The sequence below is a fragment of the Thermobia domestica genome, chromosome 12, assembly GCF_964235325.1.
Source record: "Thermobia domestica chromosome 12, izTheDome1.hap1.1, whole genome shotgun sequence".
Lineage (NCBI taxonomy): Eukaryota > Metazoa > Arthropoda > Insecta > Zygentoma > Lepismatidae > Thermobia > Thermobia domestica.
The window spans coordinates 176784709-177017756 of NC_137465.1; the positions used below are offsets into that span (position 1 = coordinate 176784709).

The following is a 233048-nucleotide window of genomic DNA, read 5'->3' on the forward strand; positions in this document are numbered from 1 at the left end:
ACGGCTGAGATACTTGAGGACTAGGTTAGCCGAACTGTTCCTCAAGGGAATGGCTACGAGATACCTCGTGCATCCATCCATCACGGTGAGGATATACTTTTCTCCCGTGGGTGTTCGTGTCATTGGTCCTACAAGATCGACATAGTAAATATCTCTGGGTCGCTCTGCGTGGTAAGAGGTTACTGTTCGCTGAGGGGGATGTCTGTCCACTTTGGATCGAGCACACACTTCACAATCGGCTATCCATTTCTTCAAGTCTCGCCTCATTCCTTTCCAGAAGTAAGATTGGCTCAGGGCCTTCCACGACTTGTAAAAGCCAAAGTGTCCGCCGTTGTCATGGATGTCTTGGAGTGCCTTGTCTTGAAGTGTCTTCGGAAGACAGATTGTCAGCATCTCTGGAGCATGAAAGTTCTTGAGGCATAGAACTTGGTCAGCTAAGCAATAGCTTTGACTCCAATTCCGATTCCTGGTGCTCCCATCCGTAGTATCGCCTTTTATTAGGAAGTCAATTATATCCTGCCACTGAGGATCCTCTCTCTGCTGTCTCGCAAGCTCTTCTTTGGTGACTGCAAGTACCAAGGTCTGCTGCTTCACAGTATTCACGCTGAAAGTGTTTGCAGGGCCTTCCTCGTAATAGCGTGACAAGGAGTCTGCAACTGTGTTATCCTTGCCTTTGCAGTACTCTACATCAAAAGCGTAATCCTGCAGCTGTACACTCCAGCGGGTCAACCTACTGTTCCAGTTCTTGCTGCGGTGCAGCCATTGCAGGTTTTTGTGATCAGTGATCACAGTGAAGCGCCGACCAAGGAGGTAGATGCGAAATTTCTGTATGCACCAAAGAATGGCAAGACATTCCAGCTCATTGATGGCGTAATTCTTCTCTGCTCCTCTTAAACTTCGGCTGGCGTATTGGATCACTCGCCTTTCATCCCCTTGTTTCTGGTACAAACAGCCTCCCAGGCCTGACAAACATGCATCACACTGCACGTAAAAGGGTTCCTGGAAGTTGGGATGGTACAGCATCACATCCTCCGCGATAGCCCTCTTTAAGTCTTCGAAACTTTTCTGGTGTGCTTGAGTCCACTTCCATCTTCGACTCTTTTGCAGCAACTCAAAGAGAGGTTGCGCCACTTGCGAGAAGTTTGGTATGTATGAGCGGTGATATCCTAAGATGCCAAGAAATCTTCTCACTTGTTTTATTGTGCGAGGCGGCTCCAGGTTCAATATGACTTCTACTTTCGATTTATCTTTTACAATACCGGTTGGTGAAATCACGTGTCCCAAAAATTTAACTTCTTTTAATCCGAACTCCGAATTTTTCAATTTCACCGTCATTCCTGCTTTGCTGATAAGTGCCAAAACGGTGTCGATGTGCTGCAGGTGTTCCTCCATCGATCTAGAAAAGATTAGGAGGTCGTCCACATAACAAATGGTGAAGTCCTGAACCTCATCCCCTAATACCAAGTTCATCGCATTCGTAAAGGATTGAGTCCCATTGCAAAGTCCAAATGGCATGACTTGAAATTCATACAATTTGTTTTCAAATGGGAAGGCGGTATAGGGTTTCGAGCGTTCAGTCAGTTCTAGCTGCCAGAAAGAACAGTTCATATCTATTCTTGCAAAATGCTTCACACCGTGGAATCTCTGCAGTATCTCCTGAATTTCCAGAGGTCGTGTCTGTAACACCTTGGTATGCCTATTTAGGGATCTAAAGTCAACACATAGACGTAGAGTTTTATCACTTTTAGGTACAACCAGCAGTGGATTCAAATGACAGGATTTTGAAGGCCTAATAATGTCCCATTCAAGCATTTGCTTAAGTTGCGTACGCACTTCATCTCTGTGTGCTAATGCAACCGGATATATCTTGGAAACTATGGCCTCCTCTGTTTCAACAACAATATCATGTTGATACACCCTACAGCGTCCTGGACGATCAGAAAATACTGAGCAGTGATTACGAAGGATATCTTGAAGTTGTTGTGCCTCAATGTGCGAGGGTAAGTTGGCTGCACGCACTTTTTCTTCAATCTCTTGCATTAATTCGTCTTTGGTTACATTTGAAATTTGAAGATCTTTCTCTACGCAAAGTTCCTCTTCCATTCTTGACATAGGTAGGAATTTGCGGATTATGTTGGCGGGTTCTGCATCCGCTCGCAGCTCACAGCGATTGAAATCTAGCTCGGCGCGTACACGGTACAGAAAGTCCACGCCCAGGAGAATGGGTGCGTTGAGTCGTTTAACTACCAATACTTCCAACGCAATCTCCATCTCCGAGAGCTCAATCGGTATTACTGCACGACCGATTGCTCTGGATTGACACCTCCCCGTGAAATCCACTAATCTGATCTCCTGTGCTTGTCGCAATGTCGGGTTGCGAACATCTGCCGATATCTTTTTCCAAGTAGACTCCGTAATCAACGTAGCTTCACTGCCCGTATCCAGAATTGCCTCGAAGGTATGTTGGTTTATAACGACTTCTATCCTGGGTGTTTGATATCGTTGTGTTTCATCTTCCTCTTGTTCATTCTCATTATCATCAGAGGTAAGCCAAGTGGCAGAGACATGCACATTCATCTTCTGAGGCTCAGTATTCTTTTGTGTTTGCTCTACAACGTTTCTTTGATTAGTCTCTGTGCAACATCTGCCTTCTGCATTAATTCTTATCTTCACTGCTGTTTCATTTCCTTCCACATCGGTGTCAACTACTTTATTGGGTTCCTTTCTAGCAGACTGAGACTGACCGTCAACCCGAACCCTGGACCGTTGGCGGTCAAGTTCTAGTTTTCCTGCTGCTGCTCTGCCTGCAGGACCAGTGGGTTGGTAGCATTGATGCTATCTGGTGTACTGCTACCTCTCCCTCGTGACCCACGATTGTTTCCTCTCGTGTGACCTCTTCGCTCCGAGCTGTTCCCTCGATGCGTGGTCACTTGTCGGACTTGTCTCTCTTCAGTTCTTGGCCTGTCTCCTCTGTTTCTTTGATTGCGGCGGAAACGGCGCTGCGCGTGACCTCTTGTCGGTGCTCCTGTACTTCTCTCGCTGCCGGAACTGTCTTCATCTGTCCGCTGTGATGGCTGGTGAGTGTTGCGCAATCGATTGTCCTCTCTTCGATAAGGATGGTTCCGTTGTCTTCTATTTCCGGAGTCCCTATATACGGTTTCCTCCGTTGACTGCCTACGCACATGCTGTACTCTCCGTTGGCCTGTCGTACCCCTGTTATTCCTTTGGGCATTTCGGTCTCTCTGGAAACTCTCTATCCTGTCCAGCTCTTCGCTGTCCCAGAGGATCATTGACAGTTGCTCCGTGTCCTCCAGCTGAACTCCGATGAGCTGCCTTTGGATACGTAACGGTAACATGTTCTTCACGTTTGAGAGAACTTCCGCTTCTGACATAGAAGGACTTAGTTCCCGGAACGCCTTGACTTGCTCCCAAAAGAATTCACGCAGGGACTTACGTGAATCAGCCCTATAGCGTGTGTTTCTGAGGCGAGTGAGCTTTCGCTGAATAATGGCTTCGCTTTGGAAATTCCTCAGAAAGGCACGACGGAAGTCTTCAAAAGTTATGAACTGTTGGATGTGATTGTCTATCCACATCTTTGCTGCTCCACGTAGGATACGTGGAATTATGTGGAGAAGTTCTTCCTGCGCTATTCCGTATAGCCTGCAGTCATCCAACAACCGCTCAAGGAAGGTTGATGGCAGTCCCACATCCGTATCCGGGTCAAACGATGGCAATTCATCTATTTTAGGAGCTCGAAGAAAACTTCTGCAGCTAACGTGAGAGTCCACAGATCTTCCACTCTCCTGATTCCCTTGACTGAGGTCTTCTAAAATTGGATTTGAAACCGGAGGCGTTGGAGTCCTTCGAGGGGGTTCTGAGAAGGCGGGTTGAGGTATGTTTCTTACTGCTTCCCCAACTCTCCTTTCTACCAACTCGGACATCTTCTCCGTTAGGGATGCTGTCAGTTGGTCCACCGTCTGCTGAATAGCTCCTGCTTTCTCCCGTTCGACCTCTTGGATTTGCCGGAGTTCCTCAATCCTGGTGCTCTGATTAGTGAGGCTCTCTATTAGCTCCTCTTGTCGTACAGTCATGGAATGTTCAATATTCTCCATCCTTGTCTGCAGCTCTATCCTTTGTGCTTGGGTCTGCGTCTCCAAGTCCATCCGCATGCGCTGCATATCTTCTAGGACCTGTTCCTGCCTTTCCTCCATTTGCCTGACCATCCTCTCTTCCATTTGGCCAGCTTGTGCCGTGAGACGTTCTTCTGTCTCCTGCAACTGCCTGTGCTGCCGCTCTCTCTGTTCCTCCAGACTTTGGGAGATGGTGCGCTTGAAGTCCTCCAGCGCTTCCTTGTTCGACTTCTCGTGTTCGTCCAGCCTCCTGGCTTGCTCCTGTAGTTTCCTCGAGAGGTCTTCTGCCAAATGGTCTTGTTTTTCCATGAGCTTGTCAAGTTTTTTATCTTGTTCTTCTCTGAATTCTTCGTTTTTCTTGTTCTGTTCTATATTCTTCCTCTGTTCTTCTATATTCTTCCTCTGTTCTTCTCTAAATTCTTCGTTTTTCTTCCTCTGTTCTTCTCTAAATTCTTCGTTTTTCTTGTTTTCTTCTTTTTGTTGTCTCATGAACTCATGTAACGCTGATAGAAGAGATTCCTGAAAATCGCCATTAGTGCTGTTCGGCCTGTGATGCTGTTGAATGTTGTCTCTACTTCCTTGAGTGACATCATTTTCCATAACTGGACTTGTATTCCTCTGGTCACCACATTCAGGACAATTTCGAGCCTCATCCGTGGGATCCAAATCCTGTTCCCATAGGTCACGTCCACACGTGCGACAACGTTGTGCTTCTTCCATGGCAGACATTCTGTTTCTTGGTCGTTGCCTCAAGGTAGATGGCCTCAACTGTGGCATCTGCAAGTAGACTTAAATAACTGGATTGTCAGAATGATTCTTATTAAAATTTGTCTAAAATTAATTCTAATTATCTGACCTATGCTGTCAATCACTCTAAATTTCGTACTCTAAGTTCACCTTAATACGCAAAAATATTACTATTTCATCAATGTAGCATGCCAAGCTACTTTATCACCACACGTTTTCCACAACAACTTAGTTCATTCTTTTTTTTTTTTTTTTTTTTTTGTTCACATGTATATTCATGTGCATATACAAATAGTGTATTAATTAACAGATAAAATATCTAAAACACAATAATATTTAAGTAATAAAATGCACGTGTAAATAAAAGTATTAAATCTAACCTATTCTAAATATATATATATATATATATATGACTATATAATTATATTAATACTAATGTTATTCACTAGAAACAAACTTAGCTAAATTTATGCATCAATATGCCAAAAATTTGCATGTTCACTTATATTAATCGCTTACCTGGTGCATTACCTTTTTGTTTTCTTCTTTCCTTCTTTTCTTCTTTTTTTTTAACAAAGAAAATGGTGTATCTCTTTTCTCTTCCAATCACACAAACCAACAAACAAACATGAGGTAAGAACAATTATTATTATTATTATTATTATTATTATTATTTACGCATGTGCTGAAATGAAATAAAATTGGTTGCGAGGGGGAGTAGAACGCTTAATCGTTCCCTACGGGTAATCTCGAAATAATGATTCTTTGAATACAAAGTTACCTAATTTCCTATCACGCTTCCCATTCTTAATTTTAGTATTACGTAATAGACTTGATTACTGTTTTCGTTCGCTGTTCGAAATTTACTATGTATGCTTCTCCAAACTAAATTTCCTACTTTTTTTTTTTTTAACGCTTACTACGCTTTTCGGTCCTGAAATAAAATTAACTACGCATGTTGGTCCTTCAAATAAGATTAACTACGCATTCGGGTTCCTGTTCGGGAAGCCATTTCTTGTAACACTGGGGTTCCTGTATTGGAAGCCAAGTTTTGTAGTGATAATGTTATTGTCTCGGGCGTTAAGTTTTGCAACGATTGAAAATAACTAATAATTAAAGGAAAATTTCTGCTCGGGCTGCCAAATAGAATTACTGCGTGATATTACGAATAAGCAGATCTTACGTATTCGGGCGACGAGGAATATGAAACGTATTGTTTTCGGAATTCGATTCCTTATCTCTAATTTGCATATTTAATCTGCACTAGAATGAATAATTAAGGCACTCACGGATGAGCCTAATATGCATCAGAAAAATGAATACCTGACCTTGTACTTGAAAAGTGAATGGTATTGATGAGTGGCAACTCATCTGCCTATTACACAAATAACATTTAAAAAAAAATGAATGAGAGTTTGGAGAATTGAAGTTGACTCCACGGGGCTCGAACTTCAGTTCTCCAAGGTAAAAATACAGTTTTGCTAAGATGGTTTGGAATTAAAAAAAAAATGATATATATACAACGAAAGATGACCTAATGTCTAATCGATCCTGTTTTCCCCATAACGGTGTCTCCAAGGCGCTAGGAAAACAGGTGCGTAGTTAATAGTTAAGTGATTTAAACATGCGGAGCAAAAATCTCACAAGCTGCAAAGCTGAAAGAAAGATTTTTCGCTAATGGCTTGTTCAGTTGGCTACACTGACTATCACTCTGTCACCGAAGTGTGTGGAGATAGCAAAAATAGTTAAAAAGCAACAAACAAGGAAAGTTTAATTTAAAGTTTTTTTTTTTTTTTTTAAATGAGTTAATTTAGATAAAAATTTCTGATGGTCAATGTAACCGTGCTTCAACTTTTTCTGTTCTTCTAGGTATGCTAATAACGGTTAAAGAAATAGGCATATCTTTGAAATGATAACCACATAACTGCTTTGGTTCTAACGTCAAATAGACTTTTAATAAATTTAACGAGAAATAAGGTGATATCTACAAAAATCAACAAGAAAGTTAATTTGGATTTACAAAAAAAATGAATTAATTGACTTTACGGAAAATGAATCAGACTTTTGACTGTTTTGACCAAATAATATGATTTCTCTTAACACATTCTTCACTGTACAACGTAATATTCAAATTATTCAATCTTGACTGTAAAATTTAGCAACAATCTATTTCTACTCAACTAAACTGACAATATTCGATTCTTTATAATTACCATGACGTAGTTATACAAACAAAAATTTCTATTAAACTGAATATTAATTAGCAAAATGATTTATTGTTTTCCTCCCAGACATAACCGACTATTAAGTAATTCGCCCACAGTTACTACCTCTTTTTATTAATAAAAGAAATGGAAATAAGTTTAAGAATCGGATTGCGGAATGAAAGAATTAATGGTTTAGGTTGCTTGCAAGACTTACTGGAGAAATAGTTTAGAAGCGATAGTATGCTTTTGAGAAAATTTAGTGCACTGTTTCTAATGAACTCTAATGAATTTTCAATATTAAAAGATTTGCATAAACAAAACATAGCTTTGTACACATACTATATCAGTTGGTAAATAATACAATTCACAATAAAAATCGTTACACAACACTAACTACACAAATATTTCATATTCAAGTACACTACACAGAAATATATATATATATAGTACTACCATTATTATAGTTTGGCCAATTGATCAAAATAATTATATTGTCGACACTCTCTGATTTTCTCACTGATTCCTTATTTTGCGAATACACGTTTCTCCATAGCTATGGACCCTATCTGCGTTCGTTGCTCAGATAGGTACCTCCGAAGGGATTTACTCGAGTATCTTAAGTTGTTTTCCTTATTTATGAGACTCTAACGATATTACGAGATAAGAGTATTTACACTTATTTGTCTGAAACTTACTCAACATAGCACGTCTTTGGAAGCTTTATATTGATTGTTTCTTTTAAGAATGAGTATAATAAAAATTGACAAGTTACAATAAAATCATATTAAGCCTGTTTACCGCTCTGACACATATTTCCCTAACACAACCTATACAAATGTTAAAATTTGAAAAACTAGACTTTGACGCTAAATCATAGTTTACTCAAAACAGAAATTACATTACATTCACACATCTTAAACGCGATTTATGTTTAAAAGAGAAATAATTCATACTTGATATAAATAAATACTGGATTGCATATAAATGATTATAATGACGGCTTCAAGGATCTAAATATTGACACATTACGATTACAAATAAATGCATGATTGAAGATCAAATCAATGTATACAAATTTCACTAGTAAAATAATCAAAAATTTTATGGCACTTATTCAAGAATGAAATTAACAGTTCCTATATCAGTGAATTAATTTTGGAAATGCAACCAAGGCATTAGGCTATTTGTTTACTTCTTTTAAAAAGAAAGAAAAAAAATGCTCTAAATGTTTACGGACAGTTCCGTATGAATAAACAATGTCCCGAAGTTTCTAGGAAAAGGTGAGTATGGAGATCACGAATCACGGAAATATTGGCCATAGTCCTTCTTCAATAAAGAAAATAACAGAATACTTTGTCCTACCTTAATAAGTCTTTCCGCTTATATTTCCACACTTCAGAAGAAAACTGCACTGTACTTAACTGACCGTCACAATGCTTCCTAATGTCCCTTCTCAGACCCCGCTGTCCTCTGGATTCAACTCCCGGAGAAGAGGTCCTCGTTTGTCTGAAGCGTCTGGGTCTTCCTGTGGCAAGGCATCTGTCTCGAGTATCGGGGATCGAACCCGTGTCTCCGTCCTTCATCTCCATGTTGTTGAAATGCAACGATGCGTCACTTATCAAATCCATCTGCACTTAAATTTCACTCGCACAGTTTATATATATATCCGCCATACATCGCACTACTTTTCCTGTCTTTGCACTTTATGCGGGAAATCAACGTATATAGAATCACAGACTCACTTCAACATCACCATTTATGTAGCGTTACCGTACGATGATAAGAATTATGTCTATCTGTCGATGTTTTAAATATTTGTATAAATAATCTTGTAACGACGAAGTTGCTGTGGATAACGCGTGGTTTAAGTAACTGGCTGCTAACGGGTGTCTAGCTAGCCATTTTTCTGAAATTTAAACACTTAAATATATATATATATATGTACATATGAGTTGACGTACGCTTATGAATCGCGTGTTGGTGATGTTTTCACGATGAAGTGTCGACTTAGAGTAACCTCTCTTCCGTGTGGGCGTTCTCCCAGCTTTCTTTATTTTTTTAAAAAAATAGACGCTTCATTCTTCTCTTTGTGAATTTTGAATTTCGGATTCTGATTCGCCGCTTTAAGTTCGTGACACCATTTCCCAAAAATCGGTTGATAATTTGGCTTGGGTCTCTAGCGTCTCTTCTGGGCTAGTACGTGATGTTAAAGAGTTTCAGAAGCACTTGCGAAGATTGTAGATAAAAAATTTTGGTTCCTGTGTGTCTGTGACGTGATATTTGCGATATGGAGGTACTTTGGTAGTGCGACAGTATGGCTGGAGTAACAATAGCAAATTCCATTACCGTTTACTGGCGAGGTAGAAAAATGGGTGGTCTATTAGTGCGGTTACCGTCTTATGTTTTTTTTCTGAAAAGCAGAGAAACTTCTTTACCTGGGACAAATGAAAGAGGTTCGCTTGGCTGCTAAATGAAACAAAATAAAATTTTCCTTGACTTTTTTTAAAATAAATTGAATTTACATATAAAGATGTTTTAATTTGAATATATGAACAATTAATTAAGTGTGTGAGCGTAATTGTCACAAAGTGTCAGCTTTGGATCAACTTGGAAGTAATAAATTCTAAAATACATGTTGCATAATCTTCTAAAGTAAATTTACAAGCATACAAAAATGACAAATAAAATACGAATCCAAGTGTCAAATGAAATGAAATTAAAATGTTTGATGGTGAATGTATTTTGTACACGTAAACAAGTACTATAATATGAGGTATTCGTATAAAGATACCTATAGTAGTCTCATATTTATCAATTGATATGGGAATTTCAGCTCACACGGTAGAACAGTTAAAGTTTCCTCAAGATGTAGCGAAGGTAGTTCAACTAATCAAGATGATAGGTTAACAAACTGAGATTTGGTACGTAAGAAATAAACAACGCATTACTACTAATCAATCTTAATAAATCTAATAATAATAAAAAATAATTTATGTCTATGGGTCCTCTGGCACGATAAGCAATGCAGAAAGAACAGAAACTTGGTTGCTTAATCAAGACACTTCACGCTATTCACCTGATCATATTTCTTTGTATTAAAGGAGTATGAATGCAAAGTTTCCAACAACAAGACAGAAGATGATGTCACTAAGAGATTACAGTTGGAAGTAATTTGTAGGCTACTGAAGTGGCGTAGATGTACAGCGCTCATCCCCGATACGAAAAGTCTCTGATTCGAAGCGAGGCCACATGAAATTATAGTTGATAACATCGTATCTGGATGTATTCTTGGAACTCTTTCATTTCCTCCCATTATTTTATTTGTACTAATTCTTTCACCACTATTCATCAGTTTTTACCATGCATCCCTCTTAACCCACAAGGCATAATTGCAAGAGAGTATATTAAAGATGCGTCCTAATTTCACTGAAGTGCGACAGGGTACAGATTAAACATATGTCTTAACTAGCAGCGTTCACCCCGCTTCGCTGCGGTCACCCCGGAACGCAATAAACTTTGTTACTTAGATAATTTTTACTTTTTCGCTTTCAAGTGATATGATAAAAACCATAGAAGATTGCAGTAAATCTTAACATTATATCGCCTGTCATTTATCTTAACCCGCCCCGCTCCGCTGCGGTCATCCCGGTGCTGGCATATTGTAAAAGTGTCTGTAAAAATAAGCAAATCAATTAAAAAATTTTAAACAGAAGATTCAAGCTATTTTCCGCTGTATATCGCCTGTCATTTATGTTAACCCGCCGAGTGACACGGTCATGCGGGTTGCATATAAATACGTTTATTTTTACCTATGATGAACTAATAACAAAGGATTTGTACGTTATGGACACTTGAATGGTCAATTATCTCAAGACACTGGTAATTAAAAATTAAAGTGATATGATAAAAACCATCTAGGGTCCAAATCCTAATAACCCCCCAAAAATGAAAGAAATTGGTTCAGCCGTATTAGCGTGATGAGCGGACAAAGAATTGTACGTTCTCTTTTATATATATAGATAGATTTTACTGACATCAACGATTAATAATGTCCGTTGTATTTCAAGAAAAAGGAATTAAAATTAACTAAATTTAAATGTCAAAATAACGATAAAACGCCCAAAGATAAGATAGATGTAGTATAAGTGCTAATGCAAATAATCTACAAAGTGCAGCATATCACAAAACATGTCAGGCTTGAGATTTCTTTTGATGTCAAGTTTCTAAGTGTAATCAAATTATTTTTGTCTTCACTTAACGACGCAAACATACTTTGACGTAATCAAGAACATTATGCTCTAATAATTCAAACAAATCTCTTTTTACAGAAGTATTTTGAATGACAAAGTCTAAAATTAATAATGCCTTGTCATGTTTAACATATAGATATGATATTAAAAGCAATATACTGTATACTTTAAACGAATCTATTTTTAATTAACGATATATGTAAACAATGTTCACTTAGAAGAAAAATACTTTAAATATAATAAATGTTCCAACAAAGATCGAAATTATGAACTCGTATCATTTGTATTATTTGTAAATGTATAGGAAATGTAGTAATTGCATAGCTGTCAATTGAATTACTGTACCTCCAAACTTCAAATGAATAGGCTATGACATCTTTCTGTAGATCAAATAGACAAATATCTCAGGCACGACGAAAACCGAAGTTAAACAAATAACTGATGAATTTATAAATTATACTACAGCTTTAGCAACGTGGCAACTAGTGACCAACAGAAATACTTAAATTTTGAAGATTAGAGTATCGTAAAGACCAATTTCATAACCGTGGGATGTTAAATCACAGATTCCTCAATTTTCAAGTACAAACTACAAACTTCCACATAATTACGACTCTGAACTAAAAGTCAGGTCGACGGTGTTTATCTCTTTATATTTACAGGACTAATTAACGGATCAGTCAACAAATGACCAAATAAATATGGTGAGTTTTTCAAAGTACCATTGCAAGAAAGGTCTGCTAGACAAACTAGAAATAGGGTCTATGAAAAGGTGAATATCACAAAACGTTATATTACTTTGATTCTGTATTGTGTGATGTTATTTTACATTACTTATGGGGATCCGCACGAGTCGAGTCGAGTTGAGATATAAGCCTGTCTCGAGAAAATGTTGTCTCGACTCGAAAATATGTTTGTTTCGATTCGAAACGAATTCGAGACGAGACGTCTCGAAATTTGAATCGAGACAAAATATACCAGTTAAAATACGCACACATCAGCCAGAACATTATGACTACCTACCCAATTGTCAGTATGTCTACCTTTGGCATGGATAACAACGGCGACTTGTCTTGGCATGGATGCAATGATCCTTGGTAGGTCACTAGAGAGAGTTGGCAGCACACTGGTAACCTAATTCCCGTAAATTCCGGGGAGGGGGGCGATGCGCTCTGACGTCATGTTCAATCACATCCCAGATGTGTTCGATTGGATTCAGATCCGGCGTGTTGGGGGGCCAACACATCACTTGGAACTCGTCCCTGTGTTCCTTGAACCACTCCATCACACTCCTGGTCTTGTGACATGGTGCATTATCTTGTCGAAATATGCCACTACCACGTTCGGAAACATGGTCGTCATGAAGGGGTGTACGTAGTCTGCAAGCAGTGTGCGATACACCTCGGCCGCCATAGTGCCTTGCTCGATCTCTACTGTACACATGGATACTCACGTGAATGTTCCTCAGAGCATAATTAAGCCGCCGCCAGCTTATTTTCATCCCGCAATACAGGTGTCAAGGAGCTGTTCCCTTGGAACACGGCGGATTCGCACCCTCCCATCGTCATGATGAAGAAGGTATCGGGATTCATCAGACAATGCAACTCTCTGCCACTGCGTCAAGGTCCAATGCCGATGGTCACGTGTTCATTTCAGTCGTAGTTGCCGATGTCGTGGTGTTGACATTTGCACATGGATGGGTCGTCAGCTGGGAGGCCCATCGTTAGGAGTGTTCGGTGCACTGTGTTTTCAGACACAGTTGTACTTTGCCCAGCATTAAAGTCTGATGTTAGTTCCGACACAGGTCGCTGCCTGTTCTGTTTTACCAGTCTGCCCAACCCTCCTACGTTTGGACGTCATTTCCCCTTGGTTTCGCCACATGTTGAAGACACCATAACACTCCTCGAATATTCGACAAGTCCTTCAGTTTCCGAAATTCTCGTGCCGAGTCTCCGGGCCATTACAACCTGCCCTCGGTCAAACTCATATAGATCGCGCGCCTTCCCCATTCTACACACAGTCAGCACTTCACTAATTAACTGAATTGAGCTGAAAATTAAATCTTGATCTCGAAAGATTAACTATTAAGTTTATGTGTTCTCTACCTTTCTAAAGTAATAAATGCGAGAATTGGTTTCAAGGCTGTTTCTGAGTGAACACTTTCTTCAAAATAATATTAAAGATATAGAAAGATTTTCGAGACATTCGAGTCGAGTCGAGATTTTTACGAGAAATCTCGACTCGACTCGTGTCTCGACTCGAAAATTCGACTCGAGAAATAAGTTTGTCTCCACTCATCTCGAATTTTACAAAGTGTGTCTTGACTCGAATCTCGACTCGAATTCGAATCAAGTCGAGTCGAGATTCGAGATATGTCCCGACTCGTGCACATCCCTAATTACTTAGTATTTAGGCTTAAACCAGTTATATTTCCCAGTTGTTTTGGAAATAGAAGCATTACTCCTTTAACTAAGAGATATTGAAGACATTTATTTAATTTCAGGCAATATATTCATACTTTCCACGCAATAAATGAACTATCAGCGTTAATTTCACTGTTGTGGTAAATTAAAATTGAACAGGTGATTTTCGCCTATATTAGACTTCACTTGTTAAATAAAATGATATTCAATACAGAATATAAGTATGCTGTGTTATGTAACGATTCATACATACATTCTTGTGATTATAGTGAAACCCTATTATTTTCATAATTGCAGATTATACTGCACAAAAGCCCTCATAAGAAAAAGTGATGGAGACAATTTGAGTAGCTAACCCAGTCCGACTATTTTAAAGAAAATGAAATAGAATACGCATGTTCTTTTTATCAACAATTTGAAATGAAATCTTGAAGTTTAATGTTCCACGTTTATGCTCTGTTAGGCTAAGCGATATGATGATTAAGGCAAGTGAATGTTGATGAAAGAATTGGTGGAATGAAAAAGTGGGAGGAAACGGGAGTACCCCAAGAAAACCCACAAACACGATGTTGTCCAACAAAAACTTACTTGGTCGGGTGTCGAATCAGGGATCCCACGCACCAGAAATAAGCGCTCTACCATTGAGCCACCATACTCCTCTCTTTTGCTTTCTCCATCGGAAAATGATGCCATACGAAAGTAAAATCTTTTATTCCCAGAAGCAGTGGCCCCTGGGATATGTTTGTAAGTGGATCCATAATTCGTATGAACAGCTCCACTATGTATTACTGTGCAGTCGTTCTCTTTAGGCGGTCTGTTGATTTGATTGACATGTAATACTTGTGTCCCTCTGTATTCTACTAAAATATTGAGTAAGTATCTTTAAAGTGCTTTCCTCGCTCATGCTTCACAAGGGGGAAAAAAAGAGAGAGAGACTGCCAATAACAAAATTGATTTTAAAACACCACCCAAGAAAGAGAGAGAGAGAGAAATAAAAAGTAGAAGAAATTAAGAGCGTTTATATACACACATCCGGTAATAAATCCCACAGCCATGGCCTTGAGGAAGAGCAAATTGAGGGTGCGGATCTAGTATTAAGGAAATACTCCATCGCCCATTTCCTCTACCACTCATTACAGGTAATGATTTAATTTTTGACGTCAGATCCGCCAATAGTTCATTCACGTAAAGCAACATTTTTTTTTCTAAAATGATTTATGTTTATTCAATATTCAATGAAAATAAAAAAAAAGACAAAAATTAAGCGGACAAGTTTCTCCAACCAATAAATAATTTTCATTTATTTATTTTTTTTAAAAGGAAAAAAGATGGAAAGTTTCAGGCGATAAAAGCGGGTGAATAGAGAGTTAATGACTCATTATCACCATTACGATCACCGTTAAGTCCGCTTTCTTTTCAACTTTCGCTGTCAGTCTTCATTTTATTAATCCAATTCTGTCGGGAATAGAGTTTAAATAATATCCAGACAGACGAATTTTTTGTATTTATATTCAAAATATCCAGTTTTACCCTCAATTTAAAATGTTAGTCTACATAGAATTTGAACACTGAAACATCATTCAATAAGACACAACAAAGTATTAAAATCTCCTTTCACAGCTTAGACAATATTATTTTATAAAGTAGTTCATTTGATCGATTACTACAAGAATTCTCACACATTCAACAGAACTTTCTAGAAATTCTATTCATTATTTCTTGGTTTTAATCACATTAACGTCACAGGAGTTTTAAAAAACAAGTTTTTTTATTGTGGTGTGTAAGATGCAATAAAAAAAATATGGACGCAGTTTGTTTTCTGTGCATAAAGTTCGTAGTGAACTTGAGTTTTGGTAGAGCTGTTAAGATATTTTTCAAATAAATAATTAGTTTAGATATTTAGGATTTATGAATTAGATTTCTGGGCTTATGACATCTATGGCAATTTTAGCATGTTACGTATGAGGGACAACATCTCTCGGCGATCACATTATCCGTGGGAAAGGAAGGAAGGAAGCGTCCTGAGACCTATTTCTTAGGTACCATCCCGGCATTAGCGTCGTGCGAATGAGGAAAACACTGGAAAACCTCATTCAGGATGGCTGGCCTGATAAAATAAACTTTTATACTTTTTCAACCGAGTGTCCCCACCAGAAATCGAACCCGGGACGCTCGTACCAAAAACGACAGCGTTGGCGACTACGCTAATCATGCCATAAATAAAAGTTTTATAAATAAAAATTTTATTTGCATATGCAAACATAGTGTTGTTGAGATTGTATAGTAGTATTGTTCTTTGGTGATAATTATTTATGACATCATTTTCAAAGATGTAAGAAGCGAAGTGATTTTTGATCGGAAAGTCTGTCAAAATGTTAGCATGTTTTCGAAAAAGTGGATACATTTGAGCAATAACCTTGAAAACTTCTGGAGTAGAATATAAATTAATTAACGATGGAATTACGGAAGAAAAGTTTGTTTTGAATCTCGTGAATTTGACGGGGGCAATATCCTATATCTAAATTATAAAATAAATAGACAGTGAAATCAATCGAAAGGTAAGCGCTCTACCACTGCGTCACTGTGCTCTCTATCTGCTTCTGAAGCAACTTTTGCTGGATTTCTGAGCGGAAATGATTGCCTTCCCTTCAGGATGGTAGTTCAACATCGACAATTCTGTCCTTACTGGGAACTGAACCCAGCATTACACTTACCAAAATGGCATGCTTGCATGTTCCATGAATTTACATCAACACTTCGGATTATATTTAAAAAAAAAAAAAAAGTATTATGTTTACAACACAATAACAAATTTAAAAGTACAATTTTATTTATTAAGATAGGAAACTTCACAGTTTCCTAGTAGGAAGTCCTCGCCGGAAAAAATTTAAATATTAACCCTACTAAAAATGTAATCTTAAGGTATTTTTCAATGAAAATGGAGTGTTATTTTCAACATAGAAAAATTCATTGAATGAGAGAATTATGGTCTAACCAGGAAGGTTCCAGGGTTCACATCCTCCGTTCTTAGTTCTCTCACCCCATTCTGAACGCTAAACTTTGGATTTACAGACTTTGGAAGGAAAGAAAGCAAATTAAGTTAGTAAAATAGGATAAAATTTATGCGCATATTTTTCTATAATGATAATGTATTCAATGTACGAGAACATTTCTTTAATTTCTAATTTAAAACAGAATCGTCGCTTCAAGGAAAAAAAAAAAGTTACAGTGAAAATGATTTTGTCACTTTTGATTCTCAGCGCCACAATTTTAAATGTTTTCATCCTTCGTAAAGTCTCAACCCAAATTTTGCATCCCCCTTCCCCCAACTCCGCTCTATGAAAAAAATAGGTGTTTTCTATCATTTAAGAAATATAGTGAAGCATTATAATTTTCTACCTTTTCTCTTTTTCTTCTCTCATTTTTGTGTGGAAGCATCAGAGCACCCTGGGAGTCGGCGTCCATGCTGGGAATCGAACCCATTACAACACGAAGCAAAGCCGAAGTGCTATATCTTTACCTCTATATTTATTTATTAGGAGACTATCTAACATTCCTTTTCAGAGCAAAGGATATATCTGAGATTGACCCACAATTTAACGTAGATTCTCCATTTTCCGTCTCGCTTGAACCCGGTTTTCCCACACGAAAGATGAGAACGTCAATAACTTGTTGCGATGAAGCTCTACTAGCAATATTTTCTTTCTCAGTACTGTATCTACTATATCTAGGTATAGTGAAACGGAACTAAATAAATAATACTGCAATAAATTTTAACGAAAAAAAAATCTTTAAATTAAAATAAACTTGTACTCTTTTTACACTAAACGACAAATTGATAAGAAGTTACTTTGAATGTACACTAAATAAAGCAAAATTAAGATTTGCTTTTTTTTTTTGATTAAGTATAATGTAAACACACTTACCTCCTGTATATGAAAATGCCATGATTCTCGCTCTTCTGTCGATTAACAGCTGACTTGCTTGTTGAACTTGCTTGAGCACATAAACTTACGGAATGAAATGTGTATACAAACAGGTCACGATAAAATCGTCTGCTGGAACATGTAATAGAGATTTCTGCGCATGCGTTAACTAGTGAACCAATTACCTCACTTGTTCGAGTTCGACGAAATTATGACGTCAGAATCAGTTCTTTTCACGGAGCCAGTGTGTCTAACTTACCCAAGATTTCACCTACAGTTACATTCCTATTGCGTATGCGTACGCTTCTAAACTTACGTATAGTTTTGAAATTACTAATATCCTGATTGTTTTCCTAAGAACATAGTGTTCTTCAGTGTGATTCTGTTTCGAAGTAAGCAATGGGGAAGCGAATGGTCCAATTTTTTACCTTGAATGACTAAGGGAAAACCACAAGAAAAATATATTGATGGTCACTGGTTCTTGTCAAATTAATTAGCAGAAGAGCTGTCACAAATACACTTTCTTACTCACTTAAAAAACATGTAAATAACGCAATATAACAATTTACAAAACTAGGCCACTTCCTAATTTTAAAATGCTGTTAAGAAATTTCTCTGAGTGTCATCATGACATTACAATCTATACTTGCACATTACATGGAGTTTCCTTGAGATCTTTGTCAGATATTTTAGAAACAAAACAAGTGACATATCGTCGTTGAAGATGTGATCCTCGTATGTCCAATTTGTTAGTTTTCAGGAGACGAAAAAGACGTCACTATGTCTATTCACAATATTAACATTTCAGATCTTCTAAAACGTGCTTTATCCTTTAAAAACACTCTGATACAGCTCTTCTCATCACAGCACATCACGGGCCTGAAGTGAAATATGCTTTGTAGGCTCGAGCCTGGCCCGCGGGCTCGGACTTAGGCAGTGCAGACCTCTAGATCAAGGGAGCAGAGTTGTATTCAACATTGAGAGGAGGGCAGATTTGGGGCTTATTGTGGGCAGATTTGAGGCTTATTTTGAGCAAATTTGAGGCTTATTATCACATTTCCCCCAAAAAACACATTTCAAATCGGATTATTGGGGGGACAGTCTCCTAGTTCCAAGATTGGGGGGACATGTCCCCTTCATCCCCTGGGATTTGCGCCAGTGCCAGGAACCATTATGTTAGGTGCCATCCCGACATTTGCTTGGTGTGAATGAGGAAAACATTTTTACTCAGGATGGCTAACCTGAAAAAGCTTTTACACTTTTTTGATCAAGTGTTCCCACCAGGAATCGAACCCGGAATCGCTCGTAACAAAGGGAAAGATGTTGCAATTACTTTACTCTATGCCACAAAACTATACATTTCGTTGACAACACAATCATGAAACATAACCTGTTTATTTTATGAAAAAATGCATAGTGAGTAGTTCACTCATGGATGTGAGTTTTATTTAAATGATTTCCTCAAAATAACTGTTCATCGAATGTGGTTCATATTTGAGAGACAAATATTAACAACTCCATAATATTGTCCTGGAACTATGTTTTCTTTTCTTTTTCTTCTTTGGGGGCCGCGGTGGCTCAGTGGTAGAGCGTTCACCTCTGGTGCTTGGGGTCTCGGGTTCGATCCCAGCCCCGCCAAGTGAACTTTGTGGTGGACAAACACCGTGTGCGTGAGTTTTCTTGGTGTTCTCCCGTTTCCTACCACTTTCTTCATTCCACCATTGCATTCATTACTCATCATCACCGTCTCCTTTAGCCTAACCGGCATAACCGTGGGACGTAAAACTCAAAAATTTCATTTCATTTTCATTTTCTCTTTTTTTTTCTAAACGTAATTTAGTCTTGAGTAGTATACTTTAGTTTTCCGTAAACTACTTATAATTTTGTTCATATTTCGTAAACAAATGTTTTAGTAATAACAGCAACATGACTTAATTTAATTTAATTAATAGAAGCTATAAAGCTTAATGTGGAAATTAAAAAAATATGAATTTTAATAGATTTCTCGGTTTGTGTTTTCCTAATGTAATCTAATCTTTTTTTTTTTTTTTCATTTTACAGTTGCTAAATTAAAAAGAGTAGTATCAAGAGCCCCTATACCTTTCCCAGGTCAAGGAAAAATAGTTTAATGATGCAGTAGACTCTCCACTAGAGACGCACCTAAAGGGGTCCACTGGGTGCGAAACCACCCCCAAAAACTTCCTAATTTAACATAAATTTGTACACTTTCTTAAATTATAATTGTTTGACAGGGAAATGATTGACATAGAATGAACATTTGATTTTATACTTCATCTGTACTCTTACACTATGTGATCAAAAGTATCCGGACACCTGGCTGAAAATGACTTGACAGTACGTGGCGCCCTCCATCGATACTGCTGGAATTCAATATGGTGTTGGCCCATCCTTAGCCTTGATGACAGCTTGCACTCTCGCAGGCATACTTTCAATCGGGTACTGGAAGGTTTCTTGGGGAATGGCAACCCATTCTTCACGGAGTGCTGAACTGGGGAGAGGTAGCGATGTAGGTCGATGAGGCCTGATACGAAGTCGGCGTTCCAAAACATCCTAAAGGTGTTCTATAGGATTCAAGTCAGGACTCTGTGCAGGTCAGTCCATTACAGGGATGTTATGGTCGTGTAACCACTCCGCCACAGGCCGTGCAGTATGAACAGGTGCTCGATCGTGTTGAAAGATGCAATCGCCATCCCCGAATTGCTCTTCAACACTGGGAAGCAAGAAGGTGCTTAAAACATCAATGTAGGCCTGCGCTGCGAGAGTGTCACGCAAAACAACAAAGAGTGCAAGCCCCCTCCAAGAAAAACACGACCACACCATAACACCACCAACTCCGAATTTTACTGTTGGCACTACACACGCTGACAGATGACGTTCACCGAGCATTCGCCATACCCACACCCTGCCATCGGATCGCCACATTGTGTACCGTGATTCGTCACTACACACAACGTTTTTCCACTGTTCAATCGTTCAATGTTTACGCTCCTTACACCAAGCGAGGCGTCGTTTGGCATTTACCTGCGTGATGTGTGGCTTATGAGCAGCCGCTGTACCATGAAATCCAAGTTTTCTTACCTCACGCCTAACTGTCATAGTACTGGAGTGGATCCTGGTGCAATTTGGAATTCCTGTGTGATGATCTGGATAGATGTCTTCCTATTACACTTTACGACCCTCTTCAACTGTCGGCGGTCTCTGTCAGTGAAAAGACGAGGTCGGCCTGTACGCTTTTGTGCTGTACGTGTCCCTTCACGTTTCCACTTCACTATCATATCAGACACAGTGGACCTAGGGATGTTTAGCAGTATGGAAATCTCGCGTACAGACTTCTGAAACAAGTGACACCCAATCACCTGACCACGTTCGAAGTCCGTAAGTTTCGCGTAGCGCCCCATTCTGCTTTCTCACGATGTCTAATGACTACTGAGGTCGCTGAGTACCTTGCACTAGGTGGCAGCACAATGCACCTAATATGAAAAACGTATGTTTGGAGGGGGGGGGGTGTCCGGATACTTTTGATCACATAGTACATATATATATAAACAATCTAATTCTACAAAATAATAATCGTTCAATACTATATAGACGTAGTGGCTTGTAGTATTGGACCACCCCTCAAAGCTTGGACCCCTCAACAAAAAATTCTGGGTGCGCGCCTGCTCCTCACAATTAGGTCTAATGTGGCAAAAGGGCAGACCGGGTAACAAAAGAGCTGGATAAGTCGGGGTTCTATATTTACTCACTTCCTGACACACTAATACCATTAAAAACACATTTTTTAAATCAAAACTCGTTCTTATAATATTTTCTGACCTCTTAGGTTCGTATTTTAGAAATACATTCTACTGTATGTTTTTTTAAATTTATTAAAGAAAATGGAAGTCTAAAATAGAAGTACTGTACACATTGTGAGATACAATTTTTTTTATCACATTTAATTGAACTGGAGGAAGCATAAAATGATGAACCTACGCACAGTTTTAATATAGAGAAAACATAAACCTAAAACGTAGGCCTAATTTTTCAAGCACTCGGTCTCATATCCTTTCAGCACACGCCTGATTTTGCATGCTATTTTTAATATATATATCAGAGATGCAAATAAGCAACAAAATTTTACTAGTACAAGAAAAAAGCTACTTGCCCACATCCCACAATAGAAATTATTTACTTGCTTTTGAAATAAATAATACTGATGTTAAAAACTCGCACCGCACCGATGAACCACTCTGAACCACTCGCCCGGAGGCTGGGGCGAGTGATTATTTGCATCCCATGTATATATATATATAATTTTCCATAATAGCTTACTCAACAAGAGGAAGTATTAAAACCTTGAAATCCCCATGCGTACGCCACTGTGCCTAAATTTAATTTCTCAACTAGCCAGTATTTCAATGTTACACTTTTAAGATCTTAATCATATTAAAAGCCTTTATTCTATAACTCTCTGACCTTTACTTCCCAGCAGGTCCGAATTAGATTACTGTATAGTACTTCATTATGTAAATAAAACATATGCAATTTTCACTTACCGAAGGCAGTTCAAGTGCACACTAACTTCCATGTTTAACTAACTCATGAATTATTTCTTGGACAATGAATCATCACATACATTACGCAAGGAATATTGCATTACGGTACGGTCGGACATGTAACACTACTACATAAAGCTGAATGGATAAAAATGTTAGGAAACGGATTGCAACACTGTTACGTGTACTCCATAGCCGCCAGGGCTTTTTGCAGACGAAAAATTGTTGGGGAATTCGTTTCCCTTATAAGGAAATACGGGACACATGGTTAGCATTAAACTTCAATCAGAAAGGGGAGGAATTCCAGATCTGTTTCCTACTTTATAAAGCATGCATTGCGACCTTCACATTCCCAATACTAATGACTGCATAGTTTCTTCACTTCGGCTGGAATTGCGATGCGGATACAATACACCAGGAACGGGAATTAATCTATATATTACATAAAACATTTTAGAAGTATTTTGTATGCTGCTCTTCGTGTGATTAATTTCGACCACACGTTCCACCGTAAGACTCTGCTGAGAAACCTACAGGTGCTTTGGGTCCTCAGCAAACGTGATTATGACCGCCACAAGTATTCTGCCATGATTAAGTGATTGACATATCAATGCACTTCGTTTTGACGTAGAAATTACCCACTGTGCTGATGTTCCTCTTATTAATTTCCCTTTTATACCTTCTACCGTGTCTTCTATCACCACTGGGTCCCTAGTTCGATTCTACGATATGTGAGTTAGTAGTAGACTGTGGACAACATAATGTCAGTGGGTTTTCTCGGGTTCTCCCGTTTCCTCCCACATTCCATAAATTCTTTCATAAACAGGCACTTTCATGAATCATCTGTCTCCTTCAGCCGAAAAAACAATATCTTTAACTAAAAATTTTGAGAACTTTTTTTTTTTTTTTGTCAAATATTATTTTCCTTTCCTTTTATTACAGTAACCCCACGACTTGCAACAATTTGCAGTTACACAATAAATCTTAAAAAAATCGCTAAGGCTGTTTGTCAAATATTGCGTTAACACAGCTATGCCTATATTTGATTTTTCACACTTTTATAGTTTACTAGCTTAACCTGCTCTGTCTACTCAGCGCATCGTTCTGTTATATCCATGAATCTCCTTCCCACTGTGCATGTCTCCTTACTCACACAAGCAAAGGATAGGAGACACAAAGGAAGTGAATTGCTATGTACAGATGTTGGAGTGAGTTTGTACCAAATTTGTACAAGTAACACGATATCAAGTGGAAATATTTTTTCTAATAAATTCATATCCGTCCGAGTATACCTCATTGCGTCTCTTGAGCCCTTTGAAGTTGCTAGCATACATAAGGTTTGCCATACAGATTTAAGCAAAGCACCTGCAATGTCCGTCAACCTGCCATACGTAACTTCTCTTTTGGTTGCCTAACGCCTTAGTTTCAAAAATGAAAATGAAATGAAATCTCTGAGTTGAGTTGAGTTGAGTTGATTTTAGTTTAGCGTCCCGTTCAGCAGCGAGGCTATATGAGACGTGGACCTACTGATTAACGTGGAATCCGAACCACATGAGCTCCCGCCGGGAATCGAACCCGGGTCTCCCACGCCAATGAAATCTCTGAGTTTTACGTCCCACGCTTATGCCGGTTAGGCTAAAGGAGACGGTGATGATGAGTAATGAATGAAATCGTGGAATGAAGAAAGTGGGAGGAAACGGGAGAACCCCGAGGAAACCCACGCACACGGTGTTTGTTCACCACAAAGTCCACTTGGCGGGGTCTGGAATCGAACCCGGAACCCCAAGCACCAGAGGTGAATGCTCTACCACTAAACCATCGCGGCCCCACCACCGTAGTTTCGGCCTGAAACAATTGAATCGGTGAGTAGAAAAAGGAGAACATTCCACAACATCTTACTTTCGGGAAACTACAAAAAACTATTTATTGAGAAATCTGTTGCTCTGATATGATTGTGTTGCATTATAAACTTGTAGTATATGCTAAGGGTTATTATTTGCCACAAAGAGAAAACATTTAAATATTTTATATTTCCGGCTACACAGGAAATTTGTTTGCGGAATATTCTCCTTTTTCCACGCAAGAGATAAATGTTCCCAAAAAAGGATACAAAATATACAGAAAAGCCAATGTTATTTCTAAACACATGGTTGAAAACCGTCAACTCATTAACACATGGTACATTTAGTGCAAAACTTATTTAAATTGAAAGTTTCAAGTCAATATTAGTGACATTTTCTAAAAAAAAAAAAAAAATGAAAAGGTATTTATAACATCAGTTTAGATGCAATACAAAAAGTAGAAAATGTATAGTAAATGCATTTAGAATAAAGTTTGTTTAAACAAAACACCTTTGTATCTGTTCATTATCAATGTCACTACTAGCATCTTCAGAAACTGGCAACTGTATGATATTGTTGTAGAAATCTTGATACTTCTCCGGCACGTAATGCTTAACTTTTTCAATGTCTATGAGCTTCTTTGGAGAATTTTTTAAATACAGCTTTTAGTTTCACTATTGTACACAAGATGTCTATATTGACTAATAGAAAACTTTTCACCTTTTTTTCTTAATATCTGTTGTAGTCTTCTTAAAATAGTAAGCCCACCAATCCTCATTAATGATAAGCTAATGATATCATCATTTTTGACACTCCTTACCTTAAACTGTGGAAAAGTCTTTTTGGCTGCTTTAATGATGTCTTCACATTGTTTTCGTGTATAAACGCGATCACACCTTTTTATTGCCCTGTCAATAACTGAGAAGTTTCGATCACAGCAAGGGCGCCCATCAGGGGGGCAAGGTGGAGCGTTCACCCCCCACAAGAGAAATTTATACTTGCGAACATCGAAAACCCAATAGAATTTTTACATTAGTTACAGCAAAATTTGAAAATATATTTGAAACGTACTTGCCCCCCCTTGGGAACCACAACATGGGCGCCCTTGGATCACAGGGCAGAAAGCTGTGGCCTCGGATTTGAAAATAGTGACTAACCACTTTAAATCTATCATTCATGGTTAGGCCCAAAAGTAATCTGCTGAGGATGTGGTTCCGGTTCTGACCCCCATAAGCATCGCTAAATATATACAGTTCTGTAACTTCATCTGGGATGTTATTAATGAAATTGTAAATGAATGAAGATACTTCATTAGGGCCCTTCTTCGGCTTTCCTTCAGTATATGTAAAGAATACTGATTTCTGTCTTCTCATATCGTGGATATTAAAAACGTAAAACCAAAGTTCTCGTAAATGAAATATTTCCTGAACAGAAATGAACGATAGGGGAAGATTCTGCATATAGTCAAATGTTATGGCCATGACGTCATTTCTATTTTTACAGATGTCACTGACTTCCTTGAATTTACAGTAAAATTTGTTTGCCCGCCTTTTATGGACAAGTAATTCTGCTACTGCAACTCTTTTTGCTATATCATTAAGAGTTATATATTTTATTTTCGTGCTTAAATCTTCACATGTGGGACACACATTCACTTGTGGACGTCTAAACCGGTAACCATAATTTTTACCAAAATAACGTAAATAATACTCATATTTAACAACTGTTTTTAACTCTGTGTATTTTTCTAGTGTGTTTACCTCTCTTATCCTCTGGTTTCTGATTTGTTTCTACTAGCTTAGTTAAACGTTCAACAGTTTTGTTAGATTTAATGGCATGAAATGCCATGTACGCTTTGCGACACATCTCTATTCTAGTATTATATTTCATTGAAAAATATTTAAAAGATCAAGTATTACGGCTAGATTTAGTTGTCAAAGGACGATCACGTACAACATCATGCCGTTCAATTAAGCCTACAAGATACGTATTACGTTCGTTCTTAGGATGTCCACAGAAAAGAACATTTATAATACATCGTTTTTCTTCAGTAAACTTTTCCGTACATTTTTTGCGACAATTACAATCATTATCTGTTAATCTTGCTTCCACTAAATGTCCCTTACTTGCCACAAACTCTTCTCCGCGTTGTCTAGCTTGTTTTCCAATTTCTTTGATATGCTGGTCTTTATTTATTGCGTTTACTCCTTTTCCTTTTAGGTTCATACCAAGGGCGCCCATGTTGTGATTTCCAAGGGGGGAGCAAATATAAGCGATGTTTCAAAAATAGTTTCAAATTTTGCTGTAACTAATGTAAAAATTCTATTGGATTTTCGATATTCTGAAGTACAATTTCCTCTAGGGGGCAAGCGCCCGCTTGTTCCCCCTGATGGGCGCCCTTGGTTCATACATATTATCCTCTGTCGAAGACATTGTTGAGACACAAGTTTACAGAATACTTCAAGGCACTAGAATATTATTTTGCAATGTTCACAACACATCCCGCGACTGATGTGAAAGCCTACCTGTGACTGGCGCAGCATCTAGTGGCCGATCAGGGAATTACTGGTGTTGCGTGGAAAAAGGAGAATCTTCCAGGAATGTTCTCTTTCTTCCACTCAGCGAAAATTTCAAAGCAATATCTAACAATGGATAATGACAGTAGCATTTTCTTTTTACGTTCATTCTATGTATTTACGGATAGAGAACAAAATGGCTATTTCAGTTTGTTTTCGTTATTTTTTGGAATATTCTCCTTTTTCTCCTCACCGATTCAATTAATCTTATAGGCTCAAAACGGCCCCTAAAATGTTGAATATAACAATAACGACACGTTTTTTGAAAATTTGAGTGAGAACTGGACAATCTACACAAAATTTGGAATCGACCAGTGAAAACGGGACGTTTCTTCACTTGTGGTTTTCGAGATCACATTGTCGAAAGGATTGCGGACAAACAAATAAACTTAACATTTTAATATATAGACTAACTGAACCTGCGCTGTTTACTCAGCGCATCGTTCTGTTATGACCACGAATCTCCTTCCCACTGTGTTTGTCTCCTTACTCACACAAGTAAAAGATAGGAGACTCAAAAAGGAAATGAATTCCTATGTATAGATGTTGGAGTGAGTTTGTAGCAAATTTGTACAAGTAACACGAAGTGGAAATATTTTTTCTAATAGATCCAAATCCGTCCGAGTACGCCTCATTGCGTCTCTTGAGGCCCCTGAAGTTGCCAGCATGCAATAGGTTTTCCATTCAGATTTAAGCAAAGCGCCTGCACGTCCATTAACCTGCCATACGTAACTTCTCTACTGGTTGCCTAATACCGTAATTTCGGCCTGCAACAATGTTAATCTTATGGACTCAAAACGGCCCCTAAAATGTTGAATAGAACAATAACGACACGGTTTTTCAAAATTTGAATGAGAAGTGGACAATCTATAAAAAAATTGGAATCGAGTGAAAACGAGACTTTTCTAGCACTTGTGGTTTTTCGAGATCTCATTGTCGAAAGGATTGCGGACAAACATACGTATAAACCTAACATTTTAATATATAGATAGATACCGACTAAATGTTGCTGCATGATGTTTTATTTATAACAATAATACATACGTAAAAGTCATGGGATGGCGGTAGAGAACTTACTGACGGCCAAAAGCAGTTTCATTGCTGTCAGTTGGACTTTCGTAAGTGCAGTGAAACGTCATATACTGTAGTGATCGCAATCCGAAAGGAATGATCGGAATTTGAGTGCGGGATAATGGTTGGTTGTAGAGGAATGGGATACTCCATGCAGGAAGTTGTCCAGATATTAAAGTTTTCTTTTTTCTTTTGGTGGCTCCACAGTGTCAAGGATGGACCATGAGTAAAATATTGAAGATATTACGGCTCATCAAAGAAAAAAAAAACGTAGTGGTGGTGCGTAGCAGCACAACTTTTCATAGACAATTTCGTATACTTTGAAAATCGGTCGAATATAACCTGATCAGCCTTTTCTTCTGAAACACTAAAATTAAGTTTGATTGATACCAAAATGGACAGAAAAGATGAAAGAATTGCCCCTGCGTATTTAGTATATGAATGAGAATTTGCTATTTATCCCGATTAACCATTGTCCAAGCAATTTTGTAAAATTTCTCTCTTTCTTTTATCAAGATTTATTTATTTAATTTTTTAAAGTTTAACGTCACACGATTATGCACCGAAACTAAAGGAGACAGTGATGGATGTTAATGAAATGAGAGAGTGTTTCGTCTAATTTCGCTACCGGCCCTAGTAGTAGAGTTGTTGCAATGCATATAATGAAAAAAAAAAAAAAAACTATTTCCAAACAAATTTTTGAAAACAATCACTTTTTAATCGCAACTTATCCCCAAAATTTCCTTTTTGAGGGACTAGAAACTTCGATCGGGTTGCAAAATCTGTTCGATTTTGGTGCAGTATGGTGTGTAATTTTTTTCCAGGTTTCCAATTCCACTTCTTGAGGTTGAAATCTTTCAACAACAAGGGAATGAATTAACTGCAATTATAAAACGTTACATAATAGAATCCTCAAGAATTCTACGGCTTTTATGAAGACCCATTGTTGAGACGGGAGTTTTTCGAGAATAAAGTTTTGGAAAATCCAACTTAGATAAAATCTTTCGCTAGCTTCTACAGAACATGGTACCACTAGTCTGGATAATTCTTCGATATATCCGTTGAAATTTGGTGTCTTCTACATCATTTGCGTTGAGTATTTATACCACCATCACTGTTATTTGAAATTCAAAAATCATGGATCTGCATGAAAGCAAATAAAATATAACACTTCGTAAATTATGTACGGTTTACGAGAAGAGCTCAGAAAACTTTTTACCCACTCTATAGTGCACCTGTGCTAGGGCTCTTAAATTTTTATATAATTGAAAGTTCGTGTCTCCACAATATGTAATAATACTAAGGGTGACCCAGTTTCGGTTTCCTAGTTTTGATTTAGCAGCACTGGCGAGAAACAGAAACGGGTGAGTTAGAATCCAATCAACCGCTAGCAGGTGACCTTGGATTCAGTACACAATGGGGTATATACAACAGCCGTACATAAATACGTGTTTTATATAGTATTAAAATAAAGCGTGAGTCAATCCCATTCGTGCAGCGAGCATTCAAACGTGCATTTGGTGACCAGCAAGGAAGAGGAAAAGTGCCATCAGGAAAAACAATACGTAGGTGAGTTACACAGTGGCACAAAAGTGGTAAGGAAAGTGACAAAACACTCACATAAGAAAGCAGTCCGTACACCCGCAAAAGTCGCACACATATTCAGCGAAAGGAGGTTGTTCTTGCAAGTCCCACATATTCAGCGCGACATCTCCTCACATTCCTTGGAGTAGTGTTGGACGAATGTTGTAATGTGATCTCAAGTTTCACCCATACAAAATGAGAGCGATGCAGGAATTATAGGAGGCAAATAAAGGAGTGCGAGTGCAATGTTGTCAAGCTATACTGGAATTAATTAACCAGAACATTCTTGATTCAATTCTCTTGACAGATGAAGCGAACTTTTTTCTGAAATTGTATGTGAATAAATAGAACTTTAGACATTGGGCACCTGAAAATGCATGTCAGTAACATGAAAAGCTTCTCCACAGTGAAAAACTTGTTGTGTGAAGGCTGTGGTTGTTGTATGGCCATACTTTTTCGAGGATAAACGCGAATTTCCTGCTCCAACAGTTACAACAGAAAAATGTTAATATGGAATCTGTGTGGTTTCAACAAGATGGTGCAACGGCCCACACTACAAGGAAATCGACGATAACACTCAGGACCATGCTCCCTTGAAAAATGATTTCCAGATTTGGGGACGTTCCATAGTCCCCAACATCCTCGGACTTGACCAACCCTGACTTTTTGTTCTAGAGACATTTAAAACACAAAGTGTGTAGAGTTCCGCTGCAGACACTGGAGGAACTGAAGCACAAGATTCGGTAGGAAATTTCCGCCATTTCTCTGGATCTCAAACTAATTCGTGGGCAATTTCTATAAACGACTGGCCGCCTACAAAGATTTAGAGTGGTGAATGATACTAAGATTATGTTATATTCAAAAAATAACTGCTCAATTAAAAATCCAAATGAGCATTGTAATTATCAAATGTATCCATGTATCTATGAAAGTCTGTGATTTATTTCAACATGAAACAGGGAAACAGAACCTGGACCATCCTTTATTTACATCATTACATGTTCTGCTGAACCAGAATTAGAGCCACAAAACTATGTGGAGCATTCATTTAATTCGTAGTCACCCCCTGAAATGAATGGAAGCCGTCCGAAACGTGTAACCACGATTATACCGGCTTGTAGCTGTTTCTTTAAAGGATCGATAGCTGGCAGCACGGTATCTATCGCGTGAACGGGAAAGGGAAGGTGGAGCTGATAAGGACAATTGTTAGTCAGCGTCGTCCAAATGCGCAGTAGTGTGGTCTCAGTCAAAAAACAAACAAGCTGGTTCGAGGAAAATGGAGGCCGATAAAGCGGAGCAGTGTGCCGTTATACGGTTTCTTACCGCCGAAGGTGTCGGTGGACGGGCAATGCACAGACGAATGGTGGGTGTTTACGGACAGCACGCATTGCCAATGCTAGCAGTGATCAAATGGCGCAAGCGGTTTGCAGAGGGTCGAAAGACGCTTGAAGATGACGTTCGTACGGAGCAGCCCGTAGTGGCGACGCCAGATTACTGTGCTAATGGACGAAATCATCCAGGAGAACCGGAGAACTGCGGTGAAGGAAGTGAGCATCAGCATCGGATTGGCCCACCCCATAATCACCCGCAAGGTTTGTTCCCGATGGGCGCCCCACAGCCTTACCCACGCTCAAAAAAAGGACAGAATGGGAGCGTGCCACTTGCACTTGGACAAATTCAAAGCTGAGGGGGAGGCATCCCTGGAGAAAATCATCACAGAGGTCGAGACGTGGTGCCATCACTACGACGCGGAAAGCAAACGCCAAAGTTCGCACTGGCGTCACCTTACCTCTCCCCCTCCAAAGAAGTCCAAATAGATTTTAACCTCAGTGAGAAAGGCCATGGCCTCCGTGTTCTTCGACATTCGAAGACTTACACACGGGACTTTTGGAGCACGGACAGACACTGAACACCACCCGGTACGGCGAGACGTTGCACTATCTTCGCAACTCCATCAAGTCCAAACGCCCAGGGATACTGTCAGCGGGTGTGATTTTGCTTCACGACAATGCGCGGCCGCATACGACCAACGTGACGCAGGGGATTTTGACGAAATTTAAGTGAGAGGTTCTCTGTCACCCGCCCTACAGCTCAGACCTCATCCCTTCCGACTTTCATCTGTTTGGGGAACTGAAAAAAGCTCTACATGGACACAGTTTCCATTCTGACGATGAGGTCATACAGCAGGTGACGTCGTGGCTTCGCCGGCAACCCAAGGCCTTCTACCAGAAAGGCCTCCAGCGAGTCGTATCACAGTGGATAAAGTGCGTCGCCGTCAGAGGTGATTACTTTTAAGGTAGGTGAATAATTTACCATACTTGTACAGTAAGGGACACTTCTGGATGGTACACTTTTGCCGTAAATTTCCATATGGGTGTACCATCAGAAGTGTCCCTTACTGTACAGGGTGACTACGAATTAAATGAATGCTCCTCATAGAAGAAGACGACATACGTTGGACAAAATTTATTTTCGGATAGAAGCGTGTTGTGAGGAATGCCCATCACATGTCAAGGAACTCTATCGAATCGACAATAGGCAAAGGTCTATCGAATGATTCAAGAGATAAACATCCATCCATAGCCAGTGAATCAAGTTCTGTGCCAGTAATCAAGTAGCTGCTGGTTATAGATAAATAAGTAACGGATATGAAGGTGAATATTAGTATGGTTCATTATACAATATTTTGTAGATAGGCAACGTGAATTCCACGAATAATTGCGTATTTAAGGCATTTTGGATCTGATAAGAACTTTTTAAACAGGTTAATGACCATGGGTAAAATCTGGGACATCTTCTGTATTTGTCAATAAGAAAATTACTACTACATTTATGTAGCAGTACATAAATACGAAAAAACAAAAAAAAAAAAAAATGCCCATGTTTATACGTTTACTATAAATTGTTCTTGTTCTTACTAGCTATGCGTACTTTTATTTCTTATTCTGTCTGAAACTTTCTCTAATCAACAACTTGTACATTTCATTCAGTTAAGTTCTGCTTAACAACACATATAACAATAATAACAAACCAAAGGCAGCCGACGTTGATGACTAGTTTTATGTTGAGTGACCTAACATGTGGCAATAATATTACATCATGGGAGGCCATTGCACTTCTGATTCAAGTTTCGAGGTCGTGAATTTGCCCCATTATTCAAAATACAACCTTCTTTTATTTTGCTATTCACAAGTAAAATAAATGATGAAAAGCTCACTTTCGATTTTGACCGTCTAGATCAAAGGCTTATTATTATTATTTGACGTGTTAAAAAAAATGACCTTTTTCACTAATTCCTTCCGAACTATTGCTTGTGCACTAATTAATGTTTCTTCCCTCCTCCTCTTAGGGCAAGTTTTACGATTTTCTCATACACTCTCAGTTTGTGTCAACTGACATAAAACTATACAGCATTCAAATTTATTGCTATCAGACAAAATGGTATATAATACAATACCCTGTGTTAAACTTAAGAACTTGAAAGATAACAGATATAAAACAGTTTGTGTTTATTATTAAAAGGAGTATGTCCGACGAATATGAACTATAGGCTCAATTATAGGATGTCTAAAAAGTCAATATCCAGTACTGATTCCATCTTGAGTAATAGGCACATAAATTACACACGTATTTGGCCAAGGAAACGAAAGGACATTTATTATTATGGCAAATCATCCTCCGTAGCTTTCAATACAAACACCAGGGTTGTCAAAGCACTTGCAATCGTTTTGAAACATTACACACAACTAGAATACGCAGAATTTCAATAAGATATTTAAGCTCAAGATTGTTTTATGTTTTTTATATACACACACACCTTAATATGAAAAATATTTACTTTTCATAATATCTTATTCAAGGAGGCGTTTAAACTCGGAACCCTTTGCATACATCACTATTATTCACTGCTTTTCTTAAGAGATCACGTGAAACTGCGTTCAACACATTACAAATTCGTTCCTCAAATTCATCAAACGTCTTTGGACGAGCCTTGCAAACTTGTTCTTTGACCCAGCCCTGCAAAATTTGCGCAGTTTGTGAAACAAGAGGCCTATTCCACCATTGAACTTGGCAACTTTTCACTATGCAAAATAGTTTTTGAGCTCCACCATTATCTTTCAAGAACTTTGCAATTTGATGTTCTGCAACTACAGTCTTTGCAAAGTGACAGTTGAATGTTGAAGTGCGACTTTAGGTGCTGCATTCTAATTAATAATTTGCAAGGATCCGTAATAGGAATTTTAGTGAATTATTTCAGAAATGGGAAAAAAGTTGATGAGAAGAAGATAGCAGTTCTTCAAATGGTCAAAGAAAAACGTAATATAATGTTTGGTTCTTTCAAAGACAATAAGTTGACCAAAACTATACTAAATCTGGGAACATAAGGCCTTATGCAGAGTCGTTTTAACGTGTGATTAGCGTTATACTAAAGGTCTGACTACTGCAGGAAACATATATTAGTCGATCTTTTTAGTATGGCACTAATCCCGCGTCAGAACCACCTGCATAAGGCCCATAATGTTTATAATACAGTTAACAACACTATGTACTGTTCTACAAACTATTGCTTCTGACACACCGTGCACTTGTCCTAATCCATGCATCTGAACACCATTTCCTAGCAAATGAAGGCAAAGAAGTACTCGTTGTCTTGGCATAAGGTTTTACTACGTTTTGTTGTTGTTTCTAAATCCGGTCCAATGTGCTCTAATACAAATTCTACTTGCTCATTTGTCAAACGAAAGCATTCTTTAAACTGAAATAAATTCATGTCCTGGAAGTTGATTTTGTTTTTATACACTTTCTTTGGAATCGCATCCTCACTTGATTAACATTCTCAAACGACAATGGCTCTCATACTGCTTGTAGACGATCCAAGAAAGCTTGAACAAGAGTCTTGTTCAAGACTATTCAAGACTATTTGATGAGAAAGACGTCAGCACTGACGTAATTTTTGTCTTGAATTCAATAGTTTCGTTCAAGAAATTTCGTTTCGGTCCTGTTCTAAACAATCCAATTCAAGAGCATTCAATAGCCAATCAGTAGGGATGCGCACGAGTCGAGTCGAGTCGAGATTTAAACCTGTCTCGACTCATCTCGAGAAAATGTCGTCTCGACTCGAAAATATGTTTCTGTCTCGACTCGACAGTCTCTGTCTCGACTCGACTCGAATTCGAGTCGAGACGTCTCGAAATTCGAGTCGAGACAAAATGTACGAGTTAAAATATACGCACACATCAGCCAGACCATTATGACTACCTACCTAATTATCAGTATGTCGACCTTTGGAACGGATAACAACGGCGACGTACCCCTTCGGGATCCTATGGTACAATTTGTACCATATGCACTTTTCATGGTACATTGCGTTATTTCTCTTCTATTTGAGCTTTTTTGTCCGTTTTTTTGTTTTCCAAGTCCAGAGGCCTTGCAGAAGACATTACGTATGGTTTCAGACCGTCCTGCGTCCAGACATAGGAGGTGATGACGTCATAAGTCAAAAATTTCTTTTCTCATTTTCTAAGCGTATGTTCAATATTTTTTGACGGGCTTATTTTTCTACGTAGAAGATTGAAATTTTGCACAAACGTTTAGCCCACGGAGTAGTATGTACCAGATTTTTTGTTCAAATGTCAGTGCTAAAACAGGGGGGGAATCAGAGGGGCAAAGGGGTAAAAATAGGGATTTTTAACCCCAAAAATCCCGTTTTTCGTCATTTTCCCGCCTTAAATACATGATAGGACCACGTGAGTCATACCGTCTGAAAGGCAATTCCATTCTGAAGAGAACGACGGTCGAATTATTATTCTAGGGTAATTAGGGCCGTCTCAGTGAATTTTTATCCAAATATACTTCTGTATAGGATAAAAGTGGGGCATGGTAGGGAAATTTTTTCTGGTGGGCCTATTTTTTCACGTAGAAGATTGAAATTTTGCACAAACATTCAGTCCACCGAGTAGTATTTACCAGAAGTTTTTTTTCCGATTTCTGCGTAAACACAGGAGGGTCCAGAGGGGCAACAGTTTAAAAAAGGGAAAATTTGCCCCCAAAAATCCCTTTTATCAGGAATTTCCCGCCTTAGATACATGATGGAGACATGTGAATGGTACCGCCTGAAAGACAGTTCTATTCTGAAGAGAATGATTGGCGGATTATAGTCCTAGGGTAATTAGGGATGTCTCAGGATTTTTTCCCCTGAGATCATAGTGTTTTATGGTACTTTGGGGCATTGTGGGAATTTTTGATAAAAATTCTCCCGCCCTTACTATTCAAGATAGAAACTTGAAATTTGGCACACACATTCAGTATACCAAGTACTATTTATCAGATTTTTTTGATGGCTACGATCACACAGGGGGGTCCAGGGGGGCCAAAATTCGACAAAAAAAGTTTTTCCCTCCGAAATTTTCACTTTGACATTTTTTCCCGCTTCTGGTATATGGTATGAGCATGCATTGGTATATGGTATGAGTGGTACCATTCGAAAGCCAGCTCTATTCTGAAGAGAATGAGGTATGAACCATGATCCTAGGATAAATAGTGACGATACAGTAGCTGCTTGACTGAAAGTCTAAAAAATAGCCCAAAAAGCCAGGATCCGGAAAGGGTTATGACTACCTACCTAATTATCAGTATGTCGACCTTTGGAACAGATAACAACGGCGACGTGTCTTGGCATGCACGCAATGATCCTTGGTAGGTCGCCGGAGAGAGTTGACACCACATATGCACACACAGGTCACCTAATTCCCGTAAATTCCGGGGAAGGGGCAATGCGCCGTGACGTCACGTTCAATCACATTCCAGACATGTTCGATTGTGTTCAGATTCGGCGAGTCGAGGGGCCAGCAAATCACTTAGAACTCGTTCCTGTGTTCCTAGAACCACTCCATCATATTCCTGGCATTGTGACATGGTGCATTATCTTGTCGAAAAATCCTACTACCGTTGGGAAACATGATCGTCATGAAGGGGTGTCCGTAGTCTGCAAGCAGTGTGCAATACGCCTCGGCCGTCATGATGCCTTGCTCGAGCTCCACTAGACACATGGATGCTCACTTGAATGTTCCCCAGATATAATAATTAAGCCGCAGCCCGCTTGTCTCCGTCTTGCAGTAAAAGTGTCAAGGAGCTGTTCCGGACAGACGGATACGACGGATTCGGACCCTCCCATCGTCATGATGAAGAAGTATCGGGATTCATCAGATAATGCAACGCTCTGCCACTGTGCCAAGGTCCAGTGGCGATGATCACGTGTTCATTTCAGTCGTAGTTGTCGATGTCGTGCTGTTAACATTCGCACATGAATGGGTCATCGACTGCGGAGATCCATCGTTAGGAGTGTTAGGTGCAATGTGTATTCAGACTAGTGTTGTGAAAGCCTGGGAAAAAACGGAAATTTTGGGTTTAAAAGAACAATTTTTTTATGGTTCTCCCGAGCTTGAAAAAAAAAAACGGAAAATTTGGGTAAAATTGAAATTTTCGAATATATTATTATATTATGCTTTCAAAATTAAAAGTATTTTATATTTACTAGTTTAGAGTTAAGAAAATTGAGTACTTATGTTTCTTGTATTAGAATAGGGAAATTTTGTGCACAACTCATCCAAACACTTCAAAGTTCGCACCGTGATATAATGGAATTATGGCTACAAAAGAAACTAAAATATAATCCTATTTAGCTTAATTAGTATAGACGCATTAAAATTATCTTGAGCAATCTTATGAAGTTCCCTCTTGATGGCAGGGAAGCGTAAAAATAACGGGGCCAGAATCATTTTAGTTAATATGTTAAATCAAACATATATTTTATAGAGATATCTTCCTTGTTCTTTGTAAAATTTCCTGAAATTTTGAATCCATTAGAAAAAAATAATTTGTTCGGAAATATTGGCAAAAACAGGAAAATATATCTTTTAGCCTGACGCTAGTAATCTTACTTGCTGTAATATGTCTGCAGCATATACAGTAGGAAGTCGAAAATCCGAACTAATTGGGACCACAGGTAGTTCGGATTTTCTACAATGACAAAAAAAAAAAAAAAATCCATTTAGGCTTACATATACTGTACGGTATGTTCTTGAATCGATACAGTGGTTATTCAGTACATACATTAAATACAATACCGAACGTAGGGCTACTTACATTTAATGTTTCTGAAGAACCTGCTCGTACACTAAATTACACTGATCTTGTAAGTCACACTTAAATCTTATAGGCCTAAGAGAAAATAAAAATAAAAATATGTATGACAAACAATTACATATGAATGACCGGGTTCGGATTATCGACGTCCTACTATATATATAATGTATTTCGCTAACGGAAAAATATTTAAAGCAACAGGTTTTAATTCTACTTTTTAGTTTTCTGATTTCTGGTAAAACCCCTCTTTATTCTTTCTATATTTTTGGAAAAACTCAAAAAGAGAGAGGATTTTATTTACACATACACATATATACCGCACAAGTGAGTGAATTTGAGCAGCGAGAAATATAATTAAGGTTTGAGTATTTGACGCTTCCGTTCGTTATTATTACAGACTAGCAGAATACCCGTTCTTCGCACGGGGAAAATACGATTCATTTTGGACACAAAGGGCACAAAACTGTCACCAATGAACTTATGGAGCCCCAAAACTATGAATTCAACATTAATACCGGTAATTTTTAATTATCTTTACATGTCACCATCCCCCCTTAGAGTACTAATGGAACTGAATTTCAATTTAAACGGCCGGAAGTGTCACTGTGCATCTCAGCGACCCCGAAAACTTTGGATTCGACAGTAATATCGGTCATTTTCAATACTTTTTATATATCTTCTCCCTCCTCCAAGTTGTGGGGACGAATTTTGATTTAAAAGGCATCGGAAGTGTCATTGTTCATTTCAGCGACCCCGAAAATTATAGATTCGACACTAATGTCTGTCATTTTCCCTTCTCCTCTTTCCTCAAGTTTCACCTTCAAAGTAAAATAATAAAAACCATCCCGAACCTCATTTATGTTGAAAATTTTATCAAGGTCGGTAAAATATCCAAAAATTTTGAACCCATTAATAAAAAATAATTTGTTTGGAAATATTAGCAAAAATTGGAAAATATAATTTAAAAACTATTTCTTCGTCGATGCTAGTAATCTTACTTGCTCTAACATGTTTGCAGCATATATACAATGTATTGTGCTAACAGGAAAAATACTTAAAGCAACAGGTTTTAATTTTACTTTTTAGTTTCCTAATTTCTCGTAAAATCTTCCCTCTTTATTATTTGTGTTTTTTTAATAACTTAAAAAGAGAAATGATCTTATTTACACATATACCGCACAAGTGAGTAAATTTGAGCAGCGACAAATATATTAAAGGGTTGAATATGTGAAAGTTCCGTTCGTTATTTCAGACTAGCCGAATACCTTGCACAGGGAGAATACGTTTCATTTTGGACATAAAGGGCACCAAAACTGTCACTAACGAAATTATAGAGCCCCAAAATTATGAATTCGACACTACTGTCGGTAATTTTCAGTTACCTTTACATGTTCCCGTCCCCCCTTAGGAATACTAATGGGGCTGAATTTGTGGATTTAAACGGCATCTTCTGTTCATCTCAGGGACCCCGAAAAGTATGGATTCGACGGCCATTTTCGATCATCTCTCTCTCTCTCTCTCTCTCTCTCTCTCTCTCTCTCTCTCTCTCTCTCTATATATATATATATATATATATATATATATATATATATATATATATATATATATATATATATATATATATATATATATATATATATATAGGCCTATATATGAATTTGGATTTAAACGGCCGGAAGAGTCACTGTTCGTCTCAGCGACCCCGAAAACTATGGATTCGACAGTAATATCGGTCATTTTCAATACTTTTTATATATCTTCTCCCTCCTCCAAGTTGTGGGACCAAATTTTGATTTAAACGGCATCGGAAGTGTCATTGTTCATTTCAGCGACCCCGAAAATTATGGATTCGACACTAATATGTCATTTTCCTCTCTCCCCTTCCCTAAAGTTGCACCTTCAAAAGTGAAATGATAAAAATCATTCCGAACCTCATCTACGTTCAAAATTTTATCAAGGTCGGTCTGATGATTCAGGAGTTATTAAGTTAGAAACATAGTCACTTTCATTTTGATTGTAATAGAAAATCTGTCTCACTAGAAAACATGTTTGTTTACATACAGGATTTTGTACATAAAGTTTATATAAGTGTCTATATTAAATATTAAATAATAGTAATTATATGTTTTAGTGCATGAGTATTAGTGAATTTTGCCTACTCCTCTTTCTCTTAAGAAGTAATTTGGTTAGAATTAACAAAAAACTTCACTAGATTAAAGAGCAAATTAAAAACTTAGTTTAGACCAAAGAGCAAATTAAAAACTTAGTTTCATTCAATCATTCAAGAGACCTATTTGTTGCAACAGAAACACTTCATGTTAGTAGGCTTGTATGTAACTGTAAAAGTTCTGTAATTAATGTACATAGACGAATAAATGACATTATAGAAATAAGTGCAGACTATTAATTTTCAGCTAGCTGAACCTGCGCTCTCTACAAAGCGCATCATTCACATATGAGCATGAATCTTCTTGTTATTCCTCATATCTAGAGGTCTGCGCGGATACAAAATATGGCATCCGCATCCGCAGCATCTCTATCCGCACCCACAGATAATGAGATAGCAAATATATACAACTTACATATTCTATAATACATGTAGTTTTCTGAATCAAACGAAACAATATATATTATATAAGTTTCCTCGTGATCAAATACCAACTACGATAAATAAAATGCAATATAAACCGTGCAGATAGAAATTAGAAATTAATGAACGATTTATGTACTTACCCAAGATATTCAAATGCAGATACCGGACCAAAATAGTGCCACGTAGGTAATATCCCCTCAATCGACTAATTTTAGAGCACGTCATTAAGTTTTTAAACTTCATTATTACTCATTAAAAAAAAGGGCATTTGTTCTAAACACAAAGGCGAAATAGAAATAATCGTTATTAAGAAACAAAAATTAATCACAGGAACGCAAACACATCCACATATCCCGAACTGACACTAGCACCAGTAATTGCACTAAATTTAAAAAATAATTGACGAAACTAACAACGCAATACAATGCATGCTTTCTCGACCAAGCTCCTTCGTGGCTAAGCGGTTAGCGTACGCACCTTTGGCGTGGGAGACCCGGGTTCAATTCCCGGTGGGAGCTCATGTGGTTCGGATTCCACATCGATCAGTAGGTCCACGCCTAATATAGCCTCGCTGCTGAACGGGACGTTAAACTCAAAATCAACTCAAGCTTTCACGACCACGCTTTTACTAAAACTAGAAGTGAAAATAACTTCGAATACAAATAGGAAGTCTATACCGTTAATTTCGGGAAGACGCATTGGAGGAAGTTTAGAATTTACTGCCTTTCTTTGCAGCCTCCACTCATTGTTGGACACATTTAGGGTAGGAGAAACAACGCATTGGTTGTTCTTTCTTTCTTTCTTTCTTTGCCAGAGGCCCAGAACATACATATATATACACATACACACACGAAGAAAGAGAGAGAGAGAGAGAGAAACAATTGCTGTTATAAAACTCCAATCCGTCGGAATGTTCATTGAGGTCCGTGGCACCTCTCCGAAGAGAGAAATCTGTGGGGTCGCAAATATGCATTCAGTATCTGCTGTACTTCAAAGCAGAGATGTTCACCCTCGCGAGGGTGGCCCTCTCGAGGGCATCCTCACCCTCAAGTTCCCTCGCCCACAGTGACGCGAGGGCGAGGACAAGTTTTGGCCGCGAGGGCGAGGGTGCGCGAGGACAAGTACAAGCTTCGATGGCGAGGGTGAGGGTGCGCGAGGGCGAGGACAAGTTTTGGAAGCGAGGGCGAGGACAAGCTTCGATGGCGAGGGTGAGGGTGCGCGAGGGCAAGGACAAGCTTCGACGAAGAGGGTGAGGGTGCGCGAGGGCGAGGACAAGTTTCGGCAGCGAGGGCGAGGGTGCGCGAGGGTGAGGACAAGCTTCGATGGCGAGGGTGAGGGTGCGCGAGGGCGAGGAAAAGCTTCGACGAAGAGGGCGAGGGTGCGCGAGGACAAGGACAAGTTTCGGCAGCGAGGGTGAGGATGCGCGAGGGCGAGGACAAGCTTCGATGGCGGGGGTTAGGGTGCGCGAGGGCGAGGAAAAGCTTTCCCCAGTCAGAATTTTTAAACTATCCTATCTCTTCAAGTCAATAATTGTCTGTTTCGCATTATTACTTTTCAACCACAGAGCAAAATAATTCAGTCACTCTACTCCTGTTTTAATGATGTATGGCAGCGTGTAACAATTTGTTGCGAGGTCCTGGGCAAGCAAAGTTTGTGATCGCCCTTTCAGTTTTTAATTGCTAATTATAATAAAATTTCTGGAAATCAATTAATCTACACATTTAATTATTTGTGCTAAAGAAAGTAAAGGTTTGTTCTCTTACTTTCCCGTTCCACCATCACTTGCAATTTCATCCATCTCCTTTAGCAGTTACATAACTCTGGGGCGCTAAACTAGAGATTTCATCTTTTCTTTCATTACTACAATCTTAAAGTTTGCACGACATTATTAATTGTTGAATTGGTGGATTTATAAAAGTCAGTGCTAAATCATTTTAGGCTCGATAATTTTTCCAAGGCCTCTGGAGGCGCTAAGCTCTGAGCGTGCCATTTAGGGAGGAACGGTAGCTCAGCGATAAATTAACTTTGTTCGAAGGGTCGCATGTTCGATTCCCGTCCAAGTAAGTTCGTGGTGGAGGACATCGTGTTCGTGGGTTTTCTGGGGATTCTCCAGTTTCCTACCACATTCTCATTCAACTATTTCTTTCATCATTCACTTCTGTCTCCTTTAGCATTTAGCTTGCATAATCGTGGGATCTTAAACTAAAGATTTCATTTTTCATTTACCTTTACGTATTTGTAGTGTAAGGAATCCTTGAGACAACGTTTGAAAGATATCGTTTCATAATTGTGGGAATTACTGAAAATAAACTTTCCAAAATTGATAGCTGCCAAAAATGAACCAAGACCAAAATGATAAAGTGCACAAATTGGCCCCTAGGGTAGTTTCTTAAGACAAAGTTTCATATTTATGGCAATTATTGAAAAAAAATTAAAATTTTAACATTTTTAAGGTAGGACAAATGTATCTCTATTAGGGGTGAATATTAATAATATTTGAGCATCGAAATTAACCTTACAAGCACATTGACATATTTCAGTTTATATTTTAAAATTCCAATTAACTTAGATTCACATTCAAATCAATGAAGTCATTCATGTTATAGGTTAGAGTGGGTATATATTTCCAAGTGATAATTCAACAATAATATTCTGAAGTATTTTATTTGTTTGCTGACGGAGTTTCAAAAGTAAGCTCTTTAGATCTTTCCCTTTGAATTTGTTCAAATTCCTCAGTTACGCTACGTGTTGACTGTCAAATTCTGACAGATAGTCCGTGGCAGTCACTCTACCGCCACTCATCAAACCTTGATTTCACCCTCATGAGAGCCGCCCTTGTATGGCTGAATACTTATGCTTGTATCGTAGTTCAAGGAACATTTTGAAGTAAAGGCATTGGATACTGTTGATAAATGATGTAAACGTCACTATCGACCGAGATCTCCATTGTAACAGTTGTTCCATTTTAGGTGTCCCACACTAAGTTATACGATGATATGTTTAGTTTCCTTTCTTTATGACGTATGTTAAGCAAGGGCGGATCCAGGACGGACTTCTGGTGGGGGTGGGGGGTTGTAATACTGCTACTTAGAGCTACTTTTAAGAGCTCCAAACTCTCGGATGCGTTTTATTTGTATATATAAAATAAAGAAGTTTCCTCTTCTGGGGGAGCGATCGCCCCGATCGCCCCCCTGGATCCGCCACTGACGATAAGGAAATAATTCAACAAATAGGTTGAATAATTGATGCTCTGATCCTTACGAAGGAGGTCCTCTCGAGGCCTCCTCACCCTCAATTACCCTCACCCTCAATGATATGAGGGCGAGGGTGCGCGAGGGCGAGGAAAAGTTTTGAGCACGAAGGCGAGGGCGAGCGAGGATAATGGACAACTCCTATCGCGAGGGCGAGGACAAGCTTCGACAGCGAGGGTGAGGGTGCGCGAGGGGGAGGACAAGTTTCGGCAGCGAGGGCGAAGGTGCGCAAGGACGAGGACAAGCTTCGATGGCGAGGGTGAGGGTGCGCGAGGGCGAGGAAAAGCTTCGACGAAAAGGGCGAGGGTGTGCGAGGGCGAGGACAAGCTTCGACAGCGAGGGTGAGAGTGCGCGAGGAGGAGGACAAGCTTCGATGGCTAGGGTGAGGGTGCGAGAGGGCGAGGAAAAGCTTCGACGGCGAGGGCGAGGGTGCGCGAGGGCGAGGACGGGCGAAGGTGCGCGAGTACGAGGACAAGCTTCGATGGCGAGGGTGAGGGTGCGCGAGGGTGATGACAAGTTTTGGCCGCGAGAGCGAGGGTGCGCGAGGGCGAAAACAAGCTTCAACGGCGAGGGTGAGGGTGCGCGAGGGCGAGGGCAAGTTTCGACAGTGAGGGTGAGGGCGCGCGAAGGCGATGGACAATTCCATTCGCGAGGGCGAGGGCCAACTGCTACTGCGAGGGCGAGGGTGAGTGAGGTCGAAGTAAAATGAACATGTATGCTTCAAAGGAAACAGTGAAGAAGATTTTTCTTTTTTTTTTCTTTTCTTTTTTTTTTTTTTTAATGAGCGTATGATGTTATTTGTTTACTATTTCAGTGACCTACACGCTTCTCCAGTTTGTCACAAAAGGCAAAGATAATTCTGCTGACCAGTTTTCAGTTTATGGAAGGGGATGCGGTGTTTTAAATTAGGGTTTTGGATCCTGACATCTCAGGTTAGAAAGATTTTTATTTGAAGACATTGCTTCCTCTTCAAGGCGAATGGTCTGAAAATTTTCAGCTTTATCAGAGAAGCTTTGGCGGCAATTATTTTTCTTTTTTACAGCAAATAGCGGTACTTGAGGTTGAGGAGTAGCGATGGGGTCTGTAGTTTCTTTCTGTTTAGGTCAGAGATGTCATTCACCTACAAAACGGTTGCTAAAAATATTGAAAACAGCAATAAAAGAACAACTCTTTCGTGTCATTTTTTTGTCCTTTTGCTGTCACAAGCTTCAAACACACTTGTATTTTGATTTTAGTATTTTTCAACTGGTGTTAAAACTTTTAATTCAAAACGAACGTTTCTAGTGTTCTTTCCACTATTATCAGAAAATTCACAGCATTTTTTTTAGGTAGAAAAAATGTAGGAAACATTATCCGAAACTTTATCCGCTATCCGCACAGAAAAGAGATATATATCCGCAAATACCCATTTTGATGCGGATATCCGCATCCACGCAGACCTCTACTCATATCTGTACATGTTCCTTTACAGATACAAGTGAGGGACGCCTTCATAAAAATCGGCAAGGGGTATCATAAACGGGAATTTTTTTCGATTTTTTTAAAATATTTCGCACCGTTTGCAAGATTTGAGCCCACTTATTGTTGGAATTTCTAATTCATATATGACCAGTGTTTCCTTTCTTTTTGCATGCATTTTGTAATAAGTAAATAAATTACACACACAATTAATTATGTCAGAGATATACTGAGTTCATTGTGAAAAAAAAAAAAAAAAAAAAACTCCCCATACAATGAAGGTTCATCTTAGACTGGAGAAATGGTTATCCCTCATTTTCTTATAATTTGGCCATGAAATAAACGTCTGAGGGATATACAACCCCTATATACAACTATGCGATGTTAGAATATATAGCTCATAGGGTATGAAGCTTTACTTTTTCAAAAATTTCAGTACTTCCACTGTACCCCTAAAAATGTAATAAAGAACTATTGGCCATGTTTTTTTTAACATTCAATTAGAACTGGACAATTTACACAAAATTTGGAATCGACCAATGAAAACGGCACATTTCTAGCACTTGTGGGTTCAAGATCTTATTGTCGAAAGGACTGGAGACAAACATATAAACTTTTCTGTGGGGGACAAACATATACGCGTAAATCTAGTATTTTAATATATAGATAATGACTGGAATAGTTTTATTTTCGAGTGCTATTTTTTAATATTCGCAATATTGAAATTTTTGAACTTATATTTTTCACGCGTTTGAAGAAAAAAGGTATGATTACTAGTAAAATTAACCCAATACAAATATTTTTATTTTTTCAATTTTTCAAGAAAGAAATCGAAAAAAAACGGTTTTTTACCCATATATGTTCAAAATTTCCGAAATTTTACAACACTAGTTCTTTGTTGACACACTTGTACTTTGCCCAGCATTAAACTTTGGTGTTGGTTCCGACACAGTTCGTTGCCAGTCCTGTTTTACCAGTCTGCCCAGCCTACGACGTCGGACAAATGTAATGAGGTTGGGGGCGCCCAACCCCTCGACGTTTGGATGTCCTTTCCCCTTAGTTTCGCCACTTGTTGAAGATACTCACCACAACACTCCTCGAACACCTGTCAAGTCCTGCAGTTTCCGAAATTCTCGTGCCGAGTGTTTCTGAATGAGTATTTTCTTCAAAAGAATATTAAAAGTTATAGAAAGATTTTCGAGACATTCCGGTCGAGTCGAGATTTTTAGGAGCTGTCTAGACTCGACTCGTGTCTCGACTCGAAAATTCGAGTCGAGAAATACGTTTGTCTCGACTCGTCTCGAATTTTACAAAGTGTGTCTCGATTTGAATCTCTACTCGAATTCGAGTCGAGACGAGTCGAGATTCGAGACATGTCTCGACTCGTGCGCATCCCTACCAATCAGCGCTCGAGTTGAGTGCAGGAAAATACAAAATAAGTATCATGGCGTCGTGAGACAGAGCGGCAGTTGTTGAATAAATATCTTTTCATGACTCTTTTCCATAATTATCTCATGTTCCAAGTGTGCATTATAATAATAAACAAAAGGTAATATCTGCGCCGGAAGACATGTTAGCATTTTTTTGTTGATAATATACACGATTTATATAGTTATAGTGCTTGTATCCCCATAACTATTGTTAAATTTTAAGGCAATGAGAAGTATTAATTTCATAATTTAATATACAAGAATACCGTGTGTAGATTAAGAAAGAAGAGTCCATTGAATAATATATATATATATATATATATATATATATATATATATATATATATATATATATATATATATATATATATATATATATATATAAGTGAATTTTCTTGATTTAATAAGACGTTTTGTACTATTGTTAATTTCTGATATCAAATAATTGCGTACAGATTGAGAATATGCCTGCAAACTGTAGTACTCTGGAAATGATTACATGTTATCCTATTGTAATCTAATTATTTTATCACGAAATCCACACGTAGTATTTCAGAAGTTATTTCTTAAGGCAGAGGTTGCTTTCATGCGTGCAGATTAATTTTAGGAGTGCTTTCCCGTAAGGTATAAATGTGCATCCTGACATACGCCATATATATATATATATATATATATATATATATATATATATATATATATATATATATATATATATATATATATAAAGTGAAAAGAAAACACTAAAATCGAGAATGCTATTTAACAGTGTCAAGGCAGGAGCATAGAAGAGGTCCACACGAGAGTACGTCCGTAGGGAGCAGGCGCGTCATCGACAGAGGTTATAATGCAATAAACTTAAGAATAAGAATCATACATAAATAAGAATAGTGTAACAAGCCCTTGACATCGTATCCACTCATTTGAACTCAACTATAGCCCCTGTAATGATTTGATACTTGTAACATTAAACTTCTAAACATAAAATATTGGTTTCCTACATTATAAGGCATGTTCCGACAGTGGAAATTATTACGGTATCTCAGACAATCCTCCTTCATACGCAATCACACATTTTAACAGTGAAATAACTATTCGTTTGACGGGTTATTCTTAACCAGTACCAAATATGGGATAGGTTTGTGAAGAAAGTCTGATGCAGATATGGGCGGGAAGTCCAGTACCTGAAAAAGTAATATAATTTCTTCATTTGGTTTTCTGTTTTTTCAGCCTTTTCTATAAACAGTCTTCGATGCCATAGCGTAAATAACATCAAAAGGCAGTCATTGCCTCGTGATACACACAATTTTAGGAAGCAGTTCAATTTGTTCTTTTTGAGTGAGACTCTGTCATCAGCATGCCATTCGAAGAATCAGATTTTTAAAAAAAGCTTAGTGTAGGGAAAGATTTTATACGTAAGCAGCTCTTTACTCTTTTAACATCAGCTAACCTAACCCGCATTTAATGTAAAAGGGACAAAATACTTAGTGAAAATTCAATGCGCTTGCTGCAAAATCAGTTGACCTATTTTCTAAACTATTTAATATAATCTATTAAATTTAAAAACGCCTGCAGAAGTTAGGAAAGATATGCTAATATTATAGCTATTCATGCACAGGTCTGAACTAAATCAATACGCAGTTTCTCTTTCATTTGTTTTCATAGTTACAGTCACTTGTTATGGACTGCCATCTATCAACAAATTTATAAAACATGATTGAATACCTCTATGATCGTGTAAAAGTTGTTTCAAGTCCATTCGAAACACTTGTTCAAGTGTCTTGAACCAGTGGTGCCCACCCCCCTCATGACCATGACGCACCTCCCCCTCAATTGCCTATCCGTAGGTGTTCTTCCATGAAAAAAAATCTTTTCGATTAATTTTTACACCCTCTCAAACATATTTATATAGATTTTTAACCCCCCCCAAATATTTCAATGACGCAGTTTGCGTCATAGACCCCCTTGTGGGCACCCCTGCTTGAACAATAGTCCTTTGAACGTGTAAATTTGAGGTATTGAATGGTCATTTTCAAGCTTTCTTGGATCGTCTAAAAGCAGAGTCAATAATTCAGGCAAAGCTAAACTTCTCTTTGCAAATACGATACAACTTTGCAAACTTGCCTTGCGCTTTTCAGTTTTAAGATGATGGTGGAAGAAATATTAGATATTTCTGCAAAGTCCTTGCAAATTTCCGCTTTGCACTTTTCACTTTGCAGAAATATTTTTTCGTGGAACATAAACATTGCTGCAAATTGAAAACTGAAAAGCTGCAAAGTTCAATGGTGGAATAGGCCCCAGGGCTTCGAGCAGACCACTCTGTTGTCCACAACATACTTCTGTCTTCTGGAAATATTGTTCAGCTACTGCCGAACATCAAGAGTAAAGTGTGTAGGAAAACCACCTTGCATAAATATCAGCCCTGCAGGTTATTCCATAATGATAGGAAAGCATATTTAAGTAGCGTAGACTATCGATTTTGTCCTGCAAAGGATCCACCACATTGGTCGACGTCATTCCACACCACACTGTCACCTTTTGACGTGACTATATTTTTCCAACAGTAGAACCTGGATTAGATTACTCCAATAATTACGCCTATTGATAAAACCAACGACGTAAAAATTCCCTCATCAAACCAAAGATGCTCTCCAACTGGATTGATCTCATTTTCATCCTTATGTGATTTCTGCAAATTCCAAACGATGGTCGGAATCCTCAAGATGTAATGAAGGTCCCAGTGACGGAAATTTTATTTTTTATTTTAAGAGTCTCAATGATAATTATAACATGATATCTGGATGTCTGATGGATGGACATTTTACGGTTTCTTGCAAACATTTGTTTCAGAGGATGAAGTTGATGGTCGACTGAAACGTAGTAAATCCAATACAAACCGTTGGATATTAATTTCCAGTGGCAGCTTCTAATGATTTTTGGATTAAGTGTTGCATTTCTACCCTTCTCAGTTTTCCACTGGTATACTTCGTACATTGTGGCCCGATCGTCTTTGTTAACCCTTTTAACACCAGAGTTTTTAAAGGAAATTGTAGACTTTCAGAAAGATAGCTACTGCTTCAGTACTATTCATCAGAAATTATTAGTTCGCACGTCACTTTTTTCACAATAAAACCAGCTTTCAGATGGTATAATGCCCATGACCCCGTAACGTACGTAAAAAGGGAAATTAGGGGGAAAATAAAAAATCCATTTTTGCGAATTTTGGGCCCCAAGAACGGCCACGGGTGAATGTACGTTCTTATAATATACCATAAAAATGCGAGGGGGTATTCTAAATACTTTTGCTAAGCACTAGTCCGATATTGTTTCTAGTTACGAGGGAAAAAATATTTCTCAATCCTGTTGTAATGTAAAAAAAATGTAGAAAACAAGGATCTGAATTAAAAAGTTATTGTGTCGGAGTTAATACTATAAGATAAGATTTATTAATTTATAACCAAAAATCTGTTATCCAAAATCAAATTCTAACTAACTACCAAAGACAAATAAGTAAATGAAATAGTTTTCACTTCAAAGTGACTCAAGTCTCTTTCTTTTTCGTTTATTCCGGGACTATTTGTTCGTGCGCAGATCGGTACACAAAAATCTTTATAAAAAGAAAAAAAAAAAAAAAGAGCACAAAACGCCAGTTCAAACTACAGGATGATTTGTTGATGCTTTTATTATTATACATATATATATACGATATATTAGCATGAGAAAAATTTTACGATTATTTGTTTTATGGGTTATTAGCTACACGGGGATAATAGATTTTGGAACCCTTTCAAGGATATGCATTTCAACATAGGCGGCGCCAGGATTTTGGTAATGTGAGTGCAGGCTAGGATGGAACAACACATCCCAACACTGCTGGCAGAACGCTCTGCACTATTGATCTTTAAGATCTCAAAAATAATCCCTAAGTTTTACTTTAAAAAAAAAAAAAATAGAAAAACACGATATGATAGCAAGTAACTTATGAGAGATTTAAAAAGTCACTCAAATATGTCCAAACATAGGAAACAATGAGCCTTATGCAGAGTCTTTCTGACGCGTGATTAGTACCATACTAAAGAGTTCGACTAACATTTGTTTCCTGCAGTAGTCAGACCTTTAGTATGATTCTATTCATACGTCAAAACGACTCTGCATAAGGCGGAATAAATATACAAAATAAAAAGGATTATTATAGGAAATGTGAAAATGAAGTTAATGTGGGAACAGCTGCACCTACTGCATTTCAATGAAAGTGCAATGATACAAACTAGTAAGTCACTTTTTTTGGCATAAATTACTGAACCTCCTTACACACTTAGGATACGCCCTTTAGTAAAGCGACATGATAAAAATCCAGTTTGAGATAAGTACTATATTCCAAAATTTATATCAAACGAGTGCACTTTTTTCTTGTGATGTAATCACAAACAACAGACCTCAATGTTATGGGAGAAAATAATAGAAAATGCTCCTCTGTCCCCTTAAAAATGGGAAGTTTCAAAAACGATGGAAGTCTGCTTATTTTTAATGATGTTATATAACGAATTTCATGTTCCCAGCTTCAGGGGCTCGTGAAATATCTTATTTTCCTTATAAATTTTGACTCCTGCATATTCCCCTTACGATACACCCTCGAATCAAAGTGACGACAAAAAAAAAAAAAAAAAACTCGCTCACGGAAGGTACTACGTTTCAAACCTGATTTTAAACTATTTAGCCCTTTCCACGCGAGATCACAAACATCAAATTCTCTTTCAATTAAATATATCATTCCCCTTAAAATGTTTAGAAAAACTTCAAAAACTCTGCACCATGTTTCTGTTTATATGTAATGAGGAATTTGGGATCATGAGATACTTGATAGGTAACATCAAGCTGCACGAAGTGAGACGTTTGAGTGTATGTAGTTTACAAGAAAATCGAACTTCTATACCGCTAGAAATGTACGGAGTATGCCCTTCATTGCCAATAATAGTTGGTAGTTCTTATTCTGCTGGAACAGATTACTTATTCGTACCTTTACTGTACAGTTCACGCGGAAAGTATTGACGCCTAAAGCTTAGCGTCAATATTTTTCGCGTTTTCACACACCATCCACGTATTTCCTTAATGACACCGCGGAAAGTATTGGCGCTCGCTGGCAGGAGAGACCCACCTGTAGTGTTTGTTCTGTGTAATAACAACTTTCAACTTGCTCTGGTGGGTCGACTGGATTACTTGTGTGCACGTGCTCTTAATATTTCGTGTAATTTTGTTACTGCAGTATGCACTATGTGTGTTGTGATCTCATTTCTTTGTGACAAGATGTCTTACTACCTGTTGAAACTGATGCGGTGATTGCTATGTTTAAAAGATCCGAAGATATCTGTAGGTAAACGGATCTGAAGCTGAGAAAAGTACAACGTTTGGTGAAACGCTTTAAGGACGAAGAAGAAGTCAAAATGTCCCACCCAGGACCAAAGTTCGATAGGCCTAGGCAAGTGTATCAAAGAACGATAAAGATCATGAAAAGGTAGCTGAAGAAGCAACTTTCTTTAACAGCTAGAAAATTAAATGAAAACAATCCTGCATTGTTTGGGAACGTGTCCCTTCGGACGGTGCAGTAGAACATTCTTGACGACTTGAGGGCGACGAAGTTACAGAGCTCGCCAAAAACACCCTTTCTGCAGAGAACCATCGTAAGAGAAGACTGGCTGGACTGTTAATGACTAAAAAAAAAAAAGTGTTGTAGATTGATGAAGCCACGTTTTTTATTAGTGGCACTGGTTGCCAGCGAATGTACCGTCATCATAGTGCTTATCACACCTTTCCTCAGTGCATTTGTACATCTGTAAAAATCCTGCCAGTATCATGGTCTGTGGTTCCTTTAGTTATGGTGGTGTAGGAGAGTTAATTATTCACTCTAGGAACCAGACTATGAATCAGTTTGTCTATTTTGAGCTATTAAACGATGCATTCGGATCGTCCTTTGCAAAAAGTGAAGCGTCCTTTTTATGCAAGATGGAGCTTCTTGTCATCTAGGCTTAAATATGCTTGTGACTCATTTTTTTGAAGATTGCCCAGGGCAAAGTCCAGACTTAAACCCAATAGAAAACCTATGGTATATTATGAAGAGACGTTTACAGGGTACAGACATCTCTACATTGCCTCTGCTGGAAGCTGCCATCAGAGGTTTGGGACAATTTACCACTTGTTACCCGCCAAAATCTTGCCTTGAGTCTTCCAGAATGACTGAAAGCATGCAAGAGGAAGAGGAAAGGAATCCAACAAAATACTAACTAACTTTCATTTTGTGTTGTGTTCGGCGTCTTTTTATTTGTGGTTCTAGCTTTCACTTGTGTCGCGTTAATACTTTTCTTGCGAACTGTATATGTAAAAACAATAAGTAGGAGACAGTATCTACTATTATTTGTCTTCTAACGTTGATACAACCTTAAGAGTGACGCACACATTACTTGTAATAAAAGCGTAATTGCACACTGACTGATATTTTCAGCAGTTTCCCGATACAATACCGAAATCATTAGTGCCTTTACACTCTATGAAAGATTATGAGAACCAGACTTCTTTTAATTGGGAGATACGGATCAGGACATTGACTCATTGGCAGCTATGTCTACCTTTCTAAACAAAGTTTTATGCTTCTTAACATTTCCCGGAGAAGGCATTTGAAGGAAAACGAAAACTTCTGACCGGATATATCGACATAGATCCGGAGAGAAGGCTGATGGCACATATGTACGGAGTATGACAGTGTGTGGATGAGACACACAGACTCGAAAAGAAAAACTGAGAATGGAAGTCTTCTAAATATGGTACTACAGAAGAATGATGAAAACTTGGTAGGTGCATAAAGTACGGTATCAAATAAAGAAGCTATGGAAATCATAGGAGAAAAATGAGTATGTTGAACAATTCCGGAAAGAGGAGACAAAACGATTGGTCACATTAAAAGACATGGAGAAATCGCGGCATTAGCTACGGAGGGAATGTCACAACAGAAAATACTAAAAGACCGTAATTGAAATATGCAGACCAAATAATGAAAGTTGTAGGAAAAAATGGAAAAGTGAGTCAAACCAATCGAAATATTGCTGACTCAAGAACAACTCAGTTCAACATTAACACTAAAAATTCTTCCTCCTCACATGAAATTCAACACGCGCCTATTACGATACGTAGAACCCTCTTGGTGGTAATATATTAAACAAACCTGCAGAAAAGGTTCTTCTTTTCGTAATATAGAAACGGAAGAGTACAATATGGCAAGCGTAATGGTCAATCATAATGTTCAATGATAAGTCTTTCGTACATCACACAAAACGTGTCCATGTCAGTGCGAAAAGAAAGGAAAAAATGAAAAAAGAACGACTGTATATCCCTATAGGATAGGGGCGGATCCAAGGGGGGGGGGGGGCGATGGCCCCCCCAGAAGAGGAAACTTTCTTATTATATATATATAAATAAAACCCATCCCAAAGTTTGGAGCTCTTAAAATTGGCAGTATGACAACCCACCGCCCTCCCCAGAAGTCGGTCCTGGATCCGCCCCTACTATAGTAATTTAAAGAATGGACGTAAAAAAATAAAGTGACGGAAAAGTATTAACACACTCTACATAGGGGAAAGTAGTACACAGTAGATCAGAAGGCGTTATTCATTTATTTATAGCACAAATTCAACTAGTGCATGTCAGTTATTCTGTTTTCACATTACACACTTATTAACGAAATGTCCACAACAATGGATGCTTTTCACTTGTGGTGAAGTGAAAAATCTGTTTTCCTCGTGCTAAAGTAAAAAATTAAGTAATGGAAGTGAATGCTCTGACTTCGTGATTTATCTTGTAATTTCGAATATCATGGACGTGGGAAGTAGGTAAGAATGTATTTGTAATATAGCATTGTTTATTTTGTTCTTCTACTTTAATAGTTCCTTGTCGTGGGAAATTGTTTGGGTTGACAGCAACAAGTACACAGTGGATCACATCGGTGTGGTACACAGTGGACTGATCCACTCTGTACCTCATTGTGTTTATAGAAGTATTTGGCATACTCATTTAGAAAAACATTATAATATTGGGATCTTACGGAACTTTTACTACCATGTTACAGGGGTGGATCCAGGACCGACTTCTGGGGGGAAGTGTCATACTGCTACTTAGAGCTACTTTTATTTGCGATTGTCCCCCCTGGATCCGCCACTGTCATGTTACACGTTACAGATGAATGGTTTGACCACTAGGAAATACACGCAAGGCAACATGAAAGACATTTCGATGAGAGAAGCAGTGCAATTAGTGGTAGAGCAATGATATTCTATTAGACGTGTTGGTAAATTGAAGAACATAGATTACAGAACTTTGAACAGGCATGTCAATAAAAGTACCAGGTCACAATGCTAAAATGAAGCCAAATTATTCTGTACGACAAATTTTCTCTTCAGAGTTGGAGCATTTATTTCCGAAATATATAAAAATGTGCAACAAAATGTGTTACCGTGGCCGTGAGACATTTAGCGTATGAAATTGCCAAGAACAATATATCGATACCTGCTTCGTGGGGAAAAAAAGCAAAATTTCAGGTCTAGAGTGAATCATTATAAAAATCTTAATATTAGAAATTCCGAAGATGTGTTGGAAAGCGTCAATCTTGTACTCTCAAGATTGTCATCATTCAACAAACACAATGTTTAGGCATTCTTTAGTAATTTACGTAACTTATCTACGAAATATCCCAAATTCTGTAGCCTTTCATGTATTTTCAACTTAGACATGAACTAGAACAGTTCGGACATCCAAGAAGGTAATAGTAGAGGAAGAAGCCAAGCAATTAAATCTATGCACGAGTGGCGAAAGTGGGGTCCTCGTTGTGACGTGTGTGACTGTGACCATTGGGTATATTTTTGCCTCCAGCTATGGTTTATCCTAGGAAATATTTTGATCAGCATATGATCAATGAGGCATCGCCTAACTCACTTAGTTTGAAAACTCCATCAGGATGGATGAATGAAAAATTGTTACTACATTCTAGCAATAAAATACAACCGGTTGGATGTGCAAGTTTTCGTACCATTGAAAGCACATTAAAATGCAGCTGTGGATACTTGATTGTTACAAAACCCAAGAGTACCCATGCCAATATACGAAGCAGCTCGATCTTGGGAGTAGTATTTGCACGAGCAGTGATTTCAATCAACATCAAAGCAGGTTTTAGAAAGACAGGAATGTTTCCTTACGATCAAAATGTATTTACAGACAATGGTTCTTTTCTACGCTGTATGTACGCAAAAACAGATAGAAGACCAAATCAATGTACCTTCCTCAAACAACAATCCTTTAATTCAAGAAGTAGAGAATGTAGATGCAGATTCGAAAGAAAATACTTTCCAGAAAGGAGAACTTAAACAGTGTTTCTGTGTCACCTCAAGAAACATCGTGGAAAGAAAGGCAGAAGCCATTTCTTCACAGGCACTCCGGAAAGAGCCAAACGTTTTGAAGGCAAAGCCAGTAAATAAAGGGAGTCCAAATTCAGCAGCGATCTGAAACAAAAAGGATAAAAGAAAGACGTTCCGTCTCGAAGAGAGTGAAAGTAAATGGTAGTTCAACGGAGAATGACGATTTTCAGCCAATTGTATTATAAGATTCTTCAAATGATGATCACTTTAGAAAACGAAATATTTTAGTTTGTCACATTATTATGCCCCTCATGCTAAGGAAGACGGTCGATGTTACATTAGGCGGGCTATACACAACGAGATCAATCCTAGGAAATATCTTAGGATTTATCTTCGGAAAAATGTTATGACATATCTTGTAGGAAATCCTACCCTTTTGTGCCATACACGTGAAGAGTTTTCCTGTCTGATCGAATGACGTTTATCAACAGTAGTTCTATTTAATAAAAGTACAAAGTTGAAGAATTATTATGCTAACCAGACTGCACATCCTACTGACATTAATTTCAGTCACTATTGTTAAATTGGATACCTCTATAAAAAAAAAAAAAAAAAGGAGAAAGCATAAAAGTCAGAAGCGTGCTGGTAAACTTTTGACGCACCACATTTTAGAAGATTTAGAAGTAAAATTTAATACTTTGCATGAAAAGACATATTTATAAGGAACAAATTTTTTGCAAGCAACATAACTAAATACAAAATAATACACCTGTATTTTATGTTTACTTAGGGTTACTAGTGTAAAATCATTATAAATGTTTTAACGACGGATAAAATAGGTGAGAGACAATGTTTAGCAGAAAGAGTCCAGCTAATTTTTCTAAGAAATGTTACAATTTCGGTAGTTTGTATTCACATTAGTTTAGTGTAGGTTGGTTCAGGTTAGTTACACTTATGTTACGTTAGATTATATTGGTATATGGGTCCAGCACAATTTTCAAAAAGCTATAAAATTTGGCTTACTTCTATTAATATTAGGTTAGTTTAAGTAAGTTAATTTCATTAGGTTAGATTTGGTTAGGTTGTGTTAGGTCTAAGTACTTGCATCTTCCACTTCTCCTGTAAATTTTTGTATGTTTTGCCTACTTCTGGACCCCTTCTGCGAAACATTTACCTAAGTGAGTGCATATGAAAGATAACCGGTGATACTAATTTCCATCACCGGTGTATTTTTGCATAGTTTACAGAAGCTATAATTTATGTTTACAAGTGGAGCGCTACTACTACGATACCATGACAAGTGCTATTCAAACTCGTATCATTGCCAAAACCCACTCGTTTTCACTGAAGCGCCTGCTTCCTTCGCTCGCACCCCCTCGCTGACGCTCCGGCCCCCGCTACGCCCTGCTATGACTCTGTTAGATAGCATTCGTACTTTCCAGAAACCACCTAACAACTTGGTTTGCGTCTCTTGCATTATAGTTTTTATACTATATATCCGTCCCCCGTATTTGTACGCAAATCGTAAAAGAATTGCAGTTTATCAACAATTGCTTTTCATGGTCCCCTTGAGGGATTTTATCTATGCTATGTAAGATATTTTCATGTCGGTCAACGCAAATCATTTAGGAAACAGTGACAAATTATAATTTTTCAACAATTATTTCGAGTAGTACACCTAAAGTAAACCTGCACGATCAGAAGATACCTCATCAGTTGTGTTTTCACTTGTTTTGTTTTCACTTTCTCTCACCTGATGTCGCTTAAATCGAGATCTTACGAATTTTCTTTCCGAAATAGAGCGTGCTCTAAACAAGAGAAATCTCATAGGATCGTTCAGAACACAGGAAATGCCATGCGATATGTTGCCATACACGTTGAGATTTTGACTCTAGGACAAATCGTAAGAGATTTCCTAGGATCTATCCTATAATGTATAGCGGGCCTTAGAGACAGAAACTACTACTTATGATAATTTGAAACAGAGTCAAAGAAAAGTTCAACCTGGTGATTACGTTCTTGTAAGATTTCTCTCACGGATACATTACATTGGTCAAATCACGACTAGGAAAAACAATGAAAATGACTTTAGATTTTGTTTCTAAGAAGCGAGAAGATACCTGAAAGTTTCATCTAACCAAATAACCCAGATATTTCACCCATACACAATATTTGAATAGTAAGAGGGCTTCCAAAACCTCTTGACTAATAATCTGCATAATCAGACAAATTGAATCCAGTACAGAAAGTTGAATTCTCCATTCTTATAACAAATTGCTTATACTATTGTGCATAATTACTTAATCTTCTAAATTTACTAATCCGGAACCAATGATTCCCTGTACAAGATATCAATTTAATTGTCTAAAACGTTTGTTTTATAGCAGTCGTTTGTATTATTTATTTTGGTAATCAATTCCTGAAATTAATAGTATGCTATTATCTTGTAATACTTAAATTCTAACTTTTATTTAGAATTTTAAAATTTATTTTGTATTATGAGTAATAGTACAGATTTTGACAATAATGCTTACAATTTTATGTAGATTTGGAGATTTTCAAATGATGGGCCCCTTTATCACACGTTTCTATTCATTACTTTCAATACATTGTTCTTTTGGTCCACTGTGTACGCATATATAATTCACTGTGTACGATGGTGGTACACAGTGAATCACTTTACAAGCATTAGCGTTAACTGTAATTGTAAGATACAGAGCAGCGCTACAAATTAATAAATTACTTACGAATGTAGTGGAGACATGCGTCCAAGTTCTACACTAAACAAATTCCAGTAATACTTACATTAAACGGATTTATGCTGTAAGTTTTAAAAATTGATCCACTGTGTACTATCTTCCCCTATATAAAATTATTCTTATCTTCATTGCCGTTGGCAGACTTCAACTATAATGCTATATATATATATATATATATATATATATATATATATATATATATATAACAATTAATTTCTCTAAATTATTATTATTATTATTATTATTATTATAAACATTCACTGTCCTTTATTAAAATGCAAATGAAATACACACAATTAACACTGATACAACTCCGGTAGGAATAAATGTGGTTTGGATCTAATGTTAACGGTATTAAGTACCTACACTATCTTTTATTTTTAGCCCATTGGTATGTATGGGGAATTATTATTATTATTATTTTAATGTAGTAGGTACTGGAATTTTAATGATCTGATTTTACGATTTCTTCTTTAAGTCTCCTTAAACGTCCATAGCTTTCTCATATATGATTTTGCATTTTTATGTAACTGAATTTAATTTTCACGAAGTCAGAGATATTTAAATAGATTTTTTTAAAAAAAAATCAGTAAATTCAAACAATTAAAATTCCAGTTCACTTTGGAGAAAACAGAAAATTAATTCACCCTATAAATCTCAAGACAGGAAGTAGAAACAAAGGCAAACATAATATTAGAAAAGCTACAAAAATGATATTCAACAAATAATTTAACTCTTTTTGGAAGAAAAACGAAGTATACAATTTTTGGATAGAAAATTCAAAGAGGTCCTATTCTAAAGATACCCAACAAAAAAATAGATAAAGTACCTGGGAGTATGAATAGATGAAAAATTAAACTACGGAAAACATATAGAGGAGATTACGAATAAAAGCAAAAAAATTGCACACAAATTACTAACAATAGCAAGAAGGACCGAGATACAAATAAGGAAAAAGATGCCAAGCCTAAATAAGGAGACCATGGAGACACTTTCTGGCCATGGTCCTTTTAAGTCACATTTATATAGGATCACAATAGAAGAAGATCAGACATATATCTGCGCAATGGCCCAGACACCCGAACATGTAACATGGACTTGTGTGCACTTCAAAAATGGGGAGGATATAATAAATATCAGAGATGAACTCAAATATAATGCATGGGAAAACATCAGACAGGATAAAATAAAGCTACAGAAGTTCCAAAAATTGACAAAGCATATAGTGGGAAACATGTGGAATAAAAGAACTGAAAATAGGAGAGAACAGAACACAAACTAGAGTAAATAATAATAATAACACACTACTAGTAATATTAATATAATAACACAAAAAATTGTACAAAACCAATATTTGTTTCGTACTGTCTCTCTTATCACTATTTTATTGTTAATATATATTCTTTTTAGTTTACTTTCAGGTGGCGGTAGAGGAAGCAGCCCAAAATAGTGCAACCGATGAAAATTTTAATAAATGGCAAATGAAAAAAGAAATTTTATCTTATGTATTATTTGTATTATTCTTTTACAAGGTTTTTTCGTTATTGCAAAAAATAATTAAAATATAATAAAGGAAAAAGGTATATAAAAGGGCATGGTTTAAAGTACTAGATACCATACCTGTTTAAAGTATTAGATACCATGCTAGAAAAACCATGCCCTCCTCTAAGATAACTAGCGTTTCTTGTCAAAATAAAATTATTAAAAATCCGACTGAAATTGCAAATGCTTTTAACGATTACTTCACGAATGAAGTGGAAAAGCTTATCACTAATAACGTGAACAATAAACTACCTAGCAAACAATACGTTAGTAGACATAACGATATTTTCGAAAAATCATTGTTCTTGCACCCAGTAACTAGTCAGGAAATCTTAAATACTACACTGAAAATGAAAAATAAGAGTTCTTCAGGATATGATGAAGTTCCTGATAAAATTCTAAAGCAATGCTCCTATGAAATTGCTGATATCTTATGCTTTATAGTAAATAACTCTTTTAGTAGTGGCGTTTTTCCTGAGGCATTGAAGCTAGCAGTTGTTAAGCCCTTATATAAAAGTGGCAAGAAAGATCTTACATCGAACTATAGACCAATATCATGTCTGTCTACCTTCTCTAAACTTTTTGAAAAACTTATGTATATAAGACTAGTTAGCTTTCTAAATAATTTTAACTTAATATCTCCTGCTCAAAATGGCTTTAGATCAAATAAGTCTACTGAAACTGCTCTTTACTCCTTTCTCTATTCTGCTTTAAATTCAATAAACGCTAAGAAATATACAACCGGCATATTTCTTGATCTTAGCAAAGCTTTCGATACAATTGATTATCAAATTTTACTTAAAAAATTGCAAGATTATGGTATTAGGGGAAATGCTTATGATTGGTTTAAATCGTATATTTCCAACAGAAGGCAAACTGTTGAAATTAACTGTCAAACTCAGGGAGTAAGTAAATGTTATTCAGATACAAAAGAGTTAAAATTTGGAGTTCCTCAAGGTTCCATCTTAGGCCCTATTCTATTTTTAATATATATAAATGATTTGCCACAATGCTTAGACTCTGCTAAAATTGTTCTGTATGCTGACGATACAAATATTTTAGTAACTGGAGAAACTTACGTTGAGTTATGTAATGCAGTAGATTCCACCATGTCTGCCGTCAGTGACTGGATGGATAGAAATAAACTAATACTAAACACAACAAAGTCTTCGTGCATGTGCTTTCACGTAGTAAAAAACGAGATAAGAAAACGCCCTTGTGTAACAATTAACGGCAAAACGTTGAATTACGTCTCGGATATAAAATTTCTTGGTCTTTGGGTGTCAGATACATTAGATTGGAAAATTCACATTCAAAAATTATCTAGTAAATTGGCTCAAACCTGTTACATGTTAAAGCTTTTACGAAATAGTGTCAGTCAGCATGTTCTGCTCACAACTTATTTTGGACTTTTTCATTCTAAATTGAAATATGGTATTATATTCTGGGGATCTACTGCACTGCTAAATTCCATATTCGTTTTACAAAAGAGAGCTTTAAGGTTTATGACCGGAAGTAAACCTCGAACTTCTTGTAAACCTCTATTTAAATTTCTTGAAATCTTACCTCTTCCATGTTTATATATATATGAACTTCTAAAATTTGTAAGAAAAGATATACAGACAGATACAAGCAGCTTCCGGTTGAACTCAGATATTCATATGCATAATACAAGACAAGCCTCTGATCTTCATGTAGAGTCCTCACGTTTAAAAGTACATAAGAATAGTACATTTCCTATGGCAGTGAATATTTATAACAAGCTTCCTTCCACTTTAAAAAACAAAACATCTGGTTTCAATAAAGCAGTCAAGTCCTACCTACTCGAGTACTGTTTCTATTCTGTAGAAGAATATCTCGCCTGTAGTAAATAAGGTTTAATGTATATATATTTTGTATATCTATAATGTAAGGTTTTATTAACTGTTTTGTTGTTTTATATCGATGTATGTAAATTAGAATAATGAAAAATTGTACCTTTTTTTGTACATAAATTCACACTATTTTAATATTGCATGTAGATCTAAATGTATACATATGTACACATTCAGTGTTCTTATGACGTGTCCAACTCATACGTTCACGTTGTGAACAATTTGTATGAAAAAGGATGAAAATAAATACAATACAATACAATACAAAATATGCCTTACCTCAACCTGCTGAGGAATAAAAGCCGAACAGAAGAGAGAAAATAAAGGCAGAGGCAAAGTTACGACTGCCCTATAATGTCCAAAAGTAATTGGCAATGGCAGGGGAATATGGAGGCCTTAAAACAAAAAAACAGAAAAAAAACATAAATCTGTGTTTAAAAAAAAAAAAAACTAAGATGCAGTATTCAACATCCTTAAGCCGTGGGCGCTAAATACGTGGGGTAACACCCATTTAATAAAGCAGAAAAATGTCAGATTCATACAATTCAAATAAAGGCAATCCAATGTGTTATTAGTAACCTTCGTGCGTTACTTATTTACCAAGCAAAGGAATTGGAAACCATCGACGAGAAGTAAAATTTATCTACCGGAGGGTATAACATAAGAAACCAGAAAGGAGATGATAAACAGTTGTAATACAGGGTTCACGTAAACTATCAAGGAGTATACACATGAAACTGCATTTATTCCGCGAAATCATTGTACTGGATCATCATTGCCGATCTTTCTTCCAAAAGCTGTATTGTAGACAGTGGCATTATTCTAATTTTTTAACAACCGGTTCTGTATCTGTATATTATATAAAAGTAACCAAGAAAGTTCTGTCGTTTTTTGTGGAGGCCTGTGTTCCATTGGCTCTCACACCGAGAGTTGAATGCGAATGGAGATTAGGCGAAGGTCAGTTGTTGGTGTGCGTATATCCAACATACTACCTGGTTGTGGCAGTTCAGTTACACTGTGAACTTGCGTAAGGACAGAATGAACATGGGACCTCCACAGAGCATCATAAGGACGTGTATGCTGTACGAGTTCAAACTGGGGCAAACGCCGCTGCAGCGGGGCGGAAGATATGCCGGGCCAACACATGTGAAAAATGAAGATCTTCAGGCATCAATTGAGGCGAACAGTGGCTAGACATGTGAGGAACTGGTACTACAATTCAGTGTGAGTGGAGAAACCGTTTGACAGCACCTCCATCAACTTGGGAAGCACTACAAATTGGGTCCCACATGACTTGACTCCGGGCCAGAAGGCAACGCGAGCAGACACCTGTGTTTCTTTGCTGTCTCGTCTGAGGAAGGAGCCATTTCTGGACAGGGTATTGACATGTGATGAGAAGTGGGTCCTGTACGAAGCTCCACGGCGCCATCATCCTTGGTTAGCATCCTATGAACTGGTTCCAAAACAGTCGAAACCAGCATTGCACCAGAAGTTCTCCTGCGTGTTTAGTGGGCTGTTCGCGGTATCTTGAACTGCTACCAGCTGGTCAGAGCATCAATGAACTGTCCTGTCAGCAGCTGAGCCACGTACAAGAAAAACTCAAAACTGGAGCCACCACTTCTGAATCGCAAGTTACAGGGCAACGCTAAACCCCACGTGGTTAAGATAACCCGGGACACCATTCTACGCCTTGGATGGGAAACTATTACATCCGCCATATTCTCCGGACATTGCACCGTCCGATTATCACCTGTTCCACTCCTTGGACAATTACGTTAGAGGACGCCAGTTCAAATCCCTAGTAGAGGTTCAAAATGCGCTTGATATTTTCTTCGCTTCACGGCCCACCAAGTTCTACAGCGATGGAATCCATGGTCTTCTAAAACGTTGGCAGAAGGTCGTCTATGCTGATGGGAACTATTTTTGATCTTCCAGGTGTCTTACTATGTTCGAAGGTGGTGGGTGAAAAAGCGACAGAACTTGCTTGGTTACCTTTATATATATGGGAGAGAGAGAGAGCGAAAGTACTTTCTTAGGAAACAAGCCTTACGAAGTAGACAAATGCAAAATATTTATTCGATACCACAAGTGACAAGTAGAGACCTACACACCATCCTAACAAAATGTGGTGTCATGAAATTAGGTAGCACTGCGAAAATCTTGGAAACGAATTATCCACGATAGACGTTCGTCGAAAAGTACTGGAAAGACCTGAATCCAGCAATGGATCAGCAATTGTTGATAATGGTATGCATATATGCGTTTCAAACCCTTACCATTACACTTATGTGATCCCAGTTCTCACTCTTGATATCTGAGCATTTGAGATTAAGAAATATATGCTTATACCTTGATCTGAGAGATCATGTGAGGCGCCTAGAATCAAACCCCGCCATTTTTCATACAAATTGACTTATACATCCTATCCTACAAATTTAAACATGCTGAATTCCGAGAAAACTTTATTTCGTAGCTAAACGAACCACATCCTGCTGTAAAATAATGTTGAAAACGTGGCTTGGTTTCAAAAATCCGCCAGATCCGAACAGAGTTAGGCCATGCTTGGTTTCAAACTCCGCCACATTCAAGGCAGCCAATGTGAGTCCTGGCTGTCATGTGACTTCCCAAAATGCAAAGCGATGTGTGTCCTCCATTGTCACTTGTCACTCAGATTCTTGCTCTGCTTGGGTGGATCGTAAACGTGACTAATAACTTTGCTTGTGTGTTAAGTTTATAACAATTTACAATTAAAAAGATTGTCAATTTGTGATGTTACACAAGTTCCTTTAATTACTATGCTTGTGACAAGGAAGACGCTATAGGGACTAATCTGGCTCCTTTTTTCGGAATCCAATTTAACTTTGTAAAAAGTTAAAGTTTGGAAAAATAGAAGCAGAAAAGGTACAAAAGAAGCCAGGCAAATGGCACTTCAAATTCAACCCACCCAAACGAATCATTTTGAAGCAAAATCAAAAGAATTCGTGTGTTTTGGTCTAGGGTGAAGTAGTTTACAGAACAGATACCAGTAAATTCAGACAAGTAATAAAGCCAAATCTTTCTCATTAAATTATGCGGCCAAAAGAGATGAACAACGGAGTTAGTAGAAAGCCTATGGAAATAAAGGACGTTGCGAAACTTAGCTAAGCACTTTGGAGAAGAATGGAGGAACAATGAATCTCTCTAGTTTTATTTTCAATTGGAGAAAAATTAAGTTGGAGAGAAGTCTCGACCAGCTGACGAAACTGAGTCTGACTACGTAGTCGAGGAAGATGATAATCCTGATGTTTAGAAAAATAATGTAAAAAGCCACTCTTCCTAAGATTTAGCGAGATTATGTTCTCAAAGCTGAGATAGTTTTAATGTTGCAAATAACCATGTAATCTAATTTTGACAACACAATAAAGTATTTTTCAAATTTAAATTTTATTACTGATACCCTATAGTGTCATAAATTATTGGTTTTTCCTCTTTTTATTGTTAAATCGTACTTAGTTTTCAAACCCCTTTGAAGCAAAAGCATCACTTTAATTCTTTCAATACGAGCCAAATCCTGTCAATATCAAACCCCGCCAATTCCTTCATTCAGTATCAAAACCCGTCACATCCGCATTTGCAACAACTATTTTTCCTTATATTTTAAATTGTTATTATTGGATTGTGTTCATACACTATTCAAAAAATTAGGGGATCAGCTGAAATATCACACAAGACCTTAAGATAGTGTATGGATAAGCTTGTTTGACTCATATATGTCATACAAGAAGGAATACTTTAAGATACACTAGAAAAATGGGGCACATACTGGTGTTGAGGCACGGAAAACCTTGTTCACATGGCTCATAACAACACGGTTATGTGTCCACCTCTCGAACTGCTCACAAACAGGCAAGGCAATAACACTGATTGTTCCTTAATATGGCGTATGATCACCTCTAACAGCCAACACAGCCTCGCACCTGCACAGCATCTCATCCACTAACCGAGCTGTGAGGACGAGCATTATCATCCACGAAAAGGAACGAATCACCAATGGCACCAGCATAAGGAAGAACAAGAGGTTGCAGGACCTCATCCCTATACCTAAGCGCCATCAAAGAGCCATTTCGGATGGTGTGGAGCTCAGTACGCCCACCAATGCTGATTCTTGTCCACACCATCAGTCCACCACCATGATACTTGGATCTTTCTTGCACAAACATGGGATTGTGTCGTCTTCCACACTCTTTCCAGATGAAAACACATCGATTATCAGGCTCCACACTGAATCGAGACTGGCCAGAGAACAAAACATTGTCCCATTCATTGCGTCCCCACCCACGATTTTCCTCCGCCCACACTCTTCGATCAACACGGTGTCGTGCAGTTAATGGGACACACACCATAGCCCTAAGTGCGTAGAGGCCACCTTCTCGAAGGCGATTGCGGACCGTTTGAGTGGATATTGTGAGTTCTGTTGCTGTTCGGAAGGCTCGCTGGAGCAGTTTCATTCTGACGCCGGTTTCGACGGGCTGTTGTGTCAAATAATGAAATACTACATAATTCATTGGGACAATCAATACCTGGGCCATATTTGTGTTGTATAGATATATAATGTCTGTATGGAACAGTATAAAATAGGGTTTGAATATTCTGAAAATAGATATCTTTCCAAAGGTGAAACATTATTCTAAAGTTGTAGCTACCATTGGATGTAGCCAAATGATGTTATGGCATAATTAAGATTTAACAAATATTAATCCAGGCAACGATAAAAATTTTAACATAAATCCAAATAGCTTCAAATATATTTACGCAGCATATAAGAAATTTTTACTAACTCTTAAACATGCTATAGCGCCTATTCGAAAGCATTGTAATCAATGCTGTAAGTAATGCAGTGCTACCAACTCGGTATGTGTTTTAATTTCATATACCATTGCGTCGTGTTATTAGTATATGTATATTATAAGTGAATAACGAACAAAAATATTTTATCAAATAAACAGCCATGTGGCAAACTTAGATATTTCAAGTATACAACAAAAAAGTACATCACTGTGAATTAAAACGTGACTGGTTAGACTGATGTTAACTCCAAACAGACCCTAAAATACGACGCCATTTGAACCAATTTCGTAGAGTTAGACAAAAATTTAAACATTTCTACTTCTAATTGGCGAAACACATGAAACAACAATTGTATATAGTTTGAATCTCCATTAAGTATGTATACGCTATTGTCAGTGCTTTATCGTTATTATTATTATTGTAAATACTACTGTAAATATTCTTTTAGAGGAAAAAATGGAATTTTTTAACTCTCGACCTTCTTCAAATATACTAAAAGCAGCAATAAGTGTTAACTTGTTGAGTTCATTTGATGTTACAATCCACGTAAAACTTCCTTTCTAATACATTTTTTATCCTAATATAGATTAAAACAATAAATTGTGTCTAGTACTGAGAAACTACATGAGTAGGAAAGACTTTCTTATAAGCAAAGTAATGTGACCGGGAAGATAAAAATAAAACAGGAAACATCTACTTTCCTCGCCTTGTCTTGTCGAACAAGGTCCACATCTGACCGATCCAAGAGTATTCTTAGTTTTCGTCCCTAAACCCTCCCCACATACATCTATATTTTATACACATAAGCATTTGCCCCTTCCTCCATATTATGATTAACGCAAACCCTCTAATTGTAAGCAAGAGCTTCTCAAAATGATAACACAAACATAAGTTACATAAAATCTGCAAAACTTCATCAGGAAATGCACTTACGTGTGTCATGAAGAAGAAATGAAAAGGAAAAAAATGAGGAAGAAAACTACAAATATAGAACAAAAATTGATGTTTCTGGTGCTCTGAGAGCCATTAGATGTGATATACATGGTTGTTGACATAAGGATAACAAAATCTGCATCTGCCCTGCAGAAAGATAGGATAGCTAGTGCCACAAAAGTTACTGAGTCGATCATACGAAAACGTATGATCTCGCCTTTTCGAGAAAAAAAAAAAAAAAAAAAAAAGGATCTCGACTTTTATACGTTAGGGTTCGGATCTTGCCCATTCATGCTATCTTTTTATTTTATGCTTGGTTCTGCCATTCGAGGGAAACAATTTTGGAGAACTGTAGAAAACTTTATTCCCATGTGTCGTCAAATGCTAACATCAAAGAAGTTAATGTTAAAGTAATGGCTTTTATTAGCGTTAACTTTAAGAGGAAAAGGTTTTTGTTGTTCTTTAGTCAGTAATAACTCGATTAGTTTGACAGCTTTCGTAGCCTGAGCCAGATTTCACATTTCTTTGTAGTTTTCTTCCCTACATCTTTTATTTGGTCCGTATGTTATTTCAATTGCGGCTTTCCTCTGGGTATTTTTTACTTGTGTAACCGTATGTTGGTTGGTAGGCAAACTAAACAATAAGTAAATAAATGTAAAGAAGTAGAGCTAATTAAGCACGATTTTGACCTATAACGGGCTGAACGCTCGGGCACAACAACTAGTATTAACTAACATAAAGATCATTCCTTTTATCCTGAGATTTGAAAATTCTATCAATAACTTCTATTCGTTGCTACACTGGTAAGATATGAGCTTCACAGAAAGGCAGGAAGCTACCTAGATGTTGCGAGTTTAGCAACGGAGATGTCGAAGATGTCAGCGAACATTGCAACAGTATCAAGGAATTTTACACCCCGGGATACAAGATAAGCTCTATTACATTAAGTTACTACTTAGATTAATTTAAGTGATACTCGGATATACTTATCCATCGAAACAGCGTAAACACCTTCCAAACCTTTGGCACAACATTCACCAGTAAAAGCAAAACTTGCAGAACAGGTGAAACTCCGGAACGCTACCAACAATAGCTTCTTTCCAAATCTACGTAAGTTTCATCTTAACATAGAGATTCGTCCCTTCGTATTCGTATGCATTGTTTTCTTCTGCTAACCGGTTTACGCAACATATATATATATATATATATATATATATATATATATATATATATATATATATTTTTTTTTTTTTTTTTTTTTTTTTTCTGGAGCAATACGCTTTAAAATTGGTTGATTATGAGTTCTAACATGTTGACCTCTGTAATGTCTATTACAATATTAGCTCATACGGACATCGTCTTGGTACAGTAAGCGGGCCATGGTTGATGCTGGTGATGATGATTGCTTGTTTTTCAAATCTACAAAAATTGGGCTAGTGAATGAGTACTTACCTACTGGTAGCTATCACAATAGCTTCCTCTACCATTGTGTCAATCAATAGAAGCCATCTCCTTCAGCCAGTTCCAGAAATCTTAAAAAGGGATTTTTCAAGTCGTAAAATATTATGAAACAAAAACTAGAAGCACATTGAAAAATTTATAAATAGTAGTGTTGTTACCTTCAATTTGTCATAATACAGAATATAACATCATTCCGCTATACTAATAAATGTGCGTCATACGAGTGAAAGCCATTCAAAAGTAGGTCATAATTCTAACATTCTTCGTTACAATTTAGAAAGGCGAATTTTATGAAATTATATATCAATCTAAAGTGTGTTGATTAGGATGCCTATGGGAATACAATAATATTAATGATCTAGTAAGCTATATATATATATATATGATACGATCTATGAAGTATTCGATACGTGTGCCCCTGGTAGAAAAAACTCTGCCTCAAAATTACCGTGCTGGTTCACTAAGGACATAATAAATTGAAGACCAAGGCAAGTTATCATAGAAAATCTTAACTAAAAACTAGTAATAGTACCTCCTATTACATGAAATTTGCTCGTTTGAGAAGAGAGGTTAAAAATGACATGAAATTAGCCCATGAAACATTCTTACGTAATTCTGAAAATATTACCACTAAGAATTCAAATGAATTGTGGATTTCTATTACAAAAAGGAAGAGATATTTACCGTCGAAAGCATTAAGTTTCAGGGTCATAATCTCTGTAGTAATGAAGAAATAGCTAATGCTTTCGCGAAGTATTTTAGAACAGTGTTCGTTTCCTCTTCAGAAACGATAGTTAAGCGTAACATAAATCTGGGAAAGAATAAGTATGGTAACATAGGATCACTAAATATTTGCCAAATAGACTTGAAAGAAATAGAAACGGCTATTAAGAACCTTAGGTCCAAAACGGCATTTGGTTCTAATGGACTTTCCTCCTACATTGTGAAGGGTTGTGCTGATATATTTAAATATCCCCTATTAATTGCATTCAATTTAGCACTAAGAACAAACACTTTCCCAGACAAATGGAAACAGCTTTAATTTGCCCAATTCCAAAATCCAACCATAGTCAAGATCTTACCAACTTTCGACCCATAGAATTATTACCTGCTTTTGCCAAAGTACTTGAGCATATCTTGTATCGGCGAATCTTTATAATCATGGCAAACCGGTTACCTGTTAAATGGCATGGCTTTATTCCACAAACATCCACAGTAATGAATCTTGCAATTATTACAGATTTTATAACGAATTCATTAGATGTAGGTAGCCAACTCGATGTGATTGACTTTGAAAAGGCTTTTGAAAAAATTAATCACAACATATTACCAGAAAAATTAAAGTTCTTTCACTTTTCTCCGCCATTGAGTAAATTATTCTCGTCATACCTATCTAATCGTAGACAATCCGTTCTTTTTAATGCATATATTGCTACCTCAGGAGTTCCTCACGGTTCAAGCTTAGGACCATGGTTATTTCTCTTGTTTATTAATGACTTACCTGACTGCATTCCTGACCATAAAAAGTTACTATATGCAGATGATCTAAAAATGAATGCTTAAATCAATTCTCTGAACGACAATATAAAAGTGCAGCAAAGTCTAGATCATATAGTAACTGGTGTTGTTCTAATCAACTTGGGAGTCAATGCAAGCAAGTGCAAAGTGTTATCGTTCACTAGAGCAAATCACTTCTTCACTTTGATTATGCAATTAATAAATATGTATTAAATAGACATTATTTAGTTCAGGTTCTTCGTGTTCGTTTGATGCTAAGTTAACGTTTGACAGTCATACTGCAAATATAACAAGTGAAGCATAGAACAGGAAAAGAATTTAAGAACTCTTCAACATTACGGAAGTTGTACAATGCATATGTTCGTTCAAAGTTAGAGTATGCGTCTACTATTTGGAATCAGTCTCAAAAAATCGTAAGCAATTAGGAAGAGTACTGGCAAAATTTTTGAAATTTCTAACCTACAAAGAAACTCACATTTATCCCACTTACGACAGCTATAAAGCCATCCTTGAGAACTTTCGTCTTCCTATACTAGAATAAAGACGTAATATGGTTGATTTATTATTCATTCAGAAAGTAACTTAAAATATTTTGAACTGTCCTGACTTAGTTTCTTCATTGAATTTTCATGTTCTTTCATTACAAACACGTAAAAACACTGGCCTCTATTACTGTTAAAAAAAAAAAAAAAAATTATATTGATGAAATCACCAATCTGGAGAACAGCCGCTTTATATATAGAATGTAAGTAAATAACAATGAGCTGGATATATGTGACATATCGCCTAAGAAATCATTTACTATTTTACTATCTCTCCTCTTTACAACGAGAAGTTGCATTTGACTTAATTTAGTCAGCTTCGTGTCAAAGTGCTAAGTAAGGTGTAATAAAGAATTTCTGAAACTCTCTTGTACGTAAATAGGAAATCGAAATTAATTTGTTTACTATAAACGTATAAATATAAGAATATTAAATAAATAAAATAAGTTGAAAAAGTCAAACAGAACAAAATGAAAGTAAATATGAGAATATAATGCATACTTTCTCTCTTAGAGGTAATTCAATAATTCATTCTCTTTATATATTTATCTCCTCCACTGTTGTGACCACGATCTATTTTTTTTTTTTTTTAATACACAAGTACATACATTCAATGACAACTGAAAATGAAACCAATGAGATAGCAGGAACTTCCTTAACGCTTAATAATAATATTACTACAAAACTTTTAAAGTTTATCACCATTTAATTCACAGTCAGATGAAACAAAACAAAACAAAACGAAAAAAAAAAGCTATCACATTTACAAAAGAATGTTCAACAATTTGACGTTTATAATATGCATTTTCAGTTCAATACATATTTTTTAACTTTCCAAATAAAAAAATAAGTCTCTTCTTCCTTATACTTTCGATGTCTTCTCCATTATTCTTTCATTATGCACAAATACCCTTTGTTTTCCTTTTTTTTTTTAAAAAAAAAAAGAAGCCATACAAAACAATAAAAATATACGAATAAAAAAAATAAGCGTACATAAAATGCGATCATAGGTTCGGCATATTGCTAATTACAATATGAGACTCAAATTTATATAAAAAAAAATACATTGCTTGGGACAATTGACATAAAGAATACCTAATAATAAAATGTTTATGTCGACATTTTGTCATGGCGACGAACTAACTGTAAATATTCTATATCAAACTTCAATTATTTAAAAGAAAGTACAGAAAAAATACTTCTTCCACTCGTAAGGAAGCCTTCTGTAGTTCACACAGTTGTTAAGCACGCGAAATAAATTAATTTTCATTCCGTTTAAGTAGAAACACCAATTATTTAATTTGCATAGCCGGGATAATGCAGTTCCTTCAAAGAAAAAAAAAAAGTGCATATTACATTGTTATCGTGGAACAAACCACTAACGAACAGTACCAGTACATTAATTTACGTAACTTCATTTCATATACTAAACGTTAAGACAATTCTCAAAGGGAGGGGGAGGGACACGCCAAATACTGCAAATGATAAGGAAAAAAAAAAAACTTGTGTCCTTTCACATTGATATCAAGCTCTGAAGCGAAAAAATCGCTCACACACACGCACCACACGCATCTACATACCACACAGTACATTCAGAAGAAAAAAATAGCACATACTCATATATCTATATGTATTTATAGATATATCAATGGAATTTAGTCCACAACCACATAACTCGTGATGATGTTAATGATTCTTCTCCAACTTTGTTTCTGCCACATTAAGTGTCACGAGGCAGTACAAAAGCTTCAACTTGCCGTATCTTGTTGGTTCCGTCACGATGGGTAAAGTGATCAAACTTTTATTTCACTTAAGTCAGAAACACAGCATTTCTACAATGAGGTACTTTTTTTTAAGTATTAATAGTTATTATTTATATTTATTAACACTCTATCATGTTTCACCTTCCTACGTCTTCGACTGCTGGTAGATCATTGTTTGGGTGTTCCAATACTGCACTGTCTACTGCAGCTGCGCCATTTTCTTCCACTCTCTGCTCATCTGAGGACCCTTCGTTTTCTTTCTGATCCAACTCCACTTTATACAAAATCTCGTGACATAACGGACACCGATCTTGAACATATAACCATTTCCTTAAACATACACCATGGAAAAAATGATTACAACGAGTGATTTTCGCATTTTGCATATCCTGATAACAAATCGCGCACACGTCATCCAACTCTTGCAACTGCTGGGGACTAGCTTCTGGGAGCGAATTAATTTTATTAACTGCTGTGCGTCGCTTCATGAATACACTCCATCCAGCTTTGGCTTCACACCATATGTTGAAATACGCATGGATACACATCATCACAGCTCGAATGGCACCACCAGACTCAAATATCAAAATCCATGCACCATTGAAGAAGAGAAAGATACCGAAGCAAAACTCCACAGTGTTACCGAATGCGCGAATATAATACACATAATCATCCAATTTTTCCCAGAAGGTGCTACGATAAGCATCAATGAGGAACAATGAATATATCATTAATGACACTAAAACTTTTACAATAACTTCAATACTAAATGCTGATACAGCTAGGAGCCACGTACTCATGGTATGATGAGACCACAAATAAAGTAATAACGAGACTGGGAACAATATGAGAAATGCACACACAGACAAAGCCCTCACGTGTCGTGGAAGTGATGGATTATGTGATGCACTAAGGGACATCAATAAAGGATTGACAATATTATGGATAAAATGTAATAAGGCTGTGAACAGCAGACAAAAGTTACGACACAAACGAACAAACCTTTTTTCAGGATCTAGTCCCGTTAAACCTGTCTGCAAAGCCAAAATGTAAAACAATATGGCTGATACCGTACCAATACTTTTATCATCATCATCATCTGTTAGCAGAATCCATTGAAAGAAACATCCAACATAATGACAAATATAAGATACGATACTTGTCATCCCTAAAACGGCTGTTAGTGTTTCGCATCCGCTTATGAGAAGGTTCTTGATTATTTCACCTAGCATGGCTAATTTAACACTCCACATATTTTCTCCACTGATTTCAGTTCCAAATCGATCAACTAGAAGTATTCCAGCATGCTCTGCAACTCTTAGTAGCCAAAACGTCCTTAACACACACGGAACATTTAGGCGAATCCATTCAGTCTCCACTAAAGCACTCAGTCCAAAATTACTAACAAAATTTCGTGCATATTGGTAGCCATTGTAAATAGTATGAACAACTTTCAGTGCACTTGTCCACAAAACAAATTTTACTAAAGCCAGAGGTAACAATGCTGAGAAGACAGGGGCATGATGCAACATGGAGGCCGGCAGCGGTAACAAAGCCAACAATGACGGTGCCATGAAACTTATGGGTAGTAGTTTTTGTATTACAGAACTCCTTGGACCAAGATGAACGTACATGAAAACGAAAGCTAAGGTGCACTGAATAACATAGTTTTGGATAACTGCAAATCCGCACCCGTTAGTGTCCAATAATCGAGTCATATTTAAAGACAATATGTCTTCCAGTATACTATTTTGCGTGATCACAGATCCCGTTTCTGAGGAATTCGCAAATATTGAAATGATTGTTCTCATTGTGCTTACATTAGTCCAGTACGACACAAACACTATTCCTACTGATATAAGATACATATAGACAATAACAAGATGTTTTGTACATAACATGAAGACACACATTGCTGTTAGGCAACCTGCAAAGAAAAGAAATACATAATATTAGAATACATTTAATACGACAAATTCAATACATTTAAAAAAAAAAAAAAGTTACATCACAAGACATACAAGGCCAGTCAAAACTCTCCCGGAATGTTGTTGTAGGTTTGGCATTTATGATGTAATTACAATTAATCTTGTATAGTACAGTCCTTAGTTGTCTACCTACGTAATTATGAATTTGAACAGGTGTGAACAGGTCATAACAGTCAGTGTACGAGAAGTGTGTAATGATTAGTTGGCGCAATGTCGCAGTTCGAGCAAAGCTCAAACATCAAGTACATGTGCAAATTGGAGAAATTGTTTCAGAGACTTTGATAGCCTTAAAACAGTTTAAGGAAAACAATGCTAAGTAAACAGTTTAAGGAAATATTGGCCTCAAAGGTACCCGTTTCGCCACCGTAGAAGACATCAAAATCAAACGTAACGGCTGAACTTCGGAAGATACGAAAAGAGGACTTTCGTCGTTGTTTCCAGCAATAGCAGGGGCAGTGAAGCAAGTATGTGTGTTTCGAAAATACCTATTTTAAAGGCCATTAAGAAAACGTGTACTTATATTGTAGCAGTAAAGAGCTGAAACAACATTCCGGGAATGTTTTGACTGTCCTGATATGCTTTTATTTTCACTAAGTTATTTTTGTTAGTTTATTTGGACAGTCAATCTTGCAATCTAATTGCACGCACTTAACTAGGGCTCTGAAATTTTCTACAGGTCAGTAAATTCGATGACTATTTACATTCATCCTTGGGTTTTATAGAATCCGATTTAACGGATTTCAGAACCAACAAAATCTGGAGCAGGTAATTTAGTTTCAAAGTCCTGATCTTAAACTAAAAATGCTGAATTTACTTTATTATAATTATAATTGCAGCATACCATGTCTTTTACACTGTCAGACTAGGTAATGTGCTTGATTAAAAGTGCAATATTATATTGTTCCTATTTCTTCGTCGTGTAATTTAGATATTAGCTACTTCAGACTTAATGTCGGATGTAAGATATCAGCAAAATCGGACCGCTTTTCAGTCCTTTTAGAATATTAAAACTGGGGATGAGTGTACAATTATTTTCATATAATTTTCGCTGAAGCTCACCGTTTTATTGTAAAATTATATATATGCTTTTATTAAATGCACTTACAAAGTTATCTTTTTTCTTAATTTTGGGTGTGGTAAAATGAGACTAAGACGAAAAGCAAATGAGTGCGATATTTAATGTTAAGAAAAGTAGCGTTTCTTAGTCCTCAATCTTAAGATCAGCGCCGAATGCTTGTAGTTTTAGTCCCACTTCTTTATCTCATTGGTTCTGCAATAATATATACTAGCGTATTTTTAAAAATTATTTTTAAGTGGGGGCCACTTTTATTAATCAGAATGTTTTACAGATCATCCCTCTTGTCCTTTCGAAAGTAAATTTTATTCGCACCAAAATTCTCCTCTCTAGTGCTTTTTATAAAAGGTATTCTGGATCACTGAAGGAGAATTTGCTCTGGCACTAACTCGTGGTGTTACAATAAAAATCTCTTTATGAAGAGTTTGAAGTGCAACATTTCACTACCTACCTAGTCCTATATATATTCAAATTCTGCAATTTGATATTGTGTATTCTTGGGTTCTTATAGCAATAACGGAAGGATTATTAGAAGTGTTGATATTCTAGTTTCAAGTCTTTTTTTTTTTTTTTTTTTTTTTTTAATGTAAATTCCAACAATATTTCCTAACATTTATTTATTTATGAAATGATATCTGGAACATTCTGTGATTATGTACCCTACGACAGTGGTTCCCAATCGGTGTGTCGCTAAATTTTAGAATTTAAAAATCATGTAACATTTAATAGTTAGTTAAAATTATTTTTTGAGACAGATTGTCTCCAGCGGTAGCAACAAAGCTCAGTACTACTCGGAGTTTATTACTTCATAGAAACTTATAGTCTTGCACTATTAAATTTTCATATTATTATTAATAAGAAATCAAATAAGTGTGATGCGATGTAATGGGTGTTTAGTAAAATGTGTCATCAGTCGAAAAGGTTAGGAACCACTGCCGCCCTAGGCTAAAAGAAGGTGGATCAAACATACTAGTGAATGATAATGAAGTAACTGAAGGAGTGTGGAGGAAAACGAAAAAAAGAGCTCACAGACAAAATGTTATGAACTCATATGAACAAGTATCAAGTCTGAAAACAGGAGACAAGGCGGAAGTTTTCCAGAAACATCGGAAGTGTGTTACAAACCACTTCTTGATTCGTAATAGTTGCAAGTGTTAGTACATCGTTGCAAGCTTTAACGTTAACAGGCCAACATTGTAAACCTAGGTAAACTACTGTTATCTTTATTTTCTTTTTATACATAATAACCAATAATATAACTCTCTGAATAATAAAACTAGTATCCAAATTACACGGAATAATTCTTGTTAAAGTGTAAAACAATTTACAAAAGTCTATTTTTCCATATCCTTCTAAAGTATTGATTTTGTGTTTCTGTCCAAATATGTATTCTGTGAGTCCAGAAATCGTGTTTTCATATTTACAGTACAATATCTAATATATTGTAAGGATCCCCACATCACGATAAAAGCACATGTTAAAACAACACGTGTTATTGATTATAAACAAAGTAGCAGACGAGAAGTCAACACGGAAGACACCGAGGGAAGCCGAAAGAAGACGGACCTCACGAAGAGCTCCGAATAGGACAAATAAAAGTAAAACCACAGAAGGACTTGGTATCAGTCGACCAACTGATCAACTAACCATCACCTGATCTAAGGTCGCATTGGACTAGGAGTACACCCTTCCTAAACCCTATGTCGCACTGGACTCAACTTCAACTGGAACTTTGCGAGGCTGCCGTGAGCGGAAGGAGCACTCGGCAAAACATCGGTATCCCCCTTCATCTGGTCATTAAGGAAAAGACATTACTTATTCTTTGTAAATCAAATACATTGTACTTAGCAGTTTTTGTAGTAAATTAGTGAAGGGGAAAAAAGACTAGCCCGGACCGTTATTTTGTCTCTACCTATAAAATCACTGCGATATAAAAGCTCACTTGAACTTACCAAAGCATCCACCAAATGGCAATCTTAAGACGCAGACGTTTCAGCAATAAATGTTTTGCTTTCAAACGTCTACGCCTTAGGATTGCACCCTGGATGCTTTGGGTGGAGTTTAAGTAAGCTTTATTATTTGATATGCATCCTTTTAGTTCAATAAGTAATATCTAATTAATTATTTGGGTTTAAGTTTTACATTCTTTATACTATAATATATGAATGTACTATATTTCAATAAAGAAAATCACAATATATGGTGGAATTGAGTATGTGATTTCTAATTATGAAAAATTATACCATCTTCTAACCTCAATGCATGTTATGGATTCAATGCGTTTTAAATAACTTATCATAATAAGGCTTATACGAAAATTGTTGTTATACACTAATTCACTCGTATCTAAATACAAACAGTACGCAGTGCTGAGCAAAGAATAAATGTTCTATATAAAGTGTATTACTTATAATAGCGTAAGAAATTATCCAGCTGTTTAAGCGACTAATTTATGGATTAGTAGTTCATGTGTTCAAAGTTATTTTTTGGCTAAAGTGCTCCCAAAATAATCGTAAAACTAGATGGAAGCTCGAGTGTGGAGACCACAAACATATTTTAAATTGTAATGAAACTATGAAATGAGTGAAAAAAAAAAAAGTTAGCTCATTCTTCAAGAAGAAATATATTAAAAAGGAATTTTTAACATTGGTTTCTAATGATAAAATGTATGTGTACTTAAGTTAGATAACAAAAGAATTTTGGGATAAACAGTCACACTTATTGTGGACTAATGAGGTTCTCCGGCAGTCACGTAGCGTAAGAAGTAATTAAGTGAACAAACAAGGCTGTTACGGAGAACCTCAGGCTTTGGCTGACGAAACTAATACAATATAAAAAGGTAAGGGAGAGGTCCAAAGGAGCATCTCGGAACAACCAACGGATCTCTCAGCAACCAACCAAGATCTGCAATAACATGGGTGGTATACCAGCATACTTAATGTAAGTTGTATTTTTCATTTTCATAACTTGCTGTCATTCATATAAGGCTCTAAGCTGGACGAATGGTCTCCTGCGAGAGAACATAATCTAAATTTGTAATTGCAACCTCTAAATTCATGTAAAATAAAGTCTTGCTTGTTGAAAAAGGAAATTATTAATCTGTTAATTGTCATCTGACAGGCAAGAGATCACTAACTACCGTATTATTTTAACAATATGGTTCCTTAAACTTTCAAATATGAATTTTCAACTTTTCTTTTTTCTTCGTTAGGCGCTTCTTGTGCATGTATTTCTAGTTTCCATCCCCTGTTAACTTGAAGTTAAACTGCAAGCGTTGTCTCATATAGCCTCGTGCCGGAAAATAATTTGAACGGGAAACACAGAGAAAATTCTCCTTTCTTATTATTCGGCTAGATTTCCGTGTCATACATAAAGTTACATTTTCCATTATCCCACTGTCATCAGAATATTTACGCTCCATAAGACATTGAGGAATTTAAGGTTTGTAGGAAAGATAAAAAATGGACAATATAAAATGGACGGAGACAATAACAAACGAAGATGTTTTCAAACGGATAGGATACAAAAGGACGCTTTTAACCACCATCCTTCGTATGAAGCCCAACTACATTGGACACATCTTGTGAGGAAATTGCCTTCTTTATAACACAGAGTTGAGCTGATTTTCAGTTTAGTATTTGTTTCAGTAGCGAGGCTATATGAGACGTGGACCTATAGCTAGGCGCACGAGTTTTTAGCACTAAGTATTTGGAAATTCCGCGTTTCGTTTTTCATATTTCGCGTTTTGTCGCATTTTCCAAATTTTGTAGCTCTTGTGGAAAAAAATCCCTGCCATTTTTACAATTGTTAATTTTATTCATAGATCACTATAAAAATAAACCACTAATTACCTAAAAACAAAATATACTAAATATTTCACTCGACAATGTCAGTTTCATTTATAGAAAATTATACTTTTTCAAAACAAACTGAGGAAGAATCAGTAACTAAACTTACTAGGAGTAGGAAAGTTTCGTTGTCTTCTGAAAACACATAAGCACAAGTTGCATTTAAGCATTAAATATAAGCATATTACATATTTCCACATTTTCCTCCATTATTGTACGAAAAAATTGGCATTGCTTGTTAGAAATCACACATATGTAAGTGCATTTATAACAAACTTCAAACAATCATCACTTCGGAATTCCCCATCCAGCTGCGATGGTGATAGCCAACGGGCATCATGTTCCCTATAGTCGTGTCTTAATCACCCAAAATGCACAGTTCATGCCACGTTCTACCGTTCCATCAGCGGAAAACTAGCGTTTTTAAAGTAATGAAAACGTATTTTTAAAATTTCGCGTTATATTGCGCAACGGAAACCAATGAAAATACACACAGAACATCATAAAACGTCAAGAAACTGAAAATTACTTAATTCTGACGCATTTCGTTTTATCGCACATTGCGAAAAACTCGTGCCTCTACCTATAGCTTAACACTGGATATGAAACACATGAACTCCGGCCGAGAATCGAACATGGATCTTCCAAAGGCTCCACTAGCGTCATAGATGGAAAGAAGGAAGGAAAGCTTAGAGTTGGAAAAAGAATAACACATCTGATCGATGATTTGAAAAATAGAAGAAAATATTGGGAGTCAAAGGACGAAGTTGAAGACCGAGAAATGTGGAAGAAACATTTCCCGATTCTAACGTACGGAGAAAAATATCCTACTAGTCCCAAGACGTGCCGATAGGAAAAAAAAAGAAAAAACAAACTTATGTGCATTATTAAAATGAGTGATCCTCCCTCTCACTATAAAAGTATATCTCTAATCTTCGAAATGAATCGAATCTTTGAATTTTACGTCCCACGATTATGCCGACTAGGCTAAAGGAGACGATGATGATGAGAAATGAAGGCAATGGTGGAATGAAGAAAGTGGGAGGTTAGTGCAGAGATAGAACAAAAAACCTTCAAAGTTGATCCTTAGGGGTCGAAATGTGCAAGATCTCAACTTTCCACAACAGCTCTGACTCCCAAAACCGCAAGTAGGTTCATATGTTGCAACCGGTTCAAGACGTTGCAAAAATAATCGAAAAATATCTTCTTTCTGATACCCCTGTCGAATTTTATGGAGTTATACATGTACATGTACCAAGTTTTAGCCCCGGATGCCAATTTTTACTTATGATTTTGCTTAATTTCGACGAGGCAACCGTGGTGTGAGTTGCCGAAGAAGGCAACGAATTCACACAAGTTTGGAGGGGTTGAACCGTAAACAAACATGAGTTCAGCAACCATTCTCTTTCAACACAAATAAACAGCTGTTGTGACGCCCTCTTTGACCCAGACTCATTTGATGCAAAATATTTTAACGCGCAGGACTGTCTGGAGTAGGGCTCTTTTGACCCAGGCCGAGCTAACGCGGGATTGTTTCAAACCTGGCCCTTTTGACGGGAGGACTTTCGATTAGGGTCCTTATGACTCGAGCTCATCATCTCTCGCCTTCTAACATGGAATCCATCAAATGTTATGACTCTTATTGGAGAAATATGTCACAAACTATGCATATTAAGATAGAAATGTGGACATCAGAATAAGTTTCGAAAGGCTTTAAACAGAGAGAGGAAAATATTTTTTATCAAAAATCAGTACTTAATAAAAGCTTCCTCTAAAATTTCGACATCCATTTTTCGTCTATAATATCTAGACAATTTATTACTTATTATCAGGGTCGTTAATGGTAACAGTACAGAAAGGCGTAAATGGGTTTCACTGGATTCCCTGAAAAATGGCTGCTGGCGCGGAACCGAAACTTTTTTTTATGATAAAAATTATTCTGGCTCTCGAACCAAAAACCAATACCTCTGAGACTATAGGAACCGATTATCTTACAAAAATGGATTTCTGTTCCAGAACCGAAACTCATTTTTCTGAGAATACTGATTTCAGTTCTGGAATCAGAACCCCCTTCCTCAGAAAAATGTATTTCGGTTCTGGACCCGAAACCAATTTTTGTGAGAAAATCAGTTACGGTTCTAGAACCGAAGCACAGTAGAACTTATTTACACCTACAGTTTTTTTTTTTTTTTTTTTTTTTTTTTTCGTTAACAACCTTAACATTTATTGAAATACACCGAATGCAACTCCAATAATAAAACACCATTTTCAAAAGTAGTAAGATTCAAATTTTTGAAGAAAAAAAAGGATAGGCCTATGTGCAGTAGGTAGGTCCAGTATCTTCAGGCCGAATAACGCGAAACCGAATAACGTGAAATTTCTGTCATTTGTGAGGAATTTCATTGGCATTATCTCAGAAAGTGTTTGTTAAGAATTCCTCGGTGGATATTCACTTCATGGGCACTTTACCCGTTTGCGTGTAAACACTACATCGGGAAATATACTACAAAAATTAGTACAAAAGTATAAACCAACATGGGCTAGGTGGCCACTAAAAAGCACGAATGCTATCTAACAGAGTCAGAGTAGGAGCGCAGCAGTGAAGCCCGAGCGATAGTGAACGAGATCGCCCGTAGGCAGTAAACGCGTCAGCGATGGTGCGTATGCGCGTACACGAGGATGTTACTAAAATCACTAGCTTAGGTACCTTCTCTATCGACAACTTTGTATATTCGAAAAAAGTATCTTTCACTGCCGACATTTGCCAATGACATTTCACATCATCAAAACGGTGTTGAAAACATAACTGTTCCTCCATTTCTTATATGCAATGTCCTCCTATATTTGCCACACTTTTTGTTTAATTTCAATGGTCCGTGCCGCTCCATGTAATGTAAAAACTCTTTTTCTTCACAATACAGGTTGTTATAACACACAATCAAAATATCACATCAGTCACTTGCAACTACCATCTTTGAATGCTGGGAATTAATTCCCCCATTACACCATAACGTCTGACGTCAGCATGCCTCCACACCACATAATACTAACCAGTGTAAACTCATTACAAGTTACTTACGAGGAATAGAATAAGTGAGTGTATATGAAACTATTTAGATGGTATTTTCCACGGCCAGTGCATTTCTGCACAGTGTACAGAATCTGTTTTTATGGTTACAAGTGGAGCGTTACTAGTATGAAACCACGACAAGTCCTACTGAAACTCGTTTCATCGCCAAAATCCATTTTCTTCAACTACCCTCGCTTGCGCGCATTCCACTATCGCTGACGCGCCTGCTCCTTTCGGACGCACCCTCACGCGGGCCCACCAGCTTCTCCCTACCCTGACCCGGATAGATAGTATTTGTGCTATTTAGAGGCAATCTAGTACGGATTCGTTTGTGTTTTTTGCACTGTAGTATTTATGCTACACTTTCGAAAACTGCATATATACACAAATCGTAAAACAATTGTTATTTTTCAACAATTACTTTTGGTGGATCCTTTGATTTTATCCATGCCAAATGAAATATTTGGGTTTACTCGAGCAGACGGTTCTATCGAAAACAATACTTATAGGTAAAATAGAATGTAAAAGAAGTAGAGTGTGAATAGACTGAAATAGTGATGTCCTTTCCGTTACCATAGTGATCGCCATGTTTTTTTCTATACAAACGCGTGAAGCGAATGGTGTAGGTATTTTAAAGTCTAGTAGAAACAAGGACAACGGATGTAAATTTATTTAAAATTATAAAATGTTTTAACGACTAAATAATGTTGGTGGGAAAGGGTTCAGATTTAGAATATGGAAATGCGTTTAGGAAACTACGAATAAAGTCAAGAAAATTCATAAAGAATGACTAATACCTAAGAAACTTATTTCTAAAGCGCCACACTAAGCGATAAGGTAGAAATCAAATAATTAATGTAAACCTCATTATCATGTAATCCACCTTAAGAAGCAATTATACAGAATAGAAACTCCTTAACGTGCAGAGTGACAAATTGTCGGCAGTAGGAAAACTGTAAACATATACAATTTTTAGAAAGAAAGAAAAAAAAAAAACTTTTAGAACAATGTTAATTCTATTGGGATATTTGCTTTTCTTATGTACGCTCTTGATAATGGAAGTGCACAACATTAATATCTACAATATTACAAAAGAAAGGAGAATAAAGCAAGCCTCTGGAATTTTTCTGTACAGACCATCAGTGGATAAAGGTCAATCTTTTCTTATATTCCCTATCAACTTCTTTCTTAAACATTTAGAAACAGTAAAATAAGAAAACACCCAACTATGAATCATTCAGCATATATTCTAAACAACTGTTAATCATTAATCCTGTTCACGTATGCAATGTTATGAAACTTATATTAATGAATCATAAATTTTCCAGAATTATTTAAGGTTAATATTTGATTATAAACAAGATAAGTACATTTCTTTTCTCTCTGCCTTTTTTGTATCTCTGTTTTTTAGTTTCATTGATTGGAAATATTATTAAAACAAAACAAAAAAAAAAAAAAAAAAAAAATCATACAGTCTAATGTTTGCCATTCCGAAATATTTCATTACTGTTTTCGCTTGGCACTTAGGGCCTTGGTATTTAGGCTACTTGTTGTTTAGAAAATAAAATGGTGATCACCATAGCAACGAAAAGGATGTAACGTCACACTATTTCAGTCTATATAAATAATTTTTGTCATAATATCATATTGAAGTTCATTTTGAATGGTAGTGAATGTATCCTAACTGTAAGTATTTACTGAAGCGGAAGAATACGAGAATAACGAAGAAAGTGAAAATAAAATGCGGGAATGTTCTGTTTGTGTTAGTAATGGACGTTTGTGATGGATATAATGCAAACCAGGGTGGAAAAAAATCAAGATCTTTTAAAAAATCATTTTTGTTGAATTTTTTGATTTAAATCTTTTTTTTTTTTTTTTTTTATTTATTTATACAAATCTTTCTCCTCGTATAATACAAGTCGCGAACAGAAGAAAAAACATTAGGAATTAGTGTTGAATGTTAATTATGCCATTTAAGTGAAAGTATTGGGGCTTAATTTTGAATTAATCACCAATCGTTAACCTATTTCAATCCCAAACAATGTTTCGTAAGAGTTAAGGAAAAAAACGTATAGCAACGTTTATCAACATGACACTTTTCTATTCACGAAAGTTACTGATATTTGGCAGGGGCATATTAATAAAAAAATAAATAAATAAAAATAAAAAAAACTAGCTAGCGGCACGAAATACATATAAACTACATAAATTTCGCCTAAATTTAACTAACTCTATTTCCTATGGAACCCGGAGGTTCAATGCCGTGTTCACGAAAACTCTCCACTGACTTCTTAGCTAACTGGATCCAGTTTCTACTTTGTATTCCTATTTCTGCGAGATACATCTTAATATTGTCCTCCCATCTGCACCTAGGTCTTTCTAATGGTCGTTTTCCGATTGGTCTTCCAGTTAAGACTTTGAAAGTGTTCCTACTTTCTTCCATTCTGGCTACATGACCTGCTCACCTGAGTCGTGTCCTAGACTCGATGACCCTAAGAATGTGTGGTAAACCGTATAAATTATGTAGTTCCTCGTTATGAAGTTTTCGCCATTCCCGTTTCCTTGGGTCCGAATATTCGTCTCAGGATCTTGTTCTCAAATACTTTCAGTCTATACTCTTCCCTCATAGTAAGCGACATGTTTCACAACCATACAGAACAACAGGCATGATTATCGTTTTATGTATTTTAAGCTTCAAATACCTCGACAGAATTCGCGACAACAAGAGATTTTGAACTGAATAATAACACGAATTTCCTGTTTTTAGTCGACATCTAATTTCTTCGTTAATATCGTTTTCGTCTGTTAATACTGATCCTAGATATTTGAAAACATCCACTTTATTATTCGCAAAAGTATTATTCGACATTTTAACGCATCCAAAATTTGCCGTACTACGATCCCCAATGAACTTCTACGTATTTAGTACATAAATTTCGCCTAGAGTTTTAAAATCTGATTTTTTTTTTTTTTTTTTTGGTTGGTTTCGGAGAAGGGATCGGGGCCCCTCTAAACACACCCCTATCATCTGGAAACAACCAAATAGACATGATCACAAAAGAAGTTTTGTTTTAAATGTCGACGATGATTTCCCCGGTGGAATAGTTAACGATTTAAGAACTCTCTGTTACGAAGAGAAGAAAGGAGGATTCACAAGTTACCCGTTCAAAGCGGGATTTTCCCTAATCATTCCTCTGCATGATACTCGTTTTCACACTGTGCTTACATACATTTGAGTCTCATTGTATTATGACTATTATCTTTCATAATCGAAATAACAGAACAGAAACGGAATTTTACTTATTTTCATTTTAAATTAATTTATTTCGGAATTTGATTTAAATCAACGTTTTTTATTTAAAAAAAAATCAAGTGATTTAAATTTTGATTAAAATCGTGACTTAAATCAAACTGATTTAAATCAATCCAGCCTGATGCAAACATACGATTTTATTACAAAGAACTGTGTGATAAAGAGCGTCATATTATAAAGTTTTGCAGCGTCAAGGTATGTTGAAACCTAAAATAAACTGTGCGAAGTGTGGGAAAGAAGTAAAAATTCAAGAGACGAATCTCTCCTCGCACCGATCCATTTGTACCCGGGAAAACAGTGAAATCATTTTGAAGGTACGAATTATTACGATTATTTAAGTGGTTTTGAAGGTGAAAATTATTGCGGATATTTTATGTATTTTTCCAGTATCCTCGTTTATGCGTACGCCCCTGTCGCCGATACGCCTGCTACCTACGGAAGCACCCCCTCCTCGAGCGCCCCTGCCCTAACTCGGTTAGATAGCATTCGTGTTTTTCAATAGCCACTTAGCACAAGTTGGTTCGTGGTTTATGCACTAGTTCCTCATTTAGTGCATGTTCTGCAAAAAGAAACCTTAAAATGAAATAAATGTGTGAAAATTCGGAAGAACCGTCTGCTCGAATCATGACAGATATTTTTGTCTACCAGTGGAAACCTTTACGGGAATAATAAGAAGGAAATTAGTGAAAGAATTATAATTTTTCAGCAATTCTTGCTAATGGTATGCCAAAAGTAAACATGTATGGAAATGAACGTTATGAATAACATAAATAATGTAAGTGACAATATAATTTACTATTGTGTAACCTTCCAAAAGAGAGGCACTGAACTTAGCATACACACTCCACCAATTTACATAAATTTTTCTAATACTGTACAACTTCGAATAACGTCCGGTAATAGTTAAGAACAGCTACTTCTCATCTCCCGTGCACGAGAATACATCTTACTGTTGCACTACCTAAACACCCTAAGTACAAGGGCAAGAACTCAGTCTATTACCTGCTTTTTAACATCCTAGATAGTCAATGAATAATTCCTGAAAGTATGGCGTTTCTCGTCCTTCCCTAAATGGGAAGTACGGCTCCTTAACTATAACCACAAGTTTTTCAACACACTAGGAATATTTATGCAAAACATATACTTATATTCGAAATATGATGGCCACCATAATGCTAAACTACCACAAGTTTTATTACAAGTTACCTACCATATGTGCATGTACTAATATTAACATAGGAATAATGTTAATTGCACAACTACTATAAGAAAACATTAGTTGTTATATTATATCTTCGATATTCTTAGGAATAACACACAAACATCAATAACCCGTCTACGTTTGCAAATATTTACATGTGGTTGGACTTGAAAACACACCATCAAAACAAACTTGTCTTACCGAAACAAGAGAGAAGAAATTTGACCACAGTTAAAACAAATGCCTTGAAGAACTGTGGGTCATATAACGCTGCAACATCTGGGATTTCTTCTTCACCACTTAATTCTTCTCCTAAATTAGTCCCATTTTTACCACCTTCATAACGTAAAATTTCCAAATTATCTTCTTGGGGAAGCCCTAAACCCATTCTTAGCAACTCATCCATGATGAACAGAGGGGGAACACGTAAAATTATGTCTATTAAATTCAAAACTTTTGTTCGAAGCGACATTAGGACTGATAATTTAGTAACAACGCAAAATAAATTTCATATACAAATCAAACCCCAAAACACTTTCTTATATACCCTTTTTTCGTCAAACTTCCGACCCAGAAATCACATAATTCGCGAATGCAACGGAACCGGAAGTACTATGCTGTCAAAGTCAATACTTTTCTTCACAGTATTAGGTTAACATCACCTTAATTATAAAATTAACAAAGTAGAATTTGTGATTTTAGAAATTAACAATTCGTCACCGATTAAATACAAAACACTATCTAGTATATTATTACGCAATAATATTTATATAACATAATTTGTAGAGTCATTTTTCACAGAAAACAAACTATGGAATCGGGTGATATGATTCAGAGAATTTATGATTCAGGTATGTATGACTCGGGCAGAAGAGAAATGAGTAGCTTGAACAGCATCGTTGACTTATCACGCTAGGAGTACATTGCGTAACAGTTTGCGTGAACGCAACGAAAAATTTGGTGGGGATAATATACAGCCTATTGTACAGTCTTCAATGATTACAGAAGTTTGCGGGGTTTGGTCTTCACAACCTGGGCTTTCAGTTTTGTAAATATGAATAAACGTGGGATTCAGAAAGATGTTCCAAACACAGAGATTTAGCACATATGCATAATATTCCGAAGTATAACAACAATTACTAATATATATATTTTATATTGTACAGATGTCTTTTCGCGATATGCATATTCTGTTCCATTATGCATATCTGGATCCATCATTCTGTTGCATATTCTGAACAAAACTATTCAATACCTCAAATTTAAACGTTCAAAGGAGTATTATTCGAAACCAACACAAACAAGAGTCTCGAACAGTCTTGAAACAATTTTTACACGATCATAGAGGTATTGAATCAAGTTTTAAACACTAGTTGATAGGTGGCAACCAAAAACAAGTGACTGAAATTATGAAAACAAATGTAAGCGAAACTGCGAACTGAATTAGTTCAGACCTGCATATGGATAGCTATAATATTAGCATATCTTTCCTAACTTTCTGCATCCCGGGTTCGATCCTGGCTCTCTCCAAGTGAACTTCGTGGTGGACAAACACCGTGTGCGTGGGTTTCCTCGGGATTCTCCCGTTTCCTCCCACTTTCTTCATTCCACCATTTAATTCATTTTTCATCATCACCGTCTTTTTCGTGGGACGTAAAACTCAAAGAGTTCATTTCATTTCCTAATTTTCTGCAGACAGTGGAATTTAATAGATTACCGGTATATTAAATCATTTAGAAAACAGGTCAGTTGATTTTGTAACAACCCTCTTCGAATTTTCACTAAGTATTTTGCTCCTTTTACATTAAATGCAGTTAGGTTAGCGTAAATTAAAAGAGAAGTGCTGCTTAGATATAAAATCGTTCCCTCTATTGAGCTTTTTAAAAATCTGATTCTTCAAATAGCGTACTGATGGCAGAATCACATTCAAAACGAAAAACGAACTGTTTCCCAAAACTGTATCACGAAATAATGACTGCCTTTTTATCTTATTTATGCTATGGCATCGAAGACTGTTTAAAGAAAAAGTTGAAAACACAGGAAACCAAACGAAGCAATTAGAATATATTTTTCAGTCACTGGACTTACCGCTCATATCTGCATCAGACTTTCTTCACAATCCTATCCCATATTTAGTACCGGTTAAGATTAGTCCGTCAAACAAATGGTAATTTTACTGTTAAAATGTGTGAGTGCGTATGAAAGAGAATTGTTTGGAATAATAATTTCCACTGTCGGAACATGTCTGTATAATATAGGAAACAAGTATTTTATGTTTAGAAGTTTAGTGTTACCAGTATTAAATCATTACGAGCAGGGCCGTCGCGTAGGTTGTAAGCGCCCGGTGCGAGAATTCCCAGCCCCCCAGTGTATTATGAGAAACAACCTGAGAGTATTCTGTACTGCTAGATTTAAATATGGAATGTAAGATCATAATGTACGACAAGAGAAGTTGGTACTATGCCAATTTTTTTTTAAAGTGAATGAGTTTTGTAGTTAAACATAAAAGTTAGTGAAAACAGGTTCTGAATTCTTTACATCGTTTTCTACTTGCTCGTATGCTACAGCTATTCTTGTTTATTTTGAACCTGATACACATCAACATAGTAATAGCATAGAATATACAAACAACGATACAAATATTAAATTCCAAGATTAAAAAAAAAAACTTTCCAGTTGAATAATCCTAGGCCTGGTTTGGGTACAAAACCTCGCGGCCAGAACCTCGCGGCGACAACCTCGCGGACCAAAACCTCGCCTGGCCAAAACCTCGCCTCCCGAAACCTCGCCTGGCCAAAACCTCGCCGCCCAAAACCTCGCGGGACAAAATCTCGCCGGGCCAAAACCCCGCCTGGCCAAAACCTCGCCGCCCAATCGTCGCGGGCCAAAATCTCGCGGGGCCAAAACCTCGCCTGGCCAAAACCTCGCCACCCAAAACCTCGCGGGCCAAAATCTCGCCGGGCCAAAACCTCGTGCCTCAAAATATCCCCATACCCAAAATCTCGCCTGACCAAAATGTAAATGTTCCAACAGATGATAAGGATGACGGTATAAAAGACGCTGTTTCAGAAGAAGTATCACGGGTATTTGACCAAGTCCCGCGATACCATATGAAAATTCTATTTCTGTATTAGAGGATTTCAATGTGAAGGTAGGGCAACAGGATGTTTTTAAACTGGTTATAGGGAAAGAAAGTCTGCATAAGGAAAGTAATGACAACTAACGAGGTTAGTTTCGTGAACTTTGGAACATCCAAAAACTTAAAATTTTAACAAAAATCTAATAATATTTATGAAAATATGAAACAATATATGAGTTTTTACGACGTCCCTTGATTATGTCCTATAGGTTAAAAGAGACGTAGATGACCAGGATGAAGGAAATGATCGAATAAAGAAAGTGGGAGGAAACGGGAATAACCCGAGAAAGCCCGCGCACACGATGTTTTGTATCTTATTATTATTATTATTATTATTATTATTATTATTATTATTATTATTATTATTATTATTATTATTATTATTATTATTATTATTATTATTATTATTATTTGTAATGTGGAATTGCATATTAGGAAACACATTGGGTAAATTTTAAAGAAAAGTTTCATTCGCGGCGAGGTTTTGGCACGGCGAGATTTTGTCCCGCGAGGTTTTGGGCGGCGAGGTTTTGGCAACGCGAGGTTTTGGCCCGGCGAGATTTTGTCCCGCGAGGTTTTGGGCGGCGAGGTTTTGGCCACGCGAGGTTTTGGCCCGGCGAGATTTTGTCCCGCGAGGTTTTGGGCGGCGAGGTTTTGGCCACGCGAGGTTTTGTCCCGGCGAGATTTTGTCTCGCGAGGTTTTGGCCGGCGAGATTTTGGGCGGCGATGTTTCGGCCGCGAGATTTTGTCCGTATACCCCTAGGCCTAGACGATGTTTTACATTACCGTAATTGTCAAGTTCAATACTCTATCGGGAGTCCCTCAAGGATCTAATCTAGGTCCTGTTTTTTTTTTTTTTTTTTTTTTTTTGTTAATGATATTTCTCTGTGCATTAAAACTTCTCAAGTTTTTCATTTTGCACACAATCTCAAACTATACTCCAAAGCAAGTTCAACTGATGACTGCGTGAAACTTCAATAGGATTTACAAAGCGTTCAAATATGGCGTGATAGTAATAATTTAGTCCTGAATATGTCGAAATGTAAATCTGTATCTATCACAAGGAAAAAAATCCAATTAACTTTATCTATACAATGAGTGACACTTCCTTGTCTACCCCAAATACTATCAAAGATCTAGGAGTTAATATTTGATAGCAAATTAATCTTTGCTCAACACGTTGACGCAGTAACGAGAAGTGCATAAAGAAACCTAGTGTTCCGAACCTGCCTTGGAGGCCCTGGATTATATTCTCGGCAGTACATCGGATAAAGATTTTCATTTATTTTTTAAATGGTAACAAATTTTAATCTGTACAAAATATCACAGGGTACATCCATATTTTTTAGTTTTTCAATGTTTCACTGTGAATATATAGGCTATTACTGGAAACAAATAAAAATATTAACATTTCGCGTGGAATTCGAAAATAAACAAATTAAGGTGCCTCAGATGAATAATTTGATTGATTAAAACAAAAGAAAGAAACAAAGAAGATATCTGGTTTCTTTTGACCAAGAAAATAACAAGTAGAAACTTCGAGATTAAGTGTTAAAGAAATGCTATAGATTATACTGTCAACATGATAAGAAACAAACCATGTAAATTAGTATATATAAGTACACTTATGTTGAAGAAAACTTTGACTACTGACCTTCGTTCTAAACACACGCTACTTGCACCAGTAAGCAGGCTTTCTTCCAGAAAATTTTGTCCAAGGGCAGGTGCATTTCGCCAGCCCCCCCACCTTGGACTTTCGAAAAAAAACCTATGCCAATCGTTTGTGCTACGTTTGTGCCGGAATGTACCGCAAAAATTTTCGTTTGTACCACTTCCGGTACGAAGTTATAAGGGTTTTAAAGTGGGGGGGCTGGGGAAACGGCAGCCCCCCACCTTGTAATTTCGAAACGAAACCTATGGCAATCGTTTGTGCTACGTTTGTGCCGGAATGTACCGCAAAAATTTTCGTTTGTACCACTTCCGGTACGAAGTTACAAGGGTTTTAAAGTGGGGGGGCTGGGGAAACGGCAGCCCCCCCACCTTGGAATTTCGAAACGAAACCTATGGCAATCGTTTGTGCTACGTTTGTGCCGGAATGTACTGCAAAAATTTTCGTTTGTACCACTTCTGGTACGAAGTTATAAGGGTTTTAAAGTGGGGGGCTGGAGAAACGGCAGCCTCCAAACTTCGAATTTCGAAACAAAACCGATGGCAATCGTTTGTTCTACGTTTGTGCCGGAATGTACCGCAAAAATTTTCGTTTGTACCACTTCCGGTACGAAGTTATAAGGGTTTTAAAGTCGGGGGGCTGGAGAAACGGCAACCTCCAAACTTCGAATTTCGAAACAAAAACCGATGGCAATCGTTTGTGCTACGTTTGTGCCGGAATGTACCGCAAAAATTTTCGTTTGTACCACTTCCGGTACGAAGTTATAAGGGTTTTAAAGTGTGGGGGCTGGAGAAACGGCAGCCTCCAAACTTGGAATTTCGAAACAAAGCCTATGCCAATCGTTTGTGCTATGTTTGTGCCGGAATGTACCGCAAAAATTTTCGTTTGTGCCACTTCCGGTACGAAGTTATAAGGGTTTTAAAGTGTGGGGGCTGGAGAAACGGCAGCCTCCAAACTTGGAATTTCGAAACAAAGCCTATGACAATCGTTTGTGCTATGTTTGTGCCGGAATGTACCGGAAAAATTTTCGTTTGTACCACTTCCGGTACGAAGTTATAAGGGTTTTAAAGTGGGGGGGGGGCTGGAGAAACGGAAGCCTCCAACCTTGGAATTACGAAACAAAAACTATGCCAATCGTTTGTGCTACGTTTGTGCCGGAATGTACCGCAAAAATTTTCGTTTGTACCACTTCCGGTACGAAGTTATAAGGGTTTTAAAGTGGGGGGGGCTGGAGAAACGGAAGCCTCCAACCTTGGAATTACGAAACAAAAACTATGCCAATCGTTTGTGCTACGTTTGTGCCGGAATGTACCGCAAAAATTTTCGTTTGTACTACTTCCGGTACGAAGCTATAAAAGTTTTAAAGTGGGGAGCTGGGGAAACGGCAGCCCGCCACCTAGAAATTTCAAAACTAAACCTATGCCAATCGTTTGTGCTACGTTTGTGCCGGAATGTTCCGCAAAAATTTTCGTTTGTACCATATCCGGTACGAAATTATAAGAGGTTTGAAGTGGGGGGCTGGGACACGGCAGCCTCTCACCTAGGAATTTCAAAACAAAACTTATGTCAATCGTTTGTGCTAGGTTTGTGCCGGAATGTACCGGAAAAATTTTCGTTTGTACCACTTCCGGTACGAAGTTATAAGAGTTTTTAAGTGGGGGCTGGGGAAACGGTAGCCCCCCCACCTTGGAATTTCGAAACAAAACCTATGCCAATCGTGTGTGCTACGTTTGTGCCGGAATGTACCGCAAAAATTTTCGTTTGTACCACTTCCGGTACGAAGTTGTAAGGGTTTTAAAGTGGGGGGCTGGAAAAACGGCAGCCTCCAAACTTAGAATTTCGAAAAAAAACCTATGGCAATCGATGGTGCTACGTTTGTGCCGGAATGTACCGCAAAAATTTTCGTTTGTACCACTTCCGGTACGAAGTTATAAGGGTTTTAAAGTGGAGGGGCTGGAGAAACGGCAGCCTACAAACTTGGAATTTCGAAACAAAACCTATGGCAATCGTTTGTGCTACGTTTGTGCCGGAATGTACCGGAAAAATTTTCGTTTGTACCACTTCCGGTACGAAGTTATAAGGGTTTTAAAGTGGGAGGATGGAGTAACGGAAGCCTCCAACCTTGGAATTTCGAAACAAAAACTATGCCAATCGTTTGTGCTACGTTTGTGCCGGAATGTACCAGAAAAATTATCGTTTGTACCACTTCCGGTACGAAGTTACAAGGGTTTTAAAGTGTGTGGGGGGGGCTGGAGAAACGGCAGCCTCCAAACTTGGAATTTCGAAAAAAAACCTAAGGCAATCGTTTGTGCTACGTTTGTGCTGGAATGTTCCGCAATAATTTTCGTTTGTACCACTTCCGGTACGAAGTTATAAGGGTTTCAAAGTGGGGGAGGGCTGGAGAAACGGAAGCCTCCAACCTTGGAATTTCAAAACTAAGCCTATGCTAATCGATTGTGCTACATTTGTGCCGGAATGTTCCGGAAAAATTTTCGTTTGTACTACTTCCGGTACGAAATTATAAGGGTTTTAAAATGGGGAGCTGGGGAAACGGCAGCCCGCCACCTAGGAATTTCAAAACAAAACCTATTGCAATCTTTTGTGCTACGGTTGTGTCGGAATGTATCGCAAACATTTTTGTTTGTATCACTTCCAGTACAAAAAGTATGACAGTTTTAACTAGGGGGCTGCCGTTTCCAAAACCCTCCGCCTTGGAATTTCGAGATAAGACTGTGTCAATCGTTTGTGGTGCGTGTTTGCCGGAATGTACCGCAAAAAAATTACGTGCCTGAAGTTGGCCCCCCACCTCTCGCAAATTACATCAAACGTTGCACATCGTTAATGCATCGTTAGTGCACGTTAGTGCATTTAGAACTAACGTTAGTGCTATCAGCGTTTACGAGATATTGAAGATTTTGGTGGGGGACCAACTTCATATGAAGTTAGCCCCCCACCCATCTTTATGCAGACAGATTTTCACTAAACTTAGCGCATCGTTAGTGCATCGTTAGTGCACTTAAACACACTAAGCACTACCGTAAGTGCTACCATATTTTGGGATTATTCAAGATTTTCGGTGGGGGGCCAACTTCAGAAATATCAAATTCTATACAAAGAGAGGTAGAAACATGGGTTGACGGTAATCGTTAGTGCATCGTTAGTGCACTTAAACACACTAAGCACTACCGTAAGTGCTACCGTATTTTGGGATTATTCAAGATTTTCGGTGGGGGGCCAACTTCAGAAATATCAAATTCTATACAAATAGAGGTAGAAACATGGGGTTGACGGTAATCGTTAGTGCATCGTTAGTGCACTTAAAAGCACTAAGCACTAACGTTAGTGTTACCACATTTTGAGATTTATTCAAAATTTTTGGTGGGGCCAACTTCGGAAATATCAAATTCCATACAAAGTGTCAGTATTTTCAGGAATCAGTAACGAATGCACTAATTACTTTGTTAGTGTTTGAAGAGGGCGCAAATTCACGCTGACCACCAAAGATATTTTACTTGTAGCACCTACACTAATTAAGCACTAACGTTAGGGGTTGGTGCACGAAGAAGCACTAACGATGCACTAAGGATTGTACTGGAAATGATCATTAGTGCTTTTTAATTTGGCAGAAATTGGACACAGTGAAAAACTCCCCTTAAATTTCTTATGTGAGTTTCCTGAGATGTAACTGGCCATAACTACACTAATAGTGAAGCACTAATGAAAACGGCTGTAATTTTTTCGTTATTGGTTGAAGTGGGGCGCCAAGTTTATGAAAGCTTCCAAAGGTTTTTTTACTTGTAGGACCTACATTAATGAAGAACTAACGTTAGGTGTTAATGCACTAAGAAGCACTAACGATTTCAGTAGAAGAGGTCATTAGTGTTTTTGATTTTGGCGGAAATTTGACGCAATGAAAAATTCCACATAAATCTCTTATGGGATTTTTGTGGCATATAATTGGCCATATCTACATCAATAGTTAAGCATTAACGGAACTATGAGTGTTTTGCAGAAGCGCTAACGATACATTAACGAATGGACTTATTTTTCGTTACTGCTTGAAGTGGGAATCAAGTTCACGCTGGCCCGCAAAGGTTTCTTACTTGTAGCACCTACACTAATGAAGCACGAAACTTAGGTGTTGGTGCACTAGGAAGCACTAATGTTACAAGGAAAGAAAACTTTCGAAATTATCGTGAACTTAGCCCCCACTACAAGCACTAACGAAAAATTAGTTTTATACGTTAGTGCATTGTTAGTACTTCTAGAAGATACAAGTAGTTTCGTTAGTGTTTCACCATTAGTGTAGAAATGGCCAATTATAAGTCTCAAAACTCCCATAAGAAACACATGGGGAATTATTCATTGTATCAAATTCCCATCGCATTCAAAAGCACTAATTACCTCTGTTAGTGCAATTGTTAGTGCATCGTAATTGCTTCTTAGAGCACAAACACCTAACGTTAGTGCTTCATTAGTGTAGATGTTACAAGTAAAAAAAACCTATGGGGAAGTCAGCGTGAATTTCGCACCGACACTTTAAGCACTAACGGAAAAAAGTCCAATTCGTTAGTGCTTCTATAAAGCACTAACAATTTCTTTAGTGCTTCACTATTAGTGTAGTTATGGCCAATTACATATCACGAGACTCACAAGATATTTAGGCAAATTTTTCATTGAATAAATTTCCGCCAAATTCAAAATCACTAATGATCTCTTCTAGAGCGATCGTTAGTGCATTGTTAGTGCTTCTTAGCGCATCTACACCTAAGGTTAGCGCTTCATTAGTAAATGTGTTATAATTAAAATACCTTTTGAGGCCAGAGTGAACTTAGCGCCCCCACTTCAAGCACTAACTAAAAACTTAGTGCTATTTGTTAGTGCATTGGTAGTGCTTCTGGAAAACGCTAACAATTTAGTTAGAACTTCAATATTAGTTTAGTTATGCCCAATTACATGTAACGAAACACATAATAAATTTATGGGAAATTTTTCATTGCATCAAATTTCCGTCAAATTCAAGAGTACTAATGATCTATTCTAGTGCAATCGTTAGTGCATCCTTAGTGCTTCTAGAAAACACTAACTGTTTCGTTTGTCCTTCAATATTAGTGTAGTTATGGACAATTACATGTCACTAAACTCCTATAAGACATTTATTGGGAATTTTTAATTGCATCAAATTTCCGCCATATTCAAAAGCACTAATGATATCTTCTAGTGTAATTGTTAGTGGTTCTTAGTGCACCAACCCCTAACGTTAGTACTTCATTAGTGTAGGTGCTACAGGTACAATATCTTTGGAGGTCACGGTGAACTTGCGTCAACTTCAAGCACTAACAAAAAATTAATGCCATTCATTAGTGTATCGTTAGTGCTTCTAGAAAGCACTAAACGTTTGTATGGAATTTGATATTTCTGAAGTTGGCCCCACCAAAAATCTTGAATAAATCCCAAAATATGGTAATGCTAACCTTAATGCTTAGTGCATGTAAGTGCACTAACGATGCAATAACGATTGTCTTTAACTGCAGGTTTCTACCTCTATTTGTATAGAATTTGATATTTGTGAAGTTGGCCCCCATCTAAAATCTTGAATAAATCCCAAAATATTGTAGCACTAACGTCAGTGTTTAGTATTTTAAGTGCACTAACGATGCACTAACGATTGCCGTTACCTCTATGTTCCTATCTCTATTTGTATAGAATTTGAAATTACTGAAGTTGCCCATCCCACCGAAAATCTTGAATGAATTCCAAAATATGGTAGCACCAACGATAGTGCTTAGTACGTTTAAGTGCACTAAAGATGCACTAACGTTTGCCATTAACCCCATGTTTCATCCCTATTTGTATAGAATTTGATATTACTGAAGTTGACCACTCCACAAAATTTCTTGAATAAATCTCAAAATATAGTAGCACTAACGTTAGTGCTTAGTGCGTTTAAGTGCACTAATGATGCAGTAATGATTGCCGTTTCTACCTTTATTTGTATAGAATTTGATATTTCTGAAGTTGGCCCCCCCACCAAAAATCTTGAATAAATCCCAAAATATGATAGCACTAACGTTAGTGCTTAATGCTTTTAAGTGCACTAACGATTGCCGTTAACTCAATGTTCCTATCTCTATTTGTATAGAATTTGATGTTTCTGAAGTTTGCCCCCCACTTTAAAACTATTATAACTTCGTACCGGAAGTGGTACAAACGAAAATTTTTGCGGTACATTCCGGCACAAACGTAGCACGAACGATTGGCGTAGCTTTTGTTTTGAAATTTTTAGGAGGGGGCTGCCGTTTCCCCAGCCCCCCAATTCAAAACCCTTATAACTTCGTACCGGAAGTGGTACAAACGAAAATTTTTGCGGTACATTCCGGCACAAACGTAGCACAAACGATTGGCATAGGTTTTTTTAAATTCCTAGGTGGGGGCTGCCGTCTCCCCAGCCCCCCACATCAAAACCCTTATAACTTCGTACCGGAAGTGGTACAAACGAAAATTGTTTCGGTACATTCAGGCACAAACCTAGCACAAACGATTGACATAAGTTTTGTTTTGAAATTCCTAGGTGAGAGGCTGCCGTGTCCCGGCCCCCCACTTCAAACCTCTTATAATTTCGTACCGGATATGGTACAAACGAAAATTTTTGCGGAACATTCCGGCACAAACGTAGCACAAACGATTGGCATAGGTTTAGTTTTGAAATTTCTAGGTGGCGGGCTGCCGTTTCCCCAGCTCCCCACTTTAAAACCCTTATAGCTTCGTACCGGAAGTAGTACAAACGAAAATTTTTGCGGTACATTCCGGCACAAACATAGCACAAACGATTGCCATAGGCTTTGTTTCGAAATTCCAAGTTTGGAGGCTGCCGTTTCTCCTGCCCCCACACTTTAAAACCCTTATAACTTCGTACCGGAAGTGGTACAAACGAAAATTTTTGCGGTACATTCCGGCACAAACGTAGCACAAACGATTGCCATCGGTTTTGTTTCGAAATTCGAAGTTTGGAGGCTGCCGTTTCTCCAGCCCCCCACATTAAAAACCCTTATAACTTCGTACCGGAAGTGGTACAAACGAAAATTTTTGCGGTACATTCCGGCACAAACGTAGCACAAACGATTGCCATCGGTTTTGTTTCGAAATTCGAAGTTTGGAGGCTGCCGTTTCTCCAGCCCCCACACTTTAAAACCCTTATAACTTCGTACCGGAAGTGGTACAAACGAAAATTTTTCCGGTACATTCCGGCACAAACGTAGCACAAACGATTGCCATCGGTTTTGTTTCGAAATTCGAAGTTTGGAGGCTGCCGTTTCTCCAGCCCCCCCACATTAAAAACCCTTATAACTTCGTACCGGAAGTGGTACAAACGAAAATTTTTGCGGTACATTCCGGCACAAACGTAGCACAAACGATTGCCATCGGTTTTGTTTCGAAATTCGAAGTTTGGAGGCTGCCGTTTCTCCAGCCCCCCCACTTTAAAACCCTTATAGCTTCGTACCGGAAGTGGTACAAACGAAAATTTTTGCGGTACATTCCGGCACAAACGTAGCACAAACGATTGGCATAGGTTTTGTTTCGAAATTCCAAGGTGGGGGGGCTACCGTTTCCCTAGCCCCCCCACTTTAAAACTCTTATAACTTCGTACCGGAAGTGGTACAAACGAAAATTTTTGCGGTACATTCCGGCACAAACGTAGCACAAACGATTGGCATAGGTTTCGTTTCGAAATTCCAAGGTGGGGGGGCTGCCGTTTCCCCAGCCCCCCCACTTTAAAACCCTTATAACTTCGTACCGGAAGTGGTACAAACGAAAATATTTGCGGTACATTCCGGCACAAACGTAGCACAAACGATTGGCATAGGTTTTTTTTCGAAACTCCAAGGTGGGGGGGCTGGCGAAATGCACCTTCCAAGGGCCTTAATTTATAGGATAGGGCAGGATTTCTAAAAAGAATCAATATGGATAATACGAAAATATGGCCTTGTGTCCATCTTGAATAAAGAAAAACACAACTTTTTTAAATTAAAGAATCAATATTTATAAGGTTATATTTTTCGTATGTGAGGTCAAAATTAGAATGCTGTAGTACTGTTTGATACCAAATATCACTAAATACTCTGATGCAGTAGAAAATATAAAGTTCAATTTTTTTAAAAAAAAAAATGTTTGCATACAAGAAAACAGGTTTCTACCCGAAGTATGTTCCCTATGAATGCTTAGTAAAGAATTTTAGTTTTCAAACATTAGAATAAAGGAGATGGGTATTAGATCTGTAGTAGTAATTGCATGACTTGAGGCAAATTTGGACTTTGACCCCGACCTTTATGACGTCATAGGTCAAAGGTCAATGACCTTGGCCCCGGTTCAATGACCTAGGGGTACCTAGGACCACCCCCTCTAAATTTTGGCAGGGGTACCTTGGCCCACCCCCTAAATTTTGGCAGGGGTACATAGGACCACCCCCTTAAATTTTGGAAATTGCCAAATCTAAAAATTTGGTGTGGTAGCCTAGGACCATAGTATGTACCTCTATCAGTATTGGGTGTCTATGTCGTTCCCTTTCATGGGTAAAAAATTGCCAAAAATTCAAATTTCGGAGGTTTTTGACCTAATTTATCCCCTTTGATGAGGTGTTAATACCTTATATAGTTATATGGGCGTATACAGGGGTCCATTACCTTTTCATAAGACATGGGTATATTAATGCACCCCTTGAAAAATTTGGGAAGGGTACCTTGGCCCACCCCTTAAATTTTGGAAATTGACCAATTTAAACATTGGGTATTATAGTACAGGACCCTAATATGTATTATGATAAATTTGGGTGGTCCACCTCGTTCCCTTTTAGGGGTACAAAATTGCCAAAAATATAAACGTAAGCAATACGTTATACCACGTGTTTGGTTTTTGGTCCATTTTATCCCCCTTTGATGAGGTCCTATTACCTTATATAGTTATATGGTCATGTATAGGGGTCCATTACCTATCATAAGACATGGGTATATTGGTGCACCCCTTTAAAATTTTGGGAGGAGTACCTTGGCCCACCCCTTAAATTTTGGAAATTGCCCAATTTAAACATTTGGTATTATAGTATAGGACACTAATATAGATCACTATAAATTTGGGTGGTCCACCTCGTTCCCTTTTAGGGGTACAAAATTGCCAAAATATTAGTACAACCACATGTTTGGTATTTGGTACATTTTATCCCCCTTTGATGAGGTCCTATTACCTTATATGGTTATATGGTCATGTATAGGGGTCCATTATCTATCATAAGACATAGGTACATTGGTGCACCCCGGGAGGGGTACCTTGGCCCACCCCTTAAATTCTGGAAAATGCTCAATTTAAACATTTGGTATTATAGTACAGGACCTCAATATGTTTCGGTGTTCCTATTGTCAAAATTTTAAGTACAACCACGTGTTCGGTTATTGACTCAATTTATCCTATTTGATAAGGTTATAAGGTATGGACGGGACTCAATGTATCCTATTTGATAAGGTATTATACCCCTTTCAATTTGGTATAACCCTTCGGGTGTAGTACGGTCACGTGATCGATGATTTGGTTTTGATGCGCGACGAGGTCTCTGGTCAATGTTCTCTAGGAATTAGGTGGAAACTTTGTCCAGGGTTCTCGTCTTATATCGCACAGTTCTTTAGGAGAATCTGATAACGTTGTATATGGAATGGACAATAAAAACACATAAATAAGCCTAAATTGTATTTTATTCATTTTTCTGGTTTCTTCTTTTTCTTTCTTATTGACAATGTTTGTATATTGAGCTGGGTTTCTTCATTAGACCGCCTCCTCTTCTTGATTGTAATGATTTGTTTCCATGTTTTGCAACATAGCACCCGTTTGCAAAGCTTCGTATTGTGAATTCTGTAAAAAGAACGAGGAAAAAGATGATTAGTATAGAAATAGATGATGATTAAACAAATACACTTACAATGATAAATATGATAAAATTACCTGGAAGGTATATTGCAGCAGTCTACGATCATTAACCGTGGGTACTGTTGTGAATAAATATTGAATTTCACGCAGAGATTTTCCTTGGGCTTTACAGCACAAATAAAAATAAGCATAATAGCCACATACGGATGAACCAAGACTTTGCATTTGGCTATTATTATATTTATAGTACATCCGGTGTATATTGTCCCTTTTGCATATCTTTTAAATCACTTTTTGGTTCAAATCCAAGCATTAAACTAACACTTGGTGAGATTTGTACAGAAGTATGGATTTCCTTATTGGGATGTCTTATGAGGCATATATTATTAGTTGCATCATGGGATATAAATAAATTGGTTTCTTTATGATGTATATTAATTGCATGAATAAGATCCCGTATATTGTTATAATAGCGAACAGGGATCGTTACAACCTTCCACGGTTCCTGATCATTACTACTTGATGATTTGTAATATATTTTATTGTTTTCACTGTTAATGTTCAGCAAAGAATGTGGATAATGAATCTCTACAATTGCCACATCCCATTTCTGGCGAAACTCTACACGTCGTTGTAATTTCGTAATATATGAAGTCAATGTATTTTCTGGAAAATAATCCATGGAACTATTACTGGGAAGTGTAACGTAAAAATCTTGATCAGGTTCCATTCTTCTTCAATGAAGTTGCAGGGATCCACGAATTGAATGAGGAAGGATATCCTTTCCACTGGACGAGATACTCCTTTCTGCGACCTTTTGTTCTTGTACGTAATATTTTATCGATGAGGAACGTCGAAGGGAGCGGCACTGGTTGTAATTCTTCTCTGTAGAAAACACCATCGATGAGTTGATGATTTAAATCCTCTAGTCGATACACTGGTGGGTTTCTTGGTACAATGGCTTTTACTCTGAATATTTCCCAAGTCCAGTTCTCGAGGTAACCCTTGTCAAAGATACGTTTTGTTTTACTTATACGAACAGTATCACCAACAGATAAATCCGTATCTTGTTTTGAACGTTGTAGCTTTTTGTCGTATAAGTTATGCCACACCTCCAGTAAATTGTCCTGAGAAACGTTTGCAGGTGCCATTTTAATACTGGAATGCCGACTTTCATTGTATGCTTTTACAAGTAAAGGCAATACTTTGATGTAATTGTATGTTTGATATTTGGTAAAGTATTTCCACATACGATGTTTCAATGTCTGATTAAATCTTTCTGCGATGCTGGCTTTAATATCTGGATCCTTTGTTGTAACATGTTGCACGTTGTGTTTCCTGAAAAACTTTTGTACTGTCTTGTTGGTAAATTCAGTTCCTTGATCACTACGTAGCACAATTGATTTCCTTTCCTGGAAAATCATTTCAAATGCATTCACTATATCCTCGGCACTTTTTGATTTTAGTGGTACAGCCCACCCGTACCGACTAAACACATCAATCACTGTAAGAATATAGCGGTAATTGTCATTATAGTTTTGAAGTGATTGTAAATCATTTAAATCACATTCCCATTGATCATCAATATTGTTGACAAGATAAAAATCTCTACGGAAACGACGACGTACAGGACGATGTAACGTGTAGGTAGGTTGTTTGTTTAACCAAAGTTTTATTTTGGCTAGAGGTATAGATTTTCCTGTGGCTTGCCATAATTTCTTTGCAGTAGAAAATGATGCAAGGTGTGCTGGATTGTAATAAATGGATTTCAACTTTTTGTTCATGGTTTGTACGTTGACCATTGTGGAATGATACGTTTTCTTTTTGGTCGGACTTCTAAAACATCATCATCATCATCATCTTCTTCTTCTTCTCCGGAAGAAAATAATTCAGGTGCCGGTTTTGGTGGTGCAGATCCTTCAGATGCTGTTGTACTATTATGCTTGACAATATAGTTTAATCTTCGTGGATTACCAATCAATTCTTGAGGTGTGTTTGACGATGCAAGGTAGTTGCAAAACAATTCCCAGCCTTGAGGATTAGAATGTTTCCTCGGTCGAGTCACATCACACATTAAATCTACAATATTGGATCCATGTAGTTTATTGTCGTTGATGTACACTGTTCCTTTATGATCCCATGTAATTGCGTCATCTTGTTTTAAACGACGGAATAGTAGTTCGGCTTTCTTACGATACATTTGTGGTATTGCGGCTAAAATTTCTTGTTTCGTGCTATCGTCAACATTCGGAACGTCACCATCAGGTTTCATTGATGTAATTGTAAGTGGTATTGGTTCTTCTTGTTTACGTATCACATAAAGATATTTCTGTAATATTCTATTGTACTGATTCCATTTTTCTTCATCACTTGGATACGATGTATTCAATATAGATTGCATTTCACGATCGAGATTAGATTCTCGATTTTCACTCACACGGGATGATGATGCATGCATTCGTTGAAGCATTTCTGGTGGCACTAAAACCATCTTCTTGCTATGTTCCATGATGTTTATTGTTTAAACAAAATACTGGATAACACACTTCCTACAATAGGTGCAAGTAATGCAGGTGAGAATCCTCCTTGTTGTACGGCTAAATGTTTCTCCTTTTTATCCAATGATTTTGTATTGTCTACGAGATAGCGGAGCGTGTTCTTGTAACGCTTTAATCTTGACTTCTGCGCACTTGTCAGTGGAACATTGCCTTTTAAGACATTATAACAACATTCACAAATACTATGAATTAATGAAGCGTCTGCATTGGCAATAATAGCTTTACGCAATCTTGGTTTAGCTTTGTGCAGAGCACGTAGCAGATCAGCGTGTATCACTGTAGGAGACATCGTGACAGACTAAGTCATTCTTTTCACATGCACAATAATTTAAACATGTTTTGTTGGTACGTAAACATAATGATGCAAATCGTCGGGAAAAATATTTGTACGAAATCGCATTTCATCGGGTGTATCTTGTTTAAGATCCATCAGTAAATAGCCATGTGGATTTCTTGTTGCGTCTGCATAACTTTCTTGTAGAAACAGTGGATGCTCAGGCATGATTTGATAACTCATATGCTTGATTTGTGACTTGTCACGTGGATTTTTAAACAACACCAAATACGAACAATTTAAACTCATATTTCTATTTGCTTTACTTTGATGAAATACATTTTGTGTTATAAAAATCACACTAATATTTCGATGATGTGATCCTTTTGTGAACATATCAACAGTATCACTATTCACTTCTCGCATATGGTCATCAATAATAATCAAATGTGGTCCATCTTGAGGCTGAAAATCTTTCATTCGTGGAAGTCCTTCGTGAAATTCTACTGGAACCGGCATTGTTGCATACACATCTTGCCATTCTGCATAATACCAGTATATCTTACGAAATTTTGCATTGATCATGGTTGGGAGATGTGACAGTAATCGCTTCACAAAATACGTTTTTCCACACCCACTAGGCCCTGCGAGAATACAGGTAAATGGATGTTTCCACTGTGTATCCATGATGAACACTAACACCTTGTTTCAAAAATGATGCGTATTTAAAGCGAGTACAATTTTTTTTTGTTTTAGTTTGTAAATTCTTGCACTCACTGGTGTGAAAAGGAAAGAAACAGTTCATCTGTTTATTGAATAGTTGAAAACCGTTTATTTGTTAATCGAATAGTTGAAAACCGTTTATTTGTTAATCGAATAGTTAAAAACCGGATAAAGTTTAACGGTTAACCGTGAAAGTTGATCATTGTTTGATTTAAATTCTAATTGAAAATTTTTCGTTTGAAATTTGTTTTGAAATTTTCGTTTCAAAAATTTTGTTTGAAAATTTTTTGTTTCAAATTTTTATCAAATTTTTTTCGTTTGAAATTTTTTTGTTTGTAAATTTATTGTTTCAAAATTTTTTGTTTGAAAATTTTTCGTTTCAAATTTTTTTGTTGAAAATTTTTCGTTTCAAAATTTTTGTCTCAAATGTTTTCGTTTCAAAATTTTTCGTTTCAAAATTTTTGTTTTGAAAAATTTTTTAGTTTCAAGATTTTTGTTTAAAAGTTTTCGTTTCAATTTTTGTTTTGATTTTTTTTTAGTTTGAAAAGTTGAAAAAAAAAGTTTTAAATGCCAAGAATCTTGTTCAAAGTTTCCACCTAATTCCTAGAGAACATTGACCAGAGACCTCGTCGCGCATCAAAACCAAATCATCGATCACGTGACCGTACTACACCCGAAGGGTTATACCAAATTGAAAGGGGTATAATACCTTATCAAATAGGATACATTGAGTCCCGTCCATACCTTATAACCTTATCAAATAGGATAAATTGAGTCAATAACCGAACACGTGGTTGTACTTAAAATTTTGACAATAGGAACACCGAAACATATTGAGGTCCTGTACTATAATACCAAATGTTTAAATTGAGCATTTTCCAGAATTTAAGGGGTGGGCCAAGGTACCCCTCCCGGGGTGCACCAATGTACCTATGTCTTATGATAGATAATGGACCCCTATACATGACCATATAACCATATAAGGTAATAGGACCTCATCAAAGGGGGATAAAATGTACCAAATACCAAACACGTGGTTGTACTAATATTTTGGCAATTTTGTACCCCTAAAAGGGAACGAGGTGGACCACCCAAATTTATAGTGATCTATATTAGTGTCCTATACTATAATACCAAATGTTTAAATTGGGCAATTTCCAAAATTTAAGGGGTGGGCCAAGGTACTCCTCCCAAAATTTTAAAGGGGTGCACCAATATACCCATGTCTTATGATAGGTAATGGACCCCTATACATGACCATATAACTATATAAGGTAATAGGACCTCATCAAAGGGGGATAAAATGGACCAAAAACCAAACACGTGGTATAACGTATTGCTTACGTTTATATTTTTGGCAATTTTGTACCCCTAAAAGGGAACGAGGTGGACCACCCAAATTTATCATAATACATATTAGGGTCCTGTACTATAATACCCAATGTTTAAATTGGTCAATTTCCAAAATTTAAGGGGTGGGCCAAGGTACCCTTCCCAAATTTTTCAAGGGGTGCATTAATATACCCATGTCTTATGAAAAGGTAATGGACCCCTGTATACGCCCATATAACTATATAAGGTATTAACACCTCATCAAAGGGGATAAATTAGGTCAAAAACCTCCGAAATTTGAATTTTTGGCAATTTTTTACCCATGAAAGGGAACGACATAGACACCCAATACTGATAGAGGTACATACTATGGTCCTAGGCTACCACACCAAATTTTTAGATTTGGCAATTTCCAAAATTTAAGGGGTGGTCCTATGTACCCCTGCCAAAATTTAGGGGGTGGGCCAAGGTACCCCTGCCAAAATTTAGAGGGGGTGGTCCTAGGTACCCCTAGGTCATTGAACCGGGGCCAAGGTCATTGACCTTTGACCTATGACGTCATAAAGGTCGGGGTCAAAGTCCAAATTTGCCTCAAGTCATGCAAGTACTACTTCTGTTATTGTTACATAAATTATTAAACGGTAAAATTGACTGTCCAAAATTAGTTTCAGAAGTATGATTACTTGTCCCAATAGGTAGGACTAGAACGCAAACACTAACACATTCTATTGTAGGAAAAAGCAAGAACTAACATATTACATAAGTCTCCCCTATGGAGAATGTGTGCTTCATATAATGAAATGATTATGTTTCATGTAATAGATGTATTTAGTATGTCCGAAAACAAGTTAAACAAGCTCAAAACAATTGCAGCCAATAACTTCTGGCTAATTAAAGGATGTACATATATATATATATATATATATATATATATATATATATATATATATATATATATATATATATATATATATGAGTGGCGGCCGGAGGACTGTGGTTTTGGGTGTTGCAGTACGAATGATAAGAGATAGAAGATTAGAAGATATAAAGTTGACTCATTGACTAATCAACATAACTTTAGATGCAAATGCTATGTGGCATGTTAAATTAAATAAAATTCTGTTTTAAAAAAATAAAAAATGCAGAACTTATTCTCCTCTCTTTGATTGGAGCAAATCTGTCTAATACATGCTGGTTGAACTCTGGTATTCTTATTGTCAGGTCTTTTTCGATCTTATCAGCATAACCAATGGTGATAACCTTTCTTGGGACATTCAATTCCTTGAAAGTGTCAATTCTTTCTCATGTGGAAAAAAAACTTTTCGTCTTTTGCTGACGCCATAGGTACAGTTAATATTAATTTCAGAAGCTTTGTAGATTCAATAAATATCTTTTCTAGATTATTGCGAACGATTCATTCTAGCAAACTAAGTCCCTGACAGTGATCCAAATTCCTCTTCAGCGTTGACTGAAGAGAGTTCGTAGCAGAGATTAGTGTTATAAAAAATGTACATTGAACACACTTTATTCACAGTTTATCCAGGAAAATTTAAAATAAATTGAGGAAATGTATCTGGTGCAAATAACATTACTACCATAAGATATTCTGTAAATTTAAACTGGATTTTTTTCGAACACTCTCCTGGATTGCCCTTTGCTTGTTTTGTCTAAGCTTTAATTGCAAATTTTTCGTCAGTTGAAAGCTGGTAAATGTTTTTTGTAAGTTATTTACAGAAGTCATTCAGAATTTGTAGGTTATTTACAGAATTAAAGCACACAATAAAATTAAACCAATAATTAAAAACCAAATCAGCTGATACAAAATAGGTACTGGTATATGAATTCCGAATGTTACATATTCATACATCAACACACACACATGTGCGTAAAAGAAAAACTACATTCCAAATCATCCGTCTTTGCTGTTACGCAATGCTAAAACACAATGTACTTCCACATGAGGCGAAACAATGCTTACCAATGTGATATGTTCTGGAAAGAAAACCTCGAAACCCGCCAGATGTAGGATCAGCATGTATACCTAACAGAAGGTAAAAGTCGAAGAACAACAAACAGCACTGCCAGTTCTACACCCAGAAATGTGTGTTGGGAGGGGTTCGATACGTCTATGCAATATATACCTGCTTGGCGTGGGAGATCCGGGTTCGATTCCCGGTGGGAGCTCATGTGGTTCGGATTCCACGTTAATCAGTAGGCCCACGTCTCATATAGCCTCGCTGCTGAACGGGACGCTAAACTAAAATCAACTCAACTCAACAGCAATATATACCTTTCTTATTCTGCATCCGAAAAGACGATAAGTAATAACTGTCACCTATATTCTTAGCAAAAAAAAAAAAAAAAAAAAAAATGACAGAACAATTGTTTTTAAGAAAAGAGAGAGTACATGAGGAGGCGTAAAAAAAAATATTTAGCCTACATCAATCGTTTCTCTGTTGAACAAGTATAGTTCGTTAAGAAAATTACAAATGTTAGTCAAGTTTCGAAATTTTGGGGAGGTCCGGACCCGGTGGACCCCCCTCGTAGCTACCCCCTGAGCATTGCTAGTCCCAAATTCAATGTGGCGTTCCCCATCATACAGTTTTATGTGGAAATTATCAAGAGTATAAAATATATATACTAATACTATACTATACTAATATATATACTAAAATACTGGCTATCCACAAAGGGAGGGGGCGATTCTACATACTGACTTATTAATATTTGAATCACAAATTACTGTGGAAGAAACCTTCATTATCAATATAAGCTAAGAATTAACTTGTAAGTGCGGGTCTACTTTAATTTATTTTCTGCTCTACTAGATATTTTCTTTCTTATTTTGTAATTCTGCAATCACTTTTTTAAATTGTCATTATATTGATTTGCTTCAGTATGGTCCTGTAATTTAAAAATATGAATGCATAAAAACAAATTCAATTTGTTAATTGCTAGGGAAATAAAATTTAGAAATCTTATTTAGCGCGAAAAACCTTCTCGTTCACTGGAAACCGTGCTGTGTTGCAGAAGCACTGCAACGACCAGACCCTTTAACTTCTGAGATAGGGGAAAGGAGACTTAACATTTGCTCCAATTGCTGCGCTGAAGGAACCTGGTCGTTGTATACTCGCTGCAACACAAGATAAATTAGAGACTCTGTGACGGATTATTTTTCGCTTTTTAAAACGGATTAACGGAACGGAGTTACAGAAGTAAAAAATATGTTGTTTAAAGTGTATATATGCAAGTATTAAAAAGTATTTTTTCTGTTCTTTACTACTATTAATAATATTTTTTACTTGAAATACTTTGGTCGTTGAGCAACGCTGCAACATTAACATTAGCCGCCACTGATATATATATATATATATATATATATATATATATATATATATATATATATATATATATATATATATATATATATATACAGAGCGTTCAAAAAGTCTATACATCTGAATTGTCACATATTCAAAGCAACAAGAAAATTATTTTACTCGGAATTTATTATATTTTATGGCATAAAACACTATGTACAGGGCGTAGCATATACACACACATTTTCACAGCAAATGTTGTAAATGTCCTCCATGAGCCTCCAAACATGCTTGCACACGATTCAGGTGTATAGAGACTTTTTGAACGCTCCGTGTATATATAATTTTGAATGTTAGATAATTATGTACATGACACTATAGCTGGGCATTAAGCCTGTTGTGTTGCCCTTATGAAATAAATAAGAAAATGATTACTTAGCCGTGGCCTGATCATTATTAAAATATCTAAATTAACATTATTTTTTTTTAAAAAATCATTTATTAACATAATCTGAATTCCTTGAATTTTGTTGATTTGTCGTCCCGGCCAGGCCCGCAACTAGGGTTTCTGTCACCCGGGGCAAAAACACAATTCGGCGCCCCCCTCCCTCGTCCCCAAGGTTTAGTCGAAAAGTATCACTTATGGATTGCAACTGTAAATGACTTTCTTAATGAAACCAGTTATATCGATTTTTAAGTACTTTAACCCTCCAATACGCGCGCGGGCTACCATTCTAGTCCAGCGTTTTTATTTTCCTTGCCGCAAAGTAATTCGAGATGATAACTCAAAGGGTGTCTGTGTACCTTTCTATCAACTATCATTCTGCGTGTTTAGGGTGTGGTCAAACGTAAAATCGAAAGGATCTCATTGTTATTCTGCTTGAAAGTTTAATGGGCTACATCTGTAGCCCGCGCGACTATTGATGTCACGGGTGTTCCAAAGCGTCAAAGTTTTTTCATTATAGTTTGAGTGTTGATCAGATGGTCAATGAGTTTGCAAAATGCCAATTCTGATGAGAAATGTTTTTAAAACCAATATTTACGATCCAAAATCATTGAGAACATAACAATGCAACAATGAAAAGCTTATTTTTATTTCTGTAAATTTTTCGGTGTAATCCTTTGATGTGGAGAAAAGAAGAAAACTTTCCATCAACAATGAAGCACACAAGAACTCCACACTATATTGTTATGTGTACCTCTCGAACTTGAGCACTTTCTGTACCTTTTGGGCACTTTTCTGTATACTTTCTCTTTCTGTATATATGCACCTCTAAGGTGCACACAAGTGATAGAAAAAACTGATTCGAGCAAAGCATCTCTCTTTACAGTGCATTAACTAGAAAGTTCATTAAATATGAAAGAAATTGCTTCATAAAATATTAATAAATATATCAAGATATTTAGATTATTTAATGTATAGTAAATATTATACATTATACACAATTTATGTAAAAAAAATGATTGAAATTAACAATAAAGCATAATAAAGCATAAGTTGGACTGATAGATAACAATTCAAAATGCCTCGAAAAGCTTTCAAGCAAAACTAATAGATAAAGCTTCATACAGCCTTCACTCGCAAAATCTCTTGGTAGGCGTACAAGAAACAATTAAATACACCGAGAAGTGTAAATTATCTTTTCCGCCACAAAACTGCCCTCTAGTTTAAAAACATTACAGCAATTGCGTAACTTTACAGGGGGTGCGTCTGAGCTAAACTCTTCAACCACCAGCAAGCAACAAAAATCGGGAACTTTTCGCCCCCGCCCCTATTGATAACAGCGTTTTAAACTTCAGAGCTGTTCTCAATGGAATTATACAAACAAACAGCTCCTTGTGGTAGGAAAAGGAAAGGGGGGCGGATTCTCTGTGGTCGCCCAAGGAAACAAATGCATGCAATATTAGGTTTTTAATGTATGACATTACACCTATTTAGATGAGACTCTCTCTCTCTCTCTCTCTCTCTCTTATATATATATATATATATATATATATATATATATATATATATATATATATATAATCAACGAAAAGAGGTCCCATGGAAAAGGCCAAGTAAACTTTTGATTTCTTTTAACCTCTAGAATAAGTTCGTCAGGGGAAAGGGTGCGATTTTTAAAACAATTGATATATCTTCTTTCCGGTGCCCATCAAACAACGCGCCCGGGGCACGTGCCCCCTCTGCCCCCCCCCCTAGTTGCGGCCCTGGTCCCGGCGCCCGGGGCGATTGCCCCGGTCGGCCTGTCCACGCGACGACCCTGATTACAAGGGCTATAGTTGAGTTTAAATTAGTGAATACGATGTCAAGGGTTCATTGCACTATTATTATTTTTACGTTTCTTGCACTATAACCTCCATCGAGGATGCGGCTACTCCCGACGGACGTACTCTCGCCTGGGCCCCTTTGTATATTCCTGCCCTGACGCTGTTAAATACCATTCTCGATTTTAGTTTTTTTTTTAAACTTTTGTATATGTGGCATATGTCTGGATGCTCATTTGTACCTTACGGGAAAGTTGTTCTAAAATTAACATGCACACATGAAAGCATCTTCTACCTTAAGAAATATCTCCTGAAATACTATGTGTGAATTCCGTAATAAAATAATTGCATATTTTATAATAGGATAACGTAATCATTTCCAGGGTACTTCAGTTTGCTATCATAATATCAATCTGTACGTAATTTTGTTTGCTATCCCAGATTAATAACAGTACAAAACGTCTTATTAAAGCAAGAAAAGTCAGATATATGTATATATATTATTTGATGAACTCTTCGTTCTTAATCTACACCCGATATTCGTATATATTAAATTCTCAAATTAATACTTATACCTATCATCGCCTCAAAATTTAACAATAGTTATGGGTCTGCAAGCACTGTAACTGCATAAATCCTGTATATTATCAACAAAAATACTACCAATATCTTCCAACCCAGATATTAGCTTCTGTTTCTTATTATAAGCACACTTTGAACATTAGATAATTATGGAAAAGAGTAATAAAAAGATAATTATTCAATAACTGCAGCTCTGTCTCACGACGCCATGATAGTTGTTTTGTATTTTCCTGCACTCAATTCGAGTGTTGATTGGCTATTGAATGCTCTTGAATTTGATTGTTTAGAACAGGACCGGAACGAAATCTCTTGAACGAAACTATTGAATTCAAGACAAATATGACGTCAGTGCTGTCAGTCTTGAATGGTCTTGAACAAGACTCTTCTTCAAGATTTTTGGGATCGTCTCCAAGCAGTATGAGAAACGAAGAAAGATCCGAAATGGCAAAAGCAAACATAATTTTGCAAAAAATAAGTTACTCATGTTACTTGCACAGACTGATTAAATACGTACATTGAAAAATACATTGTTATTTCACTGCAAAAATACCTATCGGTAAATTTATGTTCTTGATAAAATTGTAATATATATAATAAAGAGTTTGTTTGTGTGTTTGTGTGTCCTTCTGTATGTGTGCGGCCTTGGGATCAGACGAGTGGACCGAGAGTTACCAACTTTTGGTCAGGGGTACCTTGGCCCAGGCTCCAGATCAAGACGAAGTCTTTTTTTTTCAAAATTCGAACCAGGGGGGTCAGGGGGCGTTTACCGGGACATGTAAAAGTAGTAGAAAATGACCGATATTAGTGTCGAAATCATAGTTTTCGCGGTCGCTGAGGTCAATGGTGAAACTCTGATAGCATTAACTTCCAAATTCACGCTATTTGTCTCCGGGTCGGGGGTCACGGGGGGGGGGTGAGATACCGAGACATAAAAGTAATCCAAAATGACCGATATTAGTGTCAAATTCATAGTTTTCGCGGTCGCTGAAATCAATGGCGACACTTCCATTAGCGATTACTTGCAAATTTAGTTACAAGTCATCGGGGGGAGGGGAGATACCGAGACATGTAAGAAATAGCCCAAAATGACCGATATTAGTATCAAATCCATAGTTTTCGCGGTCGCTGAGATCAGTGGTGATTTGGCGTTAACTTCCAAATACAGCCCCGTCCGAATCATGGGTATAGTCAACTAGTATATATACAGACTGTTCCATAATTCGTGTAATTTTCTACAACACTGGGAGAAGATAAAGCTTTCACTCTATTAATGTAAAATTTGGTACTCTTATTGCGAAATATCTCAATTTTTCGAATTTCTAAAGGAAATAGGAGAAAATTGATGTTTAGCATCCCTTTTGGGGGTGTAAACACAAAAGTTTATTTTCATTAAGGGAGATTCAATGTTAAATTTTGATAGCAGTTTTCTCCAATAATTATTCGTAAAGATTTTGGGGCAAATGAGTTGTATTTGTTACAAAATGCAAAAACACCCATTCACAAAGCTAATAAAGCCGTCTCAAACATTATTTTGGAAAGGCCTCCCTTTTGGGGGGCAAGAGGCGTAAAAAGGTGGTGGGTGATGTGTTACCAAAATTCCAAAATTTATTTTCAGTGTGCCAGTAAGCGTCAGATTAATCACGAATGTCACAGAATTAATGTTCCAATGCTTCTTATATGTAAGAGTGACTGATAATGGGGCTACAGCCCCCTTTCAGAAATAAGAAAATCACCATAAATATCCTTAGTAGGGACATACGAGAAGAATATATTTTTTGTTAATTAATGTGAAATTTAGCATTATTGTAGCAAAAGAGTATGCGTTTTTGAAATCTGGAATGCTATTTTGGTAACGCACCGCCTTAGGGGGGCACATGGGGCGATGCATTTGATGATGGATCTTTATAAAAATTCAATTTTTTTTCGGAAATGCCAGTGAGCGTCAGATTATTCACAAATGTCACAGAATTAATATTCCAATGCCAGTGACTTATGTGGGGCTATAGCCCCTTTCAAAAATAATTATCCTTAAATATCCTTAGTAGGGACGTACGAGAAGGAGGTATTTTTTGTTAATTATTTTCAAATTTGGAGTCAATGAAGCAAAAGAGTATGTGTTTTTCAAATCTGGAATGCTTTTTGGTAACCACCGCCTTAGGGGGCATAGGAGGCGAAACATCTGATGATGGATTTTTATAAACTTCAAAATTTTGTTCCGGAAATGCCAGTGAGTGTCAGATTATTCACAAATGTGACAGAATTAATATTCCAATGCTCCTTGCATGGTCAGTGACTTATATCGGGCTATAGCCCCCTTTCAAAAAGTAAAAAAAAAAAAATCACCATAAATATCTTTAGTATTGACATACGGGAAGAATGATTTTTTCTCAATTAATGTGAAATTTGGCGTCGGGTTAGAAAAAAGTTATGCATGGGATGAAGCATAAGTTATTGGATCTTTATAAAAATTTCAAATTTTATTTTGGAAAATCCAGTGTGTGTCAGATTGATCACAAATAATGCAAAATTAATATTCCGATGCTCCTTGCATGTGCCAGTGACTGATATTGGGCTACAGCCACCCTTCCAAAAATCACATAATTTACGGTAAATATCCTTAGCAGGGACGTACGGGACGGAGGTAAATATGCTTTACAATTAATGTGCAATTTGTCATTATTGTAAAAGAATGTTTTGATGTTTTTTTTTTTAATTTCGAATCTAATGTAAATTAATATCGTCTGTCAGTGTAACAGATTGAGGATATAGCTTCGTTTTTTTGGCATCACTGGAATATAATCAAAGAATTTTGCGTTTTTAAAAACCAAATTAGACTCTTCTTATAGCATAAAATCACACATAAAGTCACCAGCATATTTTCTGCACATACAAAATGACAATGGAAAATGCCGCAGGTACCACTAATAAAATGACCTTAATGAGAAGTAATATTTTAAAAATTAAAATATTGTTTTCTTTATCCATAGAAAAAGCGTATCTTTTCCCTACGCTTACTCAATAACTGTATGATCCCACTTTCCACGTAGTAGCCTACTCGTATACTGCACATGTAAGCACGTCAGGAAATCGTATACTATGGATACATGGTTATAGCAAAAACAAATATCTCGCGAGGAATAAAGATCAGGTTGAGTGAAGCTATACCATAAACCCAAGAAAACATATTATCCCCTTCTAAAAACAACACTTTTCTTTTGGCTCAGTTGTCATTAACTAAATTGCTTAAAGATTCCATTGATCTAAGTGTAAGACAGATAAAATGAACTTACTTTTATTCAGCATGCCCTCGTGAAAGAGCAAGACATGAATGAATTAATGTGATTTACTAGAGCCACTGCGAACACCTTCTCCAACATATCTGGATGACTACGCTCTGGACAATTCTTTGTTTTATGTTGTCCAATAAGGAGGAATGGTCGTAATCAAATTCCAGACTCATGCACCATCATAGGTACAAGCGAAAGAGTGTTATTTTATTTTCTAACTAAAAATGCAAATTTACCCCTAAAAGAAGATCACGCTCCTGAAAGAAATCCACATATGGGTATTATCTTATTGTCACAAACATTTTTTTCTAAAATAATGCCAAATTTCACATTGTAAAAAAATGCTTCTGCCAGTAGGTCTTTGCGTAAGAATAATCATATTGAATTTATGAAGCTTTTCAAAGATAGCTGTAGTAACATATTAGTCACTGGTACATAAAAACAGTATGGAGTGTTAATTCTGTGCATCTTGCAACAACTTTGACACTCATGAGCACTCCCAAAATAAAATTTGGAATTTCTATCAGTCCTCCTCCTATGTCCCCCAAAGGTACCAAATTACCCTCCGTGCAATGTGCCTCCTATTGCCAAAATAATATTCCAGATATTTACTATCACAACACCTAATTTCACATTAATTGACAAAATATAGCTTCTTCCGTATGTCCCTGTTAAGAGTCTTCATCCCGGCGAAATTAAAATACCGCTAATTTTACATTAATTATGCGATATCTTCAAATAGATAAAAGATAATCGAAATGTGGAACAAGAGCGCCCTAGACAATATTATTTTACATGAGAAACCGTTATCACGACTCACTTATCTGCTTTCGATTTCGAGCCATTTTGAAAATCGGCATTTATTTTCGCGTTTCTAAACAGCTGAAAAGGGAAAGCCACTAGATGACTTGTGATAACGGTACCTCACGCAAAACAATATTGTCTAGGGCGCTCTTGTTCCATATTTCAATTATCTTTTATCTATTTGAAGATATCACATAATTACTGTAAAATTGGCGGTATTTTAATTTCGCCGGGATGAAGACTCTTAAGGATATTTATTATAAATTTTTATGTAATTGTTGAAAGGAGGGCTGTAGCTCAATATCAGTCACTGGCACATGCAAGGAACATCGGAATATTAATTTTGCATTATTTGTGATCAATCTGACACACACTGGATTTTCAAAAATAAAATTTGGAAATTTTATAAAGATCCAATAACTTATGCTTCACCCCCTGTGCCTCCCTAAGGCGGTATATTAGCAAAATAATATTCCAGATTTGATAAACGCATAACTTTTTGCTAACCCGACGCCGAGTTTGGTAACACATCACCCACCACCTTTTACGCCCCTTGCACCCCAAAAGGGGGGGCTTCCCAAAATAATGTTTGAGACGGCTTTATTAGCTTTGTCAATGAGTGTTTTTGCATTTTGTAACAAATACATTCATTTGTCCCAAAATCTTTACGAATAATTATTGGAGAAAACTGCTTCCAAAATTTAACATTGAACCTCCCATAAGGAAAATGAACTTTTGTGTTTATACCCCCAACAGGGAGGCTAAACATCAATTTTCTCGTATTTCCTTTAGAAATTCGAAAAATTCAGATATTTCTCAATAAGAGTACCAAATTTTACATTAATAGAGTGAAAGCTTTATCTTCTCCCAGTGCTGTAGAAAATTACACGAATTATGAAACAGTCTATATATATATATATATATATATATATATATATATATATATATATATATATATATATATATATATATATATATATATATTATAGTTATCATAGAAGAATTGAAATGGCACCTGCCGAAGTGAATGATTATAATGTGAATCAAATCATGAATACATTGTATGGAAAATGTAAAAAGAAAGTAGTAAGCAAATATAGTTCTAGTTTTTTTTATGTACACGCTTAATGTAAACATCGATTTGAAAAAGGATATACGTATATAACAAAATGGCTGCAAGAAACATTTATAGTTGATAAATAGGGTATCCATTCAATCAAATCTTGTTACATATAAATTGAAAGGTTGGAATGGTGATGCAATTAAAGGAATATTTTATGTACAGGAATTACAAGAGGAAATTATAAATTCCAAGAAGAATAGTTTAATTGGAAAAGTACTAAAACGTAGAAAAGGTATGATGTAACTAAAGAATTAGGTTACCCGTGAAGAATGAATTCATGGATTAGAACAAACTTGGTTCAGTCTTCAAAATGAATTCACTGTTTAAACATAACTATTATGTTACTCTGCTGATTTTTTTAAATCATAGTACAACTGCATCATTTGGAGTAAAACTTGTACAGCCTATTCATTTAAATGAAGGAATGTGATACGTTGCGTTAACACAGCTTAATATACCAGGTTTAGTTTTTATAATGTAGGTGAGAAGGAAAAAATATTATTACATACAATTATTAATAATGAAGTTGAAACCAATGATAAATCAAATGAAATGAAATCTTTAGCTTTTACATCCCTAGGTTATGCCGGTTAGGCTATGAAGTATAAATAATACCTGGATATTATTCAACAATTCAATCTATTTTAGAATCAATTCTTGAATATGTCGTGTTAAGATATTATAAAAATTAAAATCAAATTGTAGCTAAACATTCTTTAAAATTAAAAGATCGATGCATGATCCATGTGAGGCGTTGGATGACAAAATGGCGTAAGTTAGTTTTGAGACATTACGATTTGCGAGATACTAATACTTTTATTAGAATAGATATAGAAAAAGAGGACAAAAGCGGTTCTTTGTGCTGCTATCATTTGGTCTATGGCCTGGTCTTTTAACTCTGAGATACGCTACAATGTCATCCAACAGGTAATGGTTTCAAGTTCATGGAAATGACTTAATCTCATTTTTTAAAGAAAAAACACAATTACACCACTTTGCTATCCAACGCCTCATATGACATCTCGTTTACAAAATATCTTAGGCCATAAACGAAGGTACAACAGATTTTAATGAGCAGGTCTATTCCACCTGTGCCCTAGGAATATATGAGAACTATAATTCGGCCCCACCCTCGCCAATATCTGGGGGATGAACCCCCCTTTGCTTAGGGAAAAGAACTGAATGTCCTGTCAATTTGTCATTAATTCGTTTGGTCTTGACGAGTGAAGATCGTAGCCTACTTAGAGTGGCTAAGAAGACAAAACACAGCGAAGTCCGTGAAATAATTGATCGTGGCAACGCTTCCGCATTCAACAATTGAAAGATTTCGGCTGCAGCAACTTGTCCCTCCTCTTTCGAGGGAGGTACGGGAAATCACATAGCGACAGCAAGGGGACAATTGAAATAGAAGAGCTCAAATATATGGAAAAGAATAAAATGGAGAGCGTTTAGTATTAACACGTGCAAAATTTCAGAGTAATTTAGAATACAATATTGCAAATCCACGGATTGGTGCGTACTAAGGTTTCAGATCAAGGAGAAAGCCTCAAGTTTTAGAGGTGGTCCTACAGCTTGGGGGTTTGGACTTCATCCTGTAAAAAAAAACTTGGCACGGATGACGGACATAAGCTAACCGGCAGTAAACTCACCGTTCATAAGCTCACCGGCAGTCTTATATTACAGGGGCGGACAAAAGCTCACCGATAGCAAACCTAAGTTCCCTTAAGGGACTAGTAATAAAATTTACCGAATATTGAAAGTTAGGCTTTGGAAACTTCCTAAGCAGAAAATGGAGCTAGTATCTTATATCACTTATCAGGTATAAAAGATAATAAGGACGTTGCGGAGTTGTGTTATATTAAACGTGGGCAGACCTTCAGGAACTTCTAATAAAATGCCCTGGATATTAAAATCTAGCCTTTGACTACAATTACAGATAGGCCTAATAACTCAGTAGAAAGTAGAGCTACTAATATAGTATAGCAGTTATCAGATATCAAAATAAAATAGGAATGTTGCAAGTTTAATGTGTTAAGCATAGGCGGCAGTATGCCTAATTTTGGTCCTGGAAACTTTGGAACCAAATTTTTCTTATAGGTCGGACAATTTATCACTGCATTAAAATAATTCCATGATTAGACATGAATACTTACATATTAGAATTTTCTTGCTAACAGGATTGGAGATTCTGGTTTGTAACTTTTTTTCTGAATTCATCATACTCAGATGTATTTAGGCCTTGCTTCTTAGTGCTGCCGTCGTGCTTGCAGACCAACACTGAAACAAATATCTTTCTTATTTACTAACACAAAGCTTCTTTTTCCTATTGGTTCATAAGTTGTTGTTTTGTTCTTAGTAAATAAGAAAGAGATTCATTTGATGAGTATTGGTCTGCAAGTATGACGACAGCCTTACGACTTGAACTCTGGAACATCTTAATAGTTTATTCTGATGTCTGATAACTCCTATATGACATTAGTCATGTAGCCTATAATCTGTTGAGGAACTAGGCCTACTAGTAGACAAAGCCCCGATTTAAATATCCGGAGCAATTTATTACAAGTTTCTCAAAGCCCGCCCACATTTAACACATTAAACACTGCAACATCCTTATTATTTTATTCTGTCCTCTGCTCATTTATTTTATTCAGATTTATTTTCCTTTGCAATTAAATTAGTTAACCTATAAATGTAATTTGTTCCATTATTGTCTTCTTTATTGCGTTAATTATCTTATAATATGGGTGTACAATTATTAGTGGTGAGCTTATGTTCGAGGAGATATGTTCACTTTTGCATTAACATATGTGAGCTTATGTCCGGCGAGCTTAATGCCAGTGAGCTCCAATGCTTGACCTTATTTGTGTATTAGACAAGCAACCCTAAAGTTTTCGAATTAAAGGATGTAAAAATTGGTAAACTTTTGGGTTTACGAAATATTGACGAACTAAAATTATGATGTCCCTCAAAGCGTATCAAAAGTAAATGGATGCAACTAGTTGAAAAGTTAGTTCCTGCAGAAGTTTTTTCTAAGATCAATATAGATAATATCGAAGTTTCAGATTAATTCTTAGTGTAATTATTTCTTTATTGTGTGATTATTATTATGTGATATCAATTATTTTTGTTTTTTTGTTTCACTTTGAATATTGTTATGATTTCGTTGTAATTCGTACTTCGTCTGAAATCTATGCAATCACAATACAAATATTGTCTCTCTCAAAATTATGTTAATTATGCCCGAATAAATTAAATATGTTATGTTGTATTTTAACTTACACCAACTTTATTGTTAACAAATATAAATGGTATTAAGTTAAAGAATCTATTTGGCACGTAAATAATTAACAAACTTATCATATTTTGAATATGTCTTCGTCATTAATAATTTTACAAAATTAAAATTGATTATTGGAAAATATAAGAATGGTATTGAGATAAGTTAAATATATATTTTTATGAATTGTAATTTTTATATGTGAAAGGCTATTCTAAAAGTATGGTAACCATATACAGTGAAACCTGTCTTTAGCGGAATCGAACGGGACTTGCAAAAATTTCCGTTAAAGTCAGGTTTCCGCTTAGTGGAGGTAGACCTTTCCTTTTTTTTAAAAAAAAAAAAAATACATGCTTATAAAGGGGCATACTGAGAAAATATATTGCTGTACGTACATTGTTCGATTACAGTGCTTCTTTCTTCTACGAATAAATACACAAAAAATTAAAATGAATACAAAATATACTATGCACACGTTTTCTTTATTTTTCTAATAGCCAAGCAGGGTTTTCTGTGTACATTGCTGCTTGGCTGCTTGACTTTCCGCATAAATTTTAGCCTGAGAAATTATACTAATCAGAATCATTTTTCCGTATGGCAAATTTTTGCAGTTCCTTTAAACTTCTGAGAGCATCTTGATATGTATTTATTCTACACTCTTCTTCGAACTCGGTATCGTATTCCTCTTCTTCCTCTATCTCGTTTTCTTCTTTCCGACATTCCGTATGATTCTTGATTAAGTTGCGGGGATTAAGGACAATTTGTGGGGGTGAATATGAGTAGTGGTTGGGGAAAGTCTACACTGTCCAGAAATATTTAACAAAAGAACGAACATTTTATCGCAGACAGTATAATGTATATGTCTCACAAAATGTCTAAACATCTTCTAAACGCTGTAGTCCGGAACTCAGAATTTTCCGTTAAATATTTATTTTTCTTTCCGTTGTCCGCGTAACACAGTTTCCGCTTAATGAAGGGACTTTTTACACGTTTTGCTCTCCAAAATTCATGGGACCGTGAAATCTTTCCGTTTAAGACAGTTTTCCGTTTAATAAAGGGTCCGTTGAAGACAGGTTTTACTGTATATGAAATGTTTAACGGTCCAGGATTCTTTCCTCAATCGTAAACAATTGAAGAAATCCTATATTTCGGGTGTCATACATTCAACGATAATGTATATTTTGTATGTTTTTCACAATATTATTTCTATTTAGGGACAAAAGTGCTATTTAAAAAAGCACAAGCTGTTAAGAAGAAAATATAAATGGAAATAATTTAAATATTTGTATTGATCGACATATTTCTTGTTTTGGTTGCTATGACAACCTGTTTATCTTTTGATAGGGTAACTAAGAAATATAGAATAAAGAACCATCTAGTAAGAATTGAATATTCATTATCTTAATGTGTCAAATTCAATATATATTACGAAAAATCCATATTCTAAAGTGCATAATCGTGGTGTGATTTATCATAATCTTGTGTAGTTTATTAACTCTAAAATATATTGGGAACTAGGGAATGTAACGAAAAGAATCATGTTACATGATACCGGAGTGAAATTTGATAAAGTAACAGTGAATGATGCAATTATTTGTTATTCGTGGCCCAAATACACTTTAATGTTTTTATGGTTTGCTATGCAGAATGTTCCATTTTGAATTTGTAAAGAAAAATAAGTTTGGTTACTTCAGAGTTTATCGTCCCTTTCAGCAACAGAAAGTTGTGGTTCGCGTATTAATTAAATCTTCATATTTTAAAGACAAAACAAAGAAATATATGCATACCTTCCACTCCAAGTTCCCTGCTTACATCTGCCCATAATTTGTTCACGACGTATCGTTTGTGGTAATCAGGATACGCTTGGTTCCACAATGAAACTTTATCAAAAACAGAATTTATTAAAGCATCAACATCTATTTTCTTCTTTATTTTTATTTTATTTTATTTTCTTATCTCCGCACCTCTGCTTTCATGGAAAATAAAATTTCTTCTCTCACGTAGCGCTCAATTCCTCTGCAGACGACTCTTCATTCGCACGAATTCCGACGAACAACCCCAGCAGGTTGGGTTCGTTCGCATTTGCATCTTTTCGTCGGTTTTTGCAATTCGCAGGTCGGAACTAGTCGAGGCACTCCAATTTATTTACGTGCCGGGAAATTCGCAATCGCATTCGAAAGCAATGGAGGCGTGGCCTAAGGCCCAACCAGCACTTAGGATATTTATGTGCGAAATTGGAATTTCTGTCTTTCGAGATGGGATTTTGAAAGTGTGAAGTTGGCATCACTGCCCATATAGTAATCGTTAGTGTTTTTTTGGAAAGTATGGCGGTTTATCGGACTTTTGATTTCGCTTCGACTGGATGTACACCTGTGACAGGACTACAGCAGATTTCGAGTGATATCAAGTGACGATTTATTGTGTACTTGCCTTGTGTAGTGTTCTTCACCTTTTATTTTATACGTGTGTTGTGTATTAGTGCAAGGTTCTTCTTTTATTTTTTTTCTCATACTTGGCAGCCTCCTCAAACGGACACGTGCTTCGATTCACTACCGTCAAATGGGGCGAATAGAAACATGGGGGTGAATAGAAACAAAACTCCCAGATTAATTTTGGACTGATCTGGACGATAAATTAATCAACAAAACTGAAATTTCTCAACATAGTCTTATATGGCTAAAGTGTTCACAGCAGAGACAAAATGTTTTAGTGAGTTGGGAACACTGAGGTAGACGGCAGCAGCGTTAATATGTTACTGAAATCCTACACGGTATTTTGGCGCTCCTCAAACTTTCTTGGTAAGTATGACATTTTCATATTTGTTGCATTTGAACATATGCCTATTTTGTAGTTTATTGTTTCATTTAATGAGGTTCATAGTAAAAGTTTTCCTTTTCTAAATTATTTGTAATCAAAATTTAACTTTACTGGGTTATTGTTATGATTTTTAATTAATGGTGTGAATAGAAACACTTCTTGAGGAGTGGAAAATTCTTGAGGAGCGGAAAAACGGACCTGATAGGAATGAATAAACCATCCCTAAGAACAACTTTCCAAGTCTTCTTTTTTTTTTTAAAAAAAAAAAAAAAAGTGTGACAAACTGAAGGAGGTAAATAACAGGGCTGGATTTGAAAAGTGTGAAATTTTTCCCCTTTGTCGAGACCAAGTGACAAAAAGAGACACTGAACGAGAAGGAACAGAACAGCAAGAGACATCTCAGACTGTAGACCGTTCCCTTATGGGTCTTCTCATGAGCATGCGAGAATATGAAAAAATTAAACGACGGAAGAAGAGAGTACGAATAGATGTTGTTTCTGGTAAGAATTTTGGTTTGTTTTCTGAAAATGATACACTTTCATCAAATCACAACGAAACTCAACCTGCGCTCTCTTACTCCGACAGCAACGGAACGGATCTCTCACGAACAAGAAAGTTGATGCATGTGGAACACTCGTCATCAGAGAGCTCAGACTATTATTCTCTTCACGACAGTGACAAAGATTTAAGTTTAACCCGTGTATTGTCGGAAGAGGAGAAAGACAACACTTCAGAAGGCAATATTCCAGACGATCACGAACTAGATGATGGTTTTCTAAAGCTGGTGATTTTGCTGTGGGTAAAGGTTTATTGGAAGCTAAAATACTTAGTGAGGCTATTCACTACCCAAATGTAAAAATGTGAACATGGTGGTTATGTGGGAGTGTTTTATAAGAGCACCAAAAACTGAAATTTTCAGAAACTTCTGAAGAATCGTTCTTACTACATGAGAATATTGTGACGAAACTGTCGGGTCCTATTAGGAGTTCGGCAGCACGCTTTAAGTATATAATAAGTTTCCCTAGTAATTTCAGAGGTTAAGTATTTTTTGAAATATCATCAAAATTGTATGGTCGTTTGTACCTACTTTGTACATTGTATTGTTTTATAAGTTTGTAACTTAGGTAATACTGAACTGAACTGAACTGAATACTGGATTGAACTTATATCTTGCAGATATCAAATAAATAGTTCGTTTCAACAAATACGCTGTTTCTTTTTACCTTTCCAATAGTATAAAAGAAACAACAATGAAAATAAAGTCATTGTTTCTATTCACCCCTACCCATGGGATGAATAGAAACATTAAGAAAAATCAAGGTGAAGAAAAGTGGGGTTGATAAATTAACATGACGTTTACTGAACTTCATTAGCATATTAAGACCGGTTTTTTGGAATAATCTGCTGCGCGAAATCTTTAACATCACCAAACTTATACACTCATATAGCCAAAAATGTGTTTCTATTCACCCCATTTGACAGTATTATGGATACTTCTTCGTCTACTAATTCTTCCAATTCTCATGTATCAAATGTGCCCTATGCACATACTAACAATAACAGCTATAAAACTCATCATCTAGGACCTTATGTCATCCACGTGTCCTCCACGTCTGCTTTGAGCAAACAACATCTTATGAAACTAGGTAGACTCTTATACAATAATAATCTAACAGATGTAACTGATATTCGCACTCTTGGTTCTCAGGGTTTAAAGGTCTTTTTTCGTACTGGCAAAGCTGCCAACGATTTTCTTCAACATCTTTATTGGCGGCACATAATTGGCGTGCTTACATTCCGAATTATGCTGTTTCTTGTGAGGGTATAATACGAGGAGTCGATCCGTCCTTAACGGACGATGAACTCATCACTACGTTGCGCTGTAGCGCTCCAATTTTACATGTTCACCGCATGTTTCGTAAACGTTCTTCGTCTGATGATTCCTCAGTCGCCCCACATCTGACTCTTCTTTACCTCCAACAACCCATTCTCACCCTTCTGTTATGGATTCTACATCCTCTTCCATCCCACCGGAACAATCTTTGTTACTTTTGATGCAACACTCTCCGCTCCCATTGCACCCTTTTCTATTTTCACCTTCCCGTTCAAACACATATCCCGAGATTAAAGCAATGTACAAACTGCCTATTTTACGGCCATTTTAAGCAGGCTTGCCGTGGCATCAATCTTGTGTTACGTGCGGCCTACCCGGCCACCCCTCTTCCTCCTGCTCTGCACCTTCCAAGTGCAAGCACTGTGCTGGTGACCACGTGGCTACCTTCCCTCAGTGTCCTGAACGCCTTATACAAATTCAAATTAATACCCTGATGGTTACAGAACATCTCTCCTATACTGATGCTAAACGACGTTATCTAACCACGACCCCTGCACAACGCTCCTTAAAGGGAGATCCACCTCCCCATTCTACTTCGTCCTCTCTTGCCACTTCTAGCTTTACTCCGTCCTCTATCCCTACCTCTGCTTCCTTTTCATATTCAGTTGTTGTCTCTCGGCCTTCCACTTCCCATTCTCCTTCCTCTCCTTCCGGTGTTAAAAAAAAGCGCTATCTTAGTTCTCACTCTTCGCCTTCTCTTCCTGCCCGTCCCCCATCTCTTCCAACTGGACGATCCTATTTAGCATTTTCTTCCTTTCCCAGCACCGTCACAGCTTTTCAGAAACCGTCACATGCGGCAGATCCTATACCTTCTTTTTCCTCTGCTGTTTCTTCTATCCTTTCTATTTTAGAAAAATCGCAACATAAATTTTCTCCTCCCGACTATAAATCTTGCATCATCATACTCAAGCTATTACAATCACATTCACTATAACATCATCTGGTTCACGCTTTTCTAGTCTCTTACAATGGAACATGAGGAGTTCTCGCAGTAAAATGTATGCCTTACATCACCACATATATCTATTCCATCCGTCTTTTCTCTTACTATAAGAAACCTGGCTTACAGATTCCTACCGTTTTAACACCCCTTCCTACCATTGGTTTCATGATGTTCGCCCAGACGGTCGAGGGGGACTCTCTCTCGGCATTCATAATTCTTTATCTTACGTTCTGCACCCTTCTCCCATCCTATACCCAGAAGTTCAGTGTTAAATGGTCACCGTTCACTCTTTCACCCTGGTTAATCTTTATATTCCCCCTCACGTTCATCTTCCTGATCATCTCTGGCTCTATCTTTTTAATTTCCTTTCCCCTCCCTGGATTCTAGGCGGTTACGTAAATTGTAACCACCCGTTCTGGGGGGCTCCGTTTTCCAACCCCGCTGGCTCTGCCCTGTATCGCCTACTTCCCACCTTACCTTGTACTCTTCTGAATACCGGCACTCCTACACTTCTTCCCCGTCCCCGCGAACTTCCTACCGCTCCTGATCTCACCTTTAGTTCTCCTGCTTACTCTAGCCACCTTACATGGACTGTTTCTTCCGACCCCTACGGCAGTGATCACTTCCCATCATTTTACATAACTCTACTTCTCCTCCCTTTCCTTCCTTGTCCCCTATAGGTCGCCCATATTCTACTAACCTCGATTGGTCCCTTTATTCTTCTTGCTTTGATCATTTCTCTCCCCCTCCCTCGTTCAGTGATCCTCTCCGTCTTCACACTGCTTTCTGTTCTCGCCTTTCCCAGGCAGTATCACACTGCCACCCTGATCCCTCTCCCTCAATTCGTTCCTCTATTGTCCATTCTCCTTATCCTAAATGGTGGACTAGGGAATGTCAGCAATGGATTTTCCGATGGCGTCAAGCCCTTAAATCATACCTCGCCACTCGCTTCTATTCTAATTTCCTGGTATACCAACAAACCCAAGCCACTACGACCCGCATCCTTCAACAAACCCGTCGTAATGCCTGGCGACAATTTTGTTCAAACCTAAGTTATGGTTCCTCTTTATCCTCCATTTGGAAATTTTACCGGTCCCTTCGTAACAAGACTTGTCGTCCTCCCTCTGGTAAATTTATTTCTTCTCCCTGACTCCATCAATTCCATTCCCAGTTAGCACCATCCACGTGTCTCTTCCCTCCTCTCTGGCTCTCTCCTCTTTATTCTCCAGAACCATCCACCCCTATCCAACTTCCTTTCACTATGTCTGAACTTTCTCCCATCTTATTCCATCTACCCAACTCTTCATCTGGCAAAGACGGCATACATTACCGACACCTATAACATCTTCCTCCACTGTACCAGAACTTCCTACTCACCTTATTTAACACTGTATGGTCTTCTGAACGGTCTATTATGGTCTATTATGGAAAGATTATGTTATTATTCCCATTCTCAAACCCACAAAACAATCTGGCATCGCTGAACATTATCGCCCTATTGCCCTTTCCTCATGATTTTTAAAGGTCTTCGAACATCTCCTGAAACAACGTGTCCAATGGTTCTCTGAACACCACCTTTTATTTTACAAACAACAATACGGTTGTCGACTTGGTTAAAGTGTTTCTGACTGTCTGTCTGTTCTTATCTCTGATATTTGGCTCGCTTTTCCCGTACCCAACTTGTTTTTGCCGTATTCATTGACCTTTCTTAGGCTTATGACTCTGTTCCCCTTTATGATCTCATAGATATACTTTACCAACAGGGCATCCCTTCGAAATATCTCCATATTATTTACAACCTTCTGGTCCAACGTACCTTGTATCTTCGCCTCGATTCCCAACTCTCTGAAGGTAGCACCACTTCCCAAGGTCTTCCTCAAGGTTCTGTATTATCTCTTCTTTTGTTCAATCTCTTTCTGACCCCTATTCTTCGCCAAACCAGTAACAGTGTAGAGTTCTTTCCTATTGTGATGATTTAGCCTTCTATATTAGTTCTCCCTCCCCTAAACTTGCTATACCCCAACTCATTTCAGCTCTCACCACATTCTCCACCTGGTGTTCCAAACATGGCTTAAGAATAAACTGGAACAAAACTTCCTTCTAGTCTTTACTCGCAAACGCACTCTCGCCCTACCCTCCCTTACTTTTACCGGTATTACTCTTCATCGCCGTCCTTCTGTTAAATATCTCGGAATCGTCTTAGACTCTTCTTTACGTTGGACCCCCCATTATCACCTTCTACATCAAGAAACATCATCCTTCTTACGTTTAATTCGTTCTATTTCCACTTCTACTTGGTCTACAGATTTCCATGTTCTCCTCCTGTTATATAAACTGGTTTACTTACCTATTTTAACGTATGGTGGTTTTTCTATCTCCTTCTCCTTCTATAGTCTTTCAAAAATTTCAATCCCTTCAATACACTACTCTCTGCCGTACTTTTAGCCTCCCTTCCACCACTGCTGCTACTGCGCTTTATTCTGAGACCCTAGTTCCACCTTCAGCAATTCAGTTGAAACACCTGACAGACAAATTCAGTCTTCAATGTTTCCAATTTACCCGATGCTCTCTCCTTCCTAAACTCACTCTGCTCCGACACCTTCATACAGGCTGCAAAAGTTCTCCATATCTCGCATCTCTCCCTTTCATATACAACTGCTACCTAGATCTTGCACCACATCTGTTCCACATCCAGCGCACGTATACACTCCCTTGCTACTTGCATGGCTATCCAGTTTCTTCCCAATATTTTTCTATAATTTTTCCCTAGTACCCTCCCGCCCACCTTTTCCATCCCATATCTTACCAACATTGTTTTTCCTTATCCATTCCTCCTCTCCTTCAGCACACTGTTCATTTGTACTGCGATGCTTCTGGCCAGGGCTTGCATTTGGGATCAGCCTTCTACGACTCCTCTCGTCAGCGATGTTTCAGCTTTAAACTACCCCATTATGTCTCTACCTTTCTCACTGAAGCTTATGCCTTGTTTGCGACTCTTCGTCATTCTCTTCAGCATCAGTATACATCTATCTGTATCGCCACTGATTCTAAGTCTCTCATCCAATCTCTACAATCTTCCCCCTGGACTTCAAAATCCTCCTGGATTCTTTATGAAATCCGTTTTCTTCTATACTGTCGGACTTCCCTCAACTATACTACTTGCTTAATTTGATCGAAATGTCATGCCAACATCCTCGGGAATTCTCTAACTGATGCCGCACCCCGTTTCGGAGCCCTGCACGGCACTCCCATAGATCTTTGAGTCTCGCCCATTGACCTTGTTCCACGACTTATTACACTTCATTATCAACGCTGGACTGCTTATAATGCCTCATGTACAAAGGCACGTTGGTACTGGCACCATCCTTGTTCTCTCCGCTCTCCATCTTAGTTCATTCAACATACTTTCTCTCCCTCCTTCCTCCATTTTCTGTTCCGTAACAGACTTCAAATTCTATATACTCCCCAACGCCAGGGCCGGCGCGAGGGGGGTCGAGCCATGCCATCGCCCAGGGCGGCAAGTCTAATGGGCGGCGAAATTTGAAAAAGAATACTATCAAAATGTAATGCTTCGTAATAGGCCCACATGGAAAAATAAAATTGCGTTTACCTGAGAGTGTAAATGAACTTACTTCACTCACATTCAGGAAAATGCTCCCACAGGAAATTCAGACCATTCCCCTTCATTTTCAATTATCAAACTACTAGCCACAGGTGTCTCGTTCAATATTTCCCTTGCAGCGGTGTAGATAAGATTTTCAGCTAGGGTGGATAAGATTATCAAAGTGTCATATTTTTTTTTCTATTCAGCAATATTCTAACGCTCCACTCTAAGTATGCAAAACGTACACTCCCACTTGAGACAGGCCATTCTAGCCGCACTTTTTTTTTGTATGGTTAAAAACATTTCTGACTTTTTTCTGCGTCAGTTCAACATTGGGCCATACTATAGGAACATATTAACAGTCTCACTTTAAAGCCATTAAGCACCACAAGGTGGGAGAGCCGAATTGATGCTCTGACTCCACTTAGATTAATCTTAAAGATATGGCACCTGAACTTTTGTCTGAAAACTACCAAACTTGCCAGCTTTTTAACACACTAAGAACCGAAAGATATAACTCCAGTGAATCGAAAGACGAACTGAAGTTGTTATCCGCTATAATTAAGCCTAAAAGTTCAGCAAAAGAGACCTTAAAATTAATTAAGGAACATGACTCAGCTCCCAATGTCAGTGTTGCATTTAGGATTTTGTTAATCTTACCGGTAACATGGCAGGTGGAGAAAGATTTTTTTCGAAACTTAAGCTTACTAAAAACTATCTACGTTCTTCCTTACCTGAAACACGGTTGAGTGGTCTAGCGATGATATTGATATTGAACACGAATTTGACTGAAACATTGGACTACGCGAATGTGATAAAGGAATTTGCTCATATCAAAGCAAGAAAAGTTAGTTTCAATTAATATATGTTAAATTTATGTATCTCTATTGTCTTTTAGTACATTATAAGGCTTAGACTAATCACTTAATTTTGCACTAATATCTGATTCACTATATTATCTTCATGCTCCATACTCTGTTGGAAACACCTTTTGATATAAAATAAGCCTAAGAATTAAAATTTTTAGTCGTGACTTAAGCATATTCTTTGTTTTATTTTCTGTATGCGCTGCTGTATGTCACAGATATACTGCGAAATCGAACATACTGAATATTGTGTCATGTATGGAGTCATTTAAATTCCAGCATTGAAGCATTCGAGAGAGGTAGTTCAATTTTTTGTTTACTATTTCCATTTCATACATGATTTTAAATGGGGCATCTTACTTATTTTTCGTGACACTTGAACGCCTTCTGTCAAATTAAGGTTTGCGGATTAAAGGGGCGGCATATCAAAGTACTGTCCAGGGCGGCAAAAATGCTAGCGCCGGCCCTGCCCAACGCTTGTATCTTCTCCGAAAACGTGCTACTCCACTTTGTAACTGTGGTCTCGATACAGACTCCATCGATCATCTCATTTTCTCTTGCCCTATCAACAATATCACCCACGATTTCTCTCTATTCTTCATAAATTTCACGGTTCTGGTCCTTTTAATGTAGATTCGTTCATTTTCACCTTATTCCCACCTGTTCTGACTGCCTATTATCTTTATTTACAAAGATCTACGTTATTTAGCATTTTATGACCATCTCTAAAGAATCATCTCAATTCCTCATATGTTTCATTTGATAACACCTTCTATAATTGCCAGGAGGCATTTTTGCCGATCGCAAACGTTTCAGCATTCTTGCCAATTTGATGTCGAGAACAGAACCCAAACAACCCCTGCGGGGCTTCTAACCCGTTCCTAATACTACTACTACATTTGCTGTGGATCTATATACTCGTAGTACAAGGGCAAACTTATTTTAATGAAAGAAGTTTAATGAACATTTTTAAAAAATGATCGTTAAATCACTTTTTGAATATTATTTTTAATCTTATTTTAACGAAAGAAGTGTTATAAAATTTTTTTAAAGTAGTAAAAAAACTATCCGTAGGCAGGATTTGAACCCACGCCAAAAACATTTCCTTCATTAGCATGTCACGCTAGCCCACTTTTTTTTAAAACTTACTATTGTGCTGCCAACATGTCTTGAGCCGTGGCAAAAATGCGAACTAACGCTCACACCCTCCCACACCCACGCGTTGAGCCAATAAGAGTTCAGCTGTTGCTAAACGAGAGAACGTGAGTGGAATTCCTTCAGCCGATAGCAGCGCTTGCAACGAAAGACTAGGGATCAAGTCAATGTAGCATATTTATAATACCGTCATTTCCCATAACTATGGTCCAGATTTTCCATATATTTGGCCATATCATTTCTAATATTTGTCGCAGAAGTGCATAATTTTGGCTTTGGGTAGTCTATACCTTCCGCTAATAAAATAATTTACTGTCGTCAGACTAAGCACTCTACGTTCACATTTATGAAAGAAAATATGGTGGTACATAGTTATGTTCTGAGTTGCCCAACAATGGTCCATGAATAGATTGTGACGTGGAAGGCAATGTTGGGAGTCAATTTACACGAAAATGAAAATCTACAGAATAGAAAATTTATTAAAAAGAAAATAAAAGTATTAAAGTACAAAGTTTTTAATAAAACGGCACTGTAAATTATCAAATAGTACCATTTATAATATCAGTGATATTTTAACATTAACACTACGGTACTACACTAAAGAAAGCACCAGTACCATTACAGGTTAAAACTAATTCAATTCAAAGCACTGTGCCATACCTCTGTCAAGTTCTTTCACTTTGAAAAGTCCTCGGGAAGAGGAAATTTGCTGAGGTAGAATAATGTTAATGATTATATCACTTAGTGGATAATATAACCTATCTTCTTGTGCCATATCCAGTACGAGCCAGCTTTTTCCATACAAGAAACAATAGCCCCTGTCACCCTTGTTTCCTTTACAATGCCTGGCCATAGCCTACTGTCATAAGACACAATAACATACACACCCTCTTGCAAGTCAAAGCCATTGCAGCTGGAGTTTTCATGGCTAAAGATGTTGGTAGAGAAATCGTCTTCGTCTTCATGTAACATAGAGACATTTGTATCTGTATCTGAATCTGAAAGAGTCAAACATGAGAGTTCCGGCTCGTCATCTTCACTGTCTGAAGATTCAAATTCTTTTGAAACTCGTCTGCGCTTTACTTTCATCTTATTTTTAGAAAGCTTCCGTTTTGGTGCTTGAGATCCACTTGTGGAAGGCTGTTCTGCTGCAACATTTCCCAAACCTTGAAACTCATCTATTGAAATGCTTCTACCAGGTTCAACATGTAGTTGTCTCTTCCGAGTAGTACCGGTACATTTTTTGAACGCTAACGCATTGGTATCATCATTATTAGCACTGGTACTAGTGTCGTTTCCATAACGCATTTTCTCTAAATGTTGTAAGAAAACGGTTGATACAAGAGAGGAAATTTTGTTCCTTTCAGGATCAGATGATGGCAATCTATCTAACACTTCGTTCCTGTTCAGTGGATATATTCCAGTTTTGCGAAACCCAGACTGTAGGTTAACTGATCCTCGATCATGAAGCGTTTCCATCAGCTTACGCAAGAGGTTCGGAAAAATAGCTTTCGGAAGGGTTCCTTGTTTCCGTCCTTCACCAGTAAAATAAGCAATCAATTGCTTCTTGGCATTTAATAATTTAGTAATTTTCAATAAAACTGATAGACCGGAACCCAGGGCCCCAACCTGGATCCGCCACTGCCTATAGTCAATGAAATAGACCTAGGGTTGAACTAAGAAATAAAGGTGCAAACCAAATGGGATACATCTATGGTCCACATTGTAATAACACGCTACATTTACACACACTAGAATTCCCAACTATGGTCCACGAAAATTGAGGTACATTGTTGGGATTCAAGTTGAAGACTTTTGTTTACTAGCCTACTACACAGAAACAATATAATTTCCTTCAGTAGTTTATATCTAGTTTTACTGTAGACATAAGACTGTTCTTAAAATAACAACTTTCATGCGTATCATACTTATCAATTTTATCCACCGAAGCTTACTTTCCACACTTTTGTGCACGAGGCAGTTATTGTCATTTTCATCATATCACGTCTCCCGCGCAAATAAAACCCCCGCGTTCAAACCAACTATGTTGCCCTATTGCACCATCTATTGGATGTTCTTTCCGATGCCTAGCTTAACTCCCAGCAGGAAACCGTACTAGCTATTGCTAATGACGTCATGAGAGTTGTCTTGGACCATAGTTGGATGCCTGGACTATATTTATGGGAAATGACGATACTCATTTCTGACAAAGTTTAGGTTTCGGAGAAATCGGCTATCAGAGCCAACAACACCTGCCGTTTACTTTGTGCTATATGTCGATCATGTCTTGTGATATCGTATCTGTATGGACCAATCAGATTAGAGGATATCTGAAACGTTTGGGATCCGCAAATATGCTGCCGGGAGCAGGTGACGACAAATCGACTGGTTAGTTCCGTCGTTGTTGGTGCGGAGGCGCTACTGTACCCGAAGTTTCCAGTTTGCCGCGGAGTTTGCGGTCTGTATATCCTTTGTCTGTGGTCGGGAGTGCGATCTTCGCTAAGGCAAACGGCAACCGCAGAAGAAGAAGAAGAAGAATGGCGGTTTATCTGAATTGTTCGTGTTTTAAATTGATTATACATTTGTTTTTAATTCTGATTTTTAATTCTTACAATTATTCAGCTTCGCTTCCTGTAGGAAATCAAGCAGTATGAATAAACGATACAATTAACATGTGTTTTAATATTCCAACAATCTGTAACAAAGAAACAGTGCAAGGAAGAATGTGAGTAAGAAACAACTATTCCACAGTTATGGTAGCTCAAGTCTATGTCTATATCGTACGGGTTGCTGATCTTCGACAGAGTTTCTTGTAAACAGAGAATTCGAGCTTGAATTCTACCACAAACAGTGATACACATTGTAAAGGTTCGTATATTTGTATAATTTTCGGTCAGGTATGGACTTTGGTTTCAGGTAGAGGATCGATGAATTTTAAAAAAACTAGGCTTACTTATTAATTCTTAACAACAACTCAGAATGTATTACTAGTCAAAAATGAATGAGCACCGTACACCTCAGGTGTCAATATTTATTTTTCCTAAATTCTAACATCTAAAATCGGGTAATTTTCCGCAGATGGTGGCCCCGGATTAGACCACATGAACCTGTTTTCAAAGATGTATTTTAGGTAATAGTATACATGAGAACCTCCTGATCTGCGTTTCTTCTGTGTTCTATTACCATTTCTACATGAAATACCATAAATTTTCTACGTAGTGAAATAGTAAGAAGTATCCATGTGCACAGGACATGCGATGTGCGTTAAATTCCCCCCGCCCCCATACACACAGTCATAGATAAAATACAAGGGCACTACACATGCAGATATAAAGTACAGGTACGTTCTTTTTTATTTTCGTATCAGTCGATAAGTAAATAAAAGTCGCTTTGTTACCCCCTCTGTAAGTTCGTACATACTCAATGAATAATCCCTAAAAGTATGAGCGTCCTGCTCCTTCAGGAACTGATGCAGCTTCATGTATACTATAACCCGTAGTGAATTTCTTACCAAGATAGCCCACTCATACCAATGTCCACTTAACTAGAATTACTTCTCTTTCATTTCCGTCGTTCATTCTTAACTGTTAATCACAAATGTTTGTTGTATTTGTGCTTTCTTTGCTCTTGATTCGTATTCGTCTGGATTGTATTTGCAAAATTAGTATCTTTCAATTAAGTATTGTAAACTACGCATTACTCAAAAATAACGAAAACAATGAATCATTATTTTCTCGTTTCCAACACCCTCCTACAGTATTATGTAAGTAGAGTTTTAGGGGGGGGGGATTGAGAACGTAACCTACTATCCTCGTATTTATTAAATATATTGAATATGAACTTATCTTAAAAGGCAATGCTTTCCTACTGCCTTAGAAAGTGTTTCATAAGGGAGAAATTGCATTAATGGATGGAGATTGACTTCAGGAAGACTAAGTATAACTACAGAATGTGCACATATGTTATAAAAGCTGCACTGGATAAGCCACGAATTTAACTTCAAGATACAAACCAACTTGTGCTAAGTAATCTGTAAAAAGTACGAATGATATGTAACCGAGTCAGGGCAGGAGGACAGCACGGGAGCCCAAGAATTTAGCGAGGGGTGCACCCGTAGTGAGGAGGCGCGTCAGCGACGATAGTATACGCATAAGCGAGGATAAGGAAGAACACTTTATATGACACAAAACACACCTTGTGTATGGCAGGTTTGCACACTTCTCTGGATGCTTCGTACACTGCCTTCCCATAGCATTTCACTTTACTACATCCTGTCTCATGTAGTACTACGTGCTAAAGGTCCTACTTTCTATTTCATATTTCTATTTTATTATACATATAAAAGGTAAGATCCAGATATATGCCCTATTATGCCCTATTGTCTGTTTATCTAACTCGTATTGTATTTCGGAGCCGCCATCAAAGTCACTCCTAAATAGCCAAACCGTGCAAGTTAAGTTTAGGCACACCGCTCGAAATAATTGTTTGAAAAAAGCTCTAATTTTTTCACTGATTTTCTTATTGCTCTCCAAAAGAATTGTACAGGACGACGTGATAATACCCCACTTAGCACAGATGAATACAATTATTTCACGATTTGCGTATAAATACAGCGTCCGGACATATACTTACCATAAAATCCAGTGCAGAAACAAACCAATCTGCTTAGTAATCACTACAAAGCACAAATGCTGTCTAACCGAGTGAGGGCAGGACGAAGCTGGTAGGCCTAAGGAGATGCTTCTTAAGTGAGCAGTCGTGTCGGCGTCTGTGAGTATGTGCGTTAGCTAGGGAAATGGGTTTTCGTAATGATAAAGAGTTCCTATAATGTTTGTAATGGTTTCACAGTAGTTACACTATAGTTATAATATAAAATGCAGCTTTTGTACGCTGTGCAGAAATAAATACATAGTCAGAAAATAACTTATACGGTTCTTTTTGATATATGCTTAGTTATTTTAATCGCCGTTTAGGTTTTTTAATAATTTTAAACTAGCAACACTTACAATGGAGAATAGTAAATTTTGTAAAATGCGGTGTACCTGAACTTGGACTGTACCATAAAAGTTTTCAAAAATGTTTTCACATGTAAAATGTTTCAATTTATGGTATATTTAGAGATAGTTTTAAAGAGCGGTACAGATATGTGTTTATTGAAAATCCTAAGTTGGTACGCCAAATGGTTACAGATATACCATAAAATAAAAGCGAAATCATAGAGCTGTGTGTTATTTGATCTCTGTAACTGTTAGACATTCGAACTGCGAACTTGGAGGTTTTTTTTAATTAATTAATTAATGCATAACTGTAACGCTCTTTAAAACTGTGTGAGGACATACTGTAATATTACTTTTGCATGATATTGCTTTTGGAGTCATTATTAACCTCCAGTGACCAAATTCGGAAATTTTACCATCTAATACGAAAACCACGTTGATAATATCTGGATAACTCTTAGACTTACCACATCCTTGTTTATGGTGAACAGATATTTGCAACATTTTCCAAAACTATGTTAAAACATATTTTGAAAATATGTAAAAATGGTAGTTTTAAGAACCCTATGGTACCCTAGCCTATATATATATATATATATATATATATATATATATATATATATATATATTTGCTTCGAGTTGAAACTGTTTTTAGAGTTATTGTTAAGCATCAATAATATATATATATATATATATATATATATTTCGAAATTGTACCGTCTAGCATGCAAACACCATACCTCAATGGCGCTGCACTTTATTTCCCCATATTTGAGTAACCATTAGGTGTACTGGCTAACAGTTTTCGGTAAGCAGATATCTGTAACGTTCTTTAAATTATTTAGAGATATATTTATAAAATATATAAAAATGCAGAAATTAGATATCCCTGAACCTGATAGCGGTACCCACATTTTTGAGTAGTAATACGTTTTGAGTTGTTCTTGTTTTTAGAAATACACTGTCCATACCCAGCCAGTTCAATATCTAAGGAGTTTACTTAGAGCGACAATGTACTTTTTTACTGTAGCAGTAAGGCAGAATCAAGCATGTAAATTATACTTGATAGTGTAAGATCATTACCAAGTAATCCACTGTAAGAGTAACGTTGTGTGTATACTGCTTTCGTATATTAAGGATACCCTTCACGTACAATATTATTGACAATCTTAACAAACAGAAAAATAAGTCAATTTAGTCCTGGCTTCAAACTTTGTGCTAGCATGGCCTTTTGAAAAATACATTATGGAATAGCGAGATGTTTCTTTTGTTTGAAGAGTTAGTAGTATTTTTCATGATTCTGAAACTAAAACCTGAGGAAATAAAAGTTAGGTAATCTCAATCTGAAGTGTTTTCACTTATAGCGTACAACATACCAAGATATAACACTCATCTTTTATATCTCCATTAAAAGCAAACATACTATTCAATTTCTAATACAAATTTAACTTAAGAAAAGAAAATCCCCTTAGACAGTGATAATGACAATACATGAAATGATAGAATGAAGAAAACGGGAGGAAAAAGGAGAACCCCGAAATAATACCCATATACTGTGTTCATCCACCATAAAACCCGCTTGACGCGCGCAGGAATCGAACCAGGGACCCCACGCACCTGCATGTTTCCAGTCTAACAGCATAGTAGATTACTTCGAACAAGTTACCAGAGAGCAATGAAACAGTATAGAAAAGTTTTTTATCTCCGTCTTTTTTATTATTTTTATTTTTTTAATGTTTAGGTACATTTCTCAGACTTTGTAAGAGAAATTTAAAAATGCCGTGTATCGAGGACGATTTATTTTTTTAATTACTTTTTTTCATTCTTTTTGCTTTAGGACAGGAAGTGTGTACTAAATAAAGACAAGATGGTTTGATATTGTTGAAGGATTTCTAATAGCGTTCGTTTAAAGATGTAGCAAGTGAAATACTACAAAGTCCATGCACTGATTTGCGGAATCTACTTCGAACAGAGTGAATTTCAGTAGGTATATATTTAATTTTTAAAAAAATTAACTCTTCAAATTTGCTATTAATGATAGTGGGTCTTTTGTGTGCGTGGATGAATTGTTTGCCAGAAAAACATACATAATTCACACTTAAACCCATAATTAAAAGTGTGCATACGCCCATAGATTTGATACATTGTTACCAAGTCCTTTTTGAAATATGCAAGGAAAGAAAATATCGATATGCAGTGGGTATTCATATATAGTGTGAAATATGGTTTACTAATGTAGAAGGGTGGACAGGAATAGAATGTAAAATCTTATTTATTTGCAATGTGTAAAATTTTAACGGCGAACCTGTTGACGAAAAGTAATAATAATAATGTTTTTCTCGAACTTGAAGTTGACTTCTTTATTTTTCAGAATATTCCAAAAAGTAAATGAGTGTTACGAATTTCGAACGTTTCAAATTGTTTAGCAGTTATAATCGTCAAGATTACTATAATGATCTTCCCGATTAGAGACACAATTCACATTTAGTAACAACTCAGATACATAGCAGTGGTATCAATGGAAAGAGAACTCAAAAAGTTTACTTTCACTTAAGAATTGTTTTCCACAGGTGCTTAATGTGATTCTCTTTTGTTACTCGACACATACACTAAGTCTTTAATCATGTTTCTTCCATATACATTGTAGCATATCATGATTCATTGATACTATGTCTTTTTAATGAATAATAAGAGTGACTTGTAGATTCTTTATCTTTAACACAGACCGCAAACAAAGAATATATATAGGGCACAATATCCGGTTAATAGGAGGTCAAAGAAGCAATATACTATTGGCAGGACCAGAACGTGAAATCCGTTTATTTGTTAGTCGTGTTTTGATCTTCTGACTTCGTTGTGGAAATGTGTGATAATGTATTTCATCTAGAAAGTAGAAAATAATTTTATCTGACCGCATTTTTAAAATTTCCAGATTCGTGTAACATTTAAATAGAGCTGATTGCAGCTCTTAAATAGTTAACATGTTGAAATGAAGAAAAATATTATTAAATAAATAACAATTTCAATATTAAAATTAATTATTTACCAAATAAATGTAGATTGCTTTTTTGTGAAGAAGAAAATACAAAATATATTGTCAGTTTTTATAGTAAAAGTTTAAATCTGCAAATGAGGGAATAATCTGTCTTTTGGAAGATAAACATGAGATGTCTAGTTCCAGTTTCAGCAGAAGCTATGTCTTTAACACATTCGCATATGAAGTATTGATTATTTCATTGGAAAAGAAAGGACCATACACGTTATCATTGATCATAGCTCATATTCTTCTCTTGGCATGTGGGATTTCCGTTCAGTAGATCCAAACGATACATTTGTGACTACCCTAAATGGTGAAAGTGGCTTCATGACGAAAACAATGAAACAGAAACTTTGAAATTATCATGATAAAACTTTTACTTATATGCACCCGGCAACATTGCTATTCATCACGAACTGAACTGTCAGTTCTACGGCAGATCCTGGAAGTGCCCCCGTTTTGATTCAATGAATAGTAGTGTTGCCGGGTGCATGCAAGTAAAAGTTTTATCATGATAATTTCAAAGTTTCTTTTTCATTGTTTTCAAGAATTGCATAATATAGACAGATCCTTAACACACCTTTTGATGCACTGAAAAATGAGCACTGTTGCCAGTTCAGAATGTTAATTTATAAAAACCACGTTTTCCCTAGTAACCCCTTATAGAGGCCTAATCCGATTAGTTGAGTTGAGTTGATTTTGAGTTTAACGTCCCGTTCAGCAGCTAGGCTATATGAGACGTGGACCTACTGATTAATGTGGAATCCGAACCACATGAGCTCCCGCCGGGAATTGAACCCGGGTCTCCCGCGCCAAAGGCGCGTACGCTAACCGCTTAGCCACGGAGGAGCTCCCTAATCCGATTAGTTATCGGTGGAAATGAAAAATTCTTTTTTTCTATTCCATAGTTTCCAAGCTACTCCAACTATACAAACTGAAAATTAACCACAGAACATCTATACGTATGAGTTATGAGTCAATTTACGTGACTTGTAAAAAAATTGATTTACACCTTCGCTTACATCTGGCAACACCGTGTGGTTCCTAGTGTACTTCAGTCATTTCTCCCTAGTTTAAAAATATATGCATGAACAAGGCTTCATTTTGGTATAACCATTATTTGTATATCGCTTCCGGTTCAAAAGTTCTACTATCCCAAACTCCGGGATATTGTGTATTGTGTATTGGGCACCCTGTAGAAGAGAGAGAGGATTTGTAACAAATTTATTCTTTCATTGCTGTATGTGGTTCCTTAATTTATTATTTCACAAGTGTCTCAACATCATTTGTAGCGATCTTGGGCTAACAATGTTTGCAAATGATGTCCCGAAGCACCATGCCATTAGGTAGTGGGACCGGAACTGAAAACATTTTCTATTCTGTTGCCATTAATAACCCTAGTGCCTGCTCGTTGAGTCTTCACCAAACTTTCGTCGAGAAATTCGGTGCATACTGTTAGAAGACTGCTTAACGTGAAAAATGGAGACTATAAAACTCTTCTCCGTCTTGTTGCCAGTCATGTTCTTTCGTATCAGTCCAAGTGGCGAACTATGTTTTTTCTCGGCAGTTTTATTAGTCACCGTAAACTTTGATATCATCTTTGTATGTATGTGAGTGTCATTAACTGTGCATTTATGAGTGTGTCTAATCGCAAAGATCATTTATAGTAACACTGTTTATTCTAAATTCACGAATACCTTCCATGACGTGTGACTGGTTCAAAGAAACGTCCACACTATATAAAACCGCGTTCTTCGAGGTCTATTTACCATGAGTTTAAACTGAATTTGTTCATCTCTAAAAATTCAGGATAATACGTTTATAAATAAAATAAAAATATGTATTTTTAAAAGTAAATAATAATAAACCCTTTTAAAAATATAAAATTTATATATATATATATATATATATATATATATATATAAAGAGAGGGTAGTCCTAAAGCGTGGAAATACTCATTAGAGTGGTAAAAGCTGTAAAATATAACCGATGTGGGGAATAGGGATGGGGGGGGGGGATGTTTAAAGACACATCACAATGACGTCTTGAACTTACGCAGTTGTCCTAAATGGAAGGCATAGCATATGATATGCCATTTTAATAACAAATTTTCGTAGAAATTTAATGGTACCGTTGTTTTTGCTCTGACGCTAGCCATATCAAAGTTGTGATTGTGTCTTTGTAGTATCCCCAGCAAAAGGGGTTAGTCATACGGCAAGGACCACGCACTGTTGCAGGACGTGTTCAATATATTCCCCATTCAGCTCAATTGTCAGTTGCATCCTAAGTTCCTAGTCACGCAAAATCTTGCGCAAACGGTCAGCTGTAATGTTGGAATATACCTCCACAGTTCGTTCCTTGGTATGTTAAACATCCGTAATTTTCACTGCATATACAACAGACTTCACATGATTCCGCAGGAGGTAGTTGAGTGGAGTTGGGTCAGAGGAACGAGGAAGACATTTCACAGCACCTCGCCGACCAATCTACGCATTAGGAAGCTGCTGATCGAGGTACTCACGGACACAGGTACCGTAATGGGATGGGATGCCATCCTGCTGGGGAAACTTAGACATTAATCCATCCTCCGACAGCAGTGATGAAATAATATCGTCTTTTAACAGGCGTCGATAACCCTTCGCCGTTAGAGTCCCGTCGGTGAAGAATGGACCGACAACACGAGTTCCCTACACTCCCCACGCACTACCATCTTTCTGGGAACACCTGCGTATGCGGAAAACCAATGCGGATTACTATCTGACCAGTACCGCACATTTTTGCTCGACACCTAAAAATTTGCCTTATCAGTAAAGAATTAAGTCAGAGGCTATTGTAGTGTTTTGTCGTAGCTGCTCTGTGAGCCATTGAATAAATTCCAGATGACTATCTGGATCATCTTTTGTAAGGTGTTTTTGAAGTCGCAGCTTATTAGGGTGCCAGTTATTCACTGACATAATGCGTATAATTGAGGTTTGACTAACAATACTGTAATGGGTTACACTTCATTGCTTCTCTTGGGAATTTTAGTGAGTGATGCCAACACTGCTCTAATTGTTGCCTCGTCTGTTATCTGCGTGAACTACCAGTCTTGGGTCGATCTGCCATAGATCCGATATCTAGGAATTTCTTCAGCACTTTTAACACAGTATCTAATGGGAGTCCTTTTCGGGGATGGCGGTTAAAATCGTCTACAATCACTCTAGTGCTTTGTTCTCCAGAGATCAGCACAATCTCAATATGAGAGAGCCTCCCCGGCTAAGAGGTTAGAGTACGCGCCTTTGGCGTGGGAGACCCGGGTTCGATTCCTGGCGGGAGCTCATGTGGTTCGGATTCCACGTTAATCAGTAAGTCCACGTCTCATATAGCCTCGCTGCTGAACGGGACGTAAAACCCAAAATCAACTCAAGTCAACAATCTCAATATGCTCTGCATGCGCTAAAGCCATCTTTTCCTAGTAAATCACCTGCAACGATGGTCACCTTCAAACAGTCATAACTTTGTAATAGTTAGCTCTAGAGCAAAGATAACAATACCATTCAATTTCTGTGAAAACTTTGCTATTTAAATGGCATATAATATGCTATGGTTTCCATTTAAAACAGTTTCGTATATTTTAAGATTACGGACCTCATTGTAATATGTCTTCAAACATTTCCCCCACCCCTAATCCCTACCCACATTGTTACTTTGATTATATTTTGCAACGTTTACCTCTTCCTCACTTTTGGACCACCCTGTATATATATATATATATATGCTTTATGTCCATGGTTATGCCCTGTAGGCTAAAGTAGACGGATGAATAATAGAAGTGAATGATTGTGAATATAATTGATAAAATGAGAATTTGGGAGAATCTCGAGAAAGCCTACGGACACGATGTCAATCACCAACTCACATGATCTAGGATTGAACTCGAGAGTTCTCGCACCAGAGATGAGCACTCTACCATTGAGCATTCCTGAGTTGTTGTTAATACTGCTATATCACAAGCGAGTGCTCGATTCGACTTATACAGTATTTGCATCTATATATGCATGCGTGCTATTTAACCTTTTATCTGTTTTTTTTTTTCTGTTTTTTAATGTGAATTGGCATATTTATTGAAAATTCGTAAATATGTGTAATAAGCATAAAAGCAAAACCTGAGTTGTCAAAAGTCGCATTATACGTGTTATTCTTGTACAATTGTTGACCAACACTTATTGATGTTACTTATCACTGAACTGGTCGAACTATCTAAGGCATCAGACTGGCGATCTCAAGATCTGTCTGTCGCCTTTCGGATTTCACTCACATAGATGTTACGTATTGTTCTTTCACCATTTATTTCATTAGAACTATTTATTTCTCCGTCTCCTTTAGCGTAAAGGGGACAGTTATGGGGCGTATAACTAAAAAAATGAAGACTACGTCTGTAAGTTGAAACATTGTATGTTTGGCTTATATTCTGAACAATGAGAAAGAAATTTCCTTATATTTTTTGTATTTATATTATTTGTAAATAATTAGTTTTATTTTGCAAAGCTGTTATAACTGTTAATATTATTTTAATATAATATCATTAGAATGAAATATATGTGAAAATTAATTTTAATACAAAGTAAAGAAGTCAGCGTCATTTATAATGAGAATCAAAGTAAAATTGGAAATAAAATCCATAAAGAAACTATTAGAAGAAGTAAATTTTTGGGTTTCTTTAAGAACATATTTGGTCAGTGTTCAATATAAAAGAATTGCAATAGAAACGTTAACCAATCAATTTTATGTTTTAACTAGGAATTTGCAAGCACTTCACCAAGATGACATAAGTTGCATGTGTTGTATGCCAGAATGAGATATTTGCTTTCTGCCGTCGTCTGTGTTGTGTCACTTCTGCTGGGATTTCAGATTCACATCTTTCTGCGATCTTGGGATACGCTTCCGATTAAAGAGGACATATTTCTTGTAATTGGAATATTATCAGCTCAAAAGAATTTCATGTACAGACAAGCCATTCGAGATACATGGCTTACCTTGATAACAAAGAACATTAAGTATTACTTTCTAGTGGGTACTGATATGTGTGGAATACCATTAGAAGATCGAATCTCTGATTACGAATGTAAATGGAATAACATATCTGTGCCTCATAAAGCCAATGAACAAACTGAGTTTCTTACTAATGATAATATGGATAAAATTCCAGAATTTAGTTCAGAGAATGTGGTATTAGGATTTTATTTTCAAGTGAAACATCCAGTAGTAATAAGAAAATTGAATGTAATTTCAGAAATTGTTAGGATGTACAAAACAGTTAATGTCAGTCTTATTAATTCTTTTACTGGTGAATCATTGGCACATGCTACTTTTACGAATGTAGAAACGAATTATGATATCTTATTTAAACCAATTGAGCCATACTTGTTACCTAAAGGCTTTGAAGCCCAAATTATTGTTGATATTGACAGTGCTGGTGAGATCTCGTATTGTTTGAATCAGTGGGATAAATTGAATGTACTTCAGTTTCTGTATGTTATACCCTATAAAGGTAGTTTACCAATTAGTTATCAGAAAAAATATTGCTCGGTAGTTGGAGCGACTTTTACAGTACATAATATATCAGAAGTACATACTTACATATCATTAAAAAATGATCGAGCACTGAAATGGCAAAAAGAAATTATTGACATTAAAAATAGACTTGTAGTGGAGAATATGAAAAATAGTGATATTTTGTTTATAGATGTTGTAGACGTATACAACAACTTACCAGCAAAGATTTTGAATTTTCTTAAGTTTGTTGCCGTAGATAAATTTCATTTTCTCTTAAAAACTGATGATGATACATTCCTAAATTTAAAGTCGATCGTTGAAAGCTTGCAGAAACAAAATTTATCCGAATTAGGGTATTGGTGGTGGGGTTCATTTCGAACGGGATGGGCGGTGCAGACAACAGGAAAATGGAAAGAATTTGCATACAGATCGATCACTTATCCACCGTTCCCGTGTGGTGCTGGTTATGTTCTTTCGTATGATACAGTAAAGTTCCTTGCTGACAATGCTGATCGTCTGCGATATTTTCAAGGTGAAGATGTTTCAATAGGAATATGGTTAGCGGGTTTAAATATGACTGTGACTGATCAGAAAGATGCATGGGAGTGTGGTAGTATTTGTAATCCGAAAAGTTACGTCCGAACTGCATTGTCAATAGACGAAATGTACGATACATGGAATTCGTACAAAAAGGGTTGTAATGTGTGTGTTGTTGAATGCTGATACAATTCGTCTTCCTTGAATTAGTCCTGTTAATGTGTCTTGTTTATTTAGTTGACAAACTCAATGATATGAGTTCTTGAAGAAATTTTCTATATGCTAATTTAAAAGATCTTTTTCTTTTATAGTACTTTCCAGAGTGCAAATAAGAGAACGTGCTTTTATATTTGAACTAGTGTTTTATGCAAAGACAATTTATGATGTTACAATAAATGCTTAAGATAGTTGAATGCGCTATGTATTTAGGCTAAACGACGTCCTGTGGTCAACTGTATTCATATATACGGTAGATCTTTAAAAGAAATTAAGTTATTAGAAGTTTTTCCTGCTTCACGTATTTTTGAGTTTAACATCAACACGTTGATATGACAGTTGTATAACGACCAATCCAGAAGTTCCAGGTGTGACAGTGTGACACTAGAAAGCTAAATATTTTAAAAATCAAGGATTGTTAGGCTAGTTTTCGGTGTTATTACAATGGCAAACTATTCATGCTGTACTATCTTCAAAATATCGGTTTTCAATTTAGATTTAATTTCTTATATATATATATATATATATATATATATATATATATATATATATATATATATATATATATATATATATATATATAAATGCGTTCCTGGTGTAATGCTCACGGGCAATCAAACCACGGATACCATTCTTCAATTGCAAAAATCTGTGAGTATTCACACTTTACAAATCAATCAAACACTTTAAAGCAATGAGGAGATTTCAAGCTTTCGTATATTTTCTGTTTTCGAGAAGGCATGCTTACATTTTTCTCTTAAAAATTTAGAAAAAGGTTTCGAGTGTGACCTCTGAGAAGACCTTACAAAGCTAACTCTGTGTAATACAAATATATTTACCTACGTGTTTGAGCAAACGGTTTAAAAGGAGGTTTAAAAACACTTCTTTTAACACCGAATTTGAAATATATAGTGCGTTCCACAAATAACACTAAGGCTCGTCTCCTGAAGAAACCAAGGAAGATAAAAACATGAAACCTTTTGTAACCTTCAAGGGACATAAAAGACAGCGTTATGCTGATATGAAGAACCCTCATGCGTTGCGCTGAAGGGAGTTACGGGGGTAACTACAAAATTTTAAATAGCAATCCCCACCGTGTGGTATTTCGTTTGAAAGGTAATCACGTGTAGAGACCAATTTTGGAAACTACAGGTCGCTAGCGTGTCTCTATCCAACATGGCGGCCATCTGTAAAGTAGGGTCGAAGTACGTTCCACGCATAACACTAAGGCTATCTCCTAAAGAAACCAAGGCAGATAAAAACATGAAATCTTTCGTATCCTTGAAGGGATATAAAAGACAATATTATACTGATAAGGAGAATCCCCTAAGAGGGGGACTTAATGGAGTTACGGGGTGTAACTATAAAATTTTAAATAGCAACCCCCATCGTGTGGTACCTCGTTTGAAAGCTAATGATGTGTAGAGACCAGTTTTGGAAACTGCTTGTCGCTATCTTGTCTCTATCCATCATGGCGACCATCCGTAAGTACGGTCGAAGTATTCGTAGTAGCCCCCTTAGGCCCCCCTCATGGGGGATTTTCCTTATCAGCATAATGTTTTCTTTTGTGTCCCCTTCAAGGTTACAAAAGGTTTCATTCTTCTATCTGCCTTGGTTTCTTCAGGAGAAGGGCCTTAGTGTTATGCGTGGAACGTACTTCGACTCTACTTTACGGATGGCCGCCATGTTGGATAGGAACACGCTAGCGACATGTAGTTTCCAAAATTAGTATCTACACGTGATTACCTTTCAGGTTGGTGTAAAGGGACAAGCTTTGCCGGTAGATGTCACTGCAGTCTTCGTATCTCTCTTATGTATTTTTACCTTTCACGAAAATTCACGATTTCTCTTACAAATTTCGACCTAGAGACTTCAAATTTTAACAGAAGGAACTTCTAACCTATTGAAGAAAACAATCCGTGCCGATTTTTATTTAAAATTTTGTTCATTGTTGAAATAATTATATTATTAAAGGTTTGGATATCCATTTCAAGAATCAAGCCATTTCAACAATGAAGAAAATTTTAAATAAAAAATCGGCACGGATTGTTGCCTCCGATAGGTTATGAAGTTCCTTCTCTAAAAATTTGAAGTCTCTTGTTTGAAATTTGTAAGAGAAATCGTGAATTTTTGTGAAAGGTAAAAAATACATGAGAGAGATACGAGGAATGTAGTGACATCTATCGGCAAAACTTGTCCCTTTAAACCAACCTTCAAACGAGATACCACACGGTGGGGGTTGTATTTAAAATTTTGTAGTTACCCCCTAATCCCCTTGAGCGCACCTCATGGAGGGTTCTCCATATCAGCATAATATTGTCTTTTATGTCCCTTGAAGGTTATAAAAGGTTTCATATTTCTATCTACCTTGGTTTCTTCAGGAGACGGGCCTTGTGTTATTCGTGGAACGCACTCTATATATAAATATAAGATTGTTAAAAATTACCTGGTGTAGAAAACAACTCTTCAATAAACTAAAGCTACTTTTCAATGAAATATTTATTTTTTAAAAAAATAAATTTTAAATAGTAACAAATTAAGCGCCTAAAATTTAACTAGTTTATCAGTTTATTCCTAGAAAAATGACTAAATATTAAACTTGTCATACATTGTAATGTTAAATCGTTATTGTGTTACACAAGTACACTAGAATCATAAAAATGTTAGTTTCTGTGTTAGTTTTGTAACACAATATTTTGCACAGAAACTTCCGTAAAAGTATACACCACTTTGTGTAAGCCTTGCTTTTCAATTTGCGGAGGAGAAATTATTTTTCTAATTCCATTGAAAGAAACCATCTACTCTTTATTACCAGCTGGGTATTTCGAATGCAATCCTCCAAAAGGTATAAGGAATATCACTTTCATCATTTTCTTTTCAGACACACCCGAATGGCAAATGCAAACTTATTTTTTCTTTGTGTTAAGTTTGTCACTAAGCAATTCCAACATCACGAATTCCCTGCCTGCAAATCCTCTTTACTTATTTCAGTAAAGTGGATTTCCTCTATACATGTACAGCTCGGCAGATTCTTTGAACTTCCCCTGCTGAATTTTACAACACTATCCCTTCTTCCCTCCATCCCTCTTTTGACCGCATTTGCGGGGTTGCAATGCCTCTGTCTCTCACTCTCTCTCTCCCAATACTATCGCTAATGTGAAACAGATGTCAGGCAATGTATGAACAATGAAACTAATCTTGGGAACAGGCATTTCTTTTAAAAAGGAAAACAATGCAAATCTGTAATTTTTGTTTAATATATGATGTGAATAATTTGTAAAGAACAGATTTCTCTGCTTACATGAGTATCAGCAGTGGTTAATTTGTAATGATCACTTCTGGTTATACAGGGATCTCGTCTTACCACTTCTTTCATCATCGTTCAGTTTCATAACCATCTGTCTTTATTAGGCTTCGTGTGAATAGTGTGGAACATTAAACTGAAGATTTTGTTTCAGTTGGTGGGATAAGAAAATGGAAGAATTCCGAGAAAATCTAGGAGCATGATTTCTTTCACCAAAAAATAACATGGTTTGGGATTGAACCAAGGATTCCCGGAACCCGAAATAGGCGCTCTACCTCTTTTTATATTTTACAGTTGACTAATTTATCACGCGCATATATACCAAAGACGCTCGCGCTAGCCACAAGACCAGGGGGGAAGGCTCACCACTGAGCCACAGGGTCCCCTCTAATTAAAGATCAAGAGTAACAGAAAAAGAAAATCAAACTACTAATGCCCTTCGGGAAAGCCTGCGCTATTGAGAGAGTGAAGCATCAAGCATCTGTCTGCATGCTTCTCCTACATGCTGTCAGTAGTCTATAGTATCTGTCGATGGGGATTGTGTATGCCGCGGCCTCAATCTTTATCGAAAGACATTAGTTGCGAATTTGAAGATGCGTAGATAGAAAGAAAGAAAGAAGGGTAAACAAGAGTATAGGAAAGCGCGAGAAGAGTTTTTAACTTTGTACGGTTTGATAGTGGAGCAAAAACCTGGACTATCAAGAAAAAACCCTTAATCGGTCAGGCTACATACTTAAATGATTTACATGGCTAAACCACACTGGAAGGAGTGGTAAAAATCCATGTAAACGAGTCTGTAATATTAAGTTAATAAAACTCTTTATGTTCAAAATCTAACAGTTAATCTGGCATTATGCAAATTTGTGTTGTCTGTAATAGTAAAGTGTTTTGTTAGTAAGAATCTGATATTTTTTTAAGACATGCAACTGCTTCTTCTTGCATGTCTTGATCCATAGGCTCGGGCCGTCATCATCTTGGTTCCTGAAAAGAGAGACTTGGGCATCTGCTGTATTAGTGGCTATTAGCTATTACTGAGATTTTGTAAATATAGAATAACTAATATAAATAACAAGTTTCAGTGCATACCATAAAGTATGAAAATTTATTGTTCATACAGGACTTTCAATAATAATAATAATAATAATAATAATAATAATAATAATAACTACTACTAATAATAATAATATAGTGACTTCAGATATTGGATACTTTCAAAAGCAAATTTGAATTCAAAGGTGAACTAACTTACCTGACTAGAGATTATGTTACATCTTCTTCTTCAGTTTCCACGTCATTGTCGGAGTAGTCCATTTGAATAATAAATGTACTGTCGTCGGACTGGTGGTCGTGCGTAAGATAGCAGTTTTCGATTTTCTTTACGTGGTCATTATACTTCCACACATTTAAGCCTATCAATTCAACACACACTGTTAACACTTTGCAAACACTTGCACTTAATGAGGATGTTTAATTTTCTTCCTAACGCCTCTCTCGAGCTTTGACCAAATCATTTAGATCGGGTTAAGATAGCAATGATAAGGCGGAAGTCTTAAAATGTAATGACCATAGTCGCGTGCGATATTATCAATTACATAGGCTTTATCTATATTTGCCTGTTTAATTTTATCCAAGAGGACCGCCTTTATCGGGAGAGGGTCGGGTACTGGGATATTGTTGACATGCATGTAATGAACAATGTCTTTTACATTCATTGACATGGTTGGCGTCTTAGTTTCAGGCGTGAATGATATGCAGCATTATCTAAAACAATCGCACGCTTTTCATTTGTTGGCAAATTAGCCATAAGGGTTTCTGAGAACCATTTCTCGAATACCGTAGAATTCATGTCGTGACTGTCAGCCATTGTATCGTCAATATTTTTCGCTAACAAAAACAGTTTTTTACCCACCCGTCATCACTGCCTGCATGCAATACAATTATTCTTTTGTCCCTAGACACGGGAGCATTTAGGGTACAAGAGCACGGACCATCATCCCAACTCTTTCTTGAAACATCGTGGGTATTGTACCAAGTCTAAATAGAATACTTTTCCACCCTCACTGTGGAACTGCCTTAACTTGCTCAGATATGTGTATCGCCAAGCACGATCCTACTTGATTCCATTATCACCCTCCTCTTATTAAGTGTCTGGTATTTGAAACCTAAATGTTTCAAAAGTCGATACAATGTGACGTCCATAAGGAAAGTCTCATATTTCACGAAGATGATTCACAATTTCGTCTAAAGTAGGTGCCCTGCCCTTACTGTAGAATTTATAATTTTTTTGGCGGACTAAATCGCACGTAAAATTATCAATTTTTGAGAAGCGTGTCATTTTATTTTCACATTTCTTTAGTATCTTTGGGGTTCTCCCATTTACTATTTTTCTCACAGTATTCCTATGAATTCCTAAAATCTTCCAGTTCCACTACACGGTCTACTCTCAAGTTTGTTTTTCACTACGTAGTCATATGCACTTAAAACAATTTTCTGGCTTTGTTTATTAAGTACTCTAGTGAACTTTTCGTCTTCCGATGTAGGCGATTTTCCATTACTCACTCCATTTGGTCCAACAACACATTCCATTTCATGCTCACTATCACTCGCGTTATTATTTACATTAATAAAACTATTGTTTTGACTGATAATCTGATCACCTTGCTGCATGTTATTTACAAGTTTATTCGCTTGTTCCCACGGCCTCCACATTTTGCTACAATCGAGCATTATATATATTTATATATATAAGAAAACTATATATATGTTGGACAGCAATCTTCTAATCACTGCCTGAAAGGACAGCGTTTGGAAACTGTGGCAACTGAGTAGTCCATGTGGAGTTGACGAGGGCTGTCAAATGCTGGAAATGAGGGTTCTGGTTGGTCATTTAGTTATTGGGGATGTTTTCCACAAGTTCCTGCGGACGATGACTTATTTATGGCACTAGCCACCACACGTAGAAGGCTGCATCCTTTATATACAAACTGCACATGTATAGAGGAATTCCACTATACCTGAAGGAATGGAATAGGATTCAATTTCATCGCTTGACTCGTCGTTAGAATCTGAGTAATCATCTGCGAGGCTCAAGGGTGAAACATTTCTGATGGGAGAATGAGAGAAAATATTGGTTTTGGGTGAGGAACTAATAGTAAGGAAGGTTTTGTTATTGCTGTAGAGTACGTGGAGTGACTTCAAACCTTCGATGGGATGCAGATTATTCCAGCGTTCGTTAAGTATCGGCTTGCAGGCTTGAATTTCTTCCTTCGCAACCAGAATACAGCAAACATCTCTCATTACTTCATTAGCACATGCCATAAAAGAATTTTCGTTATCAACATTGTACCATTTTGAACAAACACCGTTTCAAACTGATCTTTCAACAGTCCCGCCAACTCCATTAACCGATCCTTTGTTGTATGCTGCGAAGAAGGACTAAGTTGCTGTGATGGCTAGATCTTCTTTCGAGAAGCAGAGATTAGACAATGAGTAACGATTTTTGAATTGAGCCGCATAATTATCAGAGAAAAAAAATCAACATGTTTTAACGTCCAATTTTGTTTGTTTGTGTGGAAATCAGTTATTTTTGCCGTAATAAATGTCCATGAAGCATATTTGTCGTGTTTAATTTCGTTGCTAATGACAGCATAGGACTGCACTCCTTGTTTTGTTCATATGTAACAAATAAAGACTGTCACCATTCCGTGCGACCACTGGGTCGCTTGAATTTCTTCTTGTTCACGAAGAGTGTAATTTTCCGCGAAATCGACTTGAACCACTGCATGTTCAGAAAGGAAATTCTGCTTCAATTTATCGAAATGATCGTATTGTACTCGTTTGATGAAACAATTTTTTTTTGAAAAATACCAGTTCTTTCGCCTACAGCAGACCCAAGCGTTCTTTCCTTCCTAACTTTCTTTGGCATTTTGTCAATTTTAATCCACTCGATCATAGTAGATCTTTTATATTTGTAGATTTGCATTCTTGGCACTCACCAACCACTAAATGCGTTCGTGTTAGCTACTAGATCAGAAGGGATGGCTGGAAAGCAAATGCTGTAAGTAAATAAAGAAATAAAAAAAAATCGAAAACCACAACTTCTAATGCTCAAATAAATCGATATCCTATTCGATAATAAGTATGTTACTACGAAAAAAATCGAACATGTGTTACTAGAAATTAAAATATCAATTTCAATGACTTACTTCGTGTCGTGTCACCTTCTTTACTGTCTGATTCTGTAACACTAATAATAAATTGTTCCGAATTCTTTTCGTGACTAAAATAAGTTTCTTCTATTTTCTGGATGTGACGAACACAGTTCTCCCATAAGTTACTGTCAATCTTCTCTGCATATTCTCGTGGTAAGTTACATACACTAGTACTAAGCGAAGGGGTAGCATTGTTTTTTCTCGCACCCGTCTTCAACCATGCCCAAACCAATTCGGTCGGATTGAGGCAACAATGATAGGGCGGCAAACGAAGAACTTCATGACCATGCTCTTGTGCTATATTATCAATAACAAATTCTTTCCCTATATTCGATTTTTGATTGCCTCTATTAGCACAGCTTTAATAGGGAGGGGTTTTAATCAGCAATTCTATGACAATTCATGAAATCTATGTTCGAAATTTTCGTAGACATTGTGGGTATACTGCTTTTAACCCGTGAATGGTAGCTTGCATTTTTCAACAGTAAGTTCTTTATGAAGATGTGCTCGAACCAAGTTTCAAAAACATATGCGTTCATGTCATCATGGGAATCCGCTTTTGAATCTCCGACGTTTTTAGCAGAAAGAAACAAACAATTCGGAATCCATCCTTCTGAACTCCCTGCATGCAAAATCAATATACACTTCCCTGTGGATACAAGAACAAGAACCGTCATCCTAACCTTTTTTCCACATCATGTGACTGTACCAATTTTCGTCTACATAAACAATCTTGCAACCACTGTCCCTAAGCTCATAGTGTCTCGACAAAATTCTACACATTTATGCTACTGTTCTAGTCGACTCTGTAATAACTCGCCTCTTGTTCCAAGTAGGAACTTAAAACTTAATTTCTGTTTAACCCCTCTCCCCCAAAATAAATAAATAAAACAAAAGTAGATTGAGATTAATTGTTGTGTATGGTGTGATGATGATCATTTTCCTTATGACAATGGACTGTGCAAATGTATCACTGACTGATGGCCGCGACACCTACTGGGCTCCGTGTAGTTATGCTATCAACAATCACTGATCCATTCACCAGACCAGTCGTCTCTGGAAAATGGAACTCAAATATAGCCCAAAGAAGATGGTTCCCAAGTATCTTCCATCACAACTCGAAGCTCGGCATCCAGGCCTGCAAACCTTCGTGAGAAAGGTTACGAAGCACGAACCACTGACATAGGATGCCAACCTCCCAGTTGAGTTGCCAATGATGACTACTGAAACTGAAATTTGCAAGGATGTTATAAAATAGAGGATCTGCTCATACGTATCTTCATCATATGGGCTCAATGAAGCCGAAAAACAATCGAACATCGTCTGAGCCGGCACGTCTGATTGGCAACTCTCATTTCCGCCATGATTGTTGGCTCGAAATATTGCGATCTTAGTGGCGCGGTGTGGGCAGAGTAGGTGTGGCGAAGCTGAGACGTATGGCTTCACGATTTTGTAATATGGGCAGATCCTCTATTTTATAACATCCTTGGAAATTTGCGTGTGTAATTGCCCTACCGGAAAAAAAAAGTCCACAACTTCTAACTAAATTTTTGCCCAACGGAAAATAAAAGAAAATCCAAACTGAAAAAAAAAAAAAAAAAATCACAGTATTCGGTCGTATCTTACCTCGGTCGCACCAAGAAAACCTTTTCATACTTGCAACTCGTGTAATCTCACTTTCCACTAAAAGTTAAAATACCTGTGATACTGCTAATATATTTTGCACTTTGACTGTATCTCTAGGTTTTACTGTATATATTTTTATAGCTCAATACACACTTTAAATTCCCAATTCTACTTAAAAGGAAAATTGTTAGATTACGAGTTCTTCATTTTATTGAAGAAACATTTTGTGAGTTTATACAAAGACTACATCAGTGACGGTCGGTGACTTATGGAATGAGAGAAGCAATTGTTAACGTACCAAATACTACAAACAACTGAAATATTTTATAATGTTACTCACCTGTCACTTATTTTTTTTTTTATCCTTTCCTGTCAAATTCTTCGTTAATTACTCAATTATAAAATTCACCACGTCACCTAAATTTTAAGTCTATTCGTTTTCCTTTCCTATCAAATTCTTCAATCAGTCGTTACAAAAAAGTCACTACTGTTTAACACTTCACTTAAATGTTAAGTTTATTTTTCTTCCTTTCTTGTCAAATTGTTTAATAACCGATCGTAAAATTCACTATATAACTTAAATTTTATGTCTATTCTTTCTTTCTTGAAAAAACTCTTGAATTGACCGATTATAAAATCCACTACGTCACTTAAATTTTAAACCTATTCTCCTCCCTTTCTTGTCAAACTCTTCAATCATTCGATTATAAAACTCATAATCACTTTCAGCTTGTTGCAATTTCACCAGCTTTTTTCAATAGATATCAGGGATAGGTCAGACAGTCTCTCTTGATCTTGAGTATTTCTTCAGAATGTATGAATTCGTCTAAGTGCAGAAAAAGAGCGTGCGGCAGTAGAACTTGTAAATGGAATTGTGGCAATCAGACTTCAAAGTCTATAGAGTTCTTTGAAAGCAGACGATGACAATCCAGTCCTTTTCAAATAGATAAGTAATTTTGGAACACCCATTGGTAAATATTCATTTGTAGAATATGCAACGCAGAGTTCGCTCCTGAGTCGGGTGAAATCGAAGTATTGCCCATAACTTTCTTTCAGTGAAGAAAATTCTGCATCTGGGAATGGTGTCTGTATGTTCTTTTGATCAAGTAACTGAAGAAATGTCAATTTTCCCAATTTACTGAATCGAAGCTCAATCTGGCCGCATATGGCGCCATATATTTCACAATATAAACGACGATAATATGTTTTCATATCACTACCGTCATTTGGGCAACGTCTTTCCCTGGGAGGGCCTACATTTGCGTCACAATTGTTCCATACTGAATCGAAATTATTTCTTTTGATTTTCAGAATTTCCTCTGTTTCCTTTACTTTTTTAATGTATTAATTTATATCAAATGACTTCGTCTGGAGTACGTCGTAGAGGGTGCCCGTTAAAATATTTCGCTGAACGTTAGTAGCAAGAAGTTAAAGTCATAAAGCACAGAATCAAACCCCCGGGCTTCATGATAAGTATCTTTATCCCATTCTTGTGGATTATCCAAAATAGTATAAAACAGATTCGTCAACTCATTTCTGTACTCTACTATTGTTTCAATCGTAGACGCCTAACACATGTAAATAGGGGGGGGGGGGAATTGGCCAATAAAGAGTAAGTGAATTTTATAATAATAATAAATTATTATTATTATTATTATTATTATTATTATTATTATTATTATTATTATTATTATTATTATTATTATTATTATTATTATTAAAATAATCATTCTTTGTTTCATTGGCTTTGAGGGTAAGCATAGCTTCAATTTTTATTTGTATTTGTGGTCTACAGCAATCATGGTTGCTGTTCATACGAGAAGACGATCACTGTTGAGCGCCCTATCGGGAAGGAAGACTATTGGTGGAACAGGAAAAACCCAGGAAAATCTATCAGTATATTGGTTAGCGAACGCGCCTTTGGCGCGGGAGACCCGGGTTCGATTCCCGGCGGGAGCTCATGTGGTTCGGATTCCACGTTAATCAGTAGGTCCACGTCTCATATAGCCTCGCTGCTGAACGGGACGTAAAAATCAATTAATCAATCAAATCTATCAGTATATTTTCTCACATTTTAGACCGAATGTACCCTCTAAAAATTGAAAGTGGATTCGCTTGAGCGGAAACCAAGATCATTATCAAATTGCGCTACGTAAGACCCCAACGAAGAGAACAAACTATTGTAAATAACTGTTCTGATAACAATGACATTAAATTGTGCAATCAACAAATAAATTGCGCTAACCTCAATTACTAGTGGTTTTCGGTTGATTAAAATTTTCGACACGTTAATGGAAACATTATCCGAAAACATTGGGAAATTCACCGAAAAAAAAAAAAAAAAAAAAAAAAAAACTCGCGGAACTCTCTTACCACACAAGGCATCGATAATTCGATGAATTTCGCAACAAAAAATACTCGCCCAGAAGTCAAAACAATTTTTCACTACGAACAGCAATATGAACAACCATTGCTAATCGAATTAGGAATGAATTTTGCCTTTTGAAAGCATTATACAAGAACGAACTAATTATATACTAAATTACTGCATTGCTCTACCATGGTAAAAAGTATATGTTTATTACTCACGTAAATTTAAGGCTTCTTTCTTGAAAATTATCATTTCCTGGTCTTGTAAAAATATATATAAACACCAAATGTTCGAAATGTTTAAGGTACAGTAGAAGCTGTTTATTCACAAAAAAAGTCATATACTATATCACTGTCACTCGCAGTTCCCAACACACCATATATATACAATAGTTTTGGCTTCAGAAACAACCAAATATTTTTCTTGGGATTTCTGTCTTTAATACGAATTCATTTGCTATATCACGCAGATTTAATTTGTCAAGTCTTTCCTGGTGAATCTGAAGAACAGCAACATGATTAAGTCTACTCTGAGTCGTAATGCTTTTAAGATAGGTCTTTAATCGACGCAGAGGTGAAAACGTTCTTTCAACAGTATCCGTTGTAGCGGGTAAAAGTAATAGTCTGGTCTGTTAAGGATAGGATCGTGACAGACCGGACACAAGTATGAAACTTGGCAGACTGAAAGTACTTCGGTATTCAATTCGTTTTAAGGTCGGGTGCCAAAATTTTTTGGCCGCCATTTTGAAATATGCCGCCATATTGGATTTTATGTAATGTTCTCTTAAAAGATCATTATCTCGGTAACCAATGGTCCAATTTTGATGATTCTTTTTCTAAATTATAAGTTAAGCCCAAATGCAATCGATTATAACAATAATGAAGACAAAGAAATATGATAAAAACGAGAAAATTAGAAATATTTAAGATTTTCTGAAACATATTTACATATAAATGAGTTTTTCTCCAAAATGGTCCATTTTATGAAAACATGTACCCTATAACGTTTGAAAGAGCATAAAAAGAGCTTTAATTTGATGTATAATACGTTAAAATGCGATGAGAAATAGTCGGAATATAAGTCTTGGAAACAAACCCAGCGCAAATAGGAAGACTGAGTAATCGGTCAGCTTTGTGAAATTTAGCGGTGTCTGGCAGATTTTTTTTATCATTAAATTATCTAGTTTTTATTCTTGTTATGATTACTTAATAATAACTACGTTTAATCATTACTTAGAATTATTATGGGAGTTTTCATTGCAGCAGTTCTATGTAAACATGAACAGCTAGTTCCTTTTTTTCATAATATTGGTTATTACAATGTAACTGTGAACATACTAAAAGTGTATTGTGCCTTTTAAGTTGAAAAATATCATTCCTTGTAGTATTTGAAATTATGTGTTTATTAAGTGTTTTCTACGCGATTCGTGTTCAGAATTCCTGAGGATCTATAAAGATTTCGATAACTTAGAAGATATCTATGAATCTTGTCACTGGAAAAGAATAATTAGTAAACACACTAATTGAATATGAAGCGAAGTGGCATAAACAATGCAGACTGAAGTTTGTTGCCTCAAAACTAAAAAGAGAAATCGCAAAAGAATAGAAAACAAAAAGTAAACAGAAATCAACAGAAAATAACCAAAGCGTAAGAGGAGAAATGAAAGTAGAGGAAACGTAATTCCACCGGTTTATATTTTTTGTAATTCTGGGAAAGGAGTTAGAAGAAACTGTCACTTACATTTGACAAAAATCTTAAGGAAATGGCTTAATAATTACAGGATATATTTCTGCTTTCTAAAATTTCCGGAGGAGACTTGGTAGCAATGGAGGCTACATACCACATACAGTGCTTATGGATGTATAAAAATAGGTACAGAGGTTGGGAAAGGGAGAACAGATCTTTAAATGAAACCGAAAGTCAAGATGATGATGTTTTAGAATCTCGTGTATTTGATGAACTCATAGATCACTTGGAATGTAAAATAGAAGATGTTCATTTCATTTTTCAATTTGTCAGAGCTGCACAGTCTATATGAAAACAAGTTTAGAGCGGTAGTTTATCAAAAGCAGTGAATAAAACAAGACTAAAGAACAAAATTCTCGTTCATTTCTGATTGTACCAAACAGTGATGGCAAAATATGTTATTGGTATTTAAAGAAAGGACACTAGAAATTATTCAAGGATTTCATGTCTAAACGATCAAATGAAGAGAGATTTTTGCCTTCTCAATGTGTTCAAAGTCTTTAAGAAGAAATATGATAAACTGAAAGTGCCAAACATTTTCAGGATACTTTACAGAAAACTGTCAAGATGAAAGTGTTCCAGAAAATCTAAAGAATTTCGTTCAGTTGCTGCTGTATGGATCTAACATAGAAGAAATTTCTATAACATATTCTCAAACTGCCCTAACAATAAGTCAATTAATATATTTTAATTTTAAGAACAGAAGATTAGCACCACGAAAAAAAGGCACAACATATCTCATGAACCACCGCTCCCACTGTATGTAGTTTTACAGGTACACACTCTTACTTGCTAGAAAAAGATTGTCAGTAATTTACATGAGACTTAGACATTTTTGTAACATATAATCGTGTGATCCAAATTGAAGATCAGATAGCAGCAGTGACATGCAGACGTTACAAATTAGAGGGTCTTGTGTGTCCCTTTTCATTAATGACTAATGTGTACACCATTGGTGCATTGGACAATTTAGACCACAACACATCATCAACTATTTCGACAGTATCTTTCCATGGAACAAGTATTAGCGTATTCCAATTGCCTTCCGATTCCAACCCTGGTTTACCCCAAATGCGAATTGAAGTTTCTTCATCAGTAGAGGATTACTTATTACCAGATATCTATGCTATTGTGTCATCAGTATCATCATGTAATTTTGACAAACTGCAAGTTCCTATTACTGTTCAAGAAACAATACGGTCAGGACTCGAAGAAGCACTTTAGACAGAGAGGCGGTGGATTGAAAGAAATTCTCCGCTAGGTGAAAACAAATACTTGTGTGCAGAGTATAATTTGACTCAATCAGGAAGTGTACGTTCTACTAAAGGTACCAACGTCATGTTGCGAATTTTTACTGAAAAGTCTCTTTCAATCGTGAAGCATGATATGTCTATCATAAAGAAAATTACTGATCGATGTAATCCTAATCAAATACATGTTATTTTCCTTGACCAACCTCTCTTTGCAATAGCAAAACAAATAAAGTGGAAATGCTCCTATTCATACTGTGGAGAAGTTCTATCGTTATGTTTGGTGGACTACACATAGAAATGGCCCTTTGAAGAGTGTTAGGCCACATACTAAATGGTACTGGATGGACATCGTCCTTAGCTGAGGCCGGAGTAGCAGGTTCAGAGTCAGCTTATTCATTCCTGGACTACTCACACCTAACCAAAGCCAGAAGAGCACAGCAGAAACTAGCTGTAGTTCTAGGCTTTCTTCAAATGGCAGGATTTCATACAGAACAAGAGCCCAGAAACTGTAAACAAGAATTCCAACAGTGGCGGGAAGAAATGATATAGAAAAGATCTATATTTTCATATTGGGATCTTGTACTGGAATTGGAACTTCTAATATTGATATTTATTAGAGCTCACCGACAAAGTAACTTCCTATTATATAACTGTGTTGGAGCCTCTTCTGCCTCTATCTGTGCATCTCAGGGACATGAAGAGTTTAAATGAAGGAAAGGCAAAATTTAAGAAGAACTGGGTGTTTTCAAAGACTAACCAAAAGTTTTGTTTCATGCCGTTCGACCAAAATAACAGAAGTGTTAGAGACTCCAGTGGAGCCATTAACTAAAAATCCACTTGCGTTTCAACGGTGGATGCTCACTGCTCCTGAATTACGCAGACACACAAAAGAATTTGAAGATGCTGCACACATTGAGGAAATAATTAACGAAAATTATGTTGGAAGTTATGTAAGTTTTAAGAATCTTTGTCAAACATTGCATGACAATTTCTGCTGCAGGAAATCCTATTTTAGATACGTAACAGGTAATGAATCTATCATCACATGCGTATGCCTTACAGGATCTTCAAAATCTGTTGCACAAATAAAAGTGATAGGTAAAAACCAATATGAAGATTTTGTTGACTCGGTGTTTGTAAAACGAAGCAAGTCAATTTAGTCTCCCATAAAAAGGAATAGTTTTTTGTTTTCTTGAGAAAACTTAAAGATGGGTAGGAGATCATCTGAACAGAAGATAGATGAATTGAGAAATGATTACAGTTTGTTCAGTGGGCTGTATATGTCATGCAAACCGCGTAAGGATGATCTGCAACTCTTTTTCTCATGAAAATCGTAGTTGGCTATCATCATTGATCACGAGAAACTTTTACTGTCGTCAAACCAGTCTGAACTTCTGAATATTTTCAAGTCCAGAAAACTTCGGTTGGGTGAAAGAAGGTGGATCGTGGAAGCCCTTATGGATGACCAAACCAGAAGTTTCTAAAAGTTCAAGAGAATTGCTAAAGTATGGCTGCAAAGCTCCTCCTCTTTGCTCAAAACAGTGCGTATGTTCAATATACAGATTTTTGCTGCTGCGGAAGCTCCTGTGATGAACAGCAATGTAACTAAGATTTTTTTTTTTTTTTTTTTTTTTTTGGAATAGGCGATTGGATGTTATCAATTTTTGTCACTTTGTTAGCATTTTGGTTTGGAATATTCAGTTTTTCAGTAGCTATTTATTATGTTTGAGAGTTAAATTTAAAAATTGGCATATATGCAAAGAACGTATTTATGATGTGGCTTTGTAGTGTCTTACATAATATAATTTATATGAACAGTATAAGGATCATTTAATAACAATAGCAATAATGTAAATAATACTGATTTGAATAACAATTCACAAAAGTGGAGAAAAATATTAATTTGCCAGGTTCCGAGCATGCTTGTTATCACATAACACCAAGTTTCGTCTAGTTGACTCCCTGCACACTCCTTGTATTCTATTGCACTGATTTCTTAATTTAACTATATTTCGGTTATTTTTCATCGCATTTTAACATATTATACATCAAATTGAAGCTCTTTTTATGCTCTTTCAAATGTTGTAGGGTACATGCTTTCATAAAATGGACCATTTTGGAGAAAAATTCATTTATATGTGAATATGTTTCAAAAAATCTTAAATGTTTCTAATTTTCTCGTTTTTATCATATTTCCTTGTCTTCATTACTGTTATAATCGATTACATTCGGGTTTAACTTATAATTTAGAAAAAGAATCATCAAAATCGGACCATTAGTTACCGAGATAATAATCTTTTAAGAGAACATTACATAAAATCCAATATGGCGGCATATTTCAAAATGGCGGCCAGAAAATTTTGGCACCCGACCCTAAAACGAATTGAATACCGAAGTACTTTCAGTCTGCTAAGTTTCATACTTGTGTCCGGTCTGTCACGATCCGAGCCATTTTTGTTGTTAAGAGACCAGACTATAAATGTAGTTGCAGCAAAGTTTTAATTTCAGAGAAGAGGCATGACATATTCCCCATGCTACTTAGCATATCAACGACGTCTTGCATTGAAATAACATCTCTGGCATCGTTTATAACGACTTCATGGAACATTCTTAGCTGAACTCGAAGTCTACTTTTGTCCAAATCATCGTTATATATATCAAGTACATAGCTCAGTTCTTCTTAATATTGTATATCACATGCGGCTTTCACAATAAGTTTCTCTGTGTGTAACGCTGTATTCACGTCCTGTTGGTCAAACCATCTTTCGATCTCACCACAAACTGTATGCAATAGTCTATACCAGATTTCTACTTTATACAAGTGTTTCACATCATTAAAAGTGTCGTTTGGAGAGCCATCGTCCAGTCGTCTCGGAATTTTTTGCTGACGCGGCAGAGTTGGTTCTTCCACCCCTAATAACTCTCTTTTTGTCGTAGCATTAGTCCAAACCCTGTCAAAATGTTAATCTGTTCGAAGATTGGTGAGAGTATCTCTTGTTCGTTTCGCTGCGTCAATAGCCTCAGAAAGAGACAAAGCAAGATGTTGTAGAAGTTTATACAGTTCTTCACAAAGCTCAAATACAATCTTAGCGACCTCCATGGAGAAAAATGTTTTAAAATCCTTCATGTTACGCATCTAGCCACCAACGACAGACCCACCTGTACTTGTATCATCATCATGTATATTTTTCATAGTTTCAAATAACGGCGCGTAGTTCTTCAGAACACTGTCAAATGACAGAGCTTTTACAGTCCATGTGTGTGGACATAAAGGTCTCAACGAGACACTTGAAGAACAGCTGTAATTAGTTTCCGACAAGCCCTTCTGAATATTCGTAAAATTAGCTAAACGCTTCGGTGAGTCACGTATTAAATTTACAAGCGCACGCACGAATTCAAGAACATCTCTAATACAAGGAATTTGTCGTGCTGTCCACTGTAAAGCTAAATGTAAAGAGTGGGCAGTACAGTGAATATAGAGCGCCTTTGGTTGCACTTCTTTTATTTTAGCTTGGATTCCAGAGTAACAACCGGACATATTACTAGCTCCATCATAACACTATCCCCTGCAGTTTTGTAATGATAGATCCATTCGTACAAGCACATCTGTAATCACTACTGTTAATGTAGATGCATCTATCATTAATGTAGATGCATCCATTTTTCTACTTTATAGAAACCGATGAAATCCTCGTATACTTCGAATGCTTCATTTATATAACGAATACACAAGCTCACTTGCTCCTGACGCGAAATGTCTGAAGTTTCGTCAACAATAAGAGAAAAATACTTTTGCCGTTTAATATCAGATGCTATGCTACGAAGAACGAATTGCGCAAGAAGTTCTAAAATTTCATTTTGAATGTCATGGCCGAGCCATTTATCTCGACGAAGAAGCCACTTGCTTAAATCTTCGGAATCCTCTGCTCTCAACTGCAGAAGCTGGTATAAGTTTCCTGCTTCCTCAGAATGTCCACGTAAAGCACATCCCTGTCTCGTCAGGTAGCGAATTGAGGAACTCACCTTAAGAAGAGCAAACACCACATTTTCGGCTATTTGTTTGTTCAATTTACTGTTCACATTCACTTTTTCACTAAGGACTAATTTTAATGCTGCTTCTCAATGAACATGAGAATTTTCGTGACAAGAAAATTTTTCAAGTGCTTTTTTCCAGTTCTTGAAACCATTTTTAGTAAACCCTTCGTCCATATTTTTTGGAAACGAGAGATTTTTCTCTGTAACTTTAATGCAAGTGAAACAAAACACACGCTCTGACAATGGGTCCCAATGAAGCTAAGGGTAGTTATCGAACCAACAAGCCCGAAAGCATCGGCGTACTTTATCGAAATACACTTGAGGGAAAGAAATATCGCGTAGTTGATTGGAAGCACTAATATCTTGCAATTTTATAGTATCATTTGTTTACGTGCGATGTGTTAAACAGCTGTTGTTTGTTAGACACATTATCGACATTTGAACTTTCCGGTCTCGATTCCACACTTACACTAGAAATGCTATCTTCACTGTTGATACAAGATGATTCACCAGTTTCGAGTGTACTCTGCGCAGCACTCATACGTGAGTTCTCTCCGCTTCTTTTTGAATTGACACTACTACTGCCACTGTTTTTTTTTAAAAAAATACTTCAAGAGAGACATTTTGTCTCGACTCACACACACACCACAGTTTAAGATCCGATATTAAAGAGCACCAGCCGGACCCGCATGATACAGAAATACTGTCCCAAAACTATGACAACTCTCTTGCATTCTTTTTTGTCTAAATTTTTAGAAAACTATAAAGATACTTCTTTCACGTGATTGCCCTAAGGGAAGATAAAAGAGAAGGACGGAAGTGAGAATGATGCGTAGCCTTCTTTTCATCCACATGTGCAATTGTACGAAGATAATCCAAGGCAGCAAAACGTTACTGGTTCTTTTACCGTATACTTGCTTTGTTCGGAAGTTAAAAGATCAACAGATCAACATGGACAGCAGAAGTGCCCACCCTCCTCCCTACTTTTCTTTGGCTTCACAGGACACCGGCAGAAGTTGACCTTACCTCGCTTTTCTACCATGCTCTTTCTTTGACAGTCCCGAAAATACTGTAGCTGTTTGAAAATGGTTGTCTAAAACTTCATCATATTTTCTTAATAACTGAAGTAATTCAATATAGTTCACCTAGTCTTTATCTTCCAAGTGGCCTCTGAAACTAAGTTCTTGAGAAACCAAGAATATAACTACATCAATCATTCGTCGTACAACTTTCCTATTATTTTTCACTTGCTCGTTATACTTAATAGTCTCTTGCTTAAGTTGCTGGTCTAGCTGAAAGTCTATTCGTACTAAGCCAGAAGTTGTGAGACAGATTTGCGATCGAATATGATTTTGTGATTGCTGATGACGTTACGTGGCTTTCAATAAATGATTCGTGTCATCAAACCCTGACTGATTCCAAGTGACTTTTTAATTTGAAAATAACAGGCAAGGCCAGCAGTACAATTTTGAAGTTTTCCTACAACCAAACAACCAGTCTTTTCGTACTGTTGCTTATTAAAATGACGAATACAGCGTTTTGTTTTTGTTTGTATATGTGGCAGATCGGGTGTATAACGTCCCTGTAAAATTATTTCTTTTTTTATCTTGAAAACTAAAGGAATTTTAACGTTTCTAACACGCATGAACAATCTTGTATTTTCCCCACCCCGCTCTCCTCACTGACTTGCGTCGACGCTGCCATAGGTTAAAGCTGATGGAATGCTAACTGGATAGTCATTTCCTTCCTAGCATAGCCGCCACAAGCATTAGGAAAGAGATGTACTTTACAATCCTGCGAAATAATCCAGTTTTTTCTTGAAGAAACCAAGTACAATTCTGAACATCCAAATTTTAACTCATTAAAATAAATATTAACCCCGCGAAACACTTTAGGCTATTTCAGTTTGCAGTTCGAAACGAAAAAAATATCGCACTACACCCGCACACACTTGTTCCTAGGGAATGCTTACAAAAACGCATTCCCACTCGCAACACCACGGCACGGCAAGACAATTGAGCCGGCTCGTTCCGACTAGGTCGCGCTGCGCAAAATGTATCAAAAGAGCTGCGTTGTGGAATGACTGTATCTACGTTAGCTTCTAGCGTATTTAAACTTAGAAATAAGTAAAATAAGAAGGTTTTAACATAAATAATTTGCAGGTTGAGTACACTATTTCAGTACTACATAATATTATTTTATTCCTATATCACAGGGGAATGACTCATTCCCTTCATTCCATTGAGTGACCGCCCATGAACTACATACTGAACAATATTGGTTTAAAGCAAAGAAAAAAATCTTCATATTGATGTGTTTACAAGTTATAATATTTGATTTCAGCTTTAACAGAAAATCTGGCAACATGTATTTAATATTTGCATTCTTCTAATAAACCAAAATCTAACTCAATCAAGACAGTTTCAAAGAGAGAGAGAAAAAAAATGACATTTGAGAATCAATATTACTAATAGACTGACATTGAACAGACATCAGTATTCGTAATCAATTTTCTTTATATAACTACATAACAGGTGGTTGGTGGGCTAGAACTTTTCAAGCTTACTGTTCCTTATTTGACTTTCGTGTCTTTACCCAGTGACTCCAGCGGCAGGATTTACGCACATTTTTCTCTACCTGCAGTCTATACACGGAGCATCTTTCCCTCTGCTATGTCATTTTCATCATTGTTTTATACCATTGACATAGTTCGACACAACAAAAGTACATGAGCACACATAGTAAAACTTAACCTACACCTAGCCTAACCCAATCTAGTCTAAACTAACTTAATCTACTACAAGAGAAAATTTGTATTATCATCCATGTAACACTCATAGCCCCCACATCGCACCTGAGTTAGAAAGACGTAAATAATGTCAACATTACGGATCAGACAGAACTTTAAAAAAAAAAAATCCCGACGAAATTAGTAAATGCGGTAATTTATATTCTCTCTTTTAATAGGATTGAATAACGTCCACGAGCTATCAAAAAGAAATTCTGTTGCCAGAAGATACCATGGTGCACCCACAAAGTTTACCTGCACCAGGTTTTCAAAGTAAATATAGATCGTAATTGGGAATTTTAAATATTTTATTCGGATTTTCTGCTGACAAGCCAAAATAGGTTTTTAATTTTATGTACGTTAATAACAGTATCTTTGTTACATCAGAATAAACTTCGTTTCTGGTGAAGTATTCTCCTATTGAATTACATTGTCGAAATATTACTAAATAATATTGGGAGTAGGCTTGGGCTCACAAGGCGCGCAAGCCTCTCTATTACGACAACCAAATCAAATTGTTTAAAATTCCTTCCTCAGCTTATCCGTGTAGGAGCCGAGGTTCACATGATAGGTGGATGTGATCGCAGTTTCTAGAGAAACAGAATTTACGTTTATCACGTGATATTTCAGACACGATCACTAGACACATACTAGCCATCACTTTAGTCCAAAACAAAATTCCGAGGTTAAAACACACTAAACCATAAATTTAGTTTCCATGCGGAGCACAACAACCTAATTTTCAACAACCTAATGAACCAGAATGAATATAACTACTTGCTTAATTATATATTTGCACCGATTTTCGTAATGAAAATCTTCTGGTGCTTAAAAACGATGTTTACCAAAACTCTCTCGATGTTACACTAACATGGAGGTTAACTACCAATCGGCTTCCCAAGGAATTCGTTGCTCTGGTACTCGGCTCCACCATCCATTGAGCGTTATGTCACAAATTCAATTACTTATTTTGATTTAGACGACCACTAACACAATTCACATTAAGTTCAGGAAGCTGAAATACTTTTCTCACTTTCTGCACAATTTGTGGACGAGGAACTGAATTGTATGTCCGATTTCCAACACGGTTTTAGGTAAAAGAAAGAATACCAAGGAGAAGGGAGCTAATTGGTTCTTTAGTGACGCAACAAAAGGATAACACGTAAATCTCGACACATCAAAATGGGCCGAACCAATGATAAGATCTGGAATGAGCCTCAAACCAAACTGAGATTTCTTTAAGCTCCAATGAGAAATAATATCTGCCTAAACAAATGGATGTGTCAAGAAATCATCATGGCCGAATTTCAGATTGAAATTTTGAAGAAATTATCAAATTATATAAAATTAAATTTTAAGAGTTTCTTTGTGAAGATTCCCTACATCTAAATTCCCTTGAAAATAGCATAAAACGTATAAGAAAGTACAAAATACACACCTTTGAACCCACATAACTTAATACTAAGGATAAAATATACAATAATAATAAAATATTATGTTATATGTAATTTTATGGAAACTACTTCTGTTATATTATTATTTTGACGAAATATTACACTTTTAAAGTGAATCCTAAAATATAATGATTTACAATAATTTTCAATTGTTTTGGAAATAAATATAAACATAAATATATAGGTAGTTAAAAAAAAAAAAAAAATACGGACCATGGTACATTGTACTAAAGTGTAATGTAACATCCTCCGGAAGCTTCAGAAAAAAAATTCTGAACTTAGAAGTTCTTGTTAAGTTTATTTTATTTTATTTTTTTACAATATACATTTACAAGACAAGAATATATTGAATGAAACATGAAATTAAATAAACAAGAAAATATCTAAACTAACCTTAATTCTACAATAACTATGATAAAATAGTATTTCCTTAGCCTAATCTTAACCTAACGTACACATTTTTTTTTTTTTTTTTTTTTTTTTTTTTGAAGAATAGTTTTATCCGTTTAGCAATTCTTGCTTCTTTTCTTCAGAACTTTCACGTGTTAGATTCAGGTGGTCTCACCGTTGGTGAAATGTAAGGTATGTAATACAACGGCTATACCATAGTCGTGACCATGTTCACCGCTGGGCAAGAAGTCGTAGTAGGAGTTGTTACTGTTCCGATGTTCTGAAAACAGTTCACTGGGTAAGCTGGCGCTCCCGCTTGATTCATCAGATTAGGCGCACACGACTAGGATGCACCCCGATGATATCCTAAGTTTATCGCTTCCTGTTGGAATGGCCGATTTGAATTATATAGAGCATACCGGTTTCTTCAGTCTTTTCTTTCCCATTGGTTTTCATTACTGCGACCTTGCCAAGACGTCCTAGATTGTAAATTCCGTCTTCGACCTTTATTTCGAGAATACAAATCACTTCACCCCTTCTTATTATCTGTGCCTTCACCGTCTTGCTTACTGTCTTCGTCTGTTTGAGAAGAGGTATATCCCTTGTATGTTGTTTCAGTTCCTTCTCTGTCTTCTTCACAACTTTAGCCTGGATATTGAACCGTTTCAACTTTCTGTCCGTCACAGGTTCCACTGGATAGGGTGTCCCTCAATTTCAGCAATTTTTACAATGAGGTGTTGGACACTTTGGGTTCTCTCAATAATTTCGCATCGCCTGCTGGTAGGCAGTCTAGGACAATCTCAATTAGTTCTGCTTCATCCGGGTTTTGGGCAATTGCGTAATATTCGGCGATAACCTTGCAAGCGAATTCCGTTAACCGGCTGTGTTTCTTGTGATCAAATATCATTCCTTGAATGAATTTCTTTTAGAGTCTTTCATCCTCATAACTGAACAACTGTAAAAGATCTGAATAACTCTTAATATTCTTACCAACTGTCTTATATCAGATGTTTGCTCAGACATAAAACAAGGTAACAACATAAGTTTTTCGTGTTCGGAAGCCGAAATCAATTTAAAGGTTTGTTCCAAGTTTTTTAAGGAAGATTGCCAATCCATATTCCCCAGAAAATGTAGGTAAGTTGTTTATCTCAGATAACCTTAAAATTAAAGCACGACTACCATTACGTTCTTCGTAATTGTTGGCATTCAGGGGAGAGTCACAATTATCAACGGGGCTCTGAGAAAATTTTGTCCGAAATTTGGAAGTATTTCCACCTTGCATTGATACCACCGTCTGACTGCACATTCCCATCTGAATTCCAGCACTGGAAGAAGTGAGTTCCGTGTGTCTATTTGACAGCAAAGAATGATTCAACCTGCACCGACTAAACATAGAAGTTGACACCGGAGGCAAAGCAGACAGAGAATTCATCCCTCGAAGTTGGGGCTGATAACCAAGAAATTCGGTACAAGTGCCTCTCTTAGAATTACTTTCCTAAGGTTGTGGGATAAATCCTACTGGGATCACATTTGGGCCATAACTATCAGTCGGCTGACAAACAGAGACCGTCACAGTGGAGATAGTATGAGTTTCCCCCACAGAAGAGACTGGTACCTCCACTGGGATGTCGGAATCTGGTCCGTCAGAATCGACTAACTCATTAGGACCAATACCATGTGCCTTTTGGTGCCTACGCCTACTACTTCTTTCCGTCTGAATCTGCGTAAGCGACTTAATCTTGGCGTCTAGCAGATCGTAGGCTTCTTGACTACTAAACTCGAGATGTGATATTTCATGAGCCGGAGCATCACATCGTCGGTTCTGTTTCTCTTCTGATAACCGAAGATCCTTCTCTGACTCGTCTACCCTGACATTTATCCGATTCTGGTGAGTCTCAACCGTATTTTGTAAACCACTTACTACATCTTTGTTTACAATTGCTATTTTTACCATTGACTACCTGCAATATTTCGGATTTTAGATTTTCAAATTTTACATTAAGAGCGTGATTTACATTGTCAACTTTTAGACTCGTATCCTAGAATTTACTCTTATACATTTGTTGAACATTGTCGACTTTTTTGCTAATTATTCGAAAACTTAGTGAGACATTTAACTACCTACTAAATTAATCCAAAATTGCGGCTATATCCGCCGAAAATACAGTCGAACCAGTGTGTACATTTGCTTGTGTATTCTGTCCTAACGATTCTTGAATCTCCATATCTTTGTTTGCATCGGGGCGAACAACACTAGAGCTTCACCTATGATTTTCCTTCCTTGAATCTATCAATTCACCTTCACTTGAGATCCCATTCCGAGGCGAGTGTGGGAGTAGTAATAGTGTAACTGGTTTAACCATACAGCAGTAGCGGTTTCTGACATAGGGCTACCGGGCTACAGCACGCTTCCTATGTTTGTGTATTTGTGTTAGACTAATTTTAGTTAAAAAAAAATTCATCTATACATTTGTTTAAACTGTTCGTCAATTAACAAAATACAGAACTTTCCCATGACGATCTTCTTTTTCGAGCGTGGAGCGCGATTATCAGCGCCTTCAGCAGTGTGAAAGTTGTACTAACGAACCGAGCGGGCTGTACTGAATGGAGCCCACTTGAACTATACAAGCCTACTCAACAAATATATCTCTAGCATGGAGCAAAGATCTCAATATGCCTTGTCCATTTCCCTTTTTTTACACCCAGAATAGCTTCCACCGTGCTGAGTTAGGTTGAGCCCGAAGACATTCTGCGCAAGCGCCAAGTATTCCTCTTTCTCGCTTTCTTCTTCTGCTTACTGGCGGCGCTCGCCGCTCGGTTCTCTCTTTTCTCCTCTTTTTTATTTTCTTTAATCCTAAAGGTCCGGGGATGGGGGGCGCGGTGGCTCAGTGGTAGAGCGTTCACCTCTGGTGCTTGGGGTCCCGGGTTCGATCCCAGCCCCCGCCAAGTGAACTTTGTGGTGGGCAAACACCGTGCTCGTGGGTTTTCTCGGGGTTCTCCCGTTTCCTCCCACTTCCTTCATTCCACCATTTCACTCATCTCTCATCATCACCGTCTCCTTTAGCCTAACCGGCATAAGCGTGGGACGTAAAACTCAAAGATTTCATTTTTCCTAAAGGTCCGGGAGCCCAGAATTGTCAGGAGTGTATATTAAATGAATTGAACATTTTTTGACACAGATTCAGATTGTAGCAAAATTATAGCACATACATTTAATGGAGCATCGGTAATAAGGGGTCAATTAATAGCGTACAATCTAAAATTAAAGAACACTTTCCTTTGGCACACTACGTCCATTGTTAACCAATTAAATTTGATAAGGGGCCGCGGTGGCTCAGTGGTAGAGCGTTCACCTCTGGTGCTTGGGGTCCTGGGTTCGATCCCAGCCCCCACCAAGTGAACTTTGTGGTGGACAAACACCGTGTGCGTGGGTTTTCTCGGGGTTCTCCCGTTTCCTCCCACTTTCTTCATTCCACCATTTCATTCATTTCTCATAATCACCGTCTCCTTTAGCCTAACCGGCATAAGCGTGGGACGTAAAACTCAAAGATTTCATTTAAATTTGATAATGGAAAGAACTGCATCTCAAAATCAATCGACAAGGGATTTTTTCTTGTAGTCTTTCAGAATTTTCCACATTTTTCCTCCTGCTCCCCACAGCGTGTATCAGTTTTGGAAAAAGTGGCTGTGCGGCGTATTCCGAGTGGGTCAGCTACTCGATTGAATTTCAAGTCACGAACCGTCAATTCCGTCTATGAAAATTAAAATGTTTCGAAAGAGTGCTTTTCAGAACTAGAGAAATCCAACACAGGGAATTCATGTTTTGGTTAGAATTCTTTCACAAAATAATGCCGCATGTGAATATTTTCTATAATCAAATTCAGTGCAGGCCTACCATTAAAGTACAAACAGCACTTAAATATTTCATTGAAGCCATTGAGAAAATTCGAAATGACACAGACAATATTAGGACAAGTGATATGTTTCTTCCAAAAGTTGGTGAAAACAAATGTGGGCGGATTATATCTTGCAGAGTACCCAATGCCAAAGAAGTATGTGATCGCATTTCTGCGGATGCGCGAAATCGATTTGAGAAAACAAGCCATTTGGATGCCGCCAAACTTCTGGATTCTGCAAATTTTAGTAATTTTTCCGAAACATATTCTGGACACTGCGGTTGAAAGCTACCCAATGTTAGGTAAGCAGTGACTTCACAGTGAGATTTTGGTTCTGTCAGCTTATCTTTAAAAACAACTTACAGGACAATTTTAGCGAAATAACAACCCTTTTGTAAATAATAGTGACCATACCAATGTCCACAGCAAAGCCTGATAGATACTTTTCGTCTCTAAAGAAAATTAAGACATTCGTAAGGAATTTCCGTAGGTCAGGAAGGTTAACTGCCCTTGCCATGCTCTCGATAGAAAAAAGTTTGATCAACAACATGCTAGATTTCAACTCCAGGGTGATAGAAAACTTTGCCAGCATTAAGAATCGAAGGATGGATATCAACTTCCGCCTTCAGTGGGTAAATACACGTATATATGTATATATATATATATATATATATATATATATATATATATATATATATATATATATATATATATATATAGTAGCACGCTTTGTTAATGACAGTACGAGCCGCCACTGTCATACAGGTATTACAAAACCACAGGCTCTTCATTGTGTCCAATTCCTGGACTTGTTCCAGTGTTAAACTGTAACACTGGGCATGTACCCACAATTGACACCTGTCACAATAAACACTATACCCCGACACTTCTTTAATGCAACACAAATATTCTTCTGGATTAAGAGCTTCGTTACTCGATCTGCTGCTTCCAGACACTTTTCTCGCTTTCACGAAATTGTTACCCAGAAACTACGCTCATATCCATCCATCAGCGATAGGCATTACTCAAATGAGCCGATGTCGCAATGTTTTCCCATTTCATAACATATTGTAATAGTTTCCTTTTCTTGACACTCGCGTAGCCTAAGTACGACAGAATCCTGGCTGTGGAAAGCCAATTTTTACTGTAATAAAAACATTTAAAAAATAATTAATGATTTGATTGATTGATTGAATTTTTATTCTCAAATAGCTTGAGTCGCCACTCGTAAAACGAGAGACCTCTTAACTTACTAGAGTGTCATAGTTACTTACTCTGACTTTTCTTTTTGAACACATAAACGAGAATCTAGTTCTTGAACCTCTTGGTTCATTTGTTTACGCTTGTTTGCGTCATCACTCGCAGAATCATAATTGTATTGCTATTTTGCTTATCATTACCATCACTATTATGTGTTTCACACACTATCTTTAGATCACATAAGACTCCTCGAACCAACTGTTCAAAATGAAACTTCCTATTATCACTATCTTGCTTATTATAGACGTCAAAATAACTTTGATAATCTTTTCGATAACATAATCGTTAATAGTGCGTACTATTTTAGCATTAACTACTACATCTGACAGATAAATATGCATTTATGAAAATCATTCCCATTCCTACTACATTAATCATGGCACCTTTATCACTTGAAACATAACTAGCATTCTTAGTTTTGGGTATTGTTTCATTTGAATTAATATTCATTTTACATGGTTTCACAAGTACACCACTACCAGTTGGTAAATAACGTATGCGCACCATAATTACTTTGTCTCTACTTTTATATAATTGTTCCCCGTTACCACGTTTGCATGATTTCAACATACAACCGTAACATTCTTTGAGGTTTGGAAGAATTCATAACACATTAACATTGCCTTGCTCTTGAAATTTACTTTTGGTCACGTGATGTTGCTCGCGTCTTCACGGAGACCAAGATCCGATAAGTTGGGACGCCAATTTTTACTTCAGTAAAAAGAAAAATTAAAAATAAATGATTTGATTGATTAAATTTTTATCCTCATATAGCTTGAGTCGCCAATCGTAAAACGAGAGAACTATTAACTTCCTAGACTGTCATAGTTACTACTCTGACTTTTGTTACTACTATATACTACTTTATACTGTACTGCGCCACTCTATGATAATAAGGATGATGATGATGTCATCTTTTCACATTATTATGGACAATTAGTTACCCGAAAGGTCAGTCCTTTGTACTAGGTTAGGCCTACACCCGTTCAGATAACAAGCCCTTCGTGTATATGCCATTCGAGTGCAATATGGAATGGAAGACTCAAATACAAGCCTGGATTCGAACTCGGGACAAAGCCTTGACTTGACCTCGGTCGTTGACTCCCACGGCTCGCATGCGTGCCTCAGCCTTTAACTGTGATTTGGCAACTCAATTAATTGCCAGGCACGAAGACGAAACACGAGTACTTCAACTTTCCAGATTAAGTAAGCACTCAAAGGGAAGGGGGGGGGGGGGGAATAGCTCGTCGATCTAAAACTTTTGAATCCGAAATTGGAATCCTAAATTTTGAATCCGAATATATGTTTTATAATGTTGAATTTCTAGTCCAAATGTTTTTAAAATTTCAGAAATTCCTAGAACGTGCATTTCGGAAGCGGTCACGACTTCACATCCCAAAATTAACTTTGTTTACATACGCTCACTCTTTCTCTGTTGTAATCTCTTACACTTCGAGATTCAAGTCCGCACACTTAGAAGCTAATATAGATATATTAAAATTTTCTAGAATCTATCTATTTATTTATTTATTTCATGAATGAAACCCAATATTCATAAGATTAGTTTATTTTAAGAAAAACTATGTAAACAACATATTACATCAGCATCTGTTTCTACTAACGAACTGTTCAAATCAAAAATTTTGATTCACTGAAACTTTTGAAATTATTATTATTCTCGAAATACTGCATTGTAATTATTCATCAGTCCCCAAATACAACTATTCTTTTTTTCCTATTAATTTTCGTAGAAATTACAGTTTACGCCACTCATAGCACACAAATAAACTTCTCAGGTACAAGAGCTTTCTATCAACACGAGGTTTAATTTTAATACAGATATATAGTACACTGTTAGTGCCTGTAATTACGTCCCACTTGTCGTGTATTATTCACATTATTTATCTAAACACAAGTACACTTATCGCCTGTGGGACCAACTAATAAACTACATCTTAAACATAACATATATAATTATACACTAATAAACACAAAGAAAAATGCACTGACCTTAACACTACTATCCAATTTTACTGTACTGCATACATTTCAAATATCTGTTACATCTAAGAAGCACTTACCAAAATAGAGAGAATATATGTCAGGATTGCTAACACAGTAAACTGTTTTGTACTACGAAAACAATATCCTACTCAATACTTATTTTACTAAAACAGATTTCTTTCTGTTTTACTGAAAATCAGGATTATGGACTGATAAAACGCAGTATTGTTCTCGAAAGTCCCAATCAAGGAGACATAATGATTTGGCAAGTGTCTGTTTACATTGTGAAACCATATCCAGGTACTATTTTTTTTTTCTTTCCAACTATAAATAAAACAGCCTGTTGGACATCTTGGTAACAAATAAATATCGATGCTGCAGACTTCCACTAACAAACAAAACGAATCGAAATAAATCTTGTACATTGAGTTAAGTGCAAAGATCGGATTTCTACATGATAAAAGTTTACTTTCTAGAGAGGACTTCGAGTGCTACATTATGAAATATTATGACAGGTCAATGTTAATGTGTTACGAACCCATTCCTCCTCCAACAGGAAATTTTGTATGTCACGGCTAAATGGTAAAAATAAGCAAACGCTGGTTCCGGAAGGGAACTGACATCTAAACAACTATGATGCGCATTTTATGAATTTCAATGGAAGAGTACATATTATCGATATTGCCGAGTAAAACGAAATCTATTTGAACACTCACTTTCCTAAACTGTATTTGTTTCCTAGCACTGTTCAGATTTCTCAGTTTACCTTAAAATTACACTTACAGTAGAGCGTCGATTATCCAAACGTCGGTCAACCGAACGACCGCTTAACCGAACTGTGTACTCGCTCGCACCTATTACTCTCCCACCCTACCGTCCATCATCCCGCTCACTCCCGAACCAAGTTTCCCACAGTAGTCGGCGCACTGAGCCACCGCTGGCGGAACATTGCTTCTAATGGGGCCTTCATAAGGCGCTGCTGACCGGCCAAGCCGCCAGTCGCTGTGTTTCAACAATAAGCACACTTCTGTCGGTTTGGCACTGGCTGTAGAAGTAGCGGCAGTATCAAAGCTATTCACAGCAACAGCTGCGCCAGCTTAGAGTTGCCTTTGTACGTTACTTTGTAATACTTAAAGAGATGCCTGTTTTTATGAATAAATTTACTGTACAGTACTTCTTTTTGGCAAATAAACGTGTACAGTTCGATTATCCGAACAAACCAGTTTTTCGAACACCCATGTCCCCCAATTACTTCGGATAATCGACGCTCTACTGTACTTGTTTTCCTGATGAGAAATTTAGATGCAAAATACTCCCTGTAACAAATTGCAAACCATCTCCTTTGCCAACCATCACATTGCGACTCACTGTCTTTAACAAACTCAGATATCTCCAAGTATAATCCATATTCCGGATACCGTGACAAACTGTTCTTAAGTTGAAGAATTGTAACCACTGCCAACTATTGTATCCTTACCAACACAAATATGGCATCAAGCATGGTTTTAAACTTTGAAATTGATAGACGAGTGCTTGTGTTGTTTCAGCCCTTTTTAACGGTCTGAGCAATTCCAAGACTCCTCGACATAACACGTTGGCCCACTCTTTTAAACTGAGCGTTCATACAGTAGCGTTTCCATAGTGCTTACACGAAATTTTACTTAATTTTTGCCAGATCAGAAGTTTCCTGCTTCTTATTGTTTGGCGGGAAGCTGTAATAATGCGTCTATCAACCAGGGAACTATGGGTAAGTATATACAAATCAGAGGGATACACCTCTGATCGAAGTCTCCTAACTTCCAATTAAAAGAATCCACCTGTCTGAACCTCTCTCAGAAATAATTGATGATTGGGTGAATATGTTATAGAGGAAATATAGTGTGAAGATGAAAAGAAAAGCTAAGATGGCGAAAAAAAATGTTTTGATGAAAATAAAATTATTTGTTTCATCATCTCGAAAACCTGCAATTTACTTTCAGATTACTCGAGTGAAAGCACCTACCTCGAAATTAATTTTTAGAAAACAAAATACCTCTGAACAAACTCCTATCTAAATGCATATATCTAATGAAACACTTTACTGCTTTAAAAAAAAATCAACAGTACACCACAAATCAAAATTAATATATAAAATTAAAGAAAAGAATAGTTACGAGGACAGGTCCAAAATTATCTACACTTTTCATTCTACAGTTTATTTACATGAAGTTAGAGTTATACCATGCACATCATTTTTCTACGTAATCTCCCTCCTTATCAATGGACTTGGCCCAAGGGTCAACGGCTTACGTATTCCTTCCAAATAAAACGTTTTCGGTTGGTTGTGAAGCCACTTTTGCATCGCATTTTTCACGTCTAAATCTGACGCAACCGAAGCTCGTCGTGGATGATTTGATGGGCAGAGCCATGACTGATGTTCAAAGCAGCTGCTAGTTCATCGATAGTTGTAGCACTCCCGTCTTCTCCAAGAAATCACGTACACCAGATTTCCTTCAGATCTTTGACGGCAGCATTGCAACGGAAAAATGTTAAAGCCTTGTATCATTTCTAGGTCGCCACCGCGTCTAGAAAACCGCGGATTATAACTCAGATTCCGGTTCGGTGGAAAGTAGGTGTTACTTTCAATTTTACGTACATTATCATCTTGAACATTCCGCATTGTTACCAGTCTAGCAACGGTGTCTTCTTGTGTTTCAGCTAAATGTTCGATAGTATTTTCAATCACTTCCAACTGCTGTTCCGTTTTGTCCTCCCTGTTTCGAATGCTTTCAACTTCCTTCGTCATCTCCGCAAGTGCAGTATTCAAATCCTGACGGATTTCATGTTTTAGTTCTTTTCCAAATATGTGCACGTTTCTAGCCAACGCAGTCATACTGTTAGTGACATCTGTACGGAATTGATCGAATTGTTGCATCATCAGTGCAAACATATCATCAGTTTTGTTTATGCTCGTCGACGTTGTACAATGTTCCTTCGGATTACGTATTCCTACAGACTCCAGAATGCAGATATCCATATCAAATTCTGCATCTGCAGGTTCCCCTGAAGGAAGTTTCTTTTCAGTAGTGAATTCATCATCTTTCCTTGTTTGTGTGATTACATTATTCGGGTCAGTTCATTCCATTTCGTCTTCTCCAGTGAGATCTTCGTTTGAAGTTCCATCTTCTCCACTTGCATCACCATCAGGTTTAGTTTCGTCACAATCGTCACCTTAAAACAAAAACACTGATGAGTCCGTCTTACACGTTTCACACCACCATTTTACTTCTCGCTTCAAAATTTTACTAAAATTATCATCGTCCATCTCGATGCATTTACAATAAAAAATATTGTGACAGTTCTCACACACTATTATTTTCTCACGATTCACAGTTTTCTTTTTGCTATCCTTTTTTTTCGGTAACAATAACCTCTTTGCAACATTTATATTGTTCTTTAGCTACTTCCAACGTAGCCATATCTTTTTCATAGGTTTCGGGAAACCTCGCAATTCCCTTTTCGTTAGCCATGCACTTTATTTAATACCACTAAATTACGTTTAATTTTTCCTTACACTTATGGGTTAAAAATAAAAGTAAGTAAAACAGATTTTGCGTTACGAAGTTAACTATTTCGCTGAGCCCAGGCGTATTATAAAGTTGCTTAATCGTTACCCAACACTAACTTCCACTAGATAGTTCTTCGAAGTCTCATCCAGTTCCAGCCACCAAATCAATTTTGACTTACAAGTTTGGCGAACTCCGTCTTGATTATGCTCTTCCACATCTCGCTGACATAACTTAGATCGAATAGATGAAAAAGAACTCACATCAACTGTCCAAATCCTGGCTGTTAGGGAGCCAAACTCATCCTGTAGCACTCCCGTCTTCTCCAAGAAATCACGTACACCAGATTTCCTTCAGATCTTTGACTGCAGCATCGCAACGGAAAAATGTTAAAGCCTTGTATCATTTCTAGGTCGCCACCGCGTCTAGAAAACCGCGGATAATAACGCTGATTCCGGTTCGGTGGAAAGTAGGTGTGGTACCGATTAAGTTCCAAAATCATACTGCACGGGACAGATTTAACACCGTGTCTTCAAATACGTGGATGAGCGATTGGATGAATTATTTAAACTCCAAATGCAAAGAAGCAATTATGACACTCTTAAATTATTTCAGATAATAAATACATAAAAAGTAATTATAATGAATAATACCTTTATAGAAGCTCATTTTCAAAGCTAATGCTAGAGTACAGTGGATAGTACATAATTAATAACAATAGCAATGTATCATTAAATATTGAAACATAATAGGAAATCAATATTTTCAGAAATGTGACATTGCAATTGAACTTCGCAGAAGAAATACAAAGATAGGCATCCGGCTATCTTCTTTTACAACTCCATATATCGGCAGCCTTCATGGTACAGTTTAAATTTAATCATTGTGGTGTGTATTCCTGAAATGTAGCAAAGTTAGGTTGAGTTCAGAAGTTTTGTAGTAAAGCTTTCAATTGTTTAAATGAGGTTAAAGCTGATATAATGTTATTCAGTTTATGCATGCATTTTATAATTTAGATTAAATTTTGAATAGTTAACTCGTATCCTTTGCAAATAAAGATGTAATAATGTTGAGAATATTACTGTTGATATATGTCATGCAAAGATAAAGCTGTTATTTCTTTAGATTACCGTAGATACGGCATAAAATACAACTACCTTTAGATAGTAATATGTCATTAATGTATCATTTACTTCAAAAGCCTAGTGTAACCCAATTCTTCTTCTTACAGCTAGTTCTGGCGTCTTCATAACAGGCGAATGTGCAATCTAAATAAAGTTTCTATCTTTATATTAATTAATTAATTAAATTATTTGCCATATGCATTAGTTCAAAATATGTATCCACTATACATATTCCATTAACTGTATAACTACTAATACAGTATTTAACTTCATTTAACAATTGGCCACATTCCTTTCCTGTTATTACACACAGTTTCTACGGTCGCTGTAATGAAAAGGCTTAAAGTATAGGCTTACAAAAGAATTATGTAGAACAGGATATTCATAAACACAATAATATCGTAAATATAGCTATGCCACAGTAGGTAATTAACGTGTTTGAATTTAATTTGTTATTTGCTTCTGACTCGTGTTTTATCGTCATGTATTGCAAGCAGAATACGAATAAACTCATCAATTTGTGTAAAATTCTCATCATGAAAACAAGAAACTGGCAAGTTTGGATTATTGGAAACATTTCGAGTTAGTAGTTGCGTATTCTAGATTTAATTAGTGGCATGGCTATGCAGTAGCATAGGAAAAGGGGAAGCAAAGCTTCCCGAAGATTTGCTTAGTTCAACATTTTATCCATCTTCGTAACCCACAAAATAAATATTTTCAGATAATATATAAATTGAAGTTAATATTACTACCTTGAAAACGGCCACTAATTGTTATTTTCTTCAAAGATAACTTTACCGAGTCATTAGCACAACTAAAACGTATTCAAACATTAAACTATTCTGTATTTAAATTACAACATTCTTGTCTTGTCTTCTTCACCTGTTTTGGATTAGACGTACGACTGAATGGTCTTCTTGCTGACAAAAAAATCTGGTTCCTTGCTTGTGGATGAAAATAAACTTCTTTCTTTTCTAATAGGAAGTGATTTCTGCAACCAAGATTTAGAAGAACATGCTTGTTCCGTAACTGTATTTAATTCTGTATTTGTTGTCTGTTTCCTAACTGTGGGTTTATTGAAAAATTCCCGATGACTCTGTTTGTATAAGTATTTTCGTTAAAATTTTTCCGTTTCTTCTCTGTTGGGCTACTTGTAATGTCCTCCCTGGATTTGTCTGACGATTTCGAAAAGTTCTTAGAGACAACAGTTGAATATGTATAAAAATTGGTACCTGAATCTACTGATGTATTAAGAGACTTATTTGAACGTCCGGGAAGATTTTGGGATGGCCCTAGTTGTGGAAAATTTTGAGTCAAAGATAGCGGTCGTTTAATTATTAAATTAGCTTCATTGAAGGATAGTTTCTCCTTCGCCATTAAAGTCATAATTTGTTGTTGTTGTACTCTTTCTGGACATTGATTAAAGTCCGCTCTATGATTGTTACCACAATTAACGCATTTGGTGGGGTTTGTACAAGTATCTGGAGAATGTGATTGGCCACATTTTACACAAGTTAGTTTTTTGGAATGACAATTAGTCCTCCTGTGTCCATACCTGTAACATCCCATGATGCATTGTTTGGTGGTGGGAATATAAAGGTGAACATCTCTTTTTAAATAATACAACTTGACTTCGTTTGGAAGGTGTTGGGAGTCGAACGTTAGGATGATGGTAGAAGTAGGTTGTAAGACATCATGATTATCCTTTCTATGGATACGTCTTACTGAAGTTACAGGGATGTCACTTTGTATATCGGTTAGTAAATCATTCGTAGAGATGTCGGTGTCTATACCATAAATTACCCCTGTTGAATATAATAAATAATTGGAGATAAATGCCTCCCATTTATTTGTAGTTAGTATGGGATGAGTGAGAAAATTGTTTGCTTCGGCTCCAGATCGGAACTTGACTTTGATCAAGTTGCGTCCTATTTTGTCAATTACTTCTATGCCAGGTATTTCTGCATAGTAAATTTGTCGACTTATTGACATTATATGTCGTTTACCCAATTCTTCTAAATTGGAACGAATGAAAACAATATAAGGAGCTAAGTGATGATCCTTATATTTATTTATTCCTACTTGCATAGCATTAGTGTGAGGTTTTGTTATGTGTTTGTCGTTATCGATTGATGATTGGGTTTCTGGCAAAGAATTCATACTAGTTTGTAAAGTTTCTTTCTCCTTAGGATTACAGGTATTTACATTTGTAGTTTCAATTTCCATTGTGGAACAATCTGAAGTTTTTGATACATCTAAAGACTCTGTGTTGGAAGTTTCCATCATGACGCCTTTAAATTCCATATACTAGTACATGCATACAATCAAGATTTATGCCACACATTTTAAACGTTGTTTTTATAGCTACTGAAGATAAAAATTGATAATAAAGAGAAATATTTACTAAGCACCTGAATGAAATAGTATTTTCGCACTTTGAAAGAATTAAAATTGATCTCACCTATCTGGTACAGTAATCCTAATTTAATAGTTCAAGAATGTTCTAGTAACGTTGATCACTACACTCTGCACTAAGCGAATCAACAACATTCATCTTAAATCTTTCTTTCTTTCTTGCACACTATTATCAGTGATAGGGCAGAAGCCTAAATAGGCCACAAGTGTTGTATTGGTCAAATAGTGAAAGTGAAAGGTCAAATAGCGAAAGTGAATGAAAGTTAATTGTTGCGAGCTCAATATGGAGAACGAATTATTTCGGACGGCAGATAATTGTCTGCAACAAGCTGGAACTTTCGAGAGTGCTGGAAAACGATCAAGATCTGAGAGAAAAAAGTAACGGCTAGGTATATAATTCCTCCATAGTGATCATGCAAAATGTACAACTGGGTAGATAATCCTTCATAATATTCTGTCAAGTATTTACGACTGGGCAGGGATTTCTGCCATAAAGATAGAAGAAAATGGAAGATTGAACAGGGAAATCGTTCGGAAAATGCGTGCAAAGAAGAAAACAAGTACGGAAGGTAGAGGTAAGAAATTTATGTGGAAAATGAAATGGAAAGAGAAAGTTAGAGAACAATGCCGTTAGAGAGACGAAAGTTAACAAGTAGTCTGATGGCAAACCAGTTGTATGTTGCGAAAATGTACTCATAGGAAAAAGGACCCAAGCCGAGGTAGAAAGTCAGCTGTTGCAGAAAGGAATGTCGGCGTTGATGCAGAAGATCACAAGTAAACAGATGATTAAGGGTGCCGGGGGAATCTTTGAAAGTTCAGAGTCTCGTTCAGTCCACGTTCTGAGAATCGAGAAAATTTTAAATTTCATTCACTTAAACACACACAATAACACTAAAATATTAAATATTGAAATTTAAACTGTGTAATCTTTATCACAAAAGTCTTCAGTCACTTTCAGTTCACTTCTCTTAATACACAACAGAATCACTAAGCACACAAATAAATAAATAAATAAATAAAAATAAAAATGAAAAAAAAAATATCTGGCATTAAAGCCTGTAATTCATAGTTCACAGTCTCGTATTGTCACTTGTTTTCTCACCGCCTCGCACTAGAGAACAGACACTTGCATCTTACAATTGAAGACGTCTCTTTACACCCTTATTTCCTACCTTACCTGTATCTAGGAAATTTATGTCCTTCCCTGGGGTTTTCAGGAATTCTTCAAAGAGACTTTGGTCTTCTGGATTGAGATCCAGAAACTCGCTTTGTTCTTCTTCCAGGTCTGTCTTGCGTGTAGAAGGGCGGTTTATATCCGCATTCTGTGCTTCACTATTTTTTCCCAGTAGCTCTAATCTATTAGCTGAAGTATTATTGTCGTCGGACTTTGTCTCCGCCTTTTCCTCGCGTAAATCAGCCAGTCTTATCGAAAAATTGCAACTTACTTTTCTTTTGAGAATTAAAATGCACATTGTTCATACGGCGTTTTTCTCTTCGCTTATTGTTGTGTCTAGAGTCGACATGACACAGAAGTTGTAAACATTCTGGCTGTTCCGGATTTGGTCTAGCAGCCACATAGACTGATCTCGAAGACTTTCCTTTAAAAAAAAAATCATATTGGGACTTTACGTGCAGTCAGTTCGAGACTACTTCTTTGCTGGCTAGAGCTAAAACTAAAGCTAAAGAAAGAAAGAAAAAAAAAAAAGGAAACTGACTTCTGAGACCTCACTATGGTCAGAGAAACAGTTATACCACTGTGTCAGTAGGGTACCTAATTTTCTCCCCTCCTTTTGATTTTTCCTCCTTCTGGGAGAGCTCATGAATGAATTCTTCTTTCAGCTCCGGAATGTGGCAGCAGAAATTCGTAGGTACAACGAAAGATTTGAACATATCGGCATTAGACTTCACTTCCTTGCCCGTCCATATGTTCTTGATTATAAATATGTATTTGCAGCTACCTGTCTCTGAATAGACCATGGACCGCTGTAACGGTTTAGAAGAGAAGATGAAATTTTCTGCGTAGGGTCGGATATCCGAATAACTCTAAGCCAAACACGCTCCCCAATTTTAAAAAGATTTTTTCTTCTCCCCTTATCATAAACTTTCTTATATTGATTATGGTGTTTTCTCTGAATTTCATTTGCCCTATCCAGAGCAATTTGCATCCTCCTACTAATTTCTTTAACATAATTGGAATATTTTTCCGCTTCATTTTGTTCCGTCGAATCTATTGATATCTTTTTTGCCTCAGGCCTATTAAGCAAAGGATGCGTGAAATCTCTCCCGAAATGAATCTTGAATAGCGTGTAGCCCATAGATTTACTTATCCTTGAATTTAGTGCAAACTCAATCAGCTTTATGTCCTTACTCCAATTTTTATGGTGCTTGTTATATAGGCCCAATAGAGTTTTAACATCTTTTATGGCCTTTTCAGCTCGGTTTGATTTCGCTCTATAACAACTGATATTTGAATATTTCACACCAAGTGCCTTTAAAGTTTCTCGCCAGACTTTTGAAGTCAAGATTGAGTGATTGTCACTAATCAGCTTAAAATAATATCCGAACTCTGAGAAAAAGTTGATGATACAGTTTATCATTATTTTCGAAGTGAGTCTCCTAACAGGATAGAGCTTCACTAGCCTGGAAAAGGCATCCACCATTACTAGGCAATATCTGTATCCCTCCTTGCTACATGTTAGGGGCCCAAGGTTATCTATGTAAACGGCAATGTTCGGGCGCTCTACTAAGCTACTTTGTAATTCCCCAAACTTAGTATTAATATTCTCCTTGAACATTGTACATGGGATGCAACTCCTCACAAAATCTTGAACATCCTTTCGCATGTTCGTCCAAAAATAGTGCATCCTAAGCTTTCTGTATGTTTCTAAAAACGATGGATGACCAGACTCCTTTGCAATGTGGGCGCTGTAACAAGCAGAAGCTCTGAGAATTTGCGGTAACCAAATCACGTCGTTCTCTTCGCCTTGGAAATTTGTACGGCGCATGAGGATACCACCATCCGAAAAATATGTTACATTATCTAGTTTTCTAAATCTTTCTCGTGTATTCTTGGAGGAAACCTTAGTTTCATTAAGCTTAAATCGGACTAATTTGTTCAGAAAAGGATCAGATCTCTGATATTTTTTTATCTTCTTTAAATCATTTAGATCGATCAAAATGCCTTCCTTTTCTCCACGATCTTCTAATTCTTCAGTAAGCTTACATAAGGAAGTTCTGCTAAAAGCTTTCTTTTATCCGAGACTGAAATATTTATCTCGCTTAGACTCGGCGAGTTTTTCTCTCTCTTCTCACGCTTTATTTTTTTCTTAATTTCCTTCATAGCCTTACTTCTATCAAAATCAACAATTAATAAGTCATTCGAGGGAAAATCCTTAATGTCTATTACCCCTTTATATTCCGTATGGATTTTAATAAAACCATTATCTTCTCCTATTGGAAGATTCTCTTCTGCCTGTTCTGCACCCTTAAATTCTGGACCTTCTGTATATCCACTCTCTATTCTGGATAGGTAGTCTACAGCTTGGCTCTTGCCACTCCGAAAATATAAAACTACGGGAAAACGGAGTATACGGGTGGCCCAACGCTGAACTAATGCAGGACACTTCGTTGATTTAATTAGCGAAATTATTCCTTTATTGTCTGTATATACGTGTATAATCGGAGCGTGAATCAAATAGACTTCAGATTTTTCTAATCCAGTAACAATTGATAAAAGCTCTAAATACGTTGAACTATAGTTTTGTTGTGAGAGAGAAAGACGACGGGACCCATAGGCAACAACGGACATTTTCCCTTCTTCGTCTTTCTGACAGTGTGTGTACCCACTCGCCACTTTGGACCCATCGGTGAATAAGTGGTAAGGCTTATTTAGTTTCGGAAGCAAAAGTTTCGGATCTTCCGCCAACGATTTCTTCAATTGCGCCGTGTATATATACGCGTTACATTAAGTAATAAGTGTTACTTTATATCCTTATGACGAGCTTCTCTATTGGCTCTTCTGCCTCTGTACACATTCAACCCTAGTTCGATAATAATAAATTGTAAACCGCTCTTTCGAAAGACGGTACAGAGCTTGACTCACGTATCGGGGTGGACAAAGCATTCCAATTATAGTAGGTTGAAATTATGCATGACTTCGAGGAATAAGTAGATCTATGGAGAGGAATTGCAAGCTGGCTGTTAAAACGTGATCTTGTATTTCTGTCATGGAAATCACTTTAAAAATTCAGGCATTTTAGAAGATAAAAGTTTCTGTAAAACTAAGTGTTTTATAAAGCAGTACAAACGAGTGCAATTTACGCCATTGGTGCATCTTCAACCCTTGTAGCTTTTCAAAGAATGACGTTACATGATTCATTTTTTGTTACGTAACTAAAAGCATTACACACAAATTTTTGTGATTGTTTGGAAACAGTTCTTGTTCGTTTCTTCATTTTCCTCGGAGTATCTTGGACATGACTTGATCCCTGATTGGTTTCGAGGCTGTTAACACTACCGTCATATTCACTGACATTACGATTATAACTACAATCTCCATCAACACCAAACGCTACAATTCGAATCACAGTCATCAGCTACATCAACATCAATGTTATTTAAAACAGCACCATCTTCAGCATTATTGTCGCCATTAAAATCTTGGCTTTGTTTCTACGGCCTCCACGTGCTGGAAATCACAGGAAAGTTCTATCGGATAAAAACAGTGATCGATTTTAAAAACCTTGGTGAGAGTTAGAAGTCTAACCTCGCACTACGCTGTACTAAAACTGAATGACTAACCTAAAATTTACTAAAGACATTTTCTTCAGATATTGACAGAGATAAATTTCTGCCGATTGTGTGCGGGAGTGTGTAAATATGTGATGATCGTGCATTTTTACTCATTTATCTTTTTAGTAGGCGAAAATTAAAAAGAAAACTCTAACACTAAAAAAAAGAAGAAGAAAAGACAGTTCTTAGTTTTATAACCGTGAAAAGTTAGGAAGTTTAAAGAGGACCTTTTCCCATCGATGTTAATCGAATGAGTTTTTAAAATTATGTAACTTCTAAGTATAAAACGGGTGCAACGTCTTTATATATATATATGAGAGACAGAGAGAGAGACCGAGACCGAGACCGACCGACCGTTAACCAAGGATTGGTCGGGAATATTTTCGATGCGAACTCAAGAAAGAGAAACAAAAAGTGTGTTGTAAAACGGATTTAAAATAAACGTAAAAAAAACCTGATCATCGATCCCTTTGTATGCAATTCCCTGCTTGACAACTCATTGACGGATAGGTTTTGCTAGCGGCAGGGTTGTTTGTTGTTATTTGGGTGCTGTTTTGTGATTCCGGGGGAAAGAGGCCGAGCCTTTGAGATTCTGAAATTGCACATGAGGAAAACAAACGAAGAATGTTTTTTTCTCCTCATGATCCAATAACTTCGTTAGTTTTTGGATTCAGCTGTGTGTGGGGCTGTCTCCACCTGGTTGGTTGTTGTAACAATGTGGAACTCATTTGCAATGTACACAGGGAGAATAAGTACTACAACCAGGGCGGTACAGGGCGCCTCCGATTTCTTACAACTTATTCATAAGAATGTTAATACTTTATTATTTATGAATGGCTCTTAAGCTGCAACTTGTGTTCATGTTTAAAAAATAACATTTCAGGTTCCAACATATCTTTATTAGCTACAATTTTTCAATTTAAAAGCAATACAATAACTTTGAAGACAATGTTAATGATTGAAAACAATGTAAAATACAAACATACCAATTAATTGATTAATACTAGCTTTACTATGTTCAATAACATACACTAAAATGCAAATGCTAGCAAAGCAACATTTTATTATAAAAATAATAAAATAATAATTGTGACAGTTTCGAATATCGAACACATCCTTCTTCAGACACTATCAAAAATAAAAGTTTTATTTTGTCAAACATAATAGTACAACAGAGATTTTCCTACAAAAGTAACATCTTTTGGAAAATTTTGCTTTTTGTTTCAAAATGATCTATAATGTTATCATTTTCAAGGTTTACTAAAATGTCCCTTTCAATTGCCATAAACATAAATGTTTCAAATGTTCTTGGAACAAAGTACTTTTTGTTCTATATTTTATCAATTTCAACCTGGAGAAGTTTCTTGCATTTTCATGAACGAACTTCTGATAAATAAGTCGAAACCACTACATAAATTCCCGTAGCGTCGAATACATTATTTGCCCATTTAACAAACACTGTAGCAGTATTTACGATGTATTCAAAATCCACCCGATGTTCATCAAGTTCGGAAACTACTGTATGCAGCATTCTGTAAGCCTGTAACATGTCAACGCCACTTCTCTGTAGGTACTTTGACAAAGGTGTTGCTTTTTTCAGTGACGTGTGGTGAAAGGTTTTGTTTGGGTAAGCAATCCTAATTATAAAATTGTTACAACGATTTGCTCCCCCCCCCCCCTGCTAAACTTAAGCCTGTCCTCTCCGTTGGTCTAATGGCTATTAGATGCACCAAAAGTGCATGGGGGCCCGGGTTCGATTCCCGACGGGAGGGTACATAAAATTTAATTTCACCATTTTTCACTTTCATAAATTATCCGCCTTCTTTAGCCTAAAAGGCATAATATGGGACGTTAAATAATAAAAAAAGTCATTTCATTTTATATTGAGAAAATTTACTTGCAACTTAAACTGTATTGTTTCAACTTAATTATTTGGAAATGGATAATAATGATTCTGAATATGAATGTGCTTTTGCTGTTTATTATTAGGACAAGTAAAAAATTAGAGCTTTTAATTAAGCATGGTTTCATCCTACAGTGTACAGAAGGCCGAAGGGTTGGGCCCAACCAGGCACATACGCAGGATTTTTGTTGGGAGGGGACCAAAGTATGAAGATAAATTATATCACCTTTTGTAAAATAACTCCCAAAATTAGACTAAATTTACAGAAAAGTCGTAATTTCGGGGTGCTCGGACCCCCGGATCCACCCTCTGTTTACGTCCCTGAGCACAACTAGTAAGAGATAAAATGGGAGAAATAAATATGAAGCACGCAAATACAAGTGAAGATAAAATTCTTACCTCTTTTATTTGGAGTGTAGTTGAATCCTCCGCTCTGATTTTGCGAAGTCTTCTATGACACTGTCGTAAAATTCTTGATGCTGTTGTAGGGATGTTAACAGTTCCTTCTCCAATGCTATCAGAGATAGATTTGTAAGTCTTTCCTGCCCTTGCGTATTGCGTGCATAGTTTTTAATGTTTTTCAATTTTGAAAAAACTTCGTTCCACTGGCGCACTACTTGCTGGAATTGTTAAAATTAATTCACATTAAAGTTATTGTATTGTCACTTCACTATATGCCTTCTCCAGCTCATTGGTTTTGACGAAATGCAGTTTGTCACTTCACTATATGCCTTCTCCAGCTCATTAGTTTTGACGAAACGCAGAAGATCATTGACCGATTTGTGATGTATGTCTTCCGACAAATATGTCACAATTAGTTGTGATCTTAAAGCACTGAAGTCAAAAACAGCAGCATATGTTTCTCTCAAAGACTAAAGTGCTATTTCTGGAAAACATGTTGTGTATTTTTGGAAGTTCTTCGCATTGAGTAACTCCAGAAAATGCAGGGATTCCAAATTCCTGAATCTTTCTCTCAGTTGCTGTAATGTTAAGTCGAATATTTCACAATACAGACGTTTATATTGCGTTTTGCAATCCACACTACCGGCGCTCTTTTGACGTTTTGTTGGTGGTTTTTGAACTTCACTTATTTTAGTCCAAAATTCCTCAAATACTTCTCTCTTGTTTTGCAGGACTCTTTCGAATTCCTTCACTTTATCTATACAATAAGTAATGTCAAAAGCTTTAGTCTGCAAGATATCATAAAGGGTATCCGTAACTGGGGAAATACAGGCAAATACTTCTAAGAGAAATATGAAGTTGAAGTCACCCATTGTACTTAAAATTCCCCGAGCTGCTGTAAAACACTCTTGACCCCAATTCTCTTTGGAGCTGAAAATAATTTCGAAAAGGTCCATAAGTTCTTTCTTGTGCTCATAGATCGTTTGAACAAGACTAGAATTGTAATTTCAACGTGTCTGTGAAACACGAGGCAGTCTCTTTTGTATCTCTACATCTAGAGCGTGGGTTCTTTTTTTAGATGTAGAGAAAAATACAGCAATTCCATTAAGAGTTAAGAAAAATATCCGACACTCTCTCACTTGAAATGCTGCCTGAGAGAGAACTAGATTCAATCTATGAGCAAAATAGTAAGCAAACAAAGCCTGTGGATATGTCTGTTTTACTCTAGCTTGTAGATCGTTCAAATGACTCGCCATCACAGCTACACCATCATAACTTTGCGCGACCATCTTTTCTCCACAGTTATATTTTTTCATGAGGTCACTCACAATATTGTACAAGGCTTCAGCTGTCCTATTCTCAGAAATATTTAAAAATCTAAGAAACCTTTCGTGAATTTTCCCTTCTACTGTAACGTATCTCATGACTACAGAAACCTGAGCCAAACTAGCGACGTCTGTAGTTTCGTCTACAGATATAGCTATAAACTTTGTTTCTTAGATTTCTTTTTTAATATGTGTCATCATAACATTACTGATTGATTCAATTAAATCATTTTGTATAATATTTGACAATCCAGTGAATACTGTTCCATTTTCTACGAATGTTCTCAGCTTCTCATCGTACTGACACAACTTCACAAGCTCGACATAATTTCCTCTGTTACTAGAATCAGATGATTCATCATGTCCCCTGAAAGCCAGTTCTTGTTTACTTAAGAAACATACGATGTCAATAAGGCGTTTCATTATTTCTCTGTTTCTTTGTACAAGTTCGTTGTGCTGAGAGTCCCTCATTTTCTTCTGAGAATCCAACATATATTCTATTCTTGCTTTTCCAAATGTTTTCTCATTTATTATGGCCTGAAGATGATTTTCAGTTAAACTATGCTTTTTTATGGCCTTGTGAACGTTTCCCATATCACTGTAACCACAACTTGACCACACATTTTGCTCTTTTGAAAAAAGAAGACAACACCAACAATAGAGCTTTCGTTTTTCTGGGCAAGCGGTCAGCCATTCATTGCTTTCAAAAAGTTGAATATTAAATTTTCTTACACATGTTTTTGAAGCAGTAGTTATATTAATGTCGGGCGTCGGTCTTCCTGCCGTAATGATATTTTTCTTTTCTTCAAAGTTCCGCGAAGCAAAACCCTTCACCAATATATCACAAATCACGCACTTCTGTCCTCCGTCGACACCACTGCATTTAGGAGAGAGATCCATGTTCATTCTCCCTGCCAAACCACTAGCGAATGCAACTTCTTGGATTGCTTACCTTTGAGTACAACTCGCGAGCAAGTCTCCCTTATAAAACGTACAGCAATAATAATTGAATAGATGCACTGGAACTAACACTTATATACAAAAATGTACTATACACTAAGTATTACGCACTAAATATTATACATACACCTATAAGAATTAACCACTAAAAGCCACAATTTTTGTTTAAAACGCGGTTTACGATTAAACTGAATATGCAACCAGGTTCCACAACTAAGAAGATTGGTTTTCTTCACGAAAGGAACCGAGCTAACACGATCGCATCCGATCCACCGGACGATTTCTGCTATCCTCGCCGTAAATGACCGTGCAGTGCAGCTAGAAGATGAGAAATAGAAGCAAGTGAGAACGTTTCATATGATAACGTACAACAATATAAAGCTTTCGATAAATGAGATATAAGAATGCTAAAGACATATGGGATAAACTGTGCAGTAGGTTTGAGCAAAGTAGCACTCAACGACTGAACACATTAATACCGCCGAGTGGGATCGAACACAAGACACCAGTAGTCACATAACTAAGGTGCAAAAACTGCTTGTGGAGCTACATGAAGAACTGAAGAAGCAGGGCGAAAATACGTTATCCGAAAAAATGCTCGTGGGAAGAATTCTGTCAACTTTGGAACGAGAATATCACAAATTTAAGAGTGTGTGGGAAACCATCGGTATGAAAAACCAGACACTTAATTTGCTGACAGAAAAATTGTGTGCAATCGAAATGCGAACAAAAGACATTCGAAATGATTCCAGTGCTTTTATCAGTAAATCTAGCCTCTCGGGTACCCCCTCCCTAAGTTATGCCAAATCAAGCAATAAAAAAACAGTGCCAGAAACAAAGTGTCAAGAGCTAAGCAAAAATTTGCGTGTAGAATTTGTTCCGAAGTGGGTCACTGGGTTGCAGAATGCCCAAAGGAGCTAGCAACATGCAGGGTGAATATTCTGGATTTTGCGAGCAAACTGAGTTGTGTGTGTCCTCAGCAAATTCATGTTTGGTGTTATTCTCATGTCTTAAATCTTGTCATTTGTGTTACTGGTAAAAGTTCTATTAATGCAGTTTCTTTGTTCGGTATTTTAAACGAGTGTGCCGTATTTATTAGGCAGTCATATTTGTGAATGGATGCATGAAGAAGCAAATGTGATGCAAGACGACTGAACATAATTGGGGAAACAAGATGGTGGGCAAAAGATGCTGCACTATGAAAAGTATTTGGCTGTTTCTCGAATTCTAGAAATGCGTTGTACGTCCAGTGCACATTGAAGGAAATAACACACAGAGAATCACAAAAATTAAACTGGTTCGTACCTTGTAATGGTGGTCAAATACCTTTCCTTACCAATTTGCTTCTCGTCGTCTCTCTCCTTTGGACGGAATAGTGACCTTCGATTTAACTCCTACTTAAACCACTCCATTCGCCACAAATAACAATAGGAAAGACAGAAGACGATATTCTCTCAAAAGAAGTAATAACGAAATCAGAAAGACGAAATAAAGTGGAATGATCGATTTTCATCGATCTTTTCACAAACAAACGATCTTGTAATTGGCGAGAATCCAAAAATCATTCACTTTCTATAGTTTCTTTTTCTATACCAGAATCGATTAAAATCTTATTTGGATTAAACTAAATCTTGACATTGAACGACTCCTCTTTTCTGCCCCACTTTCCGATATTCACGAGAATATACCGATTCACACTTTTATAATTTTCTCCTGTTATATTCGTTACTGATAACTACAAAAATTGGTCTCCTTTATATTCATTAAACAAAGGTTAAACGAAACACCTAACACACCGAAAGAACAAACTCGTGATCGTGCAGCGAATCCACGCTTCCTCATAGTCACACAAGCCTGAAGCAGACATCCACACCGTGGCAATGCCGTACGTAACTCATCGGCTGGGAGTCCGCTTCGCTCCAAAGAAAGAAGAAAACAGTGTTGCCGACTGGAAATACTATTTACATTTTTCCACCTTTTTCTTACAATTCTTTTTAATCGTCATTCTTTAACTTTTACTTCTTTTTCAAAAAATAAGAAAAGAATGATACAACATTTTTCTTTTCCTTTTCGACATTATACAGTATAAGTTGATTTTATCTGCTTCTGTATTTGTAATAAAAGTAGTCCTGACGATTCTCTTCCAAATCCAGAATTCAGTTGCGGCTTTTGTTACAAGACATGGTGTGTAGGCCTGCTTCCTTGGTGCTGGTTAAAGTGTTTTTCTCTGTGTCTGGAGGATGAGGAGATATTTCTGTTTCTGTGTGTTAGGTGCTAGTATTCTTCTCTGTATTGCTGCTATGGAGTGGTGAACTCATCTTTGCTTTTGGCGTCTTCTCTCGGGATCGCTATCTTCTTTTGCTGGTTTCTAACCTAGTAAGTACGACGCGCTATGTTTGCCTTCCTCTTCTCAAAAGATGGCTCTGAAAAGTTCCGCTCTTCTACGTGAGTGTGGGAGGTTGAATGAGATCGAAAGGGTAGGCTTCTCTAACTGTCGCCAAAGGCTGTACAACCTATGTGGTCAGAGCAAATCTTGACTCACAATAGGGGGTCTAGCTAACGATAAACAATGTTTATTTCTTTAGGAAGCAGTATGTGTAAGTGTGTTGTGAAAACTTAATCTTTATTACAGCGCACTAACTCTTCTTGAAATATACTCTTTTCAAAGAGTAGTCTTTCCTTTGTTGGTGAACACACCTCAGTTAACACTGCAAGGCTTACCAGTGTGTCATGGAGTCTTCTTCAGTATTCTCAGCATCTTCGTTTCTTCTAATGTAGAAATCTCTGAGAGTGTGAAGTACTCTCTTCTCTAAATCGAATGTGAATGAATGAATGCTATGAATACACAACAACTGATTTAGTCTGATGATGACTTCCCTTATTGGTTGTAGATTTGTGATTGCATAGTATTGATTGGGATCATCCTGGAAGCCATTGAAGATACGTCGTAGCCAATATCGCTCTGAGGGGCGCGGTGGCTCAGTGGTAGAGCGTTCACCTCTGGTGGTTGGCGTCCCGGGTCCGATCCCAGCCCCCGCCAAGTGAACTTTGTGGTGGACAAACACCGTGCTCGTGGGTTTTCTCGGGGTTCTCCCGTTTCCTCCCACTTTCTTCATTCCACCATTTCACTCATCTCTCATCATCACCGTCTCCTTTAGCCTAACCGGCATAACCGTGGGACGTAAAACTCAAAGATTTCATTTCATTTCAATATCGCTCTGCTCGTGAAACACCTGCAATATTTTGTAGTGTATAAAGATGGTGTCCATGGAGTAGAATGGGTCTAATGGCTATTTTATATAAGTAGGTTTTGTTCTTAATATTCATTAGTAGGTTACAGCCAATGCGGTTAAGAGCTAGAATAGTCCTGATTGCTCTCTTCCTAACTTCTTGTACATGCGCATTTAGAGAGAGTCTCTTATTTAATGTTACACCTAGGTATTTTGCTCTCTTTGTGACTGGTACGTCATGGTTTAAGATCTTTATTTTGTTGCGCATATCTTTAATTTAGTGTCTTCGTCCTCTGGGTGGAATAAAGATGATGACTTGAGTCTTCTGTGGATTTAGCTGTAGTTGCCACTTTGTTCACCATTTTGATTTTTGCAGAGTCAGTTGAGAATATCTCATGTAAGTTTGGAAGATGTCCAGTAAGCTGTATCGTCTGCGAATAATCCCATTTATGTGGAAAACTTTGGATTTACTGGACTGTCATTGACATGTATAGTATTGGAGTAAATAGATTAATGTGCTATCGTAAGGCTCTGTGGTACTCCACGTTGTATGGGTATTTGGTTCGAGAATTGATTATTGAGTCTTATTCGAGTGGCACGCCCTGTTATAAAGTTATTGATCCAACTTATTGTGGTAGTGGGGAGGTTATAGTGAGTGAGTTTGCAGAGGAGGCCATTGTGCTATACTGAATTGAAGGCTGCAGTAAAGTCCATAAAGGCTGCTCCGTTGTTATGTCCAATGACAAAAGTGTTTTGAATGTTGTGGTATATGCGGACTAGCTGATCAATGGTGCTATGATTAGGTCTGAAGTCGGCTTGTTGTGGGATGTGTAGGTTGATATGAGCAAGACAGATATGTAGGCGATTTACTAGTATCTTTTCCATAAGTTTGGAAAATATGTTTGTCAGGGCTATAGGTTTAGAGTTGCTCATTGTTTTCCCAGGCTTCGGTAATAATATTGTACAAGATGTCTTCCATGTTGTAGGTACATATCCAGTACGTAAACTTGCTATAGAATTCTGCCAATTTAGAATGTAGTGTGGGTGTTGCAGCTTTTAGATGTTGTGTAGTAATGTTATCGGGTCTAGGCATTGATTCTTGCGTCTTCGGATGGCATCCTCGACATCTGGTGGTTGAATCTCTGCGAGTAGTTTGGTTTCTTCAGGGTGATGTTGGTCACTGAGGTCAACCGTTATCAAATCCTTATGGTGTGAGATTATGTCTTTTATGGTTTTTGCTTGGCGTTCAACATCTTGTTGCGAGTTGGTAGTAGATGGAAGATCTTGGAACTTGTTCGTTAATACAGGTGCGAAATGTTGAAGTTTATTTTCTTCAGTCGGGAGATTTACACCGTCTATGACACTAGGCAATGTTGTTGTTGCTGTAGTTTTGTATTACTTTTAATTTCTTGCCAAAACTTGGAGATGTTTTACTTTTGCAAGTCATTAAGTTTAATACAGAGTGAGTTGAATTTGTCTTGTTTATATACTTTGATCATCGTTTTGATGGTGCAGTTTAGTTAATTGAGTTCAAGTTTAGTAGTAGAGGAGCGATGTTTATTGTAAAGTTTTTGAAGGTAACGTTTATGACGGAGTTTGTTTAGGATTTCCTTGAAAGTCTTTCCAATCCAGAAGTTATGCGGACGTTTGGTATGAATTTTGGTCAGCTTGTTTGATGTAGTTGGAGATGGCTGTGACTTCCTTCAATGGGGATACGGACAAAATCTCGCGGCCGAAACATCGCCGGCCAAAACCTCGCGTGGCCAAAACCTCGCCGCCCAAAATCTCGTGTGGCCAAAATCTCGCCGCCCAAAATCTCGCCGGGCCAAAACCTCGCCGGGTCAAAACCTCGCGGGCCAAAATCTCGCCGGGCCAAAACCTCGCGTTCCAAAAACCTCGCTGCCCAAAATCTCGCCGGGCCAAAACCTCACCACCCAAAACATTACATGGCCAAAACCTCGCCGGGCCAAAATCTCGCCTGCAGATTAATAAAAATGCAGTGTAGTATAACAATATCTGCTGCTTTTCTTATAAGTAAAAAGAAAAAAAGGAGGAAGAGCTTGTTGTGGTGAGAGTAGGGGCGCCGAAATCTCTAGCTACGGCTCTGTATATATATATATATATATATATATATATATATATATATCCCTCTCCCCCTCCCTTTTGTTGTGCCGACAAAGTAAAATTATAGAAGACATCCTAGGCTCGAACCTCATCTATGTTGAAAATTTGATTGAGATCGGTAGGATGGCTCAAGAGTTATAATGTAACAAACATAGTCATTTAATTTTTATATATATAGATTTCCAAAGCATGCATTAGAATTTTTCTTGTCATTATTTTAATGTAATTATGTGTTATTACTAAATATATACATATAGTAATATATAGAACATTCTACATTGAAGAAATCGTCGTGAAGAGGTTTTATCCTGGCGACATTTCTTCCCAGGCGACACTACGTCTCGCTTAATTTAGACCAGGCGAGATTCTGTGTCGCGAGATCATTACAATGAGGTTTTGGTCAGGCGAGATTTTGGGTGGCGAGTTTTGGCCAGGCGAGGTTTTGGTCCGCGAGGTTTTGTACCCAAACCCCTTCAATGGATTGTGACATTTGTTCAGTTGAAATAATGGAGATTTTCTTCCAAAACCATCCTATATCCTTCCCAGTCTGCGTTCTTAAAATCTTTAATAATTCAATGTCCGTTGGATGTTTCGGATTGTGTAAGGTGACGTGTAGTGCAATGTGGTCAGAATGCAGACCAAATGATGTGTGAGTTGCTGGACGAAACTTCAATAGGCCGGCAGTGCAGTAAATCTTGTCTGGTTTGGTATTGATTTCGCTGTCTCTCTGCGCAAATCTTGTCGGGCCTTTCATTTTGAACTGAATTAGTGAACTGTTGACCATATATTGAAGTAGTTTCCTTCCATTGCTATTGGTTGTTGGATCACCAAGAAGTTCGTGTTGTGAATTGATGTCTAGGGCCAATAGAAGATTGGGTGTCTTTGGCAAGATAGTTTAGTAGCTGAAGCGAATCGTGTATAGTTGTCCCAGGGTTGTAAAACGTAGCGATAAGGATAGATGTTTCTAACAGTATGTTGAGTAATATTGGAGTGGTTGACGCCTTATAGTATTCTGTTGGTATAATTACTTCTGAGTATTTGGTCCCCTTCTTAAGTATTATAGCAGTGCCTCCAGATTAGGTTTCCCGGTCGTGTCTGATAATATTATACTCTTGTATGCGTGTTGGGAAATTTTTGGTGAGATTTGTTTCGTTTATAATAGCAATGTCCACATCATAGTCCTGTAGGTAGATTTGTATTTCATATATTTTTGTACGTAAGCCCTATATGTTGATATATAGTATGTTTGTAGTGGCATGGTTGGATCTATCCTTTTCAGTTTTGGGTCGGCACATTTTGTCTTGTTGAAATTAGTTTTGGAATGTTTATATATGCGTAGCCTTGGGTTGAGTTTAATATATTGATCTTTTCATGAAATACTGCAGCTGTCGCTTTTTTGATGGACGCGTGTAACGATTGAGTTTTTGTAGGTTTCATCGCCAGAGTAAATACAGCGGTGACTTATTGAATGATATTGTGTGTGATTTCTTCCAATGCGTCTTTCATGGCTTCAGTATAAATAGCAGTTTATTCCCAAGAAGTGGGGCAGGCTGTTGCTTCATGTTTTCCTCAAGTGCTGTTCGTTCGGTGTTGCCTGGTGTATTTGGTGCCTCTAAGGTCTTCTTAAAAAGTGACTTGTTTCTGTCATTGGGGTATATTTTTATTATATTCTTTGGTGCGGCAGCTTATGGTCGTTTTGGGTAGGTGCTACTGCCAGTTTTGTGGCTATTTGTTTTGCATGTAGCACAAAAAGGTGTGTTTCCTGTAATTCAACAGATATGATTTGCAGTTCTTCTAAGGCCACATTTGTAACAATCTTGTATGGTAGTGCAATTGGTTTGGCTGTTCCCATATTGGAAGCATTTTAAACAGGGAAGCGGTCGTCTTTGGTTTCGGGAAGCTTTACTCTATGATAATAATTCTCTGTGATGATTCCGTTAGTAATCAGAGGGTTGACTTGTTCAGGATTCTATGAGAAAAGTCGTATGAGAGGAAGTAAACCTTTATCCGACTTGATCCTGATGAGATTGTAGAAATCTATCTTTTGATTGTGGAGTTATTCTTTGAGTTCTTCTATAGTGTAGTGGTTGTCTACACTGGCAATTACATATGTGAATGCTGCTTTAAGCGTGGAGTCTTCGTTGTTTTCCTTCGTTGGTGTACCACGTTTTGTTGTAGCTCAGCTCAGTTGGTTTGAAGATGTGGCTAAAACGTTCTCTGTCCGTGGCTGAAGCAAATTTAATTCTGATTTCTCTTATGCTCTTGACAAAGTATATGGTGTATTTGGTGTTTGGTGAACGCTAGGTTGTTTTGTTATTTGGCGTTTTCTTATCATGATATTCTGTTCGTAAGTTTCTAATGGTGACGCAGGTATCATTCAGTTGGTGAGAGGGGTTCGTCTGAGAAGCATCGATGTGTCTTGCGGTGCTTCGACTAAAGGAGTGTCTTCGTCCGTTTTTTGAGGTGTATTCGAATTTTTTATTTCTTCTTCATGTATAGATGTTTTATCTGAGTCATATTCTCGTGGTTTACTAAAGTCTCCCTGGTTGAAGGGCCAATTAGTTGGTGAATCTAGGTCAGGGCTGTTGTTGGTGTCACTGCTTTGTTCGGATGGGCGTCTAATAGCGTCCATTGGAGGAAAGTCATCCTTCTGAAAAGGGCTGGTCGATGTGAAATCATTGGTTTATCATTCATGTACTGCGTAGACTTGTATACTATCTTCGATTGATTCCCAGGAAAGTTTGCGGCTTCGTGACTTTTTACTGCGTAGTACTCGATGGATAGTAGCTTCGTTCTCTTTCGCTTGTTTCTTCATCGATGGAGTTTGTGCAGGTTTTGGTAGTATCTTGGGATTCTTCATTTTCCCCCTGTGTTCTTGCTGTTCATGGTTCACGTTATAGTTGACGTCTTAATTCACTTTTTTAACTACTCTCCTCGGTGAAGGGAGGAAGAAGAGGGCCAATCAATGGCAAAAGGAAAAAAAATGTTTACGCAGCTTCTTGGTCTACAGGGTGTCTATTGGTCATGAAAGTCACGAATGTCACGAAAAAGTCACGAAATTTAGCTTTGGGGTCACGATTTTTTTTTAACTGTACAAATGTAAGCACAGATTGGAAAACTTTGTCCTATAAAACGTCAAAATTCACCATCAAAAATGTCTATGGTCGGGTTTAGATGCTACCAAATCGCACGCAAAGTACGTATGTATTGCATGGATGAAAATTCGGCCTAATTCGCACCCAAATTCGCTCTTGAAAATGTTAGGAAATTTTATGATTTGGTAAAGAAAAGGTCACGAAAAAGTAACGAAATTTCAGTTTGGAATTTTAGTAGACACCCTGGTCTAACACCGCTAGGTATCCAGTGCTGCGGTGTTGTTTGTGTGTGTGTTCGCATAGTTGTGTGTTTTTAACTGTCTAGATGTATGTGTGTTTGTTTTTGTGGTGTTCGGTCCCTAACACAATAGCCCTGTTGGGACTGGTTAATCCTAAGCGCTACCCAGCTGTTGGCAAGGCCTGTACAATCTAGAGTCCCTACTCTAAGCTCGTAAACTCTAGAGAGCCTGGGAAGCGGATAGTTTAACCCCTCTGTTCGGTGCATCACTTGTCAGCACTGTCAGGGAGGGAGGAAATACGTTTAGCTCTTGGCCCTGATAAGAGCCGGATTCGGAATTTACGCTGTTCTTGAAAGCGTCTTTCTGGTCTTAAAAAAGACCGGCAAAGCCTGTAGTCTTGGTCTAGTAAACGCAGCTAACGCGGGTGGATGACACTGATACGAGCCGAGTTTGGAAATTACGCTGTTCTTAGAAGAACAGTGCTATTCCTTAACATAGTCTGTGTCTGGTCTTAAAAAAGACCGGCAAAGTCTGTAGTTTTGGTTTAGTAAACTAAGCGAACGTGGGTGATTAACGCAAGCTATCAACTTGTTTGTCCTGCAGCTGACATTGCCAACAGCTAATTAGTTACTGTGCACTATTTTTCAATTTAAATCGCGTGAACTATTAGCTTACCTCTGTTAATGCGTGGAGTACGCGCGTATGTTCGAAGAATGAATGGAAGAAAGGAAGGAAGGAAACGTGTCTGTTTATCATTTTTCTAAGGAGATGAAAGGACGTCCAGCCGTTGGCTGCTTTGTCCAATGTAGTAACGTGTTTTGTTTGGAAAGAATAATGCAGTGAGCTAGTTTGTCTTGTAGAAACGACAGTGCGCAGAGAAGGAGAGATTCCGGGCGGGGATGTGAGGCCTGTGGGTCTTGTCATTTGCGAACTTTTTCTATGTTTTCTCGTGTGAAGATGGCATGTCCATAGAGGAACAGAAGTCTTATTGCTGTTTTGTAGGAATATCTTTTGTTTTCTTCTTCGAGGTGTCCAGTATTAGTTAGCGGGAGGAGGGCGAGTATGGTGCCTATGGCTTTCTTCCTTAGTTGTTTTATATGTTGCTGGAGTGTTAATTTGTTGTCTGGTGAGACACCTAGATATTGTGCAGTGGGTTTGGAATTGATGTACTTGTCACCTATCTTGATTGCTCTTCCGAGGTCGCTGAAGATACCTCTGTGGTTTGTTCCGGAATAGAAGAGGATAATTTGTTTCTTTGTAGAGTTCAGTTCGAGTTTCCATTTTTCACACCACGTTTAGAAGTACGCAATTTGTGTCTGTAAGTTTTCCAAAATGTATGCTACTGCTTTACCTGTTGTCCAGTATGCAGTATCATAAGCAAATAGACCCAGGTTGGCGTTGAAGTGTGGTACCGATGTGACGTTGGCATATATGATATATAGAAGAGGTGCTATGGTTGATCCTTGGGGAACTCCCCTGGCAACGTGGAAGGTTATCTGATAGTTGATTGTTTATTTTGAGTTGAGCAGTTCTATTGCTGAGGAACTTGTTTATCCATCTGATGATAGTAGTTGGCAAGTTGAGATCTGTGAGTTTGTTTAGCAGTCCCTCATGCCACACAGCGTCAAATGCTCCCGTGAGGTCAAAGAAAGCTGCCCCCTCCCCCTCTCTGAGTTTTTTCTTGAGTGCTATTTCCATCTCGTTGAATATTCGGAAAACTTAGTCTATTGTAGAGTGGTGTGGACGGAATCCTGCTTGATTAGATATAAGTTGGTTGCTGGTCTCGAAATATTTGGGCAGCCTGATTTCCATGATTTCTTTCATAAGTTTGGAGATGGTAGAAGTTAAGGAGATTGGTCTGTAGCTTTTAGAGCTGTTTTTGGCTTTTCTGGTTTGGGGATGGTAATTGTTTGTTTTTTTCCATGTGGAAGGAATGCACCCCGTCGTGAGGCTCGCTGTGTATAGCGCGGCCAGTTTGCTGTGCAGAGTGGGGGGAGCTTCCCTCAAGTGTTTGTTGTTGATTTTGTATGGTCCTGGTGCTGTGTTCTTCTTTTTCTTGAGTGCATTGTGTACTTCTAGTGAATCTATTGCGTTGAATAGAACTGTTAAATTGCCTGGCTGTTTGTCTTGTAGGTCGGCTGTGGTCAGGTCCATATGAAGTTGATGATGTTACGGATTCGTGCGGCTCTTTCTTGAATTTCTTCTTGTTCTTGGTTCTGTGGTGGACTGTTTCTGAACTTCTCCTGCATGAGGGTTGCGAAGAATTGTAGTTTTTCGGTTGTGGTGATAAGTTTTTGTCTGTCTTATCTTACTGGAGATACTGCCGCTACTATCATTAGAGAATGAACCCGTAACATGATCCAACATGTGCGTGTTACAGTAGAATTCTATTGTTTTACTCAACAGAAATAATGTTAACTTTAAGTTCCATGGTTCTTCCTTTGGTGTGCTTTCCTGTATTAATTCAAGCCAGGGTTTACGATTTGAATCTGTTTACCTCTTTCCAGAATAGTTGTGGTGTCTTGCATCTGGTTTCGTTTAGTTTCGAACTTAATGTGATGAAGTTTTCTTCGTGATATCCGATGATGTCCCTTTTTATTTCCCTGTCCATCCTATTGATATTTGTTTTTGAGTCGGGATCGCGATATTTGTTATATATTCTTCTGAGCCAGCATTTATGGTGTATCTTCTCTATTATGAGCCTAGAAAGATGTTTCTCTCTCGTGTTTATGGTTTTCGTTGGGATGTGTGGTTTGTCTGCTTCTTCTATGATGGTTGTAATCCTGTTGTTAGAGTTTTCTATACTGGTAGGGTTGTGTTCCACCCAGAGGTTAGTGATGTTCTTCTCGATATATTGCCTGTATCCGTTCCAGTCAGCTTCATGAAAGCATTTTATTGTTTTTAGTGTTGGAGTTTCTGTCGTAATAGCTATAGGCAGTTGGATGTGTATCCCAAGGTGATCAGACTGAAGGTCTGGAGTGGTCTCCGTTGTTATGTGCATATTTGAAAGAGCTCCGTTGACGAGTATCCTAAAAGGCTTTGGGTCTTGCTCTCCGGATGTTTGGGTGGGCCCTTCCACTTTAACTTGGAGGAGTGTGCTCTCTATTAGGTATTCTAATAGTTTTGAGGGGCGCGGTGGCTCAGTGGTAGAGCGTTCACCTCCGGTGCTTGGGGTCCCTGGTTCGATCCCAGCTCGCGCCGTGCGGACTGTGTGGTGGACAAACACCGTGCTCGTGGGTTTTCTCGGGGTTCTCCCGTTTTCTCCCACTTCATTTCATCATTTTTATTCATTTCTCATAATCACCGTCTTCTTTAGCCTAACCGGCATAAACGTGGGACGTAAAATTCAGATTTCATTTCTAGTAGTTACGAGCCATTTCTGTTTGCCACGGTCTCCCAGCAATTCGCTTTGACTGTTGAGGTTACTGGTTGGATGGAGCTAGGAAGTGTTTCTAAGTGAGTAAGAAAGGGGAAGGAGTTTTCTATTTTTACATTTATGGTGATAAGGGAGGTGATGTTTTGTAGACGTTAGGGAATGGATAGGAATGTGTGGGGGATATGCTGTTTGAGGATGATAGCCATGCCTCCTGTTGGGGTGGTGTGAACATTTCTTGTTGTAGTATATCCGGGAAAGTAGATTCTGTGATTCTTAGTGAGCTTTGTTTCGTTGAGAATGATGATGTCTATGTTACGACCTTTGATGTATTCCTGAAGTTCTATTTTTTTTTTTTTCTGAGTCTTTGAATGTTGATAAATAGCAAGTATCCAGTATGTTATCCTGCTGCATATTTCCCTGTGTCGTTTGAGCTGTATCTGCTGGGTTGTTAGCTTGTTCCATTTTGATGGCCTAGGTTTGTTGGCTCCCTCCTTTGTTGTGTTTCTGATTATGTATAGGTGTGCCAGACGATGTCGTCAGCAGAGCCCTGCAAACCCGGGTCGGGCGAAACCGGCCTGAGTCGGATAAGTCAAGTCAATTCTTCAATATGCATTGGAAAATAAGAAATGTGTCGTCATAACATTGCAATGTCTATTTGTCCTTCTGGAATGGGTAAATCGTGTGAAAGGTTACGCAAGGTTTGCTTTCTATATCCCTATTCTGTATGTCTATTTGTTATCTGTGCTTGCTCTGTTCAGCCATGTTTATTATATAATACAACTCATGGACGTAAAAGTCTTATACTATACTCATTAGTGCGTTACGAGTAACAGAGAAGATACGTAAAACTGCTACACCGTATGTACTAATACTACAACTACTACTGCCAATACTACTATTACTACTACTACTACAACTACTATTCATTGCTAATACGACAGCGAATACCACTACTACTATTACTAGTAATACGAAAACAAAAAAAAAATGAAAATGAAATCTTTGAGTTTTACGTTCCACAGTAATGCGGGTAGGCTAAAGGAGATGGTGATGATGGGAAATAAATAAAATGGCGGAATGAATAAAGTGGGAGGAAACGGGAGAACCCCGAGGAAACCCACGTACACGGTGTTTGTCCACCACAAAGTTTACTTGGCGCGAGCTGGGATCGAAACAGGGCCCATGCACCAAAGGTGAACGCTCAACCACTGAATACCGTTCCAGAAATACCTAATCGACCCTGGCGTCTTGGTGATTTATTTGATCATTATATTTTGTGATCATATTTGTAGTATCGTACTATAAACAATACAGGAACATGTAACACCATTTGGTATTTGTCTTGCTCATTGAACATTACTACAAATTACACTGATCTTATGAACACACCAGTTCACGGTTCCGGCCTCCGTGGTCTGATGGTAGTGTACCAAATTCTACTTAGTAGGTCAAGTACTAGACTTTTACATACGTTCTTTAGGTAAGTGCGGCTGAGCCCGTATGGATGATGATGGGATGCTTTGGTAGAATGAAAACAGTGGGAGGAAACGGGACCAACCCGAAAACTCCACGCACACGGTGTTTGTCCACTACAAAGCTTACATAGCACGAGCAGGGACCGATCCGACGACCTCTAGCACCAGATGTGAGTGCTTTACCTACTGAGCCACGTTGTTCCTCGTAGATCAAGCATGGGTTCACATTCTACTCAGACCGGCCATACTAACTAGCATTAATTTCTCCTTTTTTCTGTACTTAGAAAGTAAATTCTGTACCACCAGACATATCAACTCTGACACGAAGTCGTAGCAGTTGTAGTAGTATTAGCAGTGGTCATAGTAGTAGTAGAAGTAGTAATAGTAGTAGTAGTAGTAATACAGTACTTTACAGTCTTGAATACAGAGTTAATTTCCCAAACACATTACGACTAACATAGGCTGACAATATTAGTTTCCGATCCGGCCCGGCTCAGCCCGGAAATACGTGTGCCCAATTCGGCCCTATAGCATTTGTATCCGGCCCGGAATGTGCCTAGCCCGTTAGGGCGCGGTCTAGTTTGATATTACTTGAAACGGGCAGGGCCGGGCCGGGTAATCTGCCGGGCCAAACGGGCGCGCCCGGCCCGTGCAGGGCTCTGGTCGTCAGCGAGCGGTTCTTTTTGCATTGATATGTGGCTTTCATTGGAATATAAAATGTTGATCCGGGATTGGAAAATGGCCTCTGTTGCCTTTTATGAATACACAGGTAGTGACAGATTTAATATGAGACAGCGAAAAAATTCCCTGATTCCTGATTGGCTACCATGGGCTGCGACAGCCAGTCCCCTTTCATCAAAAAACAAAATATAAAATAGAAACAAAAATCGTTAATTCCCTCCCCTCCCCCCGTTTATACTATATATATTAATATCTTATAACTAGCCTAAACTAACCTTTGGTAGCCAATCAGGAATTTTTTTTCGCTATCTCGTATATTAAATCTGTCACTACCTGTGTATCCTGATGAAGTGAGACCCTGGGAAGCGGATAGTTTAACCCCTCTGTTCGGTGCATCACTTGTCAGCACTGTCAGGGAGGGAGGAAATACGTTTAGCTCTTGGCCCTGATAAGAGCCGGATTCGGAATTTACGCTGTTCTTGAAAGCGTCTTTCTGGTCTTAAAAAAGACCGGCAAAGCCTGTAGTCTTGGTCTAGTAAACGCAGCTAACGCGGGTGGATGACACTGATACGAGCCGAGTTTGGAAATTACGCTGTTCTTAGAAGAACAGTGCTATTCCTTAACATAGTCTGTGTCTGGTCTTAAAAAAGACCGGCAAAGTCTGTAGTTTTGGTTTAGTAAACTAAGCGAACGTGGGTGATTAACGCAAGCTATCAACTTGTTTGTCCTGCAGCTGACATTGCCAACAGCTAATTAGTTACTGTGCACTATTTTTCAATTTAAATCGCGTGAACTATTAGCTTACCTCTGTTAATGCGTGGAGTACGCGCGTATGTTCGAAGAATGAATGGAAGAAAGGAAGGAAGGAAACGTGTCTGTTTATCATTTTTCTAAGGAGATGAAAGGACGTCCAGCCGTTGGCTGCTTTGTCCAATGTAGTAACGTGTTTTGTTTGGAAAGAATAATGCAGTGAGCTAGTTTGTCTTGTAGAAACGACAGTGCGCAGAGAAGGAGAGATTCCGGGCGGGGATGCGAGGCCTGTGGGTCTTGTCATTTGCGAACTTTTTCTATGTTTTCTCGTGTGAAGATGGCATGTCCATAGAGGAACAGAAGTCTTATTGCTGTTTTGTAGGAATATCTTTTGTTTTCTTCTTCGAGGTGTCCAGTATTAGTTAGCGGGAGGAGGGCGAGTATGGTGCCTATGGCTTTCTTCCTTAGTTGTTTTATATGTTGCTGGAGTGTTAATTTGTTGTCTGGTGAGACACCTAGATATTGTGCAGTGGGTTTGGAATTGATGTACTTGTCACCTATCTTGATTGCTCTTCCGAGGTCGCTGAAGATACCTCTGTGGTTTGTTCCGGAATAGAAGAGGATAATTTGTTTCTTTGTAGAGTTCAGTTTGAGTTTCCATTTTTCACACCACGTTTAGAAGTACGCAATTTGTGTCTGTAAGTTTTCCAAAATGTATGCTACTGCTTTACCTGTTGTCCAGTATGCAGTATCATAAGCAAATAGACCCAGGTTGGCGTTGAAGTGTGGTACCGATGTGACGTTGGCATATATGATATATAGAAGAGGTGCTATGGTTGATCCTTGGGGAACTCCCCTGGCAACGTGGAAGGTTATCTGATAGTTGATTGTTTATTTTGAGTTGAGCAGTTCTATTGCTGAGGAACTTGTTTATCCATCTGATGATAGTAGTTGGCAAGTTGAGATCTGTGAGTTTGTTTAGCAGTCCCTCATGCCACACAGCGTCAAATGCTCCCGTGAGGTCAAAGAAAGCTGCCCCCTCCCCCTCTCTGAGTTTTTTCTTGAGTGCTATTTCCATCTCGTTGAATATTCGGAAAACTTAGTCTATTGTAGAGTGGTGTGGACGGAATCCTGCTTGATTAGATGTAAGTTGGTTGCTGGTCTCGAAATATTTGGGCAGCCTGATTTCCATGATTTCTTTCATAAGTTTGGAGATGGTAGAAGTTAAGGAGATTGGTCTGTAGCTTTTAGAGCTGTTTTTGGCTTTTCTGGTTTGGGGATGGTAATTGTTTGTTTTTTTCCATGTGGAAGGAATGCACCCCGTCGTGAGGCTCGCTGTGTATAGCGCGGCCAGTTTGCTGTGCAGAGTGGGGGGAGCTTCCCTCAAGTGTTTGTTGTTGATTTTGTATGGTCCTGGTGCTGTGTTCTTCTTTTTCTTGAGTGCATTGTGTACTTCTAGTGAATCTATTGCGTTGAATAGAACTGTTAAATTGCCTGGCTGTTTGTCTTGTAGGTCGGCTGTGGTCAGGTCCATATGAAGTTGATGATGTTACGGATTCGTGCGGCTCTTTCTTGAATTTCTTCTTGTTCTTGGTTCTGTGGTGGACTGTTTCTGAACTTCTCCTGCATGAGGGTTGCGAAGAATTGTAGTTTTTCGGTTGTGGTGATAAGTTTTTGTCTGTCTTATCTTACTGGAGATACTGCCGCTACTATCATTAGAGAATGAACCCGTAACATGATCCAACATGTGCGTGTTACAGTAGAATTCTATTGTTTTACTCAACAGAAATAATGTTAACTTTAAGTTCCATGGTTCTTCCTTTGGTGTGCTTTCCTGTATTAATTCAAGCCAGGGTTTACGATTTGAATCTGTTTACCTCTTTCCAGAATAGTTGTGGTGTCTTGCATCTGGTTTCGTTTAGTTTCGAACTTAATGTGATGAAGTTTTCTTCGTGATATCCGATGATGTCCCTTTTTATTTCCCTGTCCATCCTATTGATATTTGTTTTTGAGTCGGGATCGCGATATTTGTTATATATTCTTCTGAGCCAGCATTTATGGTGTATCTTCTCTATTATGAGCCTAGAAAGATGTTTCTCTCTCGTGTTTATGGTTTTCGTTGGGATGTGTGGTTTGTCTGCTTCTTCTATGATGGTTGTAATCCTGTTGTTAGAGTTTTCTATACTGGTAGGGTTGTGTTCCACCCAGAGGTTAGTGATGTTCTTCTCGATATATTGCCTGTATCCGTTCCAGTCAGCTTCATGAAAGCATTTTATTGTTTTTAGTGTTGGAGTTTCTGTCGTAATAGCTATAGGCAGTTGGATGTGTATCCCAAGGTGATCAGACTGAAGGTCTGGAGTGGTCTCCGTTGTTATGTGCATATTTGAAAGAGCTCCGTTGACGAGTATCCTAAAAGGCTTTGGGTCTTGCTCTCCGGATGTTTGGGTGGGCCCTTCCACTTTAACTTGGAGGAGTGTGCTCTCTATTAGGTATTCTAATAGTTTTGAGGGGCGCGGTGGCTCAGTGGTAGAGCGTTCACCTCCGGTGCTTGGGGTCCCTGGTTCGATCCCAGCTCGCGCCGTGCGGACTGTGTGGTGGACAAACACCGTGCTCGTGGGTTTTCTCGGGGTTCTCCCGTTTTCTCCCACTTCATTTCATCATTTTTATTCATTTCTCATAATCACCGTCTTCTTTAGCCTAACCGGCATAAACGTGGGACGTAAAATTCAGATTTCATTTCTAGTAGTTACGAGCCATTTCTGTTTGCCACGGTCTCCCAGCAATTCGCTTTGACTGTTGAGGTTACTGGTTGGATGGAGCTAGGAAGTGTTTCTAAGTGAGTAAGAAAGGGGAAGGAGTTTTCTATTTTTACATTTATGGTGATAAGGGAGGTGATGTTTTGTAGACGTTAGGGAATGGATAGGAATGTGTGGGGGATATGCTGTTTGAGGATGATAGCCATGCCTCCTGTTGGGGTGGTGTGAACATTTCTTGTTGTAGTATATCCGGGAAAGTAGATTCTGTGATTCTTAGTGAGCTTTGTTTCGTTGAGAATGATGATGTCTATGTTACGACCTTTGATGTATTCCTGAAGTTCTATTTTTTTTTTTTCTGAGTCTTTGAATGTTGATAAATAGCAAGTATCCAGTATGTTATCCTGCTGCATATTTCCCTGTGTCGTTTGAGCTGTATCTGCTGGGTTGTTAGCTTGTTCCATTTTGATGGCCTAGGTTTGTTGGCTCCCTCCTTTGTTGTGTTTCTGATTATGTATAGGTGTGCCAGACGATGTCGTCAGCAGAGCCCTGCAAACCCGGGTCGGGCGAAACCGGCCTGAGTCGGATAAGTCAAGTCAATTCTTCAATATGCATTGAAAAATAAGAAATGTGTCGTCATAACATTGCAATGTCTATTTGTCCTTCTGGAATGGGTAAATCGTGTGAAAGGTTACGCAAGGTTTGCTTTCTATATCCCTATTCTGTATGTCTATTTGTTATCTGTGCTTGCTCTGTTCAGCCATGTTTATTATATAATACAACTCATGGACGTAAAAGTCTTATACTATACTCATTAGTGCGTTACGAGTAACAGAGAAGATACGTAAAACTGCTACACCGTATGTACTAATACTACAACTACTACTGCCAATACTACTATTACTACTACTACTACAACTACTATTCATTGCTAATACGACAGCGAATACCACTACTACTATTACTAGTAATACGAAAACAAAAAAAAAATGAAAATGAAATCTTTGAGTTTTACGTTCCACAGTAATGCGGGTAGGCTAAAGGAGATGGTGATGATGGGAAATAAATAAAATGGCGGAATGAATAAAGTGGGAGGAAACGGGAGAACCCCGAGGAAACCCACGTACACGGTGTTTGTCCACCACAAAGTTTACTTGGCGCGAGCTGGGATCGAAACAGGGCCCATGCACCAAAGGTGAACGCTCAACCACTGAATACCGTTCCAGAAATACCTAATCGACCCTGGCGTCTTGGTGATTTATTTGATCATTATATTTTGTGATCATATTTGTAGTATCGTACTATAAACAATACAGGAACATGTAACACCATTTGGTATTTGTCTTGCTAATTGAACATTACTACAAATTACACTGATCTTATGAACACACCAGTTCACGGTTCCGGCCTCCGTGGTCTGATGGTAGTGTACCAAATTCTACTTAGTAGGTCAAGTACTAGACTTTTACATACGTTCTTTAGGTAAGTGCGGCTGAGCCCGTATGGATGATGATGGGATGCTTTGGTAGAATGAAAACAGTGGGAGGAAACGGGACCAACCCGAAAACTCCACGCACACGGTGTTTGTCCACTACAAAGCTTACATAGCACGAGCAGGGACCGATCCGACGACCTCTAGCACCAGATGTGAGTGCTTTACCTACTGAGCCACGTTGTTCCTCGTAGATCAAGCATGGGTTCACATTCTACTCAGACCGGCCATACTAACTAGCATTAATTTCTCCTTTTTTCTGTACTTAGAAAGTAAATTCTGTACCACCAGACATATCAACTCTGACACGAAGTCGTAGCAGTTGTAGTAGTATTAGCAGTGGTCATAGTAGTAGTAGAAGTAGTAATAGTAGTAGTAGTAGTAATACAGTACTTTACAGTCTTGAATACAGAGTTAATTTCCCAAACACATTACGACTAACATAGGCTGACAATATTAGTTTCCGATCCGGCCCGGCTCAGCCCGGAAATACGTGTGCCCAATTCGGCCCTATAGCATTTGTATCCGGCCCGGAATGTGCCTAGCCCGTTAGGGCGCGGTCTAGTTTGATATTACTTGAAACGGGCAGGGCCGGGCCGGGTAATCTGCCGGGCCAAACGGGCGCGCCCGGCCCGTGCAGGGCTCTGGTCGTCAGCGAGCGGTTCTTTTTGCATTGATATGTGGCTTTCATTGGAATATAAAATGTTGATCCGGGATTGGAAAATGGCCTCTGTTGCCTTTTATGAATACACAGGTAGTGACAGATTTAATATGAGACAGCGAAAAAATTCCCTGATTCCTGATTGGCTACCATGGGCTGCGACAGCCAGTCCCCTTTCATCAAAAAACAAAATATAAAATAGAAACAAAAATCGTTAATTCCCTCCCCTCCCCCCGTTTATACTATATATATTAATATCTTATAACTAGCCTAAACTAACCTTTGGTAGCCAATCAGGAATTTTTTTTCGCTATCTCGTATATTAAATCTGTCACTACCTGTGTATCCTGATGAAGTGAGACCCTGGGAAGCGGATAGTTTAACCCCTCTGTTCGGTGCATCACTTGTCAGCACTGTCAGGGAGGGAGGAAATACGTTTAGCTCTTGGCCCTGATAAGAGCCGGATTCGGAATTTACGCTGTTCTTGAAAGCGTCTTTCTGGTCTTAAAAAAGACCGGCAAAGCCTGTAGTCTTGGTCTAGTAAACGCAGCTAACGCGGGTGGATGACACTGATACGAGCCGAGTTTGGAAATTACGCTGTTCTTAGAAGAACAGTGCTATTCCTTAACATAGTCTGTGTCTGGTCTTAAAAAAAGACCGGCAAAGTCTGTAGTTTTGGTTTAGTAAACTAAGCGAACGTGGGTGATTAACGCAAGCTATCAACTTGTTTGTCCTGCAGCTGACATTGCCAACAGCTAATTAGTTACTGTGCACTATTTTTCAATTTAAATCGCGTGAACTATTAGCTTACCTCTGTTAATGCGTGGAGTACGCGCGTATGTTCGAAGAATGAATGGAAGAAAGGAAGGAAGGAAACGTGTCTGTTTATCATTTTTCTAAGGAGATGAAAGGACGTCCAGCCGTTGGCTGCTTTGTCCAATGTAGTAACGTGTTTTGTTTGGAAAGAATAATGCAGTGAGCTAGTTTGTCTTGTAGAAACGACAGTGCGCAGAGAAGGAGAGATTCCGGGCGGGGATGCGAGGCCTGTGGGGTCTTGTCATTTCGAACTTTTTCTATGTTTTCTCGTGTGAAGATGGCATGTCCATAGAGGAACAGAAGTCTTATTGCTGTTTTGTAGGAATATCTTTTGTTTTCTTCTTCGAGGTGTCCAGTATTAGTTAGCGGGAGGAGGGCGAGTATGGTGCCTATGGCTTTCTTCCTTAGTTGTTTTATATGTTGCTGGAGTGTTAATTTGTTGTCTGGTGAGACACCTAGATATTGTGCAGTGGGTTTGGAATTGATGTACTTGTCACCTATCTTGATTGCTCTTCCGAGGTCGCTGAAGATACCTCTGTGGTTTGTTCCGGAATAGAAGAGGATAATTTGTTTCTTTGTAGAGTTCAGTTTGAGTTTCCATTTTTCACACCACGTTTAGAAGTACGCAATTTGTGTCTGTAAGTTTTCCAAAATGTATGCTACTGCTTTACCTGTTGTCCAGTATGCAGTATCATAAGCAAATAGACCCAGGTTGGCGTTGAAGTGTGGTACCGATGTGACGTTGGCATATATGATATATAGAAGAGGTGCTATGGTTGATCCTTGGGGAACTCCCCTGGCAACGTGGAAGGTTATCTGATAGTTGATTGTTTATTTTGAGTTGAGCAGTTCTATTGCTGAGGAACTTGTTTATCCATCTGATGATAGTAGTTGGCAAGTTGAGATCTGTGAGTTTGTTTAGCAGTCCCTCATGCCACACAGCGTCAAATGCTCCCGTGAGGTCAAAGAAAGCTGCCCCCTCCCCCTCTCTGAGTTTTTTCTTGAGTGCTATTTCCATCTCGTTGAATATTCGGAAAACTTAGTCTATTGTAGAGTGGTGTGGACGGAATCCTGCTTGATTAGATGTAAGTTGGTTGCTGGTCTCGAAATATTTGGGCAGCCTGATTTCCATGATTTCTTTCATAAGTTTGGAGATGGTAGAAGTTAAGGAGATTGGTCTGTAGCTTTTAGAGCTGTTTTTGGCTTTTCTGGTTTGGGGATGGTAATTGTTTGTTTTTTTCCATGTGGAAGGAATGCACCCCGTCGTGAGGCTCGCTGTGTATAGCGCGGCCAGTTTGCTGTGCAGAGTGGGGGGAGCTTCCCTCAAGTGTTTGTTGTTGATTTTGTATGGTCCTGGTGCTGTGTTCTTCTTTTTCTTGAGTGCATTGTGTACTTCTAGTGAATCTATTGCGTTGAATAGAACTGTTAAATTGCCTGGCTGTTTGTCTTGTAGGTCGGCTGTGGTCAGATCCATATGAAGTTGATGATGTTACGGATTCGTGCGGCTCTTTCTTGAATTTCTTCTTGTTCTTGGTTCTGTGGTGGACTGTTTCTGAACTTCTCCTGCATGAGGGTTGCGAAGAATTGTAGTTTTTCGGTTGTGGTGATAAGTTTTTGTCTGTCTTATCTTACTGGAGATACTGCCGCTACTATCATTAGAGAATGAACCCGTAACATGATCCAACATGTGCGTGTTACAGTAGAATTCTATTGTTTTACTCAACAGAAATAATGTTAACTTTAAGTTCCATGGTTCTTCCTTTGGTGTGCTTTCCTGTATTAATTCAAGCCAGGGTTTACGATTTGAATCTGTTTACCTCTTTCCAGAATAGTTGTGGTGTCTTGCATCTGGTTTCGTTTAGTTTCGAACTTAATGTGATGAAGTTTTCTTCGTGATATCCGATGATGTCCCTTTTTATTTCCCTGTCCATCCTATTGATATTTGTTTTTGAGTCGGGATCGCGATATTTGTTATATATTCTTCTGAGCCAGCATTTATGGTGTATCTTCTCTATTATGAGCCTAGAAAGATGTTTCTCTCTCGTGTTTATGGTTTTCGTTGGGATGTGTGGTTTGTCTGCTTCTTCTATGATGGTTGTAATCCTGTTGTTAGAGTTTTCTATACTGGTAGGGTTGTGTTCCACCCAGAGGTTAGTGATGTTCTTCTCGATATATTGCCTGTATCCGTTCCAGTCAGCTTCATGAAAGCATTTTATTGTTTTTAGTGTTGGAGTTTCTGTCGTAATAGCTATAGGCAGTTGGATGTGTATCCCAAGGTGATCAGACTGAAGGTCTGGAGTGGTCTCCGTTGTTATGTGCATATTTGAAAGAGCTCCGTTGACGAGTATCCTAAAAGGCTTTGGGTCTTGCTCTCCGGATGTTTGGGTGGGCCCTTCCACTTTAACTTGGAGGAGTGTGCTCTCTATTAGGTATTCTAATAGTTTTGAGGGGCGCGGTGGCTCAGTGGTAGAGCGTTCACCTCCGGTGCTTGGGGTCCCTGGTTCGATCCCAGCTCGCGCCGTGCGGACTGTGTGGTGGACAAACACCGTGCTCGTGGGTTTTCTCGGGGTTCTCCCGTTTTCTCCCACTTCATTTCATCATTTTTATTCATTTCTCATAATCACCGTCTTCTTTAGCCTAACCGGCATAAACGTGGGATGTAAAATTCAGATTTCATTTCTAGTAGTTACGAGCCATTTCTGTTTGCCACGGTCTCCCAGCAATTCGCTTTGACTGTTGAGGTTACTGGTTGGATGGAGCTAGGAAGTGTTTCTAAGTGAGTAAGAAAGGGGAAGGAGTTTTCTATTTTTACATTTATGGTGATAAGGGAGGTGATGTTTTGTAGACGTTAGGGAATGGATAGGAATGTGTGGGGGATATGCTGTTTGAGGATGATAGCCATGCCTCCTGTTGGGGTGGTGTGAACATTTCTTGTTGTAGTATATCCGGGAAAGTAGATTCTGTGATTCTTAGTGAGCTTTGTTTCGTTGAGAATGATGATGTCTATGTTACGACCTTTGATGTATTCCTGAAGTTCTATTTTTTTTTTTTTTCTGAGTCTTTGAATGTTGATAAATAGCAAGTATCCAGTATGTTATCCTGCTGCATATTTCCCTGTCGTTTGAGCTGTATCTGCTGGGTTGTTAGCTTGTTCCATTTTGATGGCCTAGGTTTGTTGGCTCCCTCCTTTGTTGTGTTTCTGATTATGTATAGGTGTGCCAGACGATGTCGTCAGCAGAGCCCTGCAAACCCGGGTCGGGCGAAACCGGCCTGAGTCGGATAAGTCAAGTCAATTCTTCAATATGCATTGGAAAATAAGAAATGTGTCGTCATAACATTGCAATGTCTATTTGTCCTTCTGGAATGGGTAAATCGTGTGAAAGGTTACGCAAGGTTTGCTTTCTATATCCCTATTCTGTATGTCTATTTGTTATCTGTGCTTGCTCTGTTCAGCCATGTTTATTATATAATACAACTCATGGACGTAAAAGTCTTATACTATACTCATTAGTGCGTTACGAGTAACAGAGAAGATACGTAAAACTGCTACACCGTATGTACTAATACTACAACTACTACTGCCAATACAACTATTACTATTACGATTACGAATGCTAGTGCTAATTCCACTATTGCTGTCATTGCTACTACTATTACTACTACTACTACAACTACTATTCATTGCTAATACGACAGCGAATACCACTACTACTATTACTAGTAATACGAAAACAAAAAAAAAATGAAAATGAAATCTTTGAGTTTTACGTTCCACAGTAATGCGGGTAGGCTAAATGAGATGGTGATGATGGGAAATAAATAAAATGGCGGAATGAATAAAGTGGGAGGAAACGGGAGAACCCCGAGGAAACCCACGTACACGGTGTTTGTCCACCACAAAGTTTACTTGGCGCGAGCTGGGATCGAAACAGGGCCCATGCACCAAAGGTGAACGCTCAACCACTGAATACCGTTCCAGAAATACCTAATCGACCCTGGCGTCTTGGTGATTTATTTGATCATTATATTTTGTGATCATATTTGTAGTATCGTACTATAAACAATACAGGAACATGTAACACCATTTGGTATTTGTCTTGCTCATTGAACATTACTACAAATTACACTGATCTTATGAACACACCAGTTCACGGTTCCGGCCTCCGTGGTCTGATGGTAGTGTACCAAATTCTACTTAGTAGGTCAAGTACTAGACTTTTACATACGTTCTTTAGGTAAGTGCGGCTGAGCCCGTATGGATGATGATGGGATGCTTTGGTAGAATGAAAACAGTGGGAGGAAACGGGACCAACCCGAAAACTCCACGCACACGGTGTTTGTCCACTACAAAGCTTACATAGCACGAGCAGGGACCGATCCGACGACCTCTAGCACCAGATGTGAGTGCTTTACCTACTGAGCCACGTTGTTCCTCGTAGATCAAGCATGGGTTCACATTCTACTCAGACCGGCCATACTAACTAGCATTAATTTCTCCTTTTTTCTGTACTTAGAAAGTAAATTCTGTACCACCAGACATATCAACTCTGACACGAAGTCGTAGCAGTTGTAGTAGTATTAGCAGTGGTCATAGTAGTAGTAGAAGTAGTAATAGTAGTAGTAGTAGTAATACAGTACTTTACAGTCTTGAATACAGAGTTAATTTCCCAAACACATTACGACTAACATAGGCTGACAATATTAGTTTCCGATCCGGCCCGGCTCAGCCCGGAAATACGTGTGCCCAATTCGGCCCTATAGCATTTGTATCCGGCCCGGAATGTGCCTAGCCCGTTAGGGCGCGGTCTAGTTTGATATTACTTGAAACGGGCAGGGCCGGGCCGGGTAATCTGCCGGGCCAAACGGGCGCGCCCGGCCCGTGCAGGGCTCTGGTCGTCAGCGAGCGGTTCTTTTTGCATTGATATGTGGCTTTCATTGGAATATAAAATGTTGATCCGGGATTGGAAAATGGCCTCTGTTGCCTTTTATGAATACACAGGTAGTGACAGATTTAATATGAGACAGCGAAAAAATTCCCTGATTCCTGATTGGCTACCATGGGCTGCGACAGCCAGTCCCCTTTCATCAAAAAACAAAATATAAAATAGAAACAAAAATCGTTAATTCCTCCCCTCCCTCCGTTTATACTATATATACATATGTTATAACTAGCCTAAACTAGCCTTTGGTAGCCAATCAGGAATTTTTTTTCGCTATCTCGTATATTAAATCTGTCACTACCTGTGTATCCTGATGAAGTGTATAGTTGGCGAGACTGTTACACTTTACAATAAACATATTGTTTTGCTCAGCGAATAGTTTAAATCAGGTTTAACTCTTCTTGTTGCCATACTGAATAGTATGCATGCATCGGTGGACATTCCCGAGTTCGAATCCTGGAGAGCATCGAACACACTATAGTGGTTCAAATTCAATTCTAAACTGTACGTCTTATCCTATATAACCGTGCTGCTGACAAAGGACGTAAATACAAATCAGTCAATTAACCATTTTGGATTAATTAATATTCTCAATATAAAAATTTCCAAAAAAAAGCGTATAGCATACACCTACTTATCGACTACAAACTAGATTTCAATTTCTACTATATTTTCGTAGCCTGAGGAGATTCAGTTGGTAACAAAATTAATTATTTATGTAATTATAATAATATGCTTCAAAATTCGAGTTCGTGAACAATGATAATCTTCGAAGATGCAAATCCACAATAGAGAACACTTATTTGATTGCGATAACTTTGCAATTTATGCTAAATATCTTGTTCTCTGTGTCACAATTTCACCAAATAAGATGTGAGTTATGATGGAGTCACGGACTCATGATAACTAACCCTTCGAGAAGTCAGTTTTCCCTGTCAGGATCATTTGAAAAACTTCTATCATAGGTTACCATTAACCAATGCTATCTCCAGAATCAGTTTCGTATTTATCTGCTTTGCAGTCCAAAATCTTGTGTATTGCAAACAAATTGTTACGAATAACACAATTTTACTTATAATTGAAATTATAAAAAATTGTGAATTTTAAAGTTAATAATATAATTGTATTCTTGATGATTCCTTCTTGTTTTGTTCACTATCTCAGGCAAGCTCTTTAGATCTTTTAGGTCTGTGTATGTTTGTCCTACATATATATACTTCAGATATCTAATTATTCTTACACTTTATTTTATTTATTGTTATATATATATAATCGTTCGTAGCAAAATAGTTTAGTTCTGCTTTTATGTTTTCACTTTGAAATACGTGTATAGAAGGAATCAAGTCTGTTTATCATTAATTGCAATTTTTAACTTATGATATTCATTGTAATGTATTGATTTTTAAAGAACTTAAACAGTTTTGGTATTTATTCATTTATGTTTTCTGTTGAGTGGTCCAGTGAGAAAAATCTACATACATACCATAAAACAGTTTTTAAAAGAAACACGAATTTCTTCTTTAGAATTGTCGAAGTGCACTTTTTTTTAAAATATTTTTAAAAAAATGGACCTCTGTACGGAATGATATTGCAGCATGCATACAGAAGGTACTTCTATTTAAAAATTTGTGGCACAAATTATACCTTTTTTAATTGAGACCATCAATGAGCACTTGTTTTATGCGTGTTTGTAGGTCTTCTCTGATTTCTCTGACGAGGAATACTTTTAGGAATGGTATGTAAATCCAAAACATGTCTTTGAATACTTATTATGTGAAAGTTATTATTATTATATCTAATGCAAGATATGACAATTTAACTTGCGGTAGATTTGTATAGTAGCGTTAGATTTATATTGTTTCTTAAAAATAATTAGTTTCCTATGAAATTTCTTAGTTTAGTTGTTATTATACCGTGAAAGCAGTCATTACTTTGAGGTGATAAAATTAGTAATAAATATCCAATGCCTTCAACAAAACTTCTATTGTTAATATTTTATTTGTTTTAGTTTAATGTCTAACCTTCCACGACTATGCACCGAGGTAAGGAAGACGGTGATGATGGGATGGATGAGAATGGTGGAATGAAGAAAGTGGGAGGAAACGGTAGAATCCCGATAACTCACTTATACGATGTTTATTCACCACAAAGCCCACTTGGCGGAGCTGGGTAATAAAACCATATTCCATCATTCCATTATTATGTGTTATACATTTCTGTGTAAAATAGTAAAACTTATTGGAATTTTGACAGAGGAATGATATTCTTTGTTTTTAATGATTTCGTAATAAGGTCAGTAATTTCTTTGCAAAATTTACGAAAATGCATTTTTTTAATGTTGAAATGTATGCGCATGTTCTCAACATCTCACAATTTGTAAGTATTCTCTCATAATTTGTTGTGATTGAAACATGACTTGAAAGCATTATTTCTTTTGTATATAAAACAGCTTTTTGGTCTGTATTTTACTATCGTTGTAGAGAAATGTAACAATTTGTATTAATTTCAAGAATAAAATAAAGTCTTTGAAGAAAAAATATTGTGTTTTAATCGTGTAAGTGTAGAAAAAGTTTTCTTCATCTAAGAATTAATATTTTTTTTTTCTGTGAATCTAATATCCAAATAATATTTTCACTTGTAATGTTATAAAGGATCCTGCAGAGAAACTTCACTGTTTTCAAATTAAAATTGTAACCAGACTGATTATTTTACTTATTGTCTTTTACATCCGAATTGAACTATAACTCAAAGCGTTTTCTTTACAATATTTACTAATGGAATATATCGCACATACCTTTTGAAAACTACAGTTTTAAATTTTTCAGACGTTTTTCCCATGTCCCTGAGCCATATTCACGACCAGCGTAAAATGAAAGCTTTCACATTTTTTTTCTTTCGCTTTTTAGATCAATCCTTCATAGACGTAATTGTTGAGGGTGACTGTGACATTGTAGCCAGTTCGCCATGACATTTCAGTCGTCATGGAGTGTAGGCCAGCAAAACATCGAGCATTCATCTTGGAGACAATTTTTTAATAAAATATGAGTCAATGGTTACTCAGCGTGCATTTAGCTGACAGTTCAACATTCATCAGAATAATATTGTTCCAAGCCCAATATCAATTTGTTGTGGCTTAGAAAACTTCGGGAAATAGCTTTAGCCATTAAGAAGAAACCTTCAGAAAAACCACGTACTGTTTGAACTCCAGAGAATATTGAATGTGTGCGTTGCTCTGTTCTGCACAGCGATTTGCTGTAAAACATTTAGATTTTTTATATTATATTAATATTCAAATATACCGAAAAACAATTCAGAAGGAAAACTCTTCATAAATAGCTGTTACTGAAGTCGCATAATTCTCTAACAGAATCTGTGCCTCCAACTCATCGACAGCAGAAACATGTCAAAAAACATCTAATTTGTTCTCATTCTATAGTAGTTAATATATTCATATTAAATATGATAGTATTATAGGTTTATTTACTGTAGTTAATAGGGATATATGACTAAATATTTGTGTTTTACGAGGGCTATCCAGAAAGTAGATTACGTTTTCGTCTGTGTCCGCTAGGGGCGGGGCTAGCGCGGCCATCTTGGGATCAGAGCGTTGCGCAGCTCAGTCGGCATCTAGCCGTGCTAGTGAGAGGTTCGTGCTGTGCTCCGTTAAGATACTGTGACGGTTTGAAATGTCTGCGTTAATTGAAAATCCCGCGAGCTGCGAGGTGCGTGCAGTAATAAGGTTTCTGACAGCAAAAAACTGTAAACCGATAGAAATCTATCGGCAGCTGTGTGAAGTGTATGGGGACAACATTATCGGACTTTGGAGTGCGACAGTGGGTCATAAGATTTAAAAATGGCCGAACCAATGTTCACGACGAAGATCGAAGTGGGAGACCCAGCAAAGTGACTGCCGAACTTGTCGAAAAAGTCGATGTTAAAGTCCGTGAAAATCGAAAGTTCACAATAACGACCTGGCACCGAGCGACTTCCACCTATTCCCAGCAATGAAGAAGTGGCTGGCTATGCAGCGTTTTGATGACGTCGAACAGCTGCAAGAAGAGGTAACGAAGTGGTTGAAGTCGCAGGCGGCCGAATTTTTCGACGAAGGAATTTCCAAGCTCGTACATCGCTACGATAAATGCCTTAATTTGAATGGTGACTATGTCGAAAAGTAGTATTTGTGTGTGGCTTTCATCTGTATATAATAAAATTTGTTTCCTATACTTTGTTGATTTTTTATTCCAAAACGTAATCTACTTTCTGGATAGCCCTCGTACTTGATGTATTATATGTACACTGCATCGAAGTGTGTGTATATTTGTGGCAGTGGCGTATTTAAGATTTTCTTTCTGGGTGGGGATGGGGGGCTATGCACAACACGTGAATAAGCAATTAAATTTTTGCTTTTGGGAGCCGGTAAATTTTAATGAAGTTCATTTTCCTTTCTTTAATATTTGTATTACCCCCCAGGCAAATCTGAAATGACGCTCCTGCAAATACACGTTGAATATTTGTAATCTCATTTCAACTTAATTGATTTCATTTTAGAAAAAAAAAAAAAAAAAAAAAAAAACTACTCAGTTTTATCTGTATACCTTTTAACCTGAAAGAAAATGTTGAGAGAAGTTGAAGTTGAAATATACTGATTGCAGTTTTAATGGCAAGAATTGCAGACTGCTGAATCTTATGTGATATGATACACACCAAAACTTAGCAGTGAATTTAACCTTTTATTCTATTCATAGAAGAAAAAGGAACCATTCTTTTAGTTACCTAATTTCCCGACCTACTTATTCCCTACTCTTGATTTTCTTTAATTCAAACATTTACCTTTCTTTATAACTAAACGATGTAAATATTCCTTTGCTATAATAACTGAAGTCCCATTATGTTGATATCCATGCAAGTTGGTGTGGAACACCAGTTTCACGTATCAGCTCCTCGTAGTTTTGGTTTTACTGACGACGGCAGAGTTGGATCACAACTAACAACGGTCGAAAGTATGATAGGAGAAACGAAAGAAAGTAACAACTAAGAAAAAGAAACAGAAAAGTAGAATGAACGAAGGAAAGAGAAAAAGAACGCAGTTCTTACATGGAGTGTATTATTTTTGAACAAAGAGCATAAGAAATTGGAAAGTCAATGAAATTCTTAGAAATGGAAGAAGGATTGTTGTTGTACGTGGAATGCGAAAAACACTAAATATATATTTCGGGAGGGACTTGAACCGATAGTCCCCCCTAAATACGCCACTGATTTTCGACTATGCTTGGGTCTGTCTTTTGCCCCCTTCCCCCTGGAATAAATCCTGCAGCATCCTTGACTGAAGATAAGTCTAATTTATCATTTACTCTAAAACAATTATCTCATATATTTTCTATAAGACGTAGAGAAAGAACCTAAATAGTCTTGTCTCAGTTGTCTCCTTTATGGAGAACACTGAGACAGTGTTTTCGTGTGATGATTGTGATCGTGACCTGACTTTACACACTAAATACTGTAATCTTTACTTCAAGTATCTCAGTGGCAATTAACGATTTTACTTAATATTTAAGTGAAAGTCTCAGTATTTCATTTAATAAGTAAAACGTTCGAGCTCATGCTTGATTCCAAAACTCGTAGACTGACTCAGTCAAGAATGTGTATGATTATCAGAAGATATCAAATAACAATACGACACTTGTTTTCAAACTGTAAGAAAGATTTTTTTCACTGTGGTAACGTATGTTAATCTATCAATTGATACCTGATCTACAAGAAATATATTACATATTTTGCTTGTGATACCTAGAAATAAGCCAAACTCTTTTGTCTCACTTTTGTCTCACTATTGGTCACCAGTGAAGAACATCGAGATGGTGCGTAGCTGATTTTATATATATATATATATATATATATATATATATATATATATATATATAAAATATATATAAAAAGAAAAATATTGTTACATGTCTAGGTATCAACCAAAATTCCAATCCTAAATCACTTTAATTTTAGCCAGTACCCTCAAAATAGTCCTAATTTTAATAAGCATTCTATCATACGCAGGCCACAATTGACCTAAGTGGATTTAATTATTTCATAGACAGTAGACTAAAACTTTCTGTGCATACTACGTTGGTTGATTTGGAGTTTAGCGTCCCGTTCAGTACCGAGTGGAATCCGAACCTCACGAGCTCCCACCGGGTATTAAACACAGGTATCGAATGCCGTAGGCTGGTATGGTAATCACATATCCACGAGGGAATTCTGTGTATACGTTGTATAACAGAAAAGGTATGACATTCCAGGTAGATGTGAACGAAATTGTCGCGATATGCTATATAAATCTGTTTCGAATAGTATTGGAAAAGGTCAGTGATGTCTCAGGTAGTAAGAGGAAAAATGTACTCATTTCTTATAATTTGTTTATGTTACTTTGTTGGCCGGAGTGGTGGGCATGATTTGCTAGGGAAAACAAAACAAAACAAAATAAATAAATAAATAAATAAAAGAGCAGTTTGAACTTGAAGAGAGAGACTGAAAGAAAAATATTCTTTTGTCCAGTTACCTGTTCGTTGCGTTAACCATTTCTTGGACATTAGAAATCATTTCCCTTTCATGATTTATCAAATTTCCAACAACTTGAAACGCTTCGAAAACCCAAGGAAGAGAGTAAGTGCCCCCCTTTCTTCCGCTGCGGACGGCCATAACCCCAGTATACAAAGGAAATTATAGAAAATATTGATACAAGTGCGTTTATGACGATTTGAAAAAGAAAAAAAAAGTATCACTGTTACCTTCTCTCCTCTAGTTTAGAGCTCTTAATTCTAAACACTTTTAAATGGGAGCTCTTTTTTCTCTACAAGGTCCATCTGAGTCATTTGTCGGCTAAAGACTTGGGTTCACCTTTCAGAATCAATTTAAAATCAAATATCCATCGTCTATCCATACTTCAAACCCAACAAGCCTTCTATCTCTTTATTTACTTAATTAAATAAATTTACACCTATTAATATTTAACGATTAACAAACCCAGACTAACATTTAATACATTTTGATTCAAAAAGTGCTGAACAGCTTCGACAGGACGTTTTAACATCTACGCCACTGAGGAAGATAAAAGGCCTTGTCGAAACTCTGGCATTTTTCAATACAGACGTACTAAAAAACCTCATAGCCTATATCTTGCTTAAAATCTCCATATGTCCTTGACTTCATCTGGTATAACCATTCAAACTATATTCATGGCAGACCATTTTAATCTAGAAAATCCGAGTCCGCAATAAAAACTAGGGTTTCCATTTAAAATTTCGAAGTTGTTCGCAGTTCCAATTCGTTCGAGACGAACAAATTTCATTCACGAGTTTCTTCTTCTTCTTCTTCTTCTTCTTATTATTATTATTATTCGGTGTGAGTTTTCGATATATTCTCGTGGATGGATTAAGTGGTCCATATATACTATATATAGTAAATATATATAGTTACGTTATTCTGTATTCAAACATGTGCCAGCTTGCACGCCTCAGAGCTACTACCACTTTATTTTTAACTCTTTTCTGCCTACCTGATGAAGGTTCAGCGAAAGTGTTCTTGTGAGACTTGGGGCCGCGGTGGCTCAGTGGTAGAGCGTTCACCTCTGGTGCTTGGGGTCCCGGGTTCGATCCCAGCCCCCGCCAAGTGAACTTTGTGGTGGACAAACACCGTGTGCGTGGGTTTCCTCGGGGTTCTCCCGTTTCCTCCCACTTTCTTCATTCCACCATTTCATTCATTACTCATCATCACCGTCTCCTTTAGTCTAACTGGCATAACCGTGGGACGTAAAATTCAAAGATTTCATTTCATTTTTTAGTGAGACTTTATTTTAGCGTGTTTGTGTTTTTACTATTTTGTATATGTGCGCTTAAAATGTCGCGAGAAGATTGCCATTTATTCTTCTTTATTAACGTTCATTCTAAGTTTCCTAACCTGCCATTTATTCTTCTTTATTAACGTTCATTCTAAGTTTCCTAACCTGTTTTTGCGGATCCACTCGTCCGACAAACTTACCCTTTTGTTTTGTAGGTCTCAGAGCTTTTCTACAGTAGAATAGGTACTTTATATGGGAAACCATTATACAAATAGAAATTTGGATACCTGAAATAAGGAATATCCTCGTCCCGAGAAAGAAAGGAAGTGCTGCCTTCTCTTTAGAGGTAGAGAAGGAAAGTTGGTTATTCTCAATAAATTCAGAAACCATAACATTATACAATAATAAATATACAGAACAATATATTTACTAGTATATGGAACTTTGTCCTAGGATTTAGGCTATTCGTAATTGACAACCACATACATAGGAAATTAAGTACGAATATATTGTATGCTTTAATTTAATACAATATTAGTAATAACGAGATAACGCTATTACAAGAGTAAGACCTTTATCATTACACAGAACGTGAAAATTCGAGGGTGATTTTATATACGATATTTTTGTATAAAAATAATATAATTATCTCTGTTGAGAAGGCAGAGAGGAAAATGTTGAGACCAGTGGTGTATTTAGTGGGGGGGCTTCCGGGCTTAAGCCCCCCGAAATCGTACTTACTATAGTAAAGTATATGAAATATCTTGCAGAATTTTCACATTTTCAGGCAAAGCCCCCCCCCCCGAAAGTTAGTAAAGCCCCTCCCGAAACAAAATCGTAAATACGCCACTGGTTGAGACTTTCAAAATAAGCAGTCAATTTAATGAACTGATTGTACTAACGTACAACATAGAAAACTGGGCAATTAGTTCAGATCAATATTACCAATGAATAGCTATTGTGCTAATGATTCATCTAGGATGAAATCTATCATTTTCAAATTCATAAGTATAATTATAAAGTTCGAGAACCGCTGGCGTAGCACACTATTTCACTGAATACTGCTGTAATAGATTCTATAATTTCCATTATTTGGCATTTAAAGCTATTTGTGTCTTGAATGAGATAGTTTTTTTAAATTTATTTATTTATTTATTTTATTTAAGGTTTCAAAGTACTTTTATCTTCTAAATTGACCATTTTTCGAATTCTGTTATTAAGAGTTTGCTACCTAATGTATTATTATTATTATTATTATTATTATTATTATTATTATTATTATTATTATTATTATTATTTGTTTTCTCTCCCAATGTTCGTCTTCGCTAAATCCTGTATAACTGTTGATAATTGTGTATCATGAGAAGGAATTGAAACTACTCGAGTTTCGTTTATATATTGGAGAATTAGCGTGATTCACAGGAAGTTTTCATGTTTTTCATTTATAAATTCAAAATTTCTTACTTACGAGGGTAGCATGTTGCCGCATCTGACTTGATATGATTTGTTTCAGAATAATTAATAGAATTCAAGTACGTCACTGGGGGCGCGGTGGCTCACTGGTAGAGCGTTCACCTCCGGTGCTTGGGGTCCCTGGTTCGATCCCAGCTCGCGCCGTGTGGACTTTGTGGTAAACAAACACCGTGCTCGTGGGTTTTCTCGGGGTTCTCCCGTTTCCTCCCACTTTCTTCATTCCACCATTTCACTCATTTCTCATTACCACCGTCTCCTTTAGCCTAACTGGCATAACCGTTGGACGTTAAACTTAAAGATTTCATTTCATTTTTCATTTCAAGTACGTCATTAGGATTGAGATGTAATTAAGAGCTAGTATAATTAAAGTCAAGTCTAACGGAAGCAAATATTTAGTATTACTAATCTGTATTACTGTTTTTCCCTTTGTTTCGTTTTTCTTATCTTTATCACAGACACGAATAACGTGAACAAATGCTGGACACTTGGTATTTATATGTACTATTAAAAGTGATGGAAGACTCTTCAGAACGTTACATGGACACTATGTAAGGACTATTAGTGTCTTCTTCTTATGTACTATCGTAGTTCTTTGATTGAGAATAATTATATGTTTTGAAAATATAGAGCAGAGATTATACTCTAAGAAACCTATGCTAAGATTAGATCCGAGAATTCCTACTGGGTGTTCTTAAGTACGTTTCTACCTGTGTATGAAAAATAATCCTTTTATTGAGGAACAATCAACTGATATGCAATGAGAGTATTCGGAAAATCTTACTTCTTCGGCTATGTAATAGTCATTAAGAATAAAGGCATTTTCAATCTTAAGAATTCTGTACATTTAAAGATTTCTCGAACCTAGATCATCTTCGTATTTTATTCTTCATAACTATCATTAACATAAATTTCACAAAAAATTAAATATTTACAATGATTTCTTTTTTTAAAATTTGGTATACTATAATATATATATATATATATATATATATATATATATATATATATATATATATATATATAATATTGTAGTATTCCAAATTAAAAAAAAACGAAATCATTGTAAATATTTAAATTTTTGTGAATTTTATGTTAACAATCAATGCTGGCTTGAGTGCAAAATAACAACTGTTTGAATTGAATGAATTAAGTTAGGGTTGTTTCCAAAATCTAAACCGGTTTGTTGAAATAAATCCAAAGCTTATTTTATTCTATGGGAGATACACATGGAACTTCCAGACAAGGAAATATAAAAGGCATGCGGAATACATTCCGCAGTTTTATATAAAAAGGATCATTTACGTTCATTCGACACATACTTCAAGTCTACACTTCAGCTCTAAACTTGTCATTCGTCTATAAGTTACGCAAGTCAAAAATAGACAGAGACTTCGAGGTTTACTTCAAGTACTACAAGAAATACAATGTTAAGTGCCTTTTCATATTAATCTGATAATTTCAGATTCCTTGCTTCGTATCTCAAGCACAGCTTTACACACTTTACGAGAAGAAATAATGAAATCAAAACCTCTTTATCACTTAATTGTCAATTTCCTATTCTCTTCAATTCATGTTTGTTTCTATCTCTCACAATTAGTGATGTGAGGTGGAAAATATTCCGGAAAATTTTCCGCTATATTTTTCCGGAAAATTTTCCGTTCTAAAAAATATCAGTAATCAAGTAACAATTCATCAGTAGTCATAAAATTAGTTGAATTCATGTACAGAAATGTAAAAAAGGGAAAGATCGTTTAAAGAATCTGAAAATTTTCATGGCTTACACAATTTTCAATACTATGTAAGAACAAGTTAAACAATTTTTAATGAATCGAAATATTTTCTGTCTTATATGGAAAATTTGAACTTTTTATGAGTCGGAAAAATTCATCATTTTGAAGCAAAGAGTAAAACAACTTTTGTGAATCAGAAAGTTTATTGCTCTGTAGAAACAAGTGAAAGGAATTTTCATAGATCGGAAAATTTTCATCACGATGTAGAAACAAGTGGAAAAAACTTTTCATAAGCTGGACAATTTTGGATATTATGTATAGTGATGTTAGGTGGAAAATTTTCCACTATATTTAACTGCACATTCAGCTACAAAATTGAATTTTTGTAGAGGCAAGTTAGTCAGCAACAAATTATAATTTTCCAATTAGCTTTCGGGAACCGGAAAATTTTCTAATATTTCAAGTTGAGAAGTAAAATTTTACACAGTGTTTCTCTCTCTCTTTTCATCTGCGAGCTCCGTTGCTAAGCGGTTAGCATAGGCGCCTTTGGCATGGAAGACCTGGCTTCGATTCCCAGCGGGAGCTCATGTAGTTCGGATTTCACGTTAATCAGTTGGTCCCGTCTTATATAGTCTCGCTACTGAAAGGGACGTTAACTCAAAATCAACTCAATTCAACTCCTCTCTCTCTCTCTCTCTTTGTGTGTGTGTGTGTGTATACCAAATGCAGAGAACATGAGTTCGTAGAGTACAAATATCCCATTCTATTATTTAAAATTTCAGTTTATTAAAAGTCATGAATGTTTTCCGATTCATAGAAACATACTCCACTTATTCCTATATCGTTGTTTAGCTATAAAATTTATTGGTAGTAAATATTGTCTTAAAAAGTTTCATGAAGTGAAAATCTAACGATTTTTCATTTCAAGAATGTTTCAAAAACTTCAATGCGTTCTTCCCTCAGAATCCACCTTTCATCTTACAATATTAGATTTCGTCAGTTTAATACGCGTAAGACGGTTTTCTCAGAGATTTTATAGATTTACATTCTGCAACATTTATAAATAAGTAGATCTAATAGAGAGAGAGAGAAACACTATGTAAATTTTTACTTCCCAACTTGAAATATTAGAAAATTTTCTAGTTCCCGAAATCTAATTGGAAAATTATGATTTGTTGTTGTCTAATTTTCCTCTACAGGAATTGTATATCTCAATGTGCAGTTAAATATAGTGGAAAATTTTCCACCTAACATCACTATACATAATATCCAAAACTGTCCGGATTATGAAAAGTGTTTTCACTTATTTCTACATCGTGATGAAAATTTGTTTTTATAGAGCAATAAAACTTTCCGATTCACAAAAAGTTGTTTTACTTTTTGCTTCAAAATGATGAAAATTTTCCGACTCATAAAAAGTTCAATTTTTCCATACAAGACACAAAATCTTTCGATTTATGAAACATTGTTTCACTTGTTCCTACATAGTACTGCAAATTGTGTGAGCCATGAAAATTTTCAGATTCTTTAAACGATCTTTCACTTTTTAACATTTTTATACATGATTTCAATCAATTTTATGAATACTGAGAACTGTTACTTGATCATTGATATTTCTTAAGAACGGAAAGTTTTCCGGAAAAATATAGAAGAAAATTTTCCACCTCACATCACGGCTAAACAACAATGTAGGAATAAGTCATGTTTTTATGAATCGGAAAATTTTCCGTTTCAAAATTTTCCGGAAAATTTTCATCACTGTGCAGGACAGACAATTCTTCGATTCATGAAAAATTGTTTCACTTGTTCCTACATAGTACTAAAAATTGTCTGAGCCATGAAAATTTTCAGATTCTTTAAACAATCTTTCAATTTTTAACGTTTCTATACATGAATTTAATCAATTCACGAATACTGAGGAATTATTACTTGATCACTGATATTTGCTAAGAACGGAAAATTTTCCGGAAAAATATAGAAGAAAATTTTCCACCTCACATCACGGCTATACAACGATGTAGGAATAAGTGGAGTATGTTTTTATGAATCGGAAAATTTTCATCACTGCTCATAATATTCTGAGACAAATCAGCGTAATATTTCGATAGACTTGAGAGCCTGCAATCAAGAGTTCGATTTTCAGTTGACACTCCAGTATTTAGTATTCTTCACAGAATAACATGGTGGAGGCTCCGGATACATCTTTACAGAATAACAATATATTCTAATTTTTTTTTTTTTAAGCAGTATATCATTAATCTCAAATTTAGAAATTTTGATAATTTTTTAGTACTGAGGGATGCAGTAATATTTCAATGAACTTTACCCGCAAGCTAAAACTGGCATCCCAACCCGCGTATCTAATTTCTTATCATTATAATATAAGTACATTCGTATCTCATACCATTATAGTTCT

General features: G+C 37.1%; 3 protein-coding genes across 7 annotated transcripts in view; 1 reads left to right on the forward strand and 2 right to left on the reverse strand.

Moving 5' to 3' along the window:
* LOC145666850 (homeodomain-only protein-like) overlaps positions 1 to 17835 on the reverse strand; it is an 88830-nt gene extending 70995 nt beyond the window's left edge. Inside the window, exon 1 of the mRNA XM_081734425.1 lies at positions 17684 to 17835. Within this exon, the coding sequence (XP_081590551.1) occupies positions 17684 to 17705 (22 nt within the window). The 5' untranslated portion in view covers positions 17706 to 17835. The remainder of the gene's footprint in view (positions 1 to 17683) is intronic.
* Positions 17836 to 71725: 53890 nt separating this feature from the next.
* Trc8 (TRC8 ring finger protein) lies at positions 71726 to 88010 on the reverse strand. The gene is made up of 2 exons (XM_081734426.1): positions 87499 to 88010; positions 71726 to 74729 (listed from the first exon to the last, which is right to left on the reverse strand). Exons 1-2 carry the CDS (start codon positions 87767 to 87769, stop codon positions 72940 to 72942), a joined length of 2061 nt encoding a protein of 686 aa, XP_081590552.1. The 5' UTR covers positions 87770 to 88010; the 3' UTR covers positions 71726 to 72939.
* LOC145666852 (UDP-GalNAc:beta-1,3-N-acetylgalactosaminyltransferase 2-like) lies at positions 78716 to 222146 on the forward strand. Of its 5 annotated transcripts, none has more exons than XM_081734430.1 (3): positions 78716 to 78805; positions 139676 to 139821; positions 145655 to 147434. In XM_081734430.1, the coding sequence occupies exon 3, from the start codon at positions 145709 to 145711 to the stop codon at positions 147131 to 147133; it is 1425 nt and encodes a 474-aa protein (XP_081590556.1). In that variant the 5' UTR covers positions 78716 to 78805; positions 139676 to 139821; positions 145655 to 145708; the 3' UTR covers positions 147134 to 147434. The 5 variants fall into 5 exon arrangements, 4 of the variants coding, with proteins under 4 accessions (XP_081590556.1, XP_081590555.1, XP_081590557.1 ...); XR_014127831.1 differs by lacking the exons at positions 78716 to 78805; positions 145655 to 147434 and adding exons at positions 134984 to 135709; positions 221607 to 222146; XM_081734429.1 differs by lacking the exon at positions 78716 to 78805 and adding an exon at positions 135019 to 135709 and having other exon boundaries at positions 139676 to 139825.
* Positions 222147 to 233048: the final 10902 nt, after the last annotated feature.

Bases quoted from the DNA above. Each gene is read 5' to 3' on its own strand.
- Trc8 (XM_081734426.1), bottom strand. From the start codon at position 87,769: ATGTCGCTTCGAACAAAAGTTTTGAATTTAATAGACATAATTTTACGT. The intron at 74,730-87,498 runs GTAAGACAAGTT...TTTTCTTTGCAG, and splicing joins ATTTCTTCTCTCTTGTTTCG to GTTGCCTAACAGCAATGTGT.
- LOC145666852 (XM_081734430.1), top strand. From the start codon at position 145,709: ATGAGATATTTGCTTTCTGCCGTCGTCTGTGTTGTGTCACTTCTGCTG.